At 45.9% G+C, this 253130-nt stretch overlaps 4 protein-coding genes and 1 long non-coding RNA gene across 22 annotated transcripts; 1 reads left to right on the top strand and 4 right to left on the bottom strand.

The window, feature by feature from the left end:
- Positions 1-9211: 9211 nt before the first annotated feature.
- On the bottom strand, positions 9212-65236 carry PDLIM2 (PDZ and LIM domain 2). 3 transcript variants are annotated; one of them, XM_079955163.1, is made up of 10 exons: positions 65120-65236; positions 47569-47689; positions 42307-42458; positions 32682-32751; positions 28685-28878; positions 27117-27189; positions 19099-19259; positions 15247-15392; positions 14265-14388; positions 9212-10136 (listed from the first exon to the last, which is right to left on the bottom strand). In XM_079955163.1, the coding sequence occupies exons 2-10, from the start codon at positions 47659-47661 to the stop codon at positions 9941-9943; spliced, it is 1209 nt and encodes a 402-aa protein (XP_079811289.1). In that variant the 5' UTR covers positions 47662-47689; positions 65120-65236; the 3' UTR covers positions 9212-9940. The 3 variants fall into 3 exon arrangements, with proteins under 3 accessions (XP_079811289.1, XP_079811287.1, XP_079811288.1); XM_079955161.1 differs by having other exon boundaries at positions 19099-19262; XM_079955162.1 differs by lacking the exon at positions 65120-65236 and having other exon boundaries at positions 19099-19262.
- On the top strand, positions 42487-48773 carry LOC307204033. Its single transcript, XR_013833474.1, has 3 exons — positions 42487-44237; positions 44915-45153; positions 48109-48773. It is a non-coding gene; the product is annotated as an uncharacterized lncRNA (long non-coding RNA).
- Positions 65237-70342: 5106 nt separating the features above from the next.
- On the bottom strand, positions 70343-140131 carry SORBS3 (sorbin and SH3 domain containing 3). 13 transcript variants are annotated; one of them, XR_013833381.1, is made up of 22 exons: positions 118232-118350; positions 117762-117862; positions 115846-116103; positions 106770-106878; positions 104835-105067; positions 103670-103733; positions 101245-101283; positions 100208-100301; positions 96880-96976; positions 96421-96480; positions 93728-93805; positions 92035-92090; positions 86544-86689; positions 85297-85382; positions 83541-83587; positions 82759-82873; positions 78709-78834; positions 76027-76545; positions 75133-75200; positions 74207-74313; positions 71971-73089; positions 70343-71929 (listed from the first exon to the last, which is right to left on the bottom strand). XR_013833381.1 is itself a non-coding variant. In XM_079954992.1 (21 exons), the coding sequence occupies exons 2-21, from the start codon at positions 118257-118259 to the stop codon at positions 73028-73030; spliced, it is 2382 nt and encodes a 793-aa protein (XP_079811118.1). In that variant the 5' UTR covers positions 118260-118350; positions 139992-140131; the 3' UTR covers positions 70343-73027. The 13 variants fall into 13 exon arrangements, 12 of the variants coding, with proteins under 12 accessions (XP_079811118.1, XP_079811110.1, XP_079811109.1 ...); XM_079954992.1 differs by lacking the exon at positions 117762-117862 and adding an exon at positions 139992-140131 and having other exon boundaries at positions 70343-73089; positions 118242-118350; XM_079954984.1 differs by lacking the exon at positions 117762-117862 and adding an exon at positions 133326-133437 and having other exon boundaries at positions 70343-73089; positions 118242-118350.
- A 23892-nt stretch (positions 140132-164023) lies between these two features.
- On the bottom strand, positions 164024-245410 carry PPP3CC (protein phosphatase 3 catalytic subunit gamma). Of its 4 annotated transcripts, XM_079955089.1 has the most exons (15): positions 245231-245395; positions 200255-200452; positions 199831-199955; positions 187643-187754; positions 184950-185095; positions 182648-182787; positions 181257-181334; positions 181066-181160; positions 177619-177744; positions 176324-176401; positions 174898-174924; positions 173860-173941; positions 172442-172539; positions 166753-166782; positions 164024-164730 (listed from the first exon to the last, which is right to left on the bottom strand). In XM_079955089.1, the coding sequence occupies exons 1-15, from the start codon at positions 245283-245285 to the stop codon at positions 164555-164557; spliced, it is 1566 nt and encodes a 521-aa protein (XP_079811215.1). In that variant the 5' UTR covers positions 245286-245395; the 3' UTR covers positions 164024-164554. The 4 variants fall into 4 exon arrangements, with proteins under 4 accessions (XP_079811215.1, XP_079811213.1, XP_079811212.1 ...); XM_079955087.1 differs by lacking the exon at positions 166753-166782 and having other exon boundaries at positions 245231-245410; XM_079955086.1 differs by lacking the exon at positions 174898-174924 and having other exon boundaries at positions 245231-245394.
- On the bottom strand, positions 219052-219465 carry LOC307204545 (CDGSH iron-sulfur domain-containing protein 1-like). The gene has a single exon (XM_079956115.1). The coding sequence runs from the start codon at positions 219448-219450 to the stop codon at positions 219247-219249; it is 204 nt and encodes a 67-aa protein (XP_079812241.1). The 5' UTR covers positions 219451-219465; the 3' UTR covers positions 219052-219246.
- Positions 245411-253130: the final 7720 nt, after the last annotated feature.

Raw genomic sequence — 253130 nt, forward strand, 5'->3', positions numbered from 1 at the left:
TTTAACTGTTTCTGCAGCATCTGCTTTTGTTTTGAGAGGAAAAAACCATGTAACCTTCGTTTTGTCATCCGAGAGACACAGTGCATACCTCGAACCTCCCATGCTAGCAACAGGCATTGGGCCACATAGGTCCATATGCACAAGTTGGAATACTTTGTCAGATTTCCTATCTGAACTGGGATAGCTGCATCTATGAACCTTCGCCCTTTTGCATGCAGTACAATCCAAATACTTAGTACATTTGTTCATTTTGCACCCTTCTGATAATTCAGGTTGCTTTTTAACATACTGAAAATTAATATGTCCCAGACGGCGGTGCCATAAATGGACACAAGAATTATGGGTAGGCGTGTTCACACAACCAGCATGAACCTGTTCAACTTCATCTGGACTTGTCTCAAAATAATATAACCCATCTCTGCATTCCACCTGCAAAAGAGATACGTTATTCTTTGAAATAGTGCAAACCCCATTTTCAAACACAGTCTTGAACCCAACTCTATCAAGTTCTGACACAGACAAAATACACCCCTTCAATCCCTTTAGCACGTAGGCATCAATTTCTGTTTGCAAACAATTCAAGAACACTGTGCCTACGGTCTCTAAGGAACGTTTAGTTGAATCTGCCATTGTCACAACTTTAAGGGTTTGCAAATGTCTGCAATTCTGCAAACGGACACTAGATGGCGCCACCAGGTGGTGAGATGCACCACTGTCAATCAACCAGCGTAGATTGCTGCCTTGGCCACGCCCTTGCATTAACGCCATTGCTGAAGCCATGTGCTGTGTGCTGTGGGAGTAGCCACGACCTCCTCCTCTTCTTCGACGTCCCCTGGAACTCCTTGTCTGGTAACTAGGGGTAACGGCCTTGGTGCTGTCTTGACCAGGTTCACGTGTGCAATTCCTGATTAGATGGGAGGGGGAACCACAGCGAAAACAGTGTCTAGCTGTAAAAGCATTTACTGTGTTCTCAAACTCAGCATCCCCACTCTTAGGCACAGCATAACTCCCCTTTGAAGACAAACCTCTTTCTCTTTGCCTTTTATCCTGTTCATCTGCAAGCCGAGATGAAATGTATTCAAGGGTTAATTCAGTTGAAGGCATAGCCTCCAAAGTTAGAGCTAGAGTCTCATAGCTTTTATCAAGAGAAGACAACAATATGTATGACTGCTGCTCCATAGAGAAAGGAATGCCCAGCTGTCTTAGTTGATTAAAGGCAGACACCATTTTGGCAATATGTTCTTTCACACACGCTCCCGGTTGGAGACGTAAATCAAACAAACATCTTGTAGCATGGATCTTGGCCCCCGCAGTGTTTCTGGAATTTAACCGCTGCAGAACCGTCCAGACCTCATGCGTGTTCTTTAACTCAGAAACATAAGGCATTTGCTCTGGTCCCACTGCCAAAACTAGTAGACCTTGGGCTTTCCTGTCGCGTTTCTGTGAAGCTGCTGCTGCTGCTTTGTCTTCTGCAGACGCGTCTGCAGCTGCCTGTAAAGGCGGTGCTTCAGTGCAACTCCACAACTCTTTTGCTTGCAACCAAACCCTTACTCTAGCCTTCCAATCTTGCCAATTTTTCCCATTGAGTCGCGTAAACGGGACAGAAAAACTTTCCTGGGACTCTGCCATCCTCCCTGGGGCTTAGGAACGATACTCACACACCTGTAGACCGTCTCCCAGCTGCTGAGGTGGCTCCTTGAGGAATAAGACGTCTTCCAGCGAGTACAAACTGCTCAGTGCCTGTTTAAAACTTTTCTAGGCACGTTGCAGGACTCAAGCTGCTTTGAAGGCTTTCGTTGTCGGCAACCGCTTCTGACTTCGCTCCAGTCCTTGCATAAATCACTCTGAACTGCACTCCTTAGCTCCTTCTTGACGTACAAACAGCCATAACCTGTCCCATTAAACTTTAATTAGTTTAATGCAAAGTAAATGTCCGGTGCGCTTCCATCGTCTCAAGTCCCATTACAGCAGAGCATTTCGCGCAGCAGTTTAAGAAGGTCAGGAGAGGCAGTATTTCTTTTCAAAGAGGAGTCTTGGAGCAAGCGGTTTTGGAACTCAAAGAAAGGTTTATTTACAAAAAACAAAAAACCCGGAGAGGAACCACACATATCAGCAAATACGCCCAAAAGGGGAGAAGGGAGGAGCAAACACACAGGAGACTATTTATACAAACTCATGTTCCTGGAAACCTAATGACTTCCAGCTGCTCAGTGATTAGAGCGTTTCTGCTACCTTTTAACCCTTTGATAGCAACAATAACTATCTTTGATTTTAAAATCTGGTGTTGTTGTTTTTGTAAACCACTTTGGTATTTTTTTATATAAAAATGGATAATGGGGAATGAGTGAGTGAGTGATTGAATAGTAAAGAGAAGCCCAAGGCCTCAAGGTAAATGGGCAACCAGATAATAACTCCACTGTAAATAGGGTGAGGTTTATGCCTAAAATAGCACATGATTAAAGGGGCTTTCTTTGTCCTCTAAGATCACAGTTCTCTCCCCCATTAACACCTCCCAGAAAAGGACAAGGGGAAGCAGACAGGAGGGGTCTGGGAATCCAGCCAATACAATGCTATCAGCCCTGAGGGACCATCACCTCCTCCTCAAGAGGCTCTTAAAAGGTCCTTCAGATTATCCAGGTGCAAAGGATGGAGTAGGATGCACTACTGAACCTTAGAAACAAATCCAAACTGACAAGAGGGCAGGACTCGGTAGAACCTGCATTTTTCACCTGCACCAGTTCTCCAGGAAATCACACAGCCCCCAACTGCACCTGATACTGTATTACCTGCTTCTCATTAGTCATACAGGTGTGCTGATGCATGCCAGATTCAAACCTATCAATCACACAAAAGCACCCAACAGGATGATTAAGGAGGAGGAATCCTTCTCAATTTCACCCACTAAGGTTCTCCTCAAATTATGAACAAAAGCAGTTCCAAGCCATTGCTTCTGGGAATTGTTTTGGCCTTAGGATTGTTAACTGTTGGAACAAGAAGAGTCTTTAAACTTACAGGGAGAGAAAAGTCTGGGCATACCCCTCTCATCTCTCCAGTAAAGTTGTGTTCAGATATCTTTACTCCCCACTTCTCTCCCCTGGGGCAAACCTTTATATTTGCCTTGCATGTGTGGCCACTTCTTTCTCTTCAAATATGGACTCTTGTCAGTACTGAGCTTTGGCACTTGCATGGCCCCATCCTGTTTGCCAAAGCCAAAACATGACACCACTTGGACATAGTGGTTGGTGTCAAACTAGGCCCTGAGAGAGCAGGTTCAATCCCCACTTGGCCACAAAACTCCCCGGCTGACTTTGGGCCGGTAAATACCTCTCAGCCTAATCTACCTCACAGGGTTGTTGTGAAATAGAGAGGCAGTGGACCATGTACATCTCATTGTGCTCCCTTTTTTATTAAAGGTTTGGGATATAAAAGTGTTCTAACCTAATCTAACTGTAAAGGAACCAGGTACAGATTCTGCTGCCACACAAATCAGCAAGGTGTCCAACCAGATAGATGCAACAACAAATGTTTAAGAAAAAAGAAAAGGGATCTGTTGAAGCAGTTGTGTGCATGCACCTGTGTGCGCCTCTATGTGCAGGACCAGCCTTTTAATTAGGCCAAGGGAGGTGACCACCACAAGCAGCAGTGCCGCTTGCCAATCCTCTTAAACTCCATGGTTGTTTCCCTGCGATGGAGAACACATCTGTATCCGCTACACGTCCTCCCCTGCTGCCCTCAGGTAAAGTGAAGAACACTGACTATCCCATCACCAATCCAGTCAGCTTTCTGTATGGGGAATGAGGAGAGGCTGCCATTTTGTATTTCCCCCCAGGCAGCAAAATGTGTTGGGTTGTGTGTGTGACACAATTTGTGACACAATTTGGAAGAGGGACAGAACAGTGATCAGAGGTACAAGCGTTTAGTGTACATTTTTGTTGGTGTGTGAGACGGATTGTAGGGAGTACACCAATAAGAGATCACAAGTTGTAGTGTGAACTGTGTCCCCTTCCTCATGCTTCCATCAATACAAAAAACAGACTCTGTGTGATGAAGGAGCTGGAGAAATCAGAGACTCCATTTGATAGGTAGCCAAGGTGCCCCTTGTGCCCCTTCCCCAAACCCAGAACCCCCACCTCCTTACACCCAATAGTACAGAGTTCTGGACAGGACTTAGGAGACCACTAGATATAGGGCTTGACACATGGTTTGGTGTGCACCTTGGCACCATCTGCCACCCTACCACCAGCATGGAGTAGGAGCCCCTGCCTTCACATTGGTGGTAGCAGGTAGGTGCAATTTCAGCAACAGCAGCAAACCCTCTTGCTGGGCCCTGTCACTGTAAGCCAGCCCCAATGTCTCCGGCACTCAGTGTAGTGCTCTTCCATCCAGCGTGATGTTAGGTTGTGGCCTCAGAGGCATTGTGAGATAAAACAGCAGGCACCAGTCACCATCACCCAAGTACAAGAATGGAGAGGAGCGCATGTTTGCCTGTTGGGTTGGCAGCATGTGTAGGCAGTGGACTCTTCTAAAGGCTTTGGGGGAGGGTTCAGCAATTGCCCCACAGTTTTGACCTTTGACCCTAGGCCTGACGGCAGACAATTGTGTACTGAAGCTACTCCAGATGTGGTCACCTGCCAGAGGCTGAGAGATCCAGAGATATGAAAACCCATTGTGTGGCTGAAAACTATCCTCCTCAACATGCACCTAATCCCAGAAAACAATAGTTTGGTTACTTAGCAATGAGGGGTATTCCATCCACATTTAGCAGCACAGCCATAGTGACTTCATTTCCTGACCCTATGTTTGGCAGAACACTTAAGAGTAATCAGCCCTTCTCCACCAGGGAACTGTAATTCTACTGCTCTCTCTCTCTCTCTCTCTTACAGGGGACAGGAAATACTCTCAGTTACAATTCCCAGGATTAACAGCAGTGAGATTCACAATTGCATCAGTATCAAACTGATACAGAGGCTGAAAAGTCAAAATGGGGGAGCTCTGGTCCTACAGATATTACTGGACTGCAACTCCCCTTCATCCCTTGACCATCTGGAGGGCTGCAGGTTCCCCATCCCTGGCGAGTGGCGAGAGGCCTTTGCTCCCCTGGGTGAAACTTTCTAGTGAAAGGTCTTGAGTCTCACCTCTCCCTTTGCTTGTGGCATCTGAATGTGGAGAATGTGCAACCCGCATTCCAGAACACGCTGGGCTGGCCGTTTCTGTGGTGACTTCATGGCAGGAATGCTGTTCAGAACAGGAAACTGGGCGGCACCCAGAATGCCTCTCCAAGACTTTGGCACGGGCCTTTGTTTGCACTGCTAAAGAAGGAGCGTTTTTTGTGCTTTTGTGTTTCTGAATGGCGCAACAGCTCCCACCAACCTCTTGGGAAACCCACACCCATAAAGCATTCCAGGCATGCCAGCAGCCTCATGCTTTTGAGAATGGGGAGTGAAAGGCAGGGCAGGGACATGTCCAGGCCATACCCCCCCCCCAGAGCAGACCAGGGTTGGGGAAGCTGTGATTCTCCAGGTGTGGTTGGACTCCAACACCCATCAGCCCCAGACACCATGGCCAATAATCAGGGATGAAGGGAGTTGTAGTCCAGCAACAGCTGGGGGCCACAGGACCTTCACCTCCCCCCTAGACCATCACCCAAATTTTCAGCATGAATCCCCATTCCCTAGGATTCAACAGGGAGAGAATAGGACATAAAATATTCTGAAGCCACCAAATTCTCTCACCACAGATGGCAGGATCAGCTCAAGATCTTTGAACTCCCGAGGAATATCCCTTGGACATTCCATTCCTGAAACAGCAACAAAAGGGGAAAAGAGCAATAAGAGACTGTGCTCTTCTTGAATGGTCACCACCACATTCTACTCGATGCCCTTGCTATTCTGGCCTTAGTAGCTATATATTGAGTCAGACTATTGGCCCATCAAGCCAAGTATTGTCTACACTGACTGGCAGTGGCTGTCCAGAATTTCAGCCAGGGGTGTCTCCCAGCCGGATTTGGGAGGTGCCAGGGATCAAACCTGGGGTCTGCTGTTGCACTTTTCTTCCTAGGAATCCCTTCAGAAACTGGTATTGCTCTCTCCCTGGGAACTAGGGGTGGGGAACTTGGGACTACTGGTTGGCTATGTCCACAGAATGGGAGATGGCAGGATCCCCAAGGACGTGCTCTACAGGGAGCTGGCTTCAGGCACCAGACTCATTGGCAGACCAACTCTGCGTGACAAAGATGGCTGCAAACGTGACATGAAGGTTGGCAACATCAACCCCGCCATGTGGGAATCCCTTGCAGATGACCACAGTGCCTGGAGAGACAGACAGGTAACCAGAGGATGAATGGCTGCTGGGAGGAGTGCAGAGGGAAGAAATATCTACAGCAGCACAACTGGACACCTTCATCTGCTCCAGCTGCAACAAAGTATGTCCCTCCTGCATCAGTCTCCACAGCCGCAGCAGATGCTGCAACTTTCCAACAGTCTGACTTCATCCCCAAAAGTGCACTCCTCAATTGTCTCCCAAGACAGACGAATGGCAACAACAGTAAGTACTGCTGGACTACAACTCTCATTCTCCCTGACCATTGGGCATGCTGTCTGCGTAAGATGGGGACTGGAGTTTAATGACATCTGGAGGGCCACGTTAGTCATCCCTGCAATGAACAGAACCTCTGGAGACAAACAGAGGCAAATGGGGAGAGGAGGTCTCCAGCAGGAAGCAAGTTCCAGACTCCCCTCTGGATCCAGGCCTCACATCACTTTTCCTCATAATAGAAGTGAGCACCTTTAAGCACATATATTTAAAAGCATGCTTGTAGTAATGTGAACCTTGGTCCTGAGCATGTGCTGGCAAGTGTCATGTTCCAAGTGGAAGATGCAGCCTCAAGGCTCAGCCTGGCCCTCCCTCGAGTGCTCCAGTGGATAGATAATGGAGAGCCATCTTCAAACCTCAATGCAACCATGGATTTGCCACAGTTACATGAGGTGTAGCATAGCATTGCCCTGTGGAAGAGCTTTCAGAAAATGTGACAAGCTGACTAGGGAAGGCTGTAGATCCCTGCCACAGGAGGATTTTGAGCTCCTGCACATGGAAGTATGAGAATGGCTACTGGGCAGTGACACCTTTCCTTACATTGGTAACCGCAGGAGATGGCAGGTCTTGTATCCCCATCACAAGCCTGAGATAAAATGGCTAATCTGGTCATCTTTCATTCTGTCACACCATGCAGAAGGGAGCAGGGCCACCATATGGCGGGAAAGCAAGCAAGCTTTTTGTGAAACCAGCATAGCATACAAGCTGGCAGCAAGAGGCTGACTGATGTTTGACTCCCTCTTTGGAAAGCTCTAGGTGTGACCTTGAAAGAGAAAAGCTTTGTGATAAGGAAGCTGAACAGCAAAGAAGGGGAAGGGGCCGAGTTGAAGCTCAGCATTTTGGGTTGAGCTGAGAGTGAGTTAGTGCCCGCCTGCCTCTTAGGGAGAGAGGAGACGGCGGACTGGGGTATAAATGACTAGAAAGAGGAAATAACTTTTTATAATAGCTGACTCTTGGTTTTCTTTTCTTTTCTTTTTACTATTTATGTCACTTACTAATATGTTAAAAAAACAGAACTTGAAGAACACCCAGGCCTGTTTTGTTCAGGTATGCTCTTTACAGAGCATATTCTTACATGAGTAAGGTTTCTATAGCTTTTGGGAATCTGAGTCCTTTGCTTTATTATAAGATCCTCTCAAGTTCTAGCATAAAGGTTTTTCTACCCCCATAGGCGGTCTAAGTTCTGCCTTCCCGTGTGTCTATACCTAGACCACATGGCCTGGGCACAAATACGTAACAAGTGAGCCCACATATGAGAAAGGAGATTGCGATAGCACACAACGCAGGAAGGATCTGAACTTATTTGAACCCCCAGTGCAGTCTGAACACGCCATGTACTGTTAACCAGGCTGAACAGCCCAGCATCTTGCAGACAAAACACACAGGCAGAGAGAGAGAAGTGGGGTGGAATGGGTGGTCCTACTCTAAACAGGTTACAAGGAGACAGCTTCAACTTGGCCCTTGTTGTGTCTGCTTCTCTTCAAACCATCTCTAAGCAGATACTAAAGTGCTTAACATTTGCTTATGTGCAAGTACCATCTCCTGCATACTCTTTATCCAAGGCACTGCTAGCCAGAAACTAGAGATCTCTAAGTGACTGCGGGGCAGAGGCCGAACTACCTTTGGTTCACTACCCTAGTGGTTGGCTGACTACCTGCACCACATTTAAGAAGGTGGTACAGCCAGCTGTTGGAAGAATGTCCAGTGGCTGTTGGGAATCAGAACATGGAATTAGATGGATCCTTTGTATGATTCAGCAAGGCAACACTTAGGATGTTAGGATCATACAGAAAAACCCTTAGGGTATGTACACATATCTCATTTACATGTTTTGTTTTTGAGGCTGATATAGCTTCCCTGCTATGGCACACTGTCTGCAAGATGCAAGTTGCCATACCTAATACTATTACACCTTTTGCTTGCTAGTGATCAAAAGGGTTGCATGGTCTTTGCTTGTTGAGCACAAGAATGTGCCAGGTAATATCTGTAGTCAGTCCGGGTTTTGTTGTGCCTCTATGTTGCCAGTCACTTAACAGCAATTCCTTTAGCTCATGACAATAAGCTAAGACTGCAGTCGTCAGTGGCATAGTGCTCAAGTTGCACACTCCCTGCCCAGAAATAGCTGGGAGAACTATTAAAATGCCACCTCCCACAGCCTCTACCCACTGTATAGGGCATTTTGTATGATGAGGGATTCCCCATAGGCTGGCCTTTCCCCCTCCCAAAATACAGTGGAACCTCGGATTACGTATCGTCCTCCTTACGAATGCTTCGGGTAATGAGCTCCGCTAACCTGGAAGTAGATGCTCCTGGTATCAAACTTTGCCCTGGGATGTGAGCAGAAGTTGTGTGCCGGCAGCGCAGCAGAACCAGGAGGCCCCATTAGTGAAAGCGTGCCTCAGGTTAAGAACGGTTTCAGGTTAAGAATGGACCTCTGGAACGAATTAAGTTCGTAAGCAGAGGTACCACTGTAAGAGACTCTTGTCCTGTGTGCAACTGCTGAGGGGAGGGTGACATGCTGTTATAAAACCTTAAAATGGAGCTGCAGAGTGAAAAGAGGCTCCTTTCTCCAATCCCCTTCACGCCGGCACAAGCAAGTACATTATACATACATACATACATACATACAATATATATATTATATTTCATATAGAGATCTGGCTGATTATTTTATAGAAGCTTTACAGAGAGTCAGTATTCAAAGCTGCATCCATGCCACCCCAGTACCTAGTGCTTCAGTGACACCCCTAATCTTTCCTCTTCCATCTCTACATTGACACAGGACAGTTGGCAGCTGTGGCAAGAAAGAGGTGCTAGAGACCCAGAAGGGAATAACAAGGCTTAGCTACCCTGCAAGCAGCAAGACCCACTTGGGTTTGGCTTCCATTACCCATGGGCAGGGGTGGGCAGGGGCAGCACCACTGCATTCCATGGGGTGCCCCAAACAGACCCTCTGCAGGCACAGCTTGGCAGAGAGGAAATTTCGGCTATTCCTGCAAATCATCCCTCCGGAAGATGCTTAGTGCCCAATGTGCCCAAGCTTGTGCTATGAAGACATTTGCCCTTCTAAGAAATAGGCCAGAAGCTGAAAATGCCATTTCCCTAGAGGGGCTCCCTGCCTGTTCCCTAGATCCCCGAGCCCTTCTGGCTTCCTCTTCCCTGTATGTCTCAGCAGGCAGAATCCTGGCTGGCTGGGATTGTGCATGAAGCGAAAGGTCTGATAGGCAATCGAGAAAGACCCAGGGACGCCTCTGGAAGTCACACGGACTAGATGTTGGGAAGAAGCCTCCAGGGTGGTAGAAACACCAGCTTCCTTCTTGCTCGGTCTCCTGCATGCCAATGGCGCAGTTTAGGACTGGGAGTAGACGGCTGTGACCGGGCTGCCCCCTGCTGCCCCCTGGTAGCGCTGGCGGGCATGCTTCTCACAGTACATCTCTTCGCCAACCCAGAAGTGGCCCCGCATCTTCAGGTTGAGGCCGCAGTCGGTGCAGATGTAGCAGGAGGGGTGGCGGTAGCGGTTCTCTTGGATTCTCACTGCCTGGGTCCTGCAGGAGACACAGCCGAGGGTGCAGTCAGTGAAACATGACTCAGAGGGGAGTACAGATATGACTGGCACCTGATGCAAACTCTGGAATCTGGTGCCCCATTAAAATTTAATGTTAGCATGTTTAGAGCAAAGTTTCTAGCCCTCAGGATTGTGGAGAAAGTATTGAGAGCATGGGGCAGTGCCAGGAGCATGGGTTGTGTCCAACTACATCCTACTCAAAGTAGGTGCATCAAAATTAATGGATCTAAGCCAGGTATGTCTTAATTTCAATGGGTCTAATCTGAGTAGGGCTAGCATGGGACACAACCCAGTAGATTTAGTTACTTTTGTCATATTAGCCACAACACAATTTACATATAGACACACAAGCATGTGTTATTCTGTGCAATAGTCTCCCCCAACATACACTGCCAAACAAAAGACTGCCACCATCATTTATTATCATCATTTATTATCTTGGTTCAGCCCCCTTCCCCTTTAAACAAATGACTAGGGCAAAATCTCTCTCAGCACTGTGTCCATTCCAGGGAGCCTCCAGCATCCCCCCCCCCCCCCGCTCATGGAGGGCCCATTTGGTTATCCTGGGCAGAATCAGGCAGGTAGGGAGATATTTCGGTTCATGGAATCAGTCGAAGCTTTCCATTTCCTTGCCTTAGGTACACGCAGTGCCACAACCGAGCTTTTTCTGTGTCTCTTTTCAACCCAACAGAACAACACTTTTCTTCTTGCTTCTATGCTGTCCCAAGATGAGAACCAAAGTTTGTTGCACCTTAAAAATGAGTTACACCTTCATTTCTCTCCAGTATATAAAATTGTAAGGAGTTGGCATGCTAGCACTCTTGTGTGCATGTGCAGCCAGCCGTGAGTGACAGCTCTCCCTTCCTATTGTTCTCCCCTGTAGGTGTGAAGGGAGGGAGCAGCTTGGGTGGGCAGGTGTGTGAGTGAGAGGAAGCCAGCGAGCTCAGGAGAGCCTGCCATCGCAGCCAAGGGGAAGCCTGGAAAGTCTGAGGGTGTGTGATGATGCACACATGCAGAACTTTGCCTGTGAGGGAACAGCTTTGGTAGGCATGTGGCTGAGTGAGAGTGGCAGCCTTGAGGGGAGCGTGGGCCCCTGCTGAGGGCTAGGCAGACAGCAATGCCTTTCCCTCCATATATGTGAAGGGGCACAAGTGCACGGCTGACTCACCTATGAGGCAACGTGAGGCAACTGCTTCAGATGGCAGGAGACACAGTGACAGCAGATCCATATTCCAAGGAATGCACTGCCCACTGCTGCTGCGGCAGTGGCAGCAACATCTGTGACACACTCCTTAGAAGCAAGATTCCCCCCCCCCGCAGCCCCCTCATGCCCCCTCTACAGCAGCCGCTGGGTGAAGAGAAGGCACTGCTGGTCTGCTCCCAACCTTGTTCCCAGTATAGATCTTTATTCTCGCCTTGTTCCTGATGTAGATCTTCCTCTCTGGTGGGGGAACCATTTTGAGGTTTGCCTCAGGTGCCAAAGTGGACTGAGGCAGCCCTGTGTGTGCAAAGGGGGCTGCAGAATAGAAGCTAGAGGGGGGGTGCAAGAGAGAAAGATGGAGAGAAGTATTAAGTTGTCTGTACATGTGTGCATGGGTGTGAGAGAAAGGGGGTATGAATGTGTGTCTGTGAGGGAAAGACTTTTTTATGTGGGTGGGTGGGAGGGAGGGAGGGAGGGAGGGAGTACCACATCAGGTTCCTTGAGTTGGAGTACCAACTTAGATCAAAGTTAGTCCTTAGTACCAAGCGGTGTCCCATCTATGGAATGCCCTCCCCTTGGAAGTATGACGGGTGCTGACACTTTTGCCAGGTAAAGACCTACCTGTTTCCCCAAACTTTTGTGGGGTGCAAGTATGTATCTGCCACTGCAATTAAGAGCCACAGGTGGTGCCATTTCAAGGAGGGCGTCATTATTGATTTTTTAATAGATGTGATAGGTTTTTGCTTGCTGTTTAATTGTCTTTAGGATTTGCTTTACTATTTACCTGGGATTACATGATGAAGGACAAACTATAAATCTCTTAACTAATTAAATAAACCTTTGGAAATGTAATCAAGCACCGTAACCATTTGGCCTCCTCAGCGCAATGGATGGAGTGTTTGCTCTGCGTCTGGTTCAGCCACAAAAACTTATTCAGCAACATGGGACCTGCCACTCTCTCTCAGTCCAACCATCTCAGGTGGTTGTTTCAAGGAGAAAATGTGGGAATGTGCTGCCCTGAATTTAGAGGGAGACTGGGGGATACAAATGTAATCAGTAATGAAAAGCAAAGATAGTAGGACCCATATTTGCCCATAGATTTGCATATATAATGGCATATATTTTTGTTACTGAAAAAATTCTATGGCATTTCCACTGCAGTAAACAAAAAATTCCCAGTAGAGTGTTTTCTCTGTGGCAGAACCTAAATTGTAGAATTTCCTCTCCACAGAGATGTGTTTTGCTTCAACATTGCATAGCTCCCACTGTATGCTGAAGACACTCCTTTTCACACTGGCCTAAGAATCATAGAATCATAGAATCCTAGAGTTGGAAGAGACACAAGGGCCGTCGAGTCCAACCACCTGCCAAGCAGGAAACACCATTAGAGCACTCCTGACATATGGTTGTCAAGCCTCTGCTTAAAGACCTCCAAAGAAGGAGACTCCACCACACTCCTTGGCAGCAAATTCCACTGTCGAACAGCTCTTACTGTCAGGAAGTTCTTCCTAATGTTTAGGTGGAATCTTCTTTCTTGTAGTTTGGATCCATTGCTCCGTGTCCGCTTCTCTGGAGCAGCAGAAAACAACCTTTCTCCCTCCTCTATGTGACATCCTTTTATATATTGGAACATGGCTATCATATCACCCCTTAACCTCCTCTTCTCCAGGCTAAACATGCCCAGCTCCCTTAGCCGTTCCTCATAAGGCATCGTTTCCAGGCCTTTGACCATTTTGGTTGCCCTCCTCTGGACACGTTCCAGTTTGTCAGTGTCCTTCTTGAACTGTGGTGCCCAGAACTGGACACAGTACTCCAGGTGAAGTCTGACCAGAGCAGAACACAGTGGCACTATTACTTCCCTTGATCTAGATGCTATACTCCTATTGATGCAGCCCAGAATTGCATTGGCTTTTTTAGCTGCCACGTCACACTGTTGGCTCATGTCAAGTTTGTGGTCAACCAAGACTCCTAGATCCTTTTCACATGTACTGCTCGCAAGCCAGGTGTCACCCATCTTGTATTTGTGCCTCTCATTTTTTTTGCCCAAGTGCAATACTTTACATTTCTCCCTGTTAAAATTCATCTTGTTTGTTTTGGCCCAGTTCTCTAATCTGTCAAGGTCATTTTGAAGTGTGATCCTGTCCTCTGGGGTGTTAGCCACCCCTCCCAGTTTGGTGTCATCTGCAAATTTGATCAGGATGCCCTTGAGTCCATCATCCAAGTCGTTGATAAAGATGTTGAATAAGACCGGGCCCAAGACAGAACCCTGTGGCACCCAATACATATATTTTGGGATCCACTCTATTCTTCTGATTATTATCTTCTGATTGTAAAATGATTTAACCACTTTCAGTATTGTATTTTTATATTTCTATAATCTACCCTGGGACCATACAGTGAATAGCAGGTAAAAAATTTCCTCATCATCAATGCAATAATAGCCCCATAGCTTTTTGGCAATTTCCCTACTCTTCAGCCACCAAGTTCATTTCAAATGGCCACAGTGAACTTTCACAGGCTCCAAATTGCAGTTCTGGCCTCTGCCCAGAAGATGGCAATGCATAACTGGTCCCCCACTGTGGTTATAATACCATGAAAGTGTAGACTGGCAAAGGTCTCCTCGGATTCAGCTACATTCCTCACAATAATACGTTTTGAATGCGTTATAAACATCCAACACCAGATGGTGCCAGAGAGCAAAAAGGAGTTTATATGGATTTTTACATAGGCTCCCCCCCCCCCTTTTGTTGTAATGATTTAATTTCTGACTTATTTATAGTGTTTTAAACCTGTGTCTAGATCCAGCCCCGCTCTGCTTATGGCCAACAGCCCATCTCTTATCCCTCCAGAACAGCACCAGGCAGCCCTTCCACAGCAGCATCCCATCCGAGGGAGAGAAACACTCACGTGATACTGCTGCCACACTTCTCACACACATGCAGCTTCTGGGCGCCACCGGCCGTGGAACTGCTGACCGGCTTCTGTGTGCCCCCGGGAGACAGCGGGCTGGGAAAGTGAGTCACGGAGCCCCCTGCCAAAGCAACCAAGAGGGCACATCAGGATTCAGAGGCAGGCTGGCAACAGATTGTAAATAATGTGCAGCCCTGTGCACATCTCCTCAGAGCGTTAGTGTGTTTCATGAACCTTCTTTCCAGGTAAGTGTGTATAGGATTGCAGACTTAATCTAGTGAAGCAAAATTTTCATCATTCCCACAAACCCCTCAGTATTAATTGCCTTTTAAAAAGCATTAAAGCCAGATACACTGTAAACTAATAAAGCCGTAGATAATCTACTAATGGTCAGAAGGAAAATGCAATATTTAATGTTTTCTTTATTTCCCTTCATAACAGTACCAAAACAGACTCTATCACAAACAATTCATTCACAGAGTAATGGATTAATGTTTGCCATCAACAAGTTGTGGGCAGAAGGTCTCAGGTTCAAGCCCAGGTCAGGCTGGGAGAAACCTCTGTTTGAGATCCTGGAAAGCCACGTCCAGTCAGTATAGATAACACCACAGCTAGATGGACCAAGAATGTTACTCAGCATTAGGCAGCTTCCTAGGTTTCTAATTTTTAGTTGATTAACCTGCTAATTCAAAGTTGCAGTCCTGTACAGAAAACTTGGGCCACCTGTCTCTTGGTCTTTGCCTTCAACTACAAAAGTATTCTCATGGACTCACACACAACCTCAGCATTTACTGGCGCCTTAGATGAAAAAAAGCAGAGTTTCAAGCAAACAGTGTGGGACAAGAAGACAGACCAAACCAGAAGCATTAGGAAGTATTTCACACCACATTTTATGGTGGTGGCTGCATTTTGCCTGCTACTTCCAAGTCCAAAGAAACACAATTTTCCTGCTTTCCTTCCCAGCGACCTCGACCCTCACCTTTTTCATCCAACTCCAGAGCTACTTGGAGCAAGCGGAAGGTGCTGGATTGCCGCGGCAGAGCCCTGGTTTCACGATTTTCTTGCATCATTTTGTAGACCTCCGAGTCCCCTTCCAAATGGCGCATGGCTGGCTCTGTATCCAGACTGGAAAGAGAGAGAGAGAGAGAAAAGAAAGAAATGCAGCCAGTCTGTCCTGGAAGAGGAAAAATACCTCAGGCTTTTTATATCCCAGGAGGACAGGACAAACCAGTCTTCCATCACCAACATAATTCTGCCGAGCTTTCAGGAAGAGGTGGGACCAGGAGAGATCCAGAAAGAGGCACACCTGAACACCGTTTCAGAACAACAGGGGCTCAGTAGAAGGATGCAGGATTCCAGAGGGTTTGCTGTGAGCAGGCGCAAGGAGAGAAATGGGAGCCTTTTCTTCTTTCTTCTATCCCATTTTGCCACCTGAGGCGAAAGGGGAGGGTGCTGCCCCACCCCCACCCCTGCCCTCACCAATGCCTTGCTTGCTGCCCCCCCCCCAGCCACAGGAGAAGTGAGGAAAAGTGGTGGTAGTGGCAGAATCACAGGATTGTAGAATGGTAGAGCTGGAAGGGACCTCAAGGGTCATCTAGTCCAACCCCTGCAATGCAGAAATGGTGAGATGGAATGTCACATGAACTCCGCAGGGTGTTGCTGGAAGCTGCCGCCGCTTCTCCTAACTTCTCTGGTTGTGGCGGGAGGGGCGGGTGCTGCCTGTAGGGGCTCTGCCCCTCGAGATTCCATTGCCCGCTGCAGCTGCCTCAGTCCACCTCCTGGATGCACTGGCCCTGGCTCCAGGTAAGCCAGGACTTCAGAAAACGGAAATGGTCCCTTCACTGACTCAGAGAAGCATCCCAGCCCCTCCTCATTTCGAGTCCTGGCTGTGGAGTTGCCCTGCCAGCCCCTCTCCTAGGACCCCTTCGTGTTCTCCTGGCCCCAAGCCCTTTGAGGTCTTCTCAGACAAACATACCTCCGGGAAAGGGAGCAGAGAGCAACAGCAGCAGGAAATGTCCCACCCTGGGAAGGAGGCTCCACCTGCTGTTTCCAGGCAGGTATACTGACCCTCAAGGGCTCAGTGTTTTAGCAGGAACTGAATTCTGCTCCCCCTCACCTCCAGAGAGATTTCCTTTCCTGCTTGCCTGTCTCCAGACCTGATCAGGCTCACTCTCCTGAGAGTGCAGGTCGAACACACCCTGCCTGACACACCTGCCCAGCCTCTAGACTTGTCAGCAGCATCAAATTAACCCTCACCTGCCCAGCCTCACAGCAGGAGAACATAAAAACATAGGGGAGACTGCTGAATCAGGCAAGTGCTCCATCTATCTCCAGCATCCTGCTCTCTCGGTGGCCAGCGAGATGCTTGTGGGAAGCCCCCAAGCAGGCTCGGAGCAGAAGAACCACCCTCTCCCCTCCTGGATTCCCCAGGAACCGGTATTCTGAAGCAGGGCTGCCTCCAACCATGAAGGCAGAGCTGCTGGCAGCCTTATCCTCCAGGGAATTGTCTAATCCTCTTTTAAAGCCGTCTGCGTTGGTGGCTATCGCTGCCTCCTGTGGGAGCCTGTGCTGCAAGAAGCACTTTCTTTTATCTGTCCTGAACGTGGATGTCCGCAACTTCTAGTGTTACGAGAAAGGAGACAAAAAGTTCTCTCTCCACCTTCTGCAGGCAACGCACAATGGTATAAGCCTCTGTCATAACTCCTTCTTTCTAAGGCTTTCCCTGAAGAGCAAAGTAGGCCAACACCCTGCTTCCAGGAAAACAAGAGATAAGCTGTGTATACATCACCTGCTTAAAATGCAGCAAGGTCCTTCTTTTTCACTGCATTTCAAACCACATTTGCATATTGTGTGTACATTGGCACAGTTTGATGTGTATGTTAATCTCCCACTATATGTTCATACCAGTGGGCTGAGATATCTTTACCCTGTAAGCAGTTCTCAATTAAGATCAAAGCAGGTTCGGGGGGGGGGGGAAACACATCAAAGTGTAGCATTTCACATGAAAGGTCAGGACAGATGTGCCTTGTGGCCAATGTGTGTTTTCGTGGCTTCCTCAACCAGCAGTGGGAAGGGTCTGCATGCAGAGTCAACAGGGGTATATACAAAGCCATCTGCCTCTGGTCTCCACCTAAGGAAATAGCCTGGGAACAATAGTGAGGGTCTATGGGGGTATTTGTAGAATTCGTATTCTAGGCAGAGAAAGCAGAAACCACCCTAAAGTTCTGGCTGAGTTTGCTGCTTGGTGACCCAGGGAGAGACTCTGGCTGTGTTCACACACTTGTTTACTGTGCATTCGCTGCATAATGTGAACACTCCCTAGAACTGCATCAAAGTGGTTTGCCTGGTTGTTTTTTTTTTTGGGGGGGGGGAGCATTTTGGCTCCCCCCCAAAGTAGGTGACGTGACTTCAGGGAGGTTTGGGACTGAAATGTCTGCCCCAATTCTCAGGTTGCCATTGCAATTTTTTCCAGATGGAGCCTGGGACATTGAGGTGGGGGGCGAGTTCCTGCTCAGAAGAATCCAACCGCTCACCCCACTCCTTTGGCTCAGAGGGTGTTTTATGCGAGGACAACAAAGTCCTTTCTACCCCTGTCCCAGATCAGAGAGCAATTTTATTTCGAGAACCTTTTGCAGGCTGCTTGGAGAACTTCTGAGGCTACAGAAATAAAAGAAGCAGCAAACAAACAACAAAGCAGGGCCCTTGGTCACCCTACACTACAGCTGCTTGGTGGTGAAGACAGAGGGATGCGCATTGGCAGTGGCACTGCCCTTGAACTCTGACCCCCACCCACTCCTGTCTGCCAACACCACAGAAGCCCATAGAAGTGAAGAACCAATGTACATAGCTGTCAACTTTTCGCTTTTCTTGTGAGGAATCCCATTCGGAATAAGGGAATTTCCCTTAAAAAAGGGAAAACGTTGACGTCTATGGGGCCTGAAAGGCAGGAATCACTCTACCCTAGTGCAAACAAGGTTTCTGTGTTTTGAGAAGTTCCTGCTCTGCTAGCTCTCCCTATACTGAATGCATGGACCCTGGCACCTGGAAGCACTCTTAAGTGTCATTTTGCTCTGGCAGCTTCTCATACATGATTTCAGCAATTTTCGGAAATAGATGCTTCCAGAGAATCCATTTACAGTGGTACCTCGGGTTACAGACGCTTCAGGTTACAGACTCAGCTAACCCAGAAATAGTACCTGGGGTTAAGAACTTTGCTTCAGGATGAGAACAGAAACCATGCTCCGGTGGCGTGGTGGCAGCTGGAGGCCCCATTAGCTAAAGTGGTGCTTCAGGTTAAGAACAGCTTCAGGTTAAGAACGGACCGCCGGAACAAATTAAGTACTTAACCCGAGGTACCACTGTATTGAACATTCATCCTGGTTAGTTTGTAGGGAGATTAGACTTTGTTGCCTATCTAAGGAGAACTCACTCCAATTCGTCTGCAGGAAGGTCAGATGAAACTGAGTTTAAAGCAAATGTTATCTCACACTTTTGCACTACCCTGTCACTTTCCTTATTGCAAATGTCTGATCTATTAGGGAAATGGGTTAGTTCTGTGGATGAAATCCAAAACAGTTTTTTTTATTAGGACTTATTTGTATTGGATTAGATTGTTCTAAGATGTGTTGTACATTTGTCGTACACTTTGTTGGTTCTTCAGTTGGTAAACTGCCTCATGTATATAAAAAGAGGGTATACAAACTAAAAGTGGTGATGATGATGATGATGATGAACCTGAATTGGCTGCTATGTGACTGAATCCCACCCCAAAACAGACGGTCTGAAAGCATCCTTAGCCACTAGGCAACAGCAGGTAAGCTAGACAGATTACCTGTAACGGCGCTGGTAGGAAGAGGAGTTCCTGTCCTGGCCCTTCCTGATCTCCCATGGGTTGCGAGGTGAATATGCTCCAGGGGACGGAGATCCGTTTAATGGAAGCAGAACTGTAACTGGAGATCCACCAGAGCGGCTGCTGCTCCTTCGCTCCTGCAGCTGGTGCAGAAAGAGATGGGGCTGGGTGTAAATGCATTCTGAAGGAAAGGAGGGGCCCAAGGAGCCTCTCAGCCTCAGGAAGATTAAGTGACCATCACACATTATAGGACTTGGCCCCATAAAAATAAGCAGTTGCTACACAACCCATATTGCCAAAATAAGAGGAGTATACACAACCAGGGGTGAGAGCAGCCAAACAATCCAAACTCAGCACCAGGGAAAACTGTGTAAATGACACAAATTTGATAAAATAATGGGGGGGGGGGAGAGAGAAGAACTGAGATAGAAAGACATAGACAAGAAGTTTCACCCCTAACCACAGGAATCTAATTCAGCCAACTTCCTGGTTTTTGAGGTTTTTGAGGTTGAGCATGAACACCAACCTGTCAAACATGTTTTTGGGCTAGAAACTTGCCTGTGTGGTGTATCAGTTAAGAGAGTTGGACTAGGACTGGGTAGACCCAAATTCAAATCCCCATTCAGCCACAAAACATACAGTTCAAGAAGGACACTGACAAACTGGAACGTGTCCAGAGGAGGGCAACCAAAATGGTCAAAGGCCTGGAAACGATGCCTTAGGAGGAACGGCTAAGGGAGCTGGGCATGTTTAGCCTGGAGAAGAGGAGGTTAAGGGGTGATATCATAGCCATGTTCCAATATATAAAAGGATGTCACATAGAGGAGGGAGAAAGGTTGTTTTCTGCTGCTCCAGAGAAGCGGACACGGAGCAATGGATCCAAACTACAAGAAAGAAGATTCCACCTAAACATTAGGAAGAACTTCCTGACAGTAAGAGCTGTTCGACAGTGGAATTTGCTGCCAAGGAGTGTGGTGGAGTCTCCTTCTTTGGAGGTCTTTAAGCAGAGGCTTGACAACCATATGTCAGGAGTGCTCTGATGGTGTTTCCTGCTTGGCAGGGGGTTGGACTCGATGGCCCTTGTGGTCTCTTCCAACTCTAGGATTCTATGATTCTAGGGTGACCTTGGGCCAGAACACACACACTCTCAGCCTAACAGACTTAAAGGGAAGTTATGAAGATATAGCTATGGTGGGAGAGAGAGGAATGCATGCCCTCTTGAGCTCCTCAGAAGAAAGAGGGGATATAAATGCAATACATAAATAAAATGCTAACACAGCGGTGGGCACAGAAACAAGCCGAGATTTTCTTGAAGGTTAACTGTGTACCTAATATCACAATCTGCCCCCATGGAATTGCAGCACACTCAATCCCCAACAAACTCTCACCCTCCCTCTTACACACACGTGTCGGAACAAGATCCTGAAAGTTTTTGTCCATCACCACCACTACAATTCCCCATTGTGAATCTATCCCCCCAAAACATGCTTGCAGACCAAAATACACACTGCTGGCAGCAGATTGCCCACCCAGAAGATATGTTCTACTCCTCTGCCATATAATACTGGAAGGAGGTCACAGTCAAAGGTGAGTGTTAAAAACAAAAGGTAATTAATATATTGCTACCTGAACTGAAGAAAAGCTGGATTCTTTTAACTATGTGCATTTGCTTCTATTGGGATATTTTGTAAAAAAAAAGTTTTGCTAGCCACAGGGATAGGTGAATCATGGGAATCATGCAAAGTTCAAATTGTACAGTCTCATGAGATACTTTGCACTTCCACTTTGGAGCCAAACTGATCCAGCAGATGAGACTTTGTCTTATGTCTGGGAAGCTGAGCCCCATGTCCGTCTTGGAGCTGCTCTGTGAAATCAGAAGTGATAGAGCAGAACAATAGGACTACAGCGTTCATTGTTGCAATAGTCCTCCCGTGTCCTCTCATGGCTTTTAAGGACCGTCCACATGATACTTCATCATAAGGAAACTCTACAAGCAATTTGGGAGGGTCCCCAAGGCAAGATGCACTTTGCATTACAGCAGGGCAAGGAGTCATTATAAGCTTGTTCTGAGGATACAGCAGGAGAGTTGTACACAGACTTGAATGGGGCTAAAGTTAAACAGGTTAACCCTACATTGAACTCATTTCCTGCAAGGGTGTGGAGAGGGGGCAGAAGAAGAAGTTTGCACATTCTTGTGTCCATAACTCATCCTTGAGCTAAAACAATCAATGCCTAAAGCCTTTGGGTGGACACATTCAACTGCCCAACAGAGTGATGTGTTGTCCAAAAATCCTTTCCACAACCTTCATGCTTCTCTGTTTCAGGGCATGCACCAACCACAAGGGGGAGCCCCACACCTTCAAAAGACACTTTCCAGTTGCTAATTGGGAAGAAGCAGAACAGATGAAGGGGAAGAAGGGGGCACAGAAGCGAGGGGGCCAGTGGGGAAAGAGAAGGGTGGAAACCTGACTCGGGGCTCTTTGCTGCGCCCCCTTTCACTGACTGTGGCAACTAGGTGCTGAAAACATGATTGCCAGGAGGCAGTTGAGCAACACCATCCCTGCTGATCCACAGTTCCCAGAAGCATGGTGCCCAGACTGGAAGCAGCAGCAGGACTGAGAGGTTTTGGCCAGAGCTTCAGGAAGTGAGCATCAGTCAGGAGCACCAGAAAGGAATCTCCAGAGCTCTCAGAATGGTATGGGCATAGGCTTCTGTGCAGGTATCCCTCCCTCCCACCCGACTGTCTTTATAACACCCCAGGCATGCCAGCTCTAGGGGGTGGAGGTGTCTTCAGCCCCCTCAATATGTGTTTGAAGGGGGTCCACCCTCCACAATGTTGAGGGGGCCGGCCCAATGTTGCGGAAGACTGCACTGGTCAGGAGACTGTGTGACGTCATGTATGCGCAATGCACGCCAGGCCCCTGAAATACTGGGGGCACCTGGCGCCTCTGCAGCACCTCAGTAGAAATCTCTGGCTCCCTGGGGCTACTTTGCCCAGCAGAACTGAGCTCCTTCCACCCCACCCTGGGCAATCAGAGCTCAGCATGTGCTCCTTGCTCAGCCCTGTTTTGCACCAGGCCCCATCCATCACCAGCAGACGGCCTCCAGAACGTTGCCTGTGAGGGAATGTGGCCCTCAGGCTGAACAAGGGCCCAGGACTGCCTGCTGGGAGCCTGAAGGGCCCTGCCCTGCCTCTCTCCACCTGGCCTGACAGGCTCCATAAAGGGCTGCTGCTGCTGCTGCCGCTCGACAGAGAGGGCTCCTCTTTTAACATTGCTTTTATTTTTTATCTATGTCATTTTAAATTGTTATTGATATTAATGTTGTATTTTTAGTTTTAGATTTTCTGATTTATGTGGAAATGTTTTCCATTTGGTTGCGTACCTTTTGATGTGTTTTATTTATTGTTTATGACCTTTGTTATGTTGGTAATTATGTAAATCTTGTCATGTTGTAAGCCGCCTTGAGCATTGTTTTAACTTTGGAAAAGCGGCATACAAATAAAATGATGATGATGGTTTGGTAGATCCCTGGTCCAATCCAGCACAAGGCTCTTGACAAGATGCACCACGGGGGTCACGAGTGGCACAGGCGGCAGGAGCTGGTGGGACAGTGTAGCGGAAGACCACGTGCAGGCAGCCAAGTCCCGGGCGCCTCCAGTTAAAAGCATCCGGTGATGGGAGAGGCCTCTGCTGATGACCCTGGAGAGGCCCTGCCGGTTGGAGTGCACGATACAAGGTCTCCCTGGATGGCTCAAGACAACTTCTTCTCCTATGTGGCAACACTTGAATTGCTGGGAGAGGTCTTCTGGGGATTTAGAGCACAGTATCACCAGTATGTGAATGGCAATGTTACCAAACTCTCTCCTTCCATCCCATTGCATGGAGACTGATGAGGTTTCTGAGGCAATTCCTGAGGTTAGTCATGGACTGGTTAGGTCACACTGGGCGTAGAGCAGATCAGAAGGGTCCAATCTCTTTGCAAGCAAATCAGGATGAGAGCTGAATGAACAGGTTGTCTGTGTGCTCCCAGGCCCTAAGTGAGGCAGCAGCTTGGGCAGAACACACTGAAGGGAAGGAAGTCTCTACCCAGCAATCCAGGGAAAGTCACCAGAACATAGACAGGTAAGAGCAACAGGCACCATGCAGAAACACATCCCACATCCCACCCTTCCAGTGTCCTGCTGCTCTTCCGTTCCTCTCTTCTGCTGTGTGACGTCTACCCATCTTTTCCCACCCCCAAGCAGCTTGATATTTGGAAGGCTCGGCACTGCTGCTAGCCCAAATGATAGAATTTCCTTACCCGCTGCATCTGCTCCTGTTTAAAGGCCTTGAAGATGGAAGAAAGAAGAAAGGCCTTCCTAACTAGAAGCAAATGTTTTGGGAAGCAGCAGAGTGCAAGGGAATTGATAGGAACACAGCAATCAGGGTTGCGTAGGATCTCCATTCTCAACAATGCCACACCGACCCAACAAAGGGGAGATTTCCCCTTCCCTGCCAATCTGCTCAAAGGAGATTTCAGCTGGACCTCAGCAAAGACTTGATTCCTTGGTTCCAGAGTGCCCACCCATCTAGCCCACAGAGACACTGTCAGTTCCAAGGAATAATGAAACCCATGCAAAGATCCAGCCTAGGCCTACATACCATTCCATGGAGCTTTGCTAAGTGACTCCACTGGCCTAACCTTGGAGACCTACCAAACACAAACACACACACCCCAAACACATTTAAGGTTACCAACTCTGAATAATAATAAAAAATAGTCACAAACCCTCATGCTTTGGTAGAGCCTGGAAGACTGGGGTTAGAGCTAGGAGACTGATGTCAGAGATGGAACAGAAGCTGAGGTTTACTGCTATGCCTTTTCAGACATGAGGGCAGGTTACTCTACAGAAGACAGCATTACTGATCAGGCCAACAAGAGAAAGACTGATTGCCAAGTCTAAGAAGCTTAGGCAAACATTGGAGCAGAATGGCCCATCAATAGCTATTAGACATCATTGTCTATCACTGTATGAGAGTTGCTGGGGCAGCAACAATGTGGGCAGCTACTGACTTTGTGCCCTGCTTATTAGCTTCCTGGAAGCACCAAACTAGTCCCGTGGGCTCACTATAGAAAGACTCTGGCTCTTTTCATAGGGATGGTCCATTGATCTGTCCAAGCCAGAACACTAGGGCTGGCCCAAGACAAGTTGACCCCTGAGGCAGACCACACATGGCGTGGGTGAGTGAGCATCTATAGCAGGAACAAGGGGTGGGATGGGGGATGGGGAATAAAGATCTACAACAGGATCTGCTGCCCCGTGGATTCTGCCGTCTCAGCTCACCTCCTGAGTGGGCCAGCCCTGTAGAAGACACATGCCTAAACATGCACCCACTTGCCACCTTTCTTTGCACCCAAACTTTCCAACTGTGAACACCAGGAAGAACAGAAACAGACTGACAGCCTGCAGCCAGTTCCTCCTTAATTTGGGGCTCACGTAAGAAATGTAACACTTTTAGGTTAATTACTGCTCTGCATCTGAAGAACTGCACGGCCAAGGAATTTTTCTGGGGAAAATAAGATAAGAGGAAACCAACGAGGCCTAAGCCTCATTTAACCACCCTCCAACACTCAAATCTCAGCCCCCACCACTGATGCAACCACTGGGTAGGGAGGAGGCCAACCAATGGGGCCAAGAGCTAAAGCAAATAAATGCAAAAAAGGAAAGAAAAACATGACAGAGAAGCCAAGGGGTTGAGGGGCTGGGGTGAGCCAGGTGCCAGCTGGCAAGCACTGTGCTCTGGGGCCAACCTCCCTTCCCAATTTGGGCTTGAAAAATAGGCCCAGAACGTAGAAAAAGCAGAGGGCGGCCAGCCCTGGAGCCAAAGCAAGCAAACAAACAGCAGCACCCAGCCCAAGAGCTGTAACAGGAGAGCGAGATGCCAGGACACATGGGCAAGGAATCAGGAGGCTCAACAAAGACCATAGGAAGAGAGGGAGGACAGGGGCATTCCAGAAGGATCACCCAGGAAACTGGCTAGGAAGCTCACTGACAGGTCCAGAAAGGTCTTGACATCTGTAGCATGTCTAGGGAGCATGAAAGCATCCTGAAATAATTATTAATGGCAAATCAACCTTTGTATAGTACTTTTGAGTCTCACCTGCACTAACTAGGTGTAATCCATACAACAACCTTGCAGGTAACTTGGAATTATTAATCCCATGCCACAGGCGGGGGAGACAGAGAGAATGGCGTGTGACACCAGCTCACTCTCACTTTGCTTTACAACAACCTAAGACTAATGGGTTTGGATTGCAGGAGTGCAGAGGAGGGCTTTGCTAGTATGAAATCCTCTATGACTACCAACTAAGTCTAACCTGAGCCCTATTAAACGTTAAGACCAGCCTGTCTGGTCTTATTTCTGTGAAGATCAGGATTAAATTGGCCAAAGGTAGTGGTGGTAAGCTTTATATTTTAATGTTGTTGTTTTTTATAATGTTCTGTTGTGGTGGACTGGAGTGGGACTTTGCTTTTGACACCCACCTAAAACCTTCAAGACAGTGCAGCCCAAAAGCAAAATTCTGCAATTTAAATTATGCAAACAGGGCAGACATGCTTCAATGAACTTAATTTACATGCTTCATTTCATTGCACAATCTGGAACTGTCCCCACCCCCATCTCTCTCTCAGGAACTGGCATTGGGATTCACAAAAAACATGGGTCCAAGGAAGAGAAAATATTTGTGTAAGATAGAAAGAGAGGAGGATAGGATGGCATGTGTGTGCATTGCAGGGGGCGGGGGAGGGGGAATACTGGAAAATGTTCCTGTTGAAGAAGCCAGAGACAACCTGATCACCAAGGCCCCTCTGGTCTTTAAGCATTTGAAAAGCAAAGAACTGCCCACATATTGTTAAGTTCTCGATGCTATCATAAAGATTAAAATGATGATGGGCTTGTTTTAAGAAACCAGAACTATGCAAATTCTGTAGAGTTTAGCCACCGTCTGCACTGGAAGCTCTCTCTTTCTCTTTCATGTTCAATGTGCCATGAGAAGCCATAGATCCTCTGTGCATATCCACACCTGCGGCCTTTTCAGCTCTCACCCCAACTATAAACAAAACTGAAACACATGTCACAGAATAATAGAATCATAGAACTGTAGAGTTGGAAGGGATTCAGAGGGTCATCTAGTCCAACCCCCTGCAAGGCAGGAAGCTCAATGTCAATTTGTTCAATAGAGAGAAGGCTCACAATTCCTTCTCAAAGAAGCAATTGAGAGATACAGTACCGAAACAAAATGGAGCTAGAAGATGGCAAGAGGATCCTGTGAATCTCTCTCTCTCTCTCTCTCTCTCTCTCTCTCTCTCTCTCTCTCTCATTCTCTCACTGTCTCTGATGTCGTTGCAAGTAAAAACTCAATATAAATTCTTGAAAGCTACGAGCTGCTGACGTTACAGGAGATGCTCAGCTGAATAGTGTTACAGGCTCCACTGCAAAGCTGTCTCAGGACTGAGGGTTTGCCACAGAACACAAGCTCCCCCCCCCCCCCGCCCCCGCAAAATAACAACACAAGCAGGTCCCTTTGGCAAAAGCAGACAGGGGGGTTGCTTTGAATAGACACATTAATAGATCCCAGGAGGAAGGAGAGGCAAGCAGAGCATTTGTGAGGCTGCATCACTTGCCAACACCCTGCCTCTTGTGTCCACGAGATGCAGGTACTGCCTCCCCAAACTGGTTCTGCCTCCCCAGCTCCCAGCTGTTGCTTGGAGACACCAGGTAAAAACAAGCAAACATCCCTAGCCAGGTGTGCTGCTAACACACAGCAACATGTGCAACAAAGCAGATAAAAACCAGAAGCTAAGGAGGACATGGCCTAAAGGGGGCAGCAGAAACAGGCTCCAGAAAGCATACTTTTAGGACAGGGTTCATCCCCAAGCATAGAGCAGCATGGATACATCGATGGTCCTATACAGGTATTATCCCCAGGGCTCCAAGGAGTCTCATAAGCATCTTTACCTGCTTGCTGCTTGAATGCTGCTGCCCATAGGGTTCATCAGAGATTCCCAGTGAGCTCTCCAGAGAATGTAAGCTGAAAGGAGAACACAGATATTACAGTGAATATCTGCACATTACAGGGAAGAAGTAACAAATAATTATCAGTGGCCCTCTAGATCTTGCTGGACTAAAACTCCCACCACCCAGAATTTTGTTGACAGTGTTCACACACACACACACACGCACACACAGAGAGAGAGAGAGAGAGAGAGAGAGAGAGAGAGAGGGAGAGAAACATGATGTTCTTTTAGGAGGGAGAAAACCCAAGCTACTGTGAAGAGCCCCAAAAGGCTCTCTCCATAATGGAGTGCACTGGGATCTGAATGCACCCTGACCAAAGAGAAAAAGATATTGTGGACAGCTCAGTGAATCCATCAGCTCAATGTACAGCAAAAGTGACAAAGAAAATTCTATATTAGAAAGAAGACTGAAAACAAAACAAAACAACATTACAATGTTAAAATCTATGGGGCATTTGGAATATTGTTGGGACAGTTCTGGTCACCACATCTCAAAAAGAATATTACAAAACTGGAAGTAGATAAAGAAAGGGGCAACCAGACTGAGCAAGAGGAAAGCATATCTTTCCAATAAGAAAGGATGAAGCATTTGGGGCCTTCTAATTTAAAGATGTCCAAAGGGGACCTGAGAGTTGCTAATAAAATGATACCCGAATGAGAAAAAGAGAGGGGCTGGATCAAGACCAGGCATAAGCAAACTTGGCCCTCCAGATGTTTTGGGACTACAACTCCCATCATCCCTGACCACTGGTCCTGTTAGCTAGGGATTGTGGGAGTTGTAGTTCCAAAACATCTGGAGGGCCGAGTTTGTCTATGCCTGATCTAGACACATCAAAAAAGTGTTTTAGGAAAACACATTGTAAATCTCAAAGTGGGAAATCTCCACAGTGCCATCTGGTGCCACAGTGTTATAATGTATATAAAACACTTTTTTAAAAAAAACTAATGTAGCTGAGTCCAAAGATTAGACTCTCCCACACAGTATGTATTAGAATTGGGATCAGCCAATGAGTTTGATTGGAAGTCAATTCAGGTCAGACAAAAGAAAATATTTTATACAATGCATCAGTAACTTATGGAATTCAATGGGATGCAATGATTTAGGCTCTGTACATATCCATGTTTACTCTTCACCCAGTGTGCTTCCACTGCTGGTTCGGGAAGTGGCGTACAGATGACATTAGTCACAATCCATACCTTTCCCATATCTATCCTGCTGCTTCTTATGAAATACTGTGTTTTGATGCATTTTCCCAAACACCCCCTTCAATTCAAATGGAGAAAGAGAGTGATCTAGCTATGTTTTAAACCAGCCTTAAGACTGATTTAAAAGGGGGTTGCAGCTGCTATGACTGGCCATGGAGATTCCATTGGACTGATGCAGTAGACCTCAAATTCCAATGTTTTGCGGGGAGGACTCTTGCCAGGAAGAAACCCACAAACATGGAGGCATCTGGCTGCTTACAGGAAACAGGAGGCAGAGTCACATGGATCAGGATTATTATATACCTGCGGCTGTTCACCACGGATTCCCCTCTGTCCTCACTGGGTAGCTCAGGCCTCTGGGGACCGTATGGGCTACCAGCTCGGTATCCAGGAGATGAAGGAGAGTAGGGACTGCTGGGCCGTGGACTGATGGAGGCTGGGCTGGAGTAGGAAGATCTCACTGAGTTCTGACCATCATCTCTGGTTCTTACAACATCCTACAGGAGAAGTCCATAAAAAAACCACGTCAAGACAGATAGGCTGCATAGGTAAAGGTAAAGGGACCCATGACCATTAGGTCCGGTCGTGGCCGACTCTGGGGTTGCAGCGCTCATCTCGCTTTATTGGCCAAGGGAGCCGGCGTACAGCTTCCAGGTCACGTGGCCAGCATGACGAAGCCGCTTCTGGCGAACCAGAGCAGCGCATGGAAACACCATTTACCTTCCTGCCAGAGCAGTACCTATTTATCTACTTGCACTTTGACGTGCTTTGGAAGTGCTAGGTTGGCAGGAGCAGGGACCGAGCAACGGGAGCTCACCCTGTCACGGGGCTTCGAACCGCCGACCTTCTGATCGGCAAGTCCTAGGCTCTGTGGTTTAACCCACAGCGCCACCCACGTCCCTGATAGGCTGCATAGAGACACATAAATCTGCTTTATTACTGGTCCATCTAGCTCAGATCATCAGACCAAGTCAGATCATTGGTCCATCTAGCTCATAATTGTCTACACTAAATGAAACACCTCTCCAGAGTTTTAGGCAGGGGACATTCCCAACCCTGCCTGGAGATGCTGGTGTTGAACCTGGGACCTTCTGTAGGTAAAGAAAATCCAAGTGACACCACCTATAGCCCATAATAATCAACATTAACTACTCTTTGATGGTATCTCAAAAGTTAATGCACAAGAAAGTTTCCCTCTACCTGCTTTAATAATAACACGAGTCTTGGCTCAGCCCTGTTTTGTTCCCATGCAGGGTTAGGAAAGTTTGAAAGGGATCAGTTCTGTGGGAAGGACCATCAATGTGATCACTGAGGCAGGACAATGCTGGCAGAGCAGCAATCGCCTGTCAGAGCCTGCCCATGGAACTGCTTCCTTTCTCAGGTTATCAGAAGTGTGTGGGAACGGCTAGGGCTCAGTGACTCGGCACCACTCAGGGAGCCTGCCCATCCCATTAGGGATTCCATGGCCGTTTCCTCAGGTTGTCAAGTTGTTTTAAAACAAGATTTATATAATGCTTAACAAAAATCTCTAAGTGGTTTACAAGAAACAGTTAGAAAAAAGAAAACAATAATAAAACCAGACTTTAAAAGCAAACTTTGGAAAATACACATAAAATTTATAAGCACATAGCTAAAATGAACACTTAAAAAACCAATGTACGTAATAAAATTACATGTCTGCATTGGCTTACATAAACAAAACAGATTTTAGTTGGTGCCAAAAGGTTTTAAGTGAGTGTCACTTAATGTCTATTTGGCACTATGTGGTATAAAAATAATGTTAATAATAATAATAATAATAATAATAATAATAATAATAATAATAATGAAAGGTACACACCCAGCATTAACTGGCAGAGAGTTTTGGGAAATGGGTGCAGCTACACTCAAGTAACAAATTGGCAGCCAGAGTAGACATCTCAGCAACAGTGTAATATGCTACAAGAGTCTTGGTCTTATTTTTGATAAACTTTCGTCCCATGGCAGCAGCTGAAGTAGTGCAGGAGAAGACTACTGTCAGAGAAGGGCCTTTCACAGGCTGCCTCTGCCAATCAGAGTGAAAACTACAAAGGACCCAGTGGCGTAGCGTGGGGGGTGCAGGGGGGGCCGGCCGCACCGGGCGCAACATCTGGGGATTAGGGTAATCCACGGGTTAGGGGGCGCAAATCCACGGGTTAGGGGGCGCAAATCCATGGGTTAGGGGGCGCAAATTACTTGCCTTGCCCCGGGTGCTGATAACCCACGCTACGCCACTGAAAGGACCTGAGAAAAAGATTGTATGTCAAAAATGTAGGTGGAGAGAGATGGATGCCCAGGGGCAGAAGCCCTCAACATAAACCTCTTAAGCCTCGGCTTTCATGGAAACAGAAATTCAGCAACAAAGGCAAGCAGAGGCCTGTATCCGTGAATGACCCATAAGCACCTGAAAGTTTGTTGAAGAGCTGACATTCTCAACAAACTGAGATGTAATGATACATTTCCATGTATCACCTATATTCATATCCTGGCAGAGATACGTGATCACAACTCAAACCACAGTATGTGTTTTTTGGAGTACGTGTCTCACGTTGGCCTCTTTCTATGTGCACATGTGTCTCTGTGTGTTTAACAATAAGAGATCCGAATCATGGATCTGCTACAGGTGTCTTCCCCAAACCTGCACCCGCCAACTGCCATCAGCCCCAGTCAGCACATTGGGAAAGCCATGTCTATTTACACCTTCATTCTGACCAAACTTAGCATAGAATTTTATTATATAAATACTGGAGATATCAGGCTGCTTTTTCCAATTTGTGTTGGAATTATCTGAAAGCAAAGCAATACTGGAAAGCTATCTGTGAAATGGTTGAATTGGGGTATTTTTTTAACAGATCCTTTAAATGTTTGAATTGAAAGTGCTTGATGGCTTGCTGCCAATAGGAAAACAACCAGTTTGGCAAATACCGTATTTTTTGCTCTATAAGACTCACTTTTTCCCTCCTAAAAAGTAAGGGGAAATGTGTGTGCGTCTTATGGAGCAAATGCAGGCTGCACAGCTATCCCAGAAGCCAGAACAGCAAGAGGGATTGCTGCTTTCGCTGCGCAGCGATCCCTTTTGCTGTTCTGGCTTCTGGGATTCAGAATATATTTTTTTCTTGTTTTCCTCCTCCAAAAACTAGGTGTGCCTTATGGTCTGGTGCGTCTTATAGAGTGAAAAATGTGGCAATCACTGCAGCTAAAATTGGCTGAGTGAGACACTGGAAAACTGACACTGTTCTGTCAATTGTAGGATGGCGAAGGAAGATTCTTGATACGGATGAAGGAGGAAAACTTACATAATTATACACAGGCAAATAAAGAAAAACATTACCCCAAGATTTGAGTTAAATGAGCCAGGTATAAGGAATGTTGGAATACATAACACCCATCAATGTTTGTGTTGTCCAGTGGTTTTCACTTTGTGCCTATTTGTAATGCTAACTTTTAGGAAAAAGGAATATCACAGCCCTGATCTCTATAGTATGGCAGAAGAGGGGCGATATCAATGCAGTGGGGGGGGGGGGGACTTCATTTTTAGACCAAAGGCTGAATTCCTAGTTGGGGCACATGATAGCGGTAGCTGGGGCAGCGGAGGAGACTCGTATCTTTGCACACAGTCCAGCTGTGGCCCAGCGAACAAGTTTCCACACCTGCAGCTCTCCATCAGGGAAGCAAGGAGCCAGTTCAAGAGCCCAAGGACAGATTCCCGCTAGGCAAAAAAACTGGAGGCAGTTATGGAACAGGTTCAGTGAGAGGTGTAACCCAGGCAGGAGGTGTGGCCTGTGAAGAGTTCTGAGGGCCAGGTAAGAGGTAGCAGAGGGCCACACTTAGGTTAGATATGTATTGATGGGTCAAGGGAACAGTGCCCAGCTGCCTTTCTGTATGTGAAGAGGAAAAGAAAAAGGCCCCCCTTAGGGAGATCCACTTTGCCTCAGCTTTTCTTGCTCTGTGGAAGGCAAGTAAAACCATTTTATTCCCGTTAAATCATTAGCTCTCTTAATGAATTGTTACGCAGCACAGCTCTATGTAAAAGTAAAACCCACTGGTTTATTCCCTAGGTACTATTTTCTAAAGTTTTATCAGATGTATTTTTTAATATTCTGTCTTGTTTTAATATTTTTAATTGTATTTATTGATGTTTTCAAATCTTTGTTAGTCACTTTGACAGAAATATGGGGTGTAAATTACTGACAAAAAATACATACATAAAATGCATGGTTCAGGATGCCCCACCGTATACTTTAATCTAGAGACTTGGTGGCAGAAGCAGAGGGGTGCTCACCTGAAACCGTATGGACAACAACTCTGCTGAACTCTCACCATTCGTCTGACTGGGAGAAAATTGTTGAGACCTGGAAAAGAGACGAAGAAGATTGATAGGGAACAAAATAGTCAGTGGGCTAGCAGTTTCCTTGACGTCTGTGCTACTCTAAGCAACCACCCGCAAGGCCTTATAAGCAGGCCAGTCTTGCAGTGAATCCAGAAGAAAGTGCATCCACAGGGTTCAAAGGTCATTGAAGAATGAGATGCCATCTCTAACCCTAAGCTTGTAGAAATTGATATTCTTACTGCAAAGCATTCTAAGTGGTTAACATATTAATCTATAAAATGCACTCAAATTACAAATGGAAATTTAACACATAGTATAATATCTTTTTTAAAAATGACATCTAAAAATTGTGTTCCTAGCTATTATGATTACAGGAGCAGTATAATTTTTATTGTGTAAAACAATTTCTTCTCAAATCTGAGGAACCAGGGGGTAGTTTTATTTTGGTATGTGCTGATTTCAAAAAGTGTTAAGATTTCTGGTCCAGTGTGTGTACCACATCCCCATTTATACCTTGAGTAGCCTTACTTTGCACCCCCTCCCATGAACACACACACACACACACACACACACACACACACACTGCTTCTCCCACAAAGGGTGTTCACTATATGGCTTTCAAATGAGGCACAGATGGCAAGTATGAGAGCTACCCTAATACTGCTGCCCTCCCACCAGGATAAACAGAGAGCTGCCCTCCCATATAGGGATCAAAGCAGCCTTGTACTACCCCCAACTAACCTCCATCAGAGGAGGTGCTGGCTCCAGCCGCAAAACAAGGGGCACGGTTGGATACCTCCCCTGCCCCCAATCCCAGACTCTGAAATGGGCGGGGTGGTCAGAGAGAAGCGGCTGCCTTTATATTCTCTCAAGAGGAATGCATCTGGGGCTTTGATGTAGCTGGAATCTGGAATTCATTAAAGGGAATTAAATCAGGCAGGGGAGGGTAGGCAGTGCAGTGAGATGGGGATGAGGACAGGACGCAGAGAGCAAAGGGGATGATGACAAATAGGCAGGATATGGCACAGTCCACAGGACCACATATTTATGGTAAGCATGCTTCAAGGATAGTCTGTATTCTTTGGGAAGTGGGGGGGGGGGAATATTTTCCAGATAGCAGTCCAAGCCCAGAGGCATTTATTGCCATGAAAAAGAAAACCACAATTACTTGCAAGGACTCCATAAGGTTGGCACCAGCTAGCAATGAGTTTCCCAGTCATTAAGGTGTATGAATATGCAAATAGATATCTCACACGCATCACCTTTAAAATGAAGACAGTGAGATGTATCATTAAAGCATAGAATCTCTCAGTTTCTCATAATTAGCAAATAGCTTTTATTTTCTCAACAGTCAAACTGTTGGCATGCTTTGCACCAGTGGTGGGCAGGAGTTATAGTAAGCAGTCATACAGGTATATCACACCAGACCAATGGTCCATCTAGTGCACTACTGTCCACTCTCCATGGATTCAGAGAAGAGTCTTTTGCAGCCCGACCTGGAGATGCCAGGAACCTTTAACTTGCTCAGCCTGCATCTACTGGCAGCACACCCTCCAATGAAAAAAGGGACACTCTATTCTCCACCAGGAAGCTTCTCCGTACTTGATCTCCCGCACACCTAACGTCATATACACATTGACATCTGTCACCTTGAGCTGATGACAACCTCTCCAAGGAACCTGCCTCACAGAATTGTTGTAAACAGATAAATGGAATGAGCCACCTTGAAAAAGGCAGGAAAAGGTGCGATATAGTAATAGCAATAGTAAGAATGGAAACTGTGAGAATGATCAGGAACATACTAGAGAGTAACTGAACTCATTGGGGACTTTGTTCTGAGTAGAAATGTTTAGGATTGCAATGTAAGGCTGCACAGTCTTTACCCAGATACCTGGGAGTAAGCTCCATTGAATACAGTGGGCCTTACTTCTGAGTAGACAGTGTAAGGCTCAGTTTACAATAAAGGAATAAACACTCAATGCATTTCCTAAAAAATGGCTGGCTGCTGAAGCATTGCAATGAAAGAATTTAATGTGGATCGGTTACATTTTCCTTCAATATTATAGGAAGTTCTACAGGTATATGCCAGCATCACTGTTTCTTTCATTTGGTGTAAATATTTTATTTTCAGTATAAACAGGACTCCATTTAATCATGACAAAAGTTCCTGTTTCCCAAAAGGACAGGAGGGGGGTGGGTCTGACCACTTTAAATTGTTCGCCAATACATGAAGGGGAGGAAAAAGGAAAAGTGGAACATTTTGGGATCAAATTAGAGAGCAAGATGGCTTCAGTAATTCTGGGACTATCCCTGGAAAATCAGGACACTTGGAGGGTTTGTGGGGGATCATTGGACTATATGTGGTGGGCTGTGTTTCTGAGACCCAGTTATTAACAGCATCAACAGCACAAAGGCTGAACTGTACTAACCCAGATGTAATTCATACTTCAATTTTTAGGTCATCCTAGAATACAGCTCATGGGGTGCATTAGACAATTGGCTCCACTCCTGAGCTGCCATTTGGACCAGGCTTTGGATGGAGACGCGGGTGGTGCTGTGGGTAAAACCTCAGCGCCTAGGACTTGTCGATCGCATGGTCGGCGGTTCGTATCCCCGCGGCGGGGTGAGCTCCCGTCTTTCGGTCCCAGCTCCTGCCCACCTAGCAGTTCGAAAGCACCCTTAAGTGCAAGTAGATAAATAGGGACCGCTTTATAGCGGGAAGGTAAACGGCGTTCCGTGTGCTGCTCTGGTGCCGGTTCGCCAGAGCAGCTTCGTCACGCTGGCCACGTGACCCAGAAGTGTCTCCGGACAGCGCTGGCTCCCGGCCTCTTAAGCGAGATGAGCGCACAACCCTAGAGTCTGTCAAGACTGGCCCGTACGGGCAGGGGTACCTTTACCTTTACCTTTACCTTTACCTTTACCTTTACCTTTACCTTGGATGGAGAACCTCAGAGTCAGAGTAACAAAAGAAAGGAGATCCTGCAAGCCTGCCCACATCTACTTTACCCTGTACTCAGTTTAAAATTTGGTACAGCCTCCAAGGAGACATATAATTGCCTCAACTGGGAGGCAGATTAAGCCTGAAAGCTACCAACTGGCCATTCCTAGCATGAAGGCTGATAGCAAGTCCTTATTGTCATGTAATTACGTGAGTGTGTGCTTATCTGCAGAGCCCATCTTTATGTGGAATAAGTAACTGTCAGGGTACCATTAGCATGGCAACCTAAATCTATGTTTGCAAGGGGGGGATGCAAAATAATTCCCAGCTCCTAGACTTTTAAGTGAGGGTCAGTCAAGGACAAAACTCCTCAAAAAAAAAAAGGAAAAAGAAAAGGTACACAAAGAAGGAATTATTTTTCAAATCTGCATTATACCTTGGGTCCATCTATATCAATTTGTCTACAATGAATGGCAGCAGGTCTCCAGAGTCTGCCGGGGATGGAACCCAGGACCTGCCACTAAACTAGGGTTCTTCCCCTCAGGCAGGGGTGCCCGGGGCACCCTCAGACGCACATCCCATGGTGCCTGTCAAGGCGTCTGCTCTTCTCAATTTCTATTTTTTAAATTGAGGGAGGGTTGCCTTTTGTGGTTGTTCAGTTGTGGGGGGTTGCTTGTTTGGAGAGCCTTGTTATGCTACTTTTTGTCTGTATTTTAAAGTACAGGAGTGATTTGCCTACGTTTTTTGAGGGGTGGGGGGAGTCTGAGTATTGCCAGTTCTCTTATGTGAAATTCATATTTTGTAGTGAGCGCAGCAGTTTCCTATATTTCCAAATATGCTTATGGGCTTAAAAGAGTTGGGGAGGGAATACTTCATAAATGGGAGGCTTCATCCCCAGTAATTTTTTAAGAGGTTCTATTCACCAATTTATGCAATGCATTTCTGCATTCCTATGGTAGACTGTAGCCAACATAAAAATAAAGGCGGGACCCCTGGCCCCACAGAAGGAGGCAGAGGGGGCCTGTTCTGGGCTCAGCAAAGAAGAGGCCCAGCTCCAAGCCAGCAAGATCTGGGTGGGACCAAGGCCAGACTGAGGTAACTTCAGCCAGAGAGTTTCATCTGGAGAGTCTGAAAATCAAGTTGAGAAGCTTCCAGAAGGGCAGAAAGGAAGACGGGGAGGGCTGATGTAGATGGGCCTGAAAATCTGCATGACCATAAATGGCTTTCCACCAAGAATCAGGCAAGATCAAGTGGCGACTTCTCAGAACCTAAGCCTTAAAAAACCCCAAAGTATCTCTCCTGAGTGTTATCTGAAGAACAAGTTTTGAATATTAGTGGTAAAAAGTGCAAGAGAGGAAATCCCCGCTTTAAACTTTACCTCAGTCACAAATTCTTTAGGTGGCCTTAGGCAAGTAAGTCACTGTTCCCTCAGCCAAAACTCCCCATCTGGGCAAAACAGTGCTGTACTGTAACTTCCAGGATAATGTGCATGATGCACTTTGGACATTTGTCTGAAGCATTAGAGGTGGAAACTGCCTCCCCGCAAGCTGGTCCAGCCAGCTCAGTCTGGTTCCCAGCGACTGGGAATGGCTCTCTGGGGTTCCAGGCGGGGGACCTTCCCAGCCCCCCCTGGAGAGGCCAGGGACGGAAGCGGGGATTTTCTGCATGCAAAGCAAATGCTCTACCACAGAGCTATGGCCCTCCCCCCCTTTTTTAAAAAAATACTAGGTATAGCTCCTCCTGTGCAGGAAAATGGGTGTCCACCGTGTGGGGATGCTGCCCACACTTACAGGAAGAGGGAGAGGGATAGAGGGAGAAACCTCCAGGGCAATCTCTGGAAGAGAGTGGAGACAGAGGGTTGCGAATGGGAATTGCCCCCAAGTGGTCAAGGAACAATGGCAGCAGGAAGTAGGGATGTTGGAGAATTTAGGTGGAAGTGTGAATGGAAATTGTTTATATTAACATTCATCTCATTCCACAACGGAAATCTATTCAGCAAATATGATCTGTTTTAGCTGTTATTATTTCCAGTCCACAAATGATACATAATGATACATAATTCATACCACCCAAAAATTTGCACTGTATTTATTTTGCATTGAAATGAATGGTGTGGAATTGTGTAATGATAACTTGATTTATATATAACACCACAGTGGACAGTAAGAAGCCCATCTGTAACCGAAAGGGAACGGTGCTGTATGAGATGAACGCAAGGCTGGAATGGAAACCAAAGCTTTCTTCCATCCCTAGCAAGGAGCGACACACAAACCCAAGTCCTCACCTGGCTATGGCTGAAGGGCTCTCCAAAGAACAGTCAGAAACTCAGGGAGAAAAATCTGAGCTTTTAGTACAATATTCTGCACTGCCACTTCCAACTGAGGTTTCTGACATAGACCTCAATGTTTGCTACTTCAGAGAAAGAGAGACAAAAAGGCACCCAGCACTGAGCCAACTCAAAGAGCTCCAAGCGCCCCAGGACAACTGCAGGGTGGGGGCAGAGAGGGTGGAGGAGGAAGAGAAAAAGATGAGCCGAAGGCCCCGGAATGAGAGGAATGCTGCCTCCTGAAGCTCCTTCAGTTCGGTTTGTCGGTTTTGGGGTGGTGCCAAGATACATTAAGACTTTCCAACTCTCATCTAGCATCCGTTGCATGTCAAAAGCAGAAGAAACAAGGAAAGGGGACCCAGCAGTGAGGCAGAAGACTGACCAAGTGGCCAAGTGGTGCAGAAAGGCATGTTGCTGTACCCTGCCCAGCTGGTCTGCAGAACACTCATGTGCGCATGCCACAGCACTGTGAGCCTGCAAGCCAGGAGAGGCGTTGACAAGGCCCTGTCAAGGCTCACACTGCGGGTGTTGAGTGGGACAGTTCAGGTTGAACCCCAGCTGCCAGGCACCACCTGCACGGCATAATGAAAGCACAATTATACCGCTTTAAGCCATGTAAAGGATGCTGAGAGTTGTTAGGAGGAGACCCCTATTCCTTCACGGAGGTACAATTTCCTGAGTTCCCTGCAAAGGAGATTGATTGTTAAACCATTCTGCAAATTGTAGCTGGGGGGCGGGAGGGGTCTCCTAGCAACTCTTACAACTCATAGCAAACTACAGTTCCCATGATTCTTTGGCAGAAGCCACAATTGTGTAAAGTGGTGCAATACCGCTTTAAGTGGATAGCACAGATCGGGCCCCAGAAAGGAACTTGAGGAACCTGAGCTAGGGCTGTACCCCACTCCGCAGCCACTGCCCCCAACCACACACACTCCAGGACTCCCTCATGATCTGAACTCAGCTGTGCTGCACCTGAGGCTGCAGGCCAAACTCCAGTATCGGCCAGCACTGGGTGGGGAAAGAGAATATCTGAGTCATGCCAGTAGAAGACCACACCCTGGACAGCGGCCTGTTGTCAAATGGCTTTACACAATGCAACAGTCTGCTTCTTCCCCTTCATCCCTCTCCCCACCCCCAAGACAAGGCCAAGTTTCGTCTGTCACAGAGTCTGACTCATCGGAGACTAGGAGATTGCTACCCGTTTCCCCGCCCTGGGCAATATTGCCAGCCTTGCCCACATGTGCAGTGCCCCAAAGGCTACTTCACAGCTCACTAGCTTTGCAGTCACATGCAGGCTCATGTGGGATTATTACAGACCCAGCTGGGCTTATGCAACAGGGCACAGGAAAACTCCAGCACCGGACCCAGCGGGAGGTGCATCTTCAACACGCCTCGAAGCAGAGTTATTTTGGCTTACTTCACTTTCACAGGCCCTTTGAAAGGAGGAGAATCTGTGTGCAAACACAGAGCTTTTTTTTGTTTGTTTTTGTAAACATTCTTCCAAAACAAGTATCAATTGCCACCATTAAGTTTGAAAAGGGAAATTCAGGATTAGCAAGGAGAGTGCCAGTGGGCTGAGGTTTTCCACACACATCTGTCCTGTGCTCTGTAGCATGCTTTGCCCAACAACAGAATCCCAGAAGGGCCTGCCCCACCCTGGCGGTGAGACAAGCTCTCGCCCATCGCCCAAAAAGTCCTCTGCGCTCTGTTACTCCCTCTCTCTGCACCAAGGAGTCTTAATTTGCCAGCTTTGATAGCTGGATGCCAGGCGCAGCAGGAAAAGTAAGACGACTGCTGGGCTGTTATTTTTTGAGCCCACCATTGGTGCTAGTCAATGGGGTTGTTTAAAATGTACTCATACAAAAGCAAGTTAGTTTTTTAGGATTTCTCCCACCACCCATTGGGAAGAAATGATCACACACACACACACACACACACACACTACACTGGGAACCGTTCTTGGCAGGCTTTCTAGTCCTTTCGGCAGACAAAAGAAATTTTGAAAGTACTTTGAAACTTGAGGCTCAAAAGCAGAGCAAATTTCAGGCAAATATTTCAGCTACCTAAGAGTAAGGCTTTTTTTATTCCTCCTCCCCCCTCTAAGCCAACTTTCTGTTCTCATGCCTCAGCTGCCTCACTCCCCTCCTCAAAAGCCTTTTCTCTTGCCTTGGCATCTGCCAGGCCTGTGCTTAACCAAAATCCATCTTAATTCTACAAAAACATAACAATAAAATAACAATACACTGCAATAAACATACATTGTGCAGATTAGGTTTCTGTCATAATTCTTATGGTAGAATTTGATCTTCCTTGGCCACAGAATCTGTGCATGTAGAGTAGACACACCGGTATAAATAAAGCAGAACCAGAGCAGCACCAAGAAGTTGGTTTTGACCCCCTCACACAGGACACCCCTCATCTGCAGGGCTTACCAAGCTGCACCTTCCAAATTCCCTTTGGCACAGAATATACAGACAAGCACTGCCCCTTCCCCCCTTCTCCCCAAGAACAGCCCCAGGCTCTAGAACCAGTCAGACCTGGGCAGCAGGGGAAAAACTGCCCAAGCTGCTTCTCTTCCCAGCTAATCCGCCCCAGCTTAGCTTTGTGCTGCTTTGCAAACCACTAGCATGCTCTCAGAGCCAAAAATATAGCTCCTGAACACTGCACAAGGGAAACCAATAGTCAGTCAACTCCAGCCAGCCAGACCCTGGCTCTGTCCTTATAACCCACAAGCTGTATTCAGAACAGACCTCATGCCCTATGTACACAAAAGATCAGGGATTTTAGCTGCTTTTCCCTGCACCTTCCAGGGTACAGCCAAGGAGATGGCTGGGTGCACCATTTCAGAGTGTCTGACCCCTGCAGTCCCCACGTATGACAAGCAGGCCCAGAGTGGGCTCCTAAGGACAGACAATAACACAAAACAGCAAACACCTAAATGCTCATAGGTTTTAATATACACTTATTTAAGAGTGTTCTTAAAATGTAAAAAGTCCTAGCACCCTATCTGTCACCCCAGTTTGTTTGCATTAACTGGCCTGAGAACTGGGACTGGGTTACTTCTTACTGCTCTTTTTCAACATTAACAGAAGGCTCCAGGAGTTACTCCAAGGAGGCCCTGCCCACCTCCCAAGCCTTTAACCCACAGCAGAACGTGAACCAATGGCCAGGAACCTTAGGGCGCTTCCCATAATGGAGGCCACAGGCAGTAGCCTCACAGTTCCCACTTTGGACAGACACAGTCCATTCCTATTCCTGGTGCAACCGGTCCACTTGTCCCTTTGCGTCTTTATCTCAAGAGTGGGCAGATGTCAGCCTTGCCTAGCCTAAATTGTTGTTGTTTTGTTTTGCTTTGCTTTGCTTTTGCTTTTTTTTTTTTTTACTAGCATCTCATGAATCTGCCAACCAGATCCAGATGCGAAACTGTAGGGTGGAAGAGATTCATTTAGGATTACGGAAGAGGGTGCATCTGAGCACATGTCCAGCACAAGAGTCTGTTTTCAAAACCAGAACTGAGCTCACAGTAACACCCCAAAAATCACAACTGGTTCCCCCCAAGTGTTTTAGCAGTCAAATTCAGCAGTGGAGGTGGCAAACTTTTTAGGTGTTCCAATTCCAATCTTCTGCAAGTTACCCAGAGAGCAACACTCCACTCTCTACTCCATCTTCTGTTTACAGTAAGCAGAAGCTAGAGTTTCTTCTGCAGTCACTCTTGACAGGATGTATTCCTCCTCCTTCCTTTTAAATAAGGCCCCTCACTTTCAATGCAGGAACATCCATGGGCCTTTACTCAGCAACCACGGATCAATATCCTGAATTTTATGAAATTAAATGGCATTTGTGGGAGAACCAAGCAATTGGTAGAGAGCACCATACTTGCCTTTTGTTAACTGACACAGAAAAGAAAGGACAACCCACTGCAGCTGAAACTAAGAGCTAAAAGCATCCTTCCCAGCTCCTAAAAGAGCAGTTCTTGTCCCCCTCAAGACAGGAGAGCAGTTGCTAGAACTTCCCAAAGCAGCAGGATTGCAGAATGGCAGCCCTATTTGTCCACAACCCAAGTGGAAATGGAGAGAAGGACTGCAACTGTCCATCCAGGAAAAAGCACTAAAATGTTCTCATGTTTGATTATTGACATTGCTCATTCCAGTTTTGTGCCTTTCAGTATTCCTTTATTTTACTTTCACTGATGACATCATTAAAGGCACAGTGAAGGAATGGATGCTCTGATTTGGCTCCCCAAAACTATGGGGCCAGGAACCTCTGGCGCAATTGCTTGTGGTTAATTCGGCCCTTGCTACCGGCAACCTTACCTGTCCACCTGCAGCTGCAGCTGCCCAGAGCTCTGCTTAATCTTGTTCTGTGCTTCCACGTTGAGCATCTCGGAAGTGCTCTCTCCATTGATGGAGATTATGACATCACCAGGACGAAGGTCACCTAGAGCTGCTTTGCCATGCTCAGTCACCTGCATAAAGAACGAGAAAGGCAGAGACACATCAAGCTAAAATGTGACTCCTGGGAACAAGCCATGCCCAGCTGTGCATCAAGACGAAGGCAGATGAGTAGCAGACATTCTATCCCACCAGCTCCTTTATTTATTTAACATGTTAGACTGCTTAATATAATAAAATCTCAAAGTGCTATGGAGTTTGGACAGTTTGCTTCCACTGGCTCTGTCCCCATATCCAAACAAATGTCTGCACAAAGGATTTGTCTGGATTAGTTAATAACATGGGCTAAATTAACCCTATTAAGAGTCTCTGCACCCGCCCATCTTAAAGGTTAAAAGTGGATTTGCAATGTGTTATGCTTAATAGAAAAAAGTTAATTAAACCCGACTGAAAACATTCCAGAAGAGTAACAGAGTTAAATCTGCTGTAGCAAAAACATCAAAAGATTCCTGTTGCACCATAAAGGCTAATAAGCGTATTGTGACATGGCCTTTTGAAATGTTTGGCTCTGCTTCACCATGTGCATTTGACAATTTGGAAAAAGAAACTAAGTCACTGTGCATTTATGCTATAACATCTTATTATGGACTAAGCAAGTTACTGCCATGAAGACCACAAAGAGCAAAATACAAAACTGGCAGAACAACCAGTATTTTTTTAACAAGGCCCACTGCTTTTCGGGGAAGTGCCAATTTCTAAATTCATCCAGAGAGCTCTCTCCATAATGCCGGTCACTTTGTAAAATGCCTTTCTTATTATTTTAAAAGCACTTTCACCCTACTTTAAATCACTCCATTACATGGCACAGCAAAATCCACGTGTCCAGAAATGTGTGCCTACCAGGGGAGGGGGAGGAGGAAGGAAAGAATTGTTCATGCAATGAAGTTGATAGTTGAATTACAACATCCCTTCAATCTTAAACTTACATTATTGGAGTGTGATGGATAATTCTAAAAACAAAGAAGTGTCACACTCCTTATATAAAAGTGTTTGACAGCCATGAAGAATTGGATATCCAATAAACAGCATCTGCTGATGGTCTTTCTCATGCTGGGCTACAGATTGGTTTTGCAACATTTGAAAAATTGCAGAAATGGGGAGGCTTAAAGAAAGTATATAATTAAAAGAAGGAAGGAGATCACACAAAATTTTTGAGCAATGTTGGAGTTGCTCTTTATCAATTGATGTATTGGAAACAATGATACAATCTGAATGTGACTCAGATTACAAGGAGAGTCCAACTAAACATTAGGAAGAACTTTCTGATGGTAAGAGCTGTTCAAAAATGGAACTGGCTACCTCATGAAGGTAGTGGACTCTCCTTCCTTGGAGGCCGGATGGCCATCTGTCAGGGATGCTTGAGCTGGGATTCCTGCATTGCAGGGGGCTGGACTAGATGGCCTTGGGGTTCCTTCCAACTCTACAGTTCCATGATTCTGTAAGTGTCTTGCAATATTTTAACCATCTTTGTACTCCAGTGATAGTTTCTGTTAAAGATTCCCTTAAACACTGCAGTTTATTACAATAATTTATAGCATACTGTTCCATTTCAAAATAGCGCTCAAGGCAGCTACATAAATACTGAATGTTTCTTTTGTCCTGTATTCTGGAAACATCTGGATGTTAACAATGCATTATTGTGACATGTGATGCTGTTGAAATGCTAGTAAAGAGACCAAAACAACAACACCCTTATCCCTTACAACATCTGTGACTCTTATTCTAGTTTTGTTTTTGCAGTAAAACAGTGACCACTCTCTAGCCACCATCAGCAGTCAAATGTCTGACCACAGGTTTGCTCACCTTATGACTTTCTCCTCTCAGAAAGCTGGCAATTAATATTTTGTTTATAACTGAGTGAACAAATAAGGCTGTTGCCAAGGCAAAGGTGTTCACCTGGTAACCCAAGGGAGCAGGAAGAGATCTCTCTCCAGAATTAACACTGGGCTGCTCTATTCCTTAACATGGATCCCTAGACACCAGACTGCAATTCTGGAACAAGTCAGTCTTAACTCACTTCAGACTCCAATTCATTTACAAATGCAAAGTCCACAGGCACCAGCGAACAGGAGATGAGGAAAGACTTGCTAATGAAAACATGTGGCCCTTGACTCACCTTGCTCAAGTTCTCCCAGATAAATCATCGTGAAAGGCTATAAGCAAACGCGAGGTTCTCTTTATGCACACCTGGTGGGCAGAATACAGAATTCCCTGCTCACACAATGACCACCCAAGGGGTGAGGCTGAATCACTCAAAAACCTCCTTGGCAATGCAAACAGGCGGTTGCTGATTTAGGATAATAACAACCTCTGAAACTATCTCAGGCAGCCCAGATCACATAAACAAGTCCCTAACATCTCCAACAGAAAAGCCTGTGTTGGGGTGGCCTGGCCCCAGACGACTGCCCCCAATGATTAACCCACACAACCATTGCAGCAAATCTAATGATAACCTACATTGCTTCCACAGAACCCAAGGCAGCATATAGGGTCCTCAGCCCACAGAGACACTGACCAGACCCCCAACCTTCTCAGATTCAGCTTCAGCCTTTACAGAGGGCAGCCGTCTAAGTGAAGGAGCTCAAGAAAGGCCACCCAGTCCAAGTTCAAGTTAAAGACAAAGAAGCCAAAGGAGGGGGGAGCGTCTGGAAGTTGCCCACCAAGAGTCGGCACCTGGACAGGAGACGGAGCAGCCACGCACGTCACCTGGTCATAGTTCCCCCCACTATGAGGAAAGGCTTTGCATTTTTTACGTTCAATTATGGCAATTGTTTCTACATCTGCATCTTCACATGTAAATCAACATGTGACATTTTATTCAGATTTATGTCACCTTTTGCTCTCTGTTTTATTACGTATTTCCTGTATTTTGGGCAAGTGGCCACCTTACTCACCAAGGCTGCTGCTTCTGTGCTTTTAACAGATTCTGGCAATGTTTATTTTTTTATTTTAAGAAATTTAAACTTCCATAGCAATGCTTTGGAAGAGATTCCACTCTGATTTCAATCTGCCCAGCAATGGGGCAAACAGCATGGGCGGAACACCTTCTGCTTCCTTTTGTGCCAACGGGGGGGGGGGGAGCAGGGATATTCCCTTGCCCACCCCTGGAGAGGGGAGTAAGGAAGAAGTATATTAGTCCCCTGCTGCTTACAGTCTCCATGTGCAGCACCATAGACTTACAGTCTGTTCCCAGGGAGTTGGTTCCTTGAAGAAATGGTAAACAGGATCTGTTCTCCTCATTATAAACTGAAGGGTCACACTTGGCTCAGTGCCCAGCCCAGAAAAAGGGGCAGCTTCCTTTTAGAGCTTCTGCCCCAAGCAGCACATTAAAAAAAAAAAATGCTCAGCATTCCAGGATGTCCTGCAAAACCCCAAAGACATTCAATGCAGGAACAGCCAGGCCAACCAATCTCTTCACTCCCACTTTTCCACAGGAAATTCCACTCAGAGCACCCAGCAAGTTGTTCAGCAAAACAGAGCCTATTTAGTTTGAGGCAATGGTAAAGGTAAGGGACCCCTGGACAGCTAAGCCCAGTCAAAGGCGACTATGGGGGTGCAGCGCTCACCTTGCTTTTCAGGCTGAGGGAGCCAGCATTTCTCCACAGACAGCTTTCTGGGTCCTGTGGCCAGCATGACTAACCCGCTTCTGGTGCAACAGAATACAGTGATGGAAGCCTGAGTGCATGGAAATGCTGTTTACCTTCCTGCCACAGCGGTACCTATTTATCTACTCGCACTGGTGTGCTTTTGAACTGCTAGGTTGGCAGGAACTGGGAGAGAGCAACAGGAGCTCACCCTGTCACGCGGATTCAAACCTTTTTTGTTTGAGTTAATACACTGTGCCTCCTTGTGCAAGTACCTGCTGAAGCTTCCAGCTACAATATAGTCAAGTGCATCTCACCTGGTGGCACTGTGTGGCCCCCAGATTAAGTCTCGTCCACATCAGAGTTTTGTGACTGTCTTCATGTCACACACAGCACATCTGCTCATCTTCCTCTCTTTAGCAGCCCATTCCAGTTAGCATCCCATCTCTATAATTCTGCCTCAAATGTTGTGAGTGCTCATACTTGTGCAGCCAAGGCGGCACCACTGTGCACTTGGGAAAACACTCAGGGCCCACAGAATTCTGAACAACTATTGAAAGGGGAAAACTGAAAACCAGGTGGGAGGGCAGAGGAAGAGAGTGGCTGGAAACGGAAGACTGAGGAAGAGACAAGCTCCGTGAAAACCGAGTTTGGTTGGGTCCTTTCCTGTCTCACACTCAGAAGCTATTTTTAAATGTCCCTAGGGATGGAACTGTGGACTGGCAATGGAAATCAATCAAGAAAGACAAGATTTAAAAATAAGTGGGATAGGGCACCAAAAGCGATGGACAAACCTGTTAATTTTGGTTTCTCTCAATTTCTAATTTTTTAAAACTTAAATTCAGCTCTCCACATTTCTGCAGCAATCTGCACGTAAAAAAAAAAACACCCCCATGAAAATTAATCAACATATTAATGTGAATTTATCCTAATAAACATATTTTTGTATGCCGTTTTTATTAGTATACCCCATTTTCCAAAACAGTTTTCCCTAATGTAATGTTCCTTGTACATGTTCCTTGGCTGGAGATGTATAAAACCCGGGAGGATGCTTATGTTTTGTGGATTGTTTAAGAAAATGAAACACGAGGACTGAGCAGGCTCAGCAGGTACAAAATGCTGGCTAACTGAGGGAGGGCAATGAAACAGAAAACTAGAGAAGACGGAAAATGGAATGGAGTGACTGGAACCCTGACCGGGGTTTTCCACACGACAACCTTTTAATGCAGGGCCCCCCTTTTCCCTTCTTGATTGAAGGTTCCAAGTAAGGAACAGCAGACAATCTTACCTGGTTAGCAGAGGGCGGTGTGGGAGTTAAGTTTCATTGCTATACACACTTTACGTTTCCTTGCTGTGTGTGGCTCTCTCGCTGTCTGACTTTCCAGAGTACAAGACAGCAGTATAAGAAGCAGCAGGTCATTTTCCACGCAGAACTGCCCACCCCATCAGCAACATCCATCATGTGGCCCACAGGCCATAAGGTGAACTCTGCTGCACTATATGGGCAGCCAGTGGGAGAAACAGGAGACAGGGTACCTACCTTAGATACTATGATGGGCTTCCTGAAGTCCCGTCCCCCTGTGATGCGGAAGCCCCATGGAGCGGGACCCATGAGATTCACATTCACTGCCATGGCAGTTCCACCAGCAGACCCTGTGGGCCTGAAAAGCAAAGGATAAGAATTCTGTGAAGAGAGGGTGATGGGGATGTTGGTGGATAATACGAAGGAATGGCTGAGTGTTCCAGGAGGGAGAAGAGGAGGAAGTGCTCTTGGCCCCGGAAGCAGAGGACGCTGCCTTGTGCCGCCGAGTCGAGTGCAGTGTTGTCCACAGCAAGTGGCAGCAGCTCTTTCAGGCAAGGCTTCCTTCCCCCCGTCCTGGAGATGCTGGGGACTGAACCTGGGATGCTCCACATGCTAAGCAGATGCTCTGCCTCTTCCTCCCCAATTACCAGGACAACTCTATTCATTCATTTATTAGTTGGTTATGTAAAGCTTTTTTATCTTTTACTCTGCTCTTTGGTTGAAGAGGCTCTCAGAGCAGCATATGAAGACCAGAAGTACGACATTTTCTGTCCTCAGGCTTACAGTCTAAAAGACATCACACCTAAGCAAAAAGATGCAGAGGGAGGATGAAGAAAGCAACCACAGGCACCAGTTACAACGACCAGTAAGTGACCAGCTGGGGTGGAAGCAGGGGAATGGCTGCTGCAAGTTGACAGCTGAGAGAGGGTCAAAGGCAGCTATTCTTTCCCCAGAGGCAACGAAATAGCCCTGAGTTCCTTCTTCCTCCCTGCTCTGCAGCTCTTGCTAGGCAGCTACTGGAGTGAACCATAAGGCATCTGGTTCATGTGTGCAACGTGGCTTTTCTTTTTAAGGCTGGGGAACCACCAATATCAGGCACAGCAGCTTCCTGGAAACCTAAAGGTTGTTCTGCTAATGGCAGGTGATGCAGCAGTGACTGGATCCAGCAAGCTCCCAGCTCATGCCAGCAAAACCGCCATGAGTGAAACTAGCCAGTGGAGAGTGTCAAAAGCGGCCTTAAATTTGCAAGCAGGGTGACCATGCTAACAACTGGCAGAAAGAGCCTTCTCAAAAGAAACATAACAAATATTAGAGAGAGAGGGAAGTCTAAGTAAGTTCCCTTTTGAGAAATTTCAGCTTGGCTACTATCAAGTTAAACTGCACAGGCACCCCCCCCCCCCGCATATGCGTGATTGACTTGTGCATGACCACTTGCATGCACAGCACTGGGAAATAAATAAATAAATAAATAAATAAATAAAATCATATGAGGAAATGGCAGGAGAGAGCTAGAGAGTCCTTGTGGTTTGTGAGGAAACCCTCCCCAGAGCCCAAGGAGGACATCAGTGAGGACGGAGGAAGCCCCAAAGAGACACGAGGTCCAGTGGGGCTTTGTTAAGGCTGCTCAGCCTCCCTGCCTAGCAGCCGATGCATGCGGTAGGGCAGCAGCAGCAGCAGCAGAAGCAGCAGCAGCAGACACCTTTCCACACATCCTCCAGCCTCCAGGTGGCCCCAGAGCTTCAACTCTAGTTAAAGAAAAAGTTGTGTGGAGAGTGGGAGCAGGAAAAAACGGGCGTTTAGAAGCTTTTTAGAGGGTGCTCCCCCACTTACACAATTTTCATTTATGCATGTGGGGGCCCAAGTAAGTGGGAGGGCACCTGTATATTGTTGGTGGTCATACAGGTAGATGAAGGAAGCAATGGGCCTTCTCACTGGAGGAGGAGGATACTGGAAGGAGCAGGGGAGAAGCCCACTGCTGCCATCAATTACATTTGAATAATAAAATTCCATCAACAGTTGTTCCCTAAGTTCTCCACTCTGTTCATGGGGGCTGAAATTACACACAGGAAGGGGATTTAACCGAATATTCTCCAGGGCACTGGTGAAATTCTCCAACAGTTCAGCTGGAATCCTCCCCCCAAAATACCTCAGATACCTCTACCTCAGATATTATTTTCTGAGAATTTTTTTAAATAAAATGGCTTCTCCAGCACCTTGCAATTTCCCTCACAGAGAAACACAGTCCATAATGTCAACTCAAGGACCCTAGAAGTGGGCTTCCCAATTTTTCTGTCAGGGCTGGAACCCCCAAACCACACAATTCTCCAAGCAATTGCAGCCCCGGCTCTGTTCAGGAGACCTCAAATCCTGGACCTACCTCTACAACCCCCAAACTGAGGTGCAGCAATTGTCTCCAAAGATTCAACACACCCCAAAACCCTGTTCCTCTCCTGCACAGTCACCCTCCAGAAGGGGAACTTGAAGACTGAAAAACAGTTGGTTCCTTCCTAGACCACATGATGCGACCGACATTTGCCTTCCTGTCACAGACCTCACTTCCGCCCCCCCCCCGCCCCCCGCCTGCAGGTTCCTCCTTGCAAGTGCCTGACAAGGAAAGGAGCTCTAAGCAGAGAAGGGCGCAGAGCAAGTTGCAGATCTAACCATGTCAGACACCTGGAGGAGCAGTAACAGCAGCTGCAGTGATGCTCTCCAGGTGATAATAAAAGTTATAAATCCAACTTTTCTTTTGCTTTGTCCCTCACAGTCAGGTTGATGGTTTATTGCCTGTGCTTTGCTTGGGCATGTTTTCTCCTAACCTGGAATCCCAACTGCAACAAAGTGAGCAATGGTGACCCTAGATTTTTATGACAAAGAATGTGACAGCAAAGCTGACTAGAAAGGGCTAACCTGGAATGGCTATTAATTAAAATAATTACAATCATAACTGCTAAATATGTAATAACATATGTTTCCTGCTTGGCAGGGGGTTGGACTCGATGGCCCTTGTGGTCTCTTCCAACTCTATGATTCTATGATTCTAACAGTAGCATATTCCCAGCAGCACACATCTAGGCTGAGTAAGTGGAGCCCAATAAAATATGTTGTTGCATGCCTTCATTTTCACTGCTAGATTTCTCTAGAGCAGTCTTCCCCAACCAGGTGCCCTCCAGATGTTTTGAGCTACACTTACTTTGAACTCCTGCCAGCGCAGCTGTATGATGCTTGGCCTGCTGGGAAGACGGCCATGCCAGATGGAGCAAGCAAGAGCCTGTTCTCACATGCAAGTGACCACTTGCGATCAAGTGATGAGCATGCATGTTATGCTCTGTAGACTAATGAAATAAATGCTCTTCTGATATTTAGGTTATCCAGATTGGTTCACACATGTGAACCAGTCCCAAAAGGCACTCTAGCCCTGCTTCTGCTCCCCACATAGCCCAAGGTCCACACCAGACGTCATGCAGAGCTCCATGTTTGGCAATGTACCCTCTGGTGTGTTTACCTTGCAAGAGCATCAACGCTGCAATTCCACTCCCATGTCTGTTTTTGACAGAATTCTCTGACATTCCCACAATTCCCAAATGCTAATCTCCTCTTCCTGAAGCCACAGAGAGGAAAACATCCTACTGCAACATGGTTTTCCTTCCATAACTTCCATGCAACTTCCAATTTGGCCACAAGTCTTCCAAAGACAGCCAGCCAGATTGTGACCTGCTGCTTGAAGGTTTATGGACTTCCAGGGATGGAGAAGTCCATGATCACTGCAGATGGTGACAGCAGTCACGAAATTAAAGACGCCTGCTTCTTGGGAGAAAAGTGATGACAAACCTAGACAGCATCTCAAAAGGCAGAGAGGTTACCTCGTCGACAAAGGACCGTATAGTTAAAGCTGTGGTTTTCCCTGTAGTGATGTATGGAAGTGAGAGCTGGACCATAAAGAAGGCTGATCGCCAAAGAATTTATGCTTTTGAATTATGGTACTGGAGTAGACTCTTGAGAGTCCCACGGACTGCAAGAAGATCAAACGTATCCATTCTTAAGGAAATCAGCCCTGAGTGCTCACTGGAAGGACAGATCCTGAAGCTGAGGCTCCAATACTTTGGCCACCTCATGAGAAGAGAAGACTCCCTGGAAAAGACCCTGATGTTGGGAAAGATGGAGGGCACAAGGAGAAGGGGACGACGGAGGACAAGATGGTGGGACAGTGTTCTCGAAGCTACTACCATGAGTCTGACCAAACTCCGGGAGGCAGTGGAAGACAGGAGGGCCTGACGTGCTCTGGTCCATGGGGTCACGAAGAGACAGACATGACTAAACAACTAAACAACAACAACAAGGGATGGAGAAGCAGCAATGGCAGTGTGTGTGTATCAGCTAGAATGAGGCAGAAAATGGGCATAACTGCCACCACTAGGTAAAGGTAAAGGGACCCCTGACCATTAGGTCCAGTCGTAGCCGACTCTGGGGTTGCGGCGCTCATCTCGCTTTATTGGCCAAGTACAGCTTCCGGGTCATGTGGCCAGCATGACTAAGCCACTTCTGGTGAACCAGAGCAGTGCACGGAAACGCCGTTTACCTTCCCGCCGGAGTGGTACCTATTTATCTACTTGTACTTTGACGTGCTTTTGAACTGCTAGGTTGGCAAGAGCAGGGACCGAGCAACGGGAGCTCACCCCGTCATGGGGATTCGAACTGCCGACCTTCTGATTGGCAAGTCCTAGGTTCTGTGGTTTAACGGTAACCCACATCATCACCCACATCCCTTAACTGCCCCCACTATGGAGCAACAATTGAGAGCAAAAAAGCAGGAGGTCACTTTGCCTTGAGGAGCAAGAAGAGGGCTCATTACAGGGTGGGAGTGGCTCCTAGATCTAGGAGAGGAAGGGAGGTCCCCAGAAATGCAAGCAATTGTCTACGCCAGACATTTGGTGCCGTAGGCCACACCATATTGCTTCCTTCTCATCAAGAAGCAGGAAGGGGGAGAGCAGTGCTGGCCCAGGAGCCTTTGGTGGGGAGGCAGAAGACAAGCAAAAGCACCCGGAGAACCAGGCAGGAAGTTCACAGCCACAAGACCTGATTCATATATTTTGCAGCTGAGGCTGGGAAGTTTGCAGCGAAGCACAACCTCCCAGGAGGATGCTGGGCTGACACCTCCCTGAGCATGCCACGGCCTGTTTATGCGGGGGGGGGGGGGGGGCAGATAGACCTTGCTGGCAACGGCCCAGGGGCTAAGACCGCAATGAACCAAGTCTCCACAAGGGGTGGGTGAATCAATCAGTTGCCGTCTCTGTCAATTTCTCATTTTTTCAATCTTATGTTCAGTTCTCTGCATTTCTGCATCATTTGTTTTTTAAGTCCTCATCAGCCTTTTCCTGTGAAATTCCAACATACACATTTTTGTATGCAATTTTGCATAATTTATACACTTTGGCAAATAACATTTTCTCTAATGTAATGAATTTCTGCATTACATCATCAATGTTACTTTCATCAATGCATGCATTTTAATGCACACTTTACCTTAGCATACACAACATTACGTGGCATTGCAAGATTCAGAGAAGGCTGACTGGCTTTTGGTTCATGTATTGTTTCAGAAAGTGTGAATTATGCATAGCTGTCAACTTACAGATTTGAAAATAAGGGACCAGCAGCCTCGAAAATAAGGGATCAGCAGCCAAAATAAGGGATTTTAGTCAACCAACTGAAATACGAAGTGAAAAGGAACCAGATAATTTTGGAGAGCAGCACCGGTTTTTAGCCCTTCGTTTCCAGAGGTTGCTGCTCAAGACACCAGCCGATGAAACACTGCAATTAAATAACTACAAGCAGCAACCTACGAAGCTACGAAGATGCTGCTGCAGTTCTGTATCTTTTCTCTCGTGCTTCATCTGCAGCTCTCAGTTCCATCAGGCGGGGCGGGAGGAAGGGGGGGGGGGGAAAGCCCCAAAGTAAACCCGCAGATCAGACCATCTATGCTTGTCTACCACTACAAATCTATGGGAGAAGCGCTTGCGGTCCTTCCTCTGCTTTCCCCCTCTACGGTTAGCCCTTGGAACACCTGCCCACGCCTCCTCTTCCTCTCTCTGAACTGCTTTCTCTATGGTTGCCCTCGCTCTCCTCTCAAGGCTCCTCAGCAATTCATAGGCTGCGCCAGGCTGCCCATCTCATCCGGGTCCTTCGGCGGCACAGCCGCAGTATGGCCTAGTGGGAGCGGTGGCACCAGGCAGAGGGGAGGCCCGAGGCAGAGATGCTCAGTTCGGTGGCCACAAAGAGGATGGCGGTGGAAGAGCCCAAGGCTCCCACCTGTCCCGGTGGGGAGGGGCTCCCGGGGGCCGAGGCTGGTGAGAGGAGGCTGGAGGGGGGCGGTCCGGGCAGCCAAGCAACACAGTTGGAGCCTCCCTCCTCCCTGGCTGGCAGGGAGGGAGGGAGAGGAGCTGCTTCCTTTGAAACCCGGGAAATTTAAGGGACATCATCAATAAGGGACAGCAGCGGGACACGGCACTGGGATAAGGGACTTTCCCGCCAAATAAGGAACGGTTGACAGCTATGGAATTATGTAGAGTCACCATTAAATGCGAACGGAATCAAATTTCTCCCCCATTCCCTAATCTCTACATAGTGTCTGAGGTGGTGGTGGGAGCCAGGGAGTTTATTTATATCTGGGGTGGCATTTGTTCCTTGCATACTTCAGGAACAACAACCCTACTGCACGCATATCTGCTCAGTGACACTTAAAAGCCAAAGACGGGGGCCCAGCAAATAGTAGGGTGGCCATTTATACATCACAAAAGAAAGAAAAATGCATCACAGGGGAAAAACCATAAGTAGACATGCTCTAGTTTATCTGCACTGAATGCAAACATAACTCAGCACACAAGGAAGAGGCTGTGACTTAAGCAGGCCTGTCACAGTCCACTTGTTGGTGGAAACGTCAAGGCTGATATTCCTTCTTCTAATAGTCCTTTTATCTTTAAACCAGACTGCCATTCTAACAGAGCAGGGACAGAGAACCCAAGACCCTCCAGATCAGAGGTTCCCAACCTTATTTGGTGTAGAGCCCCTTTTCAGAAAAAGAATTACTCAGTGCCCCCCTGGAAATCTACCTTCTTTAAGAAAACAGAAAGATGCAGTGGCAAATTTGTGTTCTTTTATGTTCCTACAACGTTGGCCAAATAAGCAGGCAAGCTGCAATCCACTTCCTGGGCCTGTGTGGAGCCAAAAAGGGTTCCCCCAAGCCCAGGAAGACCCCTCGCCTCCAGCACAACCACCGGATCCAGGGGAGGCGTTATTGCTGTCCTGCAACGGCGCCCGATCAGAGGGTAAGCATCATTACACAACAGATGAGACACGTACAAACGGTTTTTCAAAATTTTATTCTCTCTTCCACTGCTCCCTTATTTTTATTCAACGCCTCCCCCATTGCCCCTGAGGCTACTCTGCCCCTGGATCATGCCAATGCCTCCCGGGGGGGTATCACCCACTTTGGGAAACACTGCTCTAGATGCTGCTGAATGACAACTCCCATCAGCCAATGGTCAGGTGATGGGAGATGCAGCTTGGAGAGCCATAGTTTTCCACCCCTGAAATAGAGTCCACCTTCAAACAGAGGACTAACCTTTGAGAGCCCTTGGAAACAGAGGACTCCCCTCTGTAATATGGGGCACCTGGCCACCCTAGTAAATGGCTAGGCAGCATCAGACTCTGCAAGCTAAGCAAGTAGATCTGAATAGGACTTTGGTAGAAGACTCCAAAAGCTCTCTAAAAGATGTAGAAGAAATGAATGAATCCTGAAAAAGTTAAGCAAAGCCAGGCCTAATAACATTTAAAGCACATGACTTCTCACAAAGAATCCTGGGATCTGTAGTCTACCCACCACTTAACAAACTACAGCTCCCATGATTCTTTGGGATAAAAAGCAATTTAAATGTATGGTGTGTACACAGCCCAGGACTAGCCAAGCAAAGAACAGGGGGCATTAACGGAGAGGCATTGAGAGAAATTGCCTGAAGTCCACCTTGTCCATGTGGCAGTTACTTTCCACCTTTACCATTAACAGCCCATGAAAACAGCCCCCAAACCTCTGACACACAAATAAAGTCTTCAGGGGAAGAATTTCCTGGTACATGTTTTTGTGCCAGCAGGAAACTACTCCCCACTCCTAGTGAGGAACACCAATAGCCTGTCCTTAGCTGGGATGGGGAGAAATTTTCTACCACTAAACCTTTTGATGGGGTGAGGGAGAGTCCAATAATTGTGTGCTTTTGGCACATGCATAACCCTTCTTGCTTTAATCCAGGTAATCCCAGATTGGTCTGCAGGTCCGGTAGACAGCTGGTTCTTTTGGCTATATGTGAAATCATTGTATTTTATATTGGTGTTACATTATTTTGTTATGTGCTATTATCTTTTGCACATCCTTCCCTTCTTGGATCCCTACAGCAAGTTTTGCAACTGTTTTTTTTTAAAAAAAATAGTTGTTTTTTTAAAGTGAATGATAAACATACAAGACAGAGCCTCCTTCATCATGGCCCCACAGATGTGAAAAGTGTGGAACTCCTTGCCACTGGAAATATACATCTGTTCCACCCCAGTAGCAGCTGTAGACATCTAAGACGTACTTTTTTGTTCAGACCTATGGACCTAGCTTCTTGGGAGAAAAGCAATGACAAACCTAGACAGCATCTTAAAAAGTAGAGACATCCAGGGATGGAGAAGTCCATGATCACTGCAGATGGTGACAGCAGTCACGAAATTAAAGACGCCTGCTTCTTGGGAGAAAAGTGATGACAAACCTAGACAGCATCTCAAAAGGCAGAGAGGTTACCTCGTCGACAAAGGTCCGTATAGTTAAAGCTGTGGTTTTCCCTGTAGTGATGTATGGAAGTGAGAGCTGGACCATAAAGAAGGCTGATCGCCAAAGAATTTATGCTTTTGAATTATGGTACTGGAGTAGACTCTTGAGAGTCCCATGGACTGCAAGAAGATCAAACCTATCCATTCTGAAGGAAATCAGCCCTGAGTGCTCACTGGAAGGACAGATCCTGAAGCTGAGGCTCCAATACTTTGGCCACCTCATGAGAAGAGAAGACTCCCTGGAAAAGACCCTGATGTTGGGAAAGATGGAGGGCACAAGGAGAAGGGGACGACAGAGAACGAGATAGCTGGACAGTGTTCTCGAAGCTACCAGCATGAGTTTGATCAAACTGCGGGAGGCAGTGGAAGACAGGAGGGCCTGGCGTGCTCTGGTCCATGGGGTCACGAAGAGTCGGACATGACTAAATGACTAAACAACAACAACAATGGACCTAGCTGGTTTAAGGACTGATTCCTTTGCTGCTGCCTTACTGTGGTATTCTATGATTGTGTTAGGAAGTAGAGGATGTTTATTGATTCTGTGGTTTTTGAAAGCTATGTCTTTTGTATTATATTTTAATCAAATGTTGTAACTGCCCTGGGAACCTTCAGGTTGAAGGGCAGATTACGCATAAAAATAAAATAAATAACATGTAGGGACCACTTTAAATGTTTTCAGGTGTCTGCTGCCTGAAGGATGAGTGGAAGGATGAGTGACAGATGGCTCAACCAGAACTCACCTGTTGCAGCTCCCTATGTTAAAACACAGTGTGTGACGATCTTGCTAACAAGAGTGAGATCCTGCTGGCACATGATGCCTCTGCTCAAAGATCTGCACTGGCTGCTGATTTGCTACCAGACAAAATTCAAGGTCTTATTATCAGTATATAAAGCCCTTAACAGCTTGGGACCTTGCCCACTACAAACCCATTCAACCGCTTTGATCTGCAGATTGTGCACTTTTAAAAGCGCAACATGATATTTGTTCTGCATTTGCGTGTCTGTCTTGTTTTGTGGCAGCTACCTGTGCTTTGGAACTCCCTGCCTATAAACTCTAGGCAGAAACTCGCCTTGTACTGCTTCAGAAAACTACTTTTAAAAAACCATTCAGCATGCCTATCCAGACATAAAATTAGTTTTGAATATTTAAAACTTTGCTGGTTTTATTTGTATATTATTAATTGTTTTATGCGCACTACTTAGGGGTTGGTTTGTTTTTAATCAAGCAGTTTATAAATTCTTCAAAACAAAAAATAGAAATGTGTCCATCTTAATAGGCTTCCTCAACCGGTCAAGGCGGTTGAAACCCTAAATATGACATTGAAAGGAGTGGCGGGGGGGTGCATTGTCAGCCTGAAGGCTGCATTTCTTCATAGGCATCTCCCTGGGTGGGGCAGCGGATGTGACTCCCATCTTTATGTCGTTTCAGTTACACAAAGGTCAACCGTTTCTGCTCCTACATCTCTCTCTTCAGGCAGGCAAGAGCCATTACTACAGCTCCATGACACATCCCAGCCAGGCAAAAGAGCTGGAGAAGAAGGGAGCAAGGCCTGGGAGCTGAGTGATCTGGAGGAGGCCAGACAGAGGCGGGAGGGCCTCTCACTGCCCATTAAAAACATTTGGAAGCCCCATATCCCACACGTCCCCAAAACAGGTAGGTCCCTCAGGTGTGACCCTTTCTCAGTAGCTGAAAAACTGGTAACAGATCTGTAGCTCATCCTGGGAGCCGGAACTATCCTGCCAAGATCAACTGACAGCAAGTGTGGTGGAGTGGTTAGAGCGTCAGACTAGGACCTGGGAGCCAGGGTTGAATCCTCACTCAGCCATGAAGCTCCCTGGGCAACCTTGGGCCAGTCAGTCTATCTTAGCCTAGCCTACCGCACCTCACAGGGTTGCTGTGGGGATCAAATACAGAGGAAGGGGCAGCACAGGGTGCCAAGCCAAGAGGGTGAATTAACAACAACAACAACAACAACAACAATGCTGCAACCTATATTTATAATAATAAGGCTGCAACCTATATTTATATTTATATTAGGGGGTGCCAAATCCTTGCTCAGGGCACCATATTACCAAAGTCTGCCCCTGGGAAGAAGTGGGGAGGCCCGTGAATGACATTTTGAGCCCTTTGGGGGAACAGAGGGACATGGATGTAGTAAATGAACCAGACCAGTGTGGGAAATTATGAGATATCAGAGAAAGGGAGAACATTGTGTTAGGAAGAAGGACTGGGAGATTCTGGCACATTCTTTGCTTTAAAAAAAAATCCCAATATTAAGGTGGAGGAATGGGAGACAGACAGGCAGTTCTCCAGCCCAGAAGAAAGATCCACACAATTTCCTCAAAAGATATGGGGAAGTTTGCCTTTTTAGAGCTGGCAGGGCAGAGGAAAGAGACAAAACAAGCCTTAGTTGCTTCTGCCAGCCATTGGCTCTGGCTTCACCAGCTGCTGGTCTCTCTGCCTTCTGGCCGGCCAGTCCCAACGAGTGCAAGCCAGCACTGCTGAGATTTAAGGAGGGAGCAGCATCTGATGTCACTGCAGGCAGCCTTGTTATTGAGCATTTATTCTGATTTGTTTGCACAAAGGTTGTAGGGAGGATATATGGCATTGCCTGTCCACTGAGCAGTCACTCTGATTTGTTGGTGGGGAGGTTACATGGGGTTGGGTGTGAAGCAACTGTTATCTCACACTTTCCAGGGCATTTCCTCATCACTTTCCTCACCACAGAAACTCTGGTTTGGGGGGGGGGTGTTGCACAAGAGCACCAGATCCATTACTACAATTGCTCAACTTGGAATTTGCCACTGTGTGCCCTAAGTCACCATGCACTGAGGAAAAGATTCATTCATAAATGTGACCACCATAAGTAGGGGTGTTTTTTTTAAGGTACCCTAAAAACAGTTGTAGCTTGGTTGGTTTAAACAGTAGATTAGACAAAAATCATGGAGGATAAGGCTAGGGTCATGTCCTTCTCCCACTGCCAGAGGTGGGATGCCTCCAAATACCAGTTCACGAGAGTTGCCTTCAGGTCCTGTTTGCTTTCTTCCCACAGGCACCTGGTTGGTCACAGTGAGAAGGGGATTCTGGACTAGATGGGCCGCTGGCCAGCTCTTGCAGACTCTTCTTATAGTCTTAAAAACTATCCATCGCCCTTTTACTTAGTGTGAGAGGGAAGCCTGCAAGCCGTGTTATTTCCCTGTTGCTCACTAACAGCGGTCAAATTCCCCTTCCTTGTGTACATCTAATGCATGGAGAGGACAGTGCGACTGAGCTCTGCCCCCACTGCTGGCCACACATCCCAGTGTCTGCACATTAAGTGCAATGCTTTAAAGTAGGGACAGGAAACGGATGGCCCTCCAGGTGTCCTTGGACTTCCAAGAGCCCCTGGCATGGCCAGCTGTCAGAGGTGAAGGGAGTTCCAATGCAACAACATCTAGGAACATAGGAAGCTGCCTTCTAGGGAGTCAGAGCACTGGCCCATCCACCTCAGTTGTGCCTACACTGACTGGCAGCAGCTTTCCAGGTGTAGGGAACCCTCCCAGTCCTACCTGGAAATACTGGAGGACTGGACCTGGGACCTTCTGCATGCAAAGCAGAATGTTCCAAAGAAGTGGTGTGGAGCAGCCATGTAGCCTGGAGGATTGGTTCTCCACCGCTGCTTGAAAGGGGAGCCTTAGTGCAAACAGCCGTAGGCTCTGCGCCCATTCAGGAACTCTGGCCACATAGGTTTTGTGACTAGGCGGAGAGCCTGCAGGATACTTTGTCTATAACATGCTGACATCAGAGTATGGAATGCTATCAACTAGATCACAGAAGAACCCTAGATTTCTTTAAAGTTACATTAAGTTAAGCTATACTCATTCGTGAGAAAGTCTTTGGGGAAAAACACACACAGAGGAAAAATCCATGCCTGCTGCCTTGCGGGAAATCATGCAAGAGAATAAAAGGCTACACAAATCCGGAGTGGAGTCCTGAAGACAGTTGGATGGCACCTTGTACGTCTCCTTCCAGCAACTCCTTCAGCTAAGCTGATGCTAAACGTCTTGCTCTGCTTTCCTTTGGACCCCATCAGTGAGGCCGAGAAAGAGGGGAGTCTTGTTATCTGGGCAGCCCAGAACCTCCAGACACACGGCCCAGGCTTGCGCCCCAGAGAAGTCACTTTGATGCTGCTAGTGCAGCAAAAACAATGTGGGAGGCAAGCAGCAGTTGGGAGTTCCTGGTCTCTGCAGCCACAGCAGGTGCTGTGATTCTCTAGCAGTTTGACTTCACCCCTAGAGGCACACTCCATTGTCTGCCGAGACAGATGGATGGCAACAACAATTCATCTTTTGATGATTTAAGTTTTTCATGGCCTTTTGAAATGGCTAAAAAAAAAAAAGCTGAACTGAACCATGTTAGCCATTAGATTTAACAGTGCTAAAAAGAGACCAGATGAAAGAACAACAGTGATCAAATGGCAAGTGGAGTTTTATTTGTGAGAGACTTGCTCCTACCTTATAATACTGGCTATTTTAAGGCATGCAGCAACAGCCTCCAATTGAGCCCGAGCATCCCAAGGAAAGGCAAAACTTTCCCTCTGACACCCTCAGCTCACTTGAGAGAATCAGCAGAGTCACACCAGCCTCTGTTCACCCACATAGCTTCTCAGGAGACTAGTCCACCGTGAAATCCTGAACTCCGCTCAACAGCAAAGTGAGGAAATGCTAACACAACACTCCTGATGCCCCACATTAATGCAGCCTGGATAGGACCAAACTTAGGGCCAGATCTACCTTGGTAATAAACTGAGAAATAGCAATGGATATATGAGCAAACAGTTAACACCTCATCTGGGAGGAAAGAAGGAAGAACTGGGTTTACAGCAGCCCAGCCCCAAACCTCGGCTTTATGTGTAATTGCAGCAGGATTAGGAGGTTGCTGCTTTCCCTATTGGACTGGATCAAATATTGGGGTGGATCAGCACTTGGCAGCTGATCCAAAGTAAAAGCTTCCCCCATTGTCTGGAGAGCAGCTTCCTCCAAAACACCCCCTGGGGTGGGGGGAGCAGATCCTGAATAGCTCAAGGGGAGGCCTGAGGGCCATGCATATTCTCTGAACTAAGAGTTGCATCCAACTCAGTTCAAAGCATAGTGAACCCACCAAAATAAAGAAATCTGTTAGTGCTACACTGGACACAAGCCTAAGTGCCCATGTTCCGCCAGTGCAAAGATTCCCACATGCGCAACATAGAATCTTAGCGCTGAATGGGACCCAAGGGTCATCTAGTCCAACTTTCCTTCCAGGTATAGACAAACTTGGCCCTCCAGATGTTTTGGGACTTCAACTCCCATCATCCCTAGCTAACAGGACCAGTGGTCAGGGATGATGGGAGTTGAAGTCCCAAAACATCTGGAGGGCAGAGTTTGCCTATGCCTGTTCTAGAGATTCCCCCAACCCTTTGGAGCTGATCTGGGAAGAATGTAGGACAAGGAGCAAGGATGAAGTTCTGTCACACAAGCAGAAATCCTTGTGCGGATGGAACGCGCAATTTGAATACTGTCCTGAGTCATGCCCATTAAGTTCAGTAAGTCTACTTTGAGTAGGACTAGCATTGACTACAACCCTAAATATTACATTATATATGAAATACAAATTCTGTGTCTTGAAAAGATGAATTCTGAAAAGTGTACCAATCATGCCAAATACTAGCAAATTAAGCTTGCTTGTTCTTCATAATTAATTCTGCTTTCAATAAATACGGGGCGAGGAATTTTGCAGTGCTTTGAAGCTTTGCAACTTCTGAGAAGCTGGCTTGATGATGTTTGTCATGCATCGTCTGTAACTATCAAGTCTACCTTTGCAGCCTGAAGGGCTTAAGTGCTACCTCCAGGAACTATTTCACTTCCTAGGAGCAAAATGAAGCCTCCATGTGCAGGGGCACTATATCACTGGGACAGCATACCAAAGATGGAAGCAACCTTGCAAGCTTCTCGGAGGCATCTAGATAGTTGCTACTATAATCAAAACGGAATCAGTTTGGAAAGACAAGTCAACTCCATATGCCAAACTTGTGGGAAAGAAATGAAAGCAATCAAGCATTCCAATGAGCCCCCCCCCCATTAGGAAACACAATAGGTTCTGAAGCAGGAGAACTGGAAAAGTCCTGGGGCTAAACCCCAATGAGAAGAGGAAACAGGAGGCTCCTATGAAGTCTTCTCACCCACCCAAGAATAGTCCCTGCCACACCCCTGCTGGTGTTCACAGAGCTCAGTCAAGTCACTCCTCAGCTCCTGTCATTAGCACACAGCCATAAAGAGCTGTGTGAGCTGGCCAAGTCTGTGGCACACGCAACACGCAAATCAGAGTCTGAAAATGTGGGGTGCAGGGAACAGGCTTGAATGTTAAAATGAGAGGTGCTCAGGTTCACGTGCATCCAGATGGCGCACATTCTGCCCCAGAAACATTTTTCACTGAGAGAGATGCTGCTCTCCATCTCACTCTCTCCTAATCCTACCTAGATCCCAGAACCATCCAATGAATCTGAATGTTGGGAGATTCCAGGCAGACTAAAGAAGTTCCTCACACACAGCTAAACTACAGAATTTGCTCCAACAATAAGTAGCAGTGACCACCAGCTTGCATGGCTTTACCAGAGAACAGGATGAATTCCTGAAGGAAAAGGCCATCAGTGGCTATTAGTGCCCAGCCATGACGACTATCTCCAGGGTCTAAGGCAGGGGTCCACAAACATTTTAAGCAGGGGGCCAGTTCACTGTCCCTCAGGCACTGTTGGGGGTCGGACTATAGTTTGAAAAAAACATGAACAAATCCCTATGCACACTGCACATATTTTATTTGTGGTGCACAAAAAACAGGAAAAACAATACAATATTTAAAATGAAGAACAATTTTAATCAACATAAACTTATAAGTATTTCAATGGGAAGTATGGACTTGCTTTTGGCTAATGAGATGGTCAATATCTCCTCCCATCTGCTCTGCCGGGCGGCGGAATGAGGCTCCCCAGCCCCAAAGTAGCCACTTTCCTGTCCCGCCTAAGAGCGTAACAGCTGAAAAGGGAAAGCAGGGGGCGGCTGACCTCTCCCCCCCCCCCCGCGGCTGCCTCACTCAAGTTTCTTGACTCACGCAGCGCAGCCAAAGGAACTCTCAGCCACGGACCAGAGAGAGAGAGAATGCAAAAGCGCCGACCAGCCTGCTGCGCATGCGCAGGATCACATCATCCCTCCTGTTGCATGCACACCGCCCCCCCTCCCCACAACCAACCAGCCACACGCGCTGTGAACAGACGCCGGATGCCAAGGTCGCACTCGCACATGGGATGCTGTACTTCCTTTCACCATAGACCCATCAGACAGCGATGAGTTCTGCAATTGCTGGCCGGGCCGGATCTGGACCACGGCCTGTAGTTTGAGGACCCCTGATCTAAGGCTGGCATCACAAGCAGGGAGAGTGCTGCTGTTATGTAGCTATTGAATGGAGAGAAAGACACTCTGCACATGCTCAAGGGCACGCAGTTCTTTATTATATTAGCTGGCAATGAGAACCAATTTCAGGGCAAACCTTTCGGAGGAGGGACTGAATCAGCAAGCCCACCAGAGACAGACCTCCGTTCAGAGACAACATTGACACAAGGTGACCACATTCCAAAGGATTAGACCAGGCACAGGCAAACTCTGCCTTCCAGGTGTTTTGGGACTACAACTCCCACCATCCCTAGCTAACAGGACCAGTGGTCAGGGATGATGGGAGTTGAAGTCCCAAGACACCTGGAGGGCCAAGTTTGCCTATGCCTGGGCTAGACTCTTCCTGGGGGTAAGGGGGTCGGGGAAAGACTCTGGGCACCTTAAATCTAAGAAAATTTATTGAGGCATAAGCTTTCCTGCACCCGATGGCGTCAGCTTGTCCTCCGCTAGCATTCAAGGTCTCTTCCGTAGCCACACACAACAGGGTGGGATTGTGCTGGGAAGGACTGAAAGGGGGGCTCCCTGACCCACCCCAGACTAGTGGGGGCTCTCTCAAACCAGATCCATACTAAAGAGCTTCTCTCCGCAGGCAGGGTCCCCACGTGCCACGTCAGTCACAATAGCCATGGCCCCGCAGGTGCTGCTGGAAGGCTACTCCCAGAATCTCAACCGCTAGGCATGCTGGCCAGGGGAATGGGGTCCCACAAGGGCTGGAGAGTGACAGGCTCCCCATCCCTGATTTGAGGAGAGCTTCCTGAAGTCCTGTTGATCTCCATGGGATGGATATACCCTCAGCCAAAAAACAGAGACACCTGCTCCCCTCTCCCTTCCTCAGTGGCCTCCCCTCTGGCAAATTGCAGACTGGAAGCTCCAAGCACAAGAGCCTGTCCGCTTGAATTCTGTGAAGAGCCTTGGCACCCTTTCCAGGAGGAGAGGAGCACAGAAGGACAGAAGGAGTTGGCAGGAAGAAGCAGCATTTTCTGGGCCAGATGTCTCTCTCCCTGAAAGGGAATCCCCATCAGTCGCCGGACTCGCGAAGCCTCTTGAATGCCCCTGAAACGCCAGAATGCGAGTCTCGTTCGCCCGGCGAGGGATCTGCTTACTCTTATTTACAGATCTCCTTTAAGCTACAGCTAAAAAGAACAATTGAAGTCATGCGACAAGAACAGGGCAATCAAAACTAAGAGCCAATAAAAAGACACCGGAGGGGAAAATAACTTGCTTAATTTGATTGCGGAAAGCATCCCCGAAAGAAATAGGAGCGAGGGAATTTGTACGGTGCGCGCAAAATCTTCAAGAGGCGGGGAGTTCCAAAGAACGGGGAGGACGGGACGCACCTTGGGCATGATCTTGGTTCTTCCCTCCCCGGCCCAGAACCCGAAGCCCCGCCGCCCGAGTCTCGCCCGAGCGGAGCTCCTGCGCCAACTTCACCTGTCGGGCTGCTGCCCCCCCCCCCCGGGACACTCACCGCCAGACGGGGCTCGGGGGGCCCGAAGGCGCCCAGGAAGAGGCGCGCCGGAGAGGCCGGGCGGGCGGAGGAGGAGGAGGCGGCGGCGGCTGCTGCTGCTGCTGCTGCCCCGGGCGCCCCGAGCTGCTCTGGCCGCGCGCCGCCGCCGCCGCCGCCTCCTCGCTCCCGCGAAGGGGCGGACGCGCCTCCTGGCGGGCCGGCGGCGGCGGCGGCGAAGGGAGCGGAGGCGAGCGCCTCCTTCCGGAGCCCCGGAGCCCCTGCAGGCTGCGCCGGGGAAGGCGGCTGCTGCTGCCCGGCGGGGCCGAGAAGAGACCGCGGCAGAGGCGACCACGCGGCGCCCCCGCTCGCTCTTCACTGGAGAGCGAAAAAGCCTCGGTTGAATGCTCCAGATGTGGTTGGACTACAACTCCCGTCATCTCGGACCGCTGGTCCTGCTAGCTAGGAATGATGGGAGTTGTAGTCCAACCACATCTGGGGACCCGAGGCTGAGAAAGGCTGTATTACACCAATGGGCCCCGTCCCCATTTCTTACGCACAACAAACTCCCTGCGAGGGAGGTTAGGCAGAAAAGTATTCCTCCAGGGAAGGCTGTGGCTGAGGAAGGATGAAAACCTGGCTCTCCCCAACTGCAGTCCAGTATTTTAACCACTACACCACCTGGCTCTCAACATGCTGCTCGATCAAAATCTAGGGCTGACTAGTCCATCATCTCACTTCCAGCAATAGGTGCTTTGGATAAACCCAAAAGCAGGGGTGTGGCATCTGTGGCCTTCCAGATGTTGCTGGACTTCAACCCGGGTTGCCCTTGACCACAAGCTCTGCTGGCCGGGGAAGATGGGAGTTAGACCAACATCATCTGGAAGCACAGAGGCTCTCCATTCTGGGCTGAGGGGAGAGACAAAAGCCCTCCCAGGTTGCACTGCCCTCTGGGAACATCCATCTTAATGCAAATAAGCTAAGGCTGCAACTGTGAACATTTTCTTTGTAAACCACATTGAGTTTTCTTACAATCTAGCAGTGTATACATGTTATGCAATCAATAGAAACCCCTAACGTCTATGGGAGTAAGCTTCCTGGAGTTCTGTGGGGCTCACTTCTGAAAACGTTCACACATCTAGGACTGGGCTGCACTGCCAGTGGTGGCACCATCAGCGTGGGGCTCTGGGGCAGAAGTCCAGGGTAGTCCAGGAGAAGCAGGAGGGGCCCTAGCACAGCAGCATGGGCTTGCCACATCTTGAAATGTGAAGTACTGCGATGCGTCTTGCTTTCTAAGGAGCTGCCCACTGTAAGACCATTGAACCCAGAGGAAGGAGCGTAGTTCCATGACAGAGCATCTGCTGTGCATGTAGGCAGCCTGAAGCTCAGACTCTGGCATCTCCGGGGGGGGGGGGCTGGAGAGCCTCTGCCAACCAGTGTAGACAACACCAACACCCCTCCTACGCAGGTCGAGACAACAAGGGGCAGCAGCAGCAGCGCCTGCATCCTTGAGGAACCAGCAGTGGTCCCCTGATGCCAGCACAGATTGTGTCTGAACTCACCTGTGAGTAAACAGGGCATTTTAGACTTGGGGCTTAATGGCCTCACCTCCCTTAGATGGTGATGTGTATCGCTTCACTTGTTTCAAAATATGGCAAGCCAGCCCTGCTACCTCTGGGACCCTTTCTGCCCATGCCAGTGAGCTGAGCCCAGGGTGTCTGCCCCAAAGTCCTGCCCTGGCAATAGCCCCCTGCACTCAGTGGGGCTTGCTGCTGCTGTTGGCCTCTGCCTGTCACGAGAGACAATGGAGTGCTCCTCCGGGGGTGAAGTCAAACTGCTGTGTCAGCAGCACCAGTGTGACCTCCTTGGGGCACAAGCCTGGGCCGTTGGTATGGGGGTCCTGGGCTGTCTCCCTCTCAGCCGTACTGATGGGGTCCAAAAGAAATCAGAGCAATACATTTGGCACCAGCTCGACCGCAGGAGCTGCCAGAAGGAGGCAGACTTCCAAACCACAATGAATGAGCTCTTGCCTCACTGGCCTTGCAAAGAGATGGTCTTACATCTGGCCTTTCAATTTCAGCAAATTTTGAATTTGGTTTATGAGACTTTTGACACCATATTTTAGTTAAAAACAAGGGCACAGCTCAGGCCTGTGCATTCTCTTGGGAGATGTAAGCCCCATTCAGTTCAACAGGACTTGGTCCCTCCCTACTAAATGCACTGCAGCCTTAGAAAAACTGACCTGAAAGAGTGAGACCAGAATGGAGGCAGGGTGGGCAAAGTCTTGCCTCTCCCACCAAATTTAATCACTTACTCCAATGATAGAATGTTTGCGCTATAAATTAAAGTGCAAATCTCACTGCGTCTCTTTGGTTCCACACTTTGTAATCCATTAAAGCTGAAGGAAACAGGATTGTCATGCATTAGAGAGGGCAAGAAGGGGAAACCTGCAGATTCAGTTCTTACAATTTAGCCCATTAAAAATGCTTAGACTAACAATATTTTTAGTACCAGCTGATCTCTCTCATCTCCATAACTGAGGGAAGTATCTTGAAGTGACTTTAGCAATCCTCTCTGCAAAGACTTATTTACTAAAAACTTTTAAAAAGAAATAAATGTGTTGCATTTCAGCAAAATAATGGTACAAAAGCAAATGTGCTTTTCTTTCCAGAATTTAAGAGAAGGGCGCATCTCCGTGGGGCAGCGCATGCTGCAGTGCAGATCCTAGGTTTGTTTGTTTATTTACGGAATATCAATTTTATATCTGATGAAATGGTTTTGCTGTTTTTGGAATTTGATTATTTGCTGTTTTAGTTTGTTAAATTGATTTTAGTGTTTGCAGAACTTGTATTCTGTGTTTTATTCCGCTTTTATTGTGTGCACCTGCTTTGGTGGCTTAATGATGTGAAATGGTCTATAAATGTATTTAATAATAATTTATTATTTTTAAAGATTTATAAACCTCTCATATAAAGTATCAGAGTAGTGTACAACCCCCAATCCCACAAAATAAGTATATATGTATTTGTTCACCATGACCAATATAGATGAAATACAATACCAATAGATGATCAATAATAATTTAAAGTATAAGGCAACAAAGTCTTAGGTGGATAAAAGTCCTAAGCATGTATCTAAAATAGAAGATTCTTGGTGGGTTCCTTAACTTGAGTGGCAATAAATTCCATATTAAGGATGACTTTAATCCTCGTCATCTTCAGGTAGGGCTGTAAGAAACCACTGCCTGAAACCCTTGGAAGCTGTCAGCCTATGGCCTTAAGAAGTATGAGGCAGATTCCGGGGAGCTTTATTGTGTGTCACTGTTAGCATCCGTCTGTCTAGAGAGACAAGGGAGTGAAATATTTGTGAGGGGCAGGGAGAATATTGCCCTTCCCAAATGGCACCCTAGACGATCACAGCCCCTCTGCACAGGCAATATAAAAAACTGAAGGCATGTCTGCAAAATAGGTTTGTGTCTGGAGCCAGAGGGAGGTCTTTTGTTTTGCCCTGAAGCCTAATTCCCTCTGTCTCTTGAGGTCAGTCAATAAACTCAGTAAAACCCTAAAGTGACTAAGGCTGGGAGGCAGCTGACCAAGAAAGACCCAGCCAAGCTCAGGTATGTTGCTCAGCCTACCTCCATGCTAATCTCTGTGTACACTTGACTACTGAAAAACAAGCATGTCATTCTGCTGTGGGCAGGGACATCTAGGGACAGAGACAGAAGATCAATGGGTTGTATCCAATGGTAGTCCTACTCAGGGTAGACCCATCAAAGTCAATGGGTGTGATAATTTAGACTCACTAAGCTCAGTGGGCTTACTCTAAGTAGAACTTTGTTGGCAACAACCCAATTGCATTCTCTCTCTCTCAACACTTTTATATACAGAGGAAGTATTTGCATCTCAGAGGCTTAAATTGCCGTTTTTTGCTTTTACTGACCTGCTCATGTGCCTGCAACAGTAGCTTGATATGTGCCATGTGGACATATCAAGCTAACAAAATAAAAGTGATGTGAAAATCTTCAGCTACGCAGTTTCTGCACATCCAGTTATTGTTAAAGGAAGAGGTAACAGTAAAGGTAAAGGGACGCAGGTAGTGCTGTGGTCTAAAACCATGGAGCCTGCTGATCGCAAGTTCGGCAGTTTGAGTTCATGTGACTGGGTGAGCTCCCGTTGCTCTGTCCCAGCTCCTGCCAACCTAGCAGTTTGAAAGCATACCAGCGAGAGTAGATCAATAGGTACCATTGTGGCAGGAAAGTGAATGGCATTTCCATGCGCTCTGGCTTCTGTCACGGTGTCCTGTTGCACCAGAAGTGGTTCAGTCATGCTGGCCACATGACCCCAAAAGTTGTCTGTGGCCGAATGCCAGCTCCCTGGCCTGAAAGTGAACTTTGACTAGACTTAACCATCCAGGTGTCCTTTACCTTTAAGAGAGAGGAAAAGAGCCATTCAAAAGGAAGGGGGAAAACTGTCAAAGAAGAGAGAAGCCCTAGAAAGGGCTTCCTCCCCCCACTATCTACCCTGAATTTTCTTCCTTGCTGTTTCTACAATATTTACTGCTCCCAATATCCCCTCAAATTGCTTTTCTTCTAGAAAAAATATGTGCTGGTATTGTGTACCCTTGAGTGCCCCCACAATAAGGCACTGCCCCCTCAACTCCTTGCAAATCTGTTTTGTTCTTTCTCACACAATCAGTATTTGATTTGCAAATGAAATTAAATAGCTCCATATATAAACAAATGTATGGGGATCTCTCTAACCTTCCATTTTAAACTGTGATGTTGCTGTCTCTCGCATGGCAGAATTAGGGGATGCAGTCTTCCCTGAGGCACTCAGGATTGTCAAGGTCCAAGGGCAGAGGCTGGGCGTTGTCCCTGCTGTGAGATGCTCAGCCATCAGGCCTCTGCACCAGAGGACTCTTCACACTGGTACCTCAGGCAGAAAATCCAAATGGCAATGTTTCCAACATTAACACATGGCAGGGGGACAACTGAAGACTTTACACTGCCTTTCTAGAAAAGTACACAAGCCAGAAGTTCTCCAGGCCAAACTCCATGAAGTAAGTAAGAGCTGCACAATACCACACAGGATAACTTCCCAAGGGACAGGGCTTCTAGAGTCAATTTGTCTACCTCCCACCCGTCAGGGCTCCCAAAATTAGCCATTTAAGATAGTGCTCTCTTGCTCTCTGCCTTTGTGGGATCTTCAATCTGTGGACGTTTTAGAAACAACACAGCAAGAGCCACACTTGACTTTAGATCAGCGACATTTTATTGGCAGGACAAGCTGTATAGGCAATAATATCAAGGACTCTCTTGTCCCAGAGCGAACCAGACAGCCACTCGCCTCCTCCAAGCTGACAGAGTTCAGTGGTGCTGTGCAGCGCAGGCACAACACATCTCCGAATCATGTGTCAGGTCAGGAGACCCAGTCTTATCCAAAACGCTAGATGAGGTTGTTTCAAATAGTGGTGGTTGGGGTTCCTCACAAGTTGTGAGAGAGAAGAGAGATGAGCTCTCCCACAAGAGGATTTGCCGCCTCTACCAAACTCCCCTTGCAAAAGTGCTGCTTCAAGGGAGTGAGGGCTTGACAGCAGGGCTGCCCCTAACACTTTGCTGCTGGAGACAAACAAGACGCTGGTGCCCCCCCCCCCCCCCCCGTTCCACATACAGAAGCTGAATGGACCAGGATCGTGTTTCAGTGAGGCACCTGAATCTCATTTTGAGGCTGTACACACTCCATACATTTAAGGCACATTTGAAGCACAGGGTCTCTTCCAACTCTACAATTCTATGATTCTGCCTCCCCCCCAACCCCCCCCAAAAGAATCCTGGAAACCAGCTTGTTAAAGGTGATGGGAATTGTAGCTTTTGAGGGGTAAACTATGGTTCCCATGATTTTTGGGGGGGTGCTTTAAAGGTATGGTGTCTAAACTGCCTAAGACTGGCAAGAGGATCACATCCTGCCGAGTGCTCACCTGATGAAAGCAAGCTCTTTAGGGCAGGCTTATGGCACACACAGCTCCGATCCTATGAAGGGCATTGCTGAGCCCCTCCAGCACCTGTCACCCGAGGCAGTTGCCTCACTGCCTCATGACAGGGAGGACCAGTGAACCTGGGCATGCGCCACAGTCCTTTGCTATGTGCTGGTTCTGTGGCATATGCGGCAGGAAAGGCTTCCTTGAAGGTAAAGAGTCTGGAAACCACTGAGCCAAGATGCTGAGTCTGAACCTGCAAGGTGCTGCTACCATGTTTCTTAAAAACAAAAGGCAGCCTCTGTTGTTTACCTAGAGCAGAGACTCAACTCCACCAGGGCTGGTCTCAACCTGCACATCTTCTCTCCACGGGTGGGACTCTCTCAACACCCCACTTGCACAGCTGTTCTGCTGCAGTGTGGAGGACAATTTTGTTAGGACTGTGCAAGAGGCTGCAGGAGACATAGATGTCACAGTGTTCTTGGCCCAATACAATCCCCCACTGTCTCTTTCCTCTGTTTTTTTCTGCCTCACCAGCTGCATATCCCTAGAAGTTTGAGAACAGCTCAAGCTGCAGCTACTCTAGCCACTAGAGAATATCTTTAGACCTAGAAATCTCCCTCCGGTCTTGACCCTTGACTTTGGAGGTGAAAGGAGACTGCCAGAATGGAAAGTTCAAGGAGATTAAGGGCAGGATACAGGCAACATACAAACAGGCCCAGATTTCTAATGCCAGGATAGGAGTCCTGCGGGTCTCCAACGGTGTCTGGCTTTTGCTGCTGGGGGCAGGAATGAGATGCATCTTCAGAGAGGAGCTGTGGACAATGGGCACTTATGCAAAAGCAGTAACCACCACTGCTTCTTAGTTGGGGTCAATTAGCACAGATGTCAGTAACCGTAACAGGACTGAATTCTCCCCTTCACTTCCTTCCTTTGACCCCCAACAATTGTATCAATATTAAACCCTTTGTAGCAGGTGCTTAAAATTAGGCGAGGAGGAGGATGAAGATGAACTGCAAGTAAAGACAGAGAGTTTAGGCTAAAGGAATGCTCAAAGTGTGCTCTAGCTGCAGAGTAGCCCTAGGAATCTGCTAACTCTCCAAGTGATCACATCTTTTAGTTTAACACAAGCAAGATAGTGCATCCACTCACAGGAATGATTGGAAGTTATTTTGATCAAAGTTCTAAATGAATCCTTTAGATGGAGAGACCATTTAGATGGACCTCCAGCAGCCAAAGCCTTTGAGGGAAGTTGGGTGGGGTACAAAAATGTTACTACTGGTAGCCACACGGCCTTGCATACACTTGGTGGAGCAGCCTCCTCTAGGCAGGGTCCATGCATTCCCATGGAACACAGAGAAGGTTGAGAGCGCCGTCAGCTCTTCAGTTGTGGTGGGACATTGGTTACAGAGTCTGCAGAACACCACAGGAGTGTTTGTGGTCCATTGCAAGGAAGAAGGATCTTTCTGGAGATTTGATGCAGGGCAATCACAGGGTCCCAATCCTATCTCCACCTTGCACTGCTGCTATGAGAGCTGGCAGAAGGGCTGGCACTCCCAGATTTGCCCACCAAGAGGAAACTCAGTTGGGCCACAGCAAGCAAAGAGCCTAGGGGGTTATCTGCATTGTCTGCTTAGCCTGAGTCTCTTGCTTGTCACAGAAAGGCTTGAAATAATGATGCTTCATAAATACTGGAGGGGGGGGGGAAGAAGAGTGTGATCACCCTGAACAAGGAAGCCAAGACACAGAAGGGGAAGGCGGTGGTCAAGGAACAGAGAACTCCAGAGTCCAAGCAGCAAGACCTTCCTTGAACAGAGCTTGGGCTCCAGGCTGGCTCTCACACGACCACCTCTTTTTGCTCCTTGTCTACAGATTGTGGGGCATCTTTCCAAGGAAACCGGATACAAGAGCAGCAGATTCAGTTTCCACTTGGCACACAAGGGGTTGGTCGAGGAGCAGTCACACAGGGGCAACATAATTCCCAGGGAAAGTGCCAAATTTATGTGTTCTTCTAGAGACACCTAAGGTACAAACAAAAGCAAAACAAGAATCCCTGATGAAGGAAAGAGGCTCAAGGTTGCCCACCCTGCAGTAGAAACTTTTCCCAGGAGTGTCCTGAAAAAACCTTTTGAAATAAATATTGGCCTCTAAGGAAGCACTAATTCACTGTACTAATTCACTCTTCAATCTGAAGCACCAGCTTTTTTGGCCACAGTTATGTCCATCCACATCCTGTTTTGGGGGCCTCTCCAGAACTTTTGGCTCTATTGCAGCTACTCAAGAGCATGATCTGGAGGGTAATGATTCTATATCACCCACACCATGCTGGACTATTCAATGGGTGAACACAGGGGAAAATGAAGGGACCTTAGTTCCAATGTACTTTTTGCCGTTTCTAGGCTCCAATTAAAACATGGGCATGTGGGCAGTGACCAATGCCAGGTAAAAAGTTTGCATCATAGAGATGCAAGGGTAGAGTGTCATACTCTACAGGTATCACATTCCTGCAAGCCAAATGCCAAGTTTGATACTTGAAACTGAGGTCTGTCTGATACTGATACTCTGGCATGGCTTGCGCATCATGGCAAGACAAAGTATGGATTACCATGACCTGACAAATGTGCTGGCTCCCAGAGAGCGCTGGCACCCACTTTGCTCTTCCCTGGGCACACAATGGCAGGGAAGCCAAGGTTAGGCTTAGCATATTGTCCAAACTTTGGGATCACAGTTAAAATCTCTCCTTCTTAACCATGACCTGTAACCATAGGATAAACCTTGGCTACAGATTGTGGTTAAGAAGGAGAGAACTGAGCAAAGATGCCAGATTTGGATGACATGCCTTATAAGCCAAACCTTGGCTTCCATGCGGTGATGGGCCGACCTCAAAAGCCCAAGGAGGAGCAGAGCTGCTGTGGTTCCCTCCTTGGCAGCCAGCACCTTCACACGAAGCCTGGCATGCAAAAGCAGCCGGTGTCGTGATAGCCTGTTCCTAAGGCTATTGGTGGCCAGGGTGGGAGGGAAAGGAGACCTCAGGCCATAACAAAGGCCCCAGAAAAGTAGCATACAGCCCAGCCCACCTTCCAGTGCTGGGATGGTACAGTCCTCCCCCGTCCCATAAATTATAGCGCCAAGACACACCCACAAACCAGCCATCATCACATTGCTGCATGACATCCACTTGGTCCCCTTCATGAAGTTCCAGCTCATCCTCATTCTGGGGTCTGTACTGATAGAGAGCCTGGTATCTGAAAAACAGAAGCCACTTTGTGAGCCCACTTCCTTCCTGATTGATTTAAGTGAAAGCACAGCCTGGTGTAATGTTGGCCTTGAGCTGGGAAACCAAGGTTCAAATCCCTGGCTGACCTTGGAGCCAGTCACCAACTCTCAGCCTACCTGACGTCACAGGGTTGGAGGGAGGGGGAGGGAAAACAAGGCATGCCACCTTGAGCTCGGGGGGGGGGGGGAAGGCAGGCTGCAAGCATAATCATAAATTAAATACAAATAAATAAAAGATGTGTATTTTTTTAAAAAAAGAAATGTGCCTCAAACAGTAAACACTTCAAAAAGCAAATCAAAGAATAAGGAGAGGACATTTCTCTTTGCCATTTCCACTCTGCAGGCTGTGTGGATCAGAGCCAGTGAACTGTGCTTTGCACATGGAAAAGGAATGTGCCGAGGCAAACACTCTGGGCTGCCCTCCGCCCCATCGCCTTCCCTCCTGACTGGGGGGGGGGGGAGAGTGCTGCCGCTAGGAGATGCTGAGTTGTCTCTGTCTTCTCCAGCAGGAGTTTGCAATGCTTGGAAAGGCCAGCCAAGGCACAGGTAGAGCAGCCAGAGGCACAGCTCAGGCACTGTGCAAGCCCCTCTGAAAAAGGGCCTTGTTCCAAGCCACAGTCCAGACACTGTCCCTGGCTGGCGCCCCAGGGGGCCGTCTGCAGCCAGCCCTCCCCACGGGTCACTGCGCAGGGAGGGAGGGGCTTGGCCAGCCGCCAGGCAGAGCAGCAAAACTCCCCACCCCACCCCTGCTTTGCACTTCCCAGCCCCTCGTCACCAGCCTCACTTACAGGGTCCACTGCGCACATGAAGAGACGTGTCCAGGGCTGCGTGGCTGGGAAGCTCCAGGAGCAGCTGCCTGTGGAGAAAGGAAGGGGGAAAGGGGAAGCCGTGGGGAGGACAGAGCTGGGGGGGGGAGCAATGGCACCATGTCCTGAGCCCTTGGGCAGGAAGTGCCATTAATCTAAGGCTAATGGAAGTAAAATGGGGACACACTGCCTCTTAGGCATGGAGACAGGGAGGAAGGGACTGCACCTGGAGACCTTAACCAAACTTAGGAACTATAATGCCCTTGGTCTGCTGCAGAAGCACTACAGAGAAGCTGAGAAACACCTGGGCTAGATTATGTTACTGTTCGGTGGATTTGTAGCGGGTGGACTGAGCCCCAAGACATGGGGCAGACATGGAACTTCAAAGTGCTGGTGGCTGAGTGAAGGCCACAGCCAGGAGGGTCTGTAGGAATGGAGACAGAATATTACCATCTCTCTAGCTTACATTATTCATTTTAACACAGAAAGTGGAATCTTTGCCCTTAAAGATCAGTTTTTTGAGGACAGGTGTTTTTTATGCTTCCTCTAAAACCGAAGTGCATTTGCCCTCTCTGACATCCCTTCCCAGGCCTTCACAGCAGGACCCTTGGCGCCTTGGCAGCGCTTACCAGCACCAACGCCTGGACTGGTGCTACATTGGCGTGGTGTGTGGGTGGGGTGGGGGGAATTTAAATGGCTGCCTGCCACTGTCAAGGCCACGTTCGCTCATGACTGAGTGTCCACTGACATAGGAGGCCCATTGCAAAGCTGGTCCAGGGTCTTCAAACTGCTTGCAAAGCAAGGATATGGTGGGTACCTACCACTGTAGGTGGGGGGCAAGGAAAGGAGAATTGAGGGGAGCAGCCAGGGCCTCACCTGCGGTGGGAAGACGGCTTGTGGTTGTGGAGCCAAGGTGGGGGCAGCAGGCTGCTCAGGCTCCTGAATCTGGAAGGATGAGGCTGGCGATGATGGGCTGCTGCTGGATGTTTTGACAGGGCTCTGGCTGTGGGGACTGAAGGAGGCGGCTCTGGCTGTGCTCTGGGGCCTGTGGGGCACAGCCTCTGGGTGCTCAAACTTCGGGGATGCAGGGAAAGTGAATCCTGAGTGGCTCGAGGAGGAGGAATGCAGCACATCTGTGGCCAGGGAGCCCCGCAGGCCCAACGGGGAGGTGTTGAGCTGCCCCCTGGTGCTGAGGCCGGGGGAGTGTGGCTGGGACGGGGAGCCAGAAGGGGCCCGCAGGCCTGGAGAGGAAGGAAACTCCTCCGAGTTCTTCACTCTTGGCTCCTTCACCACCTGCACGTAGTTGGCTGGGAAAATGCCCTGGCGGTTGGTGCCAGAGATGCGGCCCTCGTACCAGTTTCCGTCCACCCTGCGAAGCAGGCAGATGCGCTCGCCCTGGAAAGGAGGAGAAGGAAAGATCAGCACAAGGAAGCTCCTGAGGCTGACTAATTGGCCTGGTTAAGAGATTTCACAGAAATGTAGTGCTGGAGGAGACCTCAAGGGTCATCTAGTCCAACTCCCTGCAATACAGGAATTCCAGCTGAAGAATTTCTGACAGGTGGTCATTTCCTGCACTTTTACAAGAGGCTAATTTAAAGCTGGAGCCTGACAGACCCACAAGCTCTTCCAGCCCAAGCATTTGCGGTTCTGCTCCACTCCTCTGTCCTGTTTGGTACCTTGAAAGGTTTAGCAACATCACCCCCAGATAGTCCTTCCTATGATCGTCATACAGGTGACAGCTGTCTCCTGAAACACTAAGGACACTGCTCATTAAAACAACAACAACCCACATCTAATCTATCTATCTATATCCCACCTGTTCTCCGTGGAGCATGCACACCCCCATTTTATTGCCAAGGCTGAGAGAGAGTGCCTGGCCCAGAAAGCTTCAAGGCTGAGAGGGGATGTGAAAGCTGCTCTCTCCAGTCCTAGTCTGACACTCTGACCAACACACCACATGCCCTCTTACACCTAGGACTCTTTCTTGCAGCTGGTGGCATTACGGGCTGGGAGGCAAACTCTGGACAGGCTACATGGAGTGGTTAAGAGGTTGTGAAACCCACACGTAGAATATCACACAATAAGCATATGCACCTATACTGTTGCTTTCCTGTGCATGCTTGCTAGATCACAATTGGTTGGTCTTCCCTGCAAGTGTACACAGCGTGTTTAAGCAGCAAAACACAACAGTCAAACCCCTCACCAGTGATTTTACACATTGCAATCTGCACCCAACTTTCATGTAGGTTTATGCACCGCAGAAGTGTCTGCCCCCAAAGGAACTTCCTGGTGCATCAAAGAGATCTGATCATGTGACACAGGTAATTCCAGGTCTTCAGGGCTCCCAGCTTTTCCTAGAAAATAAAGGTCACCCACGATCCTGCTGGGAATGTACTGCTTAACAGATAAAGGTATGCTGAGAATGGAAACTTCAGAGCAATGCTAAGTCCAAACTGGGCAGTGCTGGTGGTCTGTCGGGAGGAAGCTGCCAAATTTCCTCTAGCACCCAGTAGGTTGTCAGAGGACCTAGCTCAATTTCATAGCTCAGTCCAGCAACAACAAAAGTGACTTTAGCATTGGCTGAACCAGCATCCAGATGAAATTACGAAAAACTAGGTCTAACATTGGGGGAGGGGGAATCATATTTGGAAGTCCGTATTTTTACAAGGTTTCTCCTTGTGATACCTTAATTGCCAATCAATGCAAAATTTTGGCTTCTCTGCAAAATAGATGAGTTTCTTTTTGTAAAAACAAGTTTCTAGTCCTTATTGAGTGTGACACATGTTCAGGCAGCATCCATAAAAAATCCTGTATTTAGGAACAGCACATCTCAGTTCTGCAGAGTGACCTGTCCCTCTATCTTACCTTGCTTCCTGCCAAGAGTCTTTGTCCCATAAAAACTCCACTTTCCCATATCTTTTTTCTTGCTATTACCCTGTTACACTTTGTAAAATGCCACCAAATTAAGCACCAACTCCAAAAAAAGGGTCAGAACAAAGTCTGTAAATTATGTAAAATCTAATTCACATTCAAGCAAGCTATACAAAATGTTCTTTGTCTAGTTTATCTTTCGTGCAGAACTCCCAGAAGTTTTCTGGGGATGTGGACGGGGTTTGGTGGGAGCGAGTCAGCAACAGCAAGCAGAATATTAATAGCCCAGTCAGGGCCGGCTCTGCTGTTAGACAAGATGGAGGTGGTCTGCCTGCGAAAACAGATTTGGGGGTTTACCATGAAAAGGGGCACTGAAATGGTCAATTTATTGCATTTTTATTACATTTTTCATCACCATGGGAGACGCCGTTTGGATCTTCTGCCCGAGGCACTAAAATGTCACTGGCTGTCTTGGAGCTCAGTTTTATGAGAAGCAGAAACAGACAACTGAACATCTGTTAGAGAGGAATGAGCTGGCCTGGAGCCCACGAGGCGGGGGGGGGGGCAGCAGGCTCTGGCGCCCTTTGCCCCTGGCCCCATCCTGAGCTGGAATTCCTCTCTTTGCCCATCTTTGGGCTTCCCACTCCCACCCTCACCCAACCCCCGTTCTTTTGCTTCGTTTTGTACCTTCCGAAATGACAGCTCCACTGCCAGGTCACCCTTGAAGTTGTACTGAGCTACCGCTTCTCCATATTCCAGGACTTGGATGGTGGGGGATTTGATCGGCTTGGGGATTTCTGTTGGAGGCAGGACCTATTGGGAAGACAAGCAGTGGCATGGCACAAGTGGTTCTGGATTCAGTCCTGCTCTGCAAATAAGCCCACACAAGTTACTAGTCTGTAAGATTTTACCAGTCTCCTGGGGGCTGCAGAGAAGGGACCGAGTTCCTCCGTCTCCAGCAATTTGCTGCATGTTGTGCTGTTTGCCTTAAGTCCAGGGGTCAAGTGTGGCTGTCCAGGTCTCTCTTTCTCTCTGGCCTTTGGGACTCGCCTCAGGCCACACTCCTCACTGACTTGCTTTGTACCCTTTCTTGAATGTCTTTAACTGCCTAGAATGTGTCCCTGAACTCTGATAATGCATCTTGCTTGCCTCGAAAGAGGACTTGTGTGTGTGTGTGTGTGTGTGTGTGTGTGTGTGTGTGACTACGTGTAGGAACTAGCCTAATGCACAGGGGGAGAGTTAACGTCTATCATTCTGCCCTTGTTCTGCTTTTGGTCCTGCCCACCACTCCCTTGTTGTAGCTCAGAAAGAAATGTTCCTCTTGGCCTAAAAAAGCTTCCCCACCCCTGCTGTTTGAAGAAGGGGGGGCCTCTCTCCCCTCCATCAGCCTGTGCTGGGTGCAGAAGAGGGATGGAGTGCCTTGCCTCTCCCTCCACTGGCCCACTCCTTGGCGTGCCTGGAATTCCATGGCCTCTGCATGAATCCCGTGCCAACATTTCATTCATTCATCTATTCAGTCAGTCAAGCCAAAGTCATTACAAAATATAAAATACCGTATTTTTCGCCCTATAGGACGCACCGTCCCATAAGGCGTACCTAGTTTTTTTGGGGGGAAATAAAGGGGAAAAAATTATTTTCCCCCCAGGCGCGGGGCTGGGGCGGGGGAAGCCCGAGCTTCCCCCGACCCCAGCCCCCAGAACAGGCAACTCTCCGCAAGCCGCGGGAGCCCAGAGCAGGGCTCCCGCGGTTTGCGGAGAGGTGTGCGAAGTCTGGGCGCGCTGAGCTCAGCGTGCCCAGCCTTCATCATGCAGGCAACTCTCCGCAAGCAGCGGGAGCCCAGCACGGGCTCCCACGTCTTGCGGAGATCTGCGGGAAGCCTGGAGAGCGAGAGGGGTCGGTGCGCACCGACGCCTCTCGCTCTCCAGGCTTCAGCGAAAGCCTGCATTCGCCCCATAGGACGCACACACATTTCCCCTTCATTTTTGGAGGGGAAAAAGTGCGTCCTATGGGGCGAAAAATACGGTACATAAAACAAAATAAAGTACATTACACAATTAAAATAATTATTAAAGCCAGACATTCTGTCAGGTAAGAGTTTGTTCCCCTGAAGAATCTAACTTATCCTCCTCACAGACATTTCTCCTTAAACCTGCTGCTCTAAAGGCACAACAGGCTCCTTTCTCAAAGGTGTAGGGAAGTACTTAATTCGTTCCGGAGGTCCGTTCTTAACCTGAAACTGTTCTTAACCTGAAACACCACTTTAGCTAATGGGGCCTCCTGCTGCTGCTGCGCTGCCGGAGCACGATTTCTCTACTCATCCTGAAGCAAAGTTCTTAACCTGAAGCACTATTTCTGGGTTAGCGGAGTCTGTAACCTGAAGCGTATGTAACCTGAAGCATATGTAACCCGAGGTACCACTGTAAAAGTTAACTGAATACCCCACTGGGAGATTTACATCTTTGAACAAGGCTGCTCCTAAGTCCTCGTGGATTGGGCAAACCAGCAAGTAGTGAGTGCAACTCCTCAGGCACACGACCTCCGCATAGGGGACGGGGCTATAGTGTTCTTCAGCTACGGCACAGACTGGAGCCCCAGGGCTACAAATAGGATATCTGCAATGCAGGTTGCAGAGTGAGGGCAAGGCATCTGAATGGGTGGTCTGGCATACAAAGGGGCACATTTGGACAGACAGGCAGAAGTGCAATCAGCACAAAAATCATGCTTTAAAATATGAGATTTCATGTGGTGAGATGCTATCTCAAAGTCTAATGAACTCAGACTGTCCAAAGAAAGGCCATACTTATCAATAACTGGTAGCATTTCCTGATTCCAATGGAATGGCTAAGACTCAACATCTCATTGAAAGTGGAAAGTACTAAAATGGGCCCTATCCCCTTTTTAAATTTTTAGTCAAGGAGATGCACGCTGGCCTTCATTGAACAAACTGAGAATGAAAGACTCAGTTGCCTTGGGGAGCTCAGAAATGGCACAAAGATATTTATTCTAGGGTTTTTCCAAATTCATTTTTTGAAGAGATCCCCATATTTGTGTGCCATAACAGATGCGTGGGATGACTGTGGCTTCCCAAACACATGCAAATAAGTGAATTCCAAGTCTTCCATCACTGGACTTAACATCAGAACAAGGAATAGATCACAGACCCCCTCAATGGCTTACATTTAGTGAGTCAAAACAGAAAAGGCTAATACTGGCAAGTGTGCTGTGTAAGGAGCAAAACCAGATCCTCCTTCCCAAATTCTAGGAGCCCCAGAAGCAGGTTGAATCACATGAATGTTCAGATGCTTTCTCCATAGGAGTGAATGGCTACCACCTAAAGGAAAATTAAGTGGTGCATCTGAAGATACAATTACTGTGGAAACAAAGACTCTCTCTTCCCCTAACACTGTGTGGGGCCCAACCTTCACCCCACCCCACCAGGGGGTGGGAATACCCTGTGCCCCACTCTAGTACTCGTTGTCCTCCCCACCCCGAATGTTTGTTAGTTTATATTAATTGTTGTTGTTGTTTAGTGGCCTTCAAAAAGGTACACATGGCAGTTGAATTCTACAGATTATCTGTGTCCTGTATGAAAACATTGTTCCTTTGCTTTGAAACACTCTGCCTGTTATTTTTCTTTTTATATATCCACTTCTTGCAGGATGCTACAGAGGGCCACCTCTCTTCCTTCCTTCTAAGCTTAGCGCAAAACCTCCACTATTACGAAGCTCTTGGCTTAACCCCTTAGTCCTCATTGCCCAACTCAAGGGACGGCTGCTCCATGCCAGAGCCCATGCTTTGCACTCAAAAGGTTCAATCCTCCAAGTATCTCCAGATCCAGCCAGGAAAGACTCCCACGGACACACTGGAGAGTCACTGTCAGACAACACAGACGAGGGGGATCAAAGTATTAAGAGCAGCACTGGTTCACTTTGTCCCTTGTGAATCTCCCTCCCTTTGTTGCCCTCTTCCCCCTGCCAGAGCTGCTTGAATTTAGGCTGTAAGCTGCTTGGGGCAGGGACCTGGCATTTGTTTGTGTTACTCTATAAACCACCTTATGCACTGATAAAGGTAAAGGTAAAGGTACCCCTGCCCGTACGGGCCAGTCTTGACAGACTCTGGGGTTGTGCGCCCATCTCACTTAAGAGGCCAGGGGCCAGCGCTGTCCGGAGACACTTCCGGGTCACGTGGCCAGCGTGACAAAGCTGCATCTGGCAAGCCAGAGCCGCACACGGAAACGCCGTTTACCTTCCCGCTGGTAAGCGGTCCCTATTTATCTACTTGCACCCGGAGGTACTTTCGAACTGCTAGGTTGGCAGGCGCTGGGACCGAGCAGCGGGAGCGCACCCCGCCGCAGGGATTCGAACCGCCGACCTTTCAATCGGCAAGTCCTAGGTGCTGAGGCTTTAACCCACAGCGCCACCTGCGTCCCCTTATGCACTGATAGTGCTATGTTAATACCCAGAAAACTGGAACTCTTGTTAGTGATCCTATTATTATTATCATCATCATCATCATCATCATCATTAGCAAAATAATGGGACCAAAACAAAAATAGGGGACATTTTTGCTGCACATGAGACCCTCTCCCACTACCACTAACCTTGCTGTATCTAAAAGCAGATGGAGGTCCAGATTGCTAAAAAAATTCTGCTATCTCCCTTCTCTTCTACATACTGAACAAAAATGTATTCAGTTTATCAAATGAAGCCTTCTCCTGGAATAGCAAGGTATACTTACCTCCACATAGTTGGTGGGGAAAATGCCCACCCTCCCATGGTGTTCTCCTTCCAGCCAGTTTCTATCCACTTCCTTGTGAATGTAGACAATGTCACCCTTCTGCAAAGTCAGTTCCCTGAAAAATCAAATGGCAACGTCCCACTGTCAGAGATGCATCATGGACCTCCATTAGGAATATTCTCTCCTTAAAGTTGCTCATTTCAATTGGACAAATTGCCTCCTCTTCGAGTTGCTGACACCAACTCTTTACAGAGAGAGGATACGGATCAGGAGGCGAACTCGTGAAACAGCACACCCGCCCTTTGCAGCTCACAACACCACTTCTCTCTCCCACTTCAAATCTGTCCTCAGATCCCACTCTTCTCATAAGCCCTTTGACTTAAATTTATTCCCACCTGAAATTAAGCCTTAGGGAGTGTAAGAAACAAAAACCTAAGAACATGAAATTGCACCTGATCATGTTCATTGTTTGCCTCAGCCTTTCCGCCCTTCCTTTTGTCTCTCTTCTGTTGTCTTTTGGTGTCAGGTTTCCCAGGGCAGAGCCCTGACTTTCTTTGCTAGCAGAGCAAGGCTGGGGAACCGGTGGCTTCCCATAAGTTTTTGGACCATCAACCTCAGCCAGCACAGCAAATGGTCAAGAACATCGGAAGGGCCACAGGTTCCCCAACTCTGATGCAAATGGTGCTGCATTAATTAACAATGATGACTAAAAATCATAATGAGGATGCCAAGTGACCCAAGCATTGTGTGAATGCCAAAAGGTTACCAGTATTGCGACTCACTTTGGCGACTCTGCCTGGAAGTCAAATTTGAGCCGAGCAGCTTTCATCTGGAAAGAGGAGAAAACTATTTAAAAGGAGACATGGAGTTAAAAGATGCAATTCAAAGCCATCAGGTTTTAAAAGGGAACCTGGGCATCTTGCCAGCACAACACAAAACCAAGTGAATAATGGCATTGAAAATCTCTGGCCTGAATCACGAATGCCAGAAGTGAACAAGACTCACTAAGCCACAGGCAACCCTTGGAGTAAAAACGAAACGAGGCTCACATGGATGAGAAAAAAGCACATTTAGGCACTTTTTGTAGGGGTTTAATTCATGCACTCCTACACCCTTCCTTTCTCTTTAAGAGCATGCAAACATTCCCAGCTAGAGAGGATTTGTCCTGACCAAATTCCTGCAAAAGATTCCCGGATTCTCTTCCATTGTGCCTCACTTACAGAAAGGAAGGAGTCCTCTCAAGGGTGGACAGCTGGACTGGCCCTAAACTGGTAATTGCCAGAAAGTCCCACAAGACTGGGGTGCATAATCCTCTTTAAAGTAAAGCCTGCTGCATTCGCCCCTCATCAATTCAATTTTGCTCTTAGTGGGAGAAGAACAGAAGTTGCAGCAGATTAATGATTTGCTGGCCCAAACCAACCATTTGTATGAATATGGCCCATTGCTCAGAGCAGCAGAATATGCTACAAGGAAAACAAAGTTCTGTTTTGTTTTTATATTAACTATTTATTTTGTGCTTCTATGCTGTATTTTTATATTGTGAACTGCCCAGAGATCTGTGGATGAAGGGCAGGTTATAAAATGTAATAATAATGATGATGACGATGATGATGATGTTTAACAATTTACACTCAGATGACATAGGAGCTAACATTTTAAGATATTTAAGACTATTTTAAGTGGTTGTATCCAATTTGGCACTACGTTACAAGTCACTTAGAGGTATGCTTGTTTCCCTGGCAAAATATTTTGCACCAACAGAATAAGGAGGTTGCTGATAACTTTGTTGTGCAACGTGTTCATGCTAGTGCAGCTGTTGTACAGAGAACATTGGGCACAGCTCATTATGTTTAAGAAATTTAGCATGGTTTGAGGGAAAATTGGACCATAAAAGTAGCTATATATACATTACAATTTCCTAATAGTACAGTGGTACCTTGGGTAAAGTACTTAATTCGTTCCGGAGGTCCGTTCTTAACCTGAAACTGTTCTTAACCTGAAGCACCACTTTAGCTAATGGGGCCACGCCATTTCTGTTCTCATCCTGAAGAGGAGTTCTTAACCCGAGGTACTATTTCTGGGTTAGCGGAGTCTGTAACCTGAAGCGTATGTAACCTGAAGTGTATGTAACCCGAGGTACCACTGTATTATAATAGTTCCAATGGTCAAAGTTTCCAGCAAAAAATATTGGGAATTGATTGTAGCATGGAGAAGATTATCTGCTACAGTGTCTGAAAGGCTCTCACAGAACTGCAACCCACAGGGCTTCCCAGGAGATGGAATATGTGCTAAATGAATTTATGTCTAGTGCAGTGTTTCCCAACCTTGGGCCTCCAGATGTTTTTGGCCTACAACTCCCATCATCCCTAGCTAGCAAGACCAGTGGTCAGGGATGATGGGAATTGTAGTTCAAAAACAGCTGGAGGCCCAAGGTTGGGAAACACTGGTCTAGTGCAAAGATGTCCAATGATAAACCCAGTCCTGGTGTGTAAACAAAACCCGTCATCCATCTCCTCTTGGGTGGAAACCACATCTCACCTTCTTCTCATCTCTCTTTGGGGGACTATCCAAGACAATTTCTGAAGAATCAAGAAAGGGGCTTATCCCAACAAGTCTCAGAGGATCTGTGTGAAAAGAACGAGACAACAGCTGGATAACAGTGTTCCCCACAAAGGAATGCTCACATATATTCAGAGGACTGTGGTGGTCAAAGTCAGAAGAAAAGGCAGAACTTAACTTGAACCATAGCACACTTCTGGAAGTCAAAATTCAAGGTTAGGCCTCAGAACATGGCAAGCAGCTGTGAGATAGCTAGAGATGAGTACGTCTAGGCATGTGCAGAGTGTTTCGCCTTCACGACTGAATCACTAAATCTAGTCTGCATGCACTCGGGGTTAAAGAGAAAGGCTACTGGGCAAGCTAAAGCCTCACATTCCTCTCAGTATGAATCTGGCCCTAGGCAGTAGAACAGCTGGCCATCAGCCATAACTAAGATACATTTCCAACACAAACTAAGGATTTCAAACCAAATGTCTGTAGACTTGGGTGCATCTTATTAGCAAGGGGTATTAGTGGGTGGGTTAGGCATCATGGTGGAAAAAAGGAGGAATTGGCATTACTCTTAGTTCTGTTACATATTTAGGTGGTTCACTTCCCACATATACATCTCTGAGCAGATTCAAACATTTGTGAGAGGGCATGTGGCTCAGATAGTTCTCTTAGGACCAACCACTTCATAATGAAGATAGAAGATGTGGGTGTCTAAGGTTTTTAAAAAACCAAATTTCCCTACATGTAGAAATCTAGCATATCTGAAAGGAGGGTTCTAGATGAGCTTTCTCCTTGATATGCTACCTTTCCAGCTGCAGGGAGTTATTGAATATGGGAAGCTTTCAAGGATGCAGTTCCTACTTACATTCTGACATGGAGTATATGTTCCCCCTGCCACAACGCTGGAACCACCTCAGTTCCTCCATCAATGGCACAGCAATAAGGGCGCACTGCACAGCGCTTGTTGTGTGCAAACATACAGAGTGCACCCAATGCCCACAATTCCATACTCAGAGAGGGGCTTTAGCTCTCACAGATCCCCCCACTCACAGTGAAAACGGCTGCTCTGATCTGGACCATAAGCATCCTGCTTTAGGAGCCAGAGCATCCCTTAGGAAGGTACACCTGCATTTTCCAAGCGAACAAGAACATCTCCACCATCAGAAGAACTTCCATAAGTCTCTTTGAAGTTTTGCTAGTTCCCATAAGGAGCACATGCAAATTCGGAGCCATACCATTCCTGGGTGGAGAGCTGTTCCAGTTATTCCTGGCAACGCCTGGGCTTCCTTTCTCCATTCTAGGGCTGGCTGGTAAGTGGCCCTGAGCCACAGAGAGGCTTTGTCCTGCGGAAGGATAGGCGCTGCGGTCAGGCAGAGGGCTGCTGGGTTGGAAAAAATGGAGGTACAGTGAGAGAGAGCGCATGGCTGAGCAAATGGGGATGTTGGAAATGGACCCGGGAGATCATTCCTTCAGCTGAGGCTCTTGGACAAATCATTATGTTCTCATGCTTAGCACAGCATTTCTCTCACATTTTGAACTCAAGCAACCTTGCAAACTTGATCCACCTCCTGTGATCTCTCAACCCAATCAGCCATCTGTGGGGCAGATGAGAGTATGGGGATTTCTTCTCTATAATGGAGTGTACCTGCTGCAGCCAATAATCTTTGAATCAAAGTAAATTAATATTATTTTGGCATGCAAATTTGTGACTCAACAAACTTGAGTTCAAACCACCAGCTCAAACTCTACACTAATTTTCAAATTGGCCAGAAATGATTTAAAATATATTGTAACTTATCTCCTTTGAATATCAACAGCTCACAATAAAAAGTGTGGTGTGTAAGCATATGTCGCTATTCTCCATTTCAAGCTCAAATGTCAACTGGCCTCTCCACCCATTTCTCAGGGCCAGGAGAGAAAGCAGCGTGAGATACCTGTCTTAGAAGATTAACGATATCGGAGTGAAATGCTAGTTTGCACAGCTAATGAACATTTAAGACATTGCCTGCTCTCTAATATTTTCTCCAGTACTTTAAATGAGCTTGCAAGTTGCTTATTTTCCATAGAGGGAAACTTATAGCTATCATGTGGGGCACAGAACAGCTGGAAGGGAGAGGGGAGATTTTAATTGGGGAATACAGCAAATGGGGGGGGGGGAATCAATTACTATAGATCTAATATTCTGAATGAATTCACAAAACTATTTTTTTACAGAAGCCCTGCCTTGCCACATAAAGCACAAGGGTCCAGAACAGCCTCCTCCCACGTTTCCTACACCCACAACACAGAGATACAAACTGGTTCACTGATGCCCTGCTCTGTCTCTGCACATTCCACACACAGAATCTGGCCAGAATCACCCCACGCCTGTGATTTCATCACAGCTCTTTCAAACAGGAGAAACATGTCCTATATCAGCTTTGGCCAAGCCAGGCTTCCTCAACCTCGGCCCTCCAGATGTTTTGAGACTACAATTCCCATCATCCCTGACCACTGGTCCTGCTAGCTAGGGATCATGGGAGCTGTAGTCCCAAAACATCTGGAGGGCCAAGTTTGCCTATGCCTGGCCTAAAACATCTGGAGGGTACCAGGTTGGCAAAGATTGCCCTGTAAGAACTGAAGAAAAACAAGATGCCAACCAAAGAACCAGCAATTAAGGACCTAAAAGGAGCCCTGCTGGATCAAAACAAACGCCCAAGTCCAGCACTGTGTGATCTATGGGAAACTTGCAAGCCGGACCCCAGGGTAGCGGCCCTCACCCCACCTGTGATTCCTAGAAGGAGCATTCAGACCACTGTCCCTGTGGCTACAAGCCACTGACAGCCCCATCTTCCATGAATGTCCCTGATCCTCTGTTCAAGCCATCCCGGTGGGTGGCCATGACTGCTCTTGTGGCGGGAGGGGATCCCTGGTCTGCCTCTGCACTGTGTGAAGTCCATTTAGAAGCAGGTCCGAGGCAGCAAGAGGCCTGGAGCTCCAGGTCCTTTCCAGCCCTGTCCCTCCCCATTTCCCGGTAGGGCTGGTGGGCCTGCCTGTAATCCTTCTCCCAGCCCAGGGCCCCTGGAGCTGTCTTGGCAAGCAGAGGCCAAGCTCAGCAGGAAGCACTGAGGCGGCAACAAGAATCTGGCAGGCAGCAGCTATTTTGCTGAAGTTTAACTTTGGCGGTTTTTAGTATTTAAAGGGGCAGAACCCCTTTGCAGGCAGAGTGAGCAGGGGGGGGGGGTGGGAGGGAGAAATGCGAGGAAGTAGGCTGAGGGCCCCCCTGGAAGATGTGGGGTGGGAGACCTGAGAGCAGGTTCTGTCTTTATCTAAAGGCAGCCGCAGGTGGAGCCTGGAGGAGAGGCTGAGCCACTCTGCTCCCTGTGCCAATTCACCCAAACTGAACTACTGCCTTGGAAGCTGCCCACAGGGTAACTATGCAGATTCACAGTTGGGCAAACAGCACTTTTGGCTCAGTGGGGATTTCTGTTGGGGGGCAGGAACAAGAGAAAGGGTCCCTTCCCCATTGATTCCCTCAGCACCATGGCCTTGATTTGAAGCCATTCCCTCCTCCTCCCGGGGCTGCTGTTAAATAAATAAGCAGGAGATCCATCTCACCATCTGCTTTGGGTACAAGAGACACACGAGACCCCCCCCCAGCGCACATGATCAGGAATGCAGGTACACCCATTTCTAGAGGGACCTGGGGTGTTTGTGTTGTTGCTTTTCTGCATATATTGAAATGCCTAAAGCCATGAAATTTCCACTGCCAAACAACAAAAGCAGAGTGGTTAACAGAGTAAGCTATTAAACATTTGAACTCTCTCAGCCATGAATTTGTGAACTAGCCTTAAGCAAGCAATTTCCTTAACCCCCATCTCTGTAGTAGGGGGTAACACTGATCTATTTATGGGGTCGTCATAATAATGCCTGAGATAGTGTATGTGATGTGCTCTGACCACATTACATATTATATTTAGTTTTTGTTTTTTTAAAAAGGAAACAACACAACAAGGCAGGGGTAGACAACACGGTGCCCTCCTGCTCTCAGTCCCAGCCAGCAGGGCCAATAATCCAGGGATGAGGGGAACTGTAATTCAACAGCATCAGTTATCTCTGCAGCAAGGTTGCCAATCCTATACAAAACATCCTTTAAATGCAAGTCTAGCAGAAGCATTAGAAGAACAAGAAAATAACACCAACAAACAACAATAGTCCCTAGAACAGGCTTCCTCAACCTCAGCCCTCCAGATGTTTTTGGCCTACAACTCCCATGATCCCTAGCTAGCAGGACCAGTGGTCAGGGATGGTGGGAAGTGTAGTCTCAAAACATCTGAAGGGCCGAGGTTGAGGAAGCCTGTTCTAGAATATGGTAGGGCCTGCAAGGAAAAGTGAATTGGAGCTGGGAATAAATTCTTTTGTCTGTTTTCCCAATAAGGTTTTAGGGTGATAAATGCCCTTGAGAAAGGCAGAGAGAAGAGCAACATCCCATACAGAAAGTGCCCTCATTAATTTCAATGCAACTTTTGCAGGAGAACTGGCGAATCATGCCCCTTATTAAGTGGGGTAGTGGGGGTGTCATCTGGGTTTCTGACCAGAAATATATTGGGTCACTCTCAGCTAATCTAAAGCATCTTCTCATCCAAACTCATCAGATGACTGTGAAATGGGGCAGACAGGTCACAGGACCACTTGGCAGAAGCTAGAAGTTTCCCTCATGGTGATCATTAAATCTCTTGCACATGTGTTGGGGTATTGAACCTTGAATTTTAGCAGTAACGGCAGTGCTGGCTACTCCGTAATGTGGGTGGTGGGAGCTCCCAGGGCCAGCCCTACCATTGCGGAGGATGGAACAGCTGATTTGGGCTTACATGAAAGGGCAGCAAATTGTTACTTGCTTTATTATTATTCTATTTTTCACTCCCATAGGAGAGACACTTGAGGGATTTTCAGGTGCCAGAATAACTTGATCAAGCTTGGGTTTGGTACCATGATCTTGTGGGGGGGGGGGCATCTGCTGCTCCACCCCAGACGGAAAAGTGTTTGGGGCCTGCCTCACAAAAGGCGTCCTCCATGGGCTCCTTAGTCCTGGAAGAGGCAGGTGTGCAAACAGACTTCTCTTGGGTGCTCCATGCATCCAAGTGAGAACAGAGCGGCTCACAGGACAGTGGCCTGCCACTAATCTTCAAGACCCCCAAAGCATGCAGCCATGCCATTCTCTGGGCCACTGACAGGGTGTGTGTGTGGTGGAAACAATGTCTGTGTGCAAATGCTCTGAAGTGCATAGGCTCCTTGCAAGGTTCCTAAACATGCAGAGAGGCTACAGCTGCAGCCCTTAGGCTCCTCTTTAAAGCAGGGCTGTGGCAATCGATAAGCTGCCACAACAACAAGAAGCTTGCCTCCAGACTTGGATGAATGTGACAAAGAGTGGCAGGCCAGCGTTTCTTCTACTGCCATATTCCTACAGCCACATCATTTTATAGGGACTTGTCACACTTTTGCCCCAACTGCAAGCACCCAAGAGTAAGAAAGGGAAGCCAAGATACTGCCAGCTGCTTAAGACAAACTCCACAAATTAGAAACTGGCATGTCCAGTGCACAGGTTCTATTTCCTATCAGTCCGCCCACAATCCCAGACAGGCCTGCTGGTTGAAGGAGCGCTGTGGCACAGCGATCACAGCACCTGCTTGGCATGCAGAAAGGCCCAGGTGCAGACAGGGCTGGGAGAGATTCCCTGCCGGAAATGGCAGAGAGCGTCTGTCAGTAAACAATACTACTTGCTATAAAACACCTTCTTGTGCTCCAGTGAACGGTTCCTCTTTGCAAATGACCCCACGCTTATCTTTCTTGTTTTCCTTGTGGGGCAGGATATGTGCAACAGGAATAGATTCTGACAAAAGTCTTATTGGATCAGATAAAATAAAGAGCGGTCACTTCCACTAAATGCTGCTTTGCTTTTACTAACACTGAGCCAGCTGCCTCTGGGGTGCTCAGGTGGGGCAGCGTCTTCTACCTGGCTGGTAGCCACCAGGGGCAGGAATCCAGAGCATGGCCATCCAAAGGAAGGAGCTGGAGGGGCTGCTTGCCACATTTCAAGGTAAGTGAAGCAAGACAACCCGACTGCCTGAAGAGCAGGTATGGCAAGCCCAGTCTGAAAGCGCCAAACTTCAGGGCTGTCATCCAATAAACTGCTGTTTGTACTCTGCTCCTAATCACAGAGGCTCCACTGGGCAAAGGCTGCAAGGTCCCTTCTGCAAGCTCCCGCCCCAGAGCTGTGCTGCCCGCACTAATACTCCGCCAGTGGTCTTCAGCGGCTAGGCTGGGACCCCGGGATGGGTGGCAGCCCGCTGAAGAATTTTAGCGTGGGAAGGAACCACGAAGGTCATCTAGTCCAACCCCCGGCAATGCAGGAATCTTTTGCCCACCATGGGGCTCGAACCCTCGACCCAGAGATTCAGAGCCTCATGCTCCAGTCCCGGCAGGAGCACCGCCGCCACGCAGTTTAAGAACTCGGTCCCCAATGCATGTTCGGGTTCAAAGTGGGTCCTGCGTTGGAAAGCCTTTTGGATACCTGTAGTGCACGCGCTCCAAAGAGCTTCGGCGAGAGAGGGAGCTGCCCCCCCCTCCCGCCTTCTTAATGCCCAAATGCTGCCCCTCCCCCCCGCGGATCCGGCCCAGATGCTTCTGGGGTGACGCCACTCCTCGCGAGGCGGCCGCGCCCCTGCCCCCCCCCGCGCCCCTACTCACCGGCGGGCAGCCGAGGCCGGAGCAGCAGCAGCGGACGACGCGGCCCGGGAGGAGCCCTGCGGAGAGACGGGAGAGAGCGCGGCGCTGAGCGGGCGGCCCTGGCCGCGTCCCGCGCGGAAGAGAGTCCGCCGCCAACTTGCTGGCCGCGGGCGGGCGGGGCGGGCGGGCGGCGGGCGGGTCCTAAAGGCCCGCAGGTCCGCCGCCGAGCCGGGCGGAGTCAGGCCCGCGAGCTCCGCGCGAGGAGCTGCCGAGGAAGCGGACCGGGCGCTGCGCTGCGCGGGGCCGGGGAACGAGGAGCCCCGCCCGCCAGTCGCTTCTCCTTAGGTAGAATTCGCGATTACGAAGCGACAAGGGTGACTAGCGAAGCCACCCGCTCTCAGACTTGTTTCCATTATGCTTTAAGTTGCTTTTGTTGTGGATTCGATTCTTTGCCGGCTGGTCTGGGAGTCAGCAGAAGCGCAGGGCAGGAGACGCTGCCATAAAGCGGCTCCCCTTTCTCAGAGAGGCGGCGCCATATAAAACGCTTTTCAATGGCATGTTGCAACCTGCGCGAAACTACAACTCCCATCACCCTGGTCAGGGCAGCCTGTTGACTGGGGCTGATGGGAGTTGCAGTACTAGTACATAACCTCTGAAGAGGAGCCAGCTGAGGAAGGCTGATCCATTACACCTGCAAGGCTGGAGTTGCAGTCCTGGAAGCACACTCTGTTGCACACACTCAGACTTTCACATGAACATGCACAAAGTTGTGCTGTAAATAAAATTTCAAATAAGCACAGTGCTTTTAAGGCTACAATTCTACAGAAACATACCTGCAGAGTCAATCCCACTGATGGGAAACACTAAAGGATAAACTGGAGTTTCTGGTTTATTGTGGTTTACTGAGTGTGAGCAGCGTATGTGCACACTGGACAGTCACACTCTTCTCTTCCCTTGGCATGAGCTGGATAAAGCAGGAGGCTTTCCCTTACTTCTGAACCAAGGGTTGCTATTGGTTTCTCCCTAACAAGCAGCAATCACAACAAGCCAACCTTAAACCATGGTTTGTTGCTGGCTTACTGTAGCACATTAGGAAGCAACAAACTGCAATTCCTGGTTTAGACATAACAGGAGCGCAAATCTTCCTGATTTGTTTCTTCTGCTTGCGCCAGGGGAAAGTTGAAGCAGAAGCAGTTGGGGCACATGCAATAGCATTCAGCTTTTCCACAATAAACCACAAAAAGCCACAAACCTTGGCTTGTTCATAGCATGAATTAGGTGGGTTAACACTGCAAGCTTGTTTCTTTTCCTACACTGGGTGGAAATAGCAACAAAAATAGATTGATACTGTACATCAAAGAGAAGGTACATTGAAAGCAGTCAGGAATGATTGGCAAAGCATTTATTATTTTAGACATTATGTTGATTTGCTAATGCAAGAGAAGTGAACCATTTCATTAGATTAAATTAAGTCTGAAATGTGATTAGTCTTAATCGTTCCAGTACCACCCCTTTATCCAATCAACTAGGGATTAGTCTTATCCCTAAGATTTTGAGGTTCCAGCCCTCAGCTCACCTGCCTGAGTAAGCCCAAATGGTACAAGGATGGTGAAGAAGAGTGCCCAGCATCCTAAGAAGGCATTTAGGCAGCCATGCCATCCCTGCAGAGGGAAGCAGTAGCCACAGAAAGCAAGGGCAGCAAGGCAAGAGTTACCTTGAGGGAAAGCTCAATGGCCCTGATGTCCTTGTCCAGCTCTTCGCTCAGCTGCTGCAGCTCCCTCTCCAGTAACTCCTGAAAGAGGGAAGAAATAGGCAGTGGGGGGGGGGCTGTAGGCAGAGGCCTGCAGTGGCCTCAGCAAACGAGCTACATGAGAGTCAAGAGAGAAGCATGAGGAGGCAGCGATGGGGCCACCTGCACAGAAACGCCTGGGAAACAAGGTTCGCAGACACTGTCATGTGAAGTGGCTCCTTAAGCCACCAGATACTGCATGCATAGAAGAAGTCCTACTGAGTTCAATGGAGCAGCCTTCTGTGTAGTCTTAAGAACACCACACAGAGATGGACAGACAGCTATGGGCAAAGAGCTCTCGTTTTTCACCAAAAGGGTAAATCTGTGGCTTGATTTAGCCTGCAGGTGGGGAAGGAATCCTACACATAGAAAGCTAGTATGCCAGGAAAAGGGTTAGCTTACAACCCTCCTCCATGACATGCTGGTTTTCTATGTGCAAGGCATTTTATTTCTCATTGGGAGAATTCCATCATGTGAACACCCACCTGCAGACTGCAGCGGTACAGCCCAGGCTCAGTTCATCTACCTTAGTGTGAGAACTAGGTTGCACAAGGATGCTCTGAGCTGAGTGGCAGAAGCCTGCTGTGCAAGGAGAATGATTCTGAATTTATAAGGAGGTTGGATGGAATAAGAGATTCCAGCTCATCGTAATTTACTATGAATTAGCAGCATTCAGATGCCAGGGATGGAGGAATCTCATTTTCAATTTCTCTCTCATTTTTCCAATGATAAAATTCAGTTCTCACCCCATTTCAGCATCAGTTTGTGATTTTTTTAAAAAAAGTCATTACAAAAACTCATCATTTCAGTGTGCATTTCTAATATACTAAAAAAAACACGCGTTACAATACATTTTTATGCACTTTTCATGAATTTGTGCATGTTTTTGCCTAATATACACATTTATGCACATAGTTTTGGGTTGGAGAACTTCACTGCAAAATTAGGAGAAGTGCAAATTTTAAAGGATGGCTGTGTTTCGCTTTGCATATTGCTTTGGGAAGTGTCAGTTAGGTAGATTTGAATGCAAGCTGCACTAAATGTCTCCCCCCAACCCAGCCGGTGCACATAGCCTAACTGGCCCCCTCCCTGGCCTTCAATCCTCTCCTGTTGTGAGTAGTTCCTAACGTTAGCACATCATGATGAGCAATTCAACAAGCAGCCATGACTTAAGACTGGCTTGCTGGCAACGGCTTGTTACAGTGCCACAGTCCTGATTTGTATACCCCATTCAGGGGTATGTGAGCAATGTGGGTGTTAAGAATGTCTCAAAACAAGGTACATCTCTGTACGATTATGCCAAGCTGAGCCTTCTCTGCAGTGGTGCCCTTGTTTTAGAACTCTGTTTAGAAAGGTGTGCCTGGCACCAAATCTTTTATCTTCCAAGGACCACCTTTTTTCCCCCTCAGGCTTCTCACCTCTGTGGTGTTAACTTGAATTTGATATGGCTGGGCTGCTGCTGTGCATTTTATGTGCCTGAAAGTTTTTTCACTGTTGTGGAAACTTGCATCACACATCTGCTGAAGTGGACTCCAGTCCCTAAAAAGGTATGCCACAGTAATCCTACTGCTCTTTTCAGGTCCCACAAAACTCTGTTGTTTTTGCTGCAAGACTAACACAGCTGCTCCTCTGGAAGTCGCTTCTTAATGTGGAGGCGCCAATCAGGCCTCAAGCAGCTATTAACCATTTCGTTGCAGGCAAGTCAGAACAAGAGTTATAGGGTGGCAATTTAGGGTGATTGCAAAGGCAATGAGATGGGTAGCTTAAACATTACACCCAAAGCGAGGATGGCCTTGATTTCTGGCAGCAGCAGGGGCCGACACACATTGCAGTGAAAGGGAACTATAATGTCATAATGGCAAAGGTAATGAGGTGCTAAATTTAGAACCACATATACACATGATACAACAAGAGTGCAGAATGTAATACTGGATGCAGGATTTGGCTTCTTGGAAATATCATTTTTTAAATTCAAAACAAAGTCTCAAGTCCTTATGGCTCCAGGTGTAGCTTTGGAAGTCCTAGACGCTGGAGGCTACTTGTGGGTTGCCCTGCTGCATTACCTGCATAGCTTCCTGCTGAAATAACCCAACCCTAACCCTAACCCTAACCCTAATTGTGCTTCATTCGCACAATTCACACCAGTCGCAGAAATGAGTATTTCTTTATGTGGAATCAGAATGGTCTGGATGCAGATTTTAAATATTTTAGTGTGGGGTGTGCATGACCCTGACTAGAGCACACAAGGTGCACCTGGTTCTGTGAGACCTATTTGGGGACCACAGCAGCAGGGCTCCTGCTCTGAATGGTGACCTAGAGCATTCTTCCCCATCCACAGCATGCAGATCTTGGCAGTGCATCTGCAGTGCGGAGGACCATCTTGAAGGCAGAGGAGGGGGGAGAGGAAATAACAAAGAATCCTACTCCATGGAAGCCAGTAAACACAGCTGCTCTCCGGCCGTCTTGGGAGAAGCCGGCAGGGAGGATCTCAAGCACAGCCCCATCCCCTCCTCCTGGCTCTATGAGTCTCCATGCTAGCTTCCCCCTGCCCCCAAGGAAGTGCATAGCATAGGCTTGGCTGGATCCCAGGTCTTGCTTTGGCACTGCAGAATACTCACCTCAATGGGCGGGGAGGGGGGGCGGCCTTGTGCTGAATATGCTGTGAGGGGCTTCGAAGGCTGCAAAGGGCAAATCAAAGCATCAGTAAAGAGGCTGCTGTATTGGAGGGAATCCTCAAGCAGCACACACGTCCCTTGGTCTGAATGAGGACTGTTGAGAAGGGGGAGGAGGGGGCGAATGGCTGGGACTTCCCACTTCATTAAGTTATTCTCCATGTGTTGCAACCATTGTTCCACATCCTTGCTTTCAAATATGAGCACAAAGAGTTGTGCAGTGTGACACTACATGTGAACAACGTGCCTCACGGAGTTCAGTGGGGCTGACACGCCAGGAAATGTGCAGAGCAATGCAGTCTTGTCCTTCAGACATCTGACTGACAATATGTGATCCAGTCCAGACACAATCTGGGTCTACTGCTAGTTCAGGCACAACTAAATCCAGGCACGAGGCTTGCATACCGAGCTGGGATAATCGAGGATGGATGACTTCCCAGGTTCATAGTCAAAAATGCTCTTGGGCTCCATGGCTGCAGCATCAGCTGCTTCCCAATTTCTCCTGCAAGAGAAAGAGAACAGAATCTCAAAGGGGCTGTGAGCTCCTCCACTTCTTGCACCTGTGACTCTCCCCCCCCCCCCCCCCGAGTCTTCAAAGGCAGTCAAGACACATTTCAGCAGGGGCTGCTGCAATGGATAGCCGTGTTGTGCCCTGGACTGGAACATAGGAAGATGCTTCCTACTAAGTCAGGCCATCTACCTCAGTATTGTCTACACTGACCGGAAGGGGCTGGTCAAGCTTTCAAGCAAGGGACATTCCCAGCCCTACTTGGAAATGCTGGGGACGGAACCTGAGACTCCCATCATCTGCTGCCTGAGGCAGCTGCCTCACTCTGCCTAATGATAGGGCTGGCCCTGCTTCCTCTGCCCCCTATGCCTTTCTTTCAGGGGGTGTCCTTTGCACACACATGGCAACATCACGGGACTGTTGCAAAGCAAATGTTGCAAAATGGCCATGAAACCACTGCAGAGCGCACTTCTGTACCAGAGGAAGGGGGGTGTGGTGAGTGCAGGCTGCCCCGGGTGACATCTCTAAGGGGAGTGAAAAATTGGCAAAAATATGTTTTCACAACACTTAAAAATAAATAAATAAATAAATAAATAACTTTATTTATTTATTTATTTATTTATTTATTTATTTATTTATTTAAAACGTGCGCACGTGCCACTGGGAAAGAAGGATGACCCGCCAGGGGCCAGACGCAAGGAGGTAAACAAACAATAAGACCCTCCCTCGCCTCATTTTGCCTGCCTGTTCGGAACCCCAGAAAGGGTGAATCCTGAGGACTTCTGGCGAGGCAAAGTGGTGGGCACACAGTGGTGCAAAGCTCAAGGGCAGCCAGCACCAGCTGAACTGCCTAGCCGATCCCTGAGCCGTAAAACCTCCTGCCACAACCGCCACGACCAGAGGAGAGCCGGGGGTGCCAAGCGCAAGGACCAAAAAGGCGACCCAGAGGCCGCCAGCGGCCTCTACCACACTGGGAACGGGAGCGCTGGACCTGTGGCCCGACGGAGCACAGGGGCCTGGAGGCAGAACAGGAGGCAGCCCTCGCCGTTGTGAACAGGCGGGCAAGTGGGAGGTAGGGCAGGCGCCATGCTGGCCTTCCTTGCACTCGAGAAGAGGCCTGCCCGGGAGCCAAGCGCCAAAGATAAGCCTCTCCGACATGCAGCCCAGCGATGCCCGGCTGCTGTCCACCTCCTGATTTAGCCTCCGTCGGGCCGCTAAGGCTGGCTTCGCCACCCTCCTCTCGCGCACCTCGCAGAGGGAGAGCAAGGAGGCATGGACAGAGCTCCGTTAACCAAGAGGCAGCTGCCGTGCTTGGCTGAAGATCCCCAGCCCGGCAGGAGGCGGTGAGAGCTCCGCGGCCACACGTGCTTTTGGTGGTGGGGAAACAGGACAGTGCACAAAGGAGTCCTGAGGGATCCCTTGCGTGCCAGGGAGCAAAGTGCCTGAAGGTGCCACGATCGAGGCTGACTAAATATGTAGCAGAGCCCAAAGGAAGTTCCAGGGTGCCCATAACCCCAAGCCTACCCCAAGCCGCCGATGGGGAGGGGGGTGACAAAACTTTTCCCGCAGCAGCTACACCTCTGACCACCTGACCTCATCTCAGAACCAACGGTCTGAGTGGAGGAAGCTCCTGCATTCAGCTGCTGGCGCTCAAGTGATAAGTCATCAAGTCACGATATCAAGGACCCATCTACACCAATTGGTCTAGCAGCCAATTGTTCTGCCAAGCAGAATTCCAAAATCCACTTTCTGCTGGCATGCTCCACAGCTCCCCCCAGGGCACAGTTGGGCACCGGAACACACATAGATTCAGGTGGGTGTGTTATCCTTTACAGAGCCTTTCGGAACCTAAAGAAGCAAAATGTGTGCTTGCCATTTCACCTGTTGGGTTTTAAGAGCAGCCAGTGCCCACCAATCAGGACTGAGACCACAGCACCCAGAGGTGGGGAGTCAATCAGTTCCTCCCACACTGTGGTCCTGACAAAAAAACCCTCCTGCCCAGATCTGCAGTTTGTCCTGAGAGAGTAGCTAAAATTGGCATCAATAGTAGCTTACATGTGTGCTTTTAAATCAGGCTGTAGTCTTCCTTCCTGCTCTCACACACCCTGTGACGGCTATTGTTTATTTCACATAATGTCTAGTATGGCGCTCATACTTCCTAAGTCACAGTGAGGCTAACTATCCCCAAGTTACAAAATGCAACTGCAGGGGGCACAGCTTGCCCCTTAAGTTTACAAATTTTCCCCTTCCCTCATTGGCCACATCCACAGCACACTGCCTCTGAACCCACCAAAAAGCAAGGTGGCTGTGTAAGTGACTTACTTTCATTTTTAATGCTCTCAGCATACATGCACATATTCCGTGTTTTATAATACCTCCTGGGAACTATAGTTTGGTGAGACAGCTGAGAAAGAGGATCCTTAGCTGTCCCCCAGGAACTCTAATACCCAGGTCCCCTGAGAAAGGGAATGGATGTTAGGGCTGCTAACATATGCAGAGTTTCTAGGGAGAAGTGGGACTTGCTTCTGAGAAAATATGCACAGAATTACAAATTGTTTTTAAGCCTGTATTGTAGATTAATCCTAGGAAGATGCATCCCTTTGTCTCCCTTGATGGGTCTAAGGTGGTGGTTACTGAAGCCGGGGAGGATTTTTGTTTGCAGGAGGGGGAAAAGATTTTAAGAAGATAAACAGTCATGCAAAAGTATTCCCCTCCCCTTTTTGCCATTGTTTTATTTAGGGAAGATAATGGGCTGCAAGTTAAAGCTGCTGGTTCCCCAGAGAGAGAGAGAGAATGAGAATGAACGCAGGAAAATATGGGCTGCAAGTTCATGACAGGACGGCCCTCTGGGCTCTCCTGAATGTTCCTCACGTCCCCCCAGGGGCCACAGCACACGGGCTGAAAACCAAGGGTCTACCCTAAGGCAATGCTGGGCAACCTGTAGCCTCTGCCTTAATTTCAAAAGGCTCTGCAAGTTATTAGTTTAGCATTGTCTGGCAAGAGCAACCTGTCTCTAATCCAGCAGCCTGCTCTGGGGGGGAGGGGCATGTGGTCCTTTACTTCAAGGGTGAGGAATCTTTTCCAGTCCAAGAGCTATATTCCCTTCTGGGGAATCTTCCAAGGGGTCACACTGCCCAAGCAGAGAGGCCTGGGGGGCTCATTTGGCCTCTGAAGCTCCTTGCCCCCAGTTCCCCACGCAGGCCTCTCCCTCGGGGCTGCACTTACCAGTCTAAGCCATTCTGCCGATGCCTGAAGCCAGGGCTGCTTGACGCCAGGGCTGCTGGTGGGCTTTTCTGCATGAGCCCCGGAGGCTGGTGCTCTGAGAAGGACAAAATGAGAGCTCTCTGGAGCAGACAGGCTTCTCCTGTTAGGCTGCTTCTCAGAAACCCCATGCGCCCCCCACACTCTTTCGGCCACCAGCTCCTATCACTCCTGACTATTGGCTCTGCTGGCTGTGGCTGCTGGGAACTGGAGTCCATAATATCTAGAAGACAGATAGCTACCAGTCTGCTTTGGCACACATTTTAAAAAGAAAAGCCTGACTAGCTTTTAAGACATCTTTTAACTGAATAACTTTTTAAAGAAATGCCTGTAGCAACTGATATTATGAAGACTTGTTTACCCTAAATAGAATCCAATAAAGGAGACATGTAAGTACAAAGTATTTTTTTAATATGATCCCATTGAGATCCCAAGATGAAAATTTGCAGATTTAAAATTTTAAGTGTAGCCATCATGTGACATATCATATTAAAGCCTATGAAGTTCTGAAGAGATTGGTGTTTTTAGTTTTGACATATCTCAATCCTGGGGTGAGCCTTAAAGGTTTCTGTGTAGTCTGGCAAGGCCAAAATTGTCATTTTTTTGAAATTTCAAACCCTCATAACTCAAAAATGGAATAAGGTGAAAAAATTAATTTTAGATTTAAACTTAGTTTTGATCATTCAACAAGTATACAAAATATTAAGAAAATTAGATGACATGAGGTAAAAAAGTTGGATCACTTGATATGGAATGACCATGAGAATGGCCCCAAGATACATCCACAGCTTTCTGTTTTTCCTTGGTACCACTTCCTGACGAATAACTTCACATACACACACAGCCTTTTGCATTTGGGTTCTCCCCCCAACACAGACTCCCACACAAGCCTAAGGTTGTTCCTGACACTATTTGGGAATCATCTGTCAGTGTAAAATTACTTGGCCATTGCCAAATATGACATCTAAGGTGCACAATCAGAAGCAGAAACCAATTCCTACCTCTAGAGTTGTAGGAGAAGTCCCAGTCCAGTTCTGATTCTGAAAGGAAAGGGAGATTTTTAGAGAGAACCAGTTCCAGGTTTGAGCTGGCCTAAGGGTCTCTAGCCAGCCTCTTTCCCTGCCATGATCACCTAGCTGTGCTGGCAATGCCATTCTCTTGGCTAGGGATGGACAAACCTGCCAGTCTCAGTTTCTCTCCATTTCTCATTTTCCCAACCTTAAGTTCAATTCTCCACATTTCTGCATCACTTTGTGGATTTTTATTTTAAAAGTCCTCATGAAAATTTGCTAGCATTTTAGTGCTTTCCCCTAATATATGCATTTTTGTATATATTATTTGGTTGGAGAACTGCTGAAAAGTGCAGATTTTGAAGGAAACTGCATTGCGGTTCATGTATCATTTACCTGGTGTGAGTTAGCTAGGCTTTCATTCAAAGGCAAACCAAACCAAATTTCTCTCCATCACTTCTTGTGATTTCCCACCATGCCCCACAGCTCTAGATTAGGGGCAGTGTGGCAAAGCAAAAGCGTTGCTGGGTCCATCTGTTTTGTGCTGCTCAGAATGCCAGGCCAAGAAATAAATAAAAAGAAGGGGAGGGGTCCAGGCACCTGCTCAAGGATAGCAGGTGCTGATTCCAGCCCCGTACACACTGAGAGGCCAAAGGGCACCCAAGCGAGGTCTCTGCTCAGAATGGAGCGTGTTGAACAAATAACAGGAAGTGGAGGAAGGAAGACTGCTCATCAAGTGCATGGCGTGTGGCAAAGGATTTGGACCCTGGGGAGCCACTTTACAGGGCAGTGAACACAGAGCGGTTCAAAGGGAAATATAGGCGGTCTGCGTTGTGCCTCCTCCTCCACCACTTGGTAAAGGCCATTGACTTGGATCATGGGCAAAGAAACTGACCAACTGATGGCCTCTGCTCACACAGCATTAATATACCTGGGGTGGTGGGATTCCCTATGACCTGTTTAGTACTGTTTGGTCTGGCTCTCAACAACCCTGTAGGGTCACCCAACATTATCTCTACAAAAAGGAAGACACATTCCTCCATAAGAAAAACTGCAATAATCCACAATTGAGCCATCTCTTTATTAAAGTAAAGGTAAAGGTACCCCTGCCCATACGGGCCAGTCTTGACAGACTCTGGGGTTGTGCGCCCATCTCACTCAAGAGGCCAGGGGCCAGCGCTGTCCGGAGACACTTCCGGGTCACGTGGCCAGCGTGACATCGCTGCTCTGGCATCTCTTTATTAGGACCAACCAAATTGTGACAGAATAGTGAGAAGCTTTAGAGTTCTTCAAAACTGGTAGTCAGAATGGGGGGTAGGGGTAGAAGCTGGCTTGATGTTAGAGACACAAAGTGTGCATTTATTCATACTCTTAGAATTGAGTGAAAGAGGGGATTGCAGACTTAATAGGATTAGAATTTGGTAGGTGCCATTCAGGTTTCAGGCTGCACCTGGGACCAAGGAGCGAGGGGTAACTAGGGATGGAAAACATTTGGTTCCGTTTGCAATTGAAGGTGAACCGATCGGCTCCGCACATTCCAAAATAATACAAGAACTGAAACATAGCCATCCTTTGACACTGATGTTTCTCTGAATTTTGCAGTGCATTACTCCAATGAGCACTGAAATGCATATACTGGATAATGTGTTTTGTAGAAATGTATATATTTGTGAAAATAACATACAAAAATGCACTGTATTAGAGAAAATTGCTTTGCAAAAAATGTGTGAGTGAAGCAAAATTGCATACAAAAATTTGTGTATTAGTTGAAATTTGGATGAAAATGCTCGTGAATTTTAATGAGGACTTTAAAAAATGCAATCTAATGTGGAAATGTGGAGAACTGAATTTAAAATTGAAAAAATGAGAAGCTGAGAAGCCAAAATTGTCAGATTCACCCAGCCCTAGCCTTTACCAGACCCTCCATTTTAATATATAAAATGCAGCTGTTACCTTAATAATAATAATAATAATAATAATAATAATATTTGTATACCGACCTTCATCCACAGATCTTAGGGTGGTTTACAACATAAAATGACGATATAAAAAACACAAAATACACAATAAAAAGAAGAACAAAAACAAACCAAAAATCCCACCTCCCACAACAGAGAGGAACATTTTCTCCTGGAGCCCATAGTTTGAAGCCTGAGGTTTAGCTTGCTGAAAGCCACCAGCTGTGTTCAGGATAAGACTTCTTACTGGCCAGAGTTGCACTATTTCACTAGTTTCATTTTCCTAAAACAAGGAGCCATGGGCAGCCTAGAAAATGAGATTTGAACCACTAGGGGATGCTCAATATCTGCAGAGAGCATGTCTCATTGGATAGATCACATGCTGACCCTGTAGTTTCTCAAGGATTATTGATACAATTTTAGGGACTAGATTAATGTGATGCCCTGACAAACTGTACCAGGAAGCTTGCTGTGGATCTGCTGGAACATGCTCCGATACCAGTCCCGAGGACTATCCACACTCTGCAACAGAAACCAGATATGCAAATTCACTAACAGCTGCAAAAGAGAATTGAAGGGGTGGGGGTGTAAGACAGGGTTGAAGTGATGGGCAGGAAGGAACCAGGGCAGGAATCTATGGGGACCATTTCCCCAAATTTGTCTAGGGAGAAGATACATTCTCCAACAGTTTTGAAGCTGTGAAGACTCATTATAAGCAGTGGAGGGAGCACAGTTTCTTCTTCTTTTCCTAAGGAAGTATCTCAGTTGTCAGCCTAGCCATCATTTTGCAACCTCCTCCACAATATCTCACAGCTAGCATCATTCTAGGGCATTGGGGATAGGATGGGAGAATGGTGCCAACCACAAAAATAGTGGAAAATATTTGGAGAATATTCTGCAAAGTGATCTTTTTTCAGGAGGATGAAAAAAATAAAGTTTTATTCTGAGAAATTTCAGTTCAGCTCTATACTGCAATGCCTCCCACTTCCTCCTCCTCCTCCCTGTGGTGCAGATTCCCTTGTTGGCCTTTATCTATGATTTCATGTTGCGTATCTGCATATGTGCTCAAATCCAAGCTATGATGGGAATATTAGTTCACGTTAGCCATGGTTAGCAGCATCAGTGCAGACACCAAGCTTCATCCATGGTTAGGCTGACAAGGAAAAAGCAGGCTAGAGCTCCAGTGGAGAAGGGTAGAAAATGGAAGAAGGAGAACACATTCCCAAGTCAGTTTGCAAATTATGGTTTGCACTAAACCACACACGCCATCTGAGCTGAGCCAATGTGCTTTCTTTTCATATTTTTTGGCAACGGGGGAGATTTGTTGTTGCTTTTGTTGCAAACAAGCTCATGGAGGCCACTGGGAACACTCTTGACTTCAGGCTAACCTCCCACATTGTTCCCTTTGATACAGCATTCAGATAACCATTCTTAAGAGGTTCTCACTTAATTGCAGAACCAGCCCAGTTTTCCATAGTTCAAAAGAAGCCTCAAAAGATCATGAGCTCAAATTAGCTTGGCTACAGACTTAAAGTGCTTAAAGTACATAGCAGAGGAGAGGGGATGCTGAAGAGAGCTTGGATTTTTGCATCCTATTTACATCTGCTTCATCTACAGACTCACCGATCGTGAGGCAATGGGCATCCCAGACTCATCCACTGGTCCAATGCCATCATACTTCACCCAGCGTTTTTCCTTCCTCCGGCCATCTTTTGTCCAGGTGGCGGACCAGCCTGGTTGTGCAGTGCCATTGACAGCTGGGCGAGCAGGTGAACTAGCTGGGTGGGGGACAGGTGCTGCTTGTGATGTCAGTGGTCTAATTTCTTTAGCAGGCCAGGTGGGATACCAATTATTTGCTGCAAATAGATACAGGCAATGTATAGTGAGCCAGCTCTGCAGGAGGTAAGGTCAGCCAGACCAACATAAAGCAAACACAGCAGTTTACTGGGCTCATACCATATTAACCACAATAGCCAAACATTTCATGGCAGCAATATACCTCCAACGAGGATGTGTTGGTGATAAACACAAGGTGGCCATCACCAGCAGAGCCGGGTTGTGGGTTTCCAAGCAGAGGAATCTGGCTAGCTGCTCATGGAAACAAAATGCTAGATATGATGGACCTTGGTAAAGGTAAAGGGTAAAGGGACCCCTGACCATTAGGTCCAGTCGTGGCCGACTCTAGGGTTGTGGCACTCATCTCACTTTAATGGCCGAGGGAGCCAGTGTACAGCTTCCGGGTCATGTGACCAGCATGACTAAGCCGCTTCTGGAAACAGCGTACGGAAACGCTGTTTACCTTCCCACCAGAGTGGTACCTATTTATCTACTTGCACTTTGATGTGCTTTTGAACTGCTAGGTTGGCAGGAACAGGGACTAAGCAACGGGAGCTCACTCTGTCGCGGGGATTCGAACCGCCAACCTTCTGATCGGCAAGTCCTAGGCTCTGTGGTTTAACCCACAGCACCACACGTGTCCCTTTTGATGGACCTTGGTAAGATGCAATAAATCAGTCCTTAAGTTCTTATGAATCTAGTAGTCAAATTAGTCCAGTACTGGAAATAATGGATCCTTGCTGGAAGATACGATTATCCTGGACATAACACCAGCCTTGTTGTCGCTTGCCTAGTTGCCCCAAGCACCTAGAATTTGACCCAGGCAAGTCTGCAGATGGCCAGAAGAGGTAGGGAGCACTCAGGCCCTCCCCCCCCCCCCGTGTTCCTATGCTGGATGCACAGGAGTTAAAAGCTCCGCATAGAAAGTGCATTGGTGGATGAGAAAAGAAACCCTTGTTTCTAGTATATCAAATGTTTTATTTGCCAGTCTCTCTCATGAATAAAAAGCAGATGAGTAAACATTTTTGCAGGCTAGTAACTGTTGGGGGGACTAATTTACAAGGCTGGCTGACTCCATGTGTTTCCCAGTAAAATCAGCCCTAATTCTGTTTCTGCTCCCACCAGATAGGAATTTTGCCCCAGCCAACTGGTCTAAAAGGGGAGTCTAGACATGCTGTTGAACATACAAGCTGATGCTTCCTCCCCCGCGACATGATTCTGCAGCCAAAGGTTACCTGACCAAAGTCCCATGAGATGTCAGCTCCTCCGCTGATGGGAGCACAGCAGGGGCGTTGCTAGACACTTAAGAAGGATTCAGGACATGTGGCCATAGTCACAAAATTTCATAAGCTTTGCATATGTATAGACACATATTTATACATGGAGACATATGGATACACATTTAGAATTTAAATGTCACAGAAGGCATGTCAATCCATCCAAAAGATCAGGTCAAATTAATTATTCATAGCACCCCAGCCCAGATCACTCCAAATAAATTCCTCTTCAATTCAATTACTTCCAATTTATTTATCAAAAAATCCTGCTCTAAATCAATTCAATTCCGCTTCAATTAGATCCATTCATTGGACTGAGTTTCAATCAAACACAAAGGCCCAAGCAAATGGGCAACACAGGAAGTGAAGAAGGCAAAAGGCCACCAGGTGTCCATTCTCTTGCCAAGAAGAAACCATTAGTTCCTCCATATTTGGCTAGAGTTACCTGAGTTTGTTTTCCACGGCTGAGAGATCCCATTGTGCACAGTGCGGGGGGCTGTGTCGTGGAACTCAAAATTCAAGGTGTTTGAACCACAATTACGAATCACAGGAATCTGCAAGCAACAGCACAAGCCCATTAGTTTCACCTCAGTTTTAAAAGCACCAGAAAAGGGTTCCAGTCCAAATGGGAATTCTCACATTCTTCATAAATATCACCCTTGGAAGGTTCAGGAGTTCCATGTATTGATAAGATAAATTTGTTCTTGTAATCTTCGGAGAGTGGGACATCTATCCCGCTATCTTTTTAGACTTTTTGTTCCAAAAATGCAAATGAAAGAGATAAGCTTTTCTCCCTCTTTGCATAACTGCCCTCTCCCCTCCTCAGGTTTCAGCAACTGGCATTCAGAAGTAAACTGCCTCTGAAAGATTGTTGTATCTGAATGTCTAGAATAAAATTGTTAGAAAATAAATCTAAAAGTAATGATTAACCCAACTGCAAATTGGCTTTAGCTGCAAAAGAAAGGGCAGAATTAATATTGATATTTGCCTTTGAATTTCTTATATCTCCGTCTATATGTATGTTGTCTGATTTTTTGTTGTAACTGACGTTGTTACTGTCTGGAATAATAAACTATTTTGACTCATACCCAGTTTCACTGAGAAATTGGGCACCTAATAAACTAGAGGCACGGTGAATGCTTTTGATTGTTCTTACTGTGTTTTGCATTAAATTGTGTAAGCCACTTTGAGGATGGGGACTTTTTCGAGGAAGAAAGGCAGACCAGGGCTTGAAAGAAGTGAAACAAAGACACAGTGACCACCTGAGAAAGGACTGTTCTCTGGTTGTGAATCTGGGGGGACAGAACAGTTTTCTGGGACTGTTAACTTAGGATGAATGTGGAGATGGAAAATCTGCCAATGGGAGTTGTAGTCCAAAACATCTGGAGGACCTCCAGTTGGTGAAAGCTGATTTAGGCTGCCGAGTTTATAAAGTCTACCTTGGTGAACAAAATGATTACCCCGACAGCCTCATGCAAGCAAAACCAGCAATGCTTAACTCCTGCTCCCAGTGGACCAAGGAAACCTACACCAGCCCATAATGAAAACCAATTCATTAATACAATCAGCCATAATTAGTCAACCGCTTCCTTTTCAGGAACCTAGTCTAGGGCACATAGACTTAAAACAACTTTGCAGCCTGCAGCTCCAATATGGAAAAGAAATGATGAGCAGTCAGCTGTCCAGGAGCCACAGAGAGGCTTGAGAACACAACCCCTTTATTAAAGCCTTGTAAAACTAAAGCACTCTTTCCTATTTCTTATTTTATAAAGAAATCACTCGCTGTGAGTCTTTTAAAACAATTCAATTTAAAAACAAATATACAACCACTTTACCTGAACCAGTTTTTCCAGAGGCACTGCTTAAATTAATTAAACAGTCTTACATACTGTCTGTTGTTTTTGTCTATGGAAGACAGGAGTGCCTGGCGTGCTCTGGTCCAGGGGGTCACGAAGAGTCGGACACGACTAAACAACTAAACAACAACACATACTATCTACAGTGGTACCTCAGATTAAGAACTTAATTCGTTCTGGAGGTCCGTTCTTAACCTGAAACTGTTCTTAACCTGAAGCACCACTTTAGCCTCCTGCTGCCGCCGTGCCACTGCTGCGCGATTTCTGTTCTCATCCTGAAGCAAAGTTCTTAACCCGAGGTACTATTTCTGGGTTAGCAGAGTCTGTAACCTGAAGCATCTGTAACCTGAAGCATCTGTAACTCGAGGTACCACTGTACTAATGGCAGCTTTCCTGGGGGAAGCAGAGAGGAAAGTGCAAATCCTTATTGGACTCCCTCCAGTCTGTCCCCCCCCCCCACACTTTTTTTTAAGAAGCATGAAGTGCAGTCACCCTTTATCATTATTGTCTAGTTTGTCCCTGATGAAGTAACCTGTGAGGCAGCACAAAAAAGAACTGCAAGTCCCTGGGGAGGAGAAACACGCAGAACATTTGCCTGGAACTTGAGGCCCTTCAGAAATTGCTCCCATGAGTTCCAGCCAGCATGGCCCTGGGTCCTGAACCAGGAAAGTCATACTTCAGTGGCATTTAAAGGGTCGCAGGTTCCCCACAGTTAGCACATCCAGAGAATTAAACCTGCAGGGTTAATTGCTTAATTATTTCCAAGAATTTCCTCCTTATATCCTTTGAGAAACACCTGCTTCTCTTTATCTTTTCTTTATGATGTTAATACAGGCAGATGTGCCCTTTGGCCTTTCTGTCTAGGCTTATAAGTTTCCTGCTACACATGTTGCTTAATCAAATAGAGTGTGAAGGCCAAGCTACCTGCTGTACAAAATTACATGCAACTTTCCCCCCATCTTTTCTTTTGACTTGGCAAACAGTCACTGGAAGCTGCAGGTCAGGTGCTAAGAGAAAATGGGCAGCTGGGATGGTTTAGGACCTAACCAGATAGGATGTTGACTGCGTGAATGAAATTAATTTGCATAATTTTAGTTATCTGAGTAATCCTTTCTGAATGGGGAGCCTGAGCAGTATGGGATCTTCCACCATCATGCAAATAGTTGTGCCTCTGTTTGTGGGAGGGGTGCGTTGTTTTCATTGGAACTATGGTAGGTCTAAGCCTCTAGGGTTTAGACCCGTGTTTCCCAAACTTGGGTCTCCAGCTGCTTTGGACTACAGTTCCCATCATAGAATCATAGAATCATAGAATCATAGAGTTGGAAGAGACCACAAGGGCCATCGAGTCCAACCCCCTGCCAAGCAGGAAACACCATCAGAGCACTCCTGACATATGGTTGTCAAGCCTCTGCTTAAAGACCTCCAAAGAAGGAGACTCCACCACACTCCTTGGCAGCAAATTCCACTGTCGAACAGCTCTTACTGTCAGGAAGTTCTTCCTAATGTTTAGGTGGAATCTTCTTTCTTGTAGTTTGGATCCATTGCTCCGTGTCCACTTCTCTGGAGCAGCAGAAAACAACCTTTCTCCCTCCTCTATGTGACATCCTTTTATATATTTGAACATGGCTATCATATCACCCCTTAACCTCCTCTTCTCCAGGCTAAACATGCCCAGCTCCCTTAGCCGTTCTTCATAAGGCATCGTTTCCAGGCCTTTGACCATTTTGGTTGCCCTCCTTTGGACATGTTCCAGTTTGTCAGTGTCCTTCTTGAACTGTGGTGCCCAGAACTGGACACAGTACTCCAGGTGAGGTCTGACCAGAGCAGAATACAGTGGCACTATTACTTCCCTTGATCTAGATGCTATACTCCTATTGATGCAGCCCAGAATTGCATTGGCTTTTTTAGCTGCCACGTCACACTGTTGGCTCATGTCAAGTTTGTGGTCAACCAAGACTCCTAGATCCTTTTCACATGTACTGCTCTCAAGCCAGGTGTCACCCATCTTGTATTTGTGCCTCTCATTTTTTTTTTTTGCCCAAGCGCAATACTTTACATTTCTCCCTGTTAAAATTCACCTTGTTTGTTTTGGCCCAGTTCTCTAATCTGTCAAGGTCGTTTTGAAGTGTGATCCTGTCCTCTGGGGTGTTAGCCACCCCTCCCAGTTTGGTGTCATCTGCAAATTTGATCAGGATGCCCTTGAGTCCATCATCCAAGTTGTTGATAAAGATGTTGAATAAGACCGGGCCCAAGACAGAACCCTGTGGCACCCCACTAGTCACTCTTCTCCAGGATGAAGAGGAACCATTGATGAGCACCCTTTGGGTTCGGTCAGTCAGCCAGTTACAAATCCACTGAGTGGTAGCATAGTCAAGACCGCATTTTACCAGCTTCTTTACAAGAATATCATGGGGCACCTTGTCAAATGCCTTGCTGAAATCAAGGTAGGCTACATCCACTGCGTTCCCTTCATCTACCAGAGTTGTAATTCTGTCAAAAAACAAGATCAGGTTAGTCTGACATGACTTATTTTTCAGAAATCCATGCTGACTATTAGTGATCACAGCATTCCTTTCTAGGTGCTCACAGACTGTTTGCTTAATGATCTGCTCCAGAATCTTCCCTGGTATTGATGTCAGACTGACTGGGCTGTAATTATTTGGGTCCTCTCTTTCCCCCTTTTTGAAAATAGGGACAACATTTGCCCTCCTCCAGTCTGCTGGGACTTCGCCTGTTCTCCAGGAATTCTCAAAGATGACTGCCAGTGGTTCTGAGATCACACCTGCCAGTTCTTTTAATACTCTTGGATTGCCTTTAACCTCTCTAGCAAGCCTGAGTTCATTCTGTGCTTTAGCTTTTCTGACTTTGTGTCTACACGTGCTGGCTATTTGTCTGAATTCCTCTTTGGTGGTTTCCCCCCTTTTCCATTTTTTGTACACATCCTTTTTTAATCTTAACTCAGTTAAAAGTTCTTTAGATAGCCACCCTGGCTTCTTTAGGCACCTTCCATGTTTCCGTCTCATTGGTATTGCCTGAAGTTGTGCTTTTACTATCTCCCTCTTAACAAACTCCCAGCCATCATGAACTCCCTTTCCTTTTAGTATTACTGTCCATGGGATCTCACCCAGCACTTCCCTAAGTTTTATGAAGTCGGCTTTCTTAAAGTCAAGAAATTGAGTCCTAGTATGCTTGGCTGCTCCTTTCCGCTGTATAGTAAACTTCAGAAGAGCATGATCACTCGCGCCTAATGATCCTTCCACTTCTACTCCACTAACCAGGTCATCAACATTGGTTAGGACCAGATCTAAAATGGCTGTTCCTCTTGTTGCTTCTCCCACTTTCTGGACAATGAAGTTGTCTGCAAGGCCAGTGAAGAATCTGTTTGACCTTATGCTCTTGGCTGAGTTTGACAACCAACAAATATCCGGGTAATTAAAGTCCCCCATTACTACTATCTCCCTTCCTTTTGCATGCTTGGCCATCTGTTCCAGGAAGGCATCATCTATGTCCTCCGTTTGGCTTGGGGATCTATAGTAAACTCCCACAATGAGGTCACTGTTATTCTTCTCTCCATTAATTTTGACCCAAATGCTCTCACTTTGGCTTTGAGGTTCTAAATCTTGGATCTCTTCACAGGTATACACATCCCTGACATATAACGCCACTCCTCCTCCTTTCTTGTCTGGTCTGTTTCTCTGAAATAGATTGTATCCCTCCATTATTACGTTCCAATCGTGGGACTTATCCCACCAGGTTTCAGTGATGCCTATTATGTCATATTTAGTTTGCTGTACCAAGAACTCGAGCTCATCTTGTTTATTTCCCATGCTTTGCGCATTAGTGTACAGACACTGAAGTCCATTAATCATTCCCCCGTGTCTCTTATTTAAGGATTTTTTCCTCCCACCACTAGGTCTGCATGCTGTTTGCTCCATTTGGTCTATGACATTTGGATGATCATCTTCATCAATTGATAGACTCCTACCTTCAGGAGCACTGTCTCCCTCCCCCACATTAGTCAGTTTAAAGCCCTCCTGATGAGGTTTCTGAGATTTTTGGCAAAAACATTCCTCCCAACCGTTGCGAGGTGCAGCCCATCGCTTGCCAGAAGTCCATCTTCAAGAAACTGCAGTCCGTGATCTAAGAATCCAAACCGTTCCTGTTTACACCATTTGCAAAGCCAATCCCTGGCCACTGGTTTTGCTAAGCTAGGGATGATGGAAGTTGTATCCCCAAAACAGCTGGAGACCCAAGTTTGTGAAACACTGGTTAGACTAAGGGTTAGATTCCACCTATACCCATCTTCCCATCCCCTGCTCCGCCCAAACTGGGGTTCTTAATTACAAAACAAAAAAATGTGCATGTTAATTTTATTCACACAATGAAGTTCAAGTCTTGTTTGACCCTTAAAACCTTCTGTATCTTTTTGTCTCTGCAGGGCGGAAAAGAAGCTGGAGGGCATATTAGAAGGAAGATTTCCAGCACAGAAAGTATTTCTCACCCCCATCTCCAACTCTCACCACTCTATTCTGATCACAGCTTCCCATGGCTGCCTGTAATTCTAACAAAAAGTTAGAGGTAAATTAAACAGAGCTATACCTCACAGGTGCAGTTTTCACCTAAGGCTGCTGATGCAGTTCCCAGTAGTGGGTGGCAGGGCTCCCCTGCAAGTCATGAGGGTGATGAGCAGTCAGGTGAGTGCCCTCACCCACTGGCAATTCCTCTGAATTAGTTTGGTTAAAGCAGGGGCAATCCTGGGAATTTTACAATCCTCAGAAGGGGGGAATGGCAGCTGGGAAATGGCTTCCTCTGTGACTGCCTCTAGCATCTTTGCTGCACTGACTCTGCTGTCTGCTGAAAACGCATCTCTTTACCCTGGCCATTGACAGTTAAGGTTATGTTGTTTTGTAGGACCTGGCTTTTTTGGCGAATTGATACCGTTCTGCTTTTGTTTGGAAGGATTTTACTTGTTTTTATAACCATATGATTGTTTTACTTGTTTTGTGTAACTGTACGATGATATTGTAGTAACCTGTTCTGAGGGACTTCCGGGTTGGTGCGGTAATGGCGGAATTCCTCTGATCGGGAGGAATTTGCCCCGTGGGAATCTGGGTCTGGCCGCCATGGCGAAGGCGTAGACCCGTAAAAAATCACAGGCCGGAGAAGCCTGTGAGCGTGGGATTCGGTGGGCACCTTTTGCGCCTCCCCTACTCATGGGGAAACCCGGTTTCGGGGGTCCGGAGCAACGTTGGGTGAGCGGCGCGGTGCTTCGAATCGTCTGCTTCTTCCACGGAGCGAAGCCGCATAACTGTTGCCGGAGAGCGCTGACTTTTTCCTGTGGACAATTTGATCTTAAAGTAATTACCCGTGAGTAGAGCTGAAGCGGGAGAATTGGATTTTTAAAAAGTTTGATTTGGCACCATAACGGGGAGGTTCAATACAGGAAGTCCGCCTTCCCCTTTTGTAAATAGACTGAAGCAATGAGGCTGCAAGCTGAAGTCTTGGAAAGCCTACTGTAAAGGACTAAATTTCCACTGGTAAAGAACATTAAACCCACCTTGGAGGCAGGAGAAGAGGGGGGAAAGTTGTGTATTGAGTATGCCTGCAGGAGAGAGCGAAGAGAGCTAAAATACTGCCGCTCTGACTCTGGAAACGGGCTGCTAGCAGGACTGACGTCTTTTGGAATGCTTATTGACAGCGTTTAGAACGTTCATTGACAGCTAGCTAAATAAGAGAAATACATTGTTTCTATTGTCTCCGGCTGCTTTTAAAAAGGAGTAAAAGTAACTGAAAATTGAAACTAACTTTGGGTTGTTGGAAACCGTGTTTAAAAGAGGACATTACGGATTAATATAAATAGAAACTGTTTCCCCCTAGTGGAAGCCTTTGAAACTGGTTGCTTTACAAGAGCTGGGCTAGGGGAATTTCCAGCTGCAAGATAAAGAACTGTGAGACTCTGGGACTGACCTTGAAATTTTTTAAGTGTTATGGCAAATGGAAAGGAAAAAACAGACCAGTCAATTGCTGAAAAAACATTAAGGTCTGGGAGGACATGGCAGCAATCCAGGCTCAACATCAGGCCCCTCTGCCTCTTCTGCTGCTGCTTCTGCATCAGTACACTCAAAATCAAGAGGAATGTCGACAGAAGATACCTTAGCGGTTGCATTAAATAAGATAAATGATTCACTGGAACAGCTCAACAAGAAAGTGGATGTTGCAACTACTAAAATGGACTTAAATACAGAAAGTATAAATAATTTGGGACAAAAAGGTGAATACCAATACAGAAACTATCCAGAAATTGATACAGGAATCTACTTTGATATGGCAGACTGCGGAGGAAGCCAGGGAGAAAGCTGTTGCTGCTGAATGTAAAGTAACACAACTTGAGAGAGAGAGAGTCCCAGCCCTACAGAGGCAACTTGATGAACATAAGTTGACGCCTGTTATGATTGAACTTAAAGAAAAACAGACGAATTTGAGGATCAGAGCCCTACCTGAATTGGAGAAGGAAAGCTTGAAAGATTTTCTCATACAGGAATCTGCTGACTTTTGGGACTTGGACTTGGGCCAAGAAGAGTTTAGAATTGTGAGGGCCTTCAGACTTGGAAGAAGAGGGAAAAAAGAGAAGAATAGATTAAGAGACTGCTTGATCACCCTTCGAATTAAAGAAGAGAGAGATAGAATCTTGGGTTAGCATTACCAGAAGAACCTAGAAGTACAACAGTCAAGAGTGGACATTTTTAAAGACGTCCCGAAATATCTTTTGGATTTTAGGCCTAACTACGGAGATATTGTTGCCCTGCTGAGAAGGAACAAAATCATCTTTAGGTGGGAGTTTCCCCAAGGTCTATCCTTCAGTTTCAAAGGAAGGAAAATAAAAATAAGATCAGTAGAAGATAAAGTAAAGTTTTTGTATAAATATGAAGAAGATCTGCAGAAGGGACTTGGAAAAGAGCCAAGAGCATCGGATAGAAGATCACTAGGATGAAGTTGATGGACTATACAGACTATACGGAACTGGCGGAAATGACTGGCAGAATCCGAGACCAGGGAGAAGAGTCGGCGGAAGAAGACTGGAAAAAGTTTAAAGATTATTTATGGAAATACTGTAAATTTAATGAATGTTAGAAAAATGTTGGAATGAAGTTATATGGCTTTAGTAGAAATGTTATAAGGATTTAAGTATAAATAGATTAATAGAGTATTAAAGATGAATGTTAGAAAAATGTTGGAATGAAGTTATACGGCTTTAGTAGAAATGTTATAAGGAATTAAGTATAAACAGATTAATAGAGTATTAAAGGGAAAATAAGGTTAGAATGTGCTAAGATAATTACTGGATAGAAAACAGAGGAAGATGGAAAGGAATTGCTGAAACAATTAACAGAAGTGGAATACAAAAAGGGAGGTGTGAGGAGGTCGTGGAAATAAGATATTGAAATTATTTGACGTGCTTTAAATTGTTTTTGTTTTGTGTTGTTAGTTTAATGTGTTAGTGTTATGTAGTGTTTGTGTATTGTATTGTATTGTTCTTGTTTTTTGTAGTGTTTAAATTGTTGGAAAAGTAATAAATATTATTATTATTTTTTTAAAAAAACCTGTTCTGGGCTCCTGTGGTGAAGAGCAGCTAAGAAATCTTATAAATGAACAAGAGTCACTCACTCTGTGCTTCGAGGGAGCCCTCACCATCTGTGGAGTAGATGTAGCCTGAGGAGATGCTGGCTTCCTGCTGCTGATGAAAGAGGAGTTTTTCTGGAGGCGTGATGGGATGAAGTCATCCAGACTGAGGCCCAGTGTTTCCTCAGGTGCTCCAGCTCTGGAGTGAGATGGCGGAGAGGTAAAACGAGGCCTTCCTTGTGGGGAAGGAGATGATGAATAGTTTCCTGGGACATGAACACGATGCTCCGTGTATGTCGCACTCTGCACGGATTGGGAAAAGAGAACGTTCTTTAGGCATTACAGCTTGGTGTATACAATCACAGTAATACTGAGGCAACATGTCACCGCCAGGTAAACCCTTTCAGCTCAGAATAAGAGTGGCTGGCAGATAACCTCAGGGCAGGAGCCGGTGGGCTGGGGAGGTCTCTACCTGGGTCAGGAGAGCCTAAGAGAAAAGATCCTGTGGAAGGTCCTAGTTGGTGGGTGGGATTTCCCTCACCTCATCCCACTTCCCTACCAGTCCCCATAGAACAAGGCCTGGGCTCTGCCTCTGTGGCTATCAGAACTGGTTGCACATTTTGCCACATACAGTGGTGCCCCACAAGACGAACGCCTCGCAAGACGAAAAACCCACTAGACGAAAGGGTTTTCCGTTTTGGAGGCGCTTCGCAAAATGAATTTCCTATGGGCTTGCTTCGCAAGACGAAAATGTCTTGCGAGTTTTTCCGACTTTCCTCCCCTTTTTCTAAGCCGCTAAGCCGCTTATCTGCTTATCCGCTAAGCCGCTAAGCTGCTAAAAGCCGCTAAGCCGCTAATAGCGCTAAGCCGCTAAGCCGCCAATGGGCTTGCTTCGCAAGACGAAAAAAACGCTAAACGAAGAGAATCGCGGAACGGATTCTTTTCATCTTGCGAGGCACCACTGTAACTTTCTTTCTAGGAGGGATAGACACTTTGTCAAAAGAAAGAGCTCAGAGTCTGAGACACCTTTCCAGGAGCACAAGTGAAAGCCTTTGCATGCGCCACTTCACTCATGGGCACCAGATTAGAAGCCCTTGGAAGAGGGAGTCAAATTTTGAAATTAGTTGTTGGAAAAAGGAGAAACACACAGGCACATGTTTGCATAAACTGATTTATGCACAGATAATTTTTTGAAATAATTGTGGGGAAGACTGGACCAGGCAACCCTTATGCCTGCTCAGCCAGGAGCCGACTGTTGCTGGGCAACCCCATTCCTGCTCTGTTCTTAAGAGTATTGTTGAAGCAGACACTCCTCGTATCCCTTGGAGCCGAGAAGCGTCTTCCAACAGCCCTTCAAAGAGAAGACTGTCCTCTGCAAAGTAGGGCACATTTTGCAGAGTTGCTTACCTGAGGCTGCCTCTGGTTACTGGGATATGGGGCGGTATGCACTTGTTCTGCTAGCCTAAGCATTTACACTTGCGCAACAGAACGTTCCCTCACCCCCTCCTCTCTGTGTCCTCTCCTGCTCCAGCACAGATCTAGGGGGCATGCAGACGGGGTGGGGGTGGAGAGTTCCACTGCACAAGCATAAATCCTTGCACTAATAGAACAAGCTACTTAGCAATACAGTCAAACCTCGGTTGTCGAACGTAATCCATTCCAGAAGCCCATTCGACTTCCAAAATGTTCAACAACCAAGGCACAGCTTCTGATTGGTTGTAGGAGCTTCCTGTGCTCAAGTGGAAGCCACATCGGACGTTTGGGTCTCAAAAAACATTTGAAAACCAGAACATGTATTCCATCTGTCTAGCCCAGTACTGTGCACCCTAACTGACAGCATGTATAGTTGGAAGGGACCCCAAGGGCCATCTAGTCCACCCCCACCCCCCGCAATGCAGGAACCTCAGCTAAACCATGCAGGACAGGTGGCCCCTCAAGGGAAGGCCTTTCCCATCAGCTGCTACCTGGTTCTTGTAGCTGGAGATGCCAGGAGCTGAACTCATGCTGCATGCAAAGCTGCTGCTCTAGCACTGAGCTACGGTCTGCTCCACTCTGTGTTTCTCTCTCCTGAAAACAAGGGATGGGAAACAGCACTGCCAATTTAGCTATTCATCTGTTTTGTGCATGTGATCTACTCATCCTCCCAGGGCTCTGAGCCTCACATTATGACATCCATGGGAATGAGAGAAGCCAATGCCTTCTTTTGGCCCCTAGACAAATGCCTGACCAGAAATCCCAGTGCCTCAGCCAGCAATGGATTAAATCCCTGCCTTTATTTACAAGAGACATCAACGGCTCCCCTGGGATCTCCAATCCACACGCCAGACCAATCTGTTCAAAAACATTTCCTGTTATTTAAAGACAAGCACAGCGATGGTAAAAATAATACTAATGTAACTGATAACAACACTATGAGTTAAAGCATAATAACCAAGGCTCACGTTCAGGGACTGAAGCATCCCAGATCTGGAGTTCTGAAACGTCAGCAGTGCCTGTCACATGCAGATGCTTCCCTCGAAGAGGCAGCCGTCAGCTCAGGGTTGGTGTTTCCTAGGCAGGGAGAGGAAAAGAAAGGCATGATGGAGTTGCCCTGGAGCCCAGCCTCTTTACAGCTTCACTTAGTTAGTTCCTTAGCCAGGAATGTGTTCCCTGCTCCACCAGAACCCTGTCCTCACATGCCTTCATTTGTTCACTTTACTAGGGTTGTCAACCACTGATAGGATGGTTAATTAATTTATCTCCCACCTCTTAACTAGTAAATTGATCAAGTGTCAAGAAATGTGCATACCACCAAAACCTCTATACAGTGGTACTGCATTTAAGATCAGGAATAAAACACAGAATTGTTGAAATACTCTTAAAAACAAAAGGCAGTCATAAAACCATAAAAACAATCAGCAAGCAATAAAAGCAACAACAGATAATAATATTCAAAATCTAAAACTCAAGAGGAGCAGCATTAAAATTATACACTAAACATGTGGGCCAATTAAGAACTAAACAAACCCTAAACAATACACTAAACACCTGGCACTGAAAACTTATCAGTGGGTGCAAGGCAAGTCACCTTTGGAGGGGGATTCCAGAATCGGAGAGGGGGGGGGTCATTTGCATGCAAGCAGGAGGGACCTTGGGGGTTCTTCGTGCAGCTCAGCTGGGGGAAGGCAGCAGTTTAAAGAAGCCAAGCAAGGAACAAGCTGGATCAGCCTGGCAATGCAGCTTCTCCTCCCTCTGTGGTATAGGGGGCAGAGCGCAATGGGGTATCACCCGGAGGTATCTCGCAGGTGAAACAGCCGCTGCTCCTGCGTCCCTCTGCTACCAGTGGTCGATATTGAAAGCTGTGCTGGTAGCTGAGGAACGCAGGCTCCAGGAAGAGTCTCCTCATGAGCCAGAGGTGCACTGGGGCTTTGCTGAAGCTAGTCAGGTCTCTCCCCTCACTTCCGGGCCCACCTGAGAGGTGCCGGAACTCTGTTCTGGTGCGTTACGGCTGAAAAAAGTCCTAATAATAATAATAATAGGAAAATGTGAAAATGAATTGAAAAATGATTAAAATAATATTTAAACACAACAAAATTCCTAAAATATATTTAATTGTTATGGCTTCCCCCAAAAGCATCCTGGGTGGGGTTAAGGGGGCTCAGAACTGTAACTCTGTGAGTGGCCAGCTGCATTTCCTAGGATTCTTTGGGGAACCAGTCTGAAACAGCTGCAGCTCTGACCCAGTAGGATGCTAGTCAAAGAGAAGTGGATGCCAACTTTCTCCATCTATATAGGAAGCTGCCTTACTATCTAGACCAGACTATCTAGACCAGAATTGCCTAAGACTGGCTGTGACACTCTGGGATTTTCAGACAGAACGGTCTTCCCCAGGACCTGACCTTTTCAGTGGAGATGCCAGGGATCAAAGCAGCAACACAAAGTAGACAGTACTGCCTCCCCAAAGGCCAGATCCATCAGGATCCCTCTCTTTCAAGCACCACCTGCCAGCAGCCATTCCCACCTGCCTCTGTGGCACCAAGAAGAAGCTGGCTCATTCCACCCAGTCTGCTGAAAGAGCAGCTCAGTCAGGGACCTCCTGCCCCTGCACGGTTCCCATTCCAGCTGATTATCATAATAATTACTATTCATGTTAATTTGTTGTTATTGGATCTGTTTATATGATTTTGCCATTTTTGCACATTGTTGTTATTCCTGCATTGCAGGGGTGGGCCAGATGACCCCTGGGGTCCCTTCCAGCTCTATGATTATTTTTATTAATTTTGTTCTCTGTTCTGGGATTGAAAATATTCAACAAAGAGCTAACTAGAAATGCTGTTTTGTTTTTTGTTTTTTAAAATATCCCCTTCTGTGACAAGATGCTTGAAAGGGCGGTAATCACACAATTTCAGTAATGCTTGGAGGAAGCTGATTTTCTTGACTCATTTCAATCCCGTTCCAGGCCCAGTTTTAGCACCAAAACAGCGTCAATCAGGAGAGGGAAGTCTGACATGGTTTGTTCTCCTTGACCTCCCCTCGGCTTTTGATACTATCATCCAGGATATCTTCCTGGTCAACAGTATTTTTTAATACAAGCCCTGACTGCAGAGAAAGAACTGGTTTGAACTCAAAGGTGCTTCAAGACTGAGCTGCAGTGGGAGAATCAGGAGCACACTTAGAGGGTGCTTTTTATAAAGCCAAGATGCTGCCTCCCTCTATCTCACGGTCAGAAACTGACCAGACTGGCCACTGAAACTGACCAGACTGGCCACTGAATCTTTCTTTGACACTCTGGACAGGACAGCTCCCGGCACCTGAGGGCAGCAGGCCGGCTGAGGAGGTGCAAATCAGGCCTCTGTCCAAAGGCAATCTCACAGCAAGGGCAGAAGGAAGAGATGTGCCAGAAGGAATGGCCATTTCCATGGAAAAGGTCTGGCAAGGGAGCTTGTAACTCCTGAAGCTGTTCCAGGGAGTAACTGGAGCAGGACAGACTGAGCCACACGCTTATCTGCTGGGCGCTTGGGAAACAAAGTCTCATTTCCACAGCTGGTGTGATGCCCACAGAGAGTTGCTGCCTGGCCCCTTTTCTCTGCCAGTACAGGGTCGGAGTGTGTGCATGTTGGCTCTGTCCTTTCATGGTGGCTGTGACAATGCAAATGGCTTTGCATTAATAATTCAGCCCCAGACAACGCTCTACAGTTTGCTGGGCTGCATGGCTGCATTCCTGTGGGGGTGCATAAAAAGGGATTTGGTGGGAGGTGAGGAAGCAGAAGTTTATGGGTGGGAGAGAACAATCTCCAGGAGGCTGCAGCCTGGGCAGGAAGAGATAAGGAAGTTAACGGGGCATCCATACCCACAGCTCTGTGGCAGAATACGTGCTCAGCAGCCATCATGTTCACGCAGGGCTTAAAAGTCCCCTCACAGAGCCCTGGAGAGGCACTGCCAGTCATTGCAGTCAGTACTGGGCTGGATGAGCCAATGGCATGAGCCACCTCTGTAGGATCTTCAGTGGGGTGGGGTGGGGAACCTTCAGCCCATGGGCCAATTGGGCCAGTGAGGCTGTTTCCCCCAAACCATACCTGCCCCTGACATCATCTGTGAGGGCAGACAGTTGGGCACCTTGATGCATGTTCCTGACAGTTCCTTGATAAGGGGCTTGCTGTCACCACCAGTCACCTGAATGCCAATCAGCTGCCCACGGAAATTCATTGGCACTGCTGACTCCTGCCAAAAGCTGAGCTTGAAGTCCGCACCATCAGCTTAGTGGCTGAGGAAGAGCTGTGGTTCAGAGAGAAGCTGCTTGCAGAGCACATGCTATGCCTGCAGAAGGTCTCTCATTCCATCTCCGAAATCTCCAGCTAGGGCTGGGGATACGCCTGCCGGGAGACTCTAAGAGTTACTACCAGTTGGTGCAGGAGAGCCTTCTCCGACCCAGGACCCTCCAGATGTACTGAACTACTGTTATAATTAAAATTATAAAGGAAAGGAAAGCTTTTGTTTGTTTAGCTCAGAACAAACATATTGCAGAGGTGACTTGACATCATTTTATATTACAATTTTATAATATAGTAAAATAAATTACAAAGGGGGCATGATATCATTTGATACATATACCAATGGCCTGTATAATTTTTTTTTAAAAAAGAAGAGGGCCACCAGCAGAACATATCCTGCAACTTGTACTATTTTGCTTATTGTTTGTTTACTGTGCTTCTATCCTCCCAGCAGCTCAAGCCTTCCTCCCCTCCAATATTATCTTCACAACAACCATGTTGCCCAGTATCACTGAGGAAATTTTGTGGTTGAGTGAGGATTTGAACCCGGGTCTTCCTAGCCCTAGTCCAATACCAAGCACAAAACTATACTGTGAGGAGTGGCAAGGAGCAATTCCGCAAACTGACTCCTCCTCTTCTGACAACTAATAACAAACCAGCAATCACTAAGCATTGCGCACAATGACTAGAAACTTTATCTTCCCTTTAAATAAAAGCAAGATTTTCAAGATTCAGCGCTTTTTCTGAGCTCAGGCAAAACTGAGGCATAAACACAGCCCTGATATGGTCAGCCAGGGAGGGCTCTGGCCATCCTGTGCTTTAAAAATAGTGTTCTAAGCCTGGAGAGGGCCAAGGATTCCTTAAACTCCTGGGTGCCAGATCCTCCCCCCAAAATTCCTGGTTTTATTAAACATTAGAATTAAGCAAGGCTTGATTAAAGGTAAAGGTAAAGGTACCCCTGCCCGTACGGGCCAGTCTTGACAGACTCTGGGGTTGTGCGCCCATCTCACTTAAGAAGCCAGGGGCCAGCGCTGTCCGGAGACACTTCCGGGTCACGTGGCCAGCGTGACATCGCTGCTCTGGCGAGCCAGAGCCGCACACGGAAACGCCGTTTACCTTCCCGCTGGTAAGCGGTCCCTATTTATCTACTTGCACCCGGAGGTGCTTTCGAACTGCTAGGTTGGCAGGCGCTGGGACCGAGCAGCGGGAGCGCACCCCGCCGCAGGGATTCGAACCGCCGACCTTTCGATCGGCAAGTCCTAGGCGCTGAGGCTTTAACCCACAGCGCCACCTGCGTCCCCATAAGGCTTGATTAAGCTGCACCAAACATGGAAATAAGCTTATGAGAGGGGCTAGAAGAGCTAGCTGGATGGATGTCATTGGAAGAATGAAGGCAAATGATGGCCCATCATTAACCCATAAATGAAAGCCACCAATGAGGCAAAAGACTCTGTGGACACAGAGGGGGAGACCTGCCCCAAGCTCTGGGGTTTAGGATGATTCTGTGACCCCCCAGGTTTGAGGGTCTATTGCTCTGTTTGTGGGAAGATGCAGAGGGAAAATAATAACATAAGGATCCACAAAAGGGGGGGGGATTCAAAGGGTTTGTATTCTGTTTGTTTGTTTGTTTGTTTGTTTGTTTGTTTGTTTGTAAAACTTAAAATGCAAAAATAAAATTACACACACCCTTTTGCACACCAGTTCTTTAAACAAGGTTGGATGGTGCTACATGCTCTGGCATGGGACTCAGCCTGCAAGATGTTTGCTTCCAAAGGCCTCAAAGGAGGGTGGAAAAGGTCCTTAGTAATCAAAGCACAGCTGGACGCAACTCTAAAACTAAGTTCCATTATGCTACCTCTTTCATTAAACACCCACAAAGCATTTTTGTGAACTGAATAACCCCCCTCCAATCCTGAAAGGGCAATGTTGTCCCCATGGGCCACGACATCAGCCAATAGGAGCACCGCTGCTCCCCACTCCCTTCTCGCCATTCACCCGTGGCTTGCAACTCATTAACCAGCAGGTTGAATGACTGGCCAAGGAACACAGCCAGTCAGCATAATCAGCTTTGAAGCCAAATGTCTCCCAAGTTTCCAAACTGCCTGCTTACATGCCCCAAAGAGAACCAACCTTCACAATTAGAGGGGAGCAGGCAGACACTCTGGCTTCAGGATCCTTGAACACTGTAGGTCAACAAAGAAGAAAAGGATGAGTCACTCCGTGAGAGCACATCCTTCTCAAAGGAAGCTGGTAGGAGAGCCCCTCCACAGAAATAAATCTTGTAACTATAAGATCTCCTCGTCAGTAACATCCTCATCTTCAAGCCTTCCCACACTATCAGATTTTTCCAGAATAAGAGTTATGCTGCATCCATTGTCATTTAATGAAATGCCACCAGTATATGTGGAACTTTATAAAGTAGCATAACTGCCATGCTATTTTTCTAGACAAAGAGGAGCAGGAACTCACCCTGAAGGCCTCCCTTGTTCCCTTAGAATGGCAATGGCGCCCACCTGAACTGAAGGGCCAGAACTGAGTTCCGGCTGAAAAAAAAGCCCTGAGCATAAGCTGCATGAAATCCCAGTGCTTTTCTCAGACCCAGATAGATTTTTCCAAGGTAACAGATTCAAGGAAATTTATTGACCATTTCCTCTGATGCAATTAGTGCTGAGTGACACAGCCACCACCAACAGCCATGGCTACGCCATTTTGTTTAAAATGTGTTTCTTGAAAGGTCTGTAGAATTATTATTATTATTTAAATCATATTGATAACTTCATCTAGCTAGATAACGAGCAGTGAAGCTTATTTTGGCCCAGACCACCACAATTTTCTTTTCTGTTTTAATGGAGGATGCACAGACCCTCACTCTTTCCTGTGCTGCGACACACATCCTGCAGTTTAAAAAAACATGGAACAACAAAAAGACTATCTCCATATATTTTACTTCTAGTGGGATATAACCGTATAGTTGTTAAATAATGATTTTTTGGAATCTCACATAGAGACTTGACTATAATCAGGGCACACATTAGCTAATGATGCTAAAATGCCATTGATCTCAAAAGGCTAAATAATCTGCCACAAAATCTGCAACAGTACAATCAGGCAACACTTTCTGACTGGAGACAGCCACTGCTGCACATACAACAAATGAATAATTTGTTTGCATCACTGTGCAACCTCCCTGCCACACACTTTTCTGTTCTCATGGGATCTATTCTTAAAGCACTTTCCAAACTGCATTAAATTAAGCTACCACGTCCATGCTGCTAAACCCTATGGCCGCAGACCAATGCATTGAGCGTTTATTCAGGACTAGAAAGTGGTGCATAGAAGCAAAGCATCAAATTCCCCAGGTTGTTGTACTCCTTCAGCTTCTGCTTTCTGTTTTCAGCTGCCTGAGAATCATAGTTTGGTCACTGTGTAACAGCTACATACCAAAGCAGTGATTGGGGGGGGCTAACCTGTGGCCCCCCAGATGCTGTTAGATTCCAGCTCTCGCCAGCCCTAGACAGCACAGTCAATGGTCAGTGGTAGAGGGAGGCTGAGGTCCAGTAATATCTGAAGGGCTACAGGTCAGGCTCCCCACCCCTATACCGTAATTAACAGAATCATAGGATGTAGAACCATAGAACCATTATCAGTAGCGGTTGGTAATGAAAAACAGCAGCGTGCAGGCACAGAGTGTTGTAAACCAAAATTGCCCTTTTCCCTTATGGGGTACCCAAGAGCCCATATACAGTCCTTACATAGGTTCCCTATTGGTAGGAGAAAATAACAGAGGCCAACCAGAGAATATTGAGAAGCAAAGCAGCTAGTAAGCTTGATCTTTATTGATCTGTTGCAACAGGGTGCTCCCCTCACACGCAGGAGAGAGGAGGAACCCAGAAAAATGGTGTGCAAGGCCTTATAAAGACTTTTGAAATTGCCATCCTCTAGATCAAGACCGTCACGCTGGCCACGTGACCCGGAAGTGTCTCCGGACAGCGCTGGCCCCCGGCCTCTAGAGTGAGATGGGCGCACAACCCCAGAGTCTGTCAAGACTGGCCCGTACGGGCAGGGGTACCTTTACCTTTTACCTTTAGATCAAGACCACCCCCAGATACATCATACCTACATCACAGAAAAGGTGGTCTAAAACAGAAATTTGAATGTTGTTTATCTCCTGCCTGGCAGGTTACTTGATTGGATTGCCTGGGGAGCCTGGCTAGTCTTTTGTAGTGATAAATACTTAGTTCCTGGGCCAGGTCACAGGCTCACAGCCTATTCATATCTTAAATGTGCCCTTAAGACAGGATTTGTGAAGGAAAAGACAATGGGGAGGCTTTTCCATTTTCCTTTGACCTTGCAGGGAAAACGTTTGCTCAGTTTGGGACAGTTTGGGAATCAAAATGGTTCCAGGTCGATCTTCCTGTGCTGATCTATGTATGTGCTTGGTTGGTACATTTATGAACATTTCCATATATCTAAGACCTCAAAATTCCTATCACAAGGGGAGCGTTGCATGTATTCTAGGCTACAGCATCCTCTCATTTTATTTCTTTTATTTGGCAAAATGTAAAGACCACTTAATAATATTTAAGAACAAAAACAAACCCTATTTGATTTACATCAACATGGAGTGAGTGTGATGGCCGTGAGGCTAGAGCCCCAGTGCCTCTGGTTAAGGCGGCCTCCACACTGCCACTACTTCGGAAGTATGAGTCAAGCACATACGGGAATTTTATGTTTAAAGCAAACCGCTCTGTCGCCCTGCTGCAACAAATCCACTTTAAAACACAAACAGTATTTTTATGGTTATGAAAGCAATGGCGAAACAGATTGAAAAGTGTGGGACGAATGAGTGATTAACAGAAGACATACAAACATCCTGCAAACAAATCAAGATGAATGCTCATTGTTGCATAACCTCATCACACAAAAAATCAAAACTATTGCTCAATAAAGACCGGATGCAGTCTAACGTTCACATGGGCCTTGTGTAAGCAAATTAGGATGAATGCTGAGGCCATCTGGAGCCACCCTGAATTGAGTGTGCTGTTTAGAACACATTGCAAAAATCCTGCTTACTCTCCTCAGAAGGGACCCTCAGACGTTTGCTCCAAAACCAGGACCTGGCAGTGCTGCTGTCCACAGCATGCAAGATTTGATTTCCATGACAGACAAGTTGTTGTTTTTTTTAAATAATTTTTATTAACTGGCCAATCACATCAAATTAAATCACATCATATAAATTCCGAATTACAAAGCCAAATTTTTAAATTTTGTTGGGGGAACCCATACTTCAAGATCCAAAGGGGAATTCAGATCATCTTCTTATTACTGCGTTAATGTCCAAATCAGTCCCAATCAGTCCAAACAAAGTTCATAATTCTATCCAGTCTTATCTTGGTGTTGCCACATCATATCTTGTTCGTATAGTTTCTCTTTTTCCTTTACGATCTCTTCTGTTAGTCTCCTTAAGCCGATAGCAAGTGTAATAATCCTGTGTGGATTTCCCGTTCCTTCACTAAGTCCAGATGGTTTCCATATATCTCCTTCGTAGATAACATCACTTTATCCATCGTAAATTTTGGCATTTGTCGCTCTTAAGTCCCACCGAGGAGTTGATTCACGATATGTAAACAACTCTATTTCTCTCTTTCTCCTCCCAGACCCAAGAGCTCCCACAATGCCTCACAAAATGGCGAACGGCATTTTTTCCTGACTGCGTCACTCCAAAACTCTTAGCTTTCCAGCTTCATCTTGAAACATTGCTTTGGATCGAAAGTTTATCTCCACACAGCCTTAAATCCACAGCTTAAGTCCTTAATTTCTGACTCATTAGGGGAGGGGGATTCTTGTTAAATCACATAAAAAGGTAGAGGCAGGTTTCCCCCCCCCTCCCCCCTCAGTCATTACCGTATCTTGACGTTCTTCTCGTATTTTATTGTTGTCTTGTTATCAGAGATCTCTTCTGTCAGCAGTATTTACTCCCCTTTTTCCTTGATGTATGTGCAATTAATCACGTCCAAATTATTTCTTTTAAAGATCATTGCAACCAGCGGCGCGAATCGGGGACGGCGTCGAGGAGTGCCGAAAATCCCACAGGAGGGCTTTGTGCCTAGTGCCCCCACCCCCACAAATTCGGGGGTGGTATAGGGCACAGCAGGCAAGGGCCGTCCCCCCCATAATCCTGGGGGGGTTAAGGAGGCTAATTACCCCCATCATAGCCTCCAAATTACCTCGTGTGGGTCGGAGAGATGTTATTATCAGCCATCTTCCGATGCGCCACCTAGTGGCCCCCCCCATGACAGACAAGTTGATGGAAGGGCCATTTCACAAAGCTAAAAACTTTGAAAATTGCTGCTATAAACAAAAAAACAAAAAAAAACTGAGTAGCTGAGAGAGAGATGTTGAGAAAGTCCCAGACAATCAGTTGCACTTGTGTCATGTTTTACAAGGAGGTAAAGGGACCCCTGAACATTAGTTCCGGTCGCGGACGACTCTCGGGTTGCGGCGCTCATCTCGCTTTATTGGCCGAGGGAGCTGGCATACAGCTTCTGGGTCATGTGGCCAGCATGACTAAGCCGCTTCTGGAGAACCAGAGCAGCACACGGAAACGCCGTTTACCTTCCCGCCGTATTTTTCACTCTATAGGACACACTTTTTCCCCTCCAAAAATGAAGGGGGAATGTGCATGCGTCCTATAGAGCGAATGCAGGCTGCGCGGCTAAGCCCAAAGCCAGAACAGGGAGACGGAGCGCTGCGCAGTGCTCCATCTCGCTGTTCTAGCTTGGGGTTAGCTGCACAAAGCCTCCACTCCGGGGGCTTCAGGCAGCTATCTGGTGGGAGGTTAACTTTTAGATAAGCAGAGGGCAAGCTATCCCAGAGTAAATGAATGCAGCAGGAGTAGCCAATGCAGTGCTCTCCAAATGCTGCTGGACGGCAACTCCCAAAACCTCCAGCCAAAATGGAAATTGGTCACGGATAATAGGAGTTGTAGTCACCGGCGGACGAAGGTGGGGGCAGGGGGGCGGTGTGCCCTGGGTGCCACCCGGGAGTGACATCGTGGCCACCCCCGGGGTGCTCAGTGCTCAACTTGCAGCCCCAGGACGTGCGCCACTTGCCGTGCATCCCCCAACGCGCACCACGCCCCCTGGGACGCACACTGGCCTCGCCCTGAATTACGCCACTCCTGGTGCCAGAGCAGGGAACTTCACCACCGGTTGTAGATCAGCAAGATCTGGAGAGCACTGAGTTGGCTACCCCAGAATACAGCATACAGAACAGATACCCTCCAAGAAGGCACAGCAGAAAAAGGGGGGGGGGTTCCTCAGGCCATGTTCTTTAGTATGGTAACAGAGATGTTACAATTGTATCCCCATTTTTTCCTGTAAAATGTCAGTAACCGTTGGAGCTGATTTATACTCCCTTAGAAACCACTGAACGTATGACTCAGTCAAAGCATATCAAACTCCACACATATAACTTCATCTTTCTCCTCTCAAAACTCCTTCATAAAATCTGCAGCCATCAAGTAATGGAACAGGCCTCTCTGAACCGTCCTCAAAGAAGCAGAGGCAGCTCCCAGGTCCAGGGCTGGCAATCCTGCGCACTAGGGAACGGAGCTCTGCTTCCACTCTGGACCCTCCCAAGCCCGGCCCTCCTAGGTCACACCTGGCGACCAGCTGATGAATTTTGAAACAGAACTCATCTCATGAGCAAATAAAACCTGAAAGGTTACCTTGGGGATGAAAACTATTTCTGATTGTGAAAGCTAGGAAAGCAACCAGAACACCCAGAAACCAGAGACTCTTGAGAAGGATTTCTAAAGGCCCCATAACTGGGAGAATAAATTATCAATATTATTAAATAAATGGTAATGGCATGGAATTTGCATTGTAAAAATATGCAGAGCTGCAACTTAAGGAATTGGCTAAGCTTAGGATGAGAGAGCGCAGAGCAATGATGTGAGAAATCTGCACCAGAAGGAAGTTCTACTGCTTAATTCTAAGCATGTGAACAGACTCCAGTCGCTCAGCAGTGAGAGAATGGTACTCTGCACATACTCAGAGGTACCTTTCTTTGTGATATCACTTCATATTTGCTCCTTTAACAAGGGGTTTGGGTGAAGCTAGATCAGATGGTGGGCTGGGGCACACCAAGAGTAGACGAGGTCCCCTTAACTTAGGCTGCAGTTTCAGCTTTAAAGGAAGGAAGGCTGCGGATAGGAAGAGGTGATATTATATGGGTGTGGCTGGAGCTTTCTGGCATACACCAAATAGCATATTTCTCTTTACGCCACCTGGCAAGGGCTGGTTTTTGCACACAACTGATTCTGGGCTCTGCACTGACCACAATAAAACCAATGCTCATTTTCCTGCAAAGGCAGAATCAGAGAATCAGGGGTAACAGTAGCTCAAAACAAAAAGCATGTGCTTGCTCAAACATCAACTTAAGCATATTGCATTCTGCTTAAGGTAAGGTATAAAGGGATCTTAAGTACCCCCCCCCCCCGCACAACATGCAAACATTTCCACACCCCGCAGGGAAAATACTTTGCAGGAAGCAGAGATGGAAGGTGGGAAGGGCAGCATGCCTGAGCAGCAAAAGGAAAGGGAGAACCCACCTGCTTGGAATAGGATCTGGCATGCTGCTGTTACTGTTGCACTGACAGACAGTGAGCGCGGCAGCTGGAGGTCACCTTGGAGGAAGGCTATTCAAAGTGTTGGTGCGGACCTTTAAAAGCCCTAAACGACCTCAGCCCTGAAGACCTGAAGAAACATCTCCACCCCCATCGTTCAGCCTGGACACTGAGGTCCAGCTCCAAGGGCCTTCTGGTGGTTCTCTCCCTGCGAGAAGCAAAGTTACAGGGAGCCAGGCAGAGGGCCTTCTCAGTAGTGGCACCGTCCCACCAGATGTTAAAGAGATAAAGAACTCTACAACTTTTAGAAGACATCTAAAAGCAGCCCTGTGGAGGGAAGCTTTTGGTGTGTCATGTTGCATTGTGTTTTCACTATTTTTTTGTAGGGAAGTGCCCAAGAGTGGCTGGGGGAACCCAGTCAGATGGGCGGCAAACAAACAAACGAATGAATGAATGAATGAATGAATGAAGATGATGATGATGATGATTAACAACATGAAGGAAATGAAGAGTGTCCTAGTAGGGCCTACACCACAATCTTATATCTACTCAAAAGTAAGTTCCACTGAGTTCAGTAGAACTTACTCCTAAATAAGTGGGTATAGGCTTGCAGCCCCAGCCTCTCTTCGGGCCTCTCCAGGCAGCACTTGAACCCACTTTCCAGCACAGGTGAGTGCAACAGCTGCATTACCAATTTAAACTGGCTGAGCAATTGTATAAAACCAGGTGCGTGGCTGCAGCATCTGCATGTTGCTCCCCATCTGGATTCTGCCAGCAATTCAACAATCTGAAGACTGAACCTTGGAGTGCCTCTTTTGAGAAATCTAATGGGTGGCTGGGGAGGACTAACAAGCAGGGTGGCAAAACCTGCAATACCAAACCTGATGCTGTTCCTCTCCTGCCTGCTACAAGGTCCTAGGCTGCTGTCAAACAAATATGGATGGGCAGCCTCAGAGTATTATCTCCCTCCCACCCAGATCAGCTCATGCATTGTACTTCACTGCCGCTCCATTTTGCTCCATTTTGCTGCCAGTCCCTACTTTTTCCAGGGGAGAAGTGTATGGGTGGGAAGGGAAGTCATTGTTTCTGCTGAGGAGAGAGAAAAGAGCCTCGTGCTACCAGCTGATCTTTGTTCCTCTTGCTTTTTCAGCTGACTACAGATGGGAGGGAGATGTCCACAGGGTGACAAACAAGAAATTATATGGGCGGCAGCAGTGAAAGTGAGGGGGCTAAGAGCTGTGTTCCTTAAATATACTATTAGCTATTGTTGTTAAGCAACCACTCCTGCTTAAAGATGCTATTAAGATACAATTTCCTATTTGGGTAACTTCCCTGTCCACCCAAGTCGTGATGCTGCCCCTCGCTTACTCAGTGCATACAAAGGTATAACGGGGCTGGGGCTGGGTTACAATTCAATTAGGGGAGCAATTCAATTCGGTTCACATTTTAATGCATACCTACCTAAATTGCACTTCTTCAAACATTACACAAACCAAAATACAGCTATCCTTTGACACTTGCACTTCTCTAAATTTTGCAATGCAGTTCTCCAGCCAAGCAACGTGGACACCCAAGTAAACACTGCATAGAAATGCACATGTCAGCAAAAGTAACATAAATGCATTATAAAGGCAAACAGTTTGCAAAAAAATGTATATCAGGCAAAACCGCATAGAAGCATGTGCATATTAGCAGAACCTAAACACTGATTTAAAAAAATTGAGAGCTGTTTTTGTTTTGTTTTTTAAAGTAATGTAGAAATGTGAGGAACTGAGCTTAGGACTGGAAAAATGAGAAAACAAGAGAAAACAAAATTGACAGGTTACCCCATTCCTAGTTACCAATGCCCAGCCTTGAAGGTTGCTCTATATTATAATCTCAAGTAAGTATTGTGGACGGGCAAAACTGCTAGGAGCAACCATGCTATGGTTTGTTTTCTTGGCCCAGCTCTCCCCTTGTAAACAAGACCTCAAATATCATGGCAACAAATTTTTTAGAAGGCTGCTTGCTTGCCCACACACAGGGGATGCATGATTAACTGAAAAATGGAAGAGAAGTGGGGAGCTCTTCCAATTGAGCAATGCTTCTCTGCTTGGTTACTTCTGAAGGTGGAATAAGGTAACAGTATTATACTAGCAGGTTAGACTTTTAATCCTTCTAACCTAATATTCCCTGAAATATGATGGCTCTCCAAAGTCTCTTAAGACAAGGGTCTTTCCTGTTATCCTGGTGATTCTCCCAACTCAGGGGTGAGGTCCGGAATAGGATCTGGCTAGCAAGCTGGACCCAGAGCTCCCCCATCCCTGTACGTGAGTGGTCAATCATCAGGTGACCCAAAATATTGAAAAACAATGCTTCTAGCTCATTATTTCCAATGGGGTAGTCTGCAAAAGCTTATGCCATAATACACTTGCCAGTCTTTAAAGTGTTTTTGCTGCATTATTTGGCACTCTGACATGTCAACATGCTTTATAATTTTTATTCCACTTCACCTAACCTATGAAACAAATGGAATAAATCTGTATGTATGTGGGGACTTATGCAAATATAGTGATTTGCCCCAAGTTACCCACTGGGCCACTGTCAGAGGCAGACCTTGCACCAGATGTCCTTGATCAGAGACCTGCCCTCTGTCCTTATAAGCAGAGCCCTGCTAGAACAAACCAAAGCTGTGTCTGATCCCGCATCCCATTCTCCTAGTCGCCAACCAGATGCGCGTGTTGGAAGCCACAAGCCGGGCCTGAGAGCAAGAGCCCTCTCCTCACTAGTATTCCCAGCGAGCAGGATTCAGACACGCAGCCTGGACACAGAGCCCAAACACTCTCAGAAAGAGCAGCAGGCGCTGCTGGAAAGTGGGTCTGGGAGGAGGGGAGCAGCCACAGCACGGCTGTGTTTTCGATTCTGAGCTGCATGAAGATTTTTGCAATGTGGCTCTCCTACTTAGACAGGCTTTGGCCGGCTGCGCCGTCTATTCCTAGGTGCCAAATCCATTCCCACCCCCAGTGCCTGCAAGTGTGCCATGTCCCACCATCCTGAGAACCAAGCCTCATTCCCCCTCTCCAAACCGCTACGAAGGGGGGTGTCCCCCCAAGTGCTAGGTGCCAATAAACATGCCTCCAGCCACAGCATTACTCACCCCAACCTACTTCTCTTTCTTTTGCGAAGTTTCTGGCTCCCTCTGGGGAGATGCTGGCATGGCCCTTTCTTGCAGGGTGGGGGCGGTCTGGATTTCATTACTTGTTGCAGCCAATTCTGTTGTTCCTTTCTGCTTTCCATGTAAACATTTCCATTCCCCACCCAAATGTTCCCCACCCCACCCCCAGATTGCACAGCTAACGTTTATCCTTGAGCAGTGTTAGCAACTGCCCTCTTTGGCTTCAGACTGGATGTTTCCTCTGCAAAATATCTCTCTACCTCGGACAACAGACTGAGAGATAGGGCGCTCAAATACCCAAGAAAACCGGGCTCCTACGCCTTTAATAGCAACACAGGAAGCTGCCTTCTTCTGAGTCAGACCATTGGTCCACCTAGCTTAATATTTGCCACACTGACTGGCAGCAGCTACTCCAGGGTCTTAAGCAGGGGTCTCTCCTAGCACCACCTGCATATGCTGGGGATCAAACCTGTGACGACCTGCATGCAAAGCTGGTGTTCTGCCACGGAGCAACACTCCTTTCTTAATACTATTTATGCAGAAGAGGGAATTTTACCCTGTTCAGCTTGTCACGTGACACCTGCTGAAATCCCCTCTTCTGCACAGCTATTAGAGCCCCTTCCCCTTTTGCACCTGAGCAGCCTGCTCAAAAACCAAATACTGTACATTAAGAGCACTCATGTATCTGGTCTCCACAAACACCTAAAGCCAGATGCCTCCAGATGATTAGGCAATGAGCAAAGAATACAAATCTGCTTTACAGCAAGTCGGTTCCCCCATGGCTCGCACTATCTACGCAGACAGAGAGCAGCTCTCCAGGCTGCTGCAGAGAGTCCTTTCCTGGCTAGCTGGCATCAAGGGGAGATGTCAAGGGAGGATGTGCTTCACAAAGCAGGTGCTTGGTGGGAACAGGACACCCTCCCTTTGGGAGACTTCTTGTGTGCATGTGGCTGAGGTAAAGGAGAACGGGCCAAGACTGGCGTAGAGGGAGAAGCCTGCTCTAAAGACAGCTCCTTGCAGCAGCATGGTAGATGTTATCTTTACAAATAATGCATAATGTTTCTTGGGAGGAAAGGGAACGTCTTGCTTCTTCTCAGAGAAAAGAGCCCATGCTCTGCAGCGGAGCCATAGGCCCTTCCCGGAATACACCTAATCTAATAATGGACTAAACAAAGGACTGAAAACTGCCATTTGCTTTTTGCTTGCCTGTCTGCCTGCAAACCCCCTACCAGCCCTCACCACCTGACCTGCTGGGGTATCAGTTCACATCATGTTCACAAACTGATCATTACTGGCAGGGCTCTTTTTCGGCCAGAACTCGCAGGAACTCAGTTCCAGCACCTCTCAGGGACAAGGAAGGCCTTCATGGTGAGTTCTGGCACCTCTTTCCCTAGAAAAATAGCACAGAACTGGTGAGGAGGGAAACTGCAAACAGCATGTTTCCAAACAGGACCGCGTCTAAATTATTAGTAAAACATGGTTGTGTATATATCATACATTTAAAGCACCCCAACCACCAAAAGAGAAACCTGGAAACTGTAGTTTGCTAAGGGTTCTGCGAATTGTGAGGTGTAACAACAGCTTCCAAGACTCAGGTGTGTGTGTGCTGTAAGGTATGGTGTGCCTGCAGCCAGTGAGCAGGGCTAGGAAAACCTCACACAAGGTGTTGAAGAGGGGTGGGGAAACTGTGGCCCTTCAGATATTTGATTTTATATGTTGTGGTCTTGTTGTGAGACCTCCGGGTATAGGGCGGAGTATAAGTTTAATAGATAATAATAACAATAATATTGCTGGACTACAACTCCCATCCATCCCAGCATGTCCAATGGTGAGAAATGATGGGGTTTGCTCTCCTTACTAGTTCTAGAAAAAGGAAGAGCCCAGGATGAAACAAACTAAGGCAGGGGTGGCCAACATGGAATCTTCCAGATGTTATTTACTCTAGCTCCCATCAGCCCCAGCCAGCATCGCCAATGGCCAGGAATGATGGCTGCTGTAGTCCATCAACTTCTAAGGGCAGTACGTGGGGTGCTCCTGATCAAAGTGGCAGCGAGTCCGGAGGCAGGACGAGGGAGCAGAGGAAACAGTGGGTCCTAAGACACAGGAACCTTAGGAAGAACAAAGAAAGGAAGATCAGCAAACGAGGAAGGAGAAGCTGTGAGCAAGAAGAACAGTGGTGAGTGGACAGGAGAAAGACAGATAAGCTGAATAGAAAAACCGGCTGAGAGGGTGAAGGATGTGATACGGAATAAGTGGGGAACTCACGAAAGACATGCTGAAAGCCAGTTGGACGACTGGAAAACAAGTTACCTCCGAGGATGTGGACAGGCTGCTTGGACTAGTGAAACTGACCACCTGTCTCCTTGATCCTTGCCCATCCTGGCTCATAAAAGCGAGCTGGGAAGGGCTGGGCGATGGGCTCTGCGGGGTAGTGAATGCTTCTCTCTGCGAGGGAGCCTTCCCAGACCCACTGAAAGAGGCAGTCATTAAACCACTTCTTTAAAAAAACATCTTTGGAGCTGGCCAATATGGCCAACTATCGCCCAGTCTCAAATCTTCCATTCTTGGGCAAGGTGATTGAGCGGGTGGTTGCTGAACAACTCCAGGCACACCTGGAGGATGCAGACCATTTGGATCCCTTCTAATCAGGATTCAGGCCACATCATGGGACTGAAACTGCCTTGGTTGTGCTGGTCGATGATCTTTGGCAGGCTAGGGACAAAGGTGAGAGCTGTTTCCTAGTTCTGCTGGATCTCTCAGCGGCCTTTGATACCACTGACCAAGACATCCTTCTGGAACAACTACAGGAGTTGGGAGCTGGGGGCACAATTATACAGTGGTTCCGCTCCTTCCTCCTGGGCCGTGTCGAGAAAGTGGTGTTGGGGGCATGAGTGTTCAGACCCCTTGGCTCTCAGTTGTGGGGTGCCTCAGGGTTCTGTCCTCTCTCCCATGCTTTTTAACATCTACATGAAGCTGCTGGGAGAGATCATCAGGGGGTTTGGGCTGGGTGTTCATCAGTATGCCGATGACACACAGTTCTACCTCTCTTTTAAATCAGAACCAGTGAAGGCGATGAAGGTCCTGTGTGAGTGTCTGGAGGTGGTTGGAGGATGGATGGCGGTTAACGGATTGAGGTTGAATCCTGACAAGACAGAAGTATTGTTTGGGGGGGACCGGGTGCAGGTGGGTGTGGGGGACTCCTTGGTCCTGAATGGGGTAACTGTGCCCCTGAAGGACCAGGTGCGCAGCCTGGGAGTCATTCTGGACTCACAGCTGTCCATGGAGGCACAGGTCAATTCTGTTTCCAGGGCAGCTGTTTATCAGCTCCATCTGGTACGCAGGCTGAGACCCTATCTGCCCACAGACTGTCTTGCCAGAGTGGTGCATGCTCTGGTTATCTCTCGCTTGGACTACTGCAATGCGCTCTATGTGGGGCTACCTTTGAAGGTGACCTGGAAACTACAACTAATCCAGAATGCGGCAGCTAGACTGGTGACTGGGGGCGGCCGCCAAGACCACATAACAACGGTCTTGAAAGACCTACATTGGCTCCCAGTACGTTTCCGAACACAATTCAAAGTGTGGGTGCTGACCTTTAAAGCCCTAAATGGCCTCGGCCCAGTATACCTGAAGGAGCGTCTCCACCCCCATCGTTCTGCCCAGACACGGAGGCCAAGCGCCAAGGGCCTTCTGGCGGTTCCCTCACTGCGAGAAGTGAGGTTACAGGGAACCAGGCAGAGGGCCTTCTCAGTAGTGGCCCCCACCCTGTGGAACGCCCTCCCACCAGATATCAAGGAAATAAGGAACTACCCAACTTTTAGAAGACATCTAAAGGCAGCTCTGTTTAGGGAAGTTTTTAATGTTTGAAGTTTCATTCTGTTTTTAATGTTCTGCTGAAAGCCACCTAGAGTGGCTGGGGAAACCCAGCCAGATGGGCAGGGTAGAAATAATAAATTATTATTATAAATATTAAGTGCAGGAGAAGGCTTTACATGGTTTGGTAGAAAGCCGAAACAGACTCTCGGCAGATGCACCTCCTGCTGCTGCCCACCCCCCTGGTGTGCTTCTGCCTAGCTGGAATGTGCTCTGATAATTCTGAGGATGCCTCTTTTGCCCGGGCAGAAGTTGGTCAGGGCTGTGAGAGCATTTGCAGAAACTAGCCTCCTGTACAAAGGAGGAAAAGACACGGACCGTGCTGCCCATTTCGGCCTCTGCTCCTGCCCCCCAGAAGGCCCCTCCTTGAAGGATGGTCTCCTCATATGATGGTGGGGGACTCCTGGCCCTGCAGGGCTCCTGACAAAAAGAATAGCCACCCTTACTTAAAATTTAGCCCCTTGCAAGCTTGTGGCGTTGGCGGCCCTATGCCTATTCTTTAGTAGAAACACTGAGGCGGGAATGCATCTCAGGAGTTTTTCAAACAAAATCTACGGGTCTCCTGACCTTAGATCAAAAGCCAATTTGCTGCAGAGCAACCATGAAAATTGCTCCAGTTTCAGACCACCCCATGACCCTCTGAGCAAACAGAAGTGCCTTTGCTAAGTTGACAAACTGGAAAGAATTCTGAGGAGGGTTAGAAAGATAAAGAGCACCAGAAAAAGAGCCCACTGGAGAAAGGAGAAGTTGAAGGAGATTATTATAAGCAGCCCAGGAAGAGGAAAACCCCACACGGGAGAACACGGACAGACGTCAGCAAAAAATGAAAGTATGAATTACTCCTCATGAAGTGCAGAAGGCACAAAACAAGCAATGATGCATTTAAATAAAAGGAAAAGGGCAACCAGTGAAATAAATGGTTAATTGGGAATGAAGGTGAATCTCATTCCTTGGAGCATTTCAAGAACAGACTGAGGAGCACCTAGTGTGGGCAATTTGAGAAAGGAGGCCGCAGAGGATTCTGATGATATAGGCCGGTGGTTTGCAGTGGCTCTTCTTCTTAGAGGTGTAACAGGCCTCCAAGGCCTCCGCTCTTCTCTTTGCTGTTGCCTTGACAATCCACTGCCTGTCTACTCTAGGTAGCCATTAATGCTCCTGCCAGCTCCTCCTCTATTACAGTAAACTCTCATTTTACACGCATGTGACTTGGGCAATTTCAACCGTACACGGCTGAAGGATGGCTGGTTGAAACTGTGCAACTCAAGTCCCAAGCAAGGTGAAGCGTTGAAAAGCTCTTCACGCGCCGGGGCCACTCGTGGTTACCTAGTACAAAAAGGGCTTTGAAGCTCCCGGCCTGGCGTGCTGGGCAAGACCCGCTGTGGGCACGGCTGTGGGAGTGCTGGAGATGCCCTCTCCCCGCACCCACCCCACCCACCTGCCAGCCACAGGGCGGCTCCAAGGATTTGGCTATATGCAATTTCCAGGCCTTAACATAACCCCTGGAACAGTGGGTGGGATTCAACATCACATTCATACAGCCATTCCATCAGCACAAGTATTTCTGCTTATCAGATGGAACAATTTTCCCTCTCCCCCCGCGAACTGTTCTGCGGTTTCTCCCAACACTCCAGAGCAGATTTGGGGGAAGCAGGAGGATCACTGCCTTCTACTAGTGCACCAGGTTAGCTGAATCCAGCCCAACGTCTTTAGGATTTTTTAGCTGCTGTAGAGTTTTCTACTATTTTAATGCATTTGCAATTTTAATATGTTGTCTGCCACTCTGCTTGGTATATTTACACTAGAAGGGCAGGAAATAAATGCCCAAATAAATAAATAAATAAATAATCAGATCTAAGCATAGGTCTGGCCGGTTCCAATATACTCAATCATATACACAAGTTCTGCCAAGCACAGACCCACAATTTCCCCCACAGATATATATGTTTTAATGTTCCATTGAAATATTTATTTCTAGTTTGTTCCCAAACCCTAATCCACTTTGGTAGCTAGAAAACTGCCCTGAGGTCCAGTTCCATTTGCTGCACCTACAAAGTACAATTTTCTTCAAAGCTCATCTGCCTGTAAAATAAAACACCTTCCACTTGCCATACAGCTTTCAGGATATCTATGCTTCCATGCTAGGTTTTCCAACACCCTGCTGTGCCCCCCTCCTGTTTTCCTAATTTAGTTAGACTTGCAAGCAGAAAACGGACAGCAGGCGAAATCGGGGTGAATGTGGCCCTTCGGACAACCATCCCTCGCAGGCAGCCTGGTCCGTGCTGGGGAATCAGGGGAGTTGCAGCGCGCCAGCCTCTCCGGGAGGACTAACTAAGTGCCTCTTTAATATATTTTCAATCCTGTCAGGGCCACTTCACTTGTTCCTACGTCCTCTATAAGCGTTATCTTTCCACTGCGGAGGCGCAACCAAATCATCACAACTCTACCCCAAAAGCATTGGGGGGGGCGTCTAGGAATCCACTTAATTGACGGCATATTAAAATCCCAGCCTCCTTCCTCCACTTGGGAGCCCTTCTGGGGCTCGGGAAGTCTTCGCAACCTCCAGGCAACTCGTGGATTCCCCTTCAGACGCGCCCGGGAGCGAGAGGGCGAGCCAGCGAGCGAGCGAGCGAGGGCGGCGCGGCTCTGGCCGGAGGCGGCGTCCTTCTGCGCCCCTTTCGCCCGCGGAGGTCCAGAGGCGCGCCGCCCGCCCGCCCGCCCCGACCCGCAACCGCTGCGCATTCACACGAGCTTCCTGGCGCAGATGAAGAGAGCAGCCCGGTCCTACCTCCCGCAGAAATCTCGGCGGCGGATCCCGCGCTGGTTTGCGGAGCAGGAGCCGCCAGGCGCCGCTTCTCGCGAGGGCGGCGAGGGCGGAGGAGGCGCGACGGGGCCGGCGCGGCTGGAGGGAGCGAGCGGGCGGGCGGGCGGCGCGGCAGAGAGAGGCGAAGGCGCGCGAAGGCGGCCCGACCCCGGAAAGGCTCCTTTCTCGCGTGCCGCGTCCACGCGCAGCGGGGCCCCTCAGCCAAGTACTAACTAACCAACTGCGTCACAGATAACTCGCCCCCCCCCCGAAAAAAAGTTTGGCCACGCCCATGCCAGGGGATTCCCACAAACACGCGTGTCAGGAAAGCGCCACGTTCCGGGGCTGGAAGAAGCCCACCTCCTTCCCACGCGCAGCGGAGGCGGCAGCGCTGCTGGCCAGGAGGGGGAAGAGGCGCCTCGCCGGGCGGGCTGCTGGGGCCGCGCCTCGGGGGGAGGAAAAGCGCCCAGCTAGGGCTTCTGCTTAGAGCCCAGCCCGCTTTTACATCCCTGATGCCCTCCAGGTGTGTTTTTATGGAGGGCGAGAGATTTATATTATATTATATTATATTATATTATATTATATTATATTATATTATATTATATTATTATATGCATATAATTTTTTATTAAGTTTTTGAAAAATTTTATACATATAAAACAAAACCATTTCAAACATTAAAATACAGTGGTACCTCAGGTTACATACGCTTCAGGTTACATACACTTCAGGTTACAGACTCCACTAACCCAGAAATAGTGCTTCAGGTTAAGAACTTTGCTTCAGCATGAGAACAGAAATTGTGCTCCGGCGGCGAGGCAGCAGCGGGAGGCCCCATTAGCTAAAGTGGTACCTCAGATTAAGAACAGTTTCAGGTTAAGAACGGACCTCCGGAACGAATTAAGTTCTTAACCCGAGGTACCACTGTACAGCGTTCTTTCGAACCCTTAGACCTCCTTCCCTCCCTCCATGGTTCCATCTTTAAGATTAAATTTACTGAATCTTTTACCCTTATCTACCTATTATATAACCATAATTACCATAAAAAAGTTCACATTACAAGTGACTTTACATCCCTGCCAAAGATTTTAACTGTTTACAGTGGTCTTTTAAATAAATTACAAATTTATTCCAGTCTTTAGAAAAGACTTGATCCTCCTGGTTTCGGCTCTTCCCCATCAGTCTCACCATCTCTGCCTACTCCATCAGTTTCACCTGCTATCCTTTTCTTGGTACTCTCCTTCCTTCCTTCCATCTCTGGGCTAGTAGCATTGTTGCTGCCATCATTGCATACATAAAAAGTCTTTTATCTTCTCTTGGTAACTCTTCACCTATTATACCTAGTAAAAAGGCTTCTGGTTTTTTGACAAGAGCCAATGGTATGACTTGGTATAAGGCAGATTCCTGTGTTCCCCTGTGCAATATGGTGATCATTACTGGCAGGGAAGTTTTTTTTAATGTTTAATGTTTTATTACCGTATTTTTCGCTCTATAACACGCACCCGACCATAACACGCACATAGTTTTTAGAGGAGGAAAATCCGTAGGCATGCCACCCGTAGGCATTCCCTCCATAACACGCACAGACATTTCCTCTTACTTTTTAGGAGGAAAAAAGTGAGTGTTATGGTCCAAAAAATACGGTATGTTTTTCTGTATGTTGGAAACTGCCGAGTGTGGCTGGGGCAAACCCAGGAAGATGGGCAGGGTATAAATCATAAAATTAACATCATCATCATCGTTACGGAGTAGGATGTCCCTATTTACATTGGAGAAACGTATGTTAGCTTCCTGTGACATGTGAACATGGGATTGGGGTTTAAGGCTGGTCTGGCTTGTTAGGAAGAAGCAAACCACCCATAGGGGTGGGAAATCAAGCTTAATTGTGGCTTCTTGGCTTGTTTCTCTTGCGCCAGAAGGGGAGCACAGCAGGAGCAATCAAGCAGTGTGCATCAGCTTAGTGGTGCTCTGGCTTTTTATGATGCGTGAACGCAGCCATTGTATGCAAAACACTTTACATACGCTCTAAGGGTGCCTCCAGACAGGCAGTATATTGCAGGATGGCTTCAACCACATATCAGGAAATTCAGCTTTGCACAATTAAAGCAGACTAAAGTGTTTCGTTCAATGGAAATTTTGAAGGTTAGGAATGGGACAGGAAAAGTATGGGATGAACAAATGGTTAATGGGAAGACATAAGCACCATGCAAGCAAACCTGGTTGAATGTTTATTGTTGCATTAATTGCCCCACAGACAAAGCAGAATAGCTGCACAATAAAGACTGGGTATAATCAAGCTCTGCATAAGCTTTATGTAAGCAAATCAGGATGGTGCCTCAATAAATAAGTTGTTTGGAGGAGCCGAAAGAGCTATATAAATGACAGGTGACATTATTAGTCCTTTGTGTTTGGGGTTTTCAGTAGGTGGCTCCCCCCACCCTTTGTCCTTTCTATGAAGCAATGCCCTATCGTTCCCTGCCCATCTGGATTCTCAAGGCCCATCCCTAAAGCCAACATCATTTGCACAACTCCATAGTTCAAGTTAATGCCAACCTACATCTTGCAAAAGGTCTCCTTGTGTTTCCAGTGAAGAGTGGGAGTGAGGCTGCGTTCCAGATAGCCAAGGCGTTGAGCCAAAACATTGAAATCATTAACTGGAGACACACACAAACACACAGGGCTTGGTTCATTCTGTCTGGTTATGAAATACTAATTTTGAGAGCTTACAGGCATCCAGACCTGTGCACGTAAACCCACATTTCATAAACAGACACATGCATGTATGGAAAGAGAGGAATTGTGATTGTTCTTAGATTGTTTAATTTTACAGTTAAAATGTAGATTTCAAATATTAAATCGTTTTTAAAAAATCAACATTCAGATACAACATAAATAATCCCGGAAGATATATGAAATCATTACACAGAAATTGTTGTAGACTGTCAATAGTGTCAGTATTAAGATCTTTACATTAAGCTTTTATACTCTCCTCACGATTTTCATAATGCCCACAGGCAATGAAAAACATGAGGCAAAAGCCAGCAATATTCCTCCATGTTTGTAAAAACAATAAAATGATGCCATACTGCCAAAAATGATTCATTTCTACACTGGCCCTGCATCACCTTACACTTACGTGTCGGCTTCTCAAACAGTGCTGCCTCCCAGGTCTTTTAGTATCAGGAATCTATAGGTATGAGTCTAGGAGCCTCCACCCACATAGGAGTATAATAAGACACAAAGACACATTATTTTAGCTTAATGGGCAAAATTAGGCCACAACTTTTATTGGTTACAGCATGTGAGTAGTATTGGCTTAGGCACTGGATGAAACAGCAATACCAGACTCCACCCCACACAGCCAGGAGTCATATGAGGGTTAGCAACCAATGGGAGGAGCTTGTTGATGGAAATACAACTGGAAGCTCCCCCATGACGTCACCGGGGGTCGTGCCATGGCCCTAGCCACCAGCAGGGCATCGGACAGGATCCACAACCGCTGGATTCCTTTAACGGAATACCCAAAAGATGGCGCATACCCAATCCTCCAACACAGCACACCTAGTCCAATGCCTAACCGCCAATACCAGAAAGTTGTGACTAATTGCTACGAGGGAGGCGGAAAAACCAAGAGGCTGGTGCCAATTTGCAAATGGATAAAAAAGTCCTACCAGGCCCCTTGGGCAACCAAGGCAACCAAACAAAGTCTATAGCAAGGTCAATACACAAAAGAAGCTGACCTAAGAGGGAGGGAGGGAGATCCGAAGAAAGCAGGAACAGACTGGGGGCAGAGCGCTGCCACGGCTATTTAAACGTAGCTAGCCCCGCCCACCAGTCGGCCCTATTGGTCAGCTGGAAGGCTTGGCCGTGGCAGCTGCAGCAATCAGATGCAGAGAGTCATATATGCCTCCCTGCCCCCACGGGAGGCTGCTCCCGCTCACAACCCCTCCCCTCTGGGAGGAGGAGGCGGCCTTAGGCTAAATGGTCTCTTTAAATTTGAAGGCTCATTATTGTTCCACAAGATGTGGATGTTTTTAAGGGCCAGAGCAAATAACGTGACCTAGTTTTACAGCTGTGAAGCAGTATAGCAGGTGCTGTTAAGTTGTGTTAATTAAGCTGTGTCAGCAGTTGGGTATAGTACATAAAGAGCAGCACCTAGCTCTCTCAGTAGGTTGGTCGGTCATGCTTATTGATATATTTAGTGTAAAGGAGTTTTTGTTATTGTTATTAAAACCTAGCTAGTTATTTTGCGTTCCTTGTAATGTGTGGTCTCCCCAGCATGCTTTCTGCAGTGCAACTGATCTGCAAATAGCCAACACCTTATCCTAAGGAAGTCACACTACTGTTACAATAGCTGCTGATTAGAAATGACTTATCAGCTCCCTGCTCTTCAACTCTCTATCTTGCCACAGCCAACCAAGACAACCAACCACACCCTAAGCCACCCCCAACCTCTCTCACCACCAAGGAAATACAACAAGACAGATCCCTTTTTCCGGGGTGGGGGGGGGGACTGCATTACAGGAGGGGTTCCGGGACCCGTGTTACCCAGCAGTGGGCAGAGGAATGCTGCCCACGTCACGAGGCTGCCCAGCCGCATCATGCCCCCTGGTTGACCAATCGGGTTAGCCGGGGGCATGGCTACTTGCCATTTAAACCACAGCACAGCTGGGGGCAGCCTTCCTTCGTCTACTTTGGTGGATCTCCCAGCCCGCCCACCCGCTTTCTTGTGTTGCTTGACTATGGCCTTGCTATGTCTAATGTCGGTTGTGGGGGCTGGGTGGGAATTTTTCCACTTGGCATTGGGTAAGCCTTGTTATGGGAGGGGAGGTTGTTGCCTCCGCCTGCCCCTTCGTGCTAAGGGTATCCCATATCCGGGGGTGTGGTTCCTGTCCGAAGCCTGGGCGTGGGCCAGGGCCATGCCACGACCCCATCGGGGACCCTGGGGGAGCTCTTAATTGATGTATATCAGGCATAGGCAAACTCAGCCCTCCAGATGTTTTGGGACTACAACTCCCATCATCCCTGACCACCGGTCCTGTTAGCTAGGGATGATGGGAGTTGTAGTCCCAAAACATCTGGAGGGCCGAGTTTGCCTATGCCTGATGTATATCATAGGGCTCCCCCTATCGATGGTTGACCCTTTTGAGACTTCCTGCAGATGGGCAGGAGTCAGGATATAGTCTGGCTTCACCCAACTGCCTAAGCCAAACAGCTCACATCGGTAACCAATAAAGTTGTGGCCTAATTTATCCCACTAACCCAACATATTTGTGTTTGGTGTGTTTATTTCTGTGGGAACTGTGAGGACCGGGGCCTTGCCACGCAAGAGAATAGTAAGAGAACCCATACAAGTAACGCTGACACAACCCGCCCCGCCCCCCGCTAAGTAGAATAATAGAAGCATCACCACCCAACCCCACTCGCCATTCCTCCTCCCCCTTTTTTCTCTTCTTCCTAATTGTTTAAAACCAATTCATGAACCAATTCAAGAATCTATACATTCACCACTAATAATGAAACATATGTTGTAGATATTTTTCCACATTTATTATGCTATTTTTGTGATATACAAATGACATGAGAAAACTTGGTATACTTATTTGTATAACATTATCTTGTTTATAAAACCCAATAAAAATATTTAAAAACAACAACTCTCTATCTTGCCGTAAAAAAATAAAGTTAAGGGAACCAGTTGTGGAGAGAATTACATAGCCCATTGTGTAATAAAACTAATTGCATTATAAGAAACACCCAGGAATCCCACACTCCATGGCATCCCCACCACAAGTGTAGATATGTTCCAATAACCTGACACCCTCTTCAACACAGTGGAGTGGATCCTGGGCTGATAAGAGAGAGATTTTGTAATGACAATTCCTTAATCCATGCTGAACTTGATTTTAAAAGGTTTATCCCAAAGTGAGATCCATCATCTACTTGTACTTTAAGATCTTGCTCCCAACTCATAGGAAGGTCATTTATTGAATGTTCCCCAAGGTTTATCAGTCGTTTGTAGATGTCTGAGACCAGACGTTGTGTTACTCGTACTCTCCAACATAATGTATTTAAGCAAGGCAAGTCTCCTGTTGGCATCCTTATATATCTCAGGCTTCAACAGAAAGGAGCTCATCTGAACCCAAGAGAAGGAGGAATTGTTTTCCTCCTTTTCACAGAAGTTTGCAAACAGAGAAGCACCACTTTGTGCATTTGTGCAGACGTGTGTAACTGCAAAGTGTGCCTGCTTGTACAAATCACACTTGGTGACAGAAATGCATGCATGTGCAAAAACACCTGGGACCAAAGAGGTAGCCGTAATAAATACATGCAATCATACTTAAAAGAAAACATGTGACCAAATATACACCAATTATGCAGCATCCATGTGCAAGTTAAGTGTGCTTACAGAGTTAAAGCCTGGTTCTCTTCACATCATTGCACAATTCTTGCTTTGTGGCTGACCATGTGCAAACTGCCTTCCCTTTACCCCTAAGCAATGTCAATCATTCTCCATCTGGGATGGGATAAGGCTTTCAGACATGCTGAAGCCCCAATGCAAGCCAGGTCCTTTAAGTGGCAGATTTCGGATGAGTAATGAATGTTCTGTCCCCCAACACACAAAATGCCCTCCCTCCCTCCCTCCTTGGGCTTTGGCTGATCTCCATAGTTTTGTTATCCCAGCTGAGAGATTCCCTGAACTGCACTCATGGAACAAATGAACAGAACAGGAATTGCCCGGGATGGTTGGCCAGGCTGTTATTCACAGCTAGTATTATCTCATCTTTCCCTTCTGTTCTCATTCCAGCTGACCCTGCCTTCAGAACGGAGGTGTTTGCAACAGGCAGTCCAAGTTAAACGCCCACGGGGCATTGAGCCAGGCAGCTAGACATTCTTGTGGATGCAGTGCGCTGTTCTCTGGCTCTTGGCAGTGCTTCATGGATGCCCCACGCATGTTCCTGTGGAAAATAACGAGAGTTCTTCCTTTGCCAGAACCATCTTCACCAGAGCTAGAACACACAAGGACTCACCTCTTTAGTTTCAGCAGCCCAGGTTGTGCAGATGCTCCCATGGACTCTGCCTCCAATGCTCTCCTGCCACTGGTTTGCAAAGCCATTTACACACAACAATAACCCAAATCCTGTAGTTTCTTGAGAAATCCTGCCATTTGATGTTTTCACCCAAACCAGCTTAAATCTAATTTGAAAGCATAAGACACATGAAGATATGCAAGGCCTCTCTCTCTGCCCATGGTTGTGACAGATAGTGGGTGACTGGAAAACACATCCGGCCCCACTGCAGCGATGTGCAAATGACCTTTGAAATGCAGTGGTGGGAACTGGGTGGCTATATGTGATGCCCAGGATACTATTTGCTCCTGCAAAGGTTTAAGGGCAAATATACTGCTTTGTTTCCCATCAGTGCACGTGCTGTAACATCCTGCTACTGAAATCCTGTAACTGTTATATGCACGGCTGCATGCTCTCCAAGTGTCCCTATTTCCCCCGAGAGTGCTGCTGCCCCTGAGCTTGGGAGCTGCAAGGGAATATTCCGTTGCCTCTCCATGGCTGCCACAGCTGGCCTCCTCCCTTGGGCAGCTCATATTGGCTGCTGGAGAACAGGCGAGGAGGAGGAGGAGGAGGAGGAGGAGGAGGAGGAGGAAGAGAAGCTTCTCCCCCTCTCCCCCCCCCCCCGGCCCAGCCCCCTGCCGGCTCTGAGGGGCAGGCAGAGGGCAAGTCTGTCCTGGGCAGGAGGAAAGAGGGAGCAGAGTAGAGTGCAAAAAGTACAGATCTTTTTTTCTTTTTTTAAATGCTTCCTTCCTTAGAGGGTTTTAAGCAGAGGGTGGACGGTCATTTGTCGTGATGCTTTAGTTGAGATTCCTGCATTGCAGGGGGTTAGACTAGATGACCCCTGGGGTCCCTTCCCGCTCTAAGCTTCTATGATTCTATGAACAGACTGTAGGACTGTAGCACCCTGCTTGTGGTTAACGCTTAGCTGGAATGAAATATTCAACGCAGCAATAGAGAAATTAAAATAATAATTTATTTGTCAGACAAATAAATATGAGGCACAGTGGTATATGGTTACCAAGCTCTGGCCTGGCCTCCTGCCATTCTGGCCAGCACTTATATTTCCTTAATCCAGCCCCCTTGCTCCTCCTGTGGCTGCCTCTGTCCAATCAGCCTGGTTAAAATTCCTATTGGCTGTTTGCTAGAACCAATCACAAAAGATACACCCATTTCCTTCTGCCCTTTTATGGAAATCAAAAAGCTATATATTCTTCTATCTATAAATGACAAATAAGTAGTAATATATCTTACATGTGTCTCAACAAGGAATCTTAATTACCAGCTCACCTCTTGCCCTCCTTGCCCTATTGCCTTCCAAAACAGATGGTTAATCTTGAATTTTTATCTTAAACATATGTCAAGGATTTTGAGTTCACATCAACATTGAGAGATCTCCTTCATCTGAAGGTTTCTAAACAAAAGGCCTGACAACCATATATCAGGAGTGCTCGATGGCGTCTCCTGTCTAGCAGGAGGCTGGTGGCTGATGGCCCCTGTGATCTCTTCCAACTATATGAAATAAGAATCTAGTATTTCTTAAATCCTTTGCATAATTATATTTAAGCTAATATATTTAATACATAAATAACCTTTTAAAAGGAAAAGAAATCTTAAAAGGATCTTAGTTTAAGAAAGAAACAGCTTTAGAAAAGACTTCCCAAAAATGCTCTCTTTCTCCAGCCAAGCCAGTTGTCTTTTTCACTGCTCTTGACCTTTTTAACCTTAGGAAGAAGATATGGCTCATTTTACTATTTATCCACCCTTAATTTGTAGGGTCAGTGTAACCTTGGCTCTCAGCCTGTAATTCCCTTTTTTACGACTTTGAGAATTGTTTTCTGCTATAAATCAGGGGGGCCCCTTGTCTAGGAGAAAAACATTTTGCCAAGGTTCTTAGGCAGCTGGTCTTCTGCCTGGCATAAAACATTTGAAAATCTTTAAGCTCATTTTAAAATACAAGCCCTGATTAAACATATAAGCTTTAATAAAAATGCAAGCTTATGATTAGATGCCTCAGGACCATAAGCTCAATATGCTGCAAATGTGTAAGGAAAGTTGAGAAGCAAGCGATGAACTATTAAGCCACACATTACTCTATTTCTTGTTATGGATATTTTTTACCTTACAATGTTTACTATTTTTAAAGTCTGGTTCTTTATTACACCAAGCTTTGATTATGTACACATAGTGAAAATAACAATGTACCTTGCTGTAAAATATGTTTCTTTCTTAAATTTATCTCTTATTTCAGTTTGGATGCACAACCTGTCTCCAGGCACCGCAGTTGCCTGCAAGGGATTCCCACATGGCGGGCCTGATGTTGCCAACCTTCATGCCACGTGGGCAGACATCTTTGTAACACAGAGTTGGTCTGCAACGGGCCTGGTGCCTGAAGCCAGCTCTCTGTAGCGCATGCCCTGGGGATCCTGCCATCTTCCAGGCTGCAGACATGACTAAGACAGCAGGAGTGCAAACAGGCTGGGATTGTGGGCCTGGGAGAGCACATCTTTGCAGTGATGCTTCTGAATACCAGTTGTGGGGAACCCCAGGAGGACAGAGGGCTTTTCTAGATGGGGTTCTGCTTGCAGGCTTCCCAGAGGCTTCTAGTTGCCCCTGTGAGAACAGGATGCTGGACTAGATGGGCCAGGGGCTGGATCCAGCCGGGCTCCTCCTACCAATTCCCCACCCCCACCCCAGGCTCCACAAAGGCTCCAGCTCACCTTCCTCACCCACCCCTGGGCCAGGGATTTCCCCCTCTAGAACTCGCAGGAACTCCATTCCGGGCCCCTCAGGTGGGTGCCATTGCCATTCTAAGAGGCACTCATCTCTTTTTCTAGAAATCAGCAAAGTGGGCGCAGCCTCTGAGTCTCTTCTAGCAGCAGCACCATCTTCCACATCACGTTCCCTCCACTCTACTGTACTCTTCTTACATTGCAATAAAATATTGAAGAACAGAGTGGCAAAAGCCCAACCCGTCCCCTTACTGCTGGTTTGGTGCTGAGGTGCAGTCATCCATCCTCAAGAGCCCTCCCTTCCCACTTGTGCCGTGGAGCACACTAGGTCTTCATGGGTTAGTCTATCTTCTATCCTCTCTCACAGGGTTGTTGTCAGGAGAATAAAATGGTGGGGGTAAAACCATGTGCACCACCACTTTGAGCTATTTGGAGGAAGGGTGGGATTTTATTTTATTTTTTAAAAAAAGATTCTAAATGTTCTTAAAGAGACCAGCACATCTCATGCTTTCAGGGAAAATCAAGACTCTGTAACCCTTATTTCCTGCCCACATTGCTCTGTCCATCATGTAAACCACTTAGCTGTCCCCACAAAATCCTGGGAACTAGAGTTTCCCCTCATAGAGCTACATTTCCCAGCAGCCTTAACAAGCCGCAGTTCACAGGATCCTTTGAGAGAATCCATGTGTTTGGAACGAACGTTGTGGCTGTGACCTACCGTATTTTTCGCTCTATAAGACGCACCAGACCACAAGACGCACCTAGTTTTTGGAGGAGGAAAACAAGAAAAAAAAATTCTGAATCTCAGAAGCCAGAACAGCAAGAGGGATCGCTGCGCAGTGAAAGCAGCAATCCCTCTTGCTGTTCTGGCTTCTGTGATAGCTGCACAGTCTGCATTCGCTCCATAAGACGCACACACATTTCCCCTTACTTTTTAGGAGGGAAAAAGTGAGTCTTATAGAGCAAAAAATACGCTAATTCACTCCCCCTTAGCTGAGAGGTGATCTGATCTGCTACAAAGTGAGATAAGGGACAGATGAATTAGTATTTCATGGCCAAAGAATAAAGAAATGACAGAGCTCTTAATAACTTAATAGATTATGGCAGGGAGCATGGTTGCCAAACGCTAGAGAACATATTTAATGGAGAGAAAATGGGAAAAGGATGAATAACCTATGTCTAGCCTTAGGGACCGTCTACATCTGCTCTGCTAGAAACTGCCTTTGGCCTTAAAACCCTTTCCGATCCAATTTATGAAGACTGTGATTAGAGGTTGACAGTGATATGTAAGCAGGTGTCACTCACCTTCTCTTTCTACTAGTCCCATGACAACAAGGTTGTCTATGATGGGTGAGGGGAGGAAGAGGGGTATTAAGCTGCTTCACAGAGCCTAGGACTTGCCAGTCAGAAGGTCAGCAGTTCAAATCCCCGCAATGATGGGGTGAGCTCCCGTTGCTCGGTCCCTGCTCCTGCCAACCTAGCAGTTCGAAAGCACGTCAAAGTGCAAGTAGATAAATAGGTACGTTTTTCCCTAAAGAAATCTTGGATATTGGAATTCAGAGAGGAGGAGAGGGGATTAGGCATTTCTGATAAGCATTCAGTCACATGAATTTGTGTATTTTGAGTGAGTCTCAGGTTGTGTACACACCATACATTTAATGCGTTCATGAATCCTGGGAACTGTAATTTGTGAAGGGTGCTGGGAACTGTAGCTTTGTGAGTGGTAAACTAGAGTTCCCAGGATTGTTTAATCATAGAATGGTAGAGTCGGAAGGGACCTCAAGGGCCAACCCCCTGGGAAGGGGGAGGAAGGAGCTTTAAATGCCGCTTAAATGCAGAGTGTGTCCACATCCTCAGATGGAGGATTTACAGTGACAGCCAGGCTTCCCTCCATTCTGACAGGCCCCGCTCAGGGCAATTTTGAGCAAGAGCAGAGACCATTTTGGGGGGGGGGTTGCCAAGGCCCTGGGCAGGCTTGCATTTCCTGTGCAAAAGATAAAGGGGAAAGTGAAATGGAAGAGCAAATAGGGACTGGCTCCCTTTTAGCCGCGAAGGTGTTTGTACTGGAGGGTCGACCTTCAGAGGTTGCGGGGGGGGGGGGGGGCAAGGTGGAAGGGAAAAAAACAAACAGTTCTTGGAAGAGAAAGGAAGCAAAACTGCAAGAGTAAGATGAGAAGGCTGCGTGGCAGTGATCTAGGCCAACAAAAGAAGCAGGGAGCTGCCAGGAGTGTTTGCTTAACCTTTTAGCTGAAAAGCCCACAGCAGGTTTGGGAACTAGACAGAACAGGTTGAAGAACAAAGCTGATCTCTGTAACCAGGCCAGAGGAAAGAGAAGGCAGCCTGCACTCAGCCTCTTCCCTGTTCTGTTGTCTTCTTTTGCCCATGAACATTCTAGTGCCTTTGGGCACCTGCAGAGTCCCCCCCGCCCATATTTCTTCTTAAAAGGGCCCCTGAGCACACATGAGGGGAATGCCCCTTTTGCCCATCTGGGACCTGTCTAAGCATGCTGTGAAATCTGGTGTCTTGCACCACACTCTCATGCTGCCAGTCTACTTGATTAGGGCTGCAGTGGCTGCTAAACCGTTGCCTGCATGGAAGGGAGCCTAAGGAGATGGTTAACTGTGAGAGTCACCACCGCCAGGGGCAACTTTGCTGCTCTTTGTTACAAATGCAGCCACCACCTTTGTGCGCATGCTCATCACGAGAAGAAAGCTTCTGGAGCATTACATCCTCCCAATTCTGGCCTACGGTCAAAGGATAAAATGCTGCTGGTCCAACGCCCTCCTGTGGCCCCAGGATCCCCAACTGCCACCACCTCCTTAAGCAAGGCTTGTCCCCTTTTGGACAGAATGCTGAGAGTTGTTAGAGACCCCTCCTCTCACAGAGCTACAATTTCCAGCACCCTTAACAAACTACATTTCCCAGGATCCTTTGGGGGAGATGCCATGACTGTTAAAGTGGTATCAGGGTGCTTTAAATGTAGGGTGCAGATGTGAGTTGGATTAAGGGGTTAAATAAACCACATTAATTCCCTTTGAGTTTGCACACCTAAAGAGATGACACAAGGAAGCACTCAAAACTTGCCATATCCTTTGGGCCAAAGGTTTTCTTTTTGGTTTGTTGGTCAGGTTGAAAAATATAAATTGCTGTTCAATCAATCAAATACCTTTATTGGCATCACAGCATAAAACATTTCAAGTAACTGAAATAACTAAAAAGACAAGGGTGAAGCTATCAAGGGTTATAAGGTCACGCTATGGCCATGTGCATTTGGATATTCTGCTATGCCCAGTCTATTTCCCGAAAGGATAGTTCATTGGGAACCCTGCTGAGTAAAATTGTGGCTAAAAAAGAAGCAGTACAGTCATACCTCGGGTTGAATGTGCTTCGGGATGAGCGCGTTCAAGTTGCGCTCCGAGGCAACCTGGAAGTAACAGAGCGCGTTACTTCTGGGTTTCGTGGCCTGCGCATGCGTAGATGGTCAAAATGACATCACGCGCATGCGCAGAAGCAACAAAAAGCGACGTGCGCGTGCGCAGATGTGCAGTCACTGGTTACGTTTGCTTCTAGATGCGAACGGGGCTCCAGAACGGATCCAATTCGCATCTAGAGGTACCACTGTATTATCTTTGTCCCGATCTACCAGGAGAAACCTTACTTGGCTTCTTCTTGGAGCTGTGGGCCAGATGTCGAAGATTTTGCTCAGCATCAGTTGGCGAGGTCTGCTGTGTAAAGGGCAATTAAGAGAATGTGGTCCATTGAATCGGGTACTTCTTGATTGCAGGCACACAAACGGGCTTGAAATGGAATGTGTGAGAATCTGCCTTTGGTCACTGCAGAGGGGAAAGCATTTAGTCTTGCAAGCATAAAGGCTCTTCGGTGGGAAGGGAGTAGTAGATCCTTTAGATAATTGGCACAGGTTCCGTAGGGTGTTGTGAAACCTAAGGCCTCTGGAGAACAAGATCTCGGAGTATGAGGTAACAAGCACTGTCTTTCGTGGTCATAGTGCTGCTGCTTGATTAATTGGAATGTGTGATTTTCGTCACATACATACTTTGAGGCTCTCGAGGGCAATGCCTAAACTATGGATTTTGTCTTGAATTCCTCTGTACCATCTGGTAAAATACGGTCTTCAAGCGTAGAGGTTAAGAAGAAGTTAGGTGTTACTCTAACCCAAAACTTGCCATATCCTTTGGGCTAAAGCTTTCCTTTTTGGTTTTTTGGTCAGGTTGAAAAATAGAAATTGCTGTTTAACCTAGGACAATCCACTGGGGAGCTTTCCGATGCAAGGCCCATTGAAACTGATAGGAAGCCTGCAGCACAGCGGCCTCAGCGGACGGTGGTGTCCTCATTTCATCCACCTTGTAAGCAGATCCCTGCCTCCTTCCACTGGCACAACAACCTTTTGTTTTCTGCTTGCTTCCTAGAACTTGCAATATGACTCACATGGACTTTAGCCTTTGTGTCTGAAACACAAACTGCCAACCACGCCAGCATCAATTAGGTAAGGCTGATCCAAATACAGGCAGAAAAGGGAAAAGGAAGGGACTTTGCATAACAGAAGCTGGCTAGTCAAGCCTTCTTGCCAGGAATAGTTCCAGGGTTAAGCTTTGCCTTTGTGAGAGAGCCTCAGACAGGCTTCCCAGGGATGCAAGGAGGAGAATGTGTCATCAGAAGGGGGGAACCCTCTGCAGCTTGGTGATAAACCAGGGATTTCTCAAACTGTCTCCTTGAAAAGTCCAGGAGTTTCTGTGGAAGAACTCCCTGTGCTTCCATGAGAAAATGTCAGCATTCCCTTGCAATGTGCAGGGGGTGCCATTGTTTTTTGGACCCTGGGTAGGTTTCTAATTTTAAGGGAGTTCACCTGGGTAACTTCCTTCTCCCAGGGAGGGGGAGAAGGTCACTGAAAGCAGGCAGGTGTGCAGAAAAACACACATACCCGCCCCTGCCCCCAATATTCATTTCTTAACCATGGAATCTGGGTAAAAGTCAGATTCCATAGAATTAAATAGAATCTGCTTGAATTTGTATGATCTTTACACCCCACACCCAATAAAATTAAAACATACCTTGGTAGACTGCAAGGAGGGGGCGTCCCAGATGCAGCAGCACTTGCCAGCAGCAGAAAAACATGGATCCACTTTAACCTTTAAGATTTTTGCCCAGGCAATGACAATAAAACCTCCAATAAATCACAGAACACACCTGTGGGCTCAGGATTGACCTATGATTTCTATGATTTGATGGTGGTTGTGAGGGAATCCGTTGTAAAGGTTAAGAGGATCAATAAGGATCCATGTCTCGGATCTCTGCTTTTACAGCATGGCCATGCAAGAAAGCACAGGATCTGTCATTGCTTACCGCTAATTTGAAGGAGATAGATATAATCTGTGATCTGAGTTTGTTTTTTAAGGAGAGTAGGCAGGTTAAGGAGTACAGTGGTACCTCAGGTTATAGACACTTCAGGTTACAGACTCCGCTAACCCAGAAATAGTACCTCGGGTTAAGAACTTTGCTTCAGGATGAGAACAGAAATTGTGCTCCAGCGGCGCGGCGGCAGCGGGAGGCCCCATTAGCTAAAGTGGTGCTTTAGGTTAAGACCAGTTTCAGGTTAAGTACGGACCTCCGAAAAGAATTAAGTACTTAACCTGAGGTACCACTGTATTTATTTCACTGGATCAGATGTAGGGGTGTAGGAGTGTGTGTGCATGCGCACGCACATGCATGGGCACATAGACTCTCTTTTGCTGGCTCCCCACGGCCATCTCCTAGATTGCCCCCCTTCCTCTCCCACCCTCTCAGCCACTCCTTTGCCTTCACAGCTGCTCAGATGCTGCACAGAGCCTTGAAAAGCGCATAAAACTGAAAGCAGCAGAAGGAAAGCTGCTCTTCTTACTCCTTCAGCTCTCTCTCCTTCTTGGTGGGGAAATAAGGTGACTAACCTCACCTCCTCATGAGAAAGGGGGCAGTAAGCAAGGGGGTGGGCTCAGAGGCTCTGCTCATACCAGAGGAAGCTACTGAGGCACACACTGGTCACCCCATTCTAGGCTCCACTCTAAAGAGGGTCTCCCAAAGTGGTCAGTGTTGCCCCCCTGGCCCTGGGGTCAATGGGACTGTGCAGGGGATGGTAAATAAAGGCCTATGGGTAGAAAAGGAGTTTACGAGGTAATAGTGCAAGAAAATTAATTAGGAACTATGGGCCTCATAAATAAAGGGAATGGGCATGTAGAGTGCACCTCCCTTGCCAGTGAGAACCCTCTGTATTTAACAAGGGTATTCTCAGTAGTCTCAGACCAAGCTGCTTCATTGCTAAAAATCTGTATACAAGTGTGGAGTTTGATATTTTTTAAAAACTATCAACAGTGTCAAAAAGAATAATCCGAACACCCCTCTTTTCAGTGCTGGGCCATTTTGCCACTTGAGGCAACCCCCCCCCCAAAGAAAAGTACTGTGCCCTCCCCAAGGGCATGTCGTGCTGCTCTCCCACATCTTCCTCTGCAGGCCTGACATGCCAACACCATCCCCCCACTTTGAAGTGAATGGTCCAAGATAAATATTTCAACAAAACATTTTAAAATGGCAGTTTCATGCTTGCTGTCCTGCCATGTGATACCCAAAATCTTCCTGACACAGCACAGCACATGTGGGAGGCAAGGAGGTGTCACTCCTGATGGTTGTAAGTTGCCCATGACTCACTTCCACAAAGCAGCGTGCCCATCATGCACGCCTGGTAGACCTCCTTTTTGGGATTAGACCTCGCATCCCATTCTCCCACATCCTTCTGGAGAGGCCAGCCATTGCCGGAGCTGCCTTGCCACTAGGCTTGTCCAGCTCGCCATCAATGCGCCTTGTGGAATCCCCTGCAGACAACTGCATTCCTGGAGACAGACCATCAGGACATGTCTCCATTGCAGTGACCAGGAGAGGAATGAGCGCAGAGAGAAGAAACAGCAGGTGCCTCTGCAGCAGCACAAGCGGCCACGCTCCTTTGCCCCAGGTGAGGCAAAACCTGTCTCCTTCCAATAGACTTCATCCTGAATGGCGCACTCCTCCATGGTCTCCTGAGGCAGATGGAGGCCACCAACATTTTATACTATTAAGAGCATGCGCGCCTCCTTGCCCCCCCCCAATTGAGGGGGCCCAGAGCCACGCAACTTCAGCAGGCACGCATGACACCAGCATGCTCCACGGTGTGCTGACATCACTTGCGCACGGTGCAAGGCATGCTGACGTGTGGACGCCCCGTGGCTTGCCGCTGTAGAACTTTGGGGATGCTCATCCATTTCATCAGAAATACTGGTGAGGGGCCTTGCCCCCCCCCCCCCGCTACTCAGCACCTGCAATTCAGAAGCAAAAGCGCCCAGCACTCCGGTTGCGTGGTCTAAGAAGAAGTCTTACACTTGTTCTGAGAAGCACTGCCAGGATGGACAGTTAGCTCAGTTGGTTAGTGTGTGGGACTGATAACACCAAGGTTGTGGCTTGAATCCCCAATGGGCCACCTGCATAGGCCTGCACTGCAGGAGGTTGGACTAGGTGACCGTTGGGTCCCTTCCAACTCTCCAATTCTATTATGGGATTGCCTTTTGGAGCATGTAGCCTAGCCTAGCGCAGCCCACTCCAACAGGTAGTGGCTTTCCTTCTCTCACCTGTTCTGTCTCCTGTTTCCTTAAAGGTAAAGGTAAAGGTACCCCTGCCCGTACGGGCCAGTCTTGACAGACTCTGGGGTTTGTGCGCCCATCTCACTTAAGAGGCCAGGGGCCAGCGCTGTCCGGAGACACTTCCGGGTCACGTGGCCAGCGTGACATCGCTGCTCTGGCGAGCCAGAGCCGCACACGGAAACGCCGTTTACCTTCCCGCTGGTAAGCGGTCCCTATTTATCTACTTGCACCCGGAGGTGCTTTCGAACTGCTAGGTTGGCAGGCGCTGGGACCGAGCAGCGGGAGCGCACCCCGCCGCAGGGATTCGAACCGCCGACCTTTCGATCGGCAAGTCCTAGGCGCTGAGGCTTTAACCCACAGCGCCACCTGCGTCCCTCCTGTTTCCTTAAATGCACTCAATTGATTAGCTCTTCTCACACTTCATCTTCAAGGTATCAGCGCCACCTGCTGGTGATATTTTAGTATTGCTGCTGTGGGCTCCAAAGGTATCTGTTGCCTTCAGGCACAGTGAATTAACCATGCAGTGCCCTTCAAGAACAATTCAGCCTCCCTCCCTCTTCTTGGGGCTCTTTACTGAGCATTCATCACCTATGCCTAGTCTTTATGGAGCCCTGCAATGAATTTGAATTGTGGTTTCAGACAGGAACACTTGAGAAACTGCTGCAAGACAACCTGCAGCACAGAACTTCTTAGGAACTGGCCAGGTTGGATGGTAAGAAATGCAGGATCCTCAAAGGCATCTTTTGCAGCAGCAGCAGCAGCAGCAGCAGCAGCAGCAGCAGCAGCAGCCAACGCCGCCTAACCTGCTACTTCTTTGGAACATATAGTTTCAGATGCGGTCATTAGTCCAGAGCAAATCAGACCATTGCTGTCCACTGCTGGAAGATGGAGATAATCTTTATCCAAGACATGAGTCTATGGCTGTCAATCAAGTACTAGAAGCAAAAAAGCCTAGCTAGCTGTCCTGCATCTAGAAAAGCAAGGTCAGTTTCCATTCCCCACCCCCAAATGGGCACCCAGGCAAGAAGGAGGCATTCTGCTGCATCCAGACATTCTATTTGCTATCCACCTTTCAGCCCTGACTGGTGTAGACTGTCTTGAGGGAGGAGAAGGGAATCAATTTAGCATGGTTTGTACTGAGTTCCTACTAATTCTTGCAGGGGTGTTCCATTGAGAAGACATCAAAACAAACCAAGCCACGGTTTGGGTATCTATTCAGCAGGTGTGCCAACTGCATTTGCAATTTTTACAAAGTTGACTAAGGGTAGAACTTTTTATGTTTTGGTAATTAGTGCCTCATTTCTCAACTGGTCCACTACTACTTTAACTATGTGACCCAGACAAAGAGAACTTCAACACAAGGCAGGAAGTGCAGTCTGCCATGTACCATCAAAGGATATTCCTGCTACCCCTGAAGAAGTCAGAAATATAAAAAGGGTTCAGAGCCTTCTTTGCAAATGTCTGAAGTGCGCTGCCACTCAAGAACTCCCAAAAAGGACACTGGAGCCAAACAACTGTCATTTAATTTTTAACTCCCCCCCCCCCTTAAAGATGACTTTCCAATTTACAGTAAGACAGTTCTAACAAATTCATTCCTTGTTCACAAAAGAGAAATTATATTTAATAATTTCTGCCAATAAATAACATTTTTTCACCATTCTTCTTTAAACGCAACTAAAAAAAGAGCAAGAAAAGAAAGGAGTCAGCCTCCAGACAATGGGCAAACACGACATCAGAATCAAGAACCTCAGTCCTCACCCACACCTTTCCTGGGGTTTGCGATTCCACCTTTTCTGGGATGGAGCCAAGCTGGCACGAGGCTCTGGTAGCAGAATCAAGATTAGCTAAACTGGGGAGGTGCAAGCAGACTGCGGCACCATGGCAGGGCAGGTTCTCTTCAATAAGGTGAAAGCACCTTTGTCCTGAAGTTTGGAAGACCCACTGTTGACTCCCCTCCTTGTTACATGCACCTTGCTTTTTCTTGCTTTTTTAAATCATGCAAGACATTTTGTTTTTTTTTTAAAAAAAGGGTGCTTATAGGCAACCTCACAGTAAGGGGGTAGCACACACAGCCTTTAATACACTGAAGTCCCATGGGCTGGCGGGCTTTCTTGGCTTTTAAAATGTTTCTTTTTCTGCTTTCATTGCTCATGATTGTCCCTGAAATTAAAAAGCAAAACAACAATGACAGCGGAGTGGTGGAGAATGGGTGGGATGATGAGCAGAGGCAAGGCCTCTTGAGGCATTCACGGCTCTAAGACAGATTTGCTGCTGGTTTTTCAGCTGGCCCAGGAGCATTTCCCCAGTATTTGGGTGGAGGGGGGGAATTAGAGAGGGCCATCTCATATCTAAGCCCCCCTCCCGCCCTGCAACCCACCACTGCTCTGGTCAGTAATCCCCAGCTGGAATTGCCTGCTGGGACGTCAGGTTTTCATGTGGTTAATGGCTGCTCCTTTCAGAGTATGGCTTCTTAGGTTGTCATCTTCTGACCACGGATACCTCCAAGGGTGCTGTGGGTGCAACATTCCCTACCTCTCAACCACTTGCCACCTCACATGCATAGTTCAAGGCAGGGGTGAAGAACCTGTGCCCCTCCTGATGTTAGGATTTTAAAAGCCCTATCGTTCCTTACCACGGGCTGATGGGAGCTGGGGTCCAAGAACATTTGGTTTAAGGGTTAAGTGGGTCTCCAGCGTTTATTATGGTTCTCATCTGGGTTCTCATCAACTTCACATTTTTGGTTAAGAGGGAGCCCTGGCTGAGATCAAGGAATGTCTCCTTGGCACTGGGCCTTAGAGAAGCTGGTGCTACGTCCATGCCAGAAAGGGGTGGTAGCCTTGGCTGGCAGCTGTCTTTCCCAAGTCAGAGGAGAGAGGGGAAGGCAAGGCTTCAGTGCTGCTTTCCATACTGCATTTCAAACTCTAGTTTGCTAGCACAGGGGTGGGGGGAAAGAAGCAGCAAGGATCTCCAGGGGAGAAAGGGTGGACTTCAGCACACAAGACACTGTGCCTGTTTGTGTCTTCAGGGTACCAGGAATTTAGCTCACTCTTTCCATGAAAACTTGGGGAAGCTAGCTGAGAGCATGTTACAGAAGGCGCATGAGCTAATTGGGGGGGGGGTAAATTAACACCCACTCTCCCCACCAGCTCCCCACCCCTGAACGCTGCATGCTGTGAGGAGGAAGCAAAGAGGCCCCAGAGCCAGCGTTCCCTTGGCAACCAGAGCATAGGCTTGGCCTGACAGCCAGCGAGTCATGTCTTTGTACATGGAACAGGGAATACATTTTTCTTTAGTGTCAAAGCAACCCTGAAGGAACAGGAAAGACCCCAAGTGGGCCCTCCTGCCTCAGAGTTGCCCCTCCTTGGGACAGTTGCCCAGCCTGGCTGTTTCAGCAGCCTCCCTTTCCTCCAAGAGCAAATGGAATCCTGTCAGAACTCTGGGGGCATAAGGGGCACCAAATGGACATATTTTTAAGACTACTATTTCACCTGAGAGGAGAAAAATCAAAACAGGGAACAAAGAGATGCAGGAGGAGGTGAAGGAAGGACATACCTGGCTATTTTGCAAGAATCAGCCAAGAGAAGGGCCCAAATATTTCTCGCTTTAACAAATCAGCAGTCCAAGCGCAACATTTCAACTGTGTCTAGCGAGAGAAGAGGGGCCATGTATTGTTGCCATGAATTTAAACTTCCAAAAGCTGATGAATGGGAGAAGCATGATGGCCAAGCTTTATTCTTGTTACACCAAAGGGCCCAGAAATTGTCCTGTGACACCAGAGCTCCCAGCGGTGCCTTCCACGTGGCTCCCTGGGCTATATAGAGACTTCTGTTCACAAGCCAGCAGCAGCAACAACCATGTCAAGTCAGGTAGATGCAAAGGTGTTAATTCCCTTTGAATCGTAAGAATCTGCAGTTCTTAAACTGAAGACACTCCACTTAAAGCCAGATTGTCTGCATCCTACCAAGCAGCAAACATGAGATCTCTCTAGAAGAGATTGCTATCAGTATTGTTCTGAAAGAGTAAGTGCCATGGTTTTCTCCAACAGAAGCCATAAGAGGTGTGCATAGCTTTAACATAAATAAAATCCCTTCATCTTCAAGAGGAACAAATGTTTGCACTGTTTCATGTAAAAAGGATAGTCATGAGTACATAATCCCAAAGTTGCATCTGCTCCAAAATGCAAACAAAGCCATTTCATAATTCTCAACCAAGATGTGAAATAATTATGAACGGAGAAAGCCTATGTTCAAAGTGAAAAATAGTCAGCAGCACTGTGATTAAGAGGCATCCTTTTATGCAACACCTCTATGCTGTCTGATTGTGTCATTTGCTTAAGTCACTAAGTTACAAGAGGGCAGAAGAAAGAATGGCCCTGTGGAAGACTGCTTCAGACATACCCCAAACAGTGCCTGGAAGGGTAATGTTTGAACTCCAGGAGGAAGGTATCTGCACCACTTTCCAATGAATTACCAAGTTTGGCTTAAATAATAATAATACAATTGCCACCGACACCTGGCTTCCATCAGAGTCAGGATAAAAAAACTAAACAGGCTCAATTCCACACACAGGGTTCCCTTCTTCCAAGCACATCTGTTTGGTTGCTATTCTTTGGCACATTAGAACATAATCCCCTTGCTTCCAACTCTGACTTGAATAAATATCCCTCAAAGAATGCTCAAGCTGCTGACTAAACAGTTTCTCCTCAAAAACTCCACTCAGTTCTACTGAAGTTTCTCCATACAATGTAATTTGGCTATTCACTCACACTAAAAAGAGCCAAAAGGATTGCATCTTCTCTCTTAAGATTTGTCCCTCTCACCAACCTGTAAAGCCGACCTGCCTGTGACTTCCTTTCTGGTAGTATGAGAAAACGTACTGCTTTCATTACAAAACGGGCACAGTACATTACCCCTATACTTACAGGTCACCTATTCAGCTTGCAGTAAACATTTTGCACACATCTGTAGAGCCCTTAGTGGTTTTTGCAACACTTGGCAGAGAACAAGACTAACGCCTTCTGTCAAACAATCAATCATGTTATTATTATACTTCAAGAGAAGTGCTAAGGAATCTGCCCAAAGGTCTCCTGCCCTTTGCAAAAGTTACAGGTTTAGGGTTTCCAGATGCAAACCTGGGAGCTGCACATTTTACATGGCAAAAGTGCTTGTCACAAGTATGCCAGAATTTTCCATAGTAAACACAAAGTTATGATGGCAGGTGGGCACCGTGAAGCTCCCTAGCATGTGTTGTGGCCCATCAGGGCTCCTGGCCAGGACTGAGCACTTAGCGGCCTGAGCCTCCTTGCAAACACCCTTTCCACATATAGCTACTCTTGGTCGTCACATTTAAGGTTTTGGGGTAATGAGGAAGAAGGAAGCAGTAGTGTCTCCTGTTACAAAGCTGAAACAACCTGCCTCTTCACTCATGCTGCCTCTTAAAAGGAGCACAATGAGGTTGTACCCTAAGCTAGTCACACCCGATGAGTAGATCCACTTAAATTAATGGACATGACTAACTTAGGTCCATTAATTTCAGTGGGTCTATTCTGAGCAGAATTAAACTGAATACAGCCTGGCATTGACCAGAAAATAGTGGGATTAGGCACTCCCAGAACCATGAGCCAATGCTGATGGGAAATGCTTTGATTGTGAAAATTTGGTCCAAAACGCTGTTGATCACAAAACGCTGTAGCATCACTTTGACGCTAATTACAGGGGCCGGAGTATCAGCCGTTCATTGCTGGCTGTGCCCTTGAGATCACCGAGAAGCCCTTTATAGTCAGCCCAGGAGAGCTTTGCCAGTTGTAGGCAGGAGCCAAATGTGGGAGCCTTCACAGGTCTACTTATGCCCATTCCCCCCTCAAGGGAGACTCCCAAGTGAGCACCCATTTATAACCACTGTGGGTTTTTCTACTTGTCCCACATAGGATACACAAAGACAAAGGAAGCAGTGCTGCTGATGTGCAGAACTCTGCACAAAACTTTACCTTTCCTCCTACACCTCACGTTTCCCACACTATCCAGGTAGAGCTAAAGCCATGAATTGGAAATGAAGCGGGTTCCTGGGGGACATATCACAGAGAGATTTTGTGCTGGAGCTCACATCATGGAGCGTGGGAGAGGAATATTATGTGGGAAGAAGGGAAAGTATCTCACTCCTAAAATACTAATTTTGTACAGTTTTTTTACATTAAGAATATGAGTCCATGACAATCTGTGGAGGTTAGTTTCCTGTCAGAGAAAATCACATAAATCCCACCTGTGTGATGTCAAATATGGTTATGTTCATGGAACGACATGAGCAACCAGCTGGGTGAACTCAAGATGAATGGAGACTGCAAGATCACATTCATCAAAGCCCACCTACTGGTTTATTCCAAGAGAATTCATTTCTCTCCTGAAACTGGATTCCTGAAGGGAAGTCAATGGCAACATCTGAAGGGGCAGAGGCAGGATTAGGTAGATCCTTTTCTCCAGTTCCAGACATTCACCTGGAGCTGATCTGCGCATGTCAACATTTGCCTTGTGACACAGGATTCCAAAAAGGAGAAAGTTTACCAATTGCCCTATGCAACATGCCTTTAATGGAAGTCAACTGCTGGAGCATCAGATGCAGTGTGAAATAGAAGAAACACAGCAAAATCTGGGAGGAGAAAAATGTTGCTTTCAAATGAAAGTTGCCACTTCTAAAAAACAAGGATAACTTGAAACGGTTCCATTATAAAATCAGATCCCAGAGCTGCCCTGGGTTGTTTCTGCTTCCCTTCCTCCCACCCCACCCAGCCACATGCACAGGCTCCTTCCCTCCTGGCAGGGACAGGCAATCTGTACAAAACAACACTTTATATATGTACTAGTATTTAGACCCATTCCTAAATTAAAAAAGATGACTTTTTATATATTGAACATAAAATTTTAAAAACTTACAAAATGGTCACCTCTCTTACAGAATGGATGCAAACTGGATTATGGATGTGCCTCCAGGCTAAGTTGGTTTCTCCCCCCCCCTTGCCCTCCCCCTTCATAATAAATAAATAGAATTCATTAAGTTTTGGATCCTTTAGTGAGACAGAGTGGGCGGCGCCTGAACTGTTACTGGGCTTTCTTCCCCATCCCGTTCTTTTCCGCAGAGTTTGTGGAGGTTAAGTTCACCGGCCCATCGGGGTGCTTGGAATCCTTGCGTGGCGGCATGCGCTCGTTGACACGGTCCAGTCCCCTTGCTTCTTCAAAGCTGCGGATCTTGTGCTGTGGCGAAAATCCACGGATGGCTAGAGTGGAGGAGAAAGAGCAAGAAAAAGGAATCAGAGCAAGTTTCCAAGCCTGGTTGCTCAAATGTGCACACATACCATCCTGCAGTTACTATGCAGAGCTGTGACTATGGAGCATGTGTCTGACTTGGGGGAGGTGGTATGGGTTTTTTTTTACACTGGACAGGACAAACTATTATGCCCATGATGTGAAAAGACGTCTCTTTAAGTAAGGCTGGAAATATTTTCCTCTCAGAGCTGAAGATATTATGAAAGAAGGATTTCTGTTCACAGTGTGTACATTCATTCCACTGGTCACTGTTCAAAAACACATTCAGTTGGTTTTTGCACTGCTTCAAAAGCCTGCTGCATCTGTTTGAGTAGATGTGACAATGAGACAAAAATATATATACATGTATACACTGTAGGAACAGATGCCCTCTCAAACAACATTCGATGCTCTTAAAACTGACTCCCCAGCCTAAACTCCTAGGCAAAATTACCCCTGTAAGGGACTTTCATTAGTATTGCTTTTTTCTCAGTACAATTCCTGGCCTAATCTTGGAAGAAACAAATAATCAAGTCAGATATGTGCTCAATAATCGAGGCATTAGTGCAGTGAAACAGCAGCATAGTTTTGAAAACTGAAAAACATAAAATCAAAAATAATAGTGAGGACTAAATCAAAGTCACATACTTCAGTACAACACCACACACTCACAACACAACAAAGAATGGGAGAATGAAACTAATCTTTGGATAAAAAAAGCAGTAGATATATTTTTTAAATCTTGCATGACCAAGAAGGGAATGCCAAGAAAAGCCTCAAGTGTGACAAGGCGCACATGTGGAATAGTCTTGTTCTCTCCATCAGTTCCAGAGCAGAGCACATTTCCTTTTGCACACTGTTTCTGAAAAAGCAAAGAGCTAGAGGAATTTAGAATGGTTATTTTTTCTGCAAAGCACAAATTTCTTTAAGGATCGGGAAAAATTGTGTCTGCAGATCACAGAGGTACTTGCCACATGACTGTGGTAAATGAGAAAGTAAAGAGACAGAGCCATTTGACGATTACAGCTCTGACAAGCCTACCCACAGGGAAGGCCAATGGTGGTTACTGGACAGCAATATGTCCTGAACAAGAAGAGTCACAAAGATGCACATTCTATGACTTTGTTCAGGACCAGTTGGAAGCACTTTGCTGCCCTATTCATGGTGGTCATTTTGAGAGTGCAGAGGATTCTGCACCACATTCCTAGAGCTCAGCTAGAGAGTGCCTGCTTTGCATGCCCAAAGGTCCTGGGCTCAATCACTGGCATCTCAAGGAAAAGGATCTGGGGTGATTGCTGGAGTGAGATATACTGGATCCATTGCCAGTTTGAGAAGGTAATACTGGGCTAGATGGACGGGGCAGGACAGATAAGCCAGCCTTGCCCAACAAACTGGCTACTCTCAAGATGTTTCAGATTACAACTTCCATCAGCCGCTGATAGAAACCTTTCGAGAGGAACACCAAAACACAACTTGCATGCTGCTTCTGGCAAGGCAGGAGCCCCATTGGAGTTGTGCCACTCCAGGCAGCTGCCAAGTCTGCCTACCATGGTTGAGCCAGCTGCAATACTCTTGCTGTAACTCAGCACAGCTAGAAGTCTCAAGGGATGGGTCCAATTCCACACCGTAGCCCTGAAGCCAACATAGAATGGTAGGCTTTGTTCATCTAAAATAAAAATAATGTCACAGTATGGAGCATTATATCTCCATGGCTGTTTGAGCCTACCCAGTTCTAACGCTATGATGAAGACCATGTAGGAGAGATTATAGAAGCAGGGTAGAGAGTTTGACGGATGCCTCTGTGCATCCTCCCCATGTGGATGGACCCCAGGGGTGGGAGGTGTGCCAGGCCATGTCCCTCTCCCCTTCTCCCCCTTCTGGTGATGCAAGAGTAAAAAGCGTTCGTACTGCTGCTGAGAATGAAGCTCTTGGCGGGGGGGGGATGATCAGCAGACACACAAACCATCACGCTTCTTGCAAGATTCTAGCCATACCTTCCCGTGCCTCTACCGCTTCTACTGTGGCTGTAATACAGAAGGAACAGTGGCATGCAAAAATGAAGACAGAAAAGAGTGAGTGAACTTTAACATAACCATGGTTGTTAGAGATCTACAACCCTCCCAGTCCCAACCGAGAGGATTGTGAAGACAACCAGTGGAAGAGGATGGTGGCAATAGGGCAGAGAGACAGAGGGGAGTTATAGTTTTCTTCCTTAAACCTAATTATCCCAAGCCCCAAGGGGGAAAAGAACAGAGAATGGCAGGACTGGTTTTTCAAAACCAGGAGGTAGCTTCTTCCATGACTGATGGGACCAGGCAGCAACATATCCCCATTGGTGCACACAGCTGCATTTAATAGCCACAGCTGCAATCAACAGACATGGCTGGAACCAACACATATTTTCCTCAGAAAAGAGTATAATAGAAGGGATACTTGCTTGTTCCATGCTTCAGCCCCAGACTTAACCTGCTTTGTTTAACACCAGATCAATCCCACCTCCCAAAATGGTTTTATAACTATGTCATATCATTTCCTATGAACAAAGATCCTCTGTTTTTGCCATCAAAAAGCACCCACTCTACCTTTGCACTGGGATTTCCAATAAGGCAAGCAGCTTTCTATAGAATAGAAACTTTAATCTGCACAGTGTTCCTGCATGCCCCTTCAAATAGCTGGTTTGGTTATGGCCCCTGCCTTTGGAACCAGCTGCCCTCAGACAGCCGCAAAGAGATCTGTGGCAGTTGTTTCAGAAACAATACAGAACAATTCTTATTTAGGAGCACTTTAGCAACATGTATTTTGCTGAGCTTTGATGCTCTAGCTTTGATTTGTATTTTCAGAGCATTGTAGCACAACATACAACAAATTAACTTTTAAAATAAATAAAACAGATCATGTCTGAGCAATGTCAGGGGGCCATTCTTGCATGTTGGCCTGTGTGGTTCCAAACTGCCAGAGATAATATGACTACTGTAAAGTGTGTTTTGCCATGACAGTTCATGTTTCTTTAAATATATATTCATGTTACCTTCTCACTTTGCCTGGGAGTTTCTAAAGCAGGCATAGGCAAACTCAGCCCTCCAGATGTTTTGGGACTACAATGTCCATCATCCCTGACCACTGGTCCTGTTAGCTAGGGATGATGGGAGTTGGAGGGCCGAGTTTGCCTATGTCTGTCCAAAGGTACATGACAGATTGCCAATGGATAGAATTCTAAACACACTGAGAGTCCCAGTAACCCAGATCATCCACTAACAAGACCAAATTGCGTATAAAAGTGTGTACTAAATTCCCATTTAAACAAAATAACCATATACATACAACAGATAACCACAGCATACACATATATCAATATCATGAAACCACAATGGAGCACTGGTTAAAATCCAGTTCAGTTGAATGCGGCCTTTATCAAATCTATGTGAAACAGAAGTCCTAACTTGTTGGGAAAGAGATTTGTGGTGGTGCCACAGTATCGCTTCAAAAAGCATGGTGCTTTGGGGTGATGCAACAGCTGTGACAATAGGCCCTTGGTGAAAGCACACCATGGCAAAAGGGCCATGCTTCCTGGCTGGCTGTTGCTCACACATGCACTAGGTAATGGTGGGGACCTTTCTGATACATGACTAGAGCACAGCTCCCATGTTTTCAAGATCTGGCATATCCAGGCACTATCTTCAAAGGCTTTGATGGCATCAAACGTTTTTTCCAAGTGTTGAGAGTTCATACTGGAACTCTCTGATATGAAATACATTGATTGATCTGAGTTGCACCTCAGTGCTGGAACTGCTGGTGATAAAGCATCCCTGTTGAGGCTCTTCATTTTGGGGGGCATAACAAAGAGGTCTTGGTTTCTGTGCTGGGCTGGAGCTGGATTAAAACATTACCTGACAGCTACAGCATGCAAGTTTGTGAAGACCAAGACAAAGTTCAGGATCTCTGATCTCATGATCCAGGAAACAAGTCCTGTTTTTCATGCAACAAATGACACATTAAAGGAGACTGAATGCCTCCCTGAACACAGTGCTGGACCTTAGTGAAAACTACTGCTCAGGCAGTCACAAATCCCTCTATGCAGCCTTGGGTAAAGTTGCCAGCTCTCAGCCTCAGGCTTGCATGGGAGAGCACAACCTTAAAAAACAGGTGTGCTAAGACATTGTTACTGATGGAACACTGGTCTCAGAGACAATTCTAGAAGGAGATAATTTGGCTTATATTAGCTAAGTAGCTATTTTTTTAAAAAGGTGGAATGAATGGAGGTATGAAACTGACTCGGATACGGGCCTGAGTAGAGCTGATGCTCTGATGTACAAAGGGAGAGTTTTCAGGCAATGAGGACAAAGGCAGGGAAATGTAAAGTCAGGGATTGGTTGGGAGATGAGGAAGGAGAAACTGCATGCAGAAAACAAGGTATGTGTGAAGATTAAATGTGACAGAGAAACAGGAGGAAATGAGCAGGAGAATATGTTCTCTTTACTGAAGCTCAAAACAGATGCTGTAAAGTTACAATGCTCATAAAATTCATATGCTTAATTTCAGTGTGATGACGGTTCAGTGGAAGCTTTTAGATGCTTATGTTTGGAGGTTTCTATGAAGTTTAAAAATCTGATGTAGCAATAGTTAAAAACAGTCAGCCAAGTTATTAGACACCTAGTCAGTCTCTAAAGCACATGGTTCAGCCTGATTTATTGCAGAGCTCAAGAAAGGGAGTTCTTGACACCTACACCTTCATCTGCCAACTTCCTATTCCATTAGAGAGAAAAAACATGTTCAACTATATGGAAAATTAAGTCTAGCCTTCCCCTGCAAGAAAGAAGGGAACTCACCACCTCCTTTGACCATGGAAGATTCTGCTACAATATTCTTCCATGTGAGAAATTTAAAATCTAGGCTAGCAAGTGCCAAAGCAAGCCTCTTTCCAGTACACCAGGAAGTCATCCAAAATTGATGAGAAATAAAATCACCTGGCTCAATGCCAAACATGAAGGCTGGCAGCAGAAAAGGATTAAAACGCTAGATCACAGGGTTCCCTCTAGAGAATGGGTGAGCAAACTAAGGCCTGGACCAATCGCCTTCTAAACCCAGCCCACAGATGGTCTGGGAATCAGCGTGTTTTTACATGAGTAGAATGTGTCCTTTTATTTAAAATGCATCTCTGGGTTATTTGTGGGGCATAGGAATTCGTTCATTCCTCCCCCCAAAAAAATAGTCCGGCCTCCCACAAGGTCTGAGGGACAGTGGACCGGCCCCCCTGCTGAAAAAGTATGCTGACCCCTGCTCTAGAGAGACATGTTGCTATAACTCATTTGCTGACCTCACAACCAGTCATGATTGCCCACAAAGCTTGACCTTCAGTGCTATCTGCAGTAGATTAACAAAATTTAACACAATACCACCTTAATGTAGGAAAAAGCAAGCATGCTGTTCTGGAAGAGTGTACATGTGACAAAACAGGAAGTATACACTGGAGCTGAAAAAATATTTGCAAATATTCACAATTTCCCAACACTTCAGATTTTGGGTGTGCAATTTTATCTCAACATTAAGAAAGCTGAGTTCTTTAGATTTGCTGGGATCTCTTGATTGCTTTGATTTTGGCAGGTGTGAAAAAACCCCAGAACTGTATCAGCTATTGACAGTCACAATACTAAATGTCATTGAAAAAGAATGGCCTTCTCTAAAACCTTTTCTTATGGGGAAGTGTGTACAGGCAAACAATGATGCATGAAGACGACTCCCTAAAGATGCATCCAGACTGGTAGGTTTTGGGATTGCTGTTTGTATGATCTGCCACTGATATTCACAAAAGGAAGGGACAAATTCCAACACTGCACAACATGATGAGTCACTATTTGTACACATGTTTGTGTACAAATGCTTTTACCTCAATTCAGGAGGTATAAGCTTGTATGTCAGTTTCAGGGCAGGATGAAGCAAAGGCCAAGCAAGAGCAAGGAAGTTGTAGCCCAAAGCCAACAGAGAGCAGTAAGAGCTGGATCTCCTACTGGGCAGACCTGTGAGCAAGTCTGACCAGGAAGCCTATATAGGGATTTGGGAGAACTATCCAAGCTGCACTGACCTGATGGTGCACATGGGCTTCCTTGCAGACACATTTGGCCAATGCTGGCTGGCTGGTTGCTTGCAAGCAGAATCTCAGATTCACATCTCATAAGTTGCCTGTTTAAGATCAACTGTGCGTGTGCTAGAGTCCTAAAATGCTGAGCTAATTAATCTCAACCCAAGTCTTGTGATGTCTTTCTCTTCCTGGTATTTGCTCGCACCTCTTGCCTAGATTCTTTCTTTCTTTTTAAATAGTTGTTTGTGGATTTGTCCTATTGCACTCATCCATCTAATTTCATCAGTTTATCTCTTTCAGTAGATGCTAAACCTGGCTGTGGCACTATACTAGAGGGTAGGAAAGAATGATCTACAACCAGAAACAGCTTAATAGTTTTAACATCTTGTATCCAGCTATGAGAGTGCCTCAGTGCAACAGTGTAAACTTAAGTTTTGTTTTCTCTTCATCAAAACTGCAATGGGTGTATATGGAGCTGGCAATTGTGCACAGATTAGTTCCAGTCCATGAAGGACAAGAATGAAATGACATAAAAAGCCAAGGAAAAAGTGGTCTGCACACATCATAAGCACTGGTACCTGTGCCCCAGCCCAAGTTGTCTGAGAAGGACACACAAGTTGAAACACCAGCATAAATGTCCATATTAAAAACCTACCCAGAAAGAGAATCTCAAACTCACAGCTGTTAGTTTTCAATGTTAGCACTGAGAACAGATGGGCTTAGTACAGGAGGGAACAAAAAAGCAGGCTGATGGCATTTGTACATGCTCTTACACAGCAGCAGAAGTCTAAAGGGCAACTGCTGTTAAAGAGATGAAATCTGAATAGTTGTTCAAAGAACAGATTCCAGAACACTATGCAAGTTTCAAGTCTCTATTCCCAGCAAGATCACCAGCTATGACAACATCATACAAATGCCTTGGATGAAATCCTTCCCTCAAGTCCCATTGCCAGGTTTCTATTAAATTAGTCCAAGTGTTCTCAGCCTCTCCTATTATTCTCCTCTAAGCTTCATTCACAGAATAATAGAATAAAAGAACTGTAGAGTTGGAAGGGACAACAAGGGTCATCTAGTCCAATCTAGTCCAATGCAGGGATCTTTTGCCCAACGTGGGGCTCAAACACACAACCCTGAGATTAAGAGTCCCATGCTCCACCAACTGAGCTTCTCTCCCCGCCCCCCATTCAGTGCCAGAGTTAAAGGCCTGTAAGCTTATGGGGACATCTAAACCCCATCTTTTCTGGTGACAGAACTGCAGAATCTATGAAGGGAATTGGAAGGGGAAGGGGAAGAGGAAGGGGAAGGGGAAGGGGAAGGGGAAGGGGAAGGGGAAGGGGAAGGGGAAGGGGAGGTAGCAGTGGAAATATCAGTGCCTCCCCCACAAAACCTAGATGATCTCTTAACACGTCACACCTGGTCTTATCCTGCACATATACTAGGAGTGCCAGCTTGGCCCCACAACCATGAGTGCCCAGGGCTGTGGGTGCCATGCAGTGTGCATGACCCTGGCACCAAAATTTGTGGATGCCCAGGCCCTTCATGGGGAATTTTGTGGGTGCTTGGGCACCCAGGGCCCCAGGGAGTTGGCACCTATGACATATACATACCCGTCTGTAGAGTCTGTTTCCCCCCTGAGAGGACTCCCAGGGGCAGAGTACCTGTAGGAGTCAGTCCTTTGAGCATCAGAACACTCTCACTCTCCTCCCTGCAAGAAAAAGAGGCAAAGTGACCAATTATATCTGATCCTACCTCTTAGGTTTCCTCAGCTGCACACTCAAGATCTTTTTAGGGAACTGCTAAACATTTTAATGTGCGTGAAATTGTTACGTTTGTAAATACGTGAGCCATAAAGCTGCATTTAGAGCTGGGATTGGATACACCTCCCTGCTGAGCACATATTTGCTGGCCTGTAGACAGGGCACCAACAGAGCATGATTTGCATGCAGGTCCCCAATTCCATCTCTGGCATCGCCCATAAAAACAGAAGTGAGGAACCTCTGGCCTGTGGACCAAGTTGGGCTCACCTTGGGTCCCAATTTAGCCCCAAAGGCCTTTTTCCTCAAACCACAGCCACCTGTCCCACACCTGACAACAGGTGGAGAGCAGGAAGGGACCCAGCTGAATCGGTTCCATGACTGAGTTCTCTGTGGGAAGCTCCATCAGGCAGTCAACCCCTGCATAAAGCAGCTTCGCCAGCTTCACACTGCCCTTCCCAAGCACGCGACAATGAGCTGGCTGTCAGGCACTCAGAAGATGCTGCGCAAGGGACCTTTGACAGGTGTGCAGGCACATCCACCTGTCCTTCGTCTGTTCTTATATCTTCATAATTGAATCAGGTGACTAACAGGTGGGTTAATCCCACCAATATGTTGAAGTTGGCCCATGAGGGTAGGGACAGATAACAGTCTGGTCCACTGGGCCAAAAATATTCCCCACCTCTGAATTAAAAGAATCAATTTCACATGATGGGAAAGACCTTTGCCTTGAGACTCTGGACAGACAATACTGGGCTAGAGAGAAACAATTTTACACTGTACAAGGCAGCTTCCAATCATGTGTAAAACAGCATTTAAGAATCAAATCTTGGGTTGTTTTTTTTGGGGGGTGTTGGAATCTATTGATCAAAACAAAAATCCAAAGTCCACAAAGGTCTTGTACCCCCTCCCCAATTATGATAGAAGAAAGGTGGAATATGAATGTACTAAGAAAAAAATCCCTGAACAATCCTTACTGACACTTTACATCTCTAACAGTCCTGCAATGGGAGCAGCTTGGCTGTAACTTTTACAAGACCACCACTGTGTAGGGTCTTTCCCACAGAATTGGCTCCCTGCCGGGAGAGTGCAAATTCCAGGTGATAGTCCCACACGAATCAGTCCTGTAGCAGTGGACTTTTAAACATTTAACATGCACTGGTCCAAGACTTGCCGACCTTTCATTCTCTGCCCTGGTGCAGCCAGGGCAATCTGGCAAAATGATATTCCTTCTCTCTCAAGCTGAGATTCACCAAAGCGAGCAAACTTACCGAAGAACTGAAAAGACTCGTGCCATCTTCCCAATGGCTCTGATCTTATTCCTGATGATCTCTTTACGGGCAGTGGTGCCTCCTTAGGAAAAAATCAAAAAGGGTTTAAAAGAATGAGGGAGGAAAACAACTAAGGCTCAGGCAATGCCAGTATGAAGCATCTGCTTGGCTCTAGGAAAGAGAAATCCGATTACAACTTTACAGCTAAATTCCATAGAATGGTAATGAACTGAATGAAAGGGGCAGCAGGTGATGGACAGAATGACACACAAAGAGGAAGTCCAAACAGGGGGAAGTAGGAGCACCAGAAGTAGTAGGACAAGTGTTGATCGGAGCAGCAGACCTCTTTGCCTGCCCAGACATGTTTGACCACAGTACACATGAGATGTAACATGAATGACTCAGCCATTGAGACACAGTTTTGCAAGGCAAGAACACAACTACAAGCCCAAGTGAGGGTGAAGACATCAGGATGCTGGGCTGTGCTTGCAGAAGGGAGAGCGGTCACACAAGCACCACCTTTGGCATAGATGCAGACAAAGGAATGGCTGGAATCTTGTGGTTTTGCTTGAGTCCTCAACAAATACAATGTGCTAGGGATAAGTACACTCCCTTTTACTACACAGACCAAACATGGACTGAAAAGCATGGAGGTTCTGGGAGCTCAACTGTACACTGAATGATAAATACATCTCCTCTAAGCTAAGATCTTCTTTTTTAATTGCCCGACTATGCATTAAGAACAGGACAAGCCAAACTGGAGAACTGACATGCACCAATGGATCAGCCATGCACAAGGTGGCTGCATTCAAACGTCAAAGAGAAACGTGACCCCCATCGCTCTGGTTCCTGGTGGAACACAACAGGGTTGGAAAAAAGAAACAAAAACCAAATGCACCACGTTCATGTTAAAACTGATGGGGAAGAAGGGGGAAATGGCGAGACTGTTCAACTAGTCAGCTATTCAAAATCCACTCCAAGGAAATCTGGTGGCACAGGCAGTGAGAATTAAGCTTTTAGCAAATTCTAGCTGGGTACCTTTCGGATAGCTTGAAATGTAGTTATCTTCAGGGAGAGGAGACACCAAGTAACAAGGAGATGAAGACAGAGATAGAAGAAACAAATTTAAATTTCCATGGGAGGGAGGGAATAACATTTCTTTTTTAAGTGCAATGGGACATGAAGGTTAGCGCTGGGTCAGCTGGTAGTTCTCTTCTGCACCTGTGTCATGCTCACTTGGCTGTCAGACTCCAGACGGACAAATCAGTTTTCCTTCTGTCTCTCAGATGCATAAGACTCTTAATCTCCAGGGCAGAGGTATGAGCCCCACATGGGGCAGAAGATTCCTGCATTGCAGGGGGCTGAACTAGACGGCCCCCGTGGTCCTTCACAACTCTACAATTCTATAAACTACTAGCAAGGGCCAAAAAGGAGGAGGTTGGATCTATTTCTGCAGATTGTGCAAAAAGGATGGAAAGGCCAATCCAATGACCAATGATCAAAAGAACTGATCTAGCAGTGCAAAATGCCAGCATTTTTTAAACAATTAAGCAGCAAAGGAAGACAGCAAAAATTCCTATAATTGTAATAATATCAGAAAAGTAGTCTTCAGTTTTCCTGCATACTTAGTTGTCACTAGTTTAACACTGCACACTGTTGGGTAGCCTTCCAGAGAGGTGGCATCATAGAGATGCCATTGCCTGTTCCGTCTTTGTGCCCCCTCTCGCAGCATTAACTAGTTATGTGGGTTCCTCGAGCACTTCAGGCTGAACCTTGGGAAAGCCAAAAGCCCCCAGAAGCATGACCAGTAGTTTTGCAAAAATACATGTGTACATTTTGTTGCAACTGTCACAGATGCATACGAAAGAGTGCCCATGATGATCAGCTGCTCCGCCACCCACAGGCTCAGAATATTTCTGGAACTGAGGGATTTTTTTTAATCTTATAAAAGATGGGTGCATATCTACATATGTACTTATGCAGTTTAAAATGTGCAATTTCTTTCAGAAGTGAAACTGAGTGGACTGGAAGTTGATTATTATAACTGGACAAGCCAATTTCACAACTCCATCCATCCATCTGTATTGGGGCGTAAGGAGCGGCAGCAGATGTAAATGAAAACTGAACAAGGCAGCTGCTCACGCTGGTCAGGCTTCCTCTTACTAACTCTCCTTTCCTCCTTCATTCCATCTGAACAAATACCAAGTTACTGCTGCTGGATCAAGGAAACCGCCATAGTGAGAGGTGGGAGGGGGGGGGGCGCAGAGTGGCTCTTATTACGCTAGAGAAATAATTGTCTGTAAAACAGCCAAAGACAGTGAGCTTAAACTATGAATGAAAACGATGGCAACAAAAAGGTGCTAAGAACAAGGCAGCACATCCAGCTTTGAATGTCATTTCTTCCAAAAGTGCTTGAAAGCAACCAAACCTAACCCCCCCTGAAAAAGTAAAAAGGTTTTGTTACCGTCCAATGCTTCATCTCCATCTGAAATGAGCTCATCATCAGAGCAGATGTTAAGGATGTTAACCAGCATCTCTGTAACTGCAGGAAATAATGAGAAATGGGCAAGAGATTAGAGACTTTGTGTGCGCGCGTGTTTATGTGTGTATCTATATCTGCCACAGCATGTGAATGGGCTTGTTCACATATGATGATACATCATGGATTATTACGTGAACAAACCTTGTGCTTGTATCCTTCCTATTCCTCAAACACGCTCTGTTTCAATGCCTGCCAAAGTAGGATTGGAAACCAACTTCAAACTGTTATTTGCAATGGTGTCTTGGAGGGCAAACATACATTGTTTGCTGGTTCAGATGCCAAAAGCAAACTACACCTTGCGCTTAAAAAGTTCTGTTTTATCGCTGAACGCCATTTTCTCTGGTTATGGTGCTTCTTAAACTCCTTCAATCTATAACCTAAAGTCCCCAAACAATTTTCCCCATCAGAACTCCCAATTCCCAATTCATTATTGGAGAACAGTAGAACCAGAGACAGTGTACAAGCAGGACTGCTTACACAGCAAACATACCATGTGCCCTCCGTTTTAATAATAATAATAATAATAAATTTTATTTATACCCTGCCCTTCCCAGCCAAGACTGGGCTCAGGGCAGCTAACACCCGATATAGAACAACTGATTGAAATACAACTTAAAAAACAAGATTAAAATACAACATTAAAATATTAAAATATTAAAATGCAGCCTCCTTTCAGTGGAAACTGAAATCAAAAACTTTTGGGGGGATAAAAACGTCAATTCTTCACCAAGGCTATCCTCACAACAACCTGAGAGAGTACAACTGGTCTAAGATTACCTAGTCAGCTTCATGTCTGAATGGGGATTTAAGGATTTTTAAAGCTGAAAACAGTACATAAATGCTGTAAACACACAAGTACCCTGATTTTTGAACCTGAGACAATATATTTTGAAAATTTCCTATGACACAATAATGGCCACTAACATGCTTATTTTTTATTATATATATATTTTTAAAAAAACAGAAGGTTGAGTGCCTGAAGGCCAAATTTTGCAGAATTTTCTAAATTCTTTGCTTCAGGAGTGAGCAAGCTAGCCAAATCCACAAATGTCTCTCCTCTATGGCAGCAACAGGCTGCCCAAGGCTACATCCAGCCTAGTCAATCCTACTGCATCAGGAGGATCTGTTTTCCTGCTCCTTTGATAAGGATCTGTTTTCCTGCTCCTTTGAGAATTGCTTTGCTTATCAATAATTTTATTGGGCAATCTCCTTCTTACCCTTTTCCCCTACGAAAGGCAAAGACCATGTGAAAACATCCATGAAGTTTGGAAGCCAGTAAGGGTGTGGAGAACAGTTGAACTGCCTAATGTTCATGACATTGTTTTCATATTTCAGCACAGCAGCTAGAAGAAAACAAGGAGAAAGAGAAATTACAAGAGTGCTGATTTTATCTTTGTCCTCCAGGGTTACACAACTTAGGAAATGCAATTATACAGCTGTGTAAAGAAATCCCTATGAAAATCAGACACCATCTATGAGAGAGGCAGTAAGGAATGTCAAAATATCCATCAGACATCAGGTGAAATTTACTGTTACAAGTGTTGTTTTTCTTCTGATAAAAGTTTTAAGAGTGAATTTCATATGTTGTTTTTAAATTTTGGAATGTGTATTAAATGTTGTTACCTATCCTGCAGTCTTCTGAAGAAGGATGGGGAGAAATCATATAAATAAAATTTAATTTATTATTAAGTTAACACTAGCCTATGCTTTAATGCCACATGACTTTAAGGCCTCAGACTCATACACTGTCGCTTCCCCTCCAGCACAGCTGCGATCAATAGATTGGAAGTACTTCCTTCAGGAGTCAACAAATGCTTGCTTGTAATTTCATCTGAAGCAGGACAAGCTGTTTCGTCTGATCTTGATGTTTTTATTATGTTTTTTTGATATGTTATAAGCTGCCCAGAGTGGCTGGGGAAAATAATAATAATTATTATTACTATGGTTTGCTGAAACAAGCACAATTCAGACGACGGTCCACAAGTCTGCATTTCTTGGACAGATTGGGGCTTCCACATGCTGTAGAACAGCACAGCCAGTGTTGAGGGTTGATAGAGGTTATACTCTAGGGGGCCACGGTATGTTAAACTAACTGCAGTTATTGGATGACAAACCGCAGTTAGCTGAAAATGGAAGCAGGTGCTTCCTATCTCCTCCCCATGGCCACTGGAGGAGTGGGGAGCAGCCTTGTGCACTTTACACTAAACTATGGGTTAGTGTTAAATCCAAACTAGGTCAGTAACTACTTTAGAACAAACACTATTTCTAACATACAAGCTTCAGAGGAATTGCATTTAATTGATTCTGGTTCAGTCCTTCCAAGATTGTATTTATCACATTTACACCCACTCTTCTTCCAAAGAGCTGAGGGTTACATGAATTGTTTCCTCATTGATAGTAAGATAGCTAAGTAGGGGGGCCGCTGGGGGCGCCTTGGAAGATGGCCGACAATATCATCTACCCGGCTCGCACGAGGTAATTAGAGGCTGATTATGGGGAGTAAAATCAGTCTCCCTCGTCTTCCCAGGGGGTGGGAAGATGCTGCCTCGCCCACGGTTGCCCATAAATCACCCCCGAGTTCGAAAGAAGCAGGGGGTGGGGGCACTGGGCGGATAGCTCTCGTGCGGGCTCAGAGCTCCCAGATGCCGCTTTCAAGAGCGAAACTGGTTGCGTTGCTTAAAAGGAAAAAAAATTGGAGAAGTAAACGCACATGCTTCGAGCGAGGTCAGGAGGGTAAAAGGTAAAGGTAAAGGTACCCCTGCCCGTACGGGCCAGTCTTGACAGACTCTGGGGTTGTGCGCCCATCTCACTTAAGAGGCCAGGGGCCAGCGCTGTCCGGAGACACTTCCGGGTCACGTGGCCAGCGTGACAAAGCTGCATCTGGCGAGCCAGAGCCGCACACGGAAACGCCGTTTACCTTCCCGCTGGTAAGCGGTCCCTATTTATCTACTTGCACCCGGAGGTGCTTTCGAACTGCTAGGTTGGCAGGCGCTGGGACCGAGCAGCGGGAGCGCACCCCGCTGCAGGGATTCGAACCGCCGACCTTTCGATCAGCAAGCCCTAGGCGCTGAGGCTTTAACCCACAGCGCCACCTGCGTCCCCAGGAGGGTATTATCTGCTAAATAATTCTACCACTGAGACGATGAATGATGGGACGGAAGGAACAGAAGACAGCATCAAAGAACTACAGACATTTCGGTATGTTGAACGGAACGGAAAGGAGGGAAAAACTTTCTTCTTTTTTAATATGATTACCTAACAACCCTCCCCCTTAGAAGAACCGTCACAACAACTAATTGCAAGTGAGATGAAAAATAAACTGTGTGGGAAAGAAAAAAAATATAAAAGGTTTTACTTCGTGAAAAGATCTGGAAAGAAGAGAGGCTTTCTTTGTGGCGTAGTTACAAAAGTGATCCACCATTGAGAAACAGACCTCGTTGTAAGATTTGTAGTCTTAGGGAGGATGAGCCGCTGTTTTGGTGTCAGGTTTAGATCGTAAATTCGAAAGGGCGATCACCCTCCTGGAAAGACTGATTTATGATACAACGGGTCTGAGAAAATTAACGAGCAGACATTTAGACTGTATTTCATCGGAACTGAATAAGATGGCGACGGCTGCTCGAATGGGACTCTTGGACTATTGGATCTATGTGAGATGAATTACGGGAGAGCATTACAAAGTTCACACAGAAATATAAACAAGACTGTTTCTTTCAACTCACTTGTGGAGATAACTCGGAGGTGACTGAGAAGAAAAAGGGTAACAACAAGGAGATGAGAGGATGGGACTGTGAACATCAAAGCAGCAGAAAATATAAGATGATTGGACTCCTACCGATCTCGAAGCATGGGTACCCCCCACAAAAATTTATAATTTGGCAAAATAATTGGATTTGGATTTTATGATTTGTATTGGTAGGATTTGGAATAATTACAGTGGTGCCTCGCAAGACGAAATTAATCCGTTCCGTGAGGCTCTTCGTATAGCGGTTTTTTCGTCTTGCGAAGCAAGCCCATTGACATCTTAGCGGATTAGCGCTATTAGCGGTTTAGCGGCTTTTAGCGAATCAGCTGATAAGCGGCTTAGGGCTTAGGAAAAGGGGGGGGGGAGGGAAAAAACCCCGCAGGAACTCGCAAGACATTTTGGTCTTGCGAAGCAAGCCCATAGGGAAATTCGTTTTGCGAAGCGCCTCCAAAACGGAAAACCCTTTCGTCTAGCGGGTTTTCCATCTTGCGAGGCGTTCGTCTTGCGGGGCACCACTGTAATATGATTTGATTGGTATGGTATATGGAAACTTAATAAAAATTATTTGGAAAAAAAAGATAGTAAGATAGCTAGGTTAGGTTGAGCCACACAGTAAACCTCTGAATGAGCAATGATTTGAATGCAGACACCGCTGCTCCAAATCCCAACCATCCCTCTCAGATGACACATCTTCTGTACCCCACTTACATGGAATTGTTCCTGCAAATCTGTGGGGACCCAACATTTCTGGCAGAATGCCCAAGCACAAACCACGTCCATTTTAAGAAACCAAGTATTAAGAAGCAAAAGATAAGGTAAGCAAGAGCTAGAGATTCTATTAAAAGTGGACACATCAAGACATCAGGAAAGAATTCATAATAACCTCACATTGGCATCCTGGGCAGAGTCAAAATCTTACCCTTGTTGTTATAGACATCTAGATAATTTGGTGCAGAAAAGATTGTGATTAGGGATGGAAAGCCCGTAGTCTGGCTCTTTCTGTACATTCGGTACCTGGAAAAGTGAGCAGAAGATAGGCAGGCTTTTGCAAAATACATAAAGACAACAAAGCTGTTGAACACAGCACCAGAATAGTGACTCTGAACTTACCCAGCATCCTGGGCTTCATGTGCTCGAATCACAGATAACAAATTATTATTTTGCAAAAATTCACAAATTGCAGGGTAACTGAAAAAGAAGTTTTAAAAAGCAATATTAACACATGCTGAAGGCAGTCATCATCACATTTGTTTTTTTCCCAAGAGGGATGAGGATATACAAGTTAGGAATATTCCACTTTTGCCCCAAATTATTCTAATCACCTTGCAAAGATAGGTTAGGTTGAAAGAATTGAAGATAGGTTGACTTGCCCCATTGTGGCTCAATAGGGATTTGAACCTACATCTGCACAGTCCACCTCCAACTTTCTACACAGCCTGAGGGAGGGTGAGGGCTACAACAAAACTTTTTTTAAAAATAAAATTTAATGCTGGAGATGCGAACTTAGTACATATTCTGATTAACTGCCCGATAAGATCATTTTGGTGCGAGGCGAGGATATTTATAGCAAGAGTAATAAAAATAAATTGTTATTTAGGGGAACTGAATTTAATTCTAAATTATATTCCAGAAACATGGGAGATTTCAAGGGGTCAAAAAAATGGATGTACTGTGCTATATTAGAAGCAAAAAAACTTGTTTTGATGAAATGGAAGAGCCACAAAAAGATTCCATTGAGCACATGGATTGATAATATGGACATACGAACAAATTGCATGTCGTCGCAAAATAAGAATGGATAAATATGAAGAAATCTGGAACAAATATTTAAGCAATAAGGCAGATAGTGGTGGGAAGTAGGGGAAGGAGAGAGAGGTGGAAAAATATTGTTTAAAAAGGGGTAGTCATAGGTATATCAGTGTATTCAAATCTGAATTGTCAAATTGTGTTATTATTGTTATTATGGTTTTTGGTGTATGTGTCTTTTGCGGTTGATGTTTGTATTGAAAAAATTAGCGCTACAACAAAACTTGACTATTGTTAGGGCTGCTAAGCACCTAGAAATCAAACTAACATTTATGGAAACTGGGAATTTGTGGTGATCCTGAGGCCATCCAAATAAACATTCAGAGGGACTTGTGAAGCAAATAACATTCAGATTTAAGATATATTGCTTTGCTAAATAAAACTTGCTTGGCAAGTTTTAAAGTTCGGATAAGTCCACACAAACTTGTTCTAGTATTTCTGAAATCCTTCAGGCACATCTTTGACCTTGTAAACAACTCAGAAAGCCATAAACGAATGGCTTTTCGGTTTTACAAGAGGGAAAATTCATAGGGAATTCAGTAGCAATACAAGTTGTATTTTTAAGACAGCAACAATCACAAGTGGGACAGAGTCCCACTCAAAGCCCTGGAACAGAGTGGTTTGAGCACAGCAACTGGGACTTCACACTACTACCTTTTCACTTAACCAAGGGTAATGTTTGAAATGTTTCCTACCTGTAGAAATAGGAGCAACCTCGAACAGTGTTGTGGGTAAAATGTTCCAGTGTCTTCTCATTGCCATAATCCTCTGATGGATCAGACCACAGCAGGTCACACATTGGACCAAAGGCTGGAGGCTCCTTAAACCTGTCTAACTGAAAGGCACACACACAGAAAAGCCCCCCAAAAAAGATAATTGATATAAACATACAGAATTAAGGGAACTCATTATTAAGAGCATGCCAAAATACAGTGCATGAGAAAAAAAACCTCAATTCATCTGTGCTAGATAAGCATACCGTATTTTTCGTCCCATAGGACGCACCTAGTTTTTTTTGGGGGGGGGAATAAAGGAATTTTTTCCCCTTTATTTCCCCCCCCCAAAAAGCAGGTCGGGGAAACCGAACCAGGTCGAGGAACAGCGGGATGGTGGCGCTGCACCTCCCTGCTGTCCCCCGAGCTTGTGGGGCTGGCCGATGTCTGCCCGGCGCGAGGGGCGCTCTGCTTCAGGGCGCCCCACCCGCCGGGCGGCAGGCTGCTATCCGCAGCGTGGGGAGCCCTGCGGGGAACTCCTGCAGGGTTCCCCACGCTGCGGATGTATGCCCGGCGCGAGGGGCGCTCTGCTTCAGATTTCTAAGTATGGAAGACTTACGAATAGGGAATCCACTTCCCCCCTCAAGATATAAGAAAATTTTAATCATTCAATCTCTGTAAGGATTAGCATTGTTTCTCAAACTTGGGCCTCCATCTGCTTCCAGACTGGTTCTGCTAGCTAGGGATGATGGGAGTTGTAGTCCAAAAACAGCTGGAGACTCAAGTTTGAGAAACTCTGGATTAAAGGCAACACACATTTCTTTATCCAACTGCTTAATTTGTCTTTGAAGGAGAACAAAGAAGTTCCAATCTAATCCAAATCTTTATGATGTTCATAAACCAGCATACACAAAGAAGTTCAACCCTCAGAGGCCTAGCAAGGTCAGGTGGTACCAAGTGCAATTTTTTTTTGGTCAAAACCCCCACCACCACCGATGGCTCGGGGTAGGCTTGGGAGTCATGGCGTGTGTCATGCCGAATGTCACCCCCCTCAGTGATGACACCCTGGGCGCTCTGCCCCCCCCTTGACCATGCTAATAAAAGGCGACATATATAATGCATAAATTAAAATGCACAAGCATCTGAGAAAGTCACGCTCATAGACACTGTCAAAGAAGTGGGGTTTGGGCATAACAAGGGCGGGAAGGCCGTGACTGTTAAAGTTTGTTTGTGTTTATTGTGATTATTTCCCACCCCCCAAAATCAGTACATTGAATTAGTGTGTATGCTTTAGTTGAGATTCTGGCTACAATAGAGTGTTGGACTAAATGACCCTCGGGGTCTCTTCCAATTCTATAATTCTACGAAGACCGCAATTTTATTTAATTCGTCCTGAAAATTAAACCACCTCCCTGACTGTTTCTCCACCCCTGTGGAGCGATTCAGGGCTTGGCACTTTGCTTTCCCGAGTCCCTGCAAGTCTCCTTCTGCTACCTTCAGGAATCTCCCCGTTATGTAACACCCTTCTTGGCTTTATACATAGAAGGGGGGACGGGGAGGGGACATAAGGCAGACACCAGAAAATAACAGAACTGCATATATCTCACCAGGGCACGAAAAAGGGTGCATGGAGGAAAAATAACCAGAGAGTAAGCCTCAGCTTACCAGGAAGGAGGGCGAATGCCGCGAACGCACACAAGTTCCCTGTTGGAACCTTTCCTCTTTCGACCCAGTGGCGGAAAAAGCCGCTCGGGCACCTGGGGTGAGCCGCCCACGGGGCGGCGCGGGGCACACCAAGGGGCCTCCGGAGTCTGCCTGCCTCCTCCCACTCAGCCACCCTACAGCTGGGGGGGAGGCAGCGGGCGGACCGTTTGGGCAGAGGAGAGCCTGCATGCGCCCAAGCCACCGCATCTCTCCCAGGAGAGACGCGTGGCTCAGGCGTTCTGCAGGCCCCACAGTGAGTGCCACCCAGCATTTTGTCACCCCCTCAGTGGTGACACCCAGGACGGCCCGCCCCCACCGCCCCCCTTTCCTCCACCACTGTCAACCCTACAGAACTTCAGCCTGGGATCAGAGAGAAGTGTACATGTCTTTATGCCTGGCAGCCCCTTCAACAAGTCTTAGGTAGCCTTAAAAGAAAAGGTGGTGGGGAAACATACCCTGGAGTGGAACCTTGTCAGAATGGGGACAGGTAAGCCTACAAGAAGACCCTAACTGGAACTACAATACCTGTGCTGTTTTATGGAGGGGAGGTGTAGAGGGAAAAGAAAGAGGCACCACTTACTTTCCTAATGTCATCTAGACATGTGATTTCAGGAGACAGCCCTCCATGCACGCACAGAAACTGCTGGTTCAAAAGGGCAGCAAGAGGAAGACAGTCAAATGTATCCATGCATGCATCATACACCCGCTCGGAGTACTTGATTCGACCTGCAGGAAACAGAAGCAAGAGAACTGCAATGACTTATGCAAACTATAAAAGATAAAAAATAAAAAGGCTCCCAGAAAACTGCCAGTCATCTGGACTTAAGAAATACAACTGCCTTGCCTCTTCCTCTCTCTAAGCCAGGACTTTCCCTCCTTTCCTGCTTCAGAGACTTTCCACACCAACATGTCTGCCAAGGAACTGCAGTTCATCGCCTGTAGACTCCTTGTCCATTGCAGAAGATTCTTGGACATGTTCTATGGTGTACATGTAGTTCACATAGAATTGTAGCCATCTATGCTAGGCTTCACCACAGAGTTGCTATATTTCAAACAGTGAATATCTAGACAGAAAACTGTATGTCCTGGAAATTCCGGACTCCGAACTGGGAGTGAACAATAGAACATACTCTCTAGCACGGGTACCAACTTGAATAGAATATTTGGGGGGCAGGTAAGCCCCACATAATCAATCAATCAATCAATCAATCAATGATACAGCACACACAGACCATTTGAATGGCAATGCCCACCAACTTGGGGGGGGGTGCCTGGCCCCCTCAAACATTTTACTGGGTGGGCAAAGGGATCTTGACCCCTAAGTGTTAGCTCCTATGCTCTCTAGTCCTGCTTCTGCACATTGCAGGAGAAGATGGGACAAGCCATCTTCCAGGAAAACTTGCTTACCTGGACTGATTCTCCCACTGGGGAGCAACTGATGAGTTTCCAAGAAACAATTTCAAAACCACTGTCCTGAGCAAGGCTTCCTGCAGAAAGCAACTATACATGGCAAGACTCTGGAAGTAGTTAGGGTTTTCTAGGCCTGCTCTAAGTTAGATATGTATTATACATCTTATATTATCTTTATACAACTGATTAGGTAAATTAGTATCTTTAAAATTTGTCATGAAAAGCAGCCCTTGCAAAGACTGCAAATTTATTTAAAACATTTAGACAAAGAGGCTTCCCAAGTGACTTACTAAAGTCAGTCCAGACACGAGTTATTCAACTTACAGCTCTTATAACACAAATCAATATATTGGTAGGGTTGCCATACGTCTGGAAATTCCTGAAAACATCTGGAATACTGCAGTCGAAAGCAGTGTCCATGTGGAAATCACAAAAATGTACGGGAAAATCCAGACGTATGGCAACCCACGTTGGCAGTGCCGTTTTTGGAGATTGAAGATAGCTCAAAAGCTTCTCTCTTTTTTTGCGAATGTGCCAAAAAAGCTCAACAACTTTTTTGTCTGGATTTTCACTGTTTGAAATATATATTGGTATCATAAATAGTGTTAAAAGTGTTGTTTACTCTCTTCTGTAGACTATAAGACCCAGAAAGGCAACTAAAGCCAAGGGCAGCTTTCAAAACAAAGAAAGATTTCTTCCCATAAAGTACCTGGCTAATCAGCATAATGTATATATTAAAGTTTGCATATACTCTAGAAGCATAATGATGACTGACAATACAAATCCAGATACCTGGGCTTGTATCTTTTGGTTATGGCATCATCCTTTTAGAAAATGCACTACTTCTTGAAAATTAAGCTTCTGAAGGATTAAAATAAGAATATGGACTATCTTTACAATTACTTCCAAAACATGAGGCTCTCTTGCACATATGGCCACTGTATTTCCAGCTTTTCCTGGAATAAGGCAAACTGTACATGGACTGGGTAAAAGCTAAAAGCAAACATGCACCTCAGATGTGGCATGGTATTAGGAGAGAGAAGGGAGAACAAAGCAAGTACAAGAAATATGAACAAGAAGTTCTACACAACAGCTGTTGATCTGTCTGCCAGTTGCCCCTTCCTGTTTCCTTTTACAGGAGCTGATGGAAGCCTGGAGCCAAAAGGAGCAGGGAAGTTCAAACAGGGGAACTTGTATCCCAAGGCAGAAAGGGCAAATGTGATAAGGAGGTACAAGGCAAGTAATGGATGACAGAGAAAAGGGATATACTGTTGTGGGTGGATGAGGGCCTTAAATGTAGAGTCTCAGAGTTTGAAGTTGATACGGACAGTCAGAGAACCAGCACAACATATTTAATGAGAAGAGGAACTGTAATGAAGGGAGAAAAACTAACTTTTAGCACTGACATTCTGAAACTGAGAAGCAAAGTGACCAGTCTCCCCTTTGCACCATCACCATTCAGTCTATAAAAAACTAACAAAGGTCTGCCCATTTAACTTCACACACACTTACATGAGGTGATTGGGTTTCACTCAATCTGTGTTAAAAAGGGAAAGCCCTCAATTTCCATCCAACTCTGATTCCAGCTGCACAATTTGGAACTGAAAGCTCTTGGCTATAATTACAGCATGTTGGATCCCTAAATTGATGGGAGTGGGAGGGACAACTTGCATGGAGTGAGACTGCTGGGGAGACAGTGCCATAGGAACAGTGCTCACAGCCTCTCTGCTCTGTGGAATTTAAAACTCCCCTTCCATGCATATTGAAGGAGAGGAGGGCAAGGACATACTGGATGCTTTCACACCAACATCCATAGCTTTTCCTAACCAGATGCACAGCCTACCCCAGTCATCCCATACTTACATTCTTGTTTAAAGGTGAAGTATTCTGTGAGGTGCCTGCACTCGTGGTTCCCTCGGAGCAGGAAAAGTGTTTTGGGGTGGTTTATCTTTAAACTCCATAAATACAGCACACACTACAAGAGAGTGATTGAAGGCAGCATGTTAGAAAATTCATTTGCAGAGAATTGCACTTTGGAACTTTCTGGAAATAAGCCCAAGGAGCTGGATTTCCAGAAAGGAAGAAAGCTCGATTCCACAAGGTCCTGCTGCAAAGAGCTCACAGTGGAAACATAGAAAGCTGCCTTATACTGGTCAGACATTTTGTCCATCTAGCCAGGTAGACTTACCTGTGTCTCTGAGATAGGTCCTTCATATCACTGGCTACCTGATCCTTCTAGCTGGAGACACCAGGGACTGAAACAAGGACCTTCAATATCCAACTGCATGGCCAACTTTTTTGGCAAGTGTGCCAACATGAGATCATAAAATCACAGTATTGTAGAGTTGGAAAGGACCACGAGGGTTATCTAGCCCAACCTCCTGCAATGCACAAATATTTTGCCCAGTGTGAGGCTTGAAACCCTGACCCTGAGATTCAGAGTCTAATGTTCTGCCAACTAAGCTATAACAGCATCCTCCTGTCAGCTTTGCCTCTAGCTCCAGCCCATGCAGATTTGCCCCCACCTCCAATATCCTGGGGTGGCCTGTCTTCCTGATTCACTGAGCCACTAAGTAGGCACACCAGTGCAGCACAGGAATGGCAAGCAGGACTGTACATCTAACTGTGCCAAAGCCAAGCCCAGCGATCCTCCTCCCCAGGGAGGCCACAAACTCTTGCTGCCTCTGCTAACTTGTGGCATCCATGCTTCAGGGAGGACATCCAACACATACTTTTAAAAACAAACAAAGAATGCTCACTGTCACTTAAATCCTGCAAGTTTGCTTAATTTGCAGCAACCTTCTCAATTTGGCACTGTTAATTTCAGCTGGGCTATTCTGAAGAACTTATAACATTTTAGCAAAATAGAATAGTGGTAGTATGGCAAACAGGATCAACAAGGCACAATAGGTGAAACTAGAAATCAGGAAAGTAGCCATGCAAACACAGAGATGGCCACCTCTAAAAAAATAAAAGCCTCCAGTAGAAGCTACCTGAATGTTTTCAAACATTTTTCAAGTTCTGTACTGTTCTGACTTTCCCTCACTTTTAAAAATTTGTGCAGGATAAGATTAGTCATGCCATGTTCTCACATGAAGGGATAAGAAATGCATCCTTTTGTACAGGTTGGTAACATAACAAAGCAGAAGCAGACTCTTGATTTATTTCCAGGAGATGTGCCCCTACCCCCATAAGCCCCTTCCTCAGCACCAGGAGGAAACCAAGAGAACCAGAGATCTTTCATTCATGGGGAATGGTTGTAGAACAGTGGCAGAACACCTGCTTTGCATGCACAAAATTTCAGGTTAAATCCACAGCAAGTCCAGGAGGAGTTGGGAGTATCCCCTGCCTGGAGCCCTGGTGAGTGGCTGCCAATCAGCGTCAACGATACTGAACTGGTTGAACCAACAGTCTAACTGGTTTTTTAAAAGTATTTATAACCTGCCCTTAATTGAGCATTTTCAATCCCAGAGTGGGGATTGAATAATAAAAGATGTACAGAAAAAATATATACAAACATTACAACATCATAAAGACAGGTCCAATAAACAACAAAAAATTAACAGCTCCATCACAAAGCAAACAAAGCTAAAGTACACTGAGGACAACAATTAAAGTTTCCACTTCAATAAATATCTGGGTAAAAACAAACGGAACTTTCCACGGAATGAACCATTGGCTTGTCCAAGCAACAGCTCCACCTCCATTTCTCATCTATGGCTGCTCACTGCCCCCCTCTCTCTCACAGGGTCAACCGTCTGTGACTTTTGAGCAACTTAACTTCTTTCACCTCCATTCTCCAACCCACCCAGGCGCTCACCCCTAGTGGTAACTGGGCATAAGGCAGATTCATTCATAGGTTTCAACTGAACAATACACATTCCAATACACATACCAGGCAAAGAGTATAATACAGATTGTTCCATTTCCAATATAAAGATACAGCACACATAAAGATATGAGCATTAATAGGGATCTGAAAAAGTCAAGTGTGTTTTTATTCTCCCACCTTCTTAATACCAGAGAGTTCTCATTCTTTCCCCCACTTTTCCTCTACTTGCAGTGCTCTCAGGTCAAGTACAGACTGAAACACAATGAACACCATGGAATGGACAGAGAACGACTCACAAGGCCAGGGCTTCTCTGATCTTTCAAATGAGAATAGTATAAAAGTCTCACTAAGGGTAAACGTGGGTCTGGACTGTAACACTTTAGATTGCAGGTGGGGACTAGCATGACTGAATACTGCTACACACATGTACAGGCATGTGCACATGCATACACAAATTCAACCACAAAGAAAATCAGCAGGCTAGGGAGAAAAGTTCTAGTCTAGCTTTAAATGCTTTTTCTTTTTCTGGGCAGGAGAAGCATTCTGCCAAGTCTGCCCCCATTTTCAATCTGAAGTGGTACAACCTATATGAAAATTGATCATGTCAGTGAGCATTAAGCTCATGATCAAGTAAGAATCTGTTAATATCTTAAAAATAGTTTTGAGTATTACCTTCCACTAAATTTCACCTGTGTTGCATTGACTGATTCAAAACTAACAGAATGGGAGTAAGAAAATTCCTGTAGGGGATTGGACTAGATGACCCTTGGGTCTGTCCCAATTCTGCAATTCTTTGATTCTATGGAAATAAGCAAAATACGAAAAACAAATTCTTCTAATCTGAAAACAAAGTCTCCAGTGACATCAGCAAGCTCATGGGATGTTTCTGTTCTGAAAGGATTTCTCAAGTCTCTGAAAATGTGTTGGTGGAAAGGATAGGGAAAACATGGAATAAGGAGAATTTGACAGTCTGTGATAGGAGACTGGGATGAAAAACTAGAATGATTTAATGACATTCACAGGCGGGTGACATTCAGTTCTTACTAATCTGCAAAAAAAATCCTTTATCCAGATTTTCTAAAGATTTGTGGCATGGGATTGATACTAGATACTGCCATTCCCAAACAGGGACTTTTCAGGTTACCAGATTTAAAGCTGATGTCTCATTTTTTTTCCTTAATTTTATAACCAAAACCCAAAAACTTCTTCAAAAGTTCACTTCTATTATACATCTAGGAAGTAAAGGTGTAAAAACCCAATTTTGTAGAGGAATGGACAAAAGCTGCTGGAATTCTTGAGCAACATCTCTTTAGAATCAAACATAGCTGCAAACAATGACCCACAGATTTTTCTTCTCTGTCATAACTCTTAGAATGCAGACACCAATGCAGATAAAGAGTACAGGCAACTTTTGGGTAATGGTAAACGAAAGATAGGTGGGTTCTGATTATCAAGTTTAACAGACCCTCTAAAGAAAGAAAGAAAAGAAGGGCATGCAGCTTCATTAAAGGACTGGAAGCAGGAATGGCCACTTTGCTCCTCTTATAATCAGTTCTCTCTGTATGGACTACAGTCCACATTCAGACCCTCCATTGGTCCCTATTTTCCAGGGACAGTCCCAGATTTACAGAAGCCATCCTGGTTTCTGATTTGATCCCAGGATATCCTGCTTTCCCTTAGGACAATCCAATTTTCATTGGAGAAATGTTGGAGGGTATGGAGTTATGCGATTCCTGAGCTAAGGAGATAAGTAACTACACATCCTTTAGAATATATCTGAAGGCAGCAAAGATTTTTAATGTTTAATGTTTTATTGTGTTTTTATATATGTTGGAAGCCACCCAGAGTGGTTGGGGCAACCCAGTCAGGTGGGTGGTGTATAAATAATGAAACAATAATAATAATAATTGAATAGGATGTCCCTGTTGGAGGTTATGCACATCACGGGGCTGCTCTGTTTTAGACAGATTAATGGAGAAGATGAATTCTGAAAGCTAGGCTTCCAGGGCCTTCGAGGACAAAACACAGGCAGAAACAGGAAAGGGGAAAAGTATCTTACACTTCCTCCAAAATAGTGGAGAGGCCCTTCTTTGGCCATGTTTTGAATGGGAAAAGGGCAACAGTGTTTACAGACCAGATTTCCTCTTTAATTTTGAAGCTTTGATTATCTCACTTTAGAGTAGTAACCTTGGCAGCTACTCACAGAAGAACAAATAAAACGCAAGATTCCACTGATGCAGCGATTTAGGGGCATCATGTCCTCCTGCTCTGCAAAAAAGTAGAAATGAGGGCACAGTGCTTTTTTGAGCCAGAGCGCAGTGGACACTGCGAGAGCCTTGACCTGCTGTCGCCACTCCTATCCAGGTTTCCACACACCCTCGCCTTGCTCCACTTTGCTGCCTGCCTCCCTCCCTCTCTGGCTTCCTCCTCCTCCTCCGATTCATTCATTTATTTAGGTTTGGTTTTGGTTTCCTTCCTGTGAGGTGCTTGTGAGATGTTCTGCTCTAGGTTCAACTAGCCCTTTGTCCTCCCCTCCCTCCTATTTTATTTCCCCACTTTCTATGCTTTCCCTTCTCTTTCCGCCTCCCTCAGAGGTTGGCTGGCTCCAACCAGGTGGCCTCTGCCCACTCCCCTCTGCTGATGGCACCACTGGACACTGATCACTGCAAGGGTAGAAGTGCCTATACTATTTCTGTCCAGGAGGAGTCATAGTGATGGAAAGCCACAGATATCACTTGGGCATTCAAAGACAGAGCCAGATCTAATAATATGTCCAAGCTGCAAATCTGATCTTTTGGAAGGGTAGGGGTGGGCAATCCAAAACAGGCTGAAAAATACATCCCAGCTTCATTGAACTACCTGCAACAGAATATCTGCAGTCAGCTGCCTTGGCCACTGGGTAAGATGCTTCATTTGTAAGTTGTATGTCTATGTTTAGTACTGGCTATGAAGTAGACAATACTAGATTATATGGACCAATGATCTGACTATGCATAAAGCACTTAATACACTCATATATGTTCAGAACAATATACATGCCAACAGAGTTGATTGTTAAGCCAAACAAAGGCAGAGACACTGGTCCAAGGCCACCGAGAGAGGTTCATGGTCAAGAGGGATTTGAACCTGAGTCCTCCAGGTGCAAGTCCAACTATCAGAGCATGATACTCTACTATAAATGTTCACAGCAGTGCAGGTAACTCCTTCGCATTGACAACACTGGTCTTGCTCCTCCCTCCCTCCCAGCTCTGCATCCTGCTTCTTGCTGCCTGCATCAGGGTGCAATTATAAAAATTACATCCTGTTTTATTTTGTTTGGTCATTAACATCAACTGCTCAGGCAGATGCTCCCTAATATCCCCAACCCAGTTGTACAAACTCAAACTGCGATATCAAAGGCCCATGAAAGCTCTCTCACACACACCACCCATGTTGCAAAGTGGAACAAGCAACAGCAGGAGCCAAGTATAACAGAAACTCTTGAAAATCTGTGATAAGAGATCATGCCTGTCCACAAAAATGAAGAAGTGTGCATGCACACGAAAGCTCATACCAAGAACTAACTTAGTTGGTCTTTAAGGTGCTACTGGAAGGAATTTTTTTTTTTTTGTTTTGACTATGGCAGACCAACACGGCTACCTATCTGTAACCACAAAAATGAGGTTCTTCCATATCTGAGATTGCCCCAGCTAGTTTCTTTTCTTTCTTTCAGGCAGTTAGGTCCTGTTATTACAAGCCTTGACAAAAACCGTAAATACTTAGGTAATGTTACCAATACATTTTCTCTCTTCCAAGCCTACTGTCTGGCTTCCATCTCAATATTAGAAGCCAGTGCTAAACACACCTAAGCATAAAATCTTTCATTCAAGGCAGAGAGAAGTTATTTTGCAGGATGCAGGAGGAAAAGGCGTATCTCCATGCACAGTAGTGAAGTAAAGCTTCTCAATTCCATTTTATCAAGTGACATTTGGAGCAGCCCCCGCGTGTGCTAATCAAAGCCCACCTTGCTTTGTGAAAGATGAATACCTGCTTGGTAGAAAAGGAACAAGCCTTTCACAGCTCTCTCTCCACTCTGGGCTGGGGGGGAGGAGGAGGGCCAAGAATAGCATGAAAGGGCCGCATGCTGACAGCGTACAAAGGAGGGCGATTTCAAGCAACTCCCAAGGATTCCAAATACTAGTTTGTGCAGCATGTCCCTGTAATATTTCCTTGTACCATACTGCATATAATTTCCAAGTGGCACTTCAAACAATCATCTCAGCACAATCATCTCCACCCCCTCCACAAATCCCAACAGCTCAGCACAATTTTATCTCCCTCACCACCACCCCTCCAAAGTTCCTAGCGGCTCCTTAAAGCCACCTTCTCTCACTAAATACAGAGGTAGGAAACATGAAGGTTTCCTCAGAGGACCTTTGTGAAGCCTACAGCTCCCTTTGAATCTTGAGAATTCCAGCTTTCAATTCTTTTTTAAAAAAAAAGTTCTAAAAGTCACAAATGGTGTTGCCAATGAAAGTGCATAAAACAAAATTTGAGGCAAATAAACAACAACAACAACAACAACAACAACAACAACAACAACAACAACATTTTATTTATATCCCACCCTCCCCAGCCGAAGCCGGGCTCAGGGCTGCTAACAACAATAAAATAATACAACATTCTAAAATCTGAGATCTGAGAGAAATTCTGAGGAAAGTCAGTGAGGACAAGTGTGCTAGCACTGTCTCTGTCCTGTTGTCTCTTCCATCAATCTTCACTTGTGGAAAGCGCCACCAGGAAAGCTTCCTGCCATCCATGGAGGTTCCCTGTGCATTTTAAAACTCTGGAAAATCAGTGTTCCAAAACATGCAGGTAGCCTCAAGGGATACCAGACACTCCTCACTTCAAGGTGTCTTGAGACTTGAGAGCAGAGCTATCCTGCTTGTCCTCAAGGCCTCCTTCATGTTCTTCATACACTGGATTGCTAATGCCTGAAGAGTGTACATTAATTTCAACAAAGCGCAAGCGTACAGGTGGGGGTTATGTTCCCAGGTACCGTGCACATATGTGAAATCGTGCTTAGTGGGAACATGATCTAAATAGCCTGTAAACACCCTCTAAATCACTTGTTGCTTCTTGGGTTTCTCAGTGCCTGGGAAGATGATGATGCCTTGCGTTTGGGTGTCATCTCAAAAAAATCCTCCTAAAACTCCCTCCAAACCTCATGGGACTACAAACACAAAGGCAAGATGTTTTCCTGCTCTTTTTGGGCCATTTTTGCTATTTTCACACTTTTCTGGAGTTTAAATCAATTTATTTATTTATTTCCCAGCATCACACACAAGTTGAATATGCGTAAGTGGGGAGACACCTGTAAGTCAAAACTATAGGTTGCTAAAAGTTATGACAGAGTGGACATCTTTTTCTGTGAAGGGCTGCATTCTTCATGGAGTTGGAGGCAAATGTGTTGCTAATTAACTAAATCAGATACACAGACAATCTTGCCTCAATTTTTTCCATAGTTACCTCAGACTGCAATTCCCAATCCTATGCAGGTCTCTTCAGGAGTTAGTATCACCATATTATATGGGATTACTCTCAAATATACCAGGATTTTTTTAGTTCAACAGACCAATACAGCTATGGTTCTAGAAAGCAAGTAAAAGTAATTCCTTTCTGACATCAGTGTGATATATGCACACACACATGGCAGAAGCCTACTGATTTGTTCACAGACAGCTCTAGGGAGAGTTCTAAAAAAAGCAACACATATTTTATCAAATTAAATAGAGTGGCTGGGGAAACCCAGCCAGATGGTTAATAGTAGTAGTAGTAGTAGTAATAATAATAATAATAATAATACTGCCTCTTCCAATTATCCTGAAACTAGAAAGAAAGGGGAGATTATTTAAAAAGCCAAGAAAAATGAGGAAGAAACTAAAGGAAAGTAGGAATTCTGATGGAATGGAAGAACAGGGCTGTCTCAGGGGCTCCATCAAATGAGGTCAGGAACTTCAGACTGTCCACCTGTGACTTGAGTCAAGGACATGACAGCAGCTCTTCCAATATTTTGAACTTATCTTAAACTCCAACGATACCAGTGTTCAGACTTTTCAGACATCTGCTGGATTTAATTGCTCAGTGAAGGAAAATATCAAACCAACAACTACTTTAGTGGTGTTGTTGATTGTTACTGTAACTTTTAAAATTGCTAAATTGTTAATTGCTTCAAATTGTTTCGTTAGCCTTTTGAGCTGATTGAGGAAAACTCTAGTAGAAATACAGTGGTACCTAAACGTTTCGGTTTTCAAATGCCGAAAACCCGGAAGTAATTGTTTCCATTTTGAACGCTCCTCAGAAGTTGAACGGCTTCCACTGCGTGTTTTTCCATTTTTCCAATTGAACTTGCAGCCAGCTCTTTGCGCCTCAGTTTTTGACGGCTTTGGAAGTCAAACGGTCTTCCGAAACAGAGTATGTTTGAGAAGTGAGGTACCACTGTATTTAAATGAATAAAGCTAAATGCCTGTAGCCTGTCACCAATCACCTTCTTATACTTATTAACTGTACACCTCACTTTTCCATTAGTATGCTAAAGACAGGCTGAAAAATAAAAAATGCAACTATGAGATCATAAAGAAGTTAGCAAGCTTTTGAGGCAGCTGAACTTCTTGCTTCCTATGAAGTTAAAGCATCATAAAGACCATCGCACAGAAAATTTCAGATGCTTTCTAAGTGTTATTATATATCATTAACTAGTTAACAATTAGCCTAAATCCCATCCTCATCAAAGTTGTATAAAGTAATTACCAGGTAAAGGTCGTGACCGACTCTGGGGTTGCGGCGCTCATCTCGCTTTATTGGCCGAGGGAGCCAGTGTACAGCTTCTGGGTCATGGGGCCAGCAGGACTAAGCCGCTTCTAGTGAACCAGAGCAGCGCATGGAGACGCCGTTTACCTTCCCGCCGGAGCAGTATCTACTGTATTTTTCACTCTACAGGACACACTTTTTCCCCTCCAAAAATGAAGGGGAAATGTGTGTGCGTCCTATGGAGCGAATGCAGGCTCCTTGGCTTCAGCGATAGCAACGTGAAGCCTCCGAAGCGCAGAGGGAGAGCTCCCCCCACGCTCCGGAGGCTTCGCGTTGCTTTCGATGAAGCCGCCTGAAGCCCCCGGAGCGTAGGGAACTCCCGCTGCACTCCAGGGGCTTCAGGCAGCTATCCGCAAGCCTTCGGAGTGCAGCAAGAGTTCCCGCTGTGCTCCGAAGGCTTGCGGATAGCCGCCTGAAGCCTGGAGAATGAGAGGGGTCGGTGCACACCGATCCCTCTTGCTCTCCAAGCTTCGCTTCGCTGAAGGGGCGCTGCACAGTTTTCCCTCTCTGCGCAGCGCCCCTTCAGCGAAGCCCATTCCATTTCTCCTGCCACTTCGCTGAAGGGGCTCTGAGCAGAGAGGGGGAGATTCCCCCCCCCTTCTCCCCCTCCTATGGTCCGGTGCGTCCTACAGAGCGAAAAATACAGTATTTATCTACTTGCACTTTGACGTGCTTTCGAACTGCTAGGTTGGCAGGAGCAGGGACCGAGCAACGGGAGCTCACCCTGTCGTGGGGATTCGAACCACTGACCTTCTGATCTGCAAGTCCTAGGCTCTGTGGTTTAACCCATAGCGCCACCCGCATCTCATAAAGTAATTACTAAAATGATACAAAATGGGAAGTGGGGGGCTGGTACTCCCCCTTTGATGCTGCCAATTGTTATTCTGAGTGATGGCACATGGAGGTGTGCTCTGTATCAATAACAGAAGTGGCCAAGGGAGGCTAATCCTTGTTCCCTCAGTGCTCAAACTATGCAACTGAAATCTAAAAATTAACATAAAACATAACAGAGCCATGATTCCACAGAATTCCTCCTCGACAAAGGAGAAACTTTCTCAAAAGGTTGTTGGGATAGATTATGAATATTAGCCTATTAACAACTGAAAGTAGCAACCTCTCTACCCTCACAATTTTTCCACACTATAACTCCTGAATTAACGCTACAGCAGTGGTCCACTAGGTCCATGCTCAGAATCCCGGCCTTTAACATGTGATCATGTCTTGTAATTCTTCATCCTCTGTTTCCCTCATGCAGAATGCATAGAACTCAGAGTCTTGTGGCACGGTTACAGCCTAACAAATTAATTGTACCATCAAACACTCAGGGACCAGATTTCATGGGCCTACAAAGCTTTTGCCATCCCAGTTGTGCATTAAAGTCCCACAAGACACTTTGCTATTTCTGCTGTGAGAGTCAAACATGGCTAGCCCTAGAAGTGACAAAGAAAGCATTGGATGGAATCAGAAAAGGTGACTATGCTACCTTGTTAAACAGTTTACTGCGTCCTCCTCTGGATTACTGAAACTCCATTCTCCTGCGACTTTCATAGACTGTCACCAGTTCCTCAGTTTTTCTGGATCTGACCATTCCGTTCCATTTGGTGCCCTTTCACTTTTACATCTTTCATTAATTGAAATGGCTTCCGAAATCCATTCCTCTACCTTTGTGAAACAACGCCTATGTAGCCCTGCCATGTGGTATCCCCTTTGGAAATTTTCAAGTGTCACAGCAGAGACTATAACATTGGGGGGGGGGACCTACATATACCTGCCAACTTCATTTCACCCAAAGATCACAACCACTTAGGGGATCTGCAACATTTACTAGTAGGAGACAATTCCTCATCCACTAATCATACTAGCTGACAGGAATACCCCACACAATGGTAATAGCCACACACTGGCTCCACTTAACAGAAAGCTAGCAGCCAAAATAATTAAGGGTCAAGTCCAATTCTTTCCAATCACCAAATACCCCAAATATACCCCTAACTCATTTTACCACTCACAATTGCTAAGGTGAAAAGAGGGATATCATTGTAGAGCAGTGGGAAGGAGTTTGGAAACATCCTCAATACATTTAAAACAAAACATGTATTTTCCTCTTCTGGGCCAAGCTTTGCAAGGGAAAAAATGTTTCTGCAAGCTTGCTGCAAACACTTGCTGTAAATGCTGTCATATGGCTAGCACTACTGGAGTTCACTAACCTGACCCCCCCTACTCCTTCCCAATAGTTTTGAAACTTTAAAAAATGTTTCCCTTTAATTTAAAAAAGAACAACACAAAGGATGAAAGCAAGCATACACATGCCACTTTAAAAGAAGGCAAGCAGCCATCTGAACAGCAGACCCAGCATTCAAGCTGATAAGCAGCAGACTTCAGATGACGCTAAAAAACTGTAAACGTGGATCAAGGCATCTGGGCACATTGGGATCCTCTGTTGAATAGGACACCCTCATAGTTCCCTGGCTATCACAATTTCCCACCCAGTAGGAGCCAGTCTGAATGCAATTAAGGATCCATTCCTGTACAACCCGTCAGAATGCCAGCTGGTAGCAAGAGCAGAAGTATTATTTCCATCTGAATGATAAGTGAGTTGGTGAAGTGATTGTTTCCTCCTCTGCTCACCCCTCCCTAGCTAATTATCCATTTTTGTAGGATTGTTTTAGCAGACTGGAGTCAACTATGAATTCTGAATATATGTTGTCTGGCCTGTGGGACCCCAAAAAAGCACAGAAACATTTAGACAGTGAAATATTAATAAACTGTATTTAAGCCCAGATTAACCTGAAGATGCATTAGGGCAACTAGAGCTCATAAAGATGTCCAGGTGAGAACAGAAGAGGTAAACTTTTATTTTGTTTAGCTATCACACATTTTTACACAACTGAAGCAGTCCATAATAGTATTCAGATGTCTACAGCTTATCATTTTTATTGTATTCTGTAGTTGAGACACCTTTTGGTTGAAAATTGGCCTATATATTTTAATACAAATAACATGCAAAGAAAGAAACAAGTTTCAACACAGACTACTTTATTTGTCCTTAGCAAACTGACAGGTCAGTTGCTCTTGTGCATCATAATTTATTTTTATTTGTGGGAAGGGGGAGGAACATGGTAGCATTTGGAATGAGGCTTGGCAGACCTGAACCCATAATGTCCTTCACTGCAATCTAGCCACTTCGCCATCATGATTCCTGACCAACATAAAAATAAATTTGTACTGATTTAAAGATAAGCCTTGTTGCATATTAACTCTCTGTAATTGTCCTAGACTGCATAAACTACCAAAGCGGAAGAAGAAAAGGTTCCATAGGCTCAGCCCAAACTTTAAAGTGTAATCCCCAAAGGCTCAGTTGAATTGTCACCTCTATACTGAAGTAGCCTCTGTCCACGTAGTCTCCCAGGAAGAGGTAGCGTGTGTTATTGGGTGATCCTCCAACTTCAAACAACTTCATCAGGTCAAAGAACTGCCCATGAATGTCACCACACACTAGGGGAGGAAGGACAGCAAAAAGAGGGACAGGATTACATGCTAAGAAGAGAAAGGTCACAGAATCAATAGGGAACATGGTTTTGCTTCAGTCTAAATTGTTGGATTATACTGAGCTCCTGTACTCAAATCTCCAATCTACAAAAACACTTCTTCCCCTTGGAGGTATAGAAAGCTTTCTGATCTTGAGCACACTTCAGTGGAAAGAACATGCAACAGGAAACCTGCTGGCTTTAGCAGCCAGTCATTCCAGATGAGCCTCAGAAAACAACAAGCCACAAAATAAAGCATTCTCTGACCTGTGATTGGAGCCTCTACTTCAATCATGGTCTTCTCATGCCTCAGAATGGAGGCTCCATCATTGATTATCTTCAGCGCTGCATCCTCCTCCAGACGCCCTTCTTTCACCAAGTGGTTTCTTAAGACCTCCAGCCTGGGTTTCCCATCCTCAAAAACTTCTTTCAGGGTTAACCGCTGCGTAGGAGGGAAAGGGACAGCTGGAGAGAGACAGAAACATACAAACATTAAGAAGGGAGTTCCTCCAAAGACCAATAAATCTTATAATCGGATTTCAGCAAAGGTTTCTCTAACCTGGGCAACAAGAGAGAGAATGATCAGTTAAGGACCATACTGAAAATTGCTCAGATCTAGATGGAGTTTGAAGAAACATAACATGCAGTATATTTTGAATACAAGTACGAAATGCATCATGAGGATATTCAAGGAAGGAAAAAATAATTTCAAATGCCAAGCACCAGATACAAATTCCTGTAGTCCATCATCAGAGTTTTTAAATATATATTTTTAAGACAGCAGCCCTTGACATAGCTAAACAAATATTTCAAATTCCTAGTGCAAGGATCACATTTCATCACATCAAATACTCATCCTTCTTAAATTACATACTGAATGGATTTACAACGCACATTTCACAAGAATTTGCTATGGTGGCTTTACAAACACATGACAAATAGAGATTCAATAGAGATTCAATACCAATAAAAGATTCAGCATATAAAAGTGACAGAGATATGGATCTTTCCCATGTGGGACACACATATGCACCCCAAACAGGTTTTCTATTTCCTATCCAAAACTGAACATCAACCAATTAATTATCCTAAACTGACAGGCTTTGAAGTCCTGGGTAACTCAGCACTAATGCATAGTTTTTATATATTTTTTCTCTCTTGAAGATTATGGACAAGTAATTTCATTGGTTCCCCACTGCTTAATTCAGCCTTGGGACACGATAGTGTCACAGCTATATTTCAAAGTTAGCCGTGGAAGCAACTTAGCCTCTCCCTTCAGCAATCCTCATCTTTCTCATTCACACATTACATTAAAGCTATAAGGTAGGTAAAGATAAAGGGTACCCCTGACCGTTAGGTCCAGTTGCGGACGACTCTGGGGTTGTGGCGCTCATCTCGCTTTACTGGCCGAGGGAGCCGGCGTACAGCTTCCGGGTCATGTGGCCAGCACGACTAAGCCGCTTCTGCCGAGCCAGAGCAGCGCATGGAAACGCCGTTTACCTTCCCGCCGGAGTGGTACCTATTTATCTACTTGCACTTTGATGTGCTTTCGAACTGCTAGGTGGGCAGGAGCAGGGACCAAGCAACGGGAGCTCACCCCATCGCGGGGATTCAAACTGCCGACCTTCCAGTCGCACCACCCGCGTCCCTAAAGCTATACAGTAGTTAAAATAAACTAGTGTTTAATGTGAACACATAGTGCACAGGTGCACACTGCTGAAATCATAGTCACTTCACTTCTTCACTGCTCTTGCCATGCTGCCAGGAAACAAGCTGACTTATGCAAGAATTCAGGGTTATGGTTGGTTTCTGCCAAAATATGACAGACAATTGGCTTGATATGTATAATCAGCTGTATTTTGGGTTATATAGCTCAGTGGTAGAAAACATGTGCTGCCTGCAGAAGGTTCCAAGTTCAATTCTAGGCATCTCCAGGGCGGCCTGAGAAAAATCCTTTCTGAAGTGCTAGAGCACCTCTGTCAATCATTGTAGACAATACTGAGCTTGAAAGACCAGTGGCCTGACTCTGTATAAAGCATGTAATTCCTTTCACCAGTTTAAGAGAGATAAGCATAAGATAATGACTCTTGTAATTTGTAACAACAAATATATTCTGTAGTAAACCTGATATGAATTAACTGTACACCTGCTTGCAATTTTATACCTGTTTGCAGAGAAGGAGATAAGTGAAACAAGGTTATTTCCATTGCCTATGCAGAGAGATCAATTGGCTTTCGTCCTCTCTCAACTGTCACCCAATGAGAGCTATACTATCAGGCTTTCTGAACTGTTTCCATCCCAGCTGGTGCCTGAATTTGTGTTTCTCTCCTGAATATAGGATAGGGGACACCTGGCTTACTAGCAGTACATGTGAAAAGGATCTAGGAGTCTTAGTGGACCACAAGCTTAACATAAGTCAACAATGTGCTACAGCTGCAAAAAAAGCTAACACTATTCTAGGCTGCATCAACAGAAGTCTAGTGTCCAGATCAAAGGAAGTAACAGCACTACTATTCTGCCTTGGTCACACCACACCTGGAATACTGTTAACAAGCTGGAACGTGCGTAGAGGAGGGCAACCAGGATGATAAAGGATCTAGAAACTAAGCCTTATGAGGAGTACTTGAGGGAGCTGGGTATGTTTAGCCTGGAAAAGACGAGCCTGAGAGAACATATGATAGCCATCTTCAAATATCTTAAGGGCTGTCACATGGAAGAGGAAGCAATCTGGAGGGGAGGACTTGAACCAATGGCTTCAAGTTACAAGAAAAGAGATTCTAACTAAACATTTGAAAAAACTTTCTGACAGTAAGACCTGTTCAGCAGTGGAACAGGTCCCATGGGAGGTGGTGGACTCTCCTTCCTTGGAGGTTTTCAAGCAGAGGTTGGATGGCCATCTGTCATGGATGCTTTAGTTGAGATTCCTGCATTGCAGAGCTTTGGACTAATGACCCTTGGGACCTTCCAACTCTACGATTCTATGATTCTATGTCCTACTACTAATTTAAGCTGCTCTAGTAACCTTTTGGCAAAATAGTGGGACAAAATGCTTTAAACAAGCAAACCCTAAAAGAAATGTATTGGGGATAATAAATTCCTGGCACTAAGAGTTTTCCAGCCCTGGGAACACTATGTAGAATATTGACTAAGGCTACAGGTTTCACATCAAAACACTGCATGAATGAACATAAGATTGTTCATCAGGATTCTAGCCTTTACTAGAATCCACTAAATCCATAAACCTCCTTTAATACATTGGAGCTTAATTTGCACTTCTCATATTTTCATCTACCAGAAGACACAGGGGAACTAAGTGACAACATAAATCGATATAAGATAAATTTTTACATACACCCACAGGATGACCCAATGTGGCTCTTCAAACATCAACTCAACTGTAATAGTTTAAGAAAGTGAAGAGAAGAAGTTAATGAACATGATGGGACACAGGGATTGTGGGAGGAGCAAGAATCAACGGAGGCAGCATGTGCAAGGGTGTTTCAAAGTAAGGATGTGCAAGCAATCACAGGACAGGCCAGGGATGCAAGGTTAGTGTCTATGGTTGAAAGGTGTTAAGTGGAAGGACAGGTAGGATCAACAAGTGAGACAACAGGATGCCTCTTGAAACTCTTGAACATATTAAGATCTTGAAAGGTGACTTTAAGACTTATAGAACTTTAAAAGGTAAAGGGCCTCTGACAGTTAAGTCCAGTCGCAGACGACTCTGGGGTTGCAGCGCTCATCTCGCTTTACAGGCCGAGGAAGCTGGCGTTTGTCCGCAGACAGTTTTTCCAGGTCATGTGGCCAGCATGACTAAGCTGCTTCTGGTAAAACCAGAGCAGCACACAGAAACACCATTTACCTTCCTGCCAGAAGCACTGGCGTGCTTTCGAACTGCTATGTTGGCAGAAGCTGGGACCCAGCAACAGGAGCTCACCCCGTCGCAGGGATTCGAACTGCCGACCTTCTGATTGGCAAGCCCAAGAGGCACAGTGGTTTAGACCACAGCACCACCCACGTCCTTTAAAGAACTTTAAGGTAAAGGTAAAGGTACCCCTGCCCGTACGGGCCAGTCTTGACAGACTCTGGGGTTGTGCGCCCATCTCACTCAAGAGGCCAGGGGCCAGCGCTGTCCGGAGACACTTCCGGGTCACGTGGCCAGCGTGACATCGCTGCTCTGGCCAGAGCCAGAGCCAGAGCCAGAGCCGCACACGGAAACGCCGTTTACCTTCCCGCTGGTAAGCGGTCCCTATTTATCTACTTGCACCCGGAGGTGCTTTCAAACTGCTAGGTTGGCAGGCGCTGGGACCGAGCAGCGGGAGCGCACCCCGCCGCAGGGATTCGAACTGCCGACCTTTCGACTGGCAAGCCCTAGGCGCTGAGGCTTTAACCCACAGCGCCACCTGCTGTTACTCCTAATATCTATTCCTGAAGGTACTTGCTTATCTTACATTTTCAGTATTATTATTTCTGAGCATGCTGGTGACACCAAACAGGAGCCAATTTAAATGTTAGTACTGATTCATAGTATAGTCCTGCAAGGCACTGTAGCGCCTCTACAATTAAACCTGGCAAAGCCTGCGCAGGACTGGGTCACACGTCTCCCTCTACATTTGGATCGGCTCTATGAAGTCACCTTATGGACCAACTAAGTTTGTTCTTGGTATGAGCTTTCGTGTGCATGCACACTTCTTCAGATACCAATTTTACATAAGCCATTTTATTGAAAAGAATTCCTGTAGCATTTTTACTAAGGAGAATATTTTACAACTCAGGTGGGAAGGTAAGCACTTCACAGGTATTTACTAATATTCATAGAGCAATGCTAAGTCCAAAGCACTTCACACATTGTTTCAGAAATTCTTAAAACACTGTAAGACAAGGACAAGGAACCTGTAGGCCCACAGATGTTGTTAGCCTTCAACTCCCATCATGACTACCACCAGCAAATCTTTTCAGTGATGAATTATACCCAAAGTGACTTATAGGGATAAAACTAAAAAAATCAGTTGGTTGCTAGATATGCAAATAGGTCTAATATGATCCCAGACCATCGATTCATGCTGGCTGGGGCAGACCTCTGAAAGGGCACAGGTTCTCCATCCCTCCTCTAAGTATTATCACCCCTTTTTGAAGGACAGGAGAAGGAGTAAAGAGAAAGCTGAGATATTGTAGTTTATCTAAAGCCACATAAGATTTCATACCTGAAAGAAAGACTCAAAATGGGAACATGCCAGCTTTCACACCAAGGGCCTACCTACATGTGTGGCACACATGTAACAAAAACTTGGCTAAGTCACCCTTCTGATCATGCTTCCCCCACCAGGTTTCAAACATGACGATGTGTTCATATTAGTACAGTGGTACCTTGGTTTTCAAAAGTAATGGGGAACAAATGGGGAAAATACAAGAACACTATTTCCTCATCAACCAAGAGCCTTAGGATGTGAATAGCTTAGAGAGTGTGATATTCTTTTACAGGTAAAAAAGTTAAGCAGTCTTTTTCAGCCTTCTGTTCAGATGTACCGTATTTTTCCATCTATAAGATGCCCCCATGTATAAGACACCCCCTATTTTTGAGGACTCAGATTTAAGAAAATGGGGGGGAGATGTATTCATATATAAGACGCCCCCTAATTTTTGACATTATTTTAAAGGAAAAAAACCTAGTCTTATACATGCAAAAATATGGTAATCTTGTTCAAGTCATTACAATTTTAAAAGGAAAAATATGGAGGCATGACTCATGAAATTCTACAGAACATGTAGTTTGAGTCTGAGGGTAGAGCAATCCCAGGGAAAGGGAGTCTGTATTTTGGAGATGCTACTTACGGTAGGTTTAGCCAGAAAACTAAGAACAGCAACAGCTAGAAAATGCCTTTATTGTGTGGAACCCACCATGGATGCAAACTCCACACTAACTTACTTGACTAATTGCTCCATTCTCACTCACTATACAAAGGCAAAATCTGCGACATGTTGTGCGTTAGAAGGCATGTGCCAAATTCATTTGCTTGTCCCTCATTCTATCCTCTTTATCAGATACATCTAGTGTTTTTTCTGGTGCTTTTCTAAAACAGTTCCCTAGACTGTACAAGTGAGGAAACTACAGCTGCTTGCCTGAACAGATGGCTGTTCTCTGCAAGAAAAGTAGCACTGCAAGTCATCACACAGAACAGCTAGTACAAATCAAAAAGGAACTGAATCCTGAGATTTCTTCCTTTCCCAAACATTCCAGCTTTCATTCCACCAATCAACAGTTGAAATAATCTTTTTAAACTTGCTGAAACATAGTAACCCAAACCCCACACCTCAATTTGCACTGAAATGATGACAAAAGTCCCTTGCAGTTTTGGCAGTAGCGTAAAGTCTTAGTAGCACACAAAGCCACAATATTGAACAAGTACTTTGATGGCAAATTTTGGTACAACAGTTTGACAGAGTTAACATTTCCATTATGAGTTAGTATTTATAGAGTACAGTGGTACCTTGGGTTACAAACACTTCAGGTTACAGACTCCACTAACCCAGAAATAGTACCTCGCGTTAAGAACTTTACTTCAGGGTGAGAACAGAAATCGTGTGGTGGCAGTGCGGCGGCCCCATTAGCTAAAGTGCTACTCAGGTTAAGAACTGTTTCAGGTTAAGAACAGACCTCTGGAACAAATTAAGCTGATAACCAGAGGCACCACTGTATTTATAGAGTGGCGATGATTTTCACTCTCTCATTGGCCACATGAGACCGTTTACTCTTATGCCCATTTTATTTTATTTTTTTAAAAATATTTTATTTAGGATTTTCTTGTTTTACAGAAGTGTAATGCCTCGTATTTTTTTCCCCCCCATGTAACATTTTTACAAATCCGTTTCATTTGTTGAGGCATTAGGGGGAGAAGGAAAAAAAAAAAGGAAAAAGAAAGGGGGTGGAGGGAGGGAAGATGGATGGGGGAGGGGTCAGGTGGTGGTGTTTCTATTATGCTTAATGTATGTAGAGTTTGGTGTCAGCATTGTTTGTGTTGTTTACTTGTGTTCCTTTGGTGGTGAGAGAGTTTGGGGTTGGCCTAGGGTGTGATTGTTTGTTTGTGATTGGCTGTGGTGATCTTTGTTTTCGTGTGTGAGTGGGGTGGGTGGGTGTTTTGGATCAGGTTAGCCATATTGATTTGTATGCTGTTGGTGGATCTTATGCCCATTTTATAGGATCTGATTTCTTTCCGCAGGGCCTGTAAGACAGAGTTGTTCCGCCTGGCCTTTGGCTTGGAGCCAATTTGATTCCCTCCCTCCCTCCCTCCCTCTCTCTCTCTCTCTCTCTTTTTCTTTTCCTTCTCCACCTGCGATGAGGCTACATTTTAATATTTTAATGTTCCATTATTTTAATGTTGTATTTTATTTTTGTTTTTAAGTTGTAATCATTCTTCTTGTTTTTATTATTGTTTGTAAGCCGCTCTGAGCCCGGCCTTGGCTGGGGAGGGCGGGGTATAAATAAAAAATTATTATTATTATTATTATAGGCAGGGATCTGAGTCAACGCTAAACAATGTATACTGTTAAATATTCATAAACAATATATTCTCTTATTTTCATACGCCACCATTTTTTAATATCTACTAAAACAAGACTTTCTAGCCATCTTACTTATCTGAATACCAGTACAGTCATACCTTGGCTCCCGAACACCTTGGGAATTGAACATTTCAGCTACTGAACAACTGAAAACCAGAAGGGAGTGTTCCGGTTTTAGAACTTTTTTTGGAAGCCAAATGTCCAGTGCAGCTTCCACTATTGTTTCCAGTGAGCCTGCGCAATCAGAAACCAATCAGAAGCCGTGGCTTGGTTTCCGAACATTTCGGAAGTCAAATGGACTTCTGGAACAGATTTCATTCGACTTCCGAGGTACGACTGTAACTGTCACTGATTCATTGTCCTTTGTTTGGAAGCATTATACTTGTAATTGCTGTTGTTGGGGAACAAACAATAAGGGAGGGCTGTTAAAAAAAGGTAAAGGTACCCCTGCCCGTACGGGCCAGTCTTGACAGACTCTGGGGTTGTGCGCCCATCTCACTTAAGAGGCCGAGGGCCAGCGCTGTCCGGAGACACTTCCGGGTCACGTGGCCAGCGTGACATCGCTGCTCTGGCGAGCCAGAGCTGCACACGGAAATGCCGTTTACCTTCCCGCTAGTAAGCGGTCCCTATTTATCTACTTGCACCCGGAGGTGCTTTTGAACTGCTAGGTTGGCAGGCGCTGGGACCGAGCAGCGGGAGCGCACCCCGCCGCGGGGATTCGAACCGCCGACCTTTCGATCGGCAAGCCCTAGGCACTGAGGCTTTTACCCACGGCTGTTACTCAACTAGTAATTCTCTTGAAGGCATCTGACTAGCTACTTCGGACAGCCAAACAACTGTAGTTGTGAGGATTGTTCCTTGAAAGCTATGATGGAAAAAGGCTAACGCCACCTCCCTCCATCTTTTGTAGCTTAACAGGTAGGCTGCATGACAACTTCTGTTCCTGTGCAAAAGTTTCATCTAGATAGGCGTGCAGGCAGTGGTGAGGAACAGCAAGTCGTTGCACTGGAACCAATGACATGGGGAAATGTATGGTCTGGCAAAAGATTGCTAGGTAGGAAGTTGAAATCCAGAACTTCCAAGGTGGCTTTTTCAGAAAGGCTACCTGTTATCCGTCCAGGCAGAGCAGAGGGCTCTCTATGCATGGATTAGACTGCAGGATGGGAAAGATAAAAATTTCTCAGGCATCAAGGAATGTTTTGAGGCAAGTTGGTCACATACAAAAGAAACAAGCTGCATATGAACCAAAAGAGAATCATGCTCCTGGCACTTTATTTAATTAATATCCCACTGTTTCTCCCAAGAACTCAAGGTAAAGGTAAAGGTACCCCTGCCCGTACGGGCCAGTCTTGACAGACTCTGGGGTTGTGCGCCCATCTCACTTAAGAGGCCAGGGGCCAGCGCTGCCCGGAGACACTTCCGGGTCACGTGGCCAGCGTGACATCGCTGCTCTGGCCAGAGCCAGAGCCAGAGCCAGAGCTGCACACGGAAACGCCGTTTACCTTCCCGCTGGTAAGCGGTCCCTATTTATCTACTTGCACCCGGAGGTGCTTTCGAACTGCTAGGTTGGCAGTCTTTTCTCCTCCTTTTCATTTAATCCTGGCAACTACCTTGTGAGGTAGGTTAGGCAGAGAGGCAGTGACTGATTCAGGGTCACCCAGTGAGCTTCATGGCTGAGTGAAGATTTGAACCCAGGTTTCCCAGGTCCTAGTCTGACACTCTCTGTATGCGCCAATCAGATGGACACAGGAGGATTTACAAGACAGGAATTTTAAATCTGCGAGGAACATCAAGTGGGATTTTGCCAGGGGAAACTCCCAAGTCATGCCTCAGATACAGTGTAAAAGTTAAAGGTTTAAACCCAAGCTCAATTTGGCCATGATGGAGGACCTTTTTTGGTCCAAGCACCACATGCCCCTCTGGACAACCACCTGGAAGCCAAATGCCAGGGGTGGGAGTGACAAGAAGCAAAAGCAGGCAGAACCTTTCTGACTATTGCAACTCTGAGGACACATGCTTAGATAAACCAGCTGGATTTCATTCTCTTTATACTGAAAGCGTAGCTTACTTCAAGCTACTAATTTGAGCTGTTACTTGTGAATATTAAATATTGTAATATTTTTAACTCTGTAAATAAAAAAAATGGAAAAACAGCAACAGGTGAACAGTGCAATTCTTTGCATGTCTACTCAGAATTTCCATGAAGTTCACTACAGGATTACATCCTAAAAGCTATGTGTAACAGGCTGACTGGAAAAAAAGCAACAAAGTGCTTTCTAACAGGCTGTTCTTCAACTGATTCTCAGACAATAGCTTGACAAGGCCTACAGGCTAAAGCAGAACTTGAAACCATGCTAAATTCTTTAGAGCTGCCAGATTGAATGAATGACTTGAACCCAGTCTGACCCTGAACATTTAAGCTGGTCAAATTCAAACTTGTGTTTAATTTGCTGCTGTATTTATAGCTAAAGTCCCCTATCCCAAGAATAAACTTTACCTTCTGAAGCAACCGTTAGTCCATGGTGTCATAAGGCGTTCTACCCACTTCCCAACTCATTAATGGCTTTCCATTTCATCTAGGGCTTTGAAGAATAGCGCTATTAACACATGCCCATCAGTCCAAGAACTATACATGTATTTGTAGTTGTGTAAGTTGGTTTGACTGATAAATGCATTAAATGCATAAATAATGTCAAGATGCAAATCTAGAGCTTCACATGCAGCACTTTATTCCTTTTTCTTGATGTTTCTTTACCTTGTAACTTTTATGTTTCATATGAGGTAAAAGCTGCTTATGGAAATCTAGTGGAATCTAGTGAAAGTTATGTCCATGTTAACTGCTTCCAGAAAAAAATATGTTTGCAACTCCGTTAACATGGAAAAACATGGTAAGAATTTTGGGGCGTATTCTGGCCTACAGTCGTTCCCCCCCCCCCACTGTTTTCATGGGTGAATCATGGGGAAGCAGAAGACGCTTGTTGTTGTTGGTATCCGTCCATCTTAGGAGACCATGAAGGAGTGCGCCTTTGGGAGTGAAGTCAAACCTTTGGACAGCTATAGCGCCTGCTGTGGTTGTGGAGTGATAAGGGAGAGACATGTTTTGTTGCAGCTGGGACAGATAAAGGAGTCTGCTTTTGCTGTTGCACCATGGCATTTCTTCTCTCTGTGCGACTCCTAGTGGTCATTTCTCCTCTGGTCACTGCTGTGGATACACAACCTGACTGTCTGTCTCCAGGCACTACAATCAACTGCAAGGGATTCCCACATGGCAGCAGAAGCACGCGTTGTGTCACACCATGCCCACTAGTGTGAATGAAATTTAGGGCAACATGGCAATACAGGCAACTCCCCATTTACGCAGGGCTAGCATTCTGAGGCACTGCATGCGTTGGCAGGACGCGTGTAAGCCCATTCCATTCCGCCTCACTCCTTTGCAGTGCTGAAAATGGCACACACATCAGAAGTCATACGCGTGCCAATCACACGCAAATGGGGAGTTGCCTGTATATTGATGAAAAATCCATAGTTCCATAATGTAACAGGTAATGCAGTATTAAAAGGAATGTTAGAAACTGGAACAGAGACACTAGCATTATAACCAGGAAAACTAATGCAATAATCCCCTATCATGTACCCTAGATTTCTTCACCTCAGTGTACAACCTATAATCTCAGATACACATTATGGAAGAGACTTGTCATATAAAATGTGCCATGAAGGAATGCAGGGACACTCTGCCTGGCCACAGCTTTTGTTAACCTTAAGTGTAGCTATACAGGTCCATAAGAGTCTGCAGCCATTTAGGGAAACTTGATGGGCTGAAAGTGTGTGTGTGGGGGGGGGGGAGATTCTTTACCTGATAGCCTAGAGCAGGTTCTTACTTGCCTCAGGTGACTGAGAAAACAGCTATTTCCAAATCTGTTTTTAATCCTCATGGCTGCACTGTGGAAAGTAACTCGACAATGACAGGAACTGCATGCCATTAATTCAGAAAGCATGCTTTTTAAAAGTATTAAGCCAGTCTTGCACTTTGAGGCCCTCCAACTGATGGCTTTTGAACCACCTGAAACTGATAAAAGCAAGGCACTTGCCCTCCAGTAGGCTGTAATGCAGCAATTAAGATCCACCTACAAGCCAGATCCTCCCATCACTCTTTATTTGGGTATAAATAATCCCTGCCAGCAGCAACAACCTTCCTTGAAAGTCTTAATCCCTTGCCAAGTCTTTCTTCTGCCTAGAACATTAAGTGACACTAAGATCCTCCCCACACCCCTAAAGCCAAGGAATTCTGTACAACAGCTATGGCAAGTATATACTGATATATAAATTGCTCATGTGCAGCGGATAAATTGCATTTCAGTGTAAACTTGACAGTAACCACATGAAGCAGAAGGCAAATTTTGGTGAGTAAAATGCATCAGCAGCCCAATCTAGTATTAAGTGGTAAAGTTAATACATACTCACAATTTCTGCAAAATTCAATTAAGAATATGACTAGAATGAAAAATTGGCACACTACTTCAAAATACCAATTACAAATTGGAGGGGAGAAAAAGAAGAAGAAATGTGATCAGTAAATTGGAGTGGAGTTTGAGAAGTGGAAAGCAGGCTACCCTTATCCTGACATCAAAGATTCAGCCTCTTCACAGAACTCCAAAGATCAGTTTCCCATGCATTTTGATTAGTCCAAGAGTAAGAGCATGAGTCTATAGTCCTCCCTACTCTCCAGAAATGCTGTGAGGCTTATTTTATTGCTGGCCCTTTGATTTTACTGCTGATTTTACTGTTGGTTCTACTGCTTTTCTTATTCATTGGTATGTGTTAAGTTTCAATGAATTTTATTATTCTGGAATAAGGCAAGGTATCAACAGAATAAACTTAAAAGGATTCTTAGCTAAAGTTTAACCAGAAAGTGTGCACTGAAATACTGTGGGTTATCATATTTAAGTTTTATTTCTGAAGTCCTGAATTCTCTTGTTCAATTTCTCCAGGTTTCCAAATGCGCTTTCTGCTTCTCTAGGAACCTTTCAGTACTGCCAGACACCAATGCTACTTTGTATTTTACCTTCAATTTAGAAGTGCTTTCTACTGTGCTCCAAAGTGCTTCTTTTGGCTTCATCACACTTCAGATGTTCAAAACTGTTTTCTGTTGGGATTGCTTTGGACACAACTTGATAGTTGCTCTCTAGACCAGGAAGTAATAGCACTGCAGTGCGACTACAGTTTGCAGCCTAACAGACTCAATCCCATTCCCATCTGGTCCTATAAGAGTTCCCACCAACAATTTCCATTACCATCTCATCATGCAGAAATATAGGAAGCACTTGCCTATCATCTGGTTGAGATTAGATGTGCTGTATCCCCATGATACTGTACTCAATTGTATCTCCACTGACTCTCACAGCCACCACAGAAGAAGAAGAAAACTTAAGCTATGTATGTAGCCTCCTTCATGGATCACTGCCTTGTCGTGGCAAAGGGGCTTGAATAACTCAGAGAATAACCCTGCCGTGCAGGGCCACCCAAGACACACAGGTCATAGTGGAGAGTTTTAACTAAATGTGATCTACCTGGAGCAGGAACCGGCAAGCCACTCCAGTATCCCTGCCAAGAAAACTCCATGGACAAAAACAACAGGCATATAAAAGTTATGACGCTGGAAGATGAGCCCCTCAGGTCGGAAGGCGTCCAACATGCTACTGAGGAAGAGCAGAGGACAAGTACAAGTAGATTCAGAGCTGGTGAAGCAGCTGGGCCAAAGCCAAAAGGTAGCTCAGTTGCGGATGTGCCTGGAAGTGAAAGGAAAGTACAATGCTGTAAGAAAGCTCCCAGTGCTGAAGAAACTGAAATTGACCAATTCTATGAAGACTTACAACACCTTCTAGAAATGACACCAAAGAAGGATGTTCTTCTCATTATAGGGGATTGGAATGCTAAAGTAGGGAATCAAGAGATAAAAGGAACAACTGGCAAGTTTGGCTTTGGAGTTCAAAACGAAGCAGGGCAAAGGCTAATAGAGTTCTGTCAAGAGAACAAGCTGGTCATCACACTCTTTTCCAACAATACAAGAGATGACTCTACGCATGGACATCACCAGATAGGCAGCATCGAAATCAGACTGATAATTTTCTCTGCAGCCAAAGATGGAGAAGCTCTATAAAGTCAGCAAAAACAAGATCTGGAGCTGACTGTGGCTCAGATCATCAGCTTCTTATAGCAAAATTCAAGCTTAAACTGAAGAAAGTAGGGAAAACCACTGGGCCGGTAAGATACAATCTAAGTCAAATCCCTTATGAATACACAGTGGAAGTGAGGAACAGTTTTAAGGATTTAGATTTGGTGGACAGAGTGCCTGAAAAACTATGGATGAAGGCTCATAACATTATACAGGAGGCAGCAACGAAAACCATACACTCAGTATGCCAGCAAGTTTGGAAAACTCAGCAGTGGCCAGAGGATTGGAGAAGATCAGTCTACATCCCAATCCCAACGAAGGGCAGTGCCAAAGAATGCTCCAACTACCGCACAATTGCACTCATTTCACACGCTAGCAAGGTTATGCTTAAAATTCTACAAGGCAGGCTCAAGCAGTATGTGGACTGAGAATTCCCAGAAGCACAAGCTGGATTTCGAAGGGGCAGAGGAACCAGAGACCAAATTGCAAACATGTGCTGGATTATGGAGAAAGCTAGAGAGTTCCAGAAAAACACCTACTTCTCTCTCCACACTTGTGGGAAAGGAAACAAATAATATTCCCCAATAGCTTCCTCATACTCTGGCTTGTCCACCTCTTGAATTTATGAAAGCTTGGTTGTCAGGACATGCCCAAAACACACAAAATGTAAAGCTTCTTTCTCTCATGAAGGGAAGACTCCAAAGGGCCTGAAACACAGTTATTACTTGGTAATAAAAAAAATTCTCTCCATCAGGAAAACCCATTTTGGTGATCTGAAAGACTTCAGCTACAGAAAAGCACATATTCCACAGGGCTAGTTCCTTTGTATGTTGCAGCAAAAACACATACACAAAAAAGAGCCTTGAGGCACCCTAAAGGCCAACAGCATTTTGTGGCAGAAACACAAGTACATATGTTTGAAGAAAGCAGAAAATGCTTAGCAAGGACTGGGGAGACTGGAAGGAAAGAAAAGCCTAGGAAGTGGGAGACAGGTGGGTGTGGCAGGAGACATTAGAGGCACTTGAAGCCCCTGCCTGCTGATACTTGCTGTTCTGGCATTAGAAATCCAAGGAGAAGTCATAAAGGAAAAGAGAAACATGAAGGAGTCAGTGTGCTGGTGTGCTTAGAGTATGATGAAGACTGAAGAGGTCTAGGTTAAAATCCCCATTCAGCTATGAAACTCACTGGGTGACCTTGGACCAGAACCGTGTATACAAAATTAAGCTCCTTAGAAGAAAACACAAAATATAAATTTCATTAATCAATACAGAAGATTTTTGTATTTCTTTTGTCTGATTTTCACAAAGGGTCTAAGATTGCACTGTGCTATTCTTTATTTTGTCTCATATTTTTTAACACTCTAAGTAGATTAAAGAATACCATTCTAACCTTTTGGACAAAGTTTTCTTAGTAAATGGTAAGATTCTGCCCGTGCTGAATATGTTATCAGAAAGCCTTGACTGTGATCTCAAACTGCCACATACCCTGAAGAAACAGCCAAGGAAAACCTGATGTGTAGCTTTTAAATGATCTTTGAGACTGCACAGGTGCCAAGACCTTTTCGCAGTTAAAAATATACTGCTCAAGCTAAAACAATCACTCAACAGTCTGCCAACCAGTATCAGTGTCAGATCCGTCATCTTCCTTTCATCAGTATGATCAGATTGGATGTTTGCCCCAGCTAACTTTTCTAACCTTGGTCTTGGTGCGTGCATGTGTTTGTGTGTGCACACGTGCAGGAAGAGGTGGAGAGGTATAGTGTCCAATGCTTACAGCAAACAGCTGCACCTAATTTATAAAAGGGAGCTAGCCAAATGATAGGAGTGGGGGATTCCTGGATGTCAGCAGGCAGAGAAACTCACCACCTGTTATCATAGGGTTAGCAAGGTGACTGCTAGTCCAATAATAGATTGTGTGTGCGAATATATATGTGACATGTATTAAAACAACAGTGGGGACATTTTGTTGCCTTAAATGAGTTTCCCCACCTGCTAAAAAATGCAATTCTGGCTCTCACAGCAGCTGAGTTGGAAAGGGACGGGGATGTGGAAAATAGAGAGCACTTTTTAAAGAAGGTATTTTAAGTGAAGATGATTTTGCACATAATGTACTTGCCATAAAAGCCAAGCCAGCTTGAAGACATACACTGACCCATTCTGTACAAAAAACCTAAACAAAGCAATAGTCAACAGCATGCATTTCGGAGATCAGTGCCAAATCTGAGACAAGGAGGCAGGGACCAGTCAACAAGCCTTGAAGGAAGAGTTGTGAAGAACAAGTGGCATAGAGTGCTTCCACTAACCATTTCTGAATATGCAGCATATCCAAGGCAGACATCCCAATTTCTCTTCCTCTTGTACAGAGGCTGCCAGTGTGTGAAATAGCAAGACTGGACAAATCTGCTTGCTTGTAAAAACCTCAGAAGTTTTCAAATTAGCTGTCCACATTTTCTTGGCACTGAAAGCAAGGTATTCCTTGAGATCCTTTCAAATCTAGTAATATAATTTAAGTATCTACTTGTATTCTTTTGGTATTACATATTTTGAATACGCATGCAGGTGAACACTGAGAAAATATTGGCTGCTTCACTCGTATCCTGCTCCTGCTGGTGCCATGTTAACAGGAACCAAGTCAAACCACAAACCCAGATTCAGACACAATACTAAGCCAAACCATCACTGACCTCCTCCTAGCAGGACAGCAGCAGAGAAGAGAGGAATGATACTGCCACAATTTTCTCACTGTGTTCCAGCACACTTGCTCATTCACACAAAGCCATAATTTGGGTTTAGTGTTATGTGCAAACAAGGCCAATATTTGACACGATTGCCAATGTGTGGTTCTTTTGGACCCAGAAGAGGAAAGAACGGGGGCAGAATGAGGACGGAGTGGAATGGGGTAGGGTACAACAGGGCAGGATGCGCTTACACAAGCTCCACAGACGCGCATGGGAGCTGGGAACAGAATAAAGGTGGGCTGTTGACTTTGTACAAACATCTGGTTGGTATTGCTTGCAAGCAGGATGCTGGACCCTTGGCCCAAACTTGCAGAGAGCTTATGTTGTTCTTCTACATGCCCAGTATGGTAGCTCATCCTCGGATGCCTTCCCTATGAAGTGTGGTGTGAAACGGGACTCAATCTATGATTGAGTCTCAATCGGGACTCAATTCTATGATTCTATGATTCAATCTCTCTTTGGCATATTCTTCTCTCTGTTGTTCTCCTATGCCTTCAGCTTGACTGAAGGCAGTGTGTACTAAGGAGCATTCAAGGAGCAACAGGGGTTGGTTCACCCTGGCATGTCTCCATGCCAAAACAAAAGTGTAGCGGGTGCTTATTCAAGATATGTTGCTTGCAGATGACACAGTCCTGACAAGATCCAAGGAAGCTCTACATAGACTCATCAACCATTTTGCTCAGGCTGCACCATCAGCCTGACGAAGACCAATATCCTAGCTGTTGCCAGCACTCCATACAGAGAATAAAAGCCACGGTGCAACTGTAGCAGCAAAACTGGATGCCTTCATCTGCTCCACCTACAAGAAAACATGTTTCTTCCTTATCAATCTCTACAGCCACAGCAGGTGCTGTAATTTTCCAATGGTTTGACTTTACCCCTGAAGGCGCACTCTTCCACTGTCTCTCAAGAAAGATGGATGCAAACAACAAGATGCCCCAGTATTTTATTGACATCCTGCTCACTCCAAGGTCATTGAAGTTGCAAGGTATACTCAGTCTATACTCAGTCTCTGTCCAAAGGAATGCTTGTGCTCTCTGCCCAAAGGAACTAGCATACAACGTATGAGAAATAATGACTAAGTGAATATTTGAACAACCAATTATTTGTAATTGAGACAAAGAAAAGGGGTGAGGCAGAACCCCTGATTGTAGGGATCTTCACTGTACATTTGATGTTTTCTCTCCAGAAAGACCTTGAACATATAAAAGGAAAAACAGGGCCTAAGTTAAAAGACTGAAGTCTGGGTAAATGAACAAGCGAGACAGCATTTAAGATAACTAATATTCACCACTGGAACCATGAGGAGTACAGCAACCTCTAGTCTAGCATTCTAGTAGGAGACGAAAATGTTACTAGACACGTCAGGGAATTACTACCCTTCAGTGACTGGAAAACAGAAGAGCAATCTAGATGGCACAAGGAACGCTCCCGCCCACCACTTGTTAAAGAATTTAAGAACAGCAGAGAAGTGTTTTATCTTTCCTCCCCTCAACTTCTGCCACATCCTTTGCGATCTTCTGCCCACATTAAATTCCCTCCCACTTGTGCTTTTTATCTTGCTATCCCACCAAGCTTTGGCTTGCCTGCCAGAGGCCTCCACTGCAGTGCAAGCAAGCAGTGCACATCCCTCCCCTTTGGACCCCTGCAACCATCTTTGCCTGCACAGTCTTCAACACTGGGCCATCAGTCTGGCCCTGCAGAAAGGGAATGCATTATAAACTAATGCTGCTGCTGCTGCTGCTGCTGCCGCCGCCTTAACATAGGCTGATCCTTTTGCTTCAGCTGCTTAATCAATACCTAATGTCATTATTATTCGAGACCTTGCTGAATAACTAGAAAACATAGCTGGCAGCAGCCAACACTCCTGGGTGAACTGGAAACTCTTCAACAGGAAGCAAGCCAGGGATAAACCCAGGCCTTCACTGTACTGGTCTGTTAGCTAATATCTTTAGATTAGCATACAGCTCTACCCCCACAATGACTCCAGGATTTACCTAAATAGATCAGTTCATCATAAACACAGGCCAGTCTTCAAGACTATTTTAAGCCAGCACCCTGCCCTACTTCCTACAGGTTCATTTCCTAAGCCAGGAGCCTTCCTTCCTTCTTGCTTTCAACAGAAGCAGCTAAATATGGACCAGCTAAAAACTAATAAACCTCCACTTAGTTGCCCCATGCACAGTGACTTTTGTCATAAAAACAGGTGGTGGGATTGATTTGGCACTGGGTTGTATAATACAGTGGTACCTCAGGTTAACAACTTAATTCGTTCTGGAGGTCCGTTCTTAACCTGAGGTACCACTTTAGCTAATGGGGCCTCCCGCTGCTGCCGCGCTGCCGCTGTATTATTTCTGTTCTCATCCTGAAGCAAAGTTCTTAACCCGAGGTACTATTTCTGGGTTAGCGGAGTCTGTAACCTGAAGCATATGTAACCCGAGGTACCACTGTAATAATAATATAATAATTTATTATTTATACCCCACCCATATGGCTGGGTTTCCCCAGCCACTCTGGGCGGCTGTACATTCTAAAGGTCTTTTTTTAAAAAAACACTTAATGAGAATGTACATTTTACAAGACAAAAAGAGCAAGGTCACAAGTATTCATTCCTAACATACATTGTAGTGTTTAAACAAGGCAAACACCATGAATTACATCAGTTGCCGCATACCACATGTAAAAAGCTTCAGTGAAATGACTTAAGACCTCATTTTTACACCAATTACAAGTGAGCAGAAAACACTGCAATGTGGTTGTTTGTGCGGTGTCCAGATCATTCATCATTTATGCATCTTTTCTCTTGATGATCAGAGGTCCCACATTGTCTCCCATTTCATCATTATGGTTTGTATGAGACCCATCGGACAATGGAAACTTCTTAGACCTCCAACACCAGCAGTACACAGCTTTCTCCCCCAAATCTTCCATATCAAATGCATGAACTACTTTTGGGTTATCTTTCTGGATATGGAGATTTACCATCGACATGGCAATGGCGCCCACCTAAGAAGTGCTAGAACTGAGTTCTGGTGAGTTCCAGCAGAAAAAAAGCCCTGGTTCCACCACTCAAATGTTCTATCCTTTGTAGCAGTCGACAAGCTCCCTCATCAAGAGCTTTCTAAGCAAGATTGCTCTGTGTTAGGTCGACCGGGCCCTTTCTTTTCTGCTGGAACTCATCAGAACTCAGTTCCAGCACCTCTCAAGTGGGTGCCATTGCCATTATAAGAGAACAAGGGAGGTGTTCATGGGGAGTTCTGGAACCTCTTTTTCTATAAAAATAGCACTGGGTGGAACCTTTATTCAACAAGTCCCTGCCTTGAAAGATTTATCAGACCTGTTTGTTGTTGGTCTTTACAAAGTCAGTCTAGTTTCCATGAGCATTTAGAAGAAGGTTATATCTTCTTTTTAAGACATATACCTCAAAGATACCTTAGGGTGGTATAGAAATTAATAATAATAATAATAATAATAATAATAATAATAATAATATTTTATTAAGGTTTCAGTGGGAAATTGCTGCTGCCGGGGACTTTTACAACCATGTATACAAGGTATATCTTTTACCTAGATATATGGTCTTTTACTACTGCAAACTTCATATGAATGCTATATTCTGTAGGTTATCCTGAGAGATTTTGGGAGCAATACTGGTGGGGTATAAATTCACAAAACAAATATTTTTGCTTCTTATCTGCAAGCACCCCATTTGTGTGAACTAAAACATTAGAAACTGTACTGCAATTTCAGTCATGAAGGCCTTTCTAGCTATAAAGTGGAAAAAAATATTTCATCATTTTGTTTTCAAGAAACATCAATTAATTTATAGCTGATACACAAGATATAGAAGTCACACACTTACAGAAAAATTATATACTGATTTTTATGTTCTATGTTTTATGTTTTATGTTTATGTTCTATGTTTTATGTATTTTACTGCCACTGTACAGTGGTGCCTTGCAAGACGAAAAGAATCCGTTCCGCGATTCTCTTCGTCTAGCGGTTTTTTCGTCTTGCGAAGCAAGCCCATTGACGGCTTAGCGGATTAGCGCTATTAGCGGCTTTTAGCGGCTTATCAGCTTAGCGGATAAGCAGATAAGCGGCATAGCGGCTTAGAAAAGGGGGGGGGAGTCGGAAAAACTCGCAAGACATTTCGTCTTGCGAAGCAAGCCCATAGGGAAATTCATTTTGCGAGGCGCCTCCAAAACGGAAAACCATTTCGTCTAGCGGGTTTTTTGTCTTGCGAGGCATTCGTCTTGCGGGGCACCACTGTATTTCCTCTTTTCTCAAACCAGAAACCAGTTTGGACACACACATCATCCCTCTTGGTCACTTTGGATTTTTACAACTCCACCTATATATGCAGTTGGCACTAGCTATGCAGCATATATCTATTCCAATACGTGACCCTTTAGAATACACTGGCTATCATGTGCCCTTATTGCTTCTGCGGAATGCATTTTAATTTTTTGGCCCATTTTTTTCACAATACTGTAAGAAGAGCGAGAAAGGAGCTTCTTAAAATTATTGGCAGCACTAGGAGGGAATCTTCAAACACTTTGGGGCCATGCAGAACATGTAAGAAGTTTGCCCTTTAGCTGCCAAACAACTGTTAAGGGATGCCTTGTCTTCCTCAGAAGTGAAAGATCATGTCAGAGCACAATCAAAGTCCCTCCCATCAGCCACTGAACTGAGGGCTTGAGCTGGAGCAGTCAGAAGATCCTGCTCTGCAGACCAGGCCAGAAAGCAAGACTCCTGGATTCCATACCTGTCTTGGCCAAACTAGAGACATCCAACCACGTGCCAATAAATGACATTAATGGTGCCCAGCCCTATTTCCTTCTATGTGTGAAGAGCCTGAGCATTCACACAGTCCTAGCTCACTAAAACAGCCAGTGTGGTGTAATGTTAGTGTGTCAAACTAGAATGGGGGAGACTTAGGTTCAAGTCTTCACTAAGCCATAAAGTGAATTGGAAGACCTTGGACCAGTCAATACCTCTCAACCTAACCTACATCACAGGGTTGCTCTGAGGGTAAATATGGGGAGAAGGAAGCATACGCTGCTTTGGGCTCCTTGAAAGAAAGGCAGGATATAAATGTAATAAAAACAATGTAAAAAAGTAAAATGTAAAAAAACAAATGGTAAAAAAACACCTCCCTGGTCCTGAATGGGGTAACTGTGCCCCTGAAGGACCAGGTGCGCAGCCTGGGAGTCATTCTGGACTCACAGCTGTCCATGGAGGCACAGAATGCCTCACCAGAGTGGTGCATGCTCTAGTTATCTCTCGCTTGGACTACTGCAATGTGCTCTATGTGGGGCTACCTTTGAAAGTGACCCGGAAACTACAACTAATCCAGAAAGCAGCAGCTAGACTGGTGACTGGGAGCGGCCACCGAGACCACATAACACCAGACTTGAAAGACCTACACTGGCTCCCAGTACGTTTCCGAGCACAATTCAAAGTGTTGGTGCTGACCTTTAAAGCCCTGAATGGCCTTGGTCCAGTATTCCTAAAGGAGCGTCTCCACCTCCATCATTCTACCCAGACACTGAGGTCCAGCGCTGAGGGCCTTCTGGCGGTTTCCTCACTGTGAGAAGCCAAGTTACAGGGAACCAGGCAGAGGGCCTTCTCGGTAGTGGCACCTGCCCTGTGGAACACCCAGTGGCGTAGCGTGGGGGTGCAGGGGGGGCCGGCCGCACCGGGCGCAACATCTGGGGGTTAGGGTTAGGGGGGCGCAAATCCACGGGTTAGGGGGCGCAAATTACTTGCCTTGCCCCGGGTGCTGACAACCCACGCTACGCCACTGGGAACACCCTCCCACCAGATGTCAAAGAGAAAAATAACTACCAGACTTTTAGAAGACATCTGAAGCCAGCCCTGTTTAGGGAAGCTTTTAATGTTTAATAGACTATTGTATTTTAATATTCTGTTGGAAGCAGACCAGAGTGGCTGAGGAAATCCAGCCAGATGGGCGGGGTAGAAATAATAAATTGTTGTTGTTGTTGTTGTTACTACTACATACAGTTAAATAGCCTAGGAGATTCCCCAACTAAATCTTATGGTCTCTGACATAGTGGATTTTAAATGCATATCTCCTTCAAACCACCAACAGTTTTCTTTTGTCCATCATGAAAAATGTCTTGATAATCAGCCATTGATTATATCGTGCAAGAGCAGTTTGTGAAAGATGCTAGCTATTACAAAAAACTACTGCATGGGTCTTAGGAAGCACTTCCAACTGGCTTTAAACATGGCAGCAGACAGCCTGACTTCTTCAATGGTCTCATCAAGCATGAGCACAAGCACTAGCCATAGCTGTTAACTTTTCCCTTTTCTTGCGAGGAATCCTATTCGGAATAAGGAAATTTCCCTTAAAAAAAGGGAAACGTTGACGGCTATGGCACTAGCTAAAACAAGCTGGCTGTTAAAACACAGTTTACTATTGTGGGCACCATGCACACACTGCGCTAAAACTGAATGCTGTACTACTTTCAAGCCTCTCTTCAGCTGGGGGGGGGGCAGGGAGCTGACCCTTCAGGATTTAGGGAAGGCCACACATGTGCCTTCCAGATGCCCTACTGGCAACTAATGTATTAAGAACAGACACTCTCTTGGTCTGTAAATCAGTCTCCCCACAGGCCTTGGTATCAGCCCTGTTAGCTAGCCTCTGCCTACATGGTGTCCTCCAAAGACAGCTGGATTACAACTCCACCATCCCCGACCAATAGCTATGCTAACTGGTGGGGAGTTGGTGGGGAGTTGGGAGTTCAAAACATCTGAAAAGTTCCACTTTGAAGAAATCTGTTGTACACATTTACATTCAGATGTATCATTATTCATGCTGGCATTCTATGTTGTACAGAAGAAGAAGAAGAAGAAGAAGAAGAAGAAGAAGAAGAAGAAGAATAGTAGTAGTAGTAGTAGTAGTTTGGATTTGATATCCCGCCTTTCACTCCCTTTAAGGAGTCTCAAAGCGGCTCACATTCTCCTTTCCCTTCCTCCCCCACAACAAACACTCTGTGAGGTGAGTGGGGCTGAGAGACTTCAGAGAAGTGGGACTGGCCCAAGGTCACCCAGCAGCTGCAGGTGGAGGAGCGGAGACGCGAACCCAGTTCCCCAGATTAAGAGACTACCGCTCTTAACCACTACACCACACTGGCTCTCAAAGGTACAGTTGTACCTTGGAAGTCAAACAGCTTAGGTCCTGAACGTTTTGGCTCCCAAACATCGCTAACCCGGAAGTGACTGTTCCAGTTTGCTATTTTTGGAAGCCGAACGTCCAATGGGGCTTCCAATTGGCTGCAGAAACTTCCTGCAGCCAATCAGAAGCCATGCTTTGGTTTTCGAACATTTTGGAAGTCGAACGGACTTCTGGAATGGATCCCGTTTGACTTCCAAGATACGACTGTAGTTGAAAAAAATCACGTTTGTGTTCACACAGCTATCAGAGTCCCGCCAATACACCAGCCTTCTTGTTCAAGTAGCACCAATTCAAGCAAACCATATCTCATTTCACTACCACTGAAACTGACCATACAACTTGGTTCTCTGTTTCACAAACAGAGCAGTAAATATACAAATATTAATCCAGTATAGATAAATTTAAAAGCAACAGAGTACACCGTCTCCACCAAGGAGGAGACAGGGGACTCCCCTGAGAAGGAGGCTAGTTCACCAACACAGGAGCCAGATATATGGAGAAACGTGACTCAAAGAAGTAGGAGGCCCAGGGTTCGCTCTGATTGTTTAGAAATACACAATCGCTTTGAGGTCCTCTCCCCTAGCATGGAAGACGAAGAGCAGACTCCATTTGAGGATCTCTCCCTCGTTACAGTCGATCAGGTATATGAAGACGAGCAGCAAAGTCAGTCCTCAGGGAATGTGCAGGCGACCTTGGAACGGACAGATCACGGAAGAACCCCGACCAAACCTAAGAGGAGGCGTGTAGTGGTGATAGGGGATTCCCTACTGAGGGGAACAGAAGCAGTGATCTGTGGGCCTGACAAGATGTCTCGGGAAGTGTGCTGTCTCCCCGGTGCTAAGATCCAAGATGTAACTGAACGACTACAAGGAATCATAAAACTCACTGACAAATACCCCTTCCTCTTGGTTCATGTGGGAACCAATGACACTGCAAGCAATAGCCTCCAGAAGATCAAAAGAGACTATGAGGCTCTGGGCAGGAAATTGAAGCAATTAAATGCACAAATTGTCATCTCATCTGTCCTCCCAGTTGAACGACGTGGCCCAGGGAGAGAGAGAAAAATAGTGGAAGTGAACAGCTGGCTTCGCAAATGGTGTAAACAGGAACGGTTTGGATTCTTAGATCACGGACTGCAGTTTCTTGAAGATGGACTTCTGGCAAGCGATGGGCTGCACCTCACAACGGTTGGGAGGAATGTTTTTGCCAAAAATCTCAGAAACCTCATCAGGAGGGCTTTAAACTGACTAATGTGGGGGAGGAAGACAGTGCTCCTGAAGGTAGGAGTCTATCAATTGATGAACATGATCATCCAAATGTCATAGACCAAATGGAGCAAACAGCACACAGACCTAGTGGTGGGAGGAAAAAATCCTTAAATAAGAGACACAGGGGAATGATTAATGGACTTCAATGTCTGTACACTAATGCACAAAGCATGGGTAATAAACAAGATGAGCTTGAGTTCTTGGTACTGCAAACTAAATATGACATAATAGGCATCACTGAAACCTGGTGGGATAAGTCCCACGACTGGAATGTAATAATGGAGGGTTACAATCTATTTCAGAGAAACAGACCAGACAAGAAAGGAGGAGGAGTGGCGTTATATGTCAGGGATGTATATACCTGTGAAGAGATCCAAGATTTAGAACCTCAAAGCCAAAGTGAGAGCATTCGGGTCAAAATTAAGGGAGAGATGAATAACAGGGACCTCATTGTGGGAGTTTACTATAGATCCCCAAGCCAAACGGAGGACATAGATGATGCCTTCCTGGAACAGATGGCCAAGCATGCAAAAGGAAGGGAGATAGTAGTAATGGGGGACTTCAATTACCCGGATATTTGTTGGATGTCAAACTCAGCCAAGAGCATAAGGTCAAACAGATTCCTCACTGGCCTTGCAGACAACTTCGTTGTCCAGAAAGTGGGAGAAGCAACAAGAGGAACAGCCATTTTAGATCTGGTCCTAACCAATGTTGATGACTTGGTTAGTGGGGTAGAAGTGGAAGGATCATTAGGCGCGAGTGATCATGCTCTTCTGAAGTTTACTATACAGCGGAAAGGAGCAGCCAAGCATACTAGGACTCAATTTCTTGACTTTAAGAAAGCCGACTTCATAAAACTTAGGGAAGTGCTGGGTGAGATCCCATGGACAGTAATACTAAAAGGAAAGGGAGTTCATGATGGCTGGGAGTTTGTTAAGAGGGAGATAGTAAAAGCACAACTTCAGGCAATACCAATGAGACGGAAACATGGAAGGTGCCTAAAGAAGCCAGGGTGGCTATCTAAAGAACTTTTAACTGAGTTAAGATTAAAAAAGGATGTGTACAAAAAATGGAAAAGGGGGGAAACCACCAAAGAAGAATTCAAACAAATAGCCAGCACGTGTAGACACAAAGTCAGAAAAGCTAAAGCACAGAATGAACTCAGGCTTGCTAGAGAGGTTAAAAGCAACAAAAAAGGCTTTTATGGGTATGTTCGTAGCAAAAGGAAGAACAAAGAAACAGTGGGGTCACTCAGAGGAGAAGATGGTGAAATGCAAACAGGGGACACAGAAAGGGCTGAACTCCTCAATGCCTTCTTTGCCTCAGTCTTCTCCGATAAAGAAAACAATGCCCGACCTGAAGAATTTGGAGCAAATGATTCAGCAGAGGAAACACAGCCCAGAATAACTAAGGAGATAGTACAAGAATACTTGGCTAGTTTAGATGTATTCAAGTCTCCAGGGCCAGATGAACTGCATCCAAGAGTATTAAAAGAACTGGCAGATGTGATCTCAGAACCACTGGCAGTCATCTTTGAGAATTCCTGGAGAACAGGCGAAGTCCTGGCAGACTGGAGGAGGGCAAATGTTGTCCCTATTTTCAAAAAGGGGAAAAGAGAGGACCCAAATAATTACCGCCCAGTCAGTCTGACATCAATACCAGGGAAGATTCTGGAGCAGATCATTAAGCAAACAGTTTGTGAGCACCTAGAAAGGAATACTGTGATCACCAATAGTCAGCATGGATTTCTGAAAAATAAGTCGTGTCAGACTAACCTGATCTCGTTTTTTGACAGAATTACAAGCCTGGTAGATGAAGGGAACGCAGTGGATGTAGTCTACCTTGATTTCAGCAAGGCATTAGACAAGGTGCCCCATGATATTCTTGTAAAGAAGCTGGTAAAATGCGGTCTTGACTATGCTACCACTCAGTGGATTTGTAACTGGCTGACTGACCGAACCCAAAGGGTGCTCATCAATGGTTCCTCTTCATCCTGGAGAAGAGTGACTAGTGGGGTGCCACACGGTTCTGTCTTGGGCCCGGTCTTATTCAACATCTTTATCAACGACTTGGATGATGGACTCAAGGGCATCCTCATCAAATTTGCAGATGACACCAAACTGGGAGGGGTGGCCAACACCCCAGAGGACAGGATCACACTTCAAAACGACCTTGACAGATTAGAGAACTGGGCCAAAACAAACAAGATGAATTTTAATAGGGAGAAATGTAAAGTATTGCACTTGGGCAAAAAAAATGAGAGGCACAAATACAAGATGGGTGACACCTGGCTTGAGAGCAGTACATGTGAAAAGGATCTAGGAGTCTTGGTTGACCACAAACTTGACATGAGCCAACAGTGTGACGCGGCAGCTAAAAAAGCCAATACAATTCTGGGCTGCATCAATAGGAGTATTGCATCTAGATCAAGGGAAGTAATAGTGCCACTGTATTCTGCTCTGGTCAGACCTCATCTGGAGTACTGTGTCCAGTTCTGGGCACCACAGTTCAAGAAGGACACTGACAAACTGGAACGTGTCCAGAGGAGGGCAACCAAAATGGTCAAAGGCCTGGAAACGATGCCTTATGAAGAACGGCTAAGGGAGCTGGGCATGTTTAGCCTGGAGAAGAGGAGGTTAAGGGGTGATATGATAGCCATGTTCAAATATATAAAAGGATGTCACATAGAGGAGGGAGAAAGGTTGTTTTCTGCTGCTCCAGAGAAGCGGACACGGAGCAATGGCTCCAAACTACAAGAAAGAAGATTCCACCTAAACATTAGGAAGAACTTCCTGACAGTAAGAGCTGTTTGACAGTGGAATTTGCTGCCAAGGAGTGTGGTGGAGTCTCCTTCTTTGGAGGTCTTTAAGCAGAGGCTTGACAACCATATGTCAGGAGTGCTCTGATGGTGTTTCCTGCTTGGCAGGGGGTTGGACTCGATGGCCCTTGTGGTCTCTTCCAACTCTATGATTCTATGATTCTATGAATATTTACAGAGCTTGGCTCGTTACTCCAACATTCCTAAAAACTAAAAATCAAGCCAGTCACCAGTTCTATACTACACTTGTGGTACACTAATTAATATACTGCATATAGATATGATAAAAAGTTATTACAAATGTTTAAGGCCACCATTAAATGGCACTCAATTATTTTGATACACGAAGCTCACACAAATCTGTCTGCTTTTGTGTTCCTTCTTATTTTTCTATCTAATCTGTTAGCTTCACCACCGCAACAATAATCTTGTTTCCGACTTCCGGAGGCGGCGCGAACGGCAATGGCTGCCCTCTTCTAACCGGGAGAGGGAAGCTCTGCTGAGAACGGGTCGTCCGCTGCGGCGAAGCGGAGACCCACTTTGGAAAACCACAGGTGGCAGAAGCCTGTGATCCCGGGACCCGGCGGGCGCCAGGAGCAGTCCCCAAAACGTTGAAGGAACCCCGTAAGGGGCTCCGGATCGCGGAGGGGGTTGCGGCGCTGTGGGTCGTTCCGCGATCAACGGAGCGAAGCCGCGCTGCTGCTGCCGGTGAGCGCTGACCTTTCTTCCTAAACTTCTGATTCGGAAAGCAACAATCCGTGAGTAATAAGGATCTTACAAAACTTCGAGACCTAAAGATATTGAATTTGGCTGAAAGCGGAGTGACGAAAAAAGGGAAGTCCGTCTTCCGCTGACACTGAACTTTAAAGCAAAGAGCGGGAGGAGTGGAGGCAAAGAGTGAACTTTTAACTTAATTGATCTGGGCATCCGTGGAAATTACTTTTAAGCAGAATAAGGACTCTAAGTAACTGATTATATATGACTTCTATCTGGACTGTGATACCTTTCTTCCATTTGGATTACAATTTAAGCAAGAAACCCAGGTGCTGGAACTGCCTGAGTAACTGAGCAGTCAGTCTGCAGGGCTGGATACTTTGAACTTAAACTTTGAAACAATCCGAGGGAGTTTGGACTGGCTATTTTGAAACATCTCTTGGAACACCAGTAAGCACTGTTTGAAACATTGTGGCTTTTTAAATATTAACTCTGCTAAAACCTACCCTATTGAAGGTTCCTGGATATTAAATTGGACTTTATATATTCTATTGGAATTGATTTCTTCCTTAAAGACATTTTAAGCTCCCCCTGGAGGATTTGGGATTTACAGCAGTGACATTGTTTTACTTTCCTTTTCCCGGCCTCCTGTTTGACTGTTACCATCTGGGCTGCAGCTTTCTCATGGGAAAAACTCAGCTTGACCTTGACTCTTAGATAACTCTGGAATAAGTGGCGCAAGAAAAAAGGGACCGAGAACCAGACAAACAACTTTAACAACTTTAACCGCAGCCTCTCAGGCACGTAGATCATCTGTGCCTACTCTGTCTACTTTGCCTATTTTGACTTCTGAGGAAGAAGCTGCTTCTCTGCCACGGGCAGAAACTGAGGAATTACAATTGGAAGATATGGCCTCAGGAGCAGCTGGCTCTATGTTAGAGAAAATTCTTGAAAAATTGGAATCTTTGGACAAAAAAGTTGATCAGCATATAGCTAAAATTGACCAAAACACAGAATGTTTAAATAGATTAACTGGACAAGTCGCACAGAATGTACAAGCAATTGGAGAATTAAAGGAGACTGCAGGTGAAAATCAGAAATTGGCTGAGGATACCAGCCAAAGACTGGGAAATTTAGAAAAAGAGGTAAGACCACTCAGCAAACAAGTAGGTGAACACCAGACCTATCTTTCTATGATAGAACTGCGGAACAGGGAGACCAATTTAAGGATAAGGTCGGTACCAGAGGTGGAAGAAGACAACCTAGCTGAGTTTCTGACTAAAGAATTTTCCAAGTTTTGGAACTTAGAGGAGAAAGATTTTAAAATCATATCAGGCTTCAGGCTTGGAAGACTTATAAAGAAAGAGAAGCCCAGAGAATGTTTAATAACATTGAGATCAAAGGAGGAAAGGGACAAGATTTTAGGCCTGCATTACGGAAAGTCACTGGATATTCTGGAAAAAAGAATTGAAATTTACAAGGATATTCCTAAACAGCTGTTGGACCTTAGATCTGGCTATTTGGAACTAGCAAAACTGTTGAGGAGCAACTCAATCATCTTCAGGTGGGATTTTCCTCAAGGATTATCTTTCACTTTTAGAGGGAAGAAGATTAAAATCAGAACACTGGAAGATAGAGACAAGTTTTTGATCGCCTACGGAGAGGACCTTCAAAAAGGACTTGAACTACCTTCGGGGCCTGGAGCACCAGGGGTGCCAGCACCCTCGGATCCTGAAGATCCAGCAAACAAGGTACCACCCCTAGAAAAATAACCAGATTTATTCAGGATGTCTCTGCAACTTTTGAGCTGGAACATAAATGGCTGCAACATCCCGGAAAAAAGGAGGAAAATTTTTCATATACTAAAAAAGGAACAATTGGACATTATTTGCTTACAAGAAACACATGTGACTAGGCTCCACAGAAAAGTATTAATAAACAAAAGACTTGGTCAGGAATTTATATCTTCAGACAAAGTAAAGAAGAGAGGCGTGGTGATATATGCAAAAGAGAGCCTGTCACCTAAATTTTTATTTAAAGATGAACATGGAAGAATTTTGGCAATTGAAATACAACATCAAGGAGAAAAGATTCTGATATTAGGAATTTATGCACCAAATGAAGGGAAATCGGAATTTTTCAAGAAGTTGCATGAGACTATGCTGGATTATCTGGATTATGACAACATCATCATGATGGGAGATATGAATGGGGTCGTATCAACTAACATGGATAAGTCACAAAGCCAAAATGTTACAAAAGATGGCAGACTACCAAAGACCTTTTTTGAAATGACAGACAATATGAACTGCATCGACATTTGGAGAACAAAGAACCCCTTGGGAAAAGAAGGAACATTTTTCTCTGAAGCCCAGCTGACTTGGACAAGAATCGACCAAATATGGATAACTAGAGGTCTGGCACCCAAGGTCAGAAAGGTGGAAATCTGCCCAAAAACCTGCTCCGACCATAACGCACTGAAAATGGACATGATACTATTACCAACCGGCTCCTTTAGATGGAAGATGAATGACAATTTGTTCAGAGATCAGGAGATTATTAAGAAGGCCCAGAAAGCATTGAAGGATTATTTTGAGATAAATATGAACACTATGGTGGAAAAAAGAATTATTTGGGACGCAAGTAAAGCTGTGATGAGGGGGTTCTTGATACAACAGAATGCTGTAAGAAAGAGGATACAAAATGATAGAAAAGATAAGATTTTGGAGAAAATAAAAGAATCAGAGAAGAAGTTAAGACTAAACCCGAAGTCACAGCCGATCTTGAGAGAAATCAAACTCCATCAAGCACAATATTCTAAACTGATAAACCAGGAAATAGAGTGGAAGATTAAATTAATGAAACAAAAAACTTTTGAATCGGCAAACAAATGTGGGAAACTGCTAGCTTGGCAGTTGAAGAAGAGACAAAAATTAAATACAGTTACAAATTTGGAAATTGAAGGGAGAAACATTCAGAACCCCAAGGAGATTAGAAAGTGTTTCCAGAAATATTTCAAAAAATTATATACTCAAGGGCCGCAGGATGAGGTTGAGATTAAACAATTTTTGGAGAAAAATGGACTTAAAAAATTGTCACAAGAAAATAGATCACTCCTGAACAGGAAAATAACACACCAAGAGATTGAAAATGCCATTCAGAACATGAAATTGGGCAAATCTCCAGGACCAGATGGGCTGACATACAAGTACTATAAGACATTAAAAGACTACTTGATACAACCACTGATGGAGGTCAGCAATGAAATTATGGAGGGGAAGAAGGCGCCGGAATCGTGGAAAGAAGCCTTTATCACATTGATACCAAAATCGGAAACTGAAAAGACACAACTTAAGAACTATCATCCCATCTCCCTTTTAAATGTGGATTACAAAATATTTGCAGATGTTTTGGCAAGTAGCCACTAAAAAGTATTAAATGAAGTAATTCATAAAGACCAGGCAGGCTTTCTCCCAGGTAGACACTTGTTTGCTAACACAAGGAATATCATTGACATTTTGGAACTTTTTCAAACAGACATAAATACAAAAGCAGTGTTAATTTTTATAGATGCGGAGAAGGACTTTGACAATATCTCTTGGAAATTTATGAAGGGAAATTTAAAAGAAATGGGAGTGGGACGGGGTTTTGAGAATGGGATTGATGCAATATATTCAGAACAAAAAGCTAAACTGATAGTTAACAATGTGGTTACAGAAGAGTTTAAAATTGAAAAAGTAACACGACAAGGCTGCCCCATTTCCCCTTTGTTATTTATATCGGTTCTGGAGGTGCTCTTGAATATGATTAGAGGGGACCGGTTGGTGGAAGGGATTCAGGTCGGAGCGAAACAGTATAAACTTAAAGCTTTTGCAGATGACCTGGTTCTGACCCTGCAGGAGCCAGAATCTAGTACAATAAGAGTACTACAATTGATTCAAGATTTTGGTCGGGTGGCGGGATTCAAACTAAATAAACAGAAAACTAAGGTGCTGGGAAAAAATCTGACAGATACAGAGTCGGAACGGTTTCAGAGAGAAACAGAACTAACTGTGGTTAAAAAAGTAAAGTACCTAGGGGTAAATATAACAGCAAAGAATCTGAGTCTATTTAAGGATAACTATGAAAAATGCTGGTCTGAAATTAAGAGAGACTTGGATAGTTGGACAAAATTGAAGCTTTCTTTGTTAGGCCGAATTGCTGCTGTTAAGATGAATGTATTGCCAAAGATGTTGTTTTTGTTTCAAACATTGCAGATTGTGGACAAGACAGAGTGCTTCCGGAAGTGGCAGAGAGATATATCTAAATTTGTCTGGCAGGGCAAAAAGCCCAGAATTAAGTTTAAGATACTAACTGACGCAAAAGAAAGAGGGGGCTTCGCCCTGCCAGACTTAAAGCTGTACTATGAAGCCGCAGCTTTCTGCTGGCTAAAAGACTGGCTACTTCTCGAAGACACTGATGTACTGGACCTGGAAGGTTTTAACAACGCTTTTGGTTGGCATGCATACTTATGGTATGACAAGGTTAAGATCAATAAGGTCTTTAAGAACCATATTGTCAGGAAAGCAGTATTTAATGTCTGGACAAAATACAAAGACTTATTGGAAAATAAAACTCCGAGGTGGCTTTCACCTCTGGAAGCCAAGGCCCGAAAAAGACTCAATATGGAGGCCAAATGGCCAAAATATTGGGAAATATTAGAAAAAGATGGAGATAATTGGAAACTGCAGAGTTTGGAGAAAATGAAGGATAAAGTGCGAGACTGGTTACATTACGCTCAGATTAAAGAAGTCTTTAAAAATGATAAAAAGGTAGGGTTCCAGGTGGAGAAATCGAAGTTGGAAACAGAATTGTTAGAACCAAAGACTAAGGTATTATCAAGAATGTATAACTTGCTGTTAAAATGGAATACACAAGACGAAATGGTTAAATCGGTTATGATAAAGTGGGCTCAGGATATTGGGTATAATATTATGTTTGAGGACTGGGAAAGGTTGTGGACCACTGGGCTGAACTTCACTGCATGTAATGCTTTGAAGGAAAATGTAATGAAAATGATATATAGATGGTACATGACCCCAGTTAAACTTGCCAAAATATACCATTTGTCTGATAATAAATGTTGGAAATGTAAAGAACATGAAGGAACATTCTTTCATCTCTGGTGGACTTGCCCTAAAGTGAAGGCCTTTTGGGAAATGATATATAATGAGTTGAAGAAGGTATTTAAGTATACCTTTACTAAGAAACCAGAGGCCTTCCTTCTGGGTATTGTCGGCCAGAAGGTGTTAAAGAAGGACCGAACATTTTTTATGTATGCAACAACGGCAGCAAGGATACTCATCGCTAAGAATTGGAAAACTCAAGATCTACCCACACTGGAAGAGTGGCAGATGCAGCTGATGGACTATATGCAACTGGCCGAGATGACTGGTAGAATCCGAGACCTGGGAGAAGAGAGGGTTGAGGAGGACTGGAGGAAATTTAAGATTTATTTACAAAAATATTGTAATTTGGTTGAATGTTAAGAAGGATGCTAGATCATAAATAACTGCCCACCACTGAATTAGATCTGATTTTGACGATAAGTGAGATTAAGGAAAATATAAATTTTTTGGAGAATTGCTAGATTTTATTTAAATGAGCGGAGATAAGATTGTAAACAAGTGGGTAATTTGCTTGAAAAACTTTTTTTTTGTAATGATGTAAGTGGGAGCGGGAGATGTGAGGGAGTCCAAAGAAGCGACAGAATTATGTTATGATATAAGTAATGTTGTTTAATATTTACGCATTTGTATTTAAAAAACCTTAATAAATATGCATTAAAAAAATAATAATCTTGTTTCCTATTCAGTGCTGATGCACTATTCAGTTTTCAACAAACATGAAACTGTCTTTTTATACCAGTTAAATTTGTTAGAAAACTGAGTATCAGTGTCTTCTACTGCCTGTTTTGGATTTATTATATGTTTAGTTACAAAATCACATCAAGTTACCTATCCAGGAATATATCCCAATTTCAGGACTTTCTTTTTATATCCCTTGTTTAACATTAAAACTCTAGTAAGATTAAACTTCTCTTTCATACATTAATTTGTGAACATTAATCCAAATCCTGATTCATGTTTTTACCAAAGTTGTAGATTTTCTAAACCCTTTTCAGCTAACCTTCCAGTTCCTCAAAGTTTTTCCCCTGGATTGTCCTTGCCCATTTACACAGTGCTTTAGCCTTAAAAAAAATGAAGCAAGCATTACATTTAATTTCCCCTGCACTTTCTTTATTATTTATTATTACTTACTGTTGTTAATAATAATACTCTATAAATAGACTTCTTCCTACATGGCAATATCACCCAGGAAATTTATTTATTTCACTCCTGAATAGAGAAGGGGTATTCTGGGCTCACCCTAACATTCCAAGTCTTTGAAACAACTGTTCTACAAAGATTCCAGTTTATTCAGTATTTAGGGCTGAATATACTGTTTCCAACAACTTTGACATAATAGTTGTGAATATTTTTGCTTTGTTCTTAAATTTTGTATTGCTTTTATTGTTCTTTTTGTTCTTTCCTTCAGCGGAAGAGTAGGATAAAACCTAATTTAATTAATAAATCTATCCAACCTTGTTTCTTCTTTTGATAGCACAGTATAATCTCAGACTGTTTTTGTTCCAACATCAGCCTATTCTACACCATTCTGACAGGGTACCAGCCTTGCCGTCTGATGATCGGTGCAAATATTGGGTAAGCCCATAACCCTTTATTACTGGAATATTTGTAAGTTTATACTCTGCCTTTATTACACCATGTTTGTGGAATTCTTATAGACATCAAAATCAGTGTTATCTGCAAACAAAAAAACGGCGGCTTTCAGTTTCCCCTGGGGGCATTTCCTACTCCTTTTCTTCTCAGCAGCTGAAGTGGGTTACTTGGACTTCCCTTTTCCTTCAGCTAATGAAAGATTAGAGCTGCTTGCCCTTTTGGCATTTTCTTTTCAGCCCACCAAGCATCACTAGATACAGTTTAGAACAGCCTTCCCAAGCCCGGCATCTCCTGGTGTTTTGTATTCCAACTCCCACCACCCTAGCCAACACATCCAATGATTAGGGATGGTATTCCAACACACTTGGAGGGCATCAGGTTTGGGAAGGCTATGTTAGAAGCTTCCAATTTCTACCCGATACGTTTTCCAGGAAATGCTAAATTCAAGGCATCATGCAGAAATTCTTTCTTACTTTGGCTTCACAGTGCAAGTAAAAAATCTCTTTTCTGGACCCAGGATAATAATCTGAAGCACATTGGGAAGCATGTCAGGTAGTCAGAGGTGGTGGTGATGAGTTTTAATGTACTACACATAAATATATCAAATATCAAAATAATAATAATAAGGGGGGGGGGACCCAACACAGACATTTTGTTAAAAACTGAAGTGTAAGCAAAACTTTCTTATCAAACCACAACTACTACTTTAAGTAGTAACTGAGGTAGCAAATAAAATTGTACTGTGTGGTATATTTATGAAATTTAAAAGTAAAACTACATTCAAATAATGACTAAATATATACCCAGTGTTAGAGATAGAGCTGCAAACTGCTGTGGTTTAAAGATAATCCAATGATGCCTTTGTTTTTGCCAGCTGGGAAAATAGAGGGGGGAATGATGGTTTCTATTGTCATCTTTTAAGATAGCAAACAAAAGGAAAGTTTTATTATCCAGAATTCAAAGCATCACAGAAATAGTCCTTCACAGTTAAGGAAGTCTAGTGGGGTTTTTTTAAAGTGAGTTGTCTCCTCCATCTCCTCAATCGCTGCCCTCCACCTGAGTCGCCACACGGCATTTTGCTTATAGAACTTCTTGGTTTCAAAAAAATTCTAAAAGCATTATGTCATATGGCACAGGAACTTGTATCCCAAGGAATTTGTAAAACATAAAAAAGAAATCAGAACTAAAGCAGCTTTTTGGATTTTCAGTACCCTCAACATTATTTAATGGAAACAGAAAACCCCCAGAAATAAACAAGGTTTTCATGCAATTGAGTAGCAATATATCCATGGATATTTGGTTAAGTTTTATCACCACTGATCTCTTCAATACTAGATAATCATACACAGCAAATGTCATTAACTAGACAAAATAGTGTATCCTGAAGCCATTTTTTATTTATATCCCAATCTATCTCATTACATATTATCAATCATCGCCAAAACTTTTTTATTCTGTTCATTGTCACAAATATATTTATCTTGCTCCTCTTTCAATAACTTGTGCTTCTCTCCATTATCATTTTATTTTCATAAGCATTCTAGTTTGGGCTGAGAGAGAGTGACAGATTATTTATTTCCCGCCATTCCTCCAAAAGGATTTTGTTATAAGCAATAAAAAACAAACAAACACAAAAAATCTTAAGAATAATTCAGTACAGATGCAGACTGGGAAAAGATCACAGCTTAAAAGGCTTGTTGAAAGAGGAAGGTCTTTAGTAGGCACTGAAAAGACAACACAGATGGAACATGACTAATATTCAAGGCGAAGGAATCCCAAAGGGTAGATGCCACAACACTAATGGACTGATTGTAACCTTGTGCAGAACAGACCTCCTTATAAGATGTCACCTGCAAGAGGCCTTTATTTTAAAATGCAGTGATCAACTGAGTATGTTCGGGGTGAATGAAACAACATTTCAGGTATCTGGTGCCAAGATGTGTAGGGCTTTATACACCAAAACCAATACCTTGAACTAACTGGTAGCCAATGCAATTCTTTCGTCAGCAGGGTAGCATGTTGGTTATATCCTTGCCATTGCAATTGAGCCATTGCCTGACGGGACCAAATACACAAAGTTGTTCTGTATTTTGCAACATTTATATGCAATTTTCCAACTTCAAGCCCTAAAAGTACTGCTTGTTATTAATTTAGTCATATATAATCGCAATTCTGTCCTCATTTCTAGCTATAAATCTAGGGTCTAAGATCTGCACCAGGGTGAATGGTTAACAATGTGATGTAAAAACACTGCTATAGAAACAGTTTGGCCACAGTGACACATGCCTTAGTTATATCCCATTAGAATTACTGAAACACACTATACCTGGGGCTGCCTTAGAAAAGTGTTCAGAAACTTCAAGTGGCTCAAAAAACTGCAGCCAGATTGTTAGCCAGGGCTGGCTGTAGGCAGCATCCCAGTCACTCAGTACAACAGCTCCCCTGGCTACTGGTCTGCTTCCAGGAACAATTTAAAGTGCTGGTTATGACACTGACCACTTATAAATGCCATCTCCAACTCCTCAAAAAATTCCATCCACGGGGTCTCTGGAAAAAATTATATTATCACTTGGGGAGACAGGCAAACTAATGTCAGTGTACTGGAAAAAGCAAAGAACACCAGTGTTGAAGCAATGATTCTTCAACATCAACTTTGTTGGACTGCTCATTGTTCGGATGCCTGATTATCGCCTTCCAAAGCAACTACAGTCATACCTTGGAAGGCAAACAGAATCCATTACGGAAGTCAGTTCAACTTCCAAAACGTTCGAAAACCAAAGCGCATCTTCTGAGTGGCTGAAGGAAGCTCCTGGGTACAAGTGCATTCTGTTCTGAACTTAAGAATGGAAAGTGAAATGCTGGTGGACAGCAAAAGAGGTTTAAAGACACTCCCAAGTGTCTTTAAATAAAAATAAATCTTTAAAACTGAAGTATAAGCACAGATAATTGGGTGGGAAACACTGGCCTGTGAGTGCTCCAATTGGAGAACAGCCTCTACCAAAGGCATCATGGACTTTGAAGAAGCACAAATTCAGGACAAAAGGAAGAAAGGAGCTAAGATGAAGGCACCTATGTCCCCACTGTGGAAGGACATGTGGATCCAGAATTGGCCTCCACAGTCACTTGCGGACACACCGTTAAGACACTGTTCATAGAAGACAATCTTACTCGGCTACAAGTGATCACCAAAGAAAAAGAAGAATACAGCGTAGGCCCAGGCTATTTGAAAGAGCTTATTTCCTCATATGATCCTGCCTGGGCTCTGAGATCTTCCAGGGAGGCCCTTCTCTCAGTCCCACCACTCTCACAGGCACACTTGGTAGGGATGCAGGAGAGGGCCTTCTCGGTGGCTGCTCCTGGACTTTGGAGTTCCCTCCATAGAGAAGTTTGATAGGCTCCCTCCTTGTTGTCCTTCCACTAGCAGGTGAAGACTTTCTTGTTCCAAAAGGCTTTTCGGAACTGACTGCTTTTAATGAAAGGGCTGGTAATTACCGTATGTATATGTTTTAATAGATCTGATAGATAAATGATAGATAGATAGATAGATCGGATAGATAGATGATTTTAATTTTATTAATGTTTAACTGTTTGATAATGATTGTTCCCCTTCCCTCTGTCATAGCTATTCCTATTTTTTTCTGTAAGCCACCTTGAGTCCCTGTCAGGGGAAAAGGCAGGAAATTGGCCTTTGGGCATCCCTTTTGATTTTCAATGACCCTCAGTTTGGCACCACTAACCGGTATCACAAAATGTTTCAGTTTTGCCACAATGTTCCTAGAAAGGGTGGTCTAGCACTATAGCATTCTAAATTATGAAGCAAAAGTAGAGTAGAAGTAGAGTCTAAATCTGATTTATACAGTGGTACCTCGGGTTAAGAACTTGATTCGTTCTGGAGGTCTGTTCTTAACCTGAAATTGTTCTTAATCTGAGGTACCACTTTAGCTAATGGGGCCTCCTGCTGCCGCCACGCCCCCAGAGCACGATTTCTGTTCTCATCTTGAAGCAAAGTTCTTAACCCGAGGTACTATTTCTGGGTTAGCGGAGTCTGTAACCTGAAACGTCTGTAACCTGAAGCATCTGTAACCCAAGGTACCACTGTACCTGCTACCTCTGTAAATCCCTTTGTAAATTCAAGACCATACGTCTATTTATTGATCATTGTTAAGGCTCTTTTTGGACTGAAGACCTGTGTATATATACTTCAAATAAATCAAACAATAAAAAGATTCCAGCTCTGTGCTGAGCAGTTGGGTGACTAGATGATCTCCAATATCTCTTCTGACTATGATTGTTTGATTGGTTCTAATATCTGGGACTCCCAACCCTCTCCCAACTCAATCAAGAGCCCCTCACTGGTTATTTGAAATGACAGCAAATGGAAACTTGGTGTTATTGCTCAATCAAGTATGCTCCAAAAAAGCCATTTTTAAGCTCCATTGTAATATGGAACTATGTTTTAGGTGACCAATTTGCTCAATAAAGGTCTGCTGCATTACAGAAAAAGGCCGTCAGAAAAGCTTAAAAACTAAAACTCACTAGCTAAGCAGTGGCACTTGGAATAATTTTGGTTTCAAACGTAATTGTTACAGTAGATGTCTTACAACATCAATTTATGATACAGCATTTGCCTATAGCAGCCAAATTCCAGTGTTTTACAATGAATTACTGGAAGCGTACTATAACTGATAAAGAATCATATTTCGATAAAATATTTCAATAATTAAGCTATGACCAAGCAAAACCCAATACTTTTACAAGTTTACAAAACTTACAAGTAAAACTGCTTTGAGATGTTGCAGCATGGATGGAATTTCAATCTTCTCTCATCTGCTTTTGCACAATTGCATATGAAAACCAATACCATGAGTAATCTAATTTGCAGAATATATCTCATGTTTTATAAGCGAAGGAGTTATACACAAAAGTGCCCTTTTACGGTAAAGGGTAAAGGGACCCCTGACCATTAGGTCCAGTCGTGGACGATTCTGGGGTTGTAGTGCTCAGCTCGCTTTACTGGCCGAGAAAGCTGATGTACAGCTTCTGGGTCATGTGGCCAGCATGACTAAGCCACTTCTGGCGAACCAGTGACTATGTTTGCATGTCACTGTAAACCATAGTTAGTGCCAAGATGGCTCCTGCTTTGCTCCTCCCCTAACAAACCACAATTCCTAACTTAGTATTACAGTACATCTGAAATGAAGATCATGGTTTCTTTCCTTCTAAACAAACCATTATGCGAAGCCAGGGGTTGTTCTGGGGTTATCAACTGTGGTTTCAGTGCAACAAACCACAATTCCCAGGTTGGATGTAATGCTTATTGCTCTATCTTGTGCTCTTGTCCACCTTGTATGTAAATGTCTCCTCATGCAATCATCTTTGATTTGCAGACAGTTGGGTCAAGGACAATGCCTGTAGAAACACATGAAAAGTCAAACGGATTAAACCCTGCCCTTTCAGACAGTTTTGCTGTGCACCAATGTGGCTGGAATTCAGCACACACTAATCTAAAACTATGGCTATCATACACTGAGATTGTCATAAGACAATCCATAAGGAGATGTTCTTTTCTCACCTGGAGGAGGGCAGTTATCAACTGGGGAGAAAACTCCATACTTATGGTCTATTCAGTTTTTAAGCCCCATGTTTGAAATGAATGGATGAATGAAGACAGTGGCTTTATCATCTGGCATTACTAAACTTATTTTAACTTGGCTTACATATGTTGCTAGTCCTTTGCATTTGCAAGTTTCTGCAACTGTGCTAAGGTTCCACCAAATTTCACAAATGATTTGGATGTATAAATAGATTTAGGTGTCCACAGGACTAATGGCGGGAAGGGAGAAATCAGCATTAAGTTTCTTATTGAGCTGCTTTCTTCTATTCAGTGTTCAGCAAGTCAGATATTTTTAGTGTCAAGTTTGCAAGAATTACATCAAGGTTGTAGAATCAGTTCTGTAAGAGTCAGATCCCAAAAACCTCCTCAGAGATATTCCTTCATATTTTTTAAAATAAAGACAATGGTAAAACAAGATACTGATCCTCAGCATGGAATTTTCTAAGGTCAGTGCTTGGAATGAGAAATGTGAAAAGGGGCCCAAGTAAATTGATGGGGGAAGTGTTGGTTTTCATAAAGGATAGAAATAGAATAGCTTAAAGAAGATCTAATGTTTGCAAAGTCACTTGCAAAAATTAATATATGGAACAAATACAGTCTTGTATATTTAATAAGACGGACATTTTCAGTCCAGAAAGTGATCAAAGTCTGGATTTCTCCCCAGAACTCAAATATAAGTTTAGCAGATACAGTAAATTACCTTGCAATCATTTTGCCTTAAAAGAAATAGAGCCCCAGGCATCCAAAATTACTTCAAATAGGGTCTGCTGCCAACACTGGAAGGAAGGAGTGTGAACCAAAACACTCATCACATTGGAACTCATGATGAAGACAGAAAAAACATTAAGATGCTTCTATATCTCAAATGCTGCTTCACTCATTCCGCACTGTACACTTGTATAGTGATTTTTTTCTCACTGAATTCTGGAACTACTTAATATACTAGATCGGGTCAGCAAACTATGGTCCCCGGGCTGGATCAGGCCCGGCAGGGTTCTAAATCTGGCGCCCGGCAATTGCCCAGGTGCTACAGAGTGAGCAGCAGGGGTGCAATCGTTTTTGGCTCAGGTGGCTCCATGTGGTATGCAGCCTCGCTGCAGAGTCAGGAATTACTCGAAGTCAGGAATTACTCAGGGCGGGGAGGGCCTTTCCTGGGAGGGGCTGCGTGCAGGTGGGCGCCAGAGACCCCAAGTCCCTTTCCGTCGCAGGAAAAATCGCAGGCACCGCCGCTCTAGCTGTTGGCGTCTCAGGAGGCGGAGATGTGCGTACGGCTTCTCAGGTTGGGATCCCTCAGCTGGGAAGGGAGGCTTCGCTCTGCCTATCAGAGCAGCCCCAATCGCATTCCTACTTGTGTGCAAGCAGGAGGGGGTGGGGATCTCTCTACTGGGGCTTTTTTAAAAGCACCTTCCCATGTGTGCCTCAAGCTTCACCTGGCCGCTCTCTCACCCTCATCTACTTTTTGCAGAAGGAGCTGTGCAGTCCCATGTTGCAGCAGCTTTAAAGAAGTCCTAGTTTTTTTCTTCCTTTTTCTGAGTGTGTAAAGGTCAGGGGTGGATATGGTCAAAGGGGTCTCTGGGGGACTTGTGAGTCTGCCTCCCTTTTTGCAAGAAGGCACCTGTGTTGGTGGTGACTCAGGGCTTACCCAGCGCCAAAGTCCAGTCACACACACCTGGTGCCGCTTCTCCGGAGCCGCCATCTCTCCTTAGCCTCAGCCGTTCATTCCCCTCCCCCAAAAAATATAGTCCGGCCCCCTGCTGAAAACGTTTGCTGACCCCTGCATTAGACATATATCAGGCCACAACTGGTCATAAACTTATTGACTAAAGTTAATTATACTGCAGTCTATTTCCCTCTCCATTTTCCTTTTACAAGCAGTTAGGCCAAGAGTTGTCGACTACCCCAGACCACCAAGCGGGTAAGTGGGTGGGGATTTGAACACATATATCTCTGGTCCAAGTCCAAAATTCTGTCTCCCCAACACCACACAAGAGGCTTCCCAGCTCCAAGTTCACATCCTTAGAGCTCAATCCTGTGCATGCTAACTTTGAAGTAACCTCTATTGCATTCACTGACACTTATTTCCAAGCATGAATGCATAGGACCAGTCTATCAGGTATTATATTCTCCTATGGTCTTACACAAAACAGCTCTCAGAGTCACATCAAAGCAATTACTGTCCTTTTCGGTGTATAAGACTATGCTTTATTCTTTAAAAATCATGCTAAAAAGTGGGGGTTGTCTTATACATGGATGGTGCATAGGGTGGACGTTTGATTGGTTGCTGCCACGGCTGTCAGCGGCTATTGTGCGTGTTATTGGTTGCTACATCATACGTCAGGGACAGACAGGAGGCGGATTTAGCAACGTGTGCGGGTGAGTGATTTTCGGCGGGTGAGTGATTTTCGGGTAATCCCCCTCAAAAAAAGCTCAACAACTCTGGGCAATCCTCTACAAAAAAAGTTCAACAACTCTGTGCCATCTCCCCCCATTTTCTTAAATTTGAGTCCCCCCAAATAGGGGCGTCTTATACATGGGGGTGCCTGATAGACGGAAAAGTACGGTAGTTAGTTCTTGCCGCTCTTAAGCCATCCTCTGTTTACACAAGCAAGGTGAATACAACAAGGCTCAATGGTATATTTCTCTTTCTCCCCACCTCTAAATTCTTTCAATGAATGTTGAAGTGAGAGCTCCAAATTCTATGGTAAGAACAAATGAACATACTCAAGATTAGACTTGAATTTCTACTAGTCACTCATCAGCAGCACAAAAAGTAAAGTGTAAAAAAAGTGTAAAAAAATCTTCATAAGCATATGATAGGAAGGGGGGAAGGAGGGGAGACTGGGGATCAGAAATAAAAGTGGAATGGGGGGGGTCCTTTATCTGGAATTCTGCACCTATTGGTCAACTACAGCATTACTGCAAGACCCCATCAGCTCAACAACAATCAACTATCTTTCAAAATACTCTTTACCAGAGGTGAACACCTTGTATACAATACAAGCATTCAAACTGGGACTTGAAAAACAGATAACAATAGGAGTCTTGGAATAATGAACCACAACACTTACAAGACAACATGGCAGAGATCTAGTTAACACCTGCAACAGAAGCAGCTAAACTGGCTGGTCATAACAATTTCTGATGTCCAAGTTCTCCTAGTACCTGCATTGCTGAAGTTGTTTATCTTGAACAGCTAGCAGGGTGCAGCCTGCACATTTAAACAAATGAGTGTATGAAAGATCTTTTCCCAATACGTGGGGTATGATAGCTGGCATTAGATTAATTAGGACAGCTAAATCTACATTGTAAAAGCCTCCCACTAATCCAACAGCTTCTCGATTAACATTTTGCCCTCCTGCTTATTAACTGTTTCCAGTATCACTGGCTATTTTAAAACAGCATGTGCTGTTTCAGGCACACAAATGGGGGAGGGGGGTTTAGGTGGTCACTGACCATTAAATTAACAAGCATGCTGAAGAAAAGCTGGAAGGTTTAAAGAGTAACAGCAAAGAAAGGTTGCAGTATGCCTGTAAGCACCATAGTCAACTGGTAAAGGGGACCTGATGACCCCGTCTGAGCGCAGGCACACACACCCATCCCAGCTGTTATCTGCCACACAGATTGTTTTCACATTTTGCTCCTATGTACCCATTTAACAGCTGCACAAACACCCCACCAGCACATGAAAAAGAAAAAGGTTACTGTAAGTAGCACAGGGCTTTGAAATGTCACTGTCACACAAGGGTGTCACCACCAGCCCTCAGTCCGGTCTCTATGCAGCTCCCTAGTTCTGCATCAGCCCTTCCTGCCCCCCTAATTTATGTCCCAGCTCCACCTCCTTGTTCCTCCTCGCCTCCTCGCAGCGGACCACTCTGGACTCCCCGGAGGGAGGCAGGCGGGGGGCGGGCAGTCTTTTCCCTCCGGCCAGCCCATTCCTCGGCCCCCCTCGCAGCTCCCTTGCCTGAGAGCCAAAGGACACCAGAGCCCTCCCTCCCACCCCCGCATCTCTTTGCTTTGTGGCTCCGACAGATCAGCCCCATCCAGGATCAATAAGCTGCCCCATTATCCCCCACCCTGAGCAATGGGGAAACTGCGGCTCTGTGGGGCGAGGGACCGGCTGCCCTTCCGCCCCATCGCTATGGGGGGGGGGGGGAAGTCTGGCAGCTGCTGCTGCCGCCGCCGCCGCCGCCCGCCCCCTTCCCCGCTGCCCCACAGCGCAGGCCGAGGGCCGCCCTTCCGCCCCCATCGCCACGGGATCCTGCAGCTCCTCGCGAACGATTATGGGGATTAATCCCGGCTTATTATTATTCCCATTCCCTCAAATGCCCCCCGGCAAAAACGGAGCGAGGAGGCGGCGAGTCGCCCCCCCCCGGAGCCCCCCCGGCCCCTCACCCTTCACGATGCGCTCCGTCGTGGACAGTTTGCCGCTCTGGGCGCGCCCGGACATGGTCCCGCCTGCCCCGTCGCGGCTCCCGGGACCTTCGTGCCTCCCCGCGGGAGGGGCCGGGACTCCGGCGGCGGCGGCGGCGGCAACGGCAGCGGCTGAGCAGGCCCGGGCGGGCGGGCGGGCGGAGGGAGGGAGGCGCGGACGGGGGAATCCTCTCAGTGCCGCGGCGGCGGCGGCGGCGGCTGTCTCCACCCGAGCCCCCCGAAGCTGCCCCTACCACGCATGCGCGCTCGCTCTCCCCCGCCCCTTCTACGGCACACAAGGCGCAAGCTGTCAAGGCCGCCGTCTGTCGGCGTCTGGCGCGCAGGCGCAGGCGACCCCCTCGCTCCTTCCCGGCTCGCTCTCTCGCCCGCCCCCGCCAGCGCGCACCCAGCGCCGTTACGCATGCGCCCAGCCACCCTGCCAGTCCCCGGCCTGGGCCCGCCGCCCCCGTTCCGATTGGCCTCGCTCGCGCCTGCGCGGCGGCCGGAGCGGGTTCCTTGGGTCACGTGACGAAGCTGCGGCCCCGGATCTCCCCTCCCTCCGGCCGCCATTTTGAAGGGAAGCAGGGTTGCTAGGAGACGCGCCGCTGGAGCCGCGAGGAAAGCCGCGCTGGGAGGGCCTGGCCAGAAGCCGGGCGCCGCTCTCTTTCTTTGGGCCCGCGCGGCGCTGTGCTCCTCCGTCAGGCCAGGGCGGGGCTCCAGGCCCCTTTCCCAGAGCCGCGCAGGCAGGGCTCCGGGCTCCCTGCGAGAAACTCCGAGCTTTGCTCCGAGGACGGAGACCTGCGCGTGGAACTTGGTGCGGGAGCTGCAAATGGTTGCTCCACTTTGGTTCAAGGCTGCTGAGGATGCTGGCAATCCTCTTTGATAGACGCTCGGGGAGAGAGTTTCTATATTACATATATATATATATATATAATTGCACATATAAAGAAGCATGGGAGCCGACTCCTAGGGGTCTTCAGCCCCCCCATAAAATATTTGAGGGTGCTGAGCCCCCCTTGATGTGTGTGCACCGTGTCATGTGGTCGATTATGTGGGGCAGGAGTTGCCTCCCCCCCCCCATATTTTATTCAAGTTGATGTCCCAGTAAAGAAGCATGTTTAGTTTACAAATTACTGGTTTACAAATTACTGATGCAACCATGGATGTGAGGTACACCATCCAGATCAGATTGAATCTGACTACTGCTGGTGGAGAGTGCTTCCTATACATAACACAAATGCACCAAATTGAGAATCAAATGCTGAGAAAACAGGATCTAGTCCACAAATGGGTGCCTGAATAAGTCTGCTAAGCTGTGAAGTGGGCTGCAGTCCACCAAAGCTTATGCCACAATAAATTCAAGTCTTTAAAGTGCCATGAGACTTCATTTCTTTTGCTGCCGCAGATTTAACGCTGCTGCCCCATGAAGATGCCTTTTGTGTTTGTGCTGTAACAGACTTAACAGGGCTACCCATCTGCAAAATGGCTTTCCACTTATCTGCTCCTGCTGACATGTATCAGTGGTAATTCCTTGTAACCTCACAGAGGTGGCATCTGCCCAAATGGGCTCTGGCTTAGCAAAAGCTTACACCAGCAATATTACACTGTGAGCTGTCACAGACTGCTGCCATTTTCCCTACAGCAGACTAACAAGACTATCCTATTCCCCTCTGGCATGGGCCACATTGGAGGAAAAAACCCAGTATCGGTTTCATTTAACAAAATTCATTTTGTTGTTGCAGGGGGGAAACCTTCAGCTTTCTATGTGCCTTATTCTAAAATTATGTTCTTGCCTGATAGGAATAGTTTATTCAAACTCCTCTTCTACCTTTTCCTTCCATTTCCGATCTGTTGTGTTTTTTGTCTTTTTAGCTTGTCAGCCTTAGGACACAGCCTCTCTCTAAATAAAGAAATGTGAGCTGCTCTGGGAATCATAATATCTGTATGAAAAGTGAGATGGCAGATAAATTAATAAATAAAAATAAATCCCAACATCTAATAGTCATGCTGTCCTGAGCTTGATCCCTTCCCCCTTTCTTTTTTGTTGTGTACACACACTGCATTTAAAACACATTCAAATAACATTACCTCAAATAATTCTGGGTACTGTAGTTTGTTAATGTTGCTGGGAATTGTAAGAGTAGGTCCCCATAATTATTTGAGGAAAAGAATATGTTTCACATGTGCTTTAAAATGTATAGTGTGTACACAGCCTTATTCTCGCTCCTTTGTTTGCCTTTGAAATAAGCCCTTTAAAAATAATTAGATTTAAACCTGAAGATAGCAGTCTCCACACTTAGTTCCCAAGGAATTATATATTGGGATGGAAAGTATGGAGTGGCAGACATTTTATTTCTAACGCACATGCTTGATTGTGATACGATGGGCCCATGTAGTGCAATTCATATATTGCAGCCAGCAAGGTTCATTTTGAGTTTTTGGCAACATGGCCTAGGGCACTCTGCTAGTCGTAGAGCACTCGCTTTGCATGCAACAGGTGCCATGTTTAGTCCTTAGCATCCCCAGGTAGGGCTGGAAAGGGCTCCTGCCTGAATTCCTGGAAAGCCACTGCCAGTTAATGTAGACATTGCTGAGATGAATCAATACCTGGCTCCGAAATGTTCCTCCAAAACATCCCAGGAGATCTTAAGGTGTTGTGTGCCTCCAACTCCAATCAGCACCAGAGTAGCATGGCATAGGGTGGTGGTGTTTAGTCGTGTCTGACTCTTCGTGACCCCATGGACCAGAGCACACCAGGCACTCCAGGCTTCCACTGCCTCCCGCAGTTTGGTCAAACTCATGCTGGTAGCTTTGAGAACACTGTCCAACCATGTTGTCCTCTGTCGTCCCCTTCTCCTTGTACCCCCAATCCTTCCCAACATCAGGGTCTTTTCCAGGGAGTCTTCTCTTCTCATGAGGTGGCCAAAGTATTGGAGCCTTAGCTTCAGGATCTGTCCTTCCAGTGAGCACTCAGGGCTGATTTCCTTAAATGGAGAGGTTTGATCTTCTTGCAGTCCATGGGACTTTCAAGAGTCTCCTCCAGCACCATAATTCAAAAGCATCAATTTTTCAGCGATCAACCTTCTTTATGTTCCAGCTCTCACTTCCATACATCAGGTGGCCAAAGTATTGGAGCCTTAGCTTCAGGATCTGTCCTTCCAGTGAGCACTCAGGGCTGATTTCCTTCAGAATGGATAGGTTTGATCTTCTTGCATGGGACTCTCCTCCAGCACCAACATAGAATCATAGAGTTGGAAGAGACCACAAGGGCCATCGAGTCCAACCCCCTGCCAAGCAGGAAACACCATCAGAGCACTCCTGACATGGTTGTCAAGCCTCTGCTTAAAGACCTCCAAAGAAGGAGACTCCACCACACTCCTTGGCAGCAAATTCCACTGTCGAACAGCTCTTACTGTCAGGAAGTTCTTCCTAATGTTTAGGTAGAATCTTCTTTCTTGTAGTTTGGAACCATTGCTCCATGTCCGCTTCTCTGGAGCAGCAGAAAACAACCATAATTCAAAAGCATCAATTCTTTGGCAACCAGCCTTCTTTATGGTCCAGCTCTCACTTCCATACATCACTTCTGGGAAAACCATAGCTTTAACTATACAGACCTTTGTCAGCAAGGTGATGTCTCTGCTTTTTAAGATGCTGTCTAGGTTTGTCATCGCTTTTCTCCCAAGAAGCACGCATCTTTTAATTTCGTGGCTGCTGTCACCATCTGCAGTGATCATGGAGCCCAAGAAAGTAAAATCTCTCACGGCTTCAATTTCTTCTCCGTCTATTTGCCAGGAGGTGATAGGACCTGTAGCCATGATCTTACTTTTTTGATGTTGAGCTTCAAACCATATTTTGCGCTCTCCTCTTTCACCCTTATTAAAAGGTTCTTTAATCCCTCCTCACTTTCTGCCATCAAGGTTGTGTCATCTGCATATCTGAGGTTGTTGATATTTCTTCCAGCAATCTTAATTCCGGCTTGGGATTCATCCAGTCCAGCCTTTTGCATGATGAATTCTGCATATAAGCTAAATAAGCAGGGAGACAATATACAGCCTTGTTGTACTCCTTTCCCAATTTTGAACCAATCAGTTGTTCCATATCCAGTTCTAACTGTAGCTTCTTGTCACACATAGAGATTTCTCAGGAGACAGATGAGATGATCAGGCACTCCCATTTCTTTAAGAACTTGCCATAGTTTGCTGTGGTCGACACAGTCAAAGGCTTTTGCATAGTCAATGAAGCAGAAGTAGATGTTTTTTGGAACACTCTAGCTTTCTCCATAATCCAGCACATGTTTGCAATTTGGTCTCTGGTTCCTCTGCCCCTTTGAAATCCAGCTTGCACTTCTGGGAGTTCTCGGTCCACATACTGCTTAAGCCTGCCTCGTAGAATTTTAAGCATAACCTTGCTAGCGTGTGAAATGAGCGCAATTATGTGGTATTTGGAGCATTCTTTGGCACTGCTCTTCTTTGTGATTGGGATGTAGACTGATCTTCTCCAATCCTCTGGCCACTGTTGAGTTTTCCAAACTTGCTGGCATATTGAGTGTAGCACCTTAACAGCATCATCTTTTAAAATTTTAAATAGTCCAGCTGGAATACCATCACCTCCACTGGCCTTGTTATTAGCAGTGCTTTCTAAGGCCCATTTGACCTCACTCTCCAGGAGTGATGGGAGTCTTCTTTATTTAGACAATTTCTGTTCTGTTTAATCTATAAAAGTGGTATACAGCAAACTGAAAGCAACAACAAATGTTACAACTATACACAACTATTAATACAAATTAATAAGTAATAAATGCTGATATAAATTCCTTCTTCTGATGTATTTCCCTTTTCCATATTACCCATCCAGCCTGGCTTCAACCCAGGGCCCAAACAAATTCACAGATCTCTCTCTCACAAATACAAGATGGGGGACACCTGGGTTGAGAGCAGTACATGTGAAAAGGATCTAGGAGTCTTGGTTGACCACAAACTTGACATGAGCCAACAGTGTGACGCGGCAGCTAAAAAAGCCAATGCAATTCTGGGCTGCATCAATAGGAGTATAGCATCTAGATCAAGGGAAGTAATAGTGCCACTGTATTCTGCTCTGGTCAGACCTCACCTGGAGTACTGTATCCAGTTCTGGGCACCACAGTTCAAGAAGGACACTGACAAACTGGAACGTGTCCAGAGGAGGGCAACCAAAATGGTCAAAGGCCTGGAAACGATGCCTTAGGAGGAACGGCTAAGGGAGCTGGGCATGTTTAGCCTGGAGAAGAGGAGGTTAAGGGGTGATATGATAGCCATGTTCAAATATATAAAAGGATGTCACATAGAGGAGGGAGAAAGGTTGTTTTCTGCTGCTCCAGAGAAGTGGACACGGAGCAATGGCTCCAAACTACAAGAAAGAAGATTCCACCTAAACATTAGGAAGAACTTCCTGACAGTAAGAGCTGTTCAACAGTGGAATTTGCTGCCAAGGAGTGTGGTGGAGTCTCCTTCTTTGGAGGTCTTTAAGCAGAGGCTTGACAACCATATGTCAGGAGTGCTCTGATGGTGTTTCCTGCTTGGCAGGGGGTTGGACTCGATGGCCCTTGTGGTCTCTTCCAACTCTATGATTCTATTATCTCTTTCTATGATCTATGATCTCTCTCTCTCTCTCTCTCTCTCACACACACACACACACATCCCGCCCTGAAATCTCACAACAAACTGGGTTCCTGGAACTACTGATACCACTCTAGTCTTTCACTCTCTGAGGTGGAAACAAGAGCATGTTTAGACCAGGCCCCATGTCCATTGTAAGAACAGGGGCAATACTAGTACAAAAGAGCATTCCTCTTACAATCTGAAATGCTGGACAGTATTTGCTGATTCCACTATATTGATGTAGCAGTTACCTGAAAATCTGGAAGCATCCTTAGAACAAGCAATTGGTATTCAATGTAATACTCTACCATCTGTTCAATATATAAAATACATGACACAAGTGTGCACATAAATAGCAATTCATGCTCTAAGGACATGGATTTTAAGACACAGCCATTGCTGCCATCTTTTGTTTAAACCATAGTACTACAACCAAAGCCAATTTCCTTATGGGCAGTAAATAACTAATAATAAAGGCTGCAGAAATGGACTATTAAAGTTCTACCACTTTGTACACTCAGGTAATGCAAGACTGCTTGCTTCAGCACACTGGTTCCCTGTCAGTTTCTGAGCTCAGTTCAAAACACTGGTGGTTAGGAACATTGAAAGCCGACTTACACTAGGTCTTATAAAGTAGTCCATCTAGCCTAGTATTGTCTACACTGATTGGCAGTGACTCTACAGGGCCTGAGGCAAGGGTAGTGATGCGTGGAACAATCTATTTCCAGTTAATTGCAGTTCTGAATATGCTCATAAGTCCATTCAGCCCTATTTCCACATTAATATGCGGTTTTTTAAAAAAATCCATCCCCAAAAATGCATTTGTGAACTTATTTTATCTCAAAACATGCATTTTGACACATTCTTTGAGCTGAAAACTGCATTGCAAGATTTAGAGAAGTAAGAAATCTGAAATATAACTATGTTTTGGCCTACACATTAGGAGGCACAGGTCAAAGTCTTTCCTGCATTGCTGTGGGTTGAACTAGATGACCCTTGGGGTCCCTTCCAACTCAAAGATTATATGATTCTATGAAAATCAGTTAATACTAGAATTTACAAAGACTGAATTCCTTAAGCCCCTCTAGGTAAAGGTCTTTGTCATTGGACCATTTTGACTGGAGTTTTGAAGTGTTGAGCCTGGTACATGTGATATACATGGCATCAGCTATGGTCCCTTCCACAATTCAGTACTGTAGTTGGATAATACTCCCAGCAGCAATCTGCATGCCCACCACGGTCACCATCTCCTACCTTCTGAAGCAAGTAGCAGCAGGGGAGTCAGCTTTTTCCATTTGATGTCCTACTTTTGGAATACCCTCCCCAAAGAGGCTCACCTCTTCTTCAGTACCATTCAGACACCTTTTTACTCTCCCAGACTTTTAAGATCTTATTTTGCCCTTTAAAACCACTGTAACATTTTCTGCTCTTCCTGGCTGTCTTCTGCCATTTTATTAAATGATTTTATTTTATTATTAGCCTTCCTGAGAATGTTTGTGCCAAAAATAAATAAATGTGAAATTAAAGAAACCCTTCAGGGAACTTGTTCATCACCAAATGCAACTTTCTAAATCTATTCTCTCAAGTGGGTATCTACAAGAATATTTTTCCCATTGTTCAGTAACAAAGCTGGGAAAATATTTTACATTTACAGGGACCAGAATCATCATTTTTAAGTGTCTAGGTAACAAAGCACCAATGACTTTCTTCCAGGCTTCTCCTCTGAGTAAATGTTTTGAAGCTGTGGCAGGGTGGTTGGAGCTGGTTGAAGCTAAATCCTTCGAAGATAGAGGTCCTTTGGCTGGGACGGGACGATATGGGATTGAGGGGGCAACTCCCATCTCTTGCAGGGGCGCAATTAGTGCCAGCACCGTCCGTTAAGAGTTTGGGTGTAATCTTCGACACCTCCCTTTCCATGGAGGCACAGATTGCAGCTATAACAAAGGTAGCATTTTTCCATCTCCGCCAAGCTAAGCAGTTGGCTCCTTACGTCTCTCACCCTGACCTAGCCACTGTGATCCACGCGACGGTCACCTCCAGACTGGATTATTGTAACTCGCTCTACGTGGGCTGCCCTTGAGACTGACCCAGAAACTCCAGCGGGTGCAGAATGCTGCAGCAAGACTCCTTACGGGGTCTTCGCTGCGAGATCACATTCACCTGGTGCTATACCAGCTGCACTGGCTCCCTGTGGTGTACAGGATCAGGTTTAAGGTGCTGGTTTTAACCTTCATAGCCCTATACGG

The sequence above is a fragment of the Podarcis cretensis genome (assembly GCF_951804945.1).
Source record: "Podarcis cretensis genome assembly, chromosome: 15".
Lineage (NCBI taxonomy): Eukaryota > Metazoa > Chordata > Lepidosauria > Squamata > Lacertidae > Podarcis > Podarcis cretensis.

Coding starts and splice junctions, on each gene's coding strand:
- SORBS3 (XM_079954987.1), bottom strand. CDS start 117,803: ATGAGTTCAGCTCCTGGCATCTCCAGCTACAAGAACCAGGTA. Junction 86,690..92,034: donor CCGGCCTCGGCTGCCCGCCG/GTGAGTAGGGGC, acceptor TTTCCAACCCAG/CAGCCCTCTGCCTGACCGCA. Junction 82,874..83,540: donor TTCCAGGCAGAGTCGCCAAA/GTGAGTCGCAAT, acceptor TTGATTTTTCAG/GGAACTGACTTTGCAGAAGG.
- LOC307204545 (XM_079956115.1), bottom strand. CDS start 219,450: ATGTCGATGGTAAATCTCCATATCCAGAAAGATAACCCAAAAGTAGTT.
- PDLIM2 (XM_079955161.1), bottom strand. CDS start 47,661: ATGGCAGTGAATGTGAATCTCATGGGTCCCGCTCCATGGGGCTTCCGC. Junction 28,879..32,681: donor TGTTGTCCATACGGTTTCAG/GTGAGCACCCCT, acceptor CTTCTCCTGTAG/GATGTTGTAAGAACCAGAGA. Junction 27,190..28,684: donor TCCGTGGTGAACAGCCGCAG/GTATATAATAAT, acceptor TTCTCCTTTCAG/CTTACATTCTCTGGAGAGCT.
- PPP3CC (XM_079955089.1), bottom strand. CDS start 245,285: ATGTCCGGGCGCGCCCAGAGCGGCAAACTGTCCACGACGGAGCGCATC. Junction 181,335..182,647: donor GGTTGCTCCTATTTCTACAG/GTAGGAAACATT, acceptor CTTCTTTTTCAG/TTACCCTGCAATTTGTGAAT. Junction 166,783..172,441: donor GAAACAGACTCTACAGACGG/GTATGTATATGT, acceptor TCTGTATTACAG/CCACAGTAGAAGCGGTAGAG.